This window comes from Oncorhynchus nerka, linkage group LG23 (genome assembly GCF_034236695.1).
Source record: "Oncorhynchus nerka isolate Pitt River linkage group LG23, Oner_Uvic_2.0, whole genome shotgun sequence".
NCBI classification, from domain to species: Eukaryota; Metazoa; Chordata; class Actinopteri; order Salmoniformes; family Salmonidae; genus Oncorhynchus; species Oncorhynchus nerka.
This window is the reverse complement of record NC_088418.1, coordinates 45,048,637-45,276,635: the sequence shown is the minus strand read 5'-3', so window position 1 is coordinate 45,276,635 and position 227,999 is coordinate 45,048,637. Positions and strand designations below refer to the sequence as shown.

The 227,999-nt window shown below is 44.5% G+C and overlaps 4 protein-coding genes across 9 annotated transcripts; 1 reads left to right on the top strand and 3 right to left on the bottom strand.

Moving 5' to 3' along the window:
- Positions 1 to 24,736: 24,736 nt before the first annotated feature.
- LOC115106914 (synapsin-3-like) lies at positions 24,737 to 156,932 on the bottom strand. Its single transcript, XM_065008400.1, has 17 exons — positions 156,513 to 156,932; positions 132,215 to 132,272; positions 128,406 to 128,488; positions 125,819 to 125,977; positions 115,536 to 115,642; positions 110,602 to 110,681; positions 109,764 to 109,855; positions 89,246 to 89,402; positions 88,655 to 88,744; positions 51,313 to 51,375; positions 48,005 to 48,147; positions 47,000 to 47,074; positions 46,600 to 46,702; positions 28,947 to 29,078; positions 28,729 to 28,759; positions 28,408 to 28,570; positions 24,737 to 27,180 (listed from the first exon to the last, which is right to left on the bottom strand). Exons 1-17 carry the CDS (start codon positions 156,902 to 156,904, stop codon positions 27,057 to 27,059), a joined length of 2,052 nt encoding a protein of 683 aa, XP_064864472.1. The 5' UTR covers positions 156,905 to 156,932; the 3' UTR covers positions 24,737 to 27,056.
- Positions 68,703 to 87,916, top strand: LOC115106917 (metalloproteinase inhibitor 3-like). Of its 2 annotated transcripts, XM_029630129.2 has the most exons (5): positions 68,703 to 68,982; positions 77,858 to 77,940; positions 78,925 to 79,036; positions 80,960 to 81,081; positions 85,187 to 87,916. In XM_029630129.2, exons 1-5 carry the CDS (start codon positions 68,853 to 68,855, stop codon positions 85,382 to 85,384), a joined length of 645 nt encoding a protein of 214 aa, XP_029485989.1. In that variant the 5' UTR covers positions 68,703 to 68,852; the 3' UTR covers positions 85,385 to 87,916. The 2 variants fall into 2 exon arrangements, with proteins under 2 accessions (XP_029485989.1, XP_029485988.1); XM_029630128.2 differs by lacking the exon at positions 85,187 to 87,916 and having other exon boundaries at positions 80,960 to 82,962.
- A 10,086-nt stretch (positions 156,933 to 167,018) lies between the features above and the next one.
- On the bottom strand, positions 167,019 to 203,564 carry LOC115106912 (laminin subunit beta-1-like). Its single transcript, XM_029630118.2, is given in 34 exon segments — positions 167,019 to 167,564; positions 167,718 to 167,877; positions 168,026 to 168,036; positions 168,039 to 168,201; positions 168,586 to 168,727; positions 168,859 to 169,066; positions 169,274 to 169,418; positions 169,845 to 170,051; positions 170,184 to 170,425; positions 170,542 to 170,726; positions 170,892 to 171,261; positions 175,560 to 175,656; positions 182,819 to 183,036; positions 183,143 to 183,367; positions 183,808 to 183,971; positions 184,152 to 184,383; positions 184,562 to 184,705; positions 185,141 to 185,327; positions 185,571 to 185,691; positions 185,878 to 186,014; positions 186,151 to 186,309; positions 186,393 to 186,528; positions 186,754 to 186,833; positions 186,915 to 187,027; positions 187,115 to 187,291; positions 187,593 to 187,781; positions 188,084 to 188,204; positions 188,379 to 188,581; positions 189,079 to 189,142; positions 189,280 to 189,468; positions 189,739 to 189,812; positions 197,684 to 197,822; positions 202,263 to 202,435; positions 203,165 to 203,564. Coding segments are annotated over 34 exon segments (5,343 nt in total). The 5' UTR covers positions 203,196 to 203,564; the 3' UTR covers positions 167,019 to 167,427.
- Positions 203,565 to 204,502: 938 nt separating this feature from the next.
- Positions 204,503 to 227,738, bottom strand: LOC115106913 (peroxisomal succinyl-coenzyme A thioesterase-like). 5 transcript variants are annotated; one of them, XM_029630121.2, is made up of 10 exons: positions 227,170 to 227,738; positions 210,030 to 210,232; positions 207,640 to 207,739; positions 207,171 to 207,528; positions 206,859 to 206,978; positions 206,614 to 206,696; positions 206,387 to 206,480; positions 206,241 to 206,321; positions 205,615 to 205,756; positions 204,503 to 205,505 (listed from the first exon to the last, which is right to left on the bottom strand). In XM_029630121.2, coding segments are annotated over exons 1-10 (1,314 nt in total). In that variant the 5' UTR covers positions 227,172 to 227,738; the 3' UTR covers positions 204,503 to 205,374. The 5 variants fall into 5 exon arrangements, with proteins under 5 accessions (XP_029485981.2, XP_029485982.2, XP_029485979.2 ...); XM_029630122.2 differs by lacking the exon at positions 227,170 to 227,738 and adding an exon at positions 210,771 to 210,910; XM_029630119.2 differs by lacking the exon at positions 227,170 to 227,738 and adding an exon at positions 210,604 to 210,757.
- Positions 227,739 to 227,999: the final 261 nt, after the last annotated feature.

The window sequence follows — 227,999 nt, the reverse complement described above, 5'->3', positions numbered from 1 at the left end:
TGTCAGCACCGATAAATACACTATAATTGAGAATTTCAATGAGCATTTTTCTACGGCTGGCCATGCTTTCCTCCTGGCTACCCCTACCCCGGTCAACAGCACTGCACCCCCCACAGCAACTCGCCCAAGCCTTCCCCATTTCTCCTTTTCCCAAATCAAGTCAGCTGATGTTCTGAAAGAGCTGCAAAATCTGGACCTCGACAAATCAGCCGGGCTAGACAATCCCTTTCTTTCTAAAATGATCTGCCGAAATTGTTGCAACCCCTATTACTAGCCTGTTCAATCTCTCTTTCGTGTCGTCTGAGATTCCCAAAGATTAGAAAGCAGCTGCGGTCATCCCCCTCTTCAAAGGGGGGGACACTCTTGACCCAAACTGCTACAGACCTATATCTATCCTACCCTGCCTTTCTAAGGTCTTCAAAAGCCAAGTCAACAAACAGATTACCGACCATTTAGAATCCCACCGCACCTTCTCCGCTATGCAATCTGGTTTCAGAGCTGGTCATGGGTGCACCTCAGCCATGCTCAAGGTCCTAAACAATATCTTAACCGCCATCGATAAGAAACAATACTGTGCAGCCATATTCATTGACCTGGCCAAGGCTTTCGACTCTGTCAAACACCACATCCTTATCGGCAGACTTGATAGCCTTGGTTTCTCAAATGATTGCCACGCCTGGTTCACCAACTACTTCTCTGATAGAGTTCAGTGTGTCAAATCGTAGGGCCTGTTGTCCGGACCTCTGGCAGTCACAATGGGGGTGCCACAGGGTTCAATTCTTGGACCGACTCTCTTCTCTGTATACATCAATGATGTCGCTCTTGCTGCTGGTGAGTCTCTGATCCACCTCTACGCAGACGACACCATTCTGTATACTTCTGGCCCTTCTTTGGACACTGTGTTAACAACCTCCAGACGAGCTTCAATGCCATACAACTCTCCTTCCGTGGCCTCCAATTGCTCTTAAATACAAGTAAAACTAAATGCATGCTCTTCAAACGATCGCTGCCTGCACCTGCCTGCCCGTCCAACATCACTACTCTGGACGGTTCTGACTTAGAATATGTGGACAACTACAAATACCTAGGTGTCTGGTTAGACTGTAAACTCTCCTTCCAGACTCACATCAAACATCTCCAATCCAAAGTTAAATCTAGAATTGGCTTCCTATTTCGCAACAAAGCATCCTTCACTCATGCTGCCAAACATACCCTTGTAAAACTGACCATCCTACCGATCCTCGACTTTGGTGATGTCATTCACAAAATAGCCTCCAATACCCTACTCAATAAATTGGATGCAGTCTATCACAGTGCCATCCATTTTGTCACCAAAGCCCCATATACTACCCACCACTGCGACCTGTACACTCTCGTTGGCTGGCCCTCGCTTCATACTCGTCGCCAAACCCACTGGCTCCAGGTCATCTACAAGACCCTGCTAGGTAAAGTCCCCCCTTATCTCAGCTCGCTGGTCACCATAGCAGCACCCACCTGTAGCACATGCTCCAGCAGGTATATCTCTCTGGTCACCCCCAAAACCAATTCTTCCTTTGGCCGCCTCTCCAAAAATCTCTGAAACTGGAAACACTTATCTCCCTCACTAGCTTTAAGCACCAGCTGTCAGAGCAGCTGTTACTGCACCTGTACATAGCCCATCTATAATTTAGCCCAAACAACTACCTCCCCCTACTGTATTTATTTATTTATTTTGCTCCTTTGCAACCCATTATTTCTATCTCTACTTTGCACATTCTTCCACTGCAAATCTACCATTCCAGTGTTTTACTTGCTATATTGTATTTACTTCGCCACCATGGCCTTTTTTGCCTTTACCTCCCTTATTTCACCTCATTTGCTCACATTGTATATAGACTTATTTTTCTACTGTATTATTGCCTGTGTTTGTTTTACTCCATGTGTAACTCTGTGTTGTTGTATGTGTCGAACTGCTTTGCTTTATCTTGGCCAGGTCGCAATTGTAAATGAGAACTTGTTCTCAACTTGCCTACCTGGTTAAATAAAGGTGAAATAAAAAATAAATAAAACATTCTCACTGGCACCAAAAGTTTTAAAAAGTGTTGATAGGGAACAGAATGCGGTTGGACCATCAAATAATTGGCATAAACATTACCCTTACAGAATTTCCACGTGGGCGAGGATATTGGAAATGTAAACAAAGCCTACTGGATGACAACTTGTTTTAAACCAGGACATAATAATTTAAGTGATTTTGTTATACTCTAGGTACAGCAGATCCCCTTATTTTATGGAATACTTTTAAATGTGCCTTTAGAGGCCATGCAATTCAATAGCAACTCATCTTTAAAACAATAGCAGTTTAGGTCAAAATAATTACCGTTAACAAAGGAAATAGAGGGACTAACAGTACAGATAGATAGCAATACTGCATCGCAGTGCTTGAGGCATCACTACAGACCCGGGTTCGATCCCAGGCTGTGTTAAAACCAGCCGTGACCGGGAGTCCCATAGGGCGGCTCCTTGTGGTGGGCCGGGTGCCTGCAGGCTGACTCAGTCGTCAGTTGAACGGTGTTTCGACACATTGGTACGGCTGGCTTCCAGGTTAAAGCATTAGACTAGCATCACTAAAGGCTTCAATCATACAAAAGTTATACTTAAATCCAAACGGGTTCTCTAGCAGATTAGTAAGAATGACTCACCCCATGTTCAATAATGGCCTTTTCCCCCCTTTATTCAAATATAGCTATTTTAAAAACAAGTCATAGAAAGTTTGTTGCAATTTCAGTTTGATCCCCCAGAAAAGACACAACAAATATTACAACAAATGTTAGGGTTAAACGTAAATATACTAATTGATTAAAATAAATCTATATCTTTGTAAAAAAAAATGTAAATGATATAATCTTTGTAAATGATATCATAACTAAAACTGGTAGAGTTGTCACACATGCATCTAACAAAAATTATATGGAAGTGGAAATGCTCTACTCAAAATTACAACCAGCTATTTGCAACATTACCGCGAAAATGAAAGAGGCCCTGCATTAAAGACCAAAATAGGTTAATGAAAATTGTGATAAATATGAAAATATACCAGTTTCATTTAAGGACCAAACAATTGACCATGTAGATTGCAAAATAGTTGGGAAGAGATTTTCGATTTACCAATTCCATGACACATGGTTTATGAACTGATACACAAAACAATGCTGGATTTAAATTATTATACAAAATATTATTGCAACCAATAGAATGTTATATACAGTACCAGTCAAATTTTGGACACACCTACTCATTCAAGGATTTTTCTTTATTTTTAGTATTGTAGAATAACTAGGAAATAACACATATGGAATCATGTAGTAACCAAAAAAAGTGTTAAACAAATCAAAATATATTTTATATCAGAGATTCTTCAAAGTATCCACCTTTTGCCTTGATAACAGCATTGCACACTCTTGGCATTCTCTCAACCATCTTCACCTGGAATGCTTTTCCAACAGATTTAAAGGAGTTCCCACATATGCTGAACACTTGTTGGATGCATTTTATTCACTCTGCAGTCCAACTCATCCTAAACCATCTATTGGGTTGAGTTCAGGTGATTGTGGATGCCAGGTCAATTGATGCAGCACTCCATCACTCTCCTTGGTCAAATAGCCCTTACACAGCTTGAAGGTGTGAAAAACAAATGATAGTCCCACAAAGTGCAAACCAGATGGGATGGCGCCTTGAATTAAGTCGTCCCTTAAATTCTAAATAAATCACTGACAGTGTCACCAGCAAAACACTCCCCCACCATCATACCTCCTCTTCCATGTTTCATGGTGGGAACCACACACGCGGAGATCCATTCACCTACACCTACTCTGCATCTCACAAAGACACAGCGGTTGGAACCAAAAGTCTCAAATTTGGACTCAATAGACAAAAGGACAGATTTCCTCCGGATTTCCTCTTGGCCCAAGCAAGTCTCTTCTTATTATTAGTGTCCTTTAGTTGCGGTTTCTTTGCAGCAAATCGACCATGAAGGCCTGATTCATGCAGTCTCCTCTGAACAGCTGATGTTGAGATGTGTATTCTATTTGAACTCTGAAGCATTTATTTCTGAGGCTGGTAACTCTAATGAACTTATTCTCTGCCGCAGAGGTAACTCTGGGTCTTTCCTGTGAAAGTCCTCATGAGAGCCAGTTTCATCATAGCGCTTGATGGTTTTTGCGACTGCACTTGAAGAAACGTTAAAAGTTCTTGACATTTTCCGTATTGACTGACCTTCATGTCTTAAAGTAATGATGGACTGCCATTTTTCTTTGCTTATTTGAGCTGTTCTTGCCATTTAATGGACTTGGTATTTACCAACACCGCAAAATCTTCTGTATATCCCCCTACTACCTTGTCACAACTCAACTGATTGGCTCCAACGCATTAAGGAGGAAAGAAATTCCACAAATGAATATTTAACAAAGCACACCTTTTAATTGAAATGCATTCCAGGTGACAACCTCAAGAAGCTGGTTGAGAGTATGCCAAGACTGTGAACGCCGTCAGAGGCAAAGGGTGGCTACTTTGAAGAATCTCAGATATAAAATATATTTCGATTTATTTAACACTTTTGTTGGTTAGTACATGATTCCATGTGTTATTTCATAGTTTTGATGTCTTCACTATTATTTTACAATGCAAAAAAATTGTACAAAAAAAGAAAAACCCTTGAATGATTAAGGCATGTCCAAACATTTGAATGGTACTGTATATGGGGTATAAACCATCCCAGTGATCTGAAAAGTCATAGTCAATCTATCTATAATATAATAATGCTCTTGGCCAAAGTGTTCTGTGTAGTTCAGTTGGTACCGCAAATCGAACCAACTGGGTTGTGGGTTTGATTCCCATGGGAGACCAGTACGAAGAAATGATTAAAATGTATGCCCTCGCTACTTACTGTAAGTCGCTCTGGGTAATAGCGACTGCTAAATGACTTAAATGTAGGAGAGTTAACATGTAAACTCAGCAAAAAAAGAAACGTCCTCTTACTGTCAATTGCGTTTATTTTCAGTAAATTTCACGTGTAAATATTTGTATGAACATAACAAGATTCAACAACTGAGACATAAACTGAACAAGTTCCACAGACATGTGACTAACAGAAATCTAATAATGTGTCCCTGAACAAAGGGGGGTCAAAAGTAACAGTCAGTATCTGGTGTGGCCACCGGCTTCATTAAGTACTGCAGTGCATCTCCTCCTCATGGGCGACACCAGATTTGCCAGTTCTTGCTGTGAGATGTTACCCCACTCTTCCACCAAGGCACCTGCAAGTTCCCGGACATTTCTGGGAAGAATGGCCCTAGCCCTCACCCTTCGATCCAACAGGTCGCAGACGTGCTCAACGGGATTGAGATCCGGGCTTGTTGCTGGCCATGGCAGAACACTGACATTCCTGTCTTGCAGGAAATCACTCACAGAACGAGCAGTATGGCTGGTGGCATTGTCATGCTGGAGCGTCATGTCAGGATGAGCCTGCAGGAAGGGTACCACATGATGGAGGAGGATGTCTTCCCTATAACGCACAGTGTTGAGCTTGACTGCAATGACAACAAACTCAGTCCGATGATGCTGTGACACACCGCCCCAGACCCTCGACCTCCAAATCGATCCCGCTCCAGAGTACAGGCCTCAGTGTAACGCTCATTCCTTCGACGATAAACGTGAATCCGACCATCACCCCTGGTGAGACAAAACCGCGACTCGTCAGTGAAGAGCACTTTTTGCCAGTCCTGTCTGGTCCAGCGACGGTGGGTTTTTGCCCATAGGCAATATTGATGCCGGTGATGTCTGGTGAGGACCTGCCTTACAACAGGCCTACAAGCCCTCAGTCCAGCCTCTCTCAGCCTGTTGCGGACAGTCTGAGCACTGATGGAGGGATTGTGCGTTCCTGGTGTAACTCGGGCAGTTGTTGTTGCCATCCTGTACCTGTCCCACAGGTGTGATGGTCAGGTGTACCGATCCTGTGCAGGTGTTGTTACACGTGGTTTGCCACTGCGAGGATGGTCAGCTGTCCTTCTCCCTGTAGCGCTGTCTTAGGTGTCTCACAGTATGGACATTGCAATTTATTGGCCTGGCCACATCTGCAGTCCTCATGCCTCCCTGCAGCATGCCTAAGGTATGTTCAAGCAGAGGAGTAGGGACCCTGGGCATCTTTCTTTTGGTGTTTTTCAGAGTCCGTTGAAAGGCCTCCTTAGTGTTCATAACTGTAAGTTTTCCTAACTGTGACCTTAATTGCCAACCTGTTAAGCTGTTAGTGTCTTAACGACCGTTCCACAGGTGCATGTTCATTATTTGTTTATGGTTCATTGAACAAGCATGGAAAACAGTGTTTAAACCCTTTACAATGATCTGTGAAGTTATTTGGATTTTTACAAATTAACTTTGAAAGACAGGGTCCTGAAAAAGGAACGTTTCTTTTTTTTGCTGAGTTTACATGGTTCATTATTGGTTTTCAATGTCCGTCAGAAAAGTTGCAAAGGCTATCCATCAGCCAATTACAAACGTAAAACAGGGTTTTCCCCACGAAACATCTGCATTGGACATGCATTCCATGCATTTTGGTTTGAAAGTAGCCTCACTCAATCAGTGGTTCAAGTTGTATCTTTCTGTCGGTAACTTTGCTCTCAGTCCGTCTGACCCCATAAGCCCCTCACCCCTGATTTCCCATTGGCCCAGGGTCTCAAAACCCTCTAATCAGTCTCTCTGACAGGCAGTTACTTCAGGAATAGACAGGTGTATGGTGCATAGGCCTTCTCCACTCTCCATATGAATGGAGTATTAGCTATATATATATATTTATGTATTTATTTATATATATTTAAAAAATATATATTGTATATTTATATATATATGTATATATATTTATATATATATTATATATATTTAACAAAAAATATCCATGACTTACTGACATGGATTACTTCATGTTCCTGCTGGTAGCAGGCCTCAACCTGGATGCAGGGAAATGTCCTGCCTTGGAGTATGGTTGCATCCATCTCCAACGGGCCCTTAGAAATCATATGACAAACCTGCATAGATGAACAAAATAAATTGTTAACCGTATTTAGTCAATTGAAGTCATGGCAGCCATAGGTTATTTATACAGGAGTGTAAAGGTTTTTGTTCCAGCACTTCACTAACACCTCATTCAACTAATTGTGGTCTCAATTGAACAAAAACGTTCACACAGTTCAGTCCCCTGGGACAGAAATCACCCACGTCTGTATTATTGAATGAGCTTCCCACGTTACAAGCTAAGCTACAATTCTGCATGATAGGTTCCCAAGTTTTGTCGATCTGTCTGGGTGTTAAGGATGTGCTTCAACCTGAGAAAAAGAGCAGAGGGGGAAAGAAATGAACTTCATTGCTCAAATTTCAGTGCAGGTTCAAGTTGCTAAGAACCACAACTACCTTTAATGTGCCATCATTTTGTAAACAGTTTTACATATTCATAAGCTTGATCAAGTTTACTTTTAGCTAGCTAATCTATTTCCAGGGAAATTGAGTGGCATTTTTATTTCTAACTTTTTCAGTCACCAATTTATCAACAAACAGGCAGTGAAATGAAGTAGTTTGACAAGTGTTCAAAAGTCCGTAAGAGGTCTTCAACATATACAGTAGCTAGAAAATGTATGTTTTAATTTCTAGAAACCTAGATAACATTCGCTATACTGCAGTGATGATGGTGGGACTCTGAGTTAGCTAGCTAGCTTTCCCCCAGTAGTTTCATTTTAGCTAGCTATCTAGCATTTCCCAGGCAGTATTGATTCTGTGTTTCATGTCAAGATGCTACTCCTATGTTGTATCATTCCATGTTCTGTGTTGTATTAAACTTACCACCTGCACCTGCTTCTCGACTCCCAGCATCTTCGTTACAGAATACTGCCTCCACCAATGGAAGGAAATCAGAACATCTCCCAGACGGTCGACGAACAGGGATACCTACTTCGTCAACACCACGACCAGCTGGCGCAACTGGGGACGGCTATGGAAGAGGTCTTCGCAGTGTTCAACGTGTCAAACATACTCAAGAGGCGTTGCCTTCAACTAGCCGAGGATACTCGACCACCAGTTGAACCAGTGAGCATGCACACCAGCACACCAGCCCATTCAGCAACCCGCCCAGGTCTATGCGTCCTTCTACAGTGCTCCCTCTAACTTGGCGCAGGATTTTATTCAATACGTCAACTCCTGTTCCGTATGTGCACAAACTAAATCCCCCCGGCAGGCTCCAGCAGGGAAACTCCTTCCCCTGCCTCAGCGTCCCTGGTCTCATCTATCCATTGACTTTGTCACTGATCTCCCCTCCTCTGACGGTTTCACCACGATTTTAATTCTCCAAATCCTGTCATTTCATCCCTATGTCTGGTCTTCCTGCTGCTCTCCCAGTCACTGAGGCACTGTTTCAGCAGGTCTTCTGGCATTATGGCCTTCCGGAGGACATAATCTCCGACCGTGGCCCCCAATTCATGTCACGGGTATGGAGAGCCTTTATGGAGAAGCTCGGGGTCACTGTCAGCCTTACTTCCAGGTATAGGCCTCAGTCAAACGGGCAGGTGGAGAGGATGAACCAGAAGCTGGGGAGGTTCCTGAGGAGTCACTGCCAGGACCGGGAGTGGGCCCAATCCCTTCCATTGGCGGAGTATGCTCAGAATTTATTACGTCACTCCTCCACCGGACTGACTCCCTTCCAGTGTGTTCTGTGTTTTCAGCCGGCCCTGGCTCCGTGGATCCTGGGACAGACCAAAGCTCCTGCGGTGGATGAGTGGTTCAGGCGCGCAGAAGAAGTGTGGAGCAACGCTCTCGTCAGACTGCAGCGTGCCATCCACCGTCAGGAGCAGGCAGACTGCCACCGCAGTGAGGGTTAACGAGATGACGTACAGATTACAGCTCCCCAGTGACAACCGGGTCTCATCTTCCTTTCATGTCTCCCTTCTCAGGCTGGTGGTTCCTGGTACCCTGGCTGATGTGTCCCCCACGACACCCCTCCGTCCCCCCTGGATGTCGAGGGAGGTCCCTGAAAAGACATTGTACTTGCAAATCTCATTGAATATATTCAAATGTCAAGCTTGTGAAATTAAATGACACATTTGTGAATAGTACTTGCAACCACGAATCTCAATGTGCAACCACAAAATTCAAAATACGAACTCACGTAGTTCTGTCATTAACATCACATAGATATCCCTCTGGTTGTCTGACAAGCATTGCTAACACTGTGGGATATACAGATGTGGGATCTTAATTTGATCACCCTATTGCAGGAGAACTGTACTGCAATGCATGAAATGTAAAACTTGTAGTTTGTTGGAGGTTTTAAAAAGACTTCTGAAGTTTGTAATTTCCACTTTGAAATTTCTGACTTGATTTTCCCTTATGAAGAATGTATCAACCGCTACAAAAATGTCCAATAATTATATAATCCACATTTCCTGTTGATTATCTTCCTGCTGTAGCAAACAGGCTCAAAAGATTCGACATTTTTAGGGAATACCATTCAGAACAATGCCGACATGCCAGTACACAATGTGAAGCTGACATTCAAGGCAAACATGATCGTTTCCACACATGCTGTCAAAACCATACTTTGCATCATAGCACAGTCAAAATCATATTTTTCATAAAATGTTATATTTCAATGAAACCACATCAAAGTATGATGACCAAACTATGAAAGATTACTGTTGCTTCTACAGTCGGAAGTTTACATACATCTTAGCCAAATACATTTAAACTCAGTTTTTCACAATTCATGACACTTAATCCTAGTAAAAATTCCCTGTTTTAGGTCAGTTAGGATCACCACTCTATTTTAAGAATGTGAAATGTCAGAATAATAGTAGAGAGAAGGATTTATTTCAGCTTTTATTTCTCTCATCACATTCCCAGTGGGTCAGAAGTTTACATACACTCAATTAGTATTTGGTAGCATTGCCTTTAAATTGTTTAACTTGGGTCAAATGTTTCGGGTAGCCTTCCAAAAGCTTCCCACAATAAGTTGGGTGAATTTTGGCCCATTCCTCCTGACAGAACTGAGTCAGGTTTGTAGGCCTCCTTGCTCGCACATGCTTTATTAGTTCTGCCCACAAATTTTCTATCGGATTGAGGTCAACTCAAATTTTCTATCGGATTGAGGTCAAGACTCAAATACCCTGACTTTGTTGTCCTTAAGCCATTTTGCCACAACTTTGGAAGTATGCTTGGGGTCATTGTCCACTTGAAAGACCCATTTGTGACCGAACTTCCTGACTGATGTCTTGAGATATATCCACATCATTTTCCATCTTCATGATGCCATCTATTTTGTGACGTACACCAGTCCCTCCTGCAGCAAAGCACCCCCACAATATGATGCTGCCACCCCTGTGCTTCACGGTTGGGATGATGTTCTTCGGCTTGCAAGCCTCCCCTTTTACCTCCAAACATAATGATGGTCATTATGGCCAAACGGTTTTACTTTTGTTTCATCAGAGTAGAGGGCATTTCTCCAAAAAGTACGATCTTTGTCAAACCGTAGTCTGGCTTTTTTATTGCGGTTTTGGAGCAGTGAGCAGCCATTCAGGTTATATCGATATAGGACTATATTACTGTGTATATAGATACTTTGGTACCTGTTTCCTCAAGCATCTTCACAAGGTCCTTTGCTGTTCTGGAATTGATTTGCACTTTTCGCACCAAAGTACATTAATCTCTAGGAGACAGAACGCGTCTCCTTCCTGAGTGGTTGGACGGCTGCAAGGTCCCATAGTGTTTATACTTACATTTACATTTACATTTAAGTCATTTAGCAGACGCTCTTATCCAGAGCGACTTACAAATTGGTGCTTTCACCTTATGACATCCAGTGGAACAGCCACTTTACAATAGTGCATCTAGGTCTTTTAAGGGGGTGAGAAGGATTACTTTATCCTATCCTAGGTATTCCTTAAAGAGGTGGGGTTTCAGGTGTCTCCGGAAGGTGGTGATTGACTCCGCTGTCCTGGCGTCGTGAGGGAGTTTGTTCCACCATTGGGGGGCCAGAGCAGCGAACAGTTTTGACTGGGCTGAGCGGGAACTGTACTTCCTCAGTGGTAGGGAGGCGAGCAGGCCAGAGGTGGATGAACGCAGTACCCTTGTTTGGGTGTAGGGCCTGATCAGAGCCTGGAGGTACTGAGGTGCCGTTCCACTCACAGCTCCGTAGGCAAGCACCATGGTCTTGTAGCGGATGCGAGCTTCAACTGGAAGCCAGTGGAGAGAGCGGAGGAGCGGGGTGACGTGAGAGAACTTGGGAAGGTTGAACACCAGACGGGCTGCGGCGTTCTGGATGAGTTGTAGGGGTTTAATGGCACAGGCAGGGAGCCCAGCCAACAGCGAGTTGCAGTAATCCAGACGGGAGATGACAAGTGCCTGGATTAGGACCTGCGCCGCTTCCTGTGTGAGGCAGGGTCGTACTCTGCGGATGTTGTAGAGCATGAACCTACAGGAACGGGCCACCGCCTTGATGTTAGTTGAGAACGACAGGGTGTTGTCCAGGATCACGCCAAGGTTCTTAGCGCTCTGGGAGGAGGACACGATGGAGTTGTCAACCGTGATGGCGAGATCATGGAACGGGCAGTCCTTCCCCGGGAGGAAGAGCAGCTCCGTCTTGCCGAGGTTCAGCTTGAGGTGGTCATCCGTCATCCACACTGATATGTCTGCCAGACATGCAGAGATGCGATTCGCCACCTGGTCATCAGAGGGGGGAAAGGAGAAGATTAATTGTGTGTCGTCTGCATAGCAATGATAGGAGAGACCATGTGAGGTTATGACAGAGCCAAGTGACTTGGTGTATAGCGAGAATAGGAGAGGGCCTAGAACAGAGCCCTGGGGGACACCAGTGGTGAGAGCGCGTGGTGAGGAGACAGATTCTCGCCACGCCACCTGGTAGGAGCGACCTGTCAGGTAGGACGCAATCCAAGCATGGGCCGCGCCGGAGATGCCCAACTCAGAGAGGGTGGAGAGGAGGATCTGATGGTTCACAGTATCGAAGGCAGCCGATAGGTCTAGAAGGATGAGAGCAGAGGAGAGAGAGTTAGCTTTAGCAGTGCGGAATGCCTCCGTGATACAGAGAAGAGCAGTCTCAGTTGAATGACTAGTCTTGAAACCTGACTGATTTGGATCAAGAAGGTCATTCTGAGAGAGATAGCAGGAGAGCTGGCCAAGGACGGCACGTTCAAGAGTTTTGGAGAGAAAAGAAAGAAGGGATACTGGTCTGTAGTTGTTGACATCGGAGGGATCGAGTGTAGGTTTTTTCAGAAGGGGTGCAACTCTCGCTCTCTTGAAGACGGGAGGGACGTAGCCAGCGGTCAGGGATGAGTTGATGAGCGAGGTGAGGTAAGGGAGAGCTCTAGGTAGGTTCATGCTCTACAACATCCGCAGAGTACGACCCTGCCTCACACAGGAAGCGGCGCAGGTCCTAATCCAGGCACTTGTCATCTCCCGTCTGGATTACTGCAACTCGCTGTTGGCTGGGCTCCCTGCCTGTGCCATTAAACCCCTACAACTCATCCAGAACGCCGCAGCCCGTCTGGTGTTCAACCTTCCCAAGTTCTCTCACGTCACCCCGCTCCTCCGCTCTCTCCACTGGCTTCCAGTTGAAGCTCGCATCCGCTACAAGACCATGGTGCTTGCCTACGGAGCTGTGAGGGGAACGGCACCTCACTACCTCCAGGCTCTGATCAGGCCCTACACCCAAACAAGGGCACTGCGTTCATCCACCTCTGGCCTGCTCGCCTCCCTACCACTGAGGAAGTACAGTTCCCGCTCAGCCCAGTCAAAACTGTTCGCTGCTCTGGCCCCCCAATGGTGGAACAAACTCCCTCACGACGCCAGGACAGCGGAGTCAATCACCACCTTCCGGAGACACCTGAAACCCCACCTCTTTAAGGAATACCTAGGATAGGATAAAGTAATCCTTCTCCCCCCCCCCCCTTAAAAGACCTAGATGCACTATTGTAAAGTGGCTGTTCCACTGGATGTCATAAGGTGAAAGCACCAATTTGTAAGTCGCTCTGGATAAGAGCGTCTGCTAAATGACTTAAATGTAATGTAATGTAAATGGAGAAGGTCACCGGAGGTGGTCTGGAGAAGAGAGGAGGGGATAGGGTCAAGCGGGCAGGTTGTTGGGCGGCCGGCCGTCACAAGACGCGAGATGTCATCTGGAGAGAGAGGGGAGAAAGAGGTCAGAGCACAGGGTAGGGCAGTGTGAGCAGAACCAGCGGTGTCGTTTGACTTAGCAAACGAGGATCGGATGTCGTCGACCTTCTTTTCAAAATGGTTGACGAAGTCATCTGCAGAGAGGAGGAGGGGGAGGGGGAGGAGGATTCAGGAGGGAGGAGAAGGTGGCAAAGAGCTTCCTAGGGTTAGAGGCAGATGCTTGGAATTTAGAGTGGTAGAAAGTGGCTTTAGCAGCAGAGACAGAAGAGGAAAATGTAGAGAGGAGGGAGTGAAAGGATGCCAGGTCCGCAGGGAGGCGAGTTTTCCTCCATTTCCGCTCGGCTGCCCGGAGCCCTGTTCTTTGAGCTCGCAATGAGTCGTCGAGCCACGGAGCGGGAGGGGAGGACCGAGCCGGCCTGGAGGATAGGGGACATAGAGAGTCAAAGGATGCAGAAAGGGAGGAGAGGAGGGTTGAGGAGGCAGAATCAGGAGATAGGTTGGAGAAGGTTTGAGCAGATGGAAGAGATGATAGGATGGAAAGAAAAGAGAGAGTAGCGGGGGAGAGAGAGCGAAGGTTGGGACGGCGCGATACCATCCGAGTAGGGGCAGTGTGGGAAGTGTTGGATGAGAGCGAGAGGGAAAAGGATACAAGGTAGTGGTCGGAGACTTGGAGGGGAGTTGCAATGAGGTTAGTGGAAGAACAGCATCTAGTAAAGATGAGGTCGAGCGTATTGCCTGCCTTGTGAGTAGGGGGGGAAGGTGAGAGGGTGAGGTCAAAAGAGGAGAGGAGTGGAAAGAAGGAGGCAGAGAGGAATGAGTCAAAGGTAGACGTGGGGAGGTTAAAGTCGCCCAGAACTGTGAGAGGTGAGCCGTCCTCAGGAAAGGAGCTTATCAAGGCATCAAGCTCATTGATGAACTCTCCGAGGGAACCTGGAGGGCGATAAATGATAAGGATGTTAAGCTTGAAAGGGCTGGTAACTGTGACAGCATGGAATTCAAAGGAGGCGATAGACAGATGGGTAAGGGGAGAAAGAGAGAATGACCACTTGGGAGAGATGAGGATCCCGGTGCCACCACCCCGCTGACCAGAAGCTCTCGGGGTGTGCGAGAACACGTGGGCGGACGAAGAGAGAGCAGTAGGAGTAGCGGTGTTGTCTGTGGTGATCCATGTTTCCGTCAGTGCCAAGAAGTCGAGGACTGGAGGGAGGCATAGGCTGAGATGAACTCTGCCTTGTTGGCCGCAGATCGGCAGTTCCAGAGGCTACCGGAGACCTGGAACTCCACGTGGGTCGTGCGCGCTGGGACCACCAGATTAGGGTGGCCGCGGCCATGCGGTGTGGAGCGTTTGTAAGGTCTGTGCAGAGAGGAGAGAACAGGGATAGACAGACACATAGTTGACAGGCTAGAGAAGAGGCTACGCTAATGCAGAGGAGATTGGAATGACAAGTGGACTACACGTCTCGAATGTTCAGAAAGTTAAGCTTACGTAGCAAGAATCTAATTGACTAAAATGATTAAAATGATACAGTACTGCTGAGGTAGGCTAGCTGCGTTGTTGACACTACCCTAATCAAGTCGTTCCGTTGAGTGTGAAGTTTCTACAATAGTACTTGTGTACTATTGTTTGTACAGATGAATGTGGTACCTTCAGGTGTTTTGGAAATTGCTCCCAAGGATGAACCAGACTTGTGGAGGTCTACAATTTGTTTTCTGAGGTCTTGGCAGATTTCTTTTGATTTTCCCATGATGTTAAGCAAAGAGGCACTGAGTTTGAAGGTAGGCCTTGAAATACATCCACAGATACACCTCCAATTGACTCAAATTATGTCAATTAGCCTATCAGAAGCTTCTAAAGCAATGACATAATTTTCTGGATTTTTACAAGCTGTTTAAAGGTACAGTCAACTTAGTGTCTGTAAACTTCTGACCCACTGGAATTGTGATACAGTGAAATAATCTGTCTGTAAACAGTTGGAAAAATTACTTGTGTCATGCACAAAGTAGATGTCCTCAAAACTATAGTTTGTTAACAAGAAATGTGTGGAGTGGTTGAAAAAGGAGTTTTAATGACTCCAACTGTCACGTTTTGACCTTTATGTTCTTTTGTTATGTCTTTGTTTTAGTATGGTCAGGGCGTGAGTTGGGTGGGTTGTCTATGTTCCTTTTTCTATGTGGTGTTTTTGTGTTTGGCCTGGTATGGTTCTCAATCAGAGGCAGGTGTCGTTCGTTGTCTCTGATTGAGAATCATACTTAGGTAGCCTTTTCCCCCCTGTGCGGTGTGGGTGATTGTTTTCTGTCTTTGTGTATGTCCCCAGACAGGACTGTTTCATTTCGTGTCATTCTCTTTGTTATTTTTGTTTTAGTGTTCTGTGTTTAATAAATTCATCATGAACACGTACCACTCTGCGCATTGGTCCTCCGTTCCTTGCTACTCCTCCTCAGAAGAGGAGGAAGACGAGCGTTACAGAATCACCCACCAACCAAGGACCAAGCAGCATGGTAACGGGCAGCGGCAGAAATCTCAAGACTCCTGGACATGGGAGGAGATTTTGAACTGAGAAGGACCCTGGGCACAGGCTAGGGAATATCGCCGCCCCAAGGCAGAGCTGGAGGCAGCGAAAGCTGAGCGGCGGTGGTATGAGGAGGCAGCATGGCAGCGCGGCTGGGACGAGAGTCAGCCCCAAAAATGTATTGGGGGGTGGCACACGGGGAGTGTGGCGAAGTCAGGTAGAAGACCTGCGCCAACTCCCCGTGCTTACTGTGGAGAGAGGTGGACCGGGCAGGCACCGTGTTATGCCGTGAGGCGCACGGTGTCCCCGGTGCGCAGGCATAGCCCGGTACGTTACATTGCAGCGCCTCTTATCGGCTGGGCTAGAGTGGGCATCAAGCCAGGTGCCATGAAGCCGGCTCAGCGCATCTGGTCTCCAGTGCGTCTCCTCGCGCCGGGGTACATGGCACCAGCCCTACACATGGTGTCCCCGGTTCGCCAGCACAGGGGAGTATCCAGCCAGATAGCCAGTGCGCCTCCACGGTCCAGTCTATCCGGTGCCTCCTCCACGCACCAGTCCTCGGGTGGCAGCTCCCCGCACCAGGCTGTCTCTCCGCTCCTTCCTCCAGGTGCTCCCGCCTGTCCAGTGCTGCCAGTCTCCCTCCTGTCCAGCATTGCCAGAGTCTCCCTCCTGTCCAGAGCTGCCAGAGTCTCCCTCCTGTCCAGAGCTGCCAGAGTCTCCCTTCTGTCCTGAGCTGCCAGAGTCTCCCGTCTGTCCTGAGCTGCCAGAGTCTCCCTTCTGTCCTGAGCTGCCAGAGTCGCCCGTCTGTCCTGAGCTGCCAGAGTCGCCCGTCTGTCCTGAGCTGCCAGAGTCGCCCGTCTGTCCTGAGCTGCCAGAGTCGCCCGTCTGTCCTGAGCTGCCAGAGTCACCCGTCTGTCCTGAGCTGCCAGAGTCGCCCGTCTGTCCTGAGCTGCCAGAGTCGCCCGTCTGTCCTGAGCTGCCAGAGTCGCCCGTCTGTCCTGAGCTGCCAGAGTCGCCCGTCTGTCCTGAGCTGCCAGAGTCGCCCGTCTGTCCTGAGCTGCCAAAGCCGCCCCCCAGTCAGGAGGAGGAAGACGAGCGTTACACCAACCTAAAGTGTATGTAAACTTCTGACTTCAACTGTATATTAATCAAGTTTGATCATAAAGTTACTGGTAAACTCCCCCGTGTCAAACAAAATATAAATGCAACATGCAACAATTTTAAAGATTTGACTTGTTCATATAAGGAAATCAGTCAATTGAAGTAAATAAATTAGGCCCTAATCTATGGATTTCACATGACTGGGCAGGGGTTCAGCCATGGGGTGGGCCTGGGAGGGCATACCCACTGGAGAGCCAGACAGAAGTTGGTTCAGAGTACAGTACATGATAGCTCTCCCCAGGTTCTGCAAAGTGTCTAAGACATCCTGTAACTTATATAGCCTCCCCAGTTTCCCTTGCGTGACTTTCCCTGGCAACAACATTTTAATAAATCTAACCTCCCCGTGACAGCAGCAACCATCTTGTCAGCAATTAAAAGCTCAGAAGTGGGTTTGACCGAAACTTGACCTTTCATCACAAGTATAGGGTCATAACAAGGTGAACGAGTCTAAGCATCTTCTGACAGGTGGCTGTTTTCATCAGGCCTGCGGCAGCCTTGTGTTCTCAGAAAACCAGTCGTATTCTCAGAACCTCAGATAGCCACGGTGGGGCCCAGACAGAAGGAGTATGAGCATAGGCGGTTTTTGCCTTCTGATAATGTCTGAAGGGCACAACACTCAAAACAGGTTTTAACACACACACAGAGGTCTCCTGAGAGGAGAACTTACGGTTTATCATAATACAATTTATTAACCCTTTAAAAGGTATGAGGCATTGGTTCAACCCCTTCTCTGTAAACTGCATTATAAGAGACATGCCAAACGGGGGTTGTATATTTTTGACAGCATTGGTGCAATTTCAATGTTGTTTTGAGTTGCTTTGTGTATCACCAAATTTGCTTGAGATGTTTTTACTGCAACACTGCATCCACATTGCTTGACATTTCAAAGAGCTGTCAGTCAAGGCGAGCTCATGAATATAAGCTCCCTGCCCACTTAGCCTCTTTTCAAACTTCCTGGTAGTTAGCCACGAGAAGAAAGAAAAAAGCTGAAATGTTTAGCATTTTTATCCAAAACAACTCTTATGGGTGATATTTTCATAACGCAAAATGCTGTTTTACATGGGAATCAGAATGACTGTTAGGGTCCTTTAAATCATAACTAGCGCGCTTGTAGAACATGGGATCTAACATTGGATCTATCTAGTGATCGAGTGGAAAGTAAATCTGTGACTAGTTGATCCTGTGGGCTGCAGACATCTCATCTATATGTATGGCCTAGTTATGAAGATTCTCAGGGCTCTGGGGGTAAGCCCACCTGCTGTCATTCAGCACAACACACTCCAGTGGCAACACTTCCTGCTAATACAGTAGCACCCTGCTGTGTTTGCCTTGGGTCCATTTTACCATATTTATCTCTGCAGACAGATAACACTATTTTAGAATCCCAGCGGACTCTAACAGCTACAGGAGGCTTGGGGGTGTGTGTGTGTGCGTCTCCCTTTTCGCCCTCATGGTATCTTTGGCATAAAATGTATGTCAACAGCGCAGATACAACAGTGCCACATCAAAGTGCAGTTTTGTTTCATGTTGCTGCCATCTGGCCTTGAACTCAAACTGACAATTTTGTTGCTTCATTTGTATCACAAATAATGTTCCATGTTTCAATCACAGTTATTATAACCCTGCCATCCATTGGCAGGGTCAGGCCATGGTAAAATTGGTCCCTTTGGAATGGCTGTTTCTAGTACGAACAGCTACTGGTAGCTTACATGTTATTAGAATTGCAGCATGAACTGAGCTGCCATGTAAATATGTTGTCATCTATAACAATTGCATGTCTATGACTTAGTTCAAGTACTACTGTACATAATTGTCCTGGGTTCTGCCCAGTGACTTATTGTGAAAAGAACTTGGCTAAATCTGTCTACTTTTATTACTCTAGGCCAGTCAGAATCCCCATGCTGGACATCCTGTTTAACTAGGGAAAATTGCAAACATTTGCAGAACCACAACAATACGTTTGCAATCAAACGTAGGAAATTGAGTATGAACATGAATGCATGCATGCACACAAGCAGCACACACATATGCATGCATGCATACTCAACACACACACACAAAAACACATTTCATGCTCTCATACAATTTCCACAGTCTCCAGACCATTATGATGAAAAACGTTCTATTATGAAAGTGTGTGTGTGTGTGTGTGTGTGTGTGTGTGTGTGTGTGTGTGTGTGTGTGTGTGTGTGTGTGTGTGTGTGTGTGTGTGTGTGTGTGTGTGTGTGTGTGTGTGTGTGGGGGGGGGGGTAAAAATAAAACCCAGAAAGGATAACAGTAGAGATACACAGTCAGGAGAGGAAATGAAATCACTATGGTTAGGGTATAATGTTCCGTCAATAACAGACAGACTATGTGAATTGATATAGGCCACATCGAATAACAGCTACTGCAGCTCTTCCTGCCCCCTTTCATGGAAAATGATGGTTTTCCTCTGAGTGCTGCAGACAAAATACACAGGAAGTTATCTTGAATTTACTTCAACGACAGACTGTTCTGTTCTGACATCTTGATGAATACCTAACGGAGATGAGAATTCATGTCATCTTTGACAAGTTAGTCATATAATACTACAGGTTATTCTCACAGAGGGACCACACTGGCATTCAGTAGCGTGCTGTTCAACAGGAACGATTCACCAATGTAATGCTTAATGACTGTCATATTATACCTTCATACTGTGTCAGAATAGCCCTGATATATCATAATATATAAGCATAACACATTTGATAAATCCCATTGCACAATATCCATTCCCTAGGCTTTTATACAGTCATGTTATAATGACCGGCTATTATCATGTCATCTTAGGTATAGATGGCAGGAAGCACTGAAGGACGGTGGCTTAGACAAGCGCGTGTAGGGAGGCTACGGACAACTGGCAGAGGAGGAAATATTTCCATCTCATAAATGCGGGCACATAAAGAGAACCACAACAATTGGTTAGAGGATAATTGGAATCTTGGTGGCCTTCCCTTTAAAACTCTTAAGCGTTCTCTCTCTCTCTCTCTCTCTCTCGCTCTCTCTCATTGCAGTTACCATGACAACCAAGGCCTTCCCTTGATTCTAACCTAAGGAGATTCTCCCCCCCTTTCTCTCTATGGTGACCGACACAATATGCAGATCTGGGAGATAGCGTAGGTACGGTACACACACGCACACACACATGCCCAAGAGTGGGAGGATCTTATCATATGAAAAGATCCCTGTGACGCATGTTCAGACCTTGAGGGGCAAGTGTGGTTGGGGACTAGGATGAGAGGGACAAAAAGACTGGCATTTCTACGTCATTCACAGGTGGGTTCACTAAAATACCTTCCTTTGGAATGTTACAGTTTTGTTCTCCTACTCTCACTGTGTCTACTATATACTGTCATTGAGCAGATTCTGAATGAACAATCAGCATTTGTAGCATTAAGTGGGAATTTTGGATAACTGCACATAGGTGTGGATCATTTCCAAATATCAATGTATTCAGATGTGATACATGAATCAATATTAATTTCACTGAGACCTGAAAAATAACAATCGTGAACAGCTGCCGTGCAATCCATGATCATGAAAACCTAGAGACCAGAAGTGGTGTTTAGTTGAATACTGACAAAAGAGAGACATAGTCGATTAGAAAAAAAGACCTAGTCCCTGTAATTTAAGTTGACAGCATGCTGGAAGTACTCTGGTTGAGCAATCAGAGAAGCCTGTTGGAAATGTAGGTTTGGATTGGTTTGTTTGGGAGCAGTGCCTTCTACTGACAGACTAAAATCCCTGCAAGCACACACTTTTTTCCCCTGTAGATTTTAGATAGATAGTAGATACTCTGTTCTGTTTTCTGGTGGTTTCCAGATACAATTATCATATTAGTTGCCACTAAAGCAACTGTAATCTATTTATACTTAAAATATGTTTATTATTTTTATGGAACAGTCAACCAGTCCATGTGTGTCTATCTGAGGGCCATGGGGGCCAGAGGCAGTGCTCAGTGGCAGATGGGTGACTAGATAGACTCCCTGAAGAATGCAAGTGCAAGACCACGCTGGCCCAGCACAGTGATAATCATCACAGATCTAGAGGGATGGAATGTAATTATAGGTGGGAGGAGCTATAAGAGGACAGTCTCATTGTAATGGCTGGAATGGAATGAATGTAATGGTATCAAACACATCAAGCATATGGAAACCACATACTGTATTTAACTCTGTTACATTAATTCCATTCCACCCATTACAATGAGCCTGTCCTCCTATAGCTCCTCCCACCAGCCTCCTCTGAATGCAATACACATATTATTATATGTGTATTATATGTGTTATTATTTGTTTATGGCTGAGTCTCAATCTACTCATTGGGCTCTTAAATCATGCCCCCCGGGTGCACGTATTTTGCCCTGAAAGAGTTAGTTATTTGAATCAGCTGTGTAGTGCTAGGGCAAAAAACAGTGTACCCAGGAGGGGCCCCAGGACCGAGTTTGGGAAACTGTCTTAAGTGACCTACATTCTTTCATCTGAAACACCTGGTCAGTTCCTCCTGGTCTGTAGGGAAGGAAAGGAGACAAGGACATGAATCTACCTCAGGTCCCTCAGCTTGACAGAATAAGCTGGGTGGATATAGGCTTACGGTGGATCACGAGTTCAGAAAGTCTAGGTGGGTTCTACTCTATTCTGTGGTCCCAAAAAGAGACGGAGGGTTTCGACTTATTCTGGACCTCCGCAACCTCAATGGGTACTTAAAGGTACTGAGGTTCCACATGCTGTCCCCAGCCCGCGTGTTGCAGGCCGTGTACAGGGACCAGTGGTTTGTGACGCTGGACCTGAGGGATGTGTATTTCCATGTTCCTGTTCACCCTGCTCATTGGCAGTACTTCTGATTTGCTTTCGAAGGGAGGGCTTACGAATTCCCGGTTCTTCCCTTCGGCTTCTCCTTGGCACCATGCACTTTCACAAAGTGCATGGACGCTGTCCTGGCACCTGGTTGTTGATCCTCAATTGCCTGGACGATTGGCTGATCTGTGCCCCAACCAGGACCCAGGTCCTGTCAGACAGAGACATGCTCCTGACCCACATCGGCGGGCTGGGTATTACTGTAAACAACAAGAAGAGTCGTCTGACGCCAACCCAGAGGGTGGCCTTCATTGGCATGGAACTGGACTCAGTCTTCATGAGAGTTGCCAGCCCACCAGAAGGTTTCAGGCGATCTTATCTTGCCTTGACCACTTTCGGGAGGGGCAGATGGTATCCTTCCTAACCTGCCAACGCCTGTTGGGCTTGCTGACGGCGGCCTGGTTGTTGATTCCCCTGGGCCTGCTCCATCTCCGGCCTCTTCAATGGTGGTTCAACTCCCACCGGCTGCACCCGAAGCGCCACCATTACCGCCCGCTGCGGGGGACCGCACAGTGCCTCGGGGCATTGTTGAGGGGACCCTGTCACTCCTTTCTCTCAGGTGGGGTGGAGATGCTGAGGATGTGTTGCTGGGATCTGGTCAGCACAAGATTTTGTGCAAACTCCAATTAGTATTTGGTAGCATTGCCTTTAAATTGTTTAACTTGGGTCAAATGTTTTGGGTAGCCTTCCACAAGCTTCCCACAATAAGTTGGGTGAATTTTGGCCCATTCCTCCTGACAGAGCTGATGTAACTGAGTCAGGTTTGTAGGCCTCCTTGCTCGCACACACTTTTTTAGTTCTGCCCACAAATTTTCTATAGGATTGAGATCAGAGCTTTGTGATGGCCACTCCAATACCTTGACTTTGTTGTCCTTAAGCCATTTTTCCACAACTTTGGAAGTATGCTTGGGGTCATAGTCCATTTGGAAGACCCATTTGCGACCAAGCTTTAACTTCCTTAATGATGAGTACGATTTTTGTCCCCATGTGCAGTTGCAAACCGTAGTCTGTTTTTTTTTATGGCAGTTTTGGAGCAGTGGCTTCTTCCTTGCTGAGCGGCCTTTCAGGTTATGTCGATATAGGACTTGTTTTACTGTGGATATAGATACTTTTGTACCTGTTTCCTCCAGCATCTTCACAAGGTCCTTGGCTGTTGTTCTGGGATTAATTTGAACTTTTTGCACCAAAGTACGTTCATCTCTAGGAGACAGAACGCGTCTCCTTCCTGAGCGGTATGACGGCTACGTGGTCCCATGGTGTTTATACTTGCGTACTATTGTTTGTACAGATGAACGTGGTACCTTCAGGCGTTTGGAAATTGCTCCCAAGGATGAACCAGACTTGTATTGGTCTACAATTTTTTGTCTTGTCTGATTTCTTTGGATTTTCCCACGATGTAAAGCAAAGAGTTTGAAGGTAGGCATTGAAATATATCCATAGGTACACCTCCAGTTGACTCAAATTATGTCAATTAGCCTATCAGAAGCTTCTAAAGCCATGACATAATTTAATAAACATTCCATCACAGGTATTTTATAAAGAATACCATATACACCTTCAAATATCCCTTGCAGAGGCCAGTCAAATAACTCTGTGGCCTTACGTCATCACCTTTAATGATGATTTACTTATGAGTGACATGCACAGGCAGTCCCTTTGTCTCCACCCTGGCACTCTAAAACTCAGAATTGGACAGTGAGGATGCAGTTATAATTTCTACACATTCCACAACTATGAGGGTGAAACCATGGTATGGGTTCTTTCAGCACCTAATATTCATATATGCCACCTCACACTAGTCACCTGCAACCGAGGAGCTAGAGGTCATGTTCATTATATGGAGTGCACTAAAACGAGTGCTTTGACTAAAAAGGAATCTCCTTACAGAGACTGAGGCCAGTGTAATGTTACTCAGCTGATATGTACAGGTATGTTTTTAATCCTGTTTTTAATCCTCGTCTAAACTAAGCTGTGGATCAAGAGCTTTAGATCCGTCACAGAACACTCGCCCGAGGGACATTAACTTTATCACTCACTTACTCACCTCTGAACCATCCAGATCATAGGAAAGTAAGGAATCCAGAAAACGATTTGTTCTGGAATGGGCCCGGGCTGTTGCCAAACCCCTACGTCAGGGATGCCGTAGTGCCGCTGGCACTACCTTTTTAAAATGTATTTAACCAACTTTAAAGACCAGGTGGGTTTTAATTTAGGCAAACCACTGAACTGGGCCCGGTTTCCCAAAAGCAGCTTAAGGCTAAGTTCATTGTTAGAACCATAGGATCCTATGGTTCTGAAATGAATATAGCCTCAAGATGCTTTTGTGAAACCGGGCCCTGATCAATTAAGTAGCTAAGTGTGGTGTAGTGCCGTACATTCTTTTATTTACTACATTTTAAAAAATGTATCCCGGAGTGCCGGAGGCCGGAGAGTTTCCTACCCCTGCCCTACTCCTAGACACCAACCTCACGCCAACTCAAGTAAACGTCTAATCTGAGTCGAAGGAATTTTGGGATTATCAGTAAATCAGTTCTGTGCTTCTTAGGGAAGTCAGAGGACTCACAGTAACAGCCTTAAATGGAGAAGACATGTCTGTGATCAGACACCCGCACTGAAATCTATGAAACTGCTGGGACTTCAGTAACAGAAAGAGGGTTGGTGGTAGTTAATAAAGTTTTATGCTTTAAATAGAAAGTGACAGACAGTCAGAGACAACGGAAAGTGGCAATAATTCCAATGTTGTCATAAATTGGTTGGTGGGCACTCACCTTGTAAATCCTCTGTGTTCTATGAGTTTCACTTCCTGAAGATCACGTATCAGGGTATTTCTTATGACAAAGACAATGGGGACACGATGCTATGCATTCTACACTACCTGAGATGGAGAATGGGATATTACACGGTTGTATAACAGGGGTTTATAATCATCGCTACCCAGCACTCTACGCTGCTTTGTCAACACGACAAATACAAGACTTACCACCGTAAGTGTAATAAAATATGTCACTTTTAATAAAAACTGAACAAATAAACAAAACAATGTTACAATGACTTGCATTAATAACACAAACACACATTATGCATCGCACACTTCATACATTATAAGCAGCCAGACAACAGCAATTATTTACATGACGTTGTTCCACCAGAGGCACACCGGGGGTCAGTTTTCATGCCACACTTATGTCAATAACACACAGGGGGGGGGGGGGGCACACAATGCCTTCCAGCAGATGCTCACCATACGAGGACACGTGACGGTAAGTTCTGTTAGATAGGAAATAAGAGAGGAGGACGGCTATTCAACGGTGGTGTCGATGACTTCTGAGCATCTGTTGAATGGCATTGGGCCCACTTTAATAAACACATGGCCATTGCCGTTAAATATAATGGCTATTGCCGTTCAATTCTTCATTGCAATGACATGTAAATCGTGATATGAAAACCCATGTCATATTCATTTAGTTATTGACTGTAGATAGTATACTCATCTATGGGTGTATTGCCTTTTACTAACAGAGAATAACTACTTGAGAGACAGCACAGTACATCAACTTTACTGTATGAATGTTAGGATTCAAATTGTAGGATTACATGCAGACACACAGATTAGGTCAAATGAAAAGCCATTCCCTTTTTTTTGTCTTAATTTCACCCACTCCAGAGTATTAGTGGTAACTACTAGTAGCATCACAGCTTGCTGGAATTGAGGTAGTTACTAGGTGACCTCATCACCACTCAATTCTGAATTTCTTCAGTAGTTAATTAACATTATTTGCTTACTGAAATGGTCAATTAACAAATGAGTAAATAAATCACAATGGATGTGTGGCACCCAAATATGGAGGTGTGGCACCCAAATATGGAGGTGTGGCACCCAAATATGGAGGTGTGGCACCCAAATATGGAGGTGTGGCATTCACAAGTTTACAGCATTATACCATGTACACTATAAGTCATCACTAGTAGAAGCAAAACGATTGAATTCTTAGAAGCATAACTAACACTCACAGTGATAACGAGTAAACATTTTGATTTATCGACATCAAGATTTTCAGTGAATCATAGTTTTGTTATGGCTTTTCATAGTATTCAGTACTTTGAATTGTAGAAGCATTTCACATTTAACAGAGACAAAATCATTCAAACACACAGGTTTTAAAATACAAACACATAATTTGGTCCATTTTGATAATAATACCTTACTATGATTGGCATATATGTTCAGGACAATAAATACAGTTTGAAAGTGAAAAGACAATGTTAATAATTGTTAAATGTATTTAAATCAAGTTGGAGAGCAAGATTAATTTCACCCATATTGCTGATAGTGCGACTTGAAGTGCAATTACTAAAAATAAAGTATGGGGACAATATTCACTCCATGAAATAGAATTGTCATTTTTCATACCAGTCAAAAATTATACCTTAAACAGAAAATCAATTTGGGCGCAGAGACTTAAAATGTTTGCACTTAAAGTCAAAAGAATAAACTAACCAGTCATGTGATTAGTCTGTCCTTCTCTATTATAATGTGATGGTGGGGGGGGGGTTGAATCATATGCCCTAAATTTAAAAAATAGTTCATAGCGCTATTTACATTGGATAGTTCATATAAGCTTAGAACTTAGGGAAGAATTGTCTGTGATGGAAGACTTAAGATAATATTTCCGTCTCGTAAAATTGCAAATTGACAGGTACAGTATATAGCCTAAACTATTTTGACCTAATACAAGGAATTTTAATCAAAAATCACTTTGGTAATCAAATGCCAAAGCAAAATCACAAATAATTATATAGTAACTAAATCAGCCAATCAACATGGCAATAGTATTTCTGTGAAATGAGACTGGCAAGATGCTAAGCATTGCTGGTGAACCGAGCTCATACACTATTATGGGTCATTTCTAAATACTGCAATATATCCTTTATCTTCCAAAGTATATCAACATCCTTGAAGTTGATAAACACATTATGACCAAAACAAAAGAATGAATCAGATGATGAACATTTGATGAAATGACAAACAGAATGCAAACTGACATCTGAACTACACCAACCAAGCAGTACAAGATGAACTATAACCCAATTTAGTATTTTTGTTATTTGACGGATGATTCTGAGAGGTGGATGCTCTCTACCTGCCATTTATGGATAATAACAGAAAGTAGGAAGTGGTGGACAGGAAGCTTCTGCTCTGTGGGTTGACTGAGCGCTCTGTAACAGATGGGTAGCTTGGAGCTCTTCTGGAGGCCGATGGCTAATGGCTGATAGTAGGCGGATGGATATGAGGAGTCTGTTGAAGTTAGTCGGAGAAGAGGCTGGCGAAGGACTGGCGCAGGCTGCGGATGGTCTCTGCCTTGGCCTCGTCGTCCGTGGCGTTCCCTTTCAGGGTCTCAGTGAAGGTGTTGGTGAGCGACTGGGATTTGCTGCAAGGCGCGAAAGTGAGAATGAGGCTGAGGCTTGAGGGGCATGCAACATGGAGATGGTGGATGTATGTGTGTGTATGTTTGCGTGCATTCGTGTGTGAAGAGGGGCGAGGGGATCATATTCGGGCCAACTTTGCTACTGCAGTTTGATCAACAGAGGCTGGCCAACAGCACACACAACAGGGAATAAACTAGTGCACTTTGCTCTCTAAGGCAAACTAGATTTGGACAAAGAAGCTTAATCTTAGAAGAGACGTGTTCATGTGTATTATAGCAAAGCCAACGACTGTCAGCTTGGACAGAAATACAGTCAAACTTTAGTTGTGTATCCGAGCCAGGAGGTAAACTGGGCAATGGTTGTGGAGAAATCTAGTTGTAAATTGCCCTACAGACAACCCCTTTGCCATGTACAGCCAATCCACATTGAGCTAGGGAGTTACGAGAGAATCAAAACTCACTTTTATCACATATTATCTGAAGGGGTGGCTGGAGCTGAGCATCCTGCAAATGCAGGCCATTTATTAACAGCCGTTAAACAGGAACAAATGTGGGCATGTCAGAGACTATAATAGAGTATTTCTGTAAACAGGAAGTGTCGAGCTACAGGAGCGGTAAAATCTCTATACAAAGTCTCTATCTAGCAGCCATTTGTGGCATCTGCACAGATCTGCTCCAAGTAGATATATTCCTAGTTTTACCCAGAAAGTAAATATTTTAATGAAAAGACGACAGTTTAAGGTTTTTTAAGAGATCTTGTACTTAGCACAGTAAAGTTCTTTACTATTCTAATTAAGCAATAAGCCCCGAGGAGGTGTGGCCAACATATGAAATTCTAAACTGGGTGGTTTGAGCCAAGAATGCTGATTGGCTGAAAGCCGTGGTACATCACATCGTATACCACGGGTATGACCAATTTTTTTCTTTTTTTTTACTGTTCTAATTACGTTGGTAACCAGTTTATAAAAGCAATAAGGCACCTTGGGGATTTGTGGTACATGGCCAATATACCATGATGGCAAAGGGCTGTATCCAGGCACTCAGAGTTGAGTCGTGCTTAAGAACAGTCCTCAGCCGTGTAATATTGGCCATATACCACCCCCCCCCCCCCCCCCTGCCTTATTGCTTAATTATATTCTTCTGTTAAGTTAATATTCGTATTACACACCCATGTTAACATCAGCTATGACCATGGAGATGAGATTTAAGGCACTTGATGCGTTGACTTACTTCAGTTGAGGAGGTTGTTTCTGGGAGCAGGGGCCGGTGGTAACGGGAGGTGGGATGGGTCCGGGCTGGAAGGCCTGGCTGGGAGAGGTGTTAGCTGAGCGGGCTCGCTGAGGAGAACCCTGGGCTGACTGGGAGGGAGAACTAGAGCCAGAGCGATGCCCACCTGCAGAGCAAACACGCACTCGTGTTTCGTCTTAGAGACTCAAGGCACTACTATGTGTATTTCTCAACACTTATCATAATGTTCAATATTCACCACAACAACAATCAAATGTTGTAGCAATCAAACTGGTGATAAGATGTCGATGGAGGTCTCTTTACCTTGGGCCCTTCTTGGCTGGGTCGTCTGTGGCTGTGAAATGAAAAGCATTGGAAATGGACAGTAATAGTGCATGATGCATGGTTGGTTTGATATACTCCCTACACAAGGGCTTATTTGAAGCAATTCTTCATTACTTCTGAGATCAAATCTAGATGATAAATTCAAATGCAAATCCATAATAGTGTTACACTCTGGAGAGGAGGTGAAAGAGATGTACCTTCACAGCGATGGGCTGTGGTGTGTTGATCCCGAGCAGCACGCTGCACATCTTATTGATCACTAGATCAGTGATCAGCTGCCTGTCCTCCTCCACGTGCTCACCAATCAGAGGCATGGAACTGTCCATCACCTAGATGACACAGGAGAGGTACACCAATCAGAGTGAAGAACAACTACACGGACAGTATTGGCAGGGATTCTCGACTGAGTCAATGCAAGTAAATGGGAAATTCACTGTAAATCCATTCAACGTGATTGACTTCATTCTTGCCACTAGAGAGCAGTATTGGAACATCTTATTTGAGCAGCTATGCCTGATGAAGATGATGGTGAGGGGGTGAAATTCACTGCAGTTTTGATGTTAGAGCACAGTGACTACTGATATGTGTATATGTGTATACTATAGTGTATACCACACTATACTATACTATAGTACTATAGGCATAAACATGAGAGATGTGACTTATTGATGTGACATATTATTACATCAAATACATCAAAATATTACGGTCATTATTTCCGTACATTTAGTACTTATTTCGTAACTTATGGGTGGACACTGGATGTCAGGACATTGCACGGCCACATAGATAATTGACTCAACACACACTTTCCCCACCGTAGCATTTCAACATCACAACACATGTGCTTTGTTTGAAACCATCTCCGCAAAGCATGTGGCTCTCCACCAATCCACCAGCCATGCTTTCCTCTGCATGAGAGGGTCGTGCCAATGCCACGCCAAATGAGAACCAAAACAAACAGAGGAAAGCCTGTTTCACAGGCTGAGGGAGGAAACAGAGGGAACACTGCCAGCAGAATGCATGTGTCATGTCCCCAGAGTGGGATCAGGCCACTGCACGTATTGTGGCCAGAGCAAACTGTAAACAGACAGAACTCCTTTTATCCATGTGCCCCATGTACACAGTGTACACAGGCGAGTGTCTGTATGTATGTGTGCGTGCGTGCGTGCGTGCGCGTGTGCGTGCGTGCGTGCGTGCGTGCGTGCGTGCGTGCGTGTGTGTGTGTGTGTGTGTGTGTGTGTGTGTGTGTGTGTGTGTGTGTGTGTGTGTGTGTGTGTGTGTGAGTGTGCGTGTGTGCAGCTGGGAGAGCTGGGAGATGGGTAGAAGGAAGAGAACTGGGCAGGTGATGTGCCTGGCAGTGTGGCCCCTTAGTCATAACTAGTGGTGTAAAGTACTATACTTAGTAAGTAAAATAGTAAGTAAAATACTTGAAAGTACTACTTAAGTCGTTTTTTGGGGAATCTGTACTTTATAATTTTTTAAATTTGTACTTTTACTTCACTACATTCCTAAAGAAAATGATGTACATTTTACTCCACACATTTTCCCTGACACCCAAAAGCACTTATGTCTAAGTGTTGGAGCGTACCCCTGGCTATCTGTAAACAAAAAAACAAGAAAATTATGAGGTATGGTTTGTTTAATATAAGGAATTTGAAATTATTTATACTTGTCCTTTTACTTTTGATACTTAAGTATATTTAGCAATAATATTTACTTTTGATAATTGAGTATATTTAAAACCAAATACTTCTGGACTTTTACTCAAGTAGTATTTCACTGGATGACTTTCCGTTTTACATGAGTCATTTTCTACTAAGGTATCTTTTAGTTTTAATCAAGTATGACAATTGGGTACTTTTTCCACCACTGGCCATAACCATAAGGGGCTGGGACTGACTGAGCCCTGGAGGACTGGCAGCTGCAGCCGGGACCCACTGCAAGCCAGGAGCCACTTCAAACGTGGTGCAGTGGCAGCCAGAGTACCGGTTACACCCTGGTGATTTATTGGGATATAGACTCATCTAGCAGATGACAAGGCTGCAGTTAGTTGCCCTTTAGTATTAGAACATAGAGGAGAGGTGTTGTTTTCCCCCTCTTTCATTGGGCTGCACAGTGTTCTCTGCTGCTGGTCTGTACACTGTATTCTGGGATGGAAAGATTAAGGGTTGGAAATGGTGCAGTCTGTACTCGGGATGGGCAGTACAGAAACTCCAAAAGAGGCTACTGTTGTTTGTTTACTTTAGCTAAATGATTTCTATGATGGTGTGTAATGTTTGTTTTTTTATGTGGAATGGCAAGTGCCCAGTGCATGCCCAAGTATGTGTGCCAAAAATGTGTTGTTGAACTATTCGTGCAAACGATTTCAGTTGAATACAGCTTGATGATAATAATACATATACACACTTATATAGCGCTTTTTTCAAGGACCCAAAGTCGCTTTACAATCATAGAAATGGAAAAAGAAAAACAACAGGAGACCAATCAAAACATCAGACGAAACAAGACATGAATAAAGAGAGGGGTGGGCTCAAAGAAGGGAAAGAGTGTAATGAATCAGTGTATGGGGCGGTTGGGATTTGGATATGAACCCTGTGTAGGGTAAGGGGTAGGGTAAGGGTTAGGTGCTGCTCAGTATGGTGACGAGAGGAGTGTCTTGGTAGTATATTTTGTTGCTTGTACGGGTGTGTGGAGGGGCAATCCTTAAGGGTAGGCCTTGTCAAAGAGGTGGGGCTTTAGGAGAGACTGAAAGATAGTAATGGACTCTGAGTCATGGATGGCTGGAGAGAGGGAGTTCCAGAGCCTAAGAGCAACCCTGGAGAAGGCCCTGTCACTGATGTACTGCCAGGACTTGGTGTGGGTGAGGAGAGTTTTGAACCTTATGGAGGGAGCTTGAGTTGATGCTGGAGGGTTGTGAGATGCAGTCGTCAAGACGGGAGGAGATGAATGCACGTATGAGAGTTTCAGCGGCAGGACGGGAGAAGGAAGATCTGACTTTGGCAATGTTGCGGAGGTGAAAGAATGATGTTTTGACAGTCTGTCTTATGTGGTGGTCAAATGAGAGGTTGGAGTCCAGGATGGCACCAAGGTTTCGAGCATGGAGGGAGGGAGAGACAGTGGTGTCGTCAATGGTGAGGGTGAGGTTGCCAACTTTGGTGAGGGTGGAGGAGGAGTTCTGTTTTATCACTGTTGAGCTTAAGGCAGTGTTATTGCAGAGAGGCAGGATTCAATGTGGGTCAGAGGTGGTTTGAGGAGGGATTTGGTGCTGAGGTAGATCTGGGTGTCATCGGCATAGCAGTGGAAGTCAAGGTTGAAGTGACAGAGGATCTGACCAAGGGGGAGGATGTCGATGAGGAAGAGTAAGGGACCCAGCACAGAGCCCTGGGGGACACCCTCTATAACTGCAGCTGAGTCTGAAGTGTGGCCATTGAGGGAGACGTAGTGGTTCCAGTTTGTGAGGTATGATTGTAGAGAGCAGAGCCCTCAACAAATACTAGCAACATCATATTTAGTGCTGTCAAATTTGAGTATAATGACGCCTGTTTCTTTGTGATTTTTTTCTGTCCTTAGATATGAAAAGCAATGAAAGCCTGTTTGCAGATAAAGGAAGAGGTCCCAATGAATTTCCCAAGAGATTAAGGTTATATCCTATATGCCATGAGTTATATGTGTAGACCTACCTACAGTGCCTTCGGAAAGTATTCAGACCCCTTTACTTTTTCCACATTTTGTTAAGTTACAGCCTTATTCTAAAATAGATTAAATACATTTTCCTCATAATCTACACACATTAACCCATAATGACTAAGTGAAAACAGGATTTTAGATTTTTTGAAAATGTATTAAAAATAAAACACAGATACCTTATTTACATAAGTATTAAGACACTTTGCTATGAGACTTGCAATTGAGCTCAGGTGCATCCTGTTTTCATTGATCATTCTTGAGATGTTTCTACAACTTGATTGGAGTCACCCTGTGGTATATTCAATTGATTGGATATGGTTTGGAAAGGCACACACCTGTCTATATAAGGTCCCACAGTTGACAGTGTATGTCAGAGCAAAAACCAAGCCATGAGGTCGAAGGAATTGTTCGTAGAGCCACGAGACAGGATTGTGTCGAGGCACAGATCTGGGGAAGCGTACCAAAACATTTCTGCAGCATTGAAGGTTCCCAAGAACACAGTGTCCTCCATCATTCTTAAATGGGAGAAGTTTGGAACCACCAAGACTCTTCCTAGAGCTGGCCACCCGGCCAAACTGAGCAATCGGGGGAGAAGGGCCTTGGTCAGGGAGGTGACGAAGAACCCAAACTGATGATCACTCTGACAGAGTTCCAGAGTTCCTCTGTGGAGATGGGAGAACATCTTTGCAACACTCCACCAATCAGGCCTTTATGGTATAGTGGCCAGGCGAAGGCTTGGAGTTTGCCAAAAGGCACCTAAAGGACTTTCAGACCATGAGAAACAAGATTCTCTGGTCTGATGAAACCAAGATTGAACAAAGTACTGAGTATAGGGTCTGAATATTTATGTGATATTTCCATTTTTATTTTTAATACATTTGCAAAAAACAAACAATTTTGTATTATTTTTGCTTTGTCATTATGGGGTATCGTGTGTAGATTGATGAGGGAAAAAAAACAATTTAATACATTTTAGAATAAAGCTGTAACAAAAAGGCACTGTATGTTAAAAAAAATGTACACAAAAAATACAGTTAAACATAACCCAGTGTATAAACCTGTTACAATCGGATCAGGCCAACCCTGCTCTAGTTCTACTGGGTGTTTCAGTCAAATTGTCTGGGTAGCCATTTGATTATGTGTTCGAGAGTCTTATGGCTTGGGGCTAGAAGCTGTTTAGAAGCCTCTTGGACCTAGACTTGGTGCCGCTTGCCGTGTGGTAGCAGAGAGAACAGTCTATGACTAGGGTGGCTGGAGTCTTTGACAATTTGTATGGCCTTCCTCTGACACTGCCTAGTATAGAGGTCCTGGATGGCAGGAAGCTTGGCCCCAGTGATGTACTAGGCTGTTTTCACTACCCTCTGTAGTGCCTTGCGGTCGGAGGCTGAGCAGTTGCCATACCAGGCAGTGATGCAGCCAGTCAGGATGTTCTCGATGGTGCAGCTGTAGAACCCTTTGAGGATCTGAGGACCCATGCTAAATCTTTTCAGTCTTCTGGGGGGGGAATAATTTTTGTCGTTCTCTCTTCACGACTGTCTTGGTGTCCTTGGACCATGTTAGTTTGTTGGCGATGTGGACACCAAGGAACTTGAAGCTGTCAACCTGCTGCACTGCAGCCCCGCCGATGACAATGGGTATGTTCAGCCCTCATTTTCCTGTAGTCCACAATCATCTTTGTCTTGATCACGTTGAGGGAGAGGTTGTTGTCCTGGCACCACACGGCCAGGTCACTGACCTCCTCCCTATAGGCTGTCTCATCGTTGTCGGTGATCAGGCCTACCACTGTTGTCATCAGCAAACATAATGATGGTTTTGGAGTCGTGCCTGGCCGTGCAGTCATGAGTGAACATGGAGTACAGGATGTGACTAAGCACGCACCCCTGAGGGGCCCCTGTGTTGAGGATCAGCGAGGCGGATGTGTTGTTACCTAACCTTACCACCTGGGGGTGGAAGTCCAGGACCTCCTAACCTTACCACCCGTCAGAAATTCCAGGATCCAGTTGCAGAGGGAGGTGTATAGTCCCAGTGTCCATTAGCTTAATGATGAGCTTTGAGGGCACTATGGTGTTGAATGCTGAGCTGTAGTCAATTAATAGCATTCTCACATAGGTGTTCCTTTTGTCCAGGTGGGAAAAGGTCAGTGTTGAGTGCAATAGAGATTGCATCATCTGTGGATCTTTTGGAACGGTATGCATATTGGAGTGTGTCTAGGGTTTCTGGGATAATGGTGTTGATGTGAGCCATGACCAGCCTTTCAGAGCACTTCATGGCTACAGACGTGAGTGCTACGGGTCGGTAGTCATTTAGGCAGATTACCTTAGTGTTCTTGGGCACAAGCACTATGGTGGTCTGCTTAAAACATGTTGTTATTACAGACTCGGACAGGGAGAGGTTGAAAATGTCAGTGAAGACACTTGCCAGTTGGTCAGCGCATGCTCGCAGTGACACGTACTGGCAATCTGTCTGGCCCTGCGGCCTTGCGAATTTTGACCTATTTAAAGTCTTACTCACATTGGCTTCGGAGAGCGTGATCACACAGTCTTCCAGAACAGCTGGTGCTCTCATGCATATTTCAGTGTTATTTGCCTCGAAGCGAGTAGTTTAGCTCGTCCTGTAGGCTCGTGTCATTGGGCAGCTCTCGGCTGTGCTTCCCTTTGTAGTCTGTAATGGTTTGCAAGCCCTGCCACATCCGATGAGCGTCAGAGCCGGTGTAGTACGATTCGGTCTTGGTCTTGTATGGACGCTTTGCCTGTTTGATGGTTCGTCTGAGGACATTGCGGAATTTCTTATAAGCTTCCGGGTTAGAGTCCTGCTCCTTGAAAGCGGCAGCTCTAGCCTTTAGCTCAGTGCAGATGTTGCTTGTAATCCATGGCTTCTGGTTGGGGTATGTACATACGGTAACTGTGGGGACGACGTCATCGATGCACTTATTGATGACGCCAGTGACTGATGTGGTGTCAATGCCATCGGAGGAATCCCGGGAACATATTCCAGTCTGTGCTAGCAAAACAGTTCTGTACCTTAGCATCTGCTTCATCATAGTCACTGGTACTTCCTGCTTTCATTTTTGCTTGTAAGCAGGGATCAGGAGGATAGAATTATGGTCAGATTTGACAAATGCAGGGCGAGCAAGAGCTTTGTACGCGTAAAGGTGGTGCAGAGTTTTTTCCCCTCTGGTTGCACATTTAACATGCTGAAAGAAATTTGGTAAAACGGATTTAAATTTCCCTGCATTAAAGTCCCCGGTCACTAGGAGCTACGCCTCTGGGATAGCGTTTCCTTGTTTTCTTATGGCGCAATACAACTCTTTCAATCCTGTCTTAGTGCCAGCCTCTGACTGTGGTGGTATGTTAACAGCTACAAAAAATACATATGAAAACTTACTAGGTAGATAGGGTGGTCTACAGCTTATCATGAGATACTCTACCTCATGCGAGCAATAGCTCAAGACTTCCTTAGAAATCGTGCACCAGCTCTTTTTCACAAAAATACATAGTCCGCCGTCCATGGTCTAACCAGACCCCGCTGTTCTATCCTGCCGGTGCAGCGTATTACCAGCCAGCTTTATGTTGATAGTGTCGTCGTTCAGCAATGACTCCGTGGAGCATAAGATATTACAGTTTTGAATGTCTTGTTGGTAGTTTAATCTTTCACGTAGGTCATCTATTTTATTGTCCAAAGATTGCACGTTTGCTATCAGAATGGAAGGAAGTGGGGGTTTATTAGATCGCCTACGAATTCTTAGAAGGCAGCCCGCCCTCCGGACCCTTTTTCTCCACCTCCTCTTCATGCAAATCACGGGGATCTGGGTCTGTTCCCGAGAAAGCAGTATGTCGTTTGCGTCGGCCTTGTCAGACTCGTTAATTCTGCCAGTCAGTGGTGAGTAATCGCAGTCCTGATGTCCAGAAGTTATTTTAGGTCACAAGAGACGGTAGCGGCAACATTATGTACAAAATAAGTAAAAAAGTAAGTTATAAACAACGCAAATAAAAAAACAAAAAACACAATCGGTTGGAGGGACGTAAAACGCCTGCCTTCTTTTCCGGCGCCATCTTACTCTTTACATACAAGTTAGCTTATTTGTACATTTTGAATTGTGTTGATTCTTTACATTTTAGTCATTTAGCAGACGCTCTTATACAGAGTGAATTACAAGAGCAATTAGGGTTGTGCAAGTGCCTTGCTCAATTGCATCGACAGATTTTTTTTACCTAGTTGGCTCAGGAATTCGAACAAGCAACCTTTTGGTTACTGCCACAACGATCTTAACCGCTAGCCTACCTGCCACAGTGTGGTATTTTAACCTGTTGAACCTATGGGGGCGCTGTGTCATTATTGGATAAAAAGACGTGCCCGTTTTAAGCGCAATATTTTGTCACGAAAAGATGCTCCACTATGCATGGAATTGACAGCCTTGGAAAGACACAACTCTGACGTCTCCAAAACTGCAAAGATATTATCTGTGAGTGCCCCAGAACTAATGCAACAGGCGAAACCAAGATGAAGTTTCATACAGGAAATGCCCCAGATTCTGAAGGCGCTGTGTTCCAATGTCTCCTTATATGGCTTTGAATGCGCCAGGAATGAGCCCGCGCTTTCTGTCTATTCCCCGAGGTGTCTGCAGCATTGTGACGTGTTTGTAGGCATATCATTGGAAGATTGACAATAAGAGACTACATTTACCTGGTGTCCCGCCCAGTGTCCTGTGTGCGTAATCTGTTGGTCCATGCGCGTTCCATTTCTTCAGAACAGAAAGTAAAATGCCAGGATGGATTTTATCGTCGATAGATATGTGAAAAACACCTTGAGGATTGATTCTAAACATCGGTTTTCCATGTTTCTGTCGATATTATGGAGTTAATTTGGAAAAAAGTTTGCGTTTTAATGACTTATTATTTAATTTTTTTCCTTACCCAAACGCGATGAACAAAACGGAGCGATTAGTCGACACAAATAATATTTTTTGTAAAAACAGAACATTTGCTATCTAACAGAGTCTCCTCATTGAAAACATCTGAAGTTCTTCAAAGGTAAATGATTTTATTTGAATGCTTTTATGGTTTTTGTGGAAAATGTTGCATGCTGAATGCTAATGCTAAATGGTACATTAGCCATCAATACTGTTACACAAATGCTTGTTTTGCAATGGTTGAGAAGCAAATTTTGAAAATCTGAGATGACAGTGTTGTTAACAAAAGGCTAAGCTTGAGAGCAAATAGATTAATTTCATTTCATTTGCGATTTTCATGAATAGTTAACGTTGTGTTATGCTAATGAGCTTGCTGATAGATTTACACAATCCTGGATACAGGATTTTTTTCGTAGCTAAACGTGACGCAGAAAACGGAGCGATTTGTCCTAAACAAATAATCTTTCAGGAAAAACTGAACATTTGCTATCTGAGAGTCTCCTCATTGAAAACATCTGAAGTTCTTCAAAGGTAAATGATTTTATTTGAATGCTTTTCTGTTTTTTTGTGTAAATGTTTCCTGCTGAATGCTAACGCTAAATGCTACGCTAAATGCTACGTTAGCTATCAATACTGTTACACAAATGCTTGTTTTGCAATGGTTGAGAAGCATATTTTGAAAATCTGAGATGACAGTGTTGTTAACAAAAGGCTAAGCTTGAGAGCAAATAGATTCATTTAATTTAATTTGCGATTTTCATGAATAGTTAACGTTGCGTTATGGTAATGAGCTTGAGGCTGTAGTCACGATACCGGATCCGGGATGGCTCGACGCAAGAAGTTAATTGTTTTAATTGTTCAAATATAATTTGAAATAAAGTAGTGTTAATGTTGATTAATCACATATCCCAACCCTGCAATAAAGAGGGGAAGGGGTTCTGTCTCTAATGTATCTGTGTGTCTGTGTTGTGTTCTCAAATGAACATTTCCCTTGTGTCTAGTTGTAAGATCTGTTATATTTGATTGTCACTCTCTCTCTCAGTATATCAGCCATGTGAATCCATTTCGCAGCTTATCATATGTCATGCATCTCCAATGCAGCCATATGCCTACAGTCTGATGACATTACTGGCCTTATGGGCATCTGTCATTTGAAGCAGAAAATAGCTAAACTCACACATTGTTTACATGTTGAGATATGTTCTTCATTTAAAATGATACCAGTAGATAATGTATATGAGGCAAAGCATATACCAGATGCCTTTTAAGTACTGACGTGTACAATTGTTAAGTGTAAATCCAACCCTTGTAATTTAGTAGGTGCAGTATGAAAATAAGAAGATGGCAATTAGGTTACAGGAGATGAGCATTACAGGTCAAATTTTACGAGGTTCATTTTATTTTATTCATTTTCGCAATGTTGCTTGCAAAATTATTGCAGTTGTTCCTATAGCTTTATTGACCCTGGATAAGCTAGCGACTGGGCCAACACTGCTAACCTTTTAGGTCAATAATATTCTGTTTTTAGTAACATTTTGTTGGCTTTATAATCGTGAGAGAAAGAGACCTAGCTAGTAGCTAGCGAGTTAGTTATACCTAGGAAGCTTACAAGGTTAGTTGACTTTTCTCAAAACAAACTGTCACGCCCTGATCTGTTTTACCTGTCCTTGTGCTTGTCTCCACCCCCCTCCACGTGTCACCCATCTTCCCCACTTATCCCCTGGGTATTTATACCTGTGTTTTCTGTCTGTCTGTGCCAGTTCTTCTTGTTTGTTCAAACCTACTAGCGTTTTGTGTCTCAGCTCCTGCTTTTTCCAGTTTCTCTTTTCTCACCCTCCTGGTTTTGACTCCTGCCTGTCCTGACTCTGAGCCTGCCTGCCTGACCACTCTGCCTGCCCCTGACCCTGATCCTGCCTGCCATCCTGTACCTTGGCCCCACTTCTCTGGATTATCGACTCCTGCCTGCCTTGACCTATCGTTTGCCTCCCCCTGTTGTTACTATAAACATTGTTACTTCTACACAGTCTGCACATGGGTCTTAAAACCTGATACAAACCTCATTGTGGCTAGCTACGTCTTGTCCCTCATGCTAGCCTTTACAGCCAAATAACACTTCAGAAAACACATCTAAATATTGATATGGCCAGCACTGTAGTCCATTTCTCCCCCCATTGCTGCAGCTTTAGCTCATATTAAAAGAACAGCGAAATGCTGTGAAAACCAGTGTGCCACAAACGTTCTAAAATGTTTTGTCACCGGTGCTTGTTTTGTTGATTTTTTTTGTCCTCATAACTGTTGCTCCGACGAAACTCATCTGGAGCTCCGCCCAAGCAAGGTATTTGATTGGTTTGATGTGTTGCGAGGCATCACTGATTGACACCGGGTTCCGACCCCTCTTTAGCTCTATTTCTGCCATGGAACTTCACCAGGCTTCCTGGAATAAACATAGATACAGACTAGAAATGTTTTAACAATATACTTTTCTTTGCGAAGCTTGCATTAAATTGCCACTCCATTGCTTCCATTCACCTTGTCACAAGGGGATTTATGGCTGATTTAAGATGAAATCGTCAACCCTGTGACTTTATTTGGCACTGAATAGGCACTTACTATAGTCATTTATGTATTTAACCTCGAGATCTGTGACAAAATGTAAAAAAAATAATAAAAAAAGTTACACTCAAAAGGCACCGAATTAGTGGAATGACCCACATGTTGAGATCAGTACCAGTGGATTCTATATGAAGCGAATGTAAACACCCATTACTTTTCATTAATGGGAAGTGTCACCATTTTTTAAAATTTCACCTTTATTTAACCAGGTAGGCCAGTTGAGAACAAGTTCTCATTTACAACTGCGACCTGGCACCATGTGTAATGTCTGTCTGGAACACAAACAGGTTCCCACTGCCAGGAGCGTGCAATATTGCTATGTTACCATTCACACTAATTAAATGCCACCAAGTCGAGGGGTGTGTATAATTTGGTGGTTTCTTATAAAAACATGTGCTTTTTACATATCCCAACTCCCCCTGAGACACCCTCGGAGAGTGGGGTCACGGCCAAGGTCAGCCATTAACAACAGCAACCCTGGAGAAATGAAGGTTCAGTGCCTTGCTCAAGGGCACAGACAGATTTTTCACCTCGTCGCCTCTGGAATTCAAACTAATGACCTTTCCAGTTACTGGCAAAACGCTCTAACCGCTAGGTTACCTGCCGCCACAGTGTGTGTGTGTGTGTGTGTGTGTGTGTGTGTGTGTGTGTGTGTGTGTGTGTGTGTGTGTGTGTGTGTGTGTGTGTGTGTGTGTGTGTGTGTAGAACTCTCCTTGTCACAGAACATTGTTACGTGACTGTGTCACTGCTGCGATCACAGTCTGTCTCAGACCTCTAAGACCGGTGTGTCACACACACATTGATTATAAGCCCCTTCCTACAATGGGAAGAGAGAAAGAGGATGACAGATGGGTAGGTGGGAGGCTGGCCTCCACCCTAGAGAGAAAGAGGATGACAGATGGGTAGGTGGGAGCCTGGCCTCCACCCTAGAAACATCAGGCTAAGAGAGAATGTTGACGCATGTTAGAGAGCAAGCTAAATATGGACATCTTAGAGCACCGGGCCGAGAGGTCATTTAACATCTAACTGCCCATGAGGGGACTGCACATAAACACACCACATTGGAGAGATGCGTGTGTGTGATCTGAGATGACGATGCAGATCGGAAATACCCTTCTTAAGCATTTTGAAAACTGTTTATGTGAATGAGTAAAAGCTCAAACATTTTGGGGTCTCATCAGTAATCTCTCAAGGTTAAAGGTCATTCAAAGCAAAACTGGTTTCGGTTCCTGTACGAGAACATTCCTGTTGTTTTACCGGTTTTAATATAAACCCATTACAAAGTGTTTATCTCATTTTATCTAACAGTCATGAGTGTTCCTAACTTCCACTGGTGTACATGGACATGGTAATGTGTTTAGAGGAAAAGCACAGAGGAGTCCATTGTATGCTAGTCCTTAATTTCCTCCTTTCAGTGGTACAGTGAGTTTAATGGCTTATATTTAATAAGGACCGTTGAAGAATGCCAGAAAATGTGTTTTGGACAAAGTTATACTGTGGTAGATACATAACACAATAGCCTGTAGTACACCATATCACAGACAGGTTAGCACCGAAATGATGTCTAATCACCCTCTGCAACTGGAAAAGTCTAATGATTTATGGAATGCAACCAAGAAAAGTAGGTTAAATTGGCATAGTAAATCAATTCTGTTGTGTTTTCCATGAGATCAAAAGTATAGGTAACACCTGCTTTATGAAATAAATTAACACTGGGAACAGAACTATTCATCAAAAACAGTGGCTTACAAATGGGTTCCGCTTGGCCTGCTGCACCAGGGACAGTTACTCACAACAGCAGTCAGTTGCACTGTAAATCAACTGTGCAGGTGTGCAGCAAACACACACACACACACAGGTGCAAGCTAGCACACATAAGCATACATATGCACACACGCACACACGCACACAGACACGTGCGCGCGAGCACACACACACGCGCAAGCAACACACGCACCCCTCTGAATTGTCTCGATTGTCCAATCCACACACACTCTCACACAACCAGCTCTTTCCTCTTCCTCCTACCCCACCCCTTCTTCTTGCCACCGGTCGGTCCATAAACTGCCCTGTGAGAGGAGATAAACCAGGCTTGTCTGGAGGAAACGAGACGCTGGGCCGGTTGTGAGAGATGGAGCTACCTAAGCACTGAGACGGCTGCACTACGTCATGTTTTTACCAGTCCCAATACAGTACGTCAGGTCACGACCATGCACGTATCTCAGTCTGCCGAAGCTTCTTTTTACCCTGTGTGTATATGTGTGTGTGTGTGTGCATGCGTGCGTGCCTGCGTTTCTTCGCTTGTCCAATAACGTCAGGTTAGGGCAATGCAGTTATCTCTGTGTATTGTGCGTGGTTGTAGCTATAGGCCTTGTCTGCAGTCAATGTGAGCTAAGTGGAACAACAGGAAGTGCCTGGTCGGTGTAACGGTGTATCTGCTCCTTTTAAACAGATGTGTTCTACAGCAACAAGTGTTCACCATGCCGTGCTGCCCAGCAGCCCAAAGTAAACCCAGCCAGAGGTTGTTATGGTGTGTGATAATGTCTGTCGCACAAAGGCACTTATTATACCACTCTCATTGGATGGTTCTCAAGAACTGAAAAGGTGTTGCTCTCCACTTTCTGAAGAACCGAGTATTGAAATCAGTGGAATGCAAGGTGGAAGTAGTGTATGATAGCTAAGGCGATGGAGAAAATGATGGCGTTTGATTGCAAATATGCAGAGGGAGTCAAATAGAGAACACCCAGAAGGCTGTTGTATAGAATACCTGTCTCCGGATTCTTAGATCTTCAATCTAAGGGCAACCATGGCAGAGAGGGAGACGTGTTCATCCATGTATATGGGTAAGAGAGTCTAGCTAGCTACATTTTCAGATATTATACATTTCTAATTTGTCAGAAAGTTGTTTTCATTGCAAGTTATAGCGTACTGTTAGCTAGCTAGCTAACGTTAGCTGGCTGGCTCACTAGCTAACACTACATGTATGATCTGTGCAGTAATATTATTAGTATCTCAGAGCCATTTGCATTACTAGTTATAGCTAGCTAACATTGAACTAGTTGGTTAGCTACCAGCAGATTCATGCATGGTATTAACATTATGAGTTTGGATTATGGTTCATTGTTTAGCTAGCTAGCAACATGTCTAAACAGAAAGACTCCACTATGCAACTTTGATTTGATTTGATATAGTGTGTGTTTACCAGAGACGGTAATGTGAAGAACAACATGACCTGCACCAAAGTCAATTTGGGATATAACGTTAGGCCAACGAGACAGTGTCCAAGTTCAAAAATTCTCTGGTAGAATGCCTTGCTTTTATTTTGTCACACTCACAACCGTAAGCTATTATCTGTAATTAGCTCGCCATTAACTTGTAAATAATGATCTTGTTGTGAGTTTATTTTCCTGTAATAATGAATACAAATGAGCTAAAGTTAAGACGTTGTCAGCTATATGATATGGACATTATTTTAACAGGCTAGCCAGCTAACTTAACATTAGCTAGCTAACTAACAAGCTAGAAACGAACCAAAACATTATTTAGAAAGTTGCTTTTGGTTGCCTGGTTTACTAGATTGACATGTACTAAATACGTTTTTAAACAGATGGGTTTAATGGTGTTAAAATACACCAGTTATGCTATTTTGGACCACCAGGCTGCTGATGTCATGCAGCCTGTTGTTTTTGTGTTTATACTTTTTCATAACGACAACGACAAGTTTGATGTCGGACGACAGTAGAATGTTCATGATGTCACTGCGACAACAGTCTACAGACATGTCGATAGACGTAGTAAAAACCAGCCTTTAGTCTTGACATCTTTGGTTGTTTAGTACACTACCGTGCTCACTCTGTTTAGCACATGACCTCACATGTGAATCCTTCAAAAGATGGGTGGGGCTAAGGCTTAAGATGGTGTGTAAGATGCCGAATGGCTGTAGACAAATAAGAGGCCTCCAGTAGAAGTACCAAAACATTCAAGGGCTATTTTCTCAAAAGTGGGGTTCGCAAGTTTATCAACTTTCAAAGCAGAATTACTTTCCCACTGTTTCTCAACTGTAGTGTATGATAAACCTTTGAACTTTTTCACATTTTGTTGTGTTACAAAGTGGAATTGAAATAAATGTAAATGTAAATGTTGTAAAAAATTAAATAACTAAAATAGTAATTGCATAAGTATTCACCCCCTTTGTCTAGGCAAGCCTAAATTAGTGCTAAAGTTCAATTTGGCTTAACAAATCACATAGTAAGTTATATGGAATCAAACTGTGTGAAATATTTTTTAATGACTACCCCTTCCTCTGTCCTCCATACTGTACATACAACATCCGTAAGTTCCCTCAGTCAAGTATTGAATTTCAAGCACAGATTCAACTACAAAGACCAGGGAGCTTATTGAAAGCCTCATAAAGAACGGCAGTGATTGGTAGATTGGTACCAATAACAAATAAGACATACACAGACATCCAAGACGCAGTCCTCCTTCTGAACTGAGCTGCAGGAAGGAAACTGCTTAGGGATGTCACCATGAGGCCATTGACTGAGTATGGATCAACAACATTGTAATGACCCCACAATAAAGTGAGAAGAAAAATACAAATATACTGAATAAAAATGTTGGAAAAATATTCCAAAACATGCATATATATAGGGGCGGCAGGTAGCCTAGTGGTTAGGGGGTCGGACTAGTAACCGAAAGGCTGCAAGATTGGATCCCTCGAGCTGACAAGGTAAAAATCTGTCGTTCTGCCCCTGAACGAGGCAGTTAACCCATTGTTCCTAGGCCGTCATTGAAAATAAGAATTTGTTCTTAACTGACTTGCCTAGTTAAATACAGGTCAAATAAAAGTATGCAACAAGGCACTAAAGTAATACTACAGAAAAATACGGTAAAGGAATGCACTTTTTGGCCTACAGGAAATGCAAAGCCTTATGTTTGAGGCAAATCCAACACAACACATCACTGGGTAACTGCCTCCTTATTTTCAAGCATGGTGGTTGCTGCATCATGATATGGGTGTACTTGACATCGGTAAAGACTGTGGAGTTTTTCAGGATGAAAAGAAACGGGATGGAGCTAAGCACAGGTATATTCCTAGAGGAAAACCTGCTTCAGTCTGCTTTACACCAGATACTGGGAAAGGAATTCACCTTTCAGCAGGACAATAACCTACAACACAAAGCCAAATCTACACGGGAGTTGCTTACCAAGAAGACAGTGAATGTTCCTGAGTGGTCAAGTTACAGTTTTGACTTCAATCTGCTTGAAAATCTATGGCAAGACTTGAAAATTGCTGAATAGCCATGACCCCAAAACACTTTGACAGAGCTTGAAGAATTTTGAAAAGAATGATGGGCAAAGATTGCACAATGCAGGTGTGCAAAGCTCTTAATAAAAAAAAGTGTCTCAGGGGGTGAATACGTATCTAATCAAGGTACATTGGTGTTTTATTTTTCATTCATCTTTTTTTACCTTGACATAGTATTTTGTGTAGATTGTTGACGAAAAATAACAATTAAATCCATTTTAATTGCAAATTGTAACACAAAATGTGAAGAAACCCAAGGGGGGTGTACCACAACTGATTCCAATGATAAGATCTCTGTTTCTCAGTATGTCTGTGTCTATCTGACCCTTGAGTTTCACAGGTTTGAATACACACGGTCCTCCCCACAGAACAAAACACTATATTTGATCTCTATGGTCCTCCCTAAATCTTCTCCTCAGTTCTGCAATTTCAACCAACTGAGGAAAACAAAACGTTTCCTCAGGTATCTATGACTTCAGACAGACAGACAGACAGGCAGACAGACAGGAAGGCAGGCAGGCAGGCAGACAGACAGACAGACAGACAGACAGACAGACAGACAGACAGACAGACAGGCAGGCAGGCAGGCAGGCAGGCAGACAGACAGACAGACAGACAGACAGACAGACAGACAGACAGACAGGCAGGCAGGCAGGCAGGCAGGCAGGCAGGCAGGCAGGCAGGCAGACAGACAGACAGACAGACAGACAGACAGACAGACAGACAGACAGACAGACAGGCAGACAGACAGACAGACAGACAGACAGACAGCGTGGGCAGCCGGCGAGCCGTGCCTTTGTATGAATTCCGACCGCCGTGTTTAGTCTAACGGCGTAATCATTCTTTCATTGCTCTGACTCGGACTAATCATGCCTGATCTATCCCAACTGCGCCCTCGTCCTCCACCATCGCCCGCCAAACTCTTGTCTGTCAATGCAATCTATTACTTCATGATGACTTTGAAAATGATATCGCCCACCAGAGAAATGTGATTTAATAAACATGTTTCTGGACTTGACATGATCTTTCATCACCATCCATTGTTACTCACGCCCTGTTTATTGTGACTCATGCAATTCAAACGTGGTTAGCATACATGGTGAACACCACGTGTTGCCGGAACATTCTTCAGAATATTTGATAACTACAATTCACCTCGAGCTGTACGTAGTCTGGCAAATATTATACTAGGAACACATACAATGATCATGATATGAGATATGTCTTTTTTTTTTGTTTGTTTTTTTTACCCTGAAAGAGAAGGCCTAGAGATACTGTGTCATTTCCTTATACAGAACTCGCTACGACATGCTAAGAATCAACTGACCTCGATAATGTAGTCGTTGCCATCTTTCCCGTGGACGGCTTTCACAGCACAGATGTCAAGGCCCCCGAACATCTCGGCACAGGAGTCCACCCACGCACGATATCTGGAACACAGTGACATCCACAACTGTCATTGTCAACTACAAAACAGACCTGGGCAGTGAAAAACAACTTTTGCTAACCTGAGGGGCTTGTATGACATATTTGAAACCCTCAGGTTTGTTCGTTTTTACCACTCCTGCTACATGCACTTTTCACTTGCCTTCTAAACTCCCATCACATTGTCTTGTAATTACTTGTGTGCACATTAATAAACACAGTAATACATCTTTAAGCTTTCAGAATTTCTCATAATAAGGCTTCTCTGTTATGTCTAACAAAGTGTCTATAGGCCGGCTTACCTGTCTGTCATAGCGATCTGTTCCAGCATGGCTGAGCCTGTGTTAGCCTTCCAGTTGCCTGAGATGGACGTCCTCCTAGAAAAGGTGAGATCAAATCAAAGAGAAAATCAAGGAAATGAATCAGGCATTCAGCTATTCTCTGGACCGGAATGGAATGCAATGGTCAGCTAGCTTAGTCATTGTGTTTTTGTAGTTCAACGGAAGACCCTGGGGGGGAGGGGGGGGGGGGTCTGTTATCGTTGAATTCTACACTGATGACGATTGCAATGTACGCCGATATTATGTTTGTGTAACGGTCGGTTGGAGACGTGCTTTCATGACTGGTGCCGAGGAAATAAGTGGAGATAAGGAGGTAAATTCCACTCGTTTTAGTCAGGCAATAATTGTTCGGATTGAGAGACATGAAAGTAGAAAGGGCGTAGATTCACACTTTCATTGTTACTGTGCATGGTGTTTTACATTTACTGCAAAGGTCTGTTGTATACAAGAGGGTGCTGTTGAGCATTTGAAATTGAAGTGGCTGGTTACTCAGAGAAGATTACATTAGTTCAAACTGAGATTGAGACTATGAGGCTGAAGTTGCCCAGTGGTCACAGTCACGTCGGCTGATCCTGTCACTTCCCTCTGGGGAGACAGAATGGAATGCCAGTTCAGGGTGCAACCCTGGTCGTTGTCCCTGGGTAGAGAAGGTGCTGTTGTGTAGGTGAGCCCTGCATGGCTCCACTGACTGGGAAGGGTGTACCATGGGCCTATTCCCACGCTCATATTGGTATGCAGGATGGACTATTCTTGGGCCTGTCTCTGTCTCTCTAGCCATCTCTCTATTTCTCTGTCTCTTTTTATGTTTCTCTTCATCCGTCTCTGTTTCCATGTCAACCCCCCTCTCTCTGGTAAAGTCATTCACATGCAAGCCATATAGTTTCCTTCTAGTCACATTCATTGCTGACATGTCCAAGTCACAGACAAAACCCAGTGTACACAGCATAGAGACTACATCATACTTACATGTAGGCCTTGTAGTTGTTGCCGATTTTCTGGATCCTGATGTCGTACTTGGACAGGATGTAGGGCTCAGAGGTGGCATAGGTTCTGGCCAGCGCCACCACACTGGTAATATCCTGGAAGTCAAGTTCGTTCTCCACTTTGATCTGAAACAGGAGGACACCACTAATTAGTTAATCGGCAGGAAGATATGCCTAATTGGTGCTTTGTGATGGTTAATTACCAAACATGCTGTAAAAGCAATGAGACAGGAGCTGAAGTAGACTGTTAGAATCCCACAGGAATGTAAATCCAACACAGACAGGACAATGAAAAGCTTCCTCTCTGGAAAATGTTAGGATTTTAGGAGCTGCATGTTTCTCACATCCATGAGAGTTCATCAGGTACACAATGACGTCATATACAGACAGTGCAGTAATAATTGATTGCATTTATATAGCGGGTTTCCACCTGCAGTAGGTGGTCAAAAGCCCTTTACATAGTAAGGGAGTAAACTCATCTCTTCCACCACTAATATGCTAGACAACATTTTGATGGAAATGACAAACAGTAGCTAAATTCAATCGACCCACAACTTAACCAAGGAGAACAAACATTCAAATTCTGTAGATTCCTTTTTTTCATACAGTACATGCTAATCTACAGTATCTTTTGTCTTTTTAAATGTAAACAGGTTTGATTAAATATATTAACTGACAGGCACACTATGCCTAAGAAATTCAAGTACCAACCAGATATGTCTGTATTGATAGCTAACAAAAGAGGGATTCCAACACTCCAGAAACTCCCTCAGACCACGGGAGAAGGGTCAGAGGAGTAGTAGACAGCCATAAATCAACAGCCCGTAATGTACAGCTGTCTGAATGTACATCATCCATATGATGTATGATGATAGCAGCCAGAGTCCTGGACATTCCCTTTATATTCCCTCCATTGACTCTCATTATCATCCCCTCTGGCTGTTATCTCTGGTATTATGATTCATCCGTCATGGCAGTGGGAGTCGGTGGCAACAGTGAGGCGCTGTCGTGGACAGGGACAGATTGGACTGATGCTCTCCCTTTCCCACCCACACTCCTCTTCTCCTTTCAGCTCGTCTCTTCTTCTCTCCTGTGGCCTAATTGTCAAGTGAGATGAAGAGGTCTCCTATGGTAAAGATTTAAGGGAGGGCGGGCTTGAGTTGGCCCACTTTCTGGATCAGGCATTTCATTCTCTGTTTTGTCACAACTACTTTTGAAGATTCTTACTTAGCATCTTGAGTGTGTTTGACATAGAGGTGGAGGTAGCTAGACAAGGGGGAAATGCTTTTCCTCTGTTCATATGAGGAAAGTATTTGTGCACTTGGCTACCCACTGTGGTTCCAAAGGTATAACCCAATACCTCTGGAGAGCCAGAGAAAAAGAAGCCAAACCATGGTGTAAAAGTAAACTATACTACTGGAAGCAGAAACCATAAGGTAATTTAGAGGGTATGTACTGGCAGTTGGATCAAGAGCTGGTTGAGGTGGAAAGCAACGTGATTCTGGACACTGCCCAGTTTCGATGGTTATGAAATATTCCCTAGTGTCTGTTAAGTCTGTCTACCCTTTAGTGAGCCGTTCGTAACTCCCCAAACCAGGATTAACAACTCCATGCGATGGACAGGCTGTAAAGGTCTCTTTCTGAGATCTGATATCATAAAAAAAAATAAAAAAATGAATTGACGTTAGACTAGGATGGGAAGATAGAAGTAGCCAATCATGATCTTTTTTTTAACGGGTATTCACCCTGTCATCCTACAAGATATTGCCGTAACATTTGACTTAGGCTACGGATCATAAAGAACCGTTGAAGTGAAAACCCTCTGCAGTTTATTACATTAGGTTACGCAAACGTAGTGTTAAAAACAACTGAAAAAACAACTGAAAATCGTGACACTGGCCATAGTCCTAGTCCCAATTCCACAACTCCAGATACTTGAATTTTAACCAATGTCTTTTGTCAAGAGACTCTCAGCTCAATTTAAAAGCCATGTGAAGCACTTGAATGGCCTACATCCAGACCCTCTTCTCTCCCCCAGTTCTAAGTCCTCTGTGAGGTCAGAGGAGTTAAGTGAGGTCCTGGTCTACAATGGGCCTATGCTAAGTGAGCCAGAGGGCATGTGGGAACTCTATAGCACTCCAGGTTCCTGTAAAATAGGAAACCCCACCCAGCCCTTCAGATGGAAAGGGGGAAAAACGTATAGGAAGTGCTTCCCCCTGTGTACTGTGTGAACGCACAGACTCGGCCCGGGAGGTTCTGTATTATATGTGAGGAAGGTGGGCTCTATTTGGGGCTAGTAATCACTCACTTTGGTTGACTGTTCACTGAACTGCATGCTGTTGAAAGTGTGTGTGTGTGTGTGTGTGTGTGTGTGTGTGTGTGTGTGTGTGTGTGTGTGTGTGTGTGTGTGTGTGTGTGTGTGTGTGTGTGTGTTGCTTGCTTCCCTGTGTGTTTGCGCGCACCCTGTGGTGGTGCCACTTGCTAATGACCCACTTAGCTGGGTTGTTATGCTGCCTGCCCGGTGCCTGGGTGCCCCGAGGCGAACAGTCACATGCTTGTTTTAATCCTTGTTGTTATTTACAATGGCCTAATGAGAAAAATAGTCTTGGGGTTACGAGACATGAGACGGCTTCTCTCCAGAGTTTAGAATGTTGTATTCAATGGAGGATGAAGTCTAGAACAACATGGGCTGTAGAACAAAATGGTGAAACAAAGAGGAGGAATAAGATATAAGGAGAAATTAGGATATATCCATGTTCAAGCTTTGTCTATTTTCTGCGCCGCTGCAGACTCACACTTGCAGTAGCATATCCAGGCCTTAATGAGTTAACTAGAAGAGGTCTTCAGATCCCGACACTGATCAGCATGCCGGTGCCCACGTCATGCCCATATCTCCTCCCTAACTCCATAATAACATGTAAAAACCCCCTGAAAAAGCCCCCAAAGTCCCTTCCTATCAGACAGGCTGTGAGATCATGGGCTTCGACAAGGACCAGATCCAGCTCAGCTTCACACCCGTCTCCACCTCCTCTCCGAGACTGATAGTCTGCTTATGGAAGGGATGTCATGCCATCATCCCTTTGGCAAGCTCAGAGATACACAGAGAAGAGATAAGGAGCCTGGTCTGTTATGTACAGTTCAACTCCTTACTGCACAGTATGTAATAGGTTAGCATTACAAACACAAACAAATCAAGACTAGACATGTAATGGTGGGGTGGAGAGATGAGCGGCTAGGGAGTGCCCAGACCTTAGTGGTGGTGGTGTGTGTGTGGTTTGGGGGGGGGGTTACCTTGCCAATGCCGGCGTGGGCATGGCCCATCTTGACCACCACGGGGAACGTTGGTGTCGTCACCTGGGAAAGAAGACAAAGTAGAACGTTACCACAGTCTGGAAAACCTACGGCAGAGGAGAGGACATGCAGTATGCATTAGTCCTACTACCAACTAAATGGATAGAAGATTTCTCTGAATAGCAACCGTGATATCGTAATGGTTAGCGTGACAGGGCTGTGGAGCAGGGAAAGCATTTTAGAGCTACACCGAGGTCCCTATAATGACAACCAGTGTCTTCCTGTACCTACTATGATTGACAAGGGCTCCATGACTACGAATTGGCTTTGAATGAACTGTAAGGTGCATGTGAGTGACTGACTACTAAAAGCAGAACACAAGTTCCTCCTTAAATGTAATTGCGAGGCATAGCTCAGATCTGGCGTATGGTATCGAATCAAAACCTAATTTAAAGAGAATGACTTCTCAAAGACCATTATGGAACTACCACGTTGAACTTAAAGCCTCCCAATTTAGGGAAGCATGAGGTATTTTCTGAAGAATGTTGGTTTATTACACAAAAGAGAAGTTCTGGGAAATGAGAAAGCGAGAGACCACAGCCACAGCTTCTTGGGATGGGTTTAGACAACCCAGCCCCACCGCAGGCGTCATGGGCTCTCTCATAGAGTGGCGTGCAATGTGAGAGAAGGAGGAAACGTCAACAGACGACTTCAAACATCCTCTTTAAACACATTCTTGCCACTGATCGATCCCCTGACACCATTGTTAGATGGGAATGTCGTCTAAAGAGAGGGCTTATCCAGTTTGAAACCACTTTCTAAATATCTTATTTTCCCCCCACTTGTTTGAAATGGCACACAGAAATGAGATATAGACTCACGGGAGAGTTTGCGTCATCGTTCGCTATATAACAGCCCCCTTTAGTTAGATTAGACAGTATCAAAGCCATCACATCAGTGACATGCATTATGACAGAAATGTATATATTACACGAGATAAACTTGGCCAGTTAGTGTTATGGTGGTGTAAATAATATAATATGTCAAGTCGTGATATGGCATGATAAAAACGGTTAATTTGTCTATAAAGTATTCTTCTGAGGAGCAAATTACCTGAACAACATGAATGGGGTGTGTCTGTAACATCACTTTACTGCAGTCGTTACGGCACAAAACATCAGAGTTATAAGGTGGGCCTGGGTACAAAAACACAGACTCTTCCTGACACACACTGAGAGAAAACATTTAGATAAGCAGAGGAGAGATGTTCAGTCAGAGCAGAGGGCACACAGCCAGAGTACGCACACAGCCGTGAGCTCAGGCCTGACAGATCTGCTAGGGCAAAGGCAGCTGCTGCTATCGTTTTATCCACACTTCGTCTGGCTGTCAGTGGACAGGACTGAACAGAACAGAGAAGAACCCCGGTCTGGATGTTGCCTTGTTGGTGTTGATCATCACAGCGCTCTACTCTTCGAAAGACGCGAGGATGCTAGGACACAAAATAATATCCCACAAACACAGGTGGGGAAAAATGCTACCTAAATATGATCCCCAATTAGAGACAACGATTACCAGCTGCCTCTAATTGGGAACCATACAAATCACCAACATAAAAAAATCAACTAGAACACCACATAGAAATAATAAACTAGACATCAGTGCCAACCGTGTTGAGAGATCTTGAAACTACAGCCCCAAGATGTACGGGCAAAATAACAAAATCGAACTTGCATCCATCATAGGCTGAAATCAACTTTAGTATGTGTGTGAGTTGGAAGTGTAATTGTGAATTTCTAATCCATTTTCAAAGTCTGTGAGTGATATAATCATGATTAACAATCCATTTACACTTGTGAGTCAACCACTTGAAATCCCTAAAAATAGTACAAAGTGCTTCAGAACCCAGGTAATAGGTATACAGTTGAAGTCGGAAGATTACATACACCTTAGCCAAATACATTTAAACTCAGTTGTTCACAATTGCTGACATTTAATCCGAGTAAAAATTCCTTGTCTTAGGTCAGTTAGGATCACCACTTTATTTTAAGAATGTGAAATGTCAAAATAATAGTAGAGAGATGTCATGTACGTGAGGAGAGACGGGCCAAGGCGCAGCGGATGTTGAGTTCCACATATTTATTATAAAGTGAAACTTAGCAAGAACAAAACAATAAATCAATAAACTAACAACGAAACGTGACTACGTGGTGCACATTCACAAAACACAAAATAATATCCCACAAACACAGGTGGGAAAAATGCTACCTAAATATGATCCCCAATTAGAGACAACGATTACCAGCTGCCTCTAATTGGGAATCATACAAATCACCAACAAAGAAACATAAACTCGAACACCACATAGAAATAATAAACTAGAATACCCCCAGTCACGCCCTAGGCTCTCTATGGTCAGGGCGTGACAAGAGAATGATTTATTTCAGTTTTGATTTCTTTCATCACATTCCCAGTGGGTCAGAAGTTTACATACACACATTTAGTATTTGGTAGCATTGCCTTCAAATTGTTTAACTGGGTTTTGGGTAGACTTCCACAAGCTTCCCACAAAAAGTTGGGTGAATTTTGTCCCATTCCTCCTGACAGAGCTGGTGTAACTGAGTCAGGTTTGTAGGCCTCCTTGCTCGCACATGCTTTTTCAGTTCTGCCCACAAATGTTCTATAGGATTGAGGTCAGGGCTTTGTGATGGCCACTCCAATACCTTGACTTTGTTGTCCTTAAGCCATTTTGCCACAACTTTGGAAGTATGCTTGGGGTCATAGTCCATTTGGAAGACCCATTTGCGACCAAGCTTTAACTTCCTGACTGATGTCTTGAGATGTTGCTTCAATATATCCACATAATTTTCCTTACTCATGATGCCATCTATTTTGTGAAGCACTTCCAGTCTCTCCTGCAGCAAAGCACCCCCACAACATGATGCTGCCACCCCCATGCTTCATAGTTGGGATGGTGTTCTTCAGCTTGCAAGCCTCCCCCTTTTTCCTCCAAAGATAACAATGGTCATTATGGCCAAACAGTTCTATTTTTATTTCAACAGACCAGAGGACATTTCTCCAAAAAGTACGATCTTTGTCTCCATGCGCAGTTGCAAACCGTAGTCTGGCTTTTTACGGCGGTTTTGGAGCAGTGGCTTCTTCCTTGCTGAGCAGTGTTTCAGGTTGTGTCGATATGGGACTCATTTGACTGTGGATATAGTTACCTTTGTACCTGTTTCCTAAAGCATCTTCAAAAGGTCCTTTGCTGTTGTTCTGGGATTGATTTGCACTTTTAGCACCAAAGTACATTCATCTCTAGGAGACCGAACGCGTCTCCTTCCTGAGTGGTATGACGGCTGCGTGGTCCCATGATGTTTATACTTGCGTACTATTGTTTGTACAGATGAACGTGGTACCTTTTAACCAGACTTGGGAAGGTCTACAATTTTTTCTTTCTGAGGACTTGGCTGATTTCTTTTGATTTTACCATGATGTCAAGCAAAGAGGCACTGAGTTTGAAGGTAGGCCTTGAAATACATCAACAAATATCAAATCAAATCAAATCAAATTTATTTATATAGCCCTTCGTACATCAGCTGATATCTCAAAGTGCTGTACAGAAACCCAGCCTAAAACCCCAAACAGAAAACAATGCAGGTGTAAAATACACCTCCAATTGACTCAAATTATGTAATTTTGCCTATCAGAAGCTTCTAAAGCCATGACATCATTTTCTGGAATTTTCCAAGCTGTTTAAAGTCAACTTCGTGTATGTAAACTTCTGACCCACTGGAATTGTGATACAGTGAATTATAAGTGAAATAATCTATCTGTAACCAATTGTTGGAAAAATGGCTTGTGTCATGCACAAAGTAGATGTCCTAACGGACTTGCCATATAGTTTGTTACCAATAAATTTGGGGAGTGGTTTTAATGAGTTTTAATGACTCCAACCTAAGTGTATGTAAACTTCCGACTTCAACTGTACTCTGTTTAGGTGACACACATTGGTTCATAGAAAGATAAATGGACTAGGGTTGCAAAATTTGGGTAACTTTCCCAAAATTCCCTAGTTTTCCAGAAATCCTGGTTGGAAGGTTCCTGAAATCAGGAGGGAATAAGCAGGAAATCTGGAATTTTCCAACCCAAATTGATGGAAAACCAGGGAATTTTGGGAAAGTTACCGGAATTTTACAACCCTAAAATGGACTCCTCAGTGTATCTCTCAATTCATAATTTATATTCTGAAGAATAAGCTACATACCGATCAACAGTCACTGACCAATTATGGTAGGTCTCTCCCTTTGTGGTAGGTAGTTCCATTTTTTAAATGGAAATCTCCATGTGCCAGAGAAAATAACATTCACTAAGCCTCAGACACAAGCTGAGTCATTTTGTATTTCGTACATGTGAGCTATGCAGCAGGGAGACACCTGATATAACATGTGAATGAGAATGACTGAGGACAGTGGTTTCCCTGTGGGGGCCTGTCCTAAAATGACAGAGGAGGTTATGGGCGGGCAGATTTGTGGCCGCCAACTCTGTCTGGATGTATAATCTGCGCACCTCCCAGTCATTCCCATCAATGTGGCAATGACGGGAGACACTGTGTAGGGAAGAGACCACATCCTATCTCGTGAGGTTACACTGGCAGCACGGAACATCAGGAGGAGGAACAAATAAGTCAAGACACTAAACCTGGCATAACACCATCTCAGGTTGAGACATGAGCTCACTGCCTTGTATTGATTCACTGATAACTTACGTACACTGTCAACCACTCTTCTTCAGTAGTTACGGTAATACTCGGGGGGGGGGGGGGGGGTTTGTTTAAAGCCAGAGACAATTATTACAAATGATTATATTATTACAGACTGTATGTCACTGATATAAAATGGGGAGTTGTTTTTTCACACACTATGGAAACTATGTTATTAGTCCAGACTGTATTACAGTAGTGATTGATATATCCTTTATAGGTTTTTCATCAAAACATCCACCCAGAGATTCCTATCCATAAAATATCCTTGGTGGGCCTTTAGTACATTTTGATTTGTCTCAGCTTTTGTTTTCTCACAGCTGCATGAATTACTGTTACTTGGCTTTCTTGTTCCCACCCGAAAAGCGGTAACAATGTGTTCAGTATGATAAAGTAATTGAGAAAACACACACATAAAAGCTAATTATACGGCCAGTGATTTCACCAGTCTAGGTTTGGTTTCACAACATGAGGTTGCCGTCATTTACAGTAACCCACCAGACGACCAGGTCTGGCACCTAATGGACATACTTCAGGGTAGCCCATCCTTCGGGCCAAAACACTCAGTCTATATATATTCTGCGTGTGAAAGTCAGACAAGTGGATCATTTAGGGCCGAAGGCTGTTGTGAATCACACTCTTCCCTAACCTCCAAACACCTCTGTGTCACATTCTTAAACCCCCCCCACTCCCCTCGCCTCACTCAATTATAAAGTTAAGTTCAGTTGAATGTTGGGTTGTTGGCATGCAGACAAATTAGGTAAAACTTAATTGTTTTTGAACCAGTCTATTAGACCCATGGCATTTTCCACAAACTAAAGGGCAGCACTTCGAACTGAGAGGGGACATGAGTCATCCAATGCAGGTGTCATCATGTTGGACCGAGGCTAGTTGTCACGTAACATCTGTGGTCAAATAGCCATCCTTAGTGAATCACCACAGTTATAATGGGAGGGACCTAAAAAGTTATTTGACCATTATAATTGCCAAAGGATCCTTGTGAAGTAGGGGGCGTGGCACTAATATAATGTACAATGTTACAGTGGTACCTGTAAAACATTTATCGTAAAACTTCATATATTGGTTGGCAATTAATGAAACAATGAGCGGCTAGACAAAAAAGGCGATCTGAGAGTTGAGGGTGAAAGGTCAAACAAAAAACATTCCCCACGACATTAGCCAGGAGAGAGGCCAGATGGATAAGTACTTAGATGTACATTGTAAATATGTACTTATATCAAGCTCTGATATGAGGGGGTAGAGTCATTCTAAGGGGGCGCATCAATTATCCAACGCAACACATGGTGCATCCATCCCTGCATATGTATGATCTCTTCATTTTTATGATGGCCGCTCAAAGCTGCCACATCAAGGAAGCGGACAGCAGCGGAAAGACTTACGCAGACGAGGAGAGGAGAGCTGGGGGACCCTGACCCAGGCCGCCGTTCAAAAGGATCTCCTGGCATCGAAACCAAAGACAGCCTCTTCCCATAAAACCCTGCTCAAAAGATCAATTTGGCCTTGAGAGACAAACGAAGCACAGGCAAATTACTAACTGTAATCACACACCTGGCCTGAGTGGATTTGATATGCCTCTTTCAAATCAGCATTGCAGAACCTCAGAACTATTCCCGTACTATATATGTATGTGCTGTAGTAACTAGGAAGTGTTCTGTGGATCGATGAAGCCTTTACACAATCAAGATCAAACCTGAAAGTTGAGGATGAATATTTTACATTGACATTTTAAACAGGTGAGTGAATGGATAACTACAGTACATATACCAAACCAGACTGTCAGAACATCCTCTTGTTCATCAGGTTATTCCGTGGTTTCTCTGAGGTCTTTAAATTGTGCTGGTGTGGTAAATGTACAAGTGTTTGGAGTTTCAAGAAAACACTTAACCTAGAGCCAACCATCTATCATTGCCATCTTCAAACCCACACTCAAATGTACACAAGATCCGAGGGATTTGTCATCTTCTTTGTAAGCAAACCACTGCACTTCGTCATAGCCGAGTCACTACACAAGATAAACGTGCCACGGCCTTTGTAGTTGTACAAATTGAATTAAGCCGTAGACATAACACACCTCTCCCAACATGACACCGGCATGACACACTGTTCCCAGAAGACAGAGAGACCAGACGACACACTGTTTAAGTTGTATTTACCGACCAGCCACCGCAAACTGTGCATCGGATGCTCAGTGTATCACATCGTAAGCAGTAACAGACTGCTAATGGGGCATGATAATTATGGTCATGGAATTCAGGGTCATCTGGCTTCCATTAGGATCCATCCTGATCCGAGTGTGTTTCCATGAGGGAAACATCTGTCTGGAAAACAGACAGGCAGCCTATTTTCAGGGATGGAAGTTTCCAGAGTGGAAGTTTCCTCAGAATACCGAACACCAGGTTTGTGATAGAGATGTATTGATGTATTGATGGTGAAGAGTCTGAACACTTTGTGCAAGGCACCTGCAAATGGTTCGTGGGTTATTGAAGAGAGAGGCAAGGAAGATGTTAGAAGTAAGCAATGTCTGTGGCACTTCTAATTGAGGTAATGGCTGGCCATTCAGAAATATTTCAAATATTTCATCTTCGGAGATCTGCACAGTGTTCTGAGGAATACACTCTGACAAATGCTGAGAAAATACTGGGCAATTGGACACCAAGTCGTACTATATGACCACCTTTAGTTCTAACTGGTGCTCTAATCGAGGAATCAGAATGAATGAAAGGGAACTCTTCACGCTTCCTACTCCAGTTTCCCTTCAAGCCATGATCGAGCAGGTGTCAACCAATATGATTTAATAACAGAACATGGCCACTACTTCACTCAGGGTCATCTATTTTACGTAAACACAGATATGAGTGTAGGTTATGTCATACCCCCCCAATGCATAGCCTAAGTAGAATAGACACTACCACTACCAAAACAATTGCTATTTCAATCCAACTTTACTGTGGTGGTGCAATGATAGAGTCATGCAGCAGGGCTATTAGTGCTAATCAATTCACTAACCTAGCTACATTTCAGCTGGCGTCTACATTTGAAAAAAGTGAGAGCCAACATCAATGGGACAGACAGGGCCTTTGGCAGAGCCGGGCCTGCAGAAACGATTAGTGCGGCAGGGCATTCCTCTCCGTCTAAAAGGGAAAGAGATGTCACATTCCCATTTTCCAGGGTTAGGCTACAGTATACTGGGTCTTTGGAAAAACGACTGCGGAAGTAAGGAGGCAGTGTATGCAATTACACCCAGCAAAGTCACTTGATCCTGGGGTCGGGAAAGCTGTGAACCTCTGGTCATTGACCTCTTAGAGGAGGCATACATTGAGAAAAGATTGGTTGATAACAGAAAATTGCACTTTTATTGAGTTCTAGTTCAAAACATTATGTTTCTGACCCGAAAGGGCTTCGATGGAGAGTCAGGAGGCATAAAACCAGATTTGCCATCAGATTCAGGATACATCCCATCAGGTTTCATGTTCACAACATGATGCAACACGATGACAATTATTATGTAATTACTCATACCTCTTCTCATAATGCAGTTGCTGATTTCTCATGTCTTGATTTATGATGTTCAGAAATTGCAGTAAAAGTTTTTGGAAAGTCAAATGTTTTTTTTACGAGCTTTGTCCAGAAGTTGAACAATTTGAACAACTTTCCCCAATTTGTACAAGCCCATATACACATTCCATGACAGATTGCTGGGCGTTTGTCTTTGCACAGCTCTGATGGGTTTTTAATTTTTTTATTTTATGCTAATGAAGCAATGGACAAATAAAACATTCCAAAAGTCTATTTGGCATCGGGAGTTTGGAGCAGATGGTCGAGGTCCTGGTGTTGATAGAACAGACGACTGGCATCACAAACTTTGTTTACTCAATTTAAAGTGGGGTTCAACAGGCAATTTGCATTGAGAGAGGTAGGCTTTTAAACAGCTGGTAACAGTAAATTATCCAGTTTTGCAAGCAGGGTTAAGATGTGATAGGACAGCCAAAATGTAATACTCAAGTATCCCTCCTAAAACACTGATCAATGAGGGGACTCTACAGGCGCACAACAACAACAAAACAATTTAGTTCTAGTGGCACGTGAGGGAACTGGGAAATGTTCCCTAATATCCAGAGCCAAAGCCCTAAAGTGGCCCAATGGATTAACAAATAAGGAGAGAAGAAAGAAAGTGGGCTAAGCAAATAAAACAAGGCCGGGACATAGAACAGGTGCTAATACTGTAGAGTTCTATAGGCCTCTGGAAAGTGACGGTTTCCTTCTCTATTATCATCTGTCCGGATGAGAAAGTACAGGACCATAGAGTCAAGAATCTCCCAGAGTTGTTCTGACACGGCCAGGAGTCCCGGGACACCCAGTGGCTGTAGTAAAGGGTGTTGGCCCGGGGGATTTATCGAACAGGAAGAGAAGGGCTGTTGGGAAATCCACCACTGAGTGGCCACTCGGACGTCGCAGTCCGCCACTCAGAGTTAAATGGGAAAGCCGAGGGCTGAAGAAAGACAGTTTCCAGGTTGGGACTCTGCCTGTAGGTCCTCCTTACTAGAATTCAGTACGGATTGTACTTGCGTGCATACAACTACAGTATAAATGGTGTTGAGCAGAATTAAATGAGTCTAGAACATGTAAGACTGAATCTAAAAATAAACATTGAACCAATTGGGTGATTCATGGCATCGATCAACTGCCATAGATTCACTGAGCTGAAAGTCGTACTGTACATGTGTTATTGACTATCACTTCATGTTTAACCTACATGACTGTGTGAAAAACATACACAGCATTATATAGCCTGATAACATGCAAGGCCCATTACAAGGTCATTGGCACCTCAGGTGGCGTGAGATAAGCCTAAGGGAAGGGTGAGAGCACTCTGTTTAATTGATGACGTTGTTGTTACCATTCGTGCTAATGCTCACTTTAGGAAGCGTGGGGCAAGATGTAGAGCTTAAACAAGCGTGAAAATCTGATTGGATATACAGTGCCTTCGGAAAGCGTTTAGACCCAATAACTTTTTCCACGTTTTGTTACGTTACCGCCTTGTTCTAAAATGTATTAAATCGTTTTTTCCCCTGATCAATCAACACACAATACCCTATAATGACAAAGAAAAAACTTTTTGGGGGGGGGGTTTTTAAACAAAAAACTGAAAAATGTCATTTACATTAGTATTCAGACCCTTTACTCAGTACTTTGTTGAAGGACCTTTGGCAGCAATTACAGCATCGATTCTTCTTGGGAATGACACTAGAAGCTTGGCACACCTGTATTTGGGGAGTTTCTCCCATTCTTCTCTGCATCTTAAGCTCTTTCAGGTTGGATGGGGAGCGTTGCTGCACAGCTATTTTCAGGTCTCTCCAGAGATGTTTGATCGGCTTCAAGTTCAGGCTCTGGCTGGGCAACATTCAGAGACTTGTCCTGAAGCCACTCCTGCGTTGTCTTGGCTGTGTGCTAAGGGTCGTCATCCTGTTGGAAGACAAACCTTCACCCTAGTCTGAGATCCTGAGCGCTCTGGAGCAGGGTTTCATCAAGGATCTCTCTGTACTTTTCTCAGTTCATCTTTGCCTCGATCCTGACTAGTCTCCCCATCTCTGCCGCTGAAAAACATCCAACTGCATGAAGCTGCCACCACCATGCTTCACCATAGGGATGGAGTCAGGTTTCCTCCAGGCATTCAGGCCAAAGAGTTCAATCTTGGTTTCATCACACCAGAGAATCTTGTTTCTCATGGTCTGAGAGTCTTTAGGTGCATTTTGGCAAACACCAAGTGGGCTGTCATGTGCCTTTTACTGAGCAGTGGCTTCTGTCTGGCCACTCTACCATAAAGGCCTGATTGGAGGAGTGCTGCGGAGATGGTTGTCCTTCTGGACAATGTTCTTGGTCACCTCCCTGACCAAGGCCCTTCTCCTGACGATTGCTCAGTTTGGCCGGGCGGCCAGCTCTAGGAAGAATATTGGTGGTTCCAAACATCTAACATTTAAGAATGATGGAGGTCACTGTGTTCTTGGAGACCTTCAATGCTGAAGAACATTTTTGACATCCTTCCCCAGATCTGTGCCTCGACACAATCCTGTCCCAGAGCTCTACAGGCATTTCCTTGGTTTTTGCTCTGACTTGAACTGTCAACTGTGGGACCTTATATAGACAAGTGTGTTTCTTTCCAAATCATGTCTAATCAATTGAATTTACCAGATGTAGACTCCAATCAAGTTGTAGAAACATCTCAAGGATAATCAATTGAAACAGGATGCACCTGAGCTCAATTTCGAGTCTCATAACAAAGGGGCTGAATACTTATGGAAGGTATTTCTGTTTTTGTTTTTTTCTAAAAACCTGCTTTCACTTTGTCATTATGGAGTAATGTGTGTCCATTTTAGAATAAGGCTGTAATGTAACAAAGTGGGAAAGTCAAGGGGTCTGAATACTTTCCGAAGACACCGTACATCAGCCATCAAAGGTCATGGTCATTTCGTGCAATATTAGCTCTACTGACCTGTACTGTATTTCACAAGATTTATTTCTAAGCACATGTGATCATACACATACACATGCATGTCGATGTTGGCTCTTACACTACCGCACACCTGAGGAAAACAATAGAAGGAACAGGCAGCTCCTTTTGGCAAAAGAGTGAGGGGAACCTTCTGCAGACTATACAAAGCCAGAGCCCAAATGTCAGCACAGCCACTGCTTTCAATGAGGCCCCGGTACAGAGGAAGAGAGAGAGAGAGAGGGAAGGGAACATCAAGGGGGAAAATATTTTGGAACAGCTGGATGCGGCACACCCCGGCTCTATTTATACCGTCAGAAGGGAGCGAGAGAGCCAACCTCTGCCGTAGAACCAGTCCCGGGCAGCTGGCCGCCTCGCTTTTGATGTCTCACTCAGACCAAACCCTGGCCGGGCAGCTCCATCCTCATAGCCCGGGGTAGATCCACTTCCTCACCTGGAAAAGGTGCTCCGTTTAGCATGGTGAAGGAAATGGTTTGACTAGAGAACAACGTCGTAGTAGTATAGTGGTAGGGTCACCTGGCCTGACCTCTTTTTACCCAGGAAGAGCTGGATAGGGCATACTGTACAAGAAGGAGTGACAGGGATCACTCTGGGAGCTACAAGAAATTGCAAGTGTGGTGTGAGTGTTTTGAGTGTGGTTTGAGTATATTGCTTCATGTCCAGTAAAGCAATAAATTGAGGGAGTCTTCCCAGTGTGGCTATACGCCCTCTCTCTAAAGACAACATTAATCATTATTGGGTGACACAAAGGCACTCTCAAGCTGCTTTCTCACAATCTGCACTTTGTATACTGTCCTTTATACACAACCAAGTCTAATATGTTGATTTAAAACTGAATTTACAGCCACCAAGCCCCCCAATGTATACAACACTTACACCCACTTTATGGGCAGTTGAAGGAATAAGACAAAAACACTGTTCCATTATAATGGTGAGACTAAACATTTATCGAAACTCTCTAAAGGACTATGACATCATAAATGCATTCTTCCTCTAAAAAGGCCTAGCCATCCTCAGTTGCCCAAACACCACTATCAATTTGAGGACAGTTAGAAACGTTATTGTGAAACAGCACAATGCTCCCATGATGCTGTGGATAAATGTTTGTGCAGGTTCTCCTGCGGTGCTGAGGGGAGATTCCAGGCATCAGTAAATCTGGACATGGGATGAGCTGCGGTACCTCACACAGCAGTTTGTCCGGTAACACCGCGGTCAACCACGGTCAATCGTGGTCCACCTAGTCCACACACCCCATGGGCCATGGTCTGGCCTGGTTCACCATTACCAGAGGGGGAGCAGAGGGCGAGCCAAGCACAATGACAGCATGCTGATGGATAAAGGACAATACTCCATAACTCACAGGACACAGTAAGCCCCACACCCTCTTAGATCACCACTGACCATAGTTCAATCGCTACCACAAAAATGAAGTCCGTGTGTTAGGATTGCTGCATGTAAGCCATGGGTCCTTATCAATGCAATACGTAGAGCTACAATATCCACTATCTACGCAACATAATGTAGTGAACACATTCAGTGTAATTATAGTAGTGGGCAGATATTAATACCATTAAGTCATATGATATCATAGTGACCACATGCTATGGTATGCGTTTAGGGAAAACAACAACAACTAATAGGGGTATTCCTGTGAAATCATGTCTATATTTAAGTTCCCACAATTCCCTCAGAGACATATGATTGTCTCCACGCAGTGTGACGTCTACATCCGGTGAACCCACGGCCCTCCAACCTCCCTACCCATGAATCACTGGTCTGCAGTCCATCCATCATCCTTGACTCAATAGCTAAGCCCCCTCCTCCCACTCACCTTCCCTTCCTCAATTGTTTCTGTTTCTGGGAAGGGCTGCAAGAGGAAACACAGGCACTGGCCCATTTTAAACTGCCAGTGGAATCCTACTAGAACTAGATGCCAATGAATGCATAGGAGCACAGTGCAATAACACACTGGTTGAAGCTAGCAGGTAGCCTAGCGATTAAGAGCATTGATTAAGAGCATGGGGTTTGAATCCCCATGCCCGGCAAGGTGGAAAAATCTGCTGTTCTGCGCCCCAACAACAACTAATCCCCTGGCGCCGATGACGTAGACGTCGATTAAGCCAGTCCCCCGCACCTCTCTGTTTTAGAGGGGTTGGGTTAAACGCGGAAAGACACATTTCGGTTGAATGTACTCAGTTGTACAACTAACTAGTGTCCCTGACATGTCGCAAGGATGAGAAGGCCACAATATAAAAACACCCGATGACAGCGATTCCAGTTACTCATAAAACAGTGTACAATTACCGGGTTTATCTTCTAGTTTGACAGCACATAGATCATTGGAATGGCAAACCTAAATCATTTCGAACAGCCCTTTCAGTGGTCAGTCAATGAGACAGCCTTATATGACCAAAGTAAATAGGAAAGTCGTTTTCACTGTGCTCAGCATAGGACGGCCTGTTTCCGCGACGACCCTGCATTCCCTTAGCCTCCTGGAATTCTAAGGAGCTATTTCCATGCTGTCATGCTTCCTGCGTATCCCAACTGCTGTGCGGTGTCTCATTGTCTCATGGCGTAATGCAACATAGTAATTTTGGGGGTTTCTCTGACTCTGACGGTTTGACAGTTCACCAAATATGTAGTGTACAGTATGCAAGGGAGGGAAGAGGGATTCTGGGCACAGAGCAGTGAAGCGGTGTGGTTGTTACTTGGACCTAGCGTGTCGGAAGTCACTGACAGTTCATCATACTTTAACTACTGGGAGCGGGAGTCCCATTGTGAGTGAGATGGAGAGCACAGGTCAGGGTCTGGGACGTGTTTCCCTTTCCTAGTAGTCAAAGGTCTCCGTTGAACATGAACTGATAGCCATAATCTCACCGTTAGTTAATGGGAACAGTGAACGGACGGTGGTTTCACCAGAGAGATAGAATGGGTATCACCAACAAAAAGCTAAGGAGCTATCCGTGACGTCTTGCTTTGAAAATTAAAAATTAAATGTTTTAAAATGCGGTGTAGATGAATGAGCTGCTGATAAATACGGAGATGAAAACATTTCAGGGTCACGATGATGCTTCCAGGTTTCCTAGTTGACCTCCTTGATCCTAGAGTAGCTTCACAATCAACAATGGGCATCAGTCACACTGTGCTGACACATCAGAGATAGAATGATTTGACTTTATCGCACAAGAACTGGCTTCCTTCCGATTAAAGATTGATGCCCAACACCTAATATCTTCACTCACAAATGAAGTCCGACACCAGTTGACTGAATGGGGGGGTTTGTTTGACCTGAGGACCAGACGTCCAGGAAGTTTCAATTAAATAATCTCTCACTTACCCTCTATTAGTCTCACAGGCCTGTTTGGCACGCAGGGATAATGTCTACCAATGCCTAAAGCCACTGTATGTGTGGGTGAGTTAGCCTAAGTGAATTCACTCAGGCCATTGTGTTTGGTTAGGGGGATGGAATGTAGTGTAAACTTGAGCCTCGTCAACCTTGATTGGTTTTACTACCATACACTATGTACATTGCCCATCTCATACACTGCAGTATTTCACATGTTTTCTTCAAAATAAACAGCAGTAAAGCAAAAAGGGGGCCATGTCCCACTTAAGCACTATGACATGTAGGAGAGGGAGTAGCGTAGGAGAACCAACAGGCAGGAACCTCCGCCCCCCCCCCAACCCTCTCTCGGCGCTGCTATCTTTTCAACTTTCGCCTCTTCCTGTGTCTATTTAACAGCTTGTCAGTCACATGAAAGGTATTTCCTTTGAGTCACCGCCTGGTCCCTTTTGTCATTACAGAACCACAGAGCCACACATACTGTAGAGCCTTCAAACATTTCTTAGCGCACAATGCCTTCCCAGGCTCCCTGAAGGCTGGCTGGGCAGCTCGCACAAAATAACAGGCATTATTTTCTACACATAGATTTTTTAGAGATGAGATTTATGCGCCTGCATTTTGCTTACAGTACGTTGGCCTACTTAGGACAACAACATTTCCATAAGGTCCTATGACGTTTTTTTGTGGAAAGGACAGATGGGGGTCATATGGAAACGCCACGAGAGATATCACAAAGAGATCACGCAAAGCTGCAACTCCCTCATCATGCCATTCTCTGAGTCACAATCTTTTTATATAAAGTGACTTCAGAAATGTTAGACAGTAACTATAAAAAGTACACTGACAGAGGCTTAAATTGAGGCCATGGTGACATAAACAAAGAAACAAAGATGTTATGTGGTTTATTGGAGTATCTGTTTGAACAATCCTCAGGGACATCAGATGGAAATGGTGGAACACCCCCCCCAGAGGAACCTAATAAGTCTCCCATCTCTGACCCGACAAGGAATGCAACAAATATGATGACTCCGTCATGTTCCAACCTGACAATGGCTCAACAGAGGTTATGTTAGCAATGGTTAAACAATGGCCTTCCATATCTCCTGTTTTCTTTGGCTGCTCACCATGAAGTTCTGACATGCCATCTGCATATAAAAAAAAATGGATCTGGTAAAACTGGACTTTAGCTGTGGTCATCTGATTCTATTCTGTTCCAAAGTTAGTCATACACGGCTTGTTTATTTTTTGTCTAGAGGAAGGAGTCCAAGGATTTCCAGGATATACGTACTGTACATGTACCCCTGAACAAATACCGGCTGATGATATAGGAAATGGTGCTCAGGAAACAACGGTATAATTCTGAAATAATAAATTAATAGAATGTTTATTTGCAGTGTGCCCGTTATTGTACAGTCATAACATGATCTGTGTATGACAGACACCCTTTGCCAACAAATACCTGCTCCTCTGTTGTTAAATGAAATAGGCAGACAAAGGCCAAAGTGACTTCAGAAATGCGATGCACTGCTGCACACACCACTTGTATGTCTTCATGGGCCATATAAGCTAAATGAAGGTGAAACTGCAATTTTTTTTTTTTTTGTTTAACATTTCTGGGTTGTTTAGCTGATTGTAATAACGTCATTTCCACCACACTTGCCTGCTGGGCCTGATCCTATTGAGGTTCACGAAGAACATTCTAAAAGGTGTTGAGGGGCTATAGGGTCATAGTTCATTAGCCTGGGATTACTCTGGCTTTGTTAGATAATTCTCAACCCTAACCCCTAATGTGGCTCCACAGATCAGCCTCCACACACAGCGATATCTCCACTCGGGTTTCTGAACCCTTACATAAAAACACAAAGGGGAGGAAAAACAGATTAAACTTTAATTTGTCTAATTCTAGAGATTGTAGCCAATGTGAAGGATTGTACCATCACTGGGTCACATGAAAAACACGCTTCTCTCTCTCTCTCAACTTCAGCATGAGAAGCTTTTGAAAATGAGACTGGTTGTGAGACTAATGCCAATACTCAGAGGTCATTTGGAATGTCTTTTCAAAGGTGTAAAAGGACTCTGTGGTTCTCACATTAGAGGTGAATTCATAAGCATACACTGTTTTATACAACAGGTGCAAAACGGTCTAGAGGCCATGTTGTTTTTGACTATATGAAAAGGTACGGTGTAAACAAATGGAGTTCATTATTGCCTGGAATTGAGCCTTGATCACTGACCAGAAAATGCTACAGAAGTTCACGGAACATAAATGGACATTTAGTGGTGAGCCTGGAAAAACCACCAAACCATGTCTTTCTGATACACCCAAAGGAAACCTCATTTGTACATGTTGCTGTTTCACTGTTAAAATAAACAAAACATGGTAATGACAACATAAAAGCAAACAAGTGCCAAGTTTCCCATTAATTACAACAAATAAATGCTCCTTGAATGTATGAAACATTACATCAGGCTCATGTGGTTTTCCATTCAATGAGCAATTTCCAGCGGTTTTTACTCAGACTGGAATGTTTTATGGCTGACAAAAGTGAAAGGGGGGAAAAATATTTTTTTTACATTTTTTTAAAAGAGACAAGCACTGTAAAGTCAATTCCAATATGTCATGCATCTGTTATTCTTGATGACATCATCGACGGCTCGAGCCGTGATTGGCTGTCGTGTCGCGAAATCTGGCGAGGTGGGTGGCGTTCCAGCGTCTCGCGCACTATATGTAATTTGTGACTCGGGCTCTGAGACTCAGTGACAGGCAGTACCCTGACCGGAGAGTACAGTTGGACATACCCGCTGAAGCAGACAACAGCTCAACTCGGGACAGACTTTGAATAACTATTCGGCGACATAACTTTTCTGTTTGTAAAGTAAACAGACAACAAGGGAGATTTTACGCACGAAAAATGCAGCCCCTCTGTCACCAACTGCTCAGCTTGCTGTTCGTTTTCAGCAGCCTTCAGATCCATCAACTCACAGAGGCTTGCTCGTGTGCTCTGTCTCACCCGCAAGATGCGTACTGCAACTCTGACATTGGTAAGTCGCATGGTTTGAGTCCACATAGACTATATGTTATGCCAACAAAAACATGTTCTCTATTTAAATACATTTTTTCAGTGGCTTTGTCATATTCTGCATACATGGAATATAATATAATAATAAACTGTTGTTAGTATAAAGCGATGCAACTTTCAGTCTGGGACCTACAGTATGCGTAATTGGTAAATATATGCCAAACAAAGTTGTGCGTAAAATGTAACCATCACCTAAAAGCCCATTTAAAACAGACTGCCAGAATATACCAGTTTGCAAGTATCAGATGGCTCATAGGCTAACGGTTTCACTACAACAGCACGCTTTCTGACTAGTCTAAATAAATGCGTCATCTCTCAAATTAGTGAGTCAAGAGAGAGGACGCTTTACTTTATTTCCCCTTGCTCTGATGAAAGGGAAGAGTTAACGGGAACGGTATCCATGGAAACAGGTCCCACTGATCATAATGTCTTTCAGAGCTAAATGACCACTTGCTGAGCAATAAACCAGAACAGAACAGGCAGACAGTAGCCAGCCAAGGGTTTTACTGCTGACTGAATATTGCACCCATGTGTGGAGGTTACCAATGGCAGATTTGGAGTGGAGACTAGCTACTGTTCTTGGATCTTGGATGCTCTTTTGTTCTGTCTGGCTTCCCATAATATGTAAGAGCCAAGACTTGGCTAGGAATGTTAAGCAAGTGCTCTTGCAATCAATTTGTGAATTCTACAGTCCTAGTGGTATAGCATTTCCCTTCAAGTGTTTGTGCTCTTCTATGAAATAACATGTTTACTTTCCAATAGGGGCCTGATTCATTCCATTCACGCATTTGATATAGAGATATGGAGTCAGCATTGGTATAATAAAGCCTTGGTTATTGACTTAGATCCACTGTGTTGATTCCCGGGTGATATTTTCTTTTTGGGGCTGATCCTGGGACCCTTTTGTAGCTGAGATTTCCTTGGCCTCCTGTTCTGAGGAAGGTGGCTTTGTAAAGCGTGTTGTACCACAGGGTCATGCTCTCACGGGCTATGCCAGAATAACATGACCTCAGCTGTTCTTATCGAGGAATGCCTGTCCAACCTGAGCAGTGTTATTGGATAACACTTGTTAATAAGACCAGGTGGGTCCTGGCTCACCACTGTTGCTGCAGGAGACTCATTCCTAGTAAGGGATTATTTGATAAGCCTGAGCAATAATAAGTGTTGTGGGGGGTCTAAGCAGGAGGAAAACGGTTGAGTGAAAGAGAGAGGAGTCCACTGGGATATACAGTATTAGGAGAACTGTGTGTAGCTCTTTTGTATTGTGGAACGGAACTGCTGAGTGTGTGTGTGTGTGTGTGTGTGTGTGTGTGTGTGTGTTTGACCAGTCACAGATAGCTTTGTCAGACACAGCCATCAAACGTCCATTAGGGTAGCATAGAGTGGTCCAATGCCCCGGAGCGGAGGAGAGGAGGACAAGTGGACATCAGAGCTGTTTCCGGAGTCTTGCTGAGGACACAACTATGATGTCGTGTTTTTTTTTTCTGCAGTGAACTACGACTGAAGCCTGACGAGGTCAGAGGAGAGAAAGCTATGTTAACTTTTCAACGTATGGCAACTGTTTAAAAATTAGCACCCTCTCACATAAGTGTCAGGTTGAACATTTCATGTCAAACATCAACGTATTTATGCAAACATTTCCTCAGCATTGATGAGCATTGCCTGTTATTTAATTGTAATTATTGGGGCTTATGCTAGTTGGTGACTTGGTTCCATTGTGTTGAAGATGTGCAAATGTTTGTGTCACAAGCAGTCAGGTGGCACCTTGCCTTTCATGTCCCCTAAATTGGCTCATCCCATTGGCACGGAGTGGAGCCAAGTGGTCCAGAATCTAGGGCTGGCTTTAACTGCTGCAAGTGAGCACTTGTGAGCTCCACAAAATTCAATTTCCAAGGTCTTGGCTCAGCCAGAAGTGCGCCACGAAAGCCTGTAGCGTGCACAGAACTAGGGATGCCTCTTCCCTCCCACTGCAACGGACAGTGTCGCAGTAGTCCCAATAAAACAGAACACTGTAAACATGCCATAATGCCAAAGCCAGGATCACATTTCATCATGTCGATGACTCAACTGTAGAGTTATTTTTCCCCAGTGGAACAATTGGCCACGGAGATAGCTTGAGAAAATTCTATGGGAGTAACATGCGCACAATAAATTTGACCATATATCCATCTTCTGCTCATTGAGCCATAACGAAGGCTATCGCTTTCGGTTAGGGGACAGTCAAGGAAGGTTGGACATCTGTTAGGATATAAGGCTCTAGTGCAGTTATCGTGAACATGTAAGCTTATGATGACTATTGCATAATTATTATGCAACTGATGACATTTTTTGGGCAAGATTTCTCGTCAAATTCCGATAGCTCTTGTGTTGTAAGCCAACTGTAAATGGGGTTTGGCATGAACATGATGTTTTTGGACTGTGAAGGGATAACAGTTATCTCCTGGCAACACCTAGAGTTATGATGGATATTCTGATTTGTGTCCCCGTGGGCATGTCCAAACAAACATGTGCTGCAGTCTTTTTCAAACAAGCGTAAGTCCATTTTCTGGGATGAAACGTAGTTCCAAAAGCTTTACATGGCCTTGAATTGCATCACGTCACTGGGGTTTGATGAATGTCACCTTTGATAAACCTTACAGTGTCAAAATATACCCCTAAAACATACTGTATACAGATCTATACCTACAAAATATTCCCTATGAAAGGTATGAGTTATAAAATGTGCCTTTATCCTCATCCCCCCCTCCCCATTTCCTTTGAACAGTACTTTCAATGAAGGCTGTTTATTTCGTCAACTACCTATTTTTCCTGACTAAAACTATGACGATAATGGGACGAGAGAACTATTACAAATTACTTTTCATTTTAGTTGACAAAAATTTGATGAGACGAGAATTCCCCGTGAGACGAATGGACATTTCATTTGACATGAAGCAGATTTTAATCTGTTTTGTCCAATTCTTAGCATGCATGCAGAATATTTCATGCTATCCTCTCATTGGCAGAATTCACATCTTTCAGTTGTGCAGTCTGATTGAGCTCTCCCACACAGCTCCAGGCAATCACTTCGGTCAGTCGCCAATCTTCTGAACTGATGCGAAGCCAGGACACTTGACTTGTAACCAACTTCAACTAGAAACACTGAGCACGGTTACATGCACACAATAATGTGATAATTGTGGATAGTCAGGTTAATATAATAGTTAGTTTAAAATGTTTACATGCTTGAAAGTCATTTAGGTGCCGTTTTTGGTGAACTCCAAGTGGGCTGTTGTGCCTATTCCTGAGGAGTGGCTTCTGTTTGGCCACTACCATAAAGTCCTGACTGGTGGAGTGCTGCAGAGATGGTTGTCCTTCTGGAAGGTTCTCCCATCTCCACAGAGGAACTCTGTCGGAGTGACCATCGTGTTCATGGTCACCTGCCAGACCAAGGCCCTTCTCCCCCAATTGCTCAGTTTGGAAGAGTCTTTGTGGTTCCAAACGTCTTCAATTGAAGAATGATGGAGGCCACAATTTGTTTGGGAACCTTCAATGCTGCAGATTTTTTTTGGTACCCTTCCCCAGATCTGTGCCTCGATACAATCCTGTCTCGGAGCTCTATGTACAATTCCTTCGACCTCATGGCTTGGTTTTTGCTCTGACATGCACTGTCGACTATGGGACCTTATATAGACAAGTGTGTGCCTTTCCAAATCATGTCCAATCAATAGAATTTACCACAGGGAAACATCTCAAGGATAATAAATGGAAACAGGATGCACCTGAGTCTCATAGCAAAGGGTCTTAATACTTATAGAAATAACGTATTTATAAAAAACTGTTTTCACTTTGTCATTATGGGGTATTGTGTGTAGATTAATGAGGATGTGTATTTATTTAATACATTTTAGAATAAGGCTGTAACGTAACAAAATATGGAAAAGGTCAAGGGGTCTGAATACTTTCCGAATACACTAAAGTTTGTATGTGAAAACTATTTATAAGATGCATACTTTCAGTTTTGCGAACTCACTTCACTCGCGCATAAGAGGGAAGCTTGCGTTACCTGGTGCTAGCACATGCTCAGATCAAATACACCACTGGAACGCCGATTAAGCTGTTTACATGTCCTAATCATTTTAATTATGTCTGGCATTGAATACAATCTGCCACAATATCAATGTTGCCATCTAAGGTAAACGAGGGGAAAGTAGGCTTAGTTGGACAAGGCTATCTGAATGTGCACATGATGGAAGTTAGAGGTTGATTAAATATTCATTATTTAATAGAACAAAATGCAAAACAATGTGACAAAAGGGCTGTGACTAAAACTAGACAAAAAATGTCCTGAGTTTTAGTTGACTGATCAATGCCAGGAACGGAGTCAAAACTAACAAAGGATGAAGGATAAAGTAATCCTTCTCACCCCCCTTAAAAGATTTAAAATGTGACTGTTCCACTGGATGTCTTAAAAAGGTACTCTTAAGCACTTAAATGTAAAATGTAAAACTAAATCTAACAAAGGATAATGACAAAAAGCTAAGCACTAAAAAAACCCTGCCAAAAACCCTAGGGCTGACTATTTTTTGAGGACTATCGTCAAACGGCTATGGTTTGCACCCAGTGTGAATACCTATATGTGGATTAAAATGCAAATGGTGACCTTTAAGCTCCCCTTAGGTGTAACGCTGAGTGAGGAGAGAGGCTAATTTCCACTGTCAACTTCAAAGGCGACACGGTAGAACATGAATCATCGCAATTTAAGAGCCAGAGGCGAGTTCAAAGCCTGCTCCTGTTGTTTCATAGGCCCTGCTCCATAATCACCAGCAGCACCCGCTCTAATAGATGAATCAGACAGACTTTTTGAATTGAGGAAATGAGGGTACATATAAAAAAACAACATGTTAAATACCAACTCCAAATAACCTGAGGGTAACTTCGCAATCAGCAAACAGTGCAGTGGCTGGCTGTGATATAGCATTCGGCTGGCAGCGTAAGGAGTTCAACTATGTCAGCTGATACATGTTCTCTCAATGAACCCTTCCTTGCATTTCTAGACGACAGTCGAATATCCATTTCCTGACCCCATTTTTCTTGCCGCATACGTAGGCTACTTGAGACAGAGAGACGAGGAGCTAGAGACAGAGAGGTTGCTTTTGGTGCACAGCAGACCTACTGGGATGTCATTTAATTGGTGACTGAAAAAGCCAATTCACATTGGAAGGCTGTTTTTCCTAAAGCTTTCCATGCAGCAGATGAGCGTTTCGGTCGGCCCTAGCTACACTTTGGCCTTGGAGTTGAATATCCCTTCACAGCCACGGTCCACGTTCCCAAGGAGCTGAGGTGTCAGGAGCAGACCTTTACATTCTCGTGTCATGCACCAATTCAGTATAGAAGATTACAGCTGTGGGTAAGTGTGGCTTGGCCTGAGATAAGAACCTTGGAGAAACATGTCGTTTAGACTGGTATAAGCTAGTTCTCAGAGTGGTGAGGGAGGAGGTCCTCAAGTTACCCTGTCCTTTCTCTTGGGAGGCCTGGAGAGGGAAGCAATGAGCTATTGCTAACTAAGTTACTATAGCTTGCAATAATGCAAAACCCAATCCTATTCTCTTCTGCTACCTAATCGTCTTCCCAACTGCCAGAGGGCATAGATGGTCCCATATTATGAGGAACATTATGTCATCTGGGATCAGCTCGGCGCATTCAAATCAGCTTTATTCCATAAGGCCAGCGTTCCTTCCTGTTAAAATAGGTCAAGAAGTCAAAAGGTGCAAGATTCCCTGCATGTTTGACATGGACACCCTGTGAGACAGGCATATCGAGTGTCTAAGCCAACTTCAATCACCAGTGTAATCCATGACTGCTTCTGAAACAGTAGTACCCAGTTCCCTATACAGTGAATTACATTTGATCAGACCTACACATCCCATGTTGGTTCAATTGCGTCTATCTCTCCGGTGAACTGGTGAGGACATTTATTTTCTATTAAGTGTAATCCAACTCCGGGTGTGGTCGGCTCTGACGCCTCGAAAAGAGGAAGAGTGCTTATAGAGAGTAGTTTACCCATTGAGTGTGTCATACTCAGTAGCATCGTTTTCCCCGCTCACTCACCTCAGATCATGTTCAGATTCAGTCTCAGCCACCAAACACACAGATCGTTTATAACGCTGGTTATACACCACCACATGACTTTTCCCTATTCTTCCCCTCTCCATATGACCGTCTATTTCAACCTTGTCATGGTGACTTTTTCCTCATCATGCAATCTGTTTGCTGTGGTCACAATTTAGCCTGAGGTGCCTCACAAGATTCACAGGCAAAAATGTAAAGCAGGAGGAGGCTTAAACTGCTTGATTGAATTACATTCCCACTTGCGTTGCGATTAGCATTTGAATGCAGAGTTTAGCAATCCAATGCTTCGGGGAAGAGATACCGTGCTAAATTAATTCAATTACTTTCTCTGTCGTACCCCAGTTACTTCTCCTTATCAACAAAAAAATCCACCCACTTTCCACGGAGAATGTATGTCAAATCCACTGCAAAACATGAATATGCATGCGGCAGAAACAGGAGAATAGCACTCGCCTGTAATTGCTATTTGTGTGTTGCAGCACAGAGAGAGAGTGAGAGAGGGAGAGAGAGAGACAGAGCAGGGGGCACTTACTCTATATAGGGCTGAAAGAGACTTCTAGCTGCAGTGCCGTTTACAGCTAAACTAACCGATACCAGTCAGGTGGAAATCTTATGCAGTGCTTGGGCTTAGAATTGGGTCACATAAACACTCACAATTTGTTAATTTCTGACACTGGGGCCAGGACCTAGCCTGAAGAGGCATCTTGAAAGAGAACTCGGTGGTCAGGAGTAAATATAGCTAGCGTTCTGAGTTCGCCTCAGGCCCCTTCCCTTGGAGGTCAAAGGGTCGCTGTAGGGAATAACACAAATCCTCTGTCTCATCAGCAGCTGCGGCCTTTCACACATTCCGCCAGGCAATGACTTCGGCACCACCCAATTAGTGGCTGCCGTCCCAGTGGCGAGCATTTCCCGCCTCAAAGAGCATTTGGTGTTACTGTTGGACTCTTGTTCAGCGATATGACCTATGACTCCTACGCCTAATAACATTTGAAGGCTCAACGCAATGCGCTTTGGAATTGGAGTCTTGTCATTTTGGGTGGGGAAAGCTGTCTTTGCAATGGAGTTTAGGTTTTAAGGGGAAGGCATGTTTTGGGCTACTGGCTTCTGAAAATAGTTTGAGGGATCAGTGCATCATATCTGTGCATCATATCAGTGTATCACATTACATAAGGAGGGATCCGAGTAGCATACGTTTCATATCTTCACATTCCACAGTAATAGTGCCTATGGTCCATACAATTATATCAAGTAGCATTCATTTGACTCTGCATAGCAGAGACTGGTTAGGTAACAATGCTGTGAGGCTCATAATATGCGAGTTGACTGATTAATAGAGCAGATGTCCTTGGGTACATTGGCTCAAAAAAGGTCACCAAGATCCTGAATAGGTTGAAAAGAATCGTTGCCTTATACATGGATGTGAGATTCTCTAACAGCTATCAATTGGATGGCATGGCTCTATTAGAGAGTCATGTCATTCTAAGCTGGCAGGTGAAAATGTGAGCATGTGAGCTCCATTGAAGGTGTTCATGTCACCTCACCGGAATCTTCTAGGAGACTTTTCTATTCATAAAATACCAGGATTACTGCTTTTCTTTTATTAGACTCCCTTTGCTGCCCATTTCTGTGTGTCCGGGACTTAAATACAGACTATGACGCTATAAGAGGAGATGTTACAGTACATCCCTTCTTCACTCTATCTAGAGCAGTGAGACGCGCTTCCCCTTTTTCCCTCCCGGCTCGAGAATGTGAGCCTCAAAGGAATGTGGGAAGGAAATTCCGGAGAGGAAAGATAAACATCCCCATCGTTAGTTATGTCTCTGGCTGTCAGGCTGTGGGGAGCAGGTGAACTTGACTCGAGTCAACTGCGCCTGCATGTGGACTACCCTTCCACTACACCTTCTCCCCCGGGGGGCCTCAGAGCTCTGATACAAGATCTCTGGGGAGGACCCTATTCACTGGCCTAAATGAGGCTTCGTTCATAAGCCAATCCCCCACACAATGGACCCACTTACTTTAAAAGGATTGAAAGCAAACAAGGTGATTCCACAGCCAAACTGTTTCACCTAGCCGCTGTTTACATGAGGGTGAGCAGCACTGATATGATCTTTTCCCACCCTGTGCTGAATGTAAAGAAAGGAGGTTGTTTGTGGAGACACATGGTTTTACGATACAGGGACGAGGCTGGAGGGAGGTAGTAATAAAGCCGTGGCCTCATTTTCACTGTCCTGAAGACGAACTGCTTTGGCCTCTGAGTCAAATTCAAATGCTAGCCTCCTAGTCTTCCCTTGGACTTGTTTGGCAAGCAGAAGAAATCCATAAAAACAAATTAATATATTTTAAACTGAGCTAAACCATTACAAAATATTCCCTGGGTCTCTCCTCTAGAGGCTGGGTTTTTAATGAGCTTTGGAAAAGCAATGAGCAGCCCAAAGCATTCTAGGGTCCTAATCGGGAGTTGATATCACCCTGCTTCTAGCTAAAGCATTTGTTAGGGTGATGTGTTGGGATGTTGAACACATATTGGGCATACTACTTGGGCTTCTCTTTTGATGCTCACACAAGCACATCAGCCTGGCTCCAGACGTCAGGGACAGAGACGAGACTTGCTCTGATGTGACCTAAATTCAGAATCATCCAATATGCTGGATTTGGCAGCCAGGGGCTTTCCAATCGCCGCCCATTGCATAATCAACTAATTCTGTGCTTGTGTCTTCTGTCTACAGTGATCCGTGCCAAAGTGGTGGGCAAGAAGTTACTGAAGGACGGGCCTTTTGGCACCATGCGTTACACGGTCAAACAGATGAAGGTAAGCCGTCACCGTATCATTCAGCCCGAGTTTTACGCAATCTGACCCATACCTTGAAGGGCATAACCGGACTCTGGGAAAACAGCACAAGGCCATAAGAATCACTAACCAGCTCATAGGCTTTGACACTGGAGACCAGTGTACCACTGTAGGCCTACTAAAATGATACGGTGTATGACTAGGCTACTGTAGCAGTATCACTTAAGTTAAAGGGCAATCCCTAATTCTTATAACCAAAACACGAGTTCACCGAGGCCGTGAAATGGCCAAGCTTTTCCATTAAGTGCCACGAGATGTTACAGAGGACTAGATGTTGTTTTCATCATTACATCTAACACCCAGTGGCAAGAAGGTTTGGATAATCCAATTTAAGTGTGTTTGAATATTTGTTTGGCCTATGGAATCCAATGTAGTCGTAATGGTCTAAAGACAATCGCCTCCCAGTAAATAAATCACGAAGAGTGGGGCTTTGTTGCCCCTAGAAACATTTCCCCAGAAATCCCCCAGTTTTAGGTCCCTACGGCTCGCCTCTTTCACGGTTTGTCCTGTTATTTCAAAGAATAGCCGTGTCTAAACAGGGATTTCCTGTTGTTCCCAGACAAATAAATCACGATGGACCAAACACAACAAATTCCAGGGCAAACATTTACTTTGTCCGGCAGCGTTTGTGTTCCCCGCACCTGAACTCAATGGGTGGACTCACGGTTCAACCCCAAAGTCACGTCTTCATTATGTCCTGTGATTATGTTCGTTTTCATGTGGTTAATGATAGCGTCAGTGGCCTCTTTCTCTACCAACCTGAATTCTTGGAAGCGATGTGATCTCATGATACTGTGTTTATTGTTGTGGATTCCTGACAACTTCGAGAACAACTCAATAATTCCAGTTGGGTCAAACGCGTCAGAAGCAAGAACAAGTGCCAGAGGTGTTTGATCTTCATTCCAGATTATATTAACACACTGTTTGTCGTGGTCTGTTTGGCAGATGTACAAAGGATTCAACAAAATGCAGCACGTTCAGCACATCTACACAGATGCCTCTGAGAGTTTGTGTGGAGTCAAGTTCGACATCAACAAGTACCAGTATCTGATCACAGGTGAGTCACTATTCAACCATACATTGCAACTGATCTGAAAGCGGACATCTAATGTACAGTACTTGGCGGGCTGCATAGTTGTCACGGTGGTGCCAGTGTCTTTCCATTCAGAGCTAGTAATAAGCAATAAAAACAGCCTCAGGAGCAGCCTCAGAAGCACATGACCAAAAACAAATTAGCGAGGCAAGCAAGCACATCAGTGGAGTTGACTCCAGCTTGTTCTCCCAGGCCTGTTTCCTAACTACCTCTCTGCAGCACAATGGCAGCGTTGCTAACGGCAGCCCCATTTTTTTTTTGGGGGGGGGGGGTAAATACAACTACCCCCCCTCCCTTCCCTCCTCCCTGAAGACTTCTTGACTGATCTGTGACACAAACTTTCCCACTATTTATAACCTCCCGTCTGTGAGAGAGAGGCAGGGCGGCACTTATTTTTTTGGCGCGTTTCCTTCTCCTTTAGGGCATAAACACCCTCCTTTTCTCTTATAATTAACAGTTCTAGCAAGACGTTCTGGCGTTTCCAGTGCGGGCAGGCATTTATCAAGTTCAAGTTTTATTTATTAGTCGTATGTACAGGATACAGATGGTATACACCATCCAACGAAATGCTTAGCTGCATGCTACACATACATACTTGAGATCTGTGTGTGTAGTATGAATGTATACGTGTGTGTGTGTGTGGATGAGTGTATGTCAGTGTGGGTGTGTGCGCAAGTGGTCAGTCCAATTCAAGTGTTCGGCAGTCTGATGGCTTGTAGATAGAAACGGTCTCTGAGCCTATGAGTTGCTATGGAGAGTCGGAGAGCAGTTTAGTGAGACCTAGTGTGGCTGTCACACTGTTTTAGCTGTGTGTTGTATGTTCCCATCACTACGTCCCAAACCTGTAAACATGCCCTATGAAGCCAATGAAACATAAGGAAGGAAATCACCCCTGGCAACACAAGTGTGTGTTTATTGTGGCTGGGTGATGATGACATCACAGTCATCCAGGCCAGGCAGCAGCTCTAGCTCTGGTTTGGGGAGTGAGTCTATAATTGGTTCTTGTGTCCCTGGGCCATACTGTATCAGGACTCAATTACAGGCATGTTAAATACGCCAAGGCCTGATAGATTAACTCCACGGGTTAGGCTTTGATCAACCCAGAGTGAGTGCACGGCCGCCTGATTAGCTGATTAGCCACTAGCCCGGTCCCAGATCTGCTTGTGCTGTCTTACCATCTACTATACCAACTACAATTTGGGAACAGGCTAATGCCCCTCTCTCACCATTGTCTAATAACTTTGCCAGAGACACCAATAATCCATATGGAAATCGGTCTAAGAGTTGTGTGTTTGCCAGCTTTCCGCTCAGTGTGTGATGACGACAGGACAGTGTAGCACTAGCAAGGGACACACAGTTAGAAACAACCATGTTGTTTGAGTGCTAGCTGGCGGTCTACAGTGTAGGGTGAACCTGTTTTGCAGCAGGGGTTGTCATCCTGACATCGGTGGTAAGCTGTGAATGGCCTAACCTAAGAATAGAAGTTAGACAACCTTTTGGAAATTCTGAAATAGGGGTGTTGGTTTCATATGGGATTTACTGTACAAGATTGTCTTACCATAGTTAAAAAGCTTTGGACCGCTTGTTTGACTGGTGTATTTATGCTGATCGAGGTATGGCAATTATACAATTAGCCAAAAATATACTATGGATGACATCTGACTCTTTGGACATCTGACACTTTCCCATGTCATTGGGAATATGACATGGCATTGGGAATATGACATGGCATTGGGAATATGACATGGCATCGTTTTTCAGTCTTCAGTTTTTGGGGGAAACCAACAAACCATTGTAATGAATTGTTTTGTAAGTCATGAAATAATTCACCAATGATGTAATGCATAACAAAAGCTGATCTGTAACCAAACCTCTCTCTCCCCTCAGGCCGCGTGTTTGACGGCAAGGTCTACACCGGGCTGTGTAATTTCAACCAGCCATGGGAGCGCCTCTCGCTGGCCCAGAAGAAGGGCATCAACCACCGCTACCAGCTGGGCTGCAACTGCAGGGTGAGTGGCAACAACTGCGCTCTCGGGGAGAATATGGATGAAGTGGCTCCGGGGGAGAATATGGATAAGATGGCTATGGAGAAGGAAGCTAAAGCAACCCAACAGCAGCAGAGCCAAGATGGAGGAGTAGGAGCCAGAAAGAGGGGCAGGGGCCGGGGCAGAGGCAGAGGCCGGGGCAGAGGCAGGCAGAACCAGAACACCCTGCTTACTGCAAAGCATACCATCCTGCTCTGAGCAGCTCTCTGCTCGTCTATCTCGATGACTTCTTACCACAGTTGGGGTTGCCCCTCTTCAAAGACACAAGGCACTTCATAATCTCCATATGTTATTCGATATCGGATATTGGCTGTAGAATAGGAGGGGAAATAATGTGTTCATTTTATGATCATAATGACTTTAGTGGCCTTGCATATATTGGGTCAAATAGATTATGCTGATGAACTGCGACCAATTATGAAATCCTTGCCAAACCATTTAAAACGTTTCCCTCTTCTTAAGTGTAGCACAATACAAGCATGACTATCAAAATATATACCAAATCATTTTGATTATGTAATTGTAACTTTTCTGATTGTAGGGACATACTAATTCCAGATAGTGGCTGAATGATATAATGTAATGGTTTAAGCTGTCAGGAATATATAAGTGTCCCCTTTCCGTTTTGGCATCATAACGGATAATACACATCCATGAATGTAACTGAAGAGACAGATGGGAAGACGAGGAGAGAGAGAAAAGAGAGATTTATAATGATCTTTGGGAGTTATTCAATCATTTATCTACACTGGAATTACTTTCCCTGTTATTCCAAACCCTGAATTGAGCGCTCGGTCGGAACCTCCTTTATGCGTGACCTGCTCCTGTGCAGCTCCAGTCCAGGCTCATAAATATCCTGCTGTACTGCATGGCTCCAGACACACCATCTGGTCTGCCCATCACTGCCCCATCAACAACAATAAGTGCATTACCAGACAGGAGTATCTACGGAGTCCAAATGCTGTCCAACACCTTTCAAACTGCTCACACCCAAACTGCTTAAAGGGTTGTAATGTTAAGACACGTGAGTCTTAGAGGCCAACATAGAACAATGGAGGTGAACGTATGCCTGTGACCAAACATGGCAAGTCAGCATCAGGAATGAAAAACAAACTTGGACAGAACTCGCCATGGTAGAAGCGTATTTTATGTTGTTTATTGTCCATTTCAGTTCAAATGTAATCTTTAATCTGAAGGGTGAAAAAAATCACACACAAATGTGTTCTAGCAATAGGCTGCTGCTACACAATACCTCATTGTGTGAACCCCTATGAAGCAGCATGCTAACTGTCTGAGAAGACAAGTCAACAGACAGACAGAGGCAGTGCAGACACAGCCCTCTCTGTGGTTTTTATATCAAGTGCAAGAACCTCCTAGAGATCCCTTAGAGTGCGAACGTCACACTTCACTGATGCTAAAACCACGGTTTGTCATCTTTTGCATTCTTCAACAAATGATGATTTACAGCTAAGGAATGCAGGAAGCATGTGAAAATAATCCACTGCAGTGTATTAAAAACCATTGGCCTCAGTAAATGATTAAAAAGCTAACTGTCCGTAACATAGCCCCATGAACACCAGAACTAGTTAAACTTCTTTGAAAATGCTTGCACGATATGGACCATAACGAATGCGTTCAGCTTCACCCATATTGCTCAAGCTCTCTGCTGTCGATTCCTCTGGCTCTGTCATTACTGTACACACAGCTTTTACTGAAACACCTATTTGGATTTCTCTAAAACTCACAGTGTATTTGTCAGTTAGTTTCTCAGTTTCTAATTTCTCACCTTTACCTTTTCCCCACCTCTTTCAGGAATACCTAGGATAGGATAAAGTAATCCTTCTCACCCCCTTAAAAGATTTAGATGCACTATTGTAAAGTGGCTGTTCCACTGGATGTCTTAAGGTGAACGCACCAATTTGTAAGTCGCTCTGGATAAGAGCGTCTGCTAAATGACTTAAATGTAATGTAAATGTAATGTAAAGACATTTGGCAGGCTATACAGTGCATTCGGAAAGTATTCAGACACATTTTGTTACCTTAAGAGGCTTATTCTAAAATGGATTACATTGTCCCCCCCTCGTGACGCTACAAGTTTGGCACACCTGTATTTGGGGATTTTCTCCCATTCTTCTCTGCAGATCCTCTCAAGCTCTGTCAGGTTGGATGGGGAGCATTGGTGCACAGCTATTTTCAGGTATCCCCAGAGATATATGATCGGATTCAAGTCCGGGCTCTGGCTGGGGCACTCAAGGACATTAAGAAACTTGTCCCAAAGCTACTCCTGCGTTGTCTTGGCTGTGTGTTTAGGGTCGTTGTCCTGTTGGAAGGTAAACCTTCGCCCGAGTCTGAGGTCCTGAGCGCTCTGGAGCAGGTTTTCATCAAAGATGTACTTTTCTCCATTCATCTTTCCCTCAATCCTGACTATTCTCCCAGTCCCTGCCGCTGAAAAACATCTCCACAGCATGATGCTGGCACCACCATGCTTCACCGTAGAGAAAGTTCCAGGTTTCCTCCAGACGTGATGCTTGGTAATCTGGCAAGAGTTACATTTTGGTTTCATCACACCAGAGAATCTTGTTTATCATGGTCTGAGAGTCCATTAGGTGCCTTTTGGCAAACTCCAAGCGGGCTTTCATGTGCCTTTTACTGAAGGCACTCAACCATAAAGGCATGATTGGTGGAGTGCTGCAGAGATGGTTGTCCTTCTGAAAGGTTCTCCCATCTCCACAGAAGAACTCTGGAGCTCTGTCTGTCACCTCCCTGACCAAAGCTCTTCCCCCCGATTGCTCAGTTTGGCTGGGTGGCCAGCTCTTGGAAGAGTCGGTGGTTCCAAACTTCTTCCATTTAAGAATGATGGAGGCCACTGTGTTCTTGGGAACCTTCAATGCTGCAGAACATTTTTGGTACCCTTCCCCAGATCTGTGCCTTGACACAATCCTGTCTCGGAGCTCTACGGACAATTCCTTCAACATCATGGCTTGGTTTTTGCTCTGACATGCACTGTCAACTATGGGACCTTAAATAGAGAAGTGTGTGCCTTTCTAAATCATGTCCAATCAATAGAATTTACCACAGGTGGACTCCAATGAAGTTGTAGAAACATCTCAAGGATGATCAATGGAAACAGGATGCACCGGAGCTCAATTTCATGTCTCATAGCAAAGGGTCTGAATACTTGTAAATAAGGTATTTCTGTATTGTTTTTTGTAAAAATTTGCAAACATTTCTAAAAATCTGTTTTCGCTTTGTCATTATGGAGTATTGTGTGTACATTGGGGATTTTTTCAAATGTAATCAATTTCAGAGTAAGGCTGTAACTTAACAAAATGTAGAAAAGGTCAAGAGGTCTGAATACTTTCCGAAGGCACTGTATGTGAGAAGGAAATTTGAAGTTTAAAGGATGTTGATGGAATTGCAGTTTGACTTTGGTTTTCTTCTCCATTCCCTAATGTAAAACTACAAACTAAGTAGTGGACTTTAATTTCAGAGGCTGGCAATTAGATTCATATTCGAACTCCACTGGCTTATCTACAGGAAACTACATTTGAATTGAAACCATCCATTCATTCATCCTGTAGAGCAATGAGTATAAAATGCATTGATGAGTTTTTTAATTGTAATGTAATGAATTACATAAACTACAAACAGATCTTCACTCACCTCACTCTTTGCTGATTCAACCCAATTATCTGGAGGGATTTAGACTTAAATCACTTCCTTTTTCTCCTATTCAAAATCGTATTCTCCACATATTAAGTCTTGTGTACAAGATGATGCGTTGCTTCAGCCTGTCCTGAAATGCTAATTCTGTCTTGGCCTTGTTCATTTACTGCTGGATGTAGACTCACTGTGCTTTGAATTGGTCAATATGTAACAGAAAAGGACATTCGTATATCTGTCACATATCCAAAATCAGAATTGTGGTCAATCAAAAATTATTCAATTGAACTTTATTCAAGTCAAACTGTAAACACACAGTGAGCCTTCACCAGTATGCTGTAGCATTATTCCATTTTATTTTCCTGCTTTACGACTACATCTTTAGTTTCGCTTCTTCTCTCTGTAGATTAAGCCCTGCCACTACCTGCCCTGCTTTGTGACCTCAAAGAACGAGTGCCTGTGGACGGACATGCTGTCCCACTTCGGCTACCCCGGCTACCAGTCCCGGCACTACGCCTGTATCCAGCAGAAAGAGGGCTACTGCAGCTGGTACCGGGGGATGGCCGGCCGTGACAAAACCACCATCAACTCCACCGACCCCTGAGCGTAAAACCACAACCAACCCCCCAAAACCATCACAACTTTCTTGAGTTTCTTCCCCTCTTCCTCTCACTCTTCTACACCTTTCCCAAAACTCCCCCACGGCCCTCGTCAACCACAGAGTATTACAGAACTCTTAAAACGTACAGTAGTAGCCCCAAGTGACCACTCCTACGTCCTCTGACGAAATATACAAGACCTAAAATAATCAGTGCCTGGCTGTCTCATAGAAATAGCACTTCATGCTGTACATTTCAGTTTCTCCCACCTAACTTTTCCTACATTTTCCCTAGGTATCAATGAGCAGAAATTAGACCCGATCCCAGTCAACTTTGTTCAGACTGCAATAACAATGGCCCTCTAAAAAGCGAGACCTTTTTCAAACTATCGTAATGCTTATTATGGGTGGGATGGCATTTCAGAACGGCAGTTTCCAGCAATACATAATGGTGAAAATGATTTGAATATTAAGTGTGTGGTGCAGACCGTATCAACAAAGCTCCCGCAACATAATGTTATCCTCAACACAGGTTACGCTCAGTAACCAGACACACTGTCACCAGTACGAGGGCAATGCCAACACGAGGTATGACCTCTGAAAAGCAATACCTCTTGCTCCAGTCACACAAAGGTATTTTATTGGTATTTAACAATGATTTTGAATCACATGAAAGTGTATATGTATGTGTTGACAGTTTATACTGTCAACATGTCTATTTATATGAATGATGCAATCTTTGCCTCCCTGACTGCTTGCACTGTAAAGTTCATTCTAGGTTGTATTAAATTGCATTTACATTTTAGTCATTTAGCAGATCACACTATATGAATGCATTGCTAATATCGGACAAAAGAATTGATTGAGTATAGCTATATTTTCTTCTCCGTAACCAGCACTAAGAATGAACCTTACAGCTCAAGCACAGGGAATTCTTAATCTTTCGCAGAGAAATGGATGCAAGTTATTTAATTTTTTTTGCTGTATATGATATAAGCTACAAAGCAATGAACAGTTGACTCGACTGAAACCTCTGTAGTAGATTTATTTATCCTTGTTTGTCGAATCAGACAATATCCATGCAAATACTACAAACAAAATCAACTATCCTACTAAAATAGCCAAATATATATATATCTTTGTATCTGGCCAAAACTGTACCATCACTACCCTGTTTGGCTGTCATGAAGGACCAGAATCCCAAATTGTGTTTGTAAAGCATTGATTTAATGTTAGTTCTGTGTTAGATCCGCCTTCAGCAGATTTTGAATGATGGTACTTTTGCCCAATCACAGTTCCCCTTCTGGTTCTCATGAGGGAAGGAACATTTTAAAGCAGAGGTTTCAGACAAAACAAAGTGTTTTCATAAATGTATATTCCATTTGTGTAAGTATTTTAACTATTTCAGATGAAACTGATGAAAATAACACTATTGTCACTAAACTCTTCTACTTTGAGTTTTCCAGTTCAGTATCTTCAGTCCATTCCGTTAGAAACAGAGATGCCTCAGCAGGAGTTAGAAGTCTTTGCCCAGTCTCTCAGCTCTGCCCACTTTTCCATTATGTTCAGAAAAGGCCATGCCAAGTTGGTGTTGAACAGAATAGAGTACGGCCCGACGTGACAGTTTTAGAAGGAAATCCACAAAAATATAGTTTAGTCAATTTATTATTCACGTAATCTGTTATAACGCGAGGAACTTAAATCTAAATCTTGCCTCCCCCGCTAGGCACTTCTTAACATGAAACACAATTACTTCAGGCACTATATTTATAGGAGAAAAAAAGAAACATTATCTCATTCAACAATGTAGAACAGAAAATTGTAAAACAATGTCGAATTCGACATTTCCGACCATTACAAAAGGAGAGGAGGTAGAGGTGGTTCATCGGTCTCATCACGTTTCACCACTGCTGAGCTTCTGACACCTCCAGGCCTTGGCTGAGCTCCTCAGTAGTCTGAGAGGACTACTATGCCACAGAGATATTACTCAAGCCTGAACTGAACGTTCTACATCAGCAACACTGTTCTTGTTCTCCTCAGGCAGTTAGAAGTAGAGCTGGTTTAGCATTGAGAGAATGGTGGGCTCGGTGAGCGTAGCCCGATAGTTCCGGAAGCCGGATAGTATGTAGTCTTCATGTAGATACATCCTTTAGTTAGAATACTGGGAAGGTTCCTCGGTATGTTTAGCCTTCATTGACACACTTCTCTGGTTGTCAGTCTTGAGTTGTTTCCATCTCCCTCACCTGGTTTTTTGGAAGTTTCTCTCTCTTCGGCCTTGGCATCTCTGTACCTGTATTTTTTTTGTGGTTCATGTTTGTGTAAATTTACTGTCTGCTTAACACAGAAACACTTGGTCAAGTCGATCCAGACTGCATTTTAAAAGGAAGCTGGCAAAAGGTTGTGTACCATGTGTGTGTATACACTGATTCCTAAAAAGGGGGGAGGGCGAGCGACCGTTTCCTTGTAGGGGTTGCAGAAATGTTTGACTTAATTTCTGTGTTTTATATTTTTATAATAAAGATTTAATGAAAAAATGGACCATATGAGTTTGCATTGATTCTTATGCTGTTGTTTTCTTGAAGTCAAAGTAGCACACCTGGTCATGATCCAAGCTCAGTATTTTATCACGGTCACAAGGCAAATTTGGATCGGACCTTTTATATCTTTGATATCATAGAACAATCTGCAAAATCAGGAGCTACATTACATAATGGAATTACACACAATTGTTCCAACTTGCACATTCAACTTTGCACCAGTTAGATTACACCAGTAAATAGGTAAGCGCATTAAAAAATGGCTTTATAAATACCATAGAAATGGTTGATGAAATGGTAGCAAGCTCCAACAAGGCTGTCACTAAGAGGCTAATCAATCCCACCTGTTTGTCATTGGCCTAGAAAATATGTTCATAGAAACATGTCCAGCTGCTTACACTTGATAGTTTGGAGCAACCTTAAACCTACTTACCTGGCAATGTCTCTTTAAGATCCATGGGCTTCAGTGTTGTGATGCCCATAGTGTTGCACTGAGACATAACAATTATTTTGTTATGACTACTTTGAGGACAACATTCTTCAAGTGGTCTGTGTTTTCCCCTTTACTTTCTCACTGTTTCCCGCTTTTGCCCTTGTGACACTTGTCTACCCCAAAAATCAAGATGATCTGAAAACCTACAGAGTTCATTCATTCCGAGTGCTACGTCTATATGAAGATGGTAACGCAGTAAAGCAGAACACGCATTATAAACAAACAGCGTGTCAGGAAGGCGCTCACCATCTGGGTGTGGTTGGGGTAGAAGGTCTGTTCGTTCAGTGGGAACTTCTCTGGGCCCAGGGAGTGGTAGAGCTCAATCATGTGGGAAAACTGCAAGCAGAAACAAAACACGAGACACCATTCTACCGTAGTTACTGTATATAGAAGGCGGGATAGAAAGTGTCTTATACTACATCTGTAGTTATCTGGAGACAAAAAACTGACACCTTGAAAGCTGAACGCAGCCCTATCCATTAAAAATGTTTTTAGTGAGAAACTTTGACCTTTAAAACAGGTAAGTTCCCGGAATGTTTTGTCTACTACCGCCAACATGTTTTGTCTGGGTTCTAAAGACTGTAGCCATGGTACAAATGTAACTTGGCCCGGCTCCAGCTCCAGCACACCTTGCCTGGCCGCCTCTCTGCTGTTAAAACAGGGTGAATAATAACGGGTCTTACTGGAGGCCCCTGGTCTGGCTGTTTCAGAAACAGGTGTTATGGCTACTTTTCATCGCCCAAATAAATCAGTCTGAGGCGGCCGCTAAGGGCCTCTTTATGTGGGGTAAGATGGGGGGTGGAAAGGCGGTGAGGAGGCAGGTTATGGATCACGCACCACCCAGGGTTTGCTGCAAAAGTTGTAGATGGAGAGCAGGGAGTTGATGCTGGCGACTCCCCCGTACTGAAGGCCAATCACCAGGCTCCTGAAGTCTTCGCCCGGAGTCATGCTGTAGGCATGCTGGCGAATCAGGACAAAGTCTGGCTTGAAGGATCTGGAGAAAGACAAAACAAAGTGGGACATGAGATAACGGAAACCCAACAACATGCCGATGTCAAGGTAAAGTAAAAGTAAGGGCACATTCTACCACCCTGACTTTCACATTATCTGCTTCGACCAAAACATTGATAGAAACGGGAAGAAAACATCTGTACCACTGGGCACACGCTTGTTGAATTAACGTTTCCACATCATTTCAATAAAAAAAACGTTGAACCTACGTGGAATAGATGTTAAATTGACGTCAGTGTCCAGTAGCGTGTGCCTCACGGACTGCTGATGACACTACACTACACTGTGAAGACAGACAAACTGTTGCCAGTTGGGCATTTTAGAGACCTGGATATTTGTTACAAATGTATCTTTAGCATATATATTAAATCACAAAGATTGGTGCATGCACACTGTATTTCATTACTGACTTTGTCACTCAAGTTCCAGACCTCAAGCAGTCGAACTATAACGACAGTAGCCATCTTAGAGCCTTTCCAAAGTCCAACACAGCAGCTGTAACTGCTCAGAGCCCAGACCGATAGTATCTGTCACCGCATTAACACGTTAAGATTACAGGCAGCTCACTATTTACAAGGAGGAAAAAAGCTCCATTATTCAAAGGCCATAGGAGGAGGGCGAACAAAGGAACGCTGGTCAGAGTCAGAGAAGCTAATCTTTTTGGACCATCTATCCAATTAACGCAGCCTAATCCCTCTCATTACAAACTGTTCTGGGAACAGGGCCAAGTAACCCATCAGGGACCCGGGAGGATTGTATCACATCTTGCTATGATTAAGATAAAGAGGGAGAAAATTCCACTCTTTAACTGAAGGCAGGTATGCAGGGATATGTCCCCCCCCCCCAAAGATTAATTCAGCTTAGATTCAGGTAGGTTGGCTATCTTGGATGGATCTGTGCTGGCTGGGCTGAGGGATGTAAATTAAGTTCTCTTTCAAATGGCTGGTAACTGTTCTGAATGCTCTGATTGTAATTTACAGTTTGGCGAATGGTAACATTTTGATGCTTTCGTCTGAATTCATTGCTTCAGCCTGACAAGTCCATGAGCTGTTGAAAGTTATTTCCAATGGACTTTAGCTGTTCTCAATGAATCAACGTCTAGAAACCTCTGGCAAAGGTACTAGGTGTTGATTGAGTTGATATTGGTATATTTACATTTATAAGTGCGTACATTTTTATACTTTTCCCCCATGGAAATCGAACCCGCAACCCTGGCATTGCAAGCACCATGCTCTACCAACTGAGCCACACGCGCTGTAACCATATTGTCTCCAATACTATCATTCACCCTCTTTCGCACGCACGCACGCACGCACGCACGCACGCACGCACGCACGCACGCACGCACGCACGCACGCACGCACACACACACACACACACACACACACACACACACACACACACACACACACCCCTGGGCTGGAGAGCAGCCATCTGGTGCAGCTTGTGGACTGAGACAGTTGCCAGACTCACACTCTCTCGCGCAAACACACACACACACACACACACACACACACACACACACACACACACACACACACACACACACACACACACACACACACACACACACACACACACACACACACACACACACACACACACACACACACACACACACACACAATCACGCACACACTTGGAGCCATGGAAGTGTTGCATTATGTAAGACAGCCGACCTGAGGCACAACTCAGGACTCAGTGAGAGCTGTCGTGGTCACGGCGACACGAAGGCTACAGCTGCTCTCTTTAAAAGTGTTGTTGTGCTCACTGCTCAGCCAAGGTGGCACTGGACCAAGGGCTCACTGCATACTGCTCAGCCACAGTAGTGGCACTGGACCAAGGGCCGATCTATTTCTACATCAGTTCATTGAGGGACAGACTGACACAAACCTCGCTCATACCACGTCGAAGTGCCCACATCACATGCACTGGCACCTGACGCACCAGGTTTATTGTTTTGGTATAACTTTACTTTGAAGGGCACAAGAGTGTACAAGAACTATAAAGCGTCAATAACGGCTTACGTGAGCAGCCACAGGCGTATGCTGCATGCACCTATCTGTACAACCTATTTACTGCTCATCATGAACATAGAAGTGCAAGTTGTGATGATGTGACTGTTTTTAGCCAGGCAACGGCTCATAGCAGCATTGCCCTATAGAGCTGCAGCATTAACACGCTTATTCCAGCCATTAACTTTGTTATCGGTTTCCCAAATCGGAGTCCTTCTGCCCGAGTAATGCTCCCTGTGGGTTGTGGATCACGCCAAAGCTGTGTATTAAATGTATTTTGTGCTTTACAATCCCAATCGCTCAGGCCCAATGGTGATCGCTTCACTGCCAATATGCTAATGCACCCTTTAAATTGTTCATCAGTGTTGCAATAAAAAGGATGCTTAATGGGGCCGGAGATGATGATGCCGAGATGTGAGGTAGGGATGTCCTGTATTTATGTGGAATTGAAGGTTCTGCTTTGTAATAGCCAAATGGAATAGGGTTCCTTAGGGAGAGAGGGTGAGCAGAGTGGGAGATATAAACACAACAGATAGAGCGCACGCACGCACGCACGCACGCACGCACGCACGCACGCACGCACACACACACACACACACACACACACACACACACACACATACTTGTATTTATTAGGGATCCCCATTAGCACTCTTCCTGGGGTCCAAACATATTAAAACACTTACATTACATATAAAACTAAATATAAAACAGTACATCATTTAACATTATTACACCACTACTGTACATATCTACAATACAAAATGTGTAATACCAACAACAAAATCACAATGTATGCGTATGCATGTGTCTGTACCTTTGTGTGTGTCTCTTCACATATACCTTCCATAAGTTATATTTTTACCTGTTTTTTAAGATCTGATTCTACTGTTTTCATCAGTTACCTGATGTGGAATAGAATTCCATGTAGTCATGGCTCTACTGTATGTAGTACTGTGCACCTCCCATAGTCTGTTCTGGACTTGGGTACTGTGAAGAGACCTCTGGTAGCATGTCTTGTGGGGTATGCATGGGTGTCTGAGCTGTGTGCAAGTATTTTAAACAGACACCTCGGTACATTCAGCTTGTCAACACCTCATACAAAAACAAGTAGTGATGAAGTAAATCCACTTTGAGCCATGAGAGATTGACATGCATGTCATTAATGTTAGTTCTCCGTGTACTTTTAAGAGCCAGCCGTGATGCCCTGTTCTGAGCCAACTGCAAAGTCCCTCTTTGTTGCACCTGACCACACTACTGAACAGTAGTCTAGGGCCTGTAGGACTTGCCTTGTTGATAGTGTTGTTAAGAAGGCAGAGCAGCGCACACGAGTCCATGCCATAGTCACTACTACTGGGCGTCTTGCTGGTGCATGTTCAGAGTTTGTTAGAGTTCAGTTGGCTTTGATGGTAACCGTGGCAACTGCCTTAAATTGCAGCAAACTGTGGGACAGGATTTATTGGAACGTTTGCATTAATGAACTTGGCTTTACCCCTTACTTCCGTAATTGGGTTTTCAGTGTAGATGCCGTTACTGTGTTTGGTGCTGTGTTGAATCAGGGAGCAGATTGACCCCATGTGTGAAGTCAGTACTACTGGGGCAGGGAGGTAGGATATTATCATCGTGATAAACATTCTCATTTGTGGCTATGGCTGTTTTCAGACCTTGAAGCATGTCAGGGGGGGGGGGGGGGGGGACAACCAGTCAAACACGACAATCGCCTGCCATTCTATTCTCTAAGTAAATTTATCTTCCACATCTTTGACCTTTTCATTGACTCCTCTGGGAGATCTATTCTGAATTGCAATGCATGTACATTCATCCTTGTAATGCCCTCTTGCCAGCCTCAAAGGTCTGCTGGTAGAGTAATCTCCATCCAATCTGTCTGACTCAGGTTGATAAGGGTAATACGGTTCAAGCTCACAAAGTGTTCCACAAAGGTTACACGTGTTGACTGGAGCGCATTGCTCAGAACAAGAGGACATTGTGTCATTGTGCACCCGTTTGGTCTACAGAGAACGTGCCTAAGGGACAGCTATCACCAGACACCAAGCCCAGACCAGCATTGATGAATGATGGGAAAGGGAGAGTGAGTGAAAGAGAAACCAAGAGAGAGAGAGGGGGTATGAGAGAATGAGAGAGAGAGAGAGCGTACCTACAGAAAGTGAACACCCCAAGCCTAGCTTTGAAGAATGGATGGAGAATGATGGGAAAGGGAGAGTGAGGTGAAGTGAGAGAGAGTCTTGCAATTGCCTCCACAAGTAAGGCAGACATTCCTCATTATTCAAAGGAAAGTAAAACGTTCAGGTTTCAAACAATTATACTGCCTCAAACTCACATTGTAAAGTGTTTGGTGTTGCGCTCATAGCCTGCCTACCGTTGACTTTAGCCTATGCACTCGAATGGCGGATGGGAGTTGAGATTGAGAAATAAAAATAGCTATTTTTAATCGTAGCCATCAAAAAAACATGTTAACACGCGATTGCATTTAGAATTGTAATTTGTGGATGGACGGAGAAGGATGGGAAAGGGGAGAGAGAGAGCGAGAGAGAGAAGGAGTAATAAAAACAAAAGAAAAAAGAGAGAGAGATGATAATACATTTCATTATGTTCAAATTAAAGAGATGCTCCATTACTTTTGTATAACTTTTAGACAGTTGTTCTGAAAGTAGCAATCACAAACCAAAAGTGGTCCCCGAAAATGGTGTACTGTGTCACATACGTATTTACCGATACGTGCACCACATATTTTCTCTCTCTCTCTCTCTCTCTCTGCTGTGTCCACTGAGCCGTTGCGCCCACCCTACAACTACATTGGATAACGCTGGGCAGGTCTCTTGTTAGCTGTCACTCAAATGTGAGGGGCTGAAGCTCATTGGCTAGAACTCGTGGGGGAAAAATGTAGAGAAAATAGTGCAGCACAGCTTCAAGAAAACAGTCGCTTTCAAAGTTGGGATTTTGTGGCTAATTTAGGTAAGGCATTCATTCTGCTCATAGATTGCATGTATGAACTACACATTGACACAGCAGGAGGTTTAAAAAATACTTTCTTAGTCGCCAAAGTACCGGAGCATGTCTTTAATAACTACAATGAAAAATAACGAAGTGAAAGAGAGAGAATGAGAAAGAGAGAGAATGAGTCCAGTAAAATATGCATTTGGGAGAGGAACATGTTATGGACCACTTGGACTATTCTGAGCAGCTAGGGGAGCGGTCGTACTGTGGTTAGCAGTCACAGTCACGATCCCAGACCCAGCGCCACCAGGCAGGCCTGGCTGCATCTCAGGACCATGATGGGCGGTGGCGCAGTCATGCAGTCAAGCCTGCCAGTAAAGACCACTGCTCTGGCCACGGTCCAGTGAGGAATGCATGCAGAGCTCCTAAGGAGCACCAAGGGTCAGAGAAATGGTGAATACACCACCTACCATGGCTAGACAACATAAGACATGCACTGAGTGCACGAAAGATTAGAAACACCTGCTCTTTCAAATCAGTATACAGTCCATTCGGAGAGTATTCAGACCCCTTGACATTTAGTTAGGTTACAGACTTGTTTTAAAATGTATGAATTTTTTCCCCCTCATCATTCCTCATAATGTTTGATAATTTATAGAAAATACAAAACGGAAATATCACATTTACATAAGTATTCAGACCCTTTACTCAGTACTTTGTTGAAGCACCTTTGACGAGTCTTCTTGGGTATGAAGCTACAAGCTTGGCACACCTGTATTTGGGGAGTTTCTCCCACCCTTCTCTGCAGACCCTCTCAAGCTCTATCAGGTTGGATGGGGAGCGTTGCTGCACAGCTATTTTCTGTTGGGTTCAAGTCTGGGCTCTGGCTGGGCCACTCAATGACATTCAGAGACTTGTTCCGAAGGCACCCCTGCATTGTCTTGGCTGTGTGCTTAGGGTCGTTGTCCTGTTGGAAGGTGAACCTTTGCCCCAGTCTGTGGTCCTGAGCGCCCTGGAGCAGGTTCTCATCAAGGATCTCTGTACTTTGCTCCGTTCATCTTTGCCTCGATCCTGACTAGTCTCCCAGTCCCTGCTACTGAAAAACATCCCCACAGCATGATGCTGCCACCACCATGATTCACCGTAGGGATAGTGGCAGGATTCCTCCAAACGTGACGCTTGGCATTCAAGCCAAAGTGTTCCATCTTTGTTTCATCAGAACAGAGAATTGCGTTTCTCATGGTCAGTGTCTTTAGGTGTCTTTTGGCAAACTCCAAGCGGGATGTCATGTGCCCTTTAGTGAGGAGTGGCTTCCGTCTGGCCACTCTACCATAAAAACCTGATTGGTGGAGTGACGCAGAGATGGTTGTCCTTCTGGAAAGTTCTCCCATCTCCACAGAGGAACTCTGGAGCTCTGTCAGAGTGACCATCGGGTTCTTGGTCACCTCCTTGTCCAAGGCCCTTTTCCACGATTGCTCAGTTTGTCCGGCCGGCCAGCTCTAGGAAGAGTCTTGGTGGTTCCAAACTTCTTCCATTTAAGAATGACGGAGACCACTGTGTTCTTGGGGACCTTCAATGCTGCAAAATGTTTTGGTACCCTTCCCCAGATCTGTGCCTTGACCCAATCCTGTCTCGGAGCTCTACGGACAATTCCTTCGACCTCATGGCTTGGTTTCTAGCTCTGACATGCACTGTCAACTGTGGGACCTTATATAGACAGGTGTGTGCCTTTCCAAATCATGTCCAATCAATATAATTTGCCACAGGTGGACTCCAATCAAGTTGTAGAAATCACAAGGATGATCAATGGAAACAGTAAGCACCTGATCTCAATTTCGAGTCTCATAGCAAAGGGTCTGAATACGTTTTTTTCTCTATACAGTTGCAAAAAAAATGTAAAAACCTGTTTTTGCTTTTCATTATGGGGTATTGTGTGCAGATATATTCAATCCATTTCAGAATAAGGCTGCAACGTAACAAAATGTCAAGGGGTCTGAATACTTTCTGAAGGCACCGTGGATGAAGGGGAGGTTAAACAAGGATTTGTAAGCCTTCAGACAATTTAGACATAGATGCTGTATGTGCACCATTCAGAAGGTGAATGGGAAAGACAAGATTTAAATGCCTTTGAACAGGGTATGCAAAGCAGGTGCCAGGTGCAACGGTTTGACCGTGCCAAGAACTGCAAAGCTACTAGGTGTTCAACAACAGTTTCAAGTGTGACCAGGAATGGTCCACCACCTAAAAGACATCCAGCCAACTTGACACAACTGTGGGAAGCATTGGAGTCAAAATGGGCCAGCATCCTTGTGGAACGCTTCCGACAACGAATTGAGACTGTTCTGAGGGCAAAAGGGGGGGTGCAACTCAATATTAAGAAAGTGTTCCTAATGTTTTGTTCACTCAGTGTAGTGGGTAAGATACATAGTTAATTCAAGTGGAAAATGTGATATTCGATCTACATGACAGACGAATTACGATGTGTCTTGCAGCTAAATGGTGATTGCGCGGCGGTGGCGGATTCTGATACGAAGACGAGTCCCTCAAGTGCACTTACACTGTTAATATGAAAAGCATCAGATGTGAATTGCGGGCCAGGAGCGAGGCAGTGATATAGCACTAGTAAATTACCTATGGCAGAAATGGAAATTAGTGTGATGAGTTAGAGTGGTTTAGAGGGACCATTTGTATTCAGGAAAACATTATAGAAATTGGCATCAGGCCTCATTCTGAGCTGTATAGTATTTGTATTAAAGCCTGGTGGTGCTTGACGGCTCCCAGAGACCTCACTATGCTTTCAGGGGAAAACCATCCTCAGGTTTGTTAAGCTCATGCCTGACTTCAGCGTGTCTGTCTGTGAGACGGATTTATTTGCTCTGTTATAAGGTAAACCCGTCTGAGGTATTAGGTCTGATTGAAGTACAGTAGCAAGGGTCTTTAGCGGAAAAAAAGGTGATTCAATTGTGTGCGTGCGTGCGTGCGTGTGCGTGCGCATGACATGTCTGTGTCTCAATTCTGGGGGTCGATTTAGTGTAGATTTATGAGGGACACGCTCCTTTACATGTGTGTGAACCTGTGTGTGTACGGTGTGTATAGAGTGAGTGTGCGTTTAGGCCGACATGAAACCTCTGCGTGGTTGGGCTTAGTTCAGTAATCTCCACCTGAGACAGGCCCCGTCACACTACAGTATATGTGCCTTCGGGACTCAGACGCACAACCCTGTCTGGCTGTGTAGGGCTGGTTATGGTCGCTTATGGGATAGATTATTAGAAAAGAATAACAGACAAGTATCTGCTAATGCAATCTCCCTGCGCCATCTGTGAGACTGGCTGCAGATCTGGGGGGGGGGGGGGGGGGGGGGACAGGGAGGAATGCAGAGGGAGGACGGGGCCCTGCAGTCAGCCACGACAGGGTTTAGGGACTCCCTTCCACTACCTTTCTACTATAAAATAGTATGGCTCTGGATAAGCAAGGTGCTTTGGTATGCAGTTCAGGTCTTTGGTCGTTACACCTACAATGCTTACCTGTTTTTACATTTGTATGTACACTTTGTAAATCAACACCAAATCTACAGAGACGATTTGTTCTGGTCTCTGGAAGTGTTCAAGGACAGTGAAATCAACATGTCTTCAGGTATGGAGGAACTTATGTGTACAATTGAAAAGATTCATTCCCGAAAACGCTATATATCCATTTTCAGAAATGTTGGTAAATTTGCTTTTATTGTTTATAGAGAATGGTATCTAATAATGGCATAGGGTTGTTCAATGACAGACATGCATTTGTTTAAAATCACTTGATGGTTTCATTTCAGAGTTTTTTTGCAAAATGGAATCAATCCGCCTTACTCTCAGAAATAATAATAGTACTGCTAGGTTTTACACAGTCAAAGGTAACAAAAAATAATAATAATGTACAAATGATACATTTATATATAATGATATTATAATTTAATCCAGTAATATGAGATCTGTATGTAAAACATTTACTTTTCACATAATTAGTATGTATTAGTATAATTAGTACATAATAGTAATTTATCAGATGCTCCAGTAAGTGCATTCATTATGAGATAACAACATATCACAGTCAAATATACAGCATAAAAGCATTTCATTAAAACTAAACAATGGATATATAGCGTTTTACAAAAAAATTTAAGAAAATGAAAAGTACACATAAGCAATCATTTGAGGAAAAAACAAATGTGAAACATTTGTGGATATTGGAAATAAAAAAACATTCAGACCCGTTTTATGGGCATCACTTCTGTCTGAACAGGTAACAATTCATGTCCTACTACTTGTCATCGTTTCAAAATATGTAATTGATTATTATAATAGGTTATCTTTTAACATTAATGGGTATCAAGATAACTAAGGGTGAATGACCGACGCCACAACAGTCCACCTGATCTGGTCCCGTGGTAGCTCCCTAACAAAACCAGACTCTTATACACTAGTAATCACTTTGCAAAAACATGCCAAATTTGTCCTTTGCATGCCTGAATAAAAACACTTTGCCCTATAATCACAGTGGGGTACTTACGCAACCCTGAGGGACCCCAAGCCAGATAAGACAGGCATAGTGAGGTCTCTGGGAGCCGTCAAACAGTACGAGCTATCCTGACCTCTATAACTGTCATTCACTTGGCCTAATCCAGCACTTAGTGTGAGTGGGGGTGTTTTTCATTGTACGTTGTATGCACATAACAGGTAAACAAGTGGCCATATTGAATCACCCAACCCAATCCAGGCAGACAGGCAGTTACTTATTCACATCTCAGTATTGCTACTAGCATCACTGGCCAGGATGCTGTGTTTGCCATTACTGTAATCACCTCCCCGATTGGATTTCAGTTTATTCATCACAGGAGGAGCCGGACTGTGGAGAAGAAACCTTTGGCTGTGCTGATCTGAGTCTTTTTGCTGTGGCTAATCATGCTCCATTGCTATAATCGTGAAACACTTTGCCAGACCAGTGTTTCTGCTTTAAGTTAAGTTCAGCAGTTGGGCTGGAGGGGTTTGGCAGAAATAGCTAAATGAAACCAAAACGGGTGACGGCACGTTTTGGATGCGACTCTTGCACGAACGAGAACACACCATATATGCTCAAAAACCTGCCTGCCTCTACTCCAAGGCAGAAAATAACAAGGGCAGAACCACTTGAATTTTTCTAATACCCAGTAACAGCAGGTCCTCCTAACGTCATCATAGGAGGACCAAGTCATGTACAAAAGCTTGAATCGTCATGTTCTACATTGTTTTGTTGTATATTTGTGCTCCCATACAAGTGCATGTGCAGTCACGCAACGCAATTACATATGCATCGGCCGCATCAAAACCCACAGGGTAACAGTACACTTGTTACAGTTTAGTTGATATATGACAAACAAGTGAAACCGTGCACTTCTAAGAAGTTCCACTTGAATAAACAAGTCTGAAACCACAGAACTGTGAGAAAGTGTGCTGCCTTGATAGGCCAGTAGAGGGGAGGGGAAGTGGGGAAGTGTTTAGGGAGCGCACCCGCAGCCAGATGCCAAGGGTCAGAATGCTGAACGGAACATGGCCCTTATTTACGCAGCCCTGCACGTACGGAACAGCAGGAGCCCTATAAACTGACCAGGACACACACAAATACACACAGGCGCACACACAAATACACACACAGCAGTTTGAAAGCTGTGAGAACCAACTACTTACATGTACAGTACACACTTTATGTACACACACACACACACACACACACACACACACACACACACACACACACACACACACACACACACACACACACACACACACACACACACACACACACACACACACACACACAATTTATGTTATAAAACATAATGCCTTTACTCTGAGGTCCTCAGGAAACATGCTGTTTATCCGATATGATTATCTTTAGGAATGTGTCTCAAAGCATATAGGATTTGTAAGATTTGTTTTCATTTAGGCCAAGAATAAAATGTAACATTAAGTAGTCATTATTAGCCTAGCTTAGTCACTAATACAGAATTGTTTATAGACTACAGTAAATCCTGAGTATCTTCTGAGTATAGGCAGTGATAGGCTATACTATTGTATGGCATAGGGGAATGTGTGTCAAGCAAAGAGGACAACAACAGCCGTATCTTAGAGAAGTTATCGACATTTTCCCACCATTGACTCACCACCCACATGAAAAACTACTATACTATCTTATAAATACTGAAATATTCACTCTAGTGTTTTGCGGACTAAACTGTAGTCTTCGCAGTAGTATACTGGTGTATACTGTAGTATTTCCAGTTAACTATAGTATACAGTGCATTTGGAAAGTATTCAGACCCCTTGATCCACATTTTGATACGTTACAGCTTTATTCTAAAATGGATTAAATTGGTTTGTTTTTCGTCATCAATCGACACACAATACCCCATAACGACAAATCAGACAGGTTTTTAGAAATGTTTGCAAATGTATCAAAATGTACTCTTAAATTTTACATAAGTATTCAGACCCTTTATTCAGTACTTTTGGCAGTGATTACAGCCTCGAGTCTTCTTGGGTACAAGCTTGGCACTCCTCTATTTGGGGAGTTCCTCCCATTCTTCTCTGCAGACCCTCTCAAGCTCTGTCAGGTTGGATGGGGAGCGTCACAGCTATTTTCAGGTCTCTCCAGAGATGTTGGATCGGGTTCAAGTCCGAGCTCTGGCTCGGCCACTCAAGGACATTCAGAGACTTGTCCTGAAGCCACATCTGCTTTGTCTTGGCTGTGTGCTTAAGGTCGTTGTCCTGTTGGAAGGTGAACTTTTGCCCTGAGGTCCTGAGCGCTCGGAGCAGGTTTTCATCAAGGATCTCTCTCTGTACTTTGCTCCATTCCTGTCCCTTGATCCTGACTAGTCTCCCAGTCCCTGCCGCTGAAAAACATCCCCACAGCATAATGGTGCCACCACCATGCTTCACCGTAGGGATGGTGCCAGGTTTCCTTCAGACGTGACGCTTGGCATTCAGGCCAAAGAGTTCAACCTTGGTTTCACCAGAACAGAGAATCTTGTTTCTCATGGTATGAGAGTATTTAGGTGCATTTTGGCAAACTCCAAGCGGGCTGTCATGTGCCTTTTACTGAGTGGCTTCCGTCTGGACTACCATAAATGTCTGAATGGTGGAGTGCTGCAGAGATGGTTGTCCTTATGGAAGGTTCTCCCATCTCCACAGAGGAACTCTGGAGCTCTGTCAGAGTAACCATTGGGTTCTTGGTCACCTCCCTGACCAAGGCCCTTCTCCCCCGATTGCTCAGTTTGGCCAGGCGGCCAGCTCTAGGTAGAGTCTTGAAAGATGCCCAGGGTCCCTGCTCATCTGCGTGAACGTGCCTTCGGCATGCTGCAAGGAGGAATGAGGACTGCAGATGTGCACAGGGCAATAAATTGCCATGTCCGTACTGTGAAACGCCCAAGACAGCGCTATAGGAAGACAGGACGGACAGCTGATCGTCCTCATAGTGGCAGGCCACGTGTAACAACACCTGCACAGAGTCGGTACATCTGAACATCACACCTGCGGGACAGGTACAGATGGAAACAACAACTGCCCAAGTTACACCAGGAACGCACAATCCCTCCATTAATGCTCAGGCTGTCCACAATAGTCTGAGAGTGGCTGGACTGAGGGCTTGTAGGCCTGTTGTAAGGCAGTTCCTCACCAGACAAAAAGTGCTCTTCACTGACGAGTCGCGGTTTTGTCTCACCAGGGGTGATGGTCGGATTCACGTTTATCGTCGATGGAATGAGAGTTACACCGAGGCCTGTACTCTGGAGCAGGATCGATTTGGAGGTGGAGGGTCCGTCATGGTCTGGGGCGGTGTATCACAGCATCATTGGACTGAGCTTGTTGTCATTACAAGCAGTCTCAACGCTGTGCGTTACAGGGAAGACATCCTCCTCCCTCATGTGGTACCCTTCCTGCAGGCTCATCCTGACATGACCCTCCAGCATGACAATGCCAATAGCCATACTGCTCGTACTGTGAGTGATTTCCTGCAAGACAGGAATGTGTGTTCTGCCATGGCCAGCGAAGAGCCCGGATCTCAATCCCATAGAGCACGTCTGGGACCTGTTGGATCGGAGGGTGAGGGCTAGGGCCATTCCTCACAGAAATGTCCGGGACCCCCCCTTTATTCAGGGACAAATTATTCCATTTCTGTTAGTCACATGTCTGTGGAACTTGTTCAGTTTATGTCTCAGTTGTTGAATCTTGCTATGCTCATACACATATTTACACATGTTAAGTTTACTGAAAATAAACGCAGTTGACAGTGAGAGGACGATTCTTTTTTTGGTGAGTTTATATGATCTATACTTGGCATGTAGGTTTCTCTCTTACGGGTGGCACAAATTCGGATGTGGGGGAAGGGGATGGGCAGGGTATATGCAAATTAAACAATGTAGTATTTACTATAGTTAAAACAACTGTAGTGTTTTTGCAGACATTACTGTAGTAATTACTTTAGTATTCTACAACATTATATATTGTACTACACATGATTGAGGGATACTACAGCGTGTAGTAGCGCTGTCCCCGACTACAAAAATCTTTGTCGACCAAAAGTCATCTGTTCTTTGGACCAATGGATTGGTAGTATTTTCAAACATCAAATATACTGTAGACATTCCCTATGATTTTTAAAATAAAAACAACTATATAAATTGAGCTTGTCTGATACTTTAAATCAAATCAAATTGTATTAGTCACATGCACCTAATACAACAGGTGTAGACCATACAGTGATATTCTTACTTACAAGCCCTTAACCAACAACAGAGTTTTAAGAAAATACCCCCCAAAATTCAAATAGTCTAGGTAGAAATATTAGTGTTCAGGAGTCTTATGGCTTGGGGGTAGAAGCTGTTTAGAAGCTTCTTGGACCTAGACTTGGCGCTCCGGAACCGCTTGCCGTGCGGTAGCATAGAGAACAGTCTATGACTAGGGTGGCTGGAGTGTTTGAACATTTTTAGGGCCTTCCTCTGACACCGCCTGGTATAGAGGTCCTGGATGGCAGGAAGCTTGGCCCCAGTGATGTACTGGGCTGTACGCACTACCCTCTGTAGTGCCTTGTGGTCGGAGAACGAGCAGCTGCCATACCAGGCAATGATGCAACTCATCAGGATGCTCTCGATGGTGCAGCTGTAGAACCTTTTGAGGATCTGAGGACCCATGCCAAATCTTTTCAGTCTCCTGAGGGGGAATAGGTTTTTGTACCCTCTACACGACTGTCTTGGTGTGCTTGCACCATGTTAATTTGTTGGTGATGTGGACACCAACAAACTTGAAGCTCTCAACCTGGTCCACTACAGCCCCTTCGATGAGAATGCAGGTGTGCTCGGTCCTCCTTTTGCTGTAGTCCACAATCATCTCCTTTGTCTTGATCATATTGAGGGAGAGGTTGTTGTCCTTGCACCACACAATCAGGTCTCGGACCTCCTCCCTATAGGCTGCCTCGTCGTTGTTGGTGATCAGGCATACCACTGTTGTGTCATCGGCAAACTTGATGGTGTTGGAGTCGTCCCTGGCCGTGCAGTCATGAGTGAACAGGGAGTACAGGAGGGGACTGAGGGGTCCCCGTGTTGAGGATCAGTGTGGTGGATATCTACGCTTACCACCTGGGGGTGGCCCGTCAGGAAGTCCAGGGTCCAGTTGCAGAGGGAGGTGTTTAGTCCCAGCTTTGACCTTTGAGGGCACGATGGTGTTGAACGCTGAGCTGTAGTCAATTAATAGCATTCTCACACAGGTGTTATTTTTGTCCAGATCTGAAAGGGCAGTGTAGGAGTGCAAATTGGGGTGGGTCTAGGGTTTCTGGGATGATGGTGTTGATGTGAGCCATGGCCAGCCTTTCAAAGCACTTCATGGCTACAGACAAGGGTGTGACGGGTCAGTAGTCATTTAGGCAGGTTACCTTAGTGTTCTTGGGCACATGGACTATGGTGGTCTGCTTGAAACATGTTGGTATTACAGATTCAGACAGGGAGAGTTTGAAAATGTCAGTGAAGCCACTTGCCAGTTGATCAGCGCATGCTCGGAGTACACGTCCTGGTAATCAGTCTGGCCCTGCGGTGTTGTGAATGTAGACCTGTTTAAAGGTCTTACTCACATCTCCTGCAGAGAGTGTGAACCCACAGTCGCCCGGAACAGCTGATGGTCTCATGCATGTTTCAGTGTTACTTGCCTAGAAGCGAGCATAGATGTTATTCAGCCCGTCTGGTAAGCTCGTGTCACTGGGCAGCTCTAGGCTCTGCTTCCCTTAGTAGGCTGTAGTAGTTTGAAAGCACTGCCACATCCGACGAGCGTCGGAGCCAATGTAGTAAGTTTCGATCTTAGTCCTGTATTGACGCGTTGTCTGTTTGATGGTTCGTCGGAGGGCATAACGGGATTTCTTATAAGCTTCCCTCTCCTTGAATGCGGCAGCTCTACCCTTTGGCTCAGTGTGGATGTTGCCTGTTATCCATGGCTTATGGTTAGGGTGTGTACGTACTATTTAAGTTCACAGTTTGATGAAATAATCTCAGAGATCTAGATAACCCCCCCCAAAAAAAAGAGCATCCTCCTCTCGCTCTTGCTGGCTTTCTCAGATTCTGCCATTACTCTCTTGAAGGTGCCAGTAATAGGCTACAGAAGGAGTCCGCAACTTTTCTCATGTGGAATGTCAATTTATCTTACCATTTCTATCGATCTGCGTGCCAGTTATGATTCTCATATGCACATTTTCGTGAAAGTTTAATTTCATTTATAATAACATAGCTCAAAATCTAAATTCTATCCAAATCTAAATGAAAATGATACAAACCTAAAAAGTAACTTCTATTGCCATTGCCAACTATGTAAAAATAGCCTACATAAAGCCAACAAATAAAACCATTGCAGCTTGCAGGTAGAAATATCCTGATTAAAAACAAATATCCTATAAAATCACATTGGCTACACATGGCCTGTAAAAAAATATTCTGGGCCCTCAGAGCTTCCTGTGCCAGTGAGCTTGGGACAGACACAACTGTAGGCAATTTGCGCAAGGGACAAGAAGCAGTATTTGACTTGGCTCCTGCACCTAAATAAACAGTACCAGTACCCAAAAAAAGAGTAACGAAACATATTTCTGTCCAAGTCAAGCGCTGATAAGAAGTAAATCAGGCATTTTTTTATTGATGTTTCCACTGGATCAGAACATGACATTTTACCCTTTCACGAGTGGTTATCGAAAGGGACAGTGTTGGAAATATTATTCAAATCAATTAAAATACACACAGACTTTGTTTGCTTGCTGTTTGATGAGAAGTAAACATTACTTTGAGAAGCTCCACAGCTCATTAGTGGTGGTGCGTTAACCCAATCAGAAATACTATCAGATCCTCAAATTGGCACATTTATATGCCTAAGTTTGCGCGCAGGCAAGGTAGCCTATAGGTCAACTTCATGCATGCGAGTCCTTACTCAATATTGACAGGAGCTCTCCAAACAAAAGACAATGACTAAATTGACAAAAATCGTAAATGGAATGAAACAAACCAAAACTTGATTCCAAATGTGTTATTTCATATTTCATAGTTTTGATGTCTTCACAATTATTCTACAATGTAGAAAATACATGATTATGTATGTAGAGTAATAGCGAAGACATCAAAACCAGGAAATAACACCTAGGGAATCATGTAGTAACCAAAATAAGATAACAGCCTTGCACACTCTTGGTAAACTCTCAACCAGCTTCATGAGGTAGTCACCTGTAATGCATTTCAATTAACAGGGGTGCCTTGTTCAAAGTGAACTTGTGGAATTTCTTTCCATCTTAATGCGTTTGAGCCAATCAGTTGTGTTGTGACAAGGTAGGGGTGGTATACAGAAGATAGCCTTATTTGGTAAAAGACCAAGTCCATATTATGGCAAGAACAGCTCAAATAAGCAATCCATCTTTACTTTAAGACATGAAGGTCTGTCAATACGGAAGATTTCAAGAACTTAGAAAGTTTAATCAAGTGCTGTTGCAAAAAACATCAAGCACTATGATAAAACTGGCTCTCATTAGGACCGCCACAGGAACAGAAGAGCCAGAGTTACCTCTGCTGCAGAGTTCTTTAGAGTTAAGTGCGCCTCAGGTGGCCGCCCAAATAAATGCTTCACGGAGTTCAAGTAACAGACACATCTCAACATCAACTGTTCAGAGGAGACTGCGTGAATCAGGCCTTCATGTTCGATTTGCTGCAAAGAAACCACTACTAAAGGACACCAATAAGAAGAAGAGACTTGCTTGGGTCAAGAAACATGAGCAACGGACATTAGACCGGTGGAAATCTGTATTTTGGTATGAGTCCAAATTTGAGATTTTTGGTTCCAATCTCCGTGTCTTTGTGAGACAGAGTAGGTGAACGGATGATCTCTGCTTGTGATGGTGTGGGGATGCTTTGCGGGTGACACTGTCAGTGATTTATTTAGAATTCAAGGCACACTTAACCAGCATGGCCAACACAGCATTCTGCAGCAATACGCCATCCCATCTGGTTTGCGCATTTGTTTTTCAACAGGACAATGACCCAACACACCTCCAGGCTGTGTAAGGGCTATTTGACCAAGAAGGAAAGCCTCCACAATCACCCAACCTCAACACAATTGAGATAATTTGGGATGAGTTGGATCACAGAGTAAAGGAAACGCATCCAACAAGTGCTCAGCATATGTGGGAACTCCTTCAAGACTGTTGGAAAAGCATTCCAGGTGAAGCTGGTAGAGAGAATGCCAAGAGTGTGCGAAGCTGTCATCAAGGCAAAGGGTGGCTACTTTGAAGAATCTAAAACATATTTTGATTGGTTTAACACTTTTTTGGTTACTACATGATTCCATATGTGTCATTTCATAGTTTTGATGTCTTCACTATTATAATACAATGTAGAAAATAGTACAAATAAAGAAAAACCCTTGAATGGGCATGTGTTCAAAAACTTTTGACAGGTAGTGTATATATACAGTTGAAGTCGGAAGTTTACATAGACTTAGGTTGGAGTCATTAAAACTCATTTTTCAACCACACCACACATTTCTTGTTAACAAACTATTGTTTGGCAAGTTAGTTAGGAAATCTACTTTGTGCATGACACAAGTCATTTTTCCAACAACTGTTTACAGACAGATTATTTCACTGTATCACAATTCCAGTGGGTCAGAAGTTTACATAAACTAAGTTGAATGTGCCTTTAAACAGCTTGAAAAATTCCAGAAAATGATGTCATGGCTTTAGAAGCTTCTGAAAGGCTAATTGACATAATTTGAGTCAATTGGAGGTGTACCTGTGGATGTCTTTCAAGGCCTACCTTCAAACTCAGTGCCTCTTTGCTTGACGTAAAACAATAAATAAAAGAAAAGAAAAGAAAAGAAAAAGAAATCACCCAAGACCTCAGAAAAAAAATGTAGACCTACACAAGTCTGATTCGTCCTTGGGAGCAATATCCTGAAGGTACCACGTTCATCTGTACAAACAATAGTATGAAAGTATAAACTCCATGGGACCACGCAACCGTCATACTGTTCAGAACGGAGAAGCGTTCTGTCTCCTAGTGATGAATGTACTTTGGTGAGAAATGTGCAAATCATTCCCAGAACAACAGCAAAGGACCCTGTGAAGATGCTGGAGGAAACAGGTACAAAAGTATCAATATCCACAGTAAAATGAGTCCTATATCGACTTAACCTGAAAGGCCGCTCAGCAAGGAAGAAGCCACTGCTCCAAAACCGCCATAAAAAAGCCAGACTACAGTTTGCAACTGCACATGGGGACAAAGATCGTACTTTTTGGAGAACTGTCCTCTGGTCTGATAAAACAAAAATAGAACTGTTTGGGCATAATGACGTTTGGTGGTAAAAGGGGGAGGCTTGCAAGCCGAAGAACAGCATCCCAACCGTGAAGCACGGTTGTGGCAGCATCATGTTGTGGGGGACAGGTGATGGACAGGTGATTTTTACTAGGATTAAATGTCATGAATCGTGAAAAACTGAGTTTAAATGTATTTAGCTAAGGTGTATGTAAACTTCCGACTTTAACTGTATATATATTTGTTACTGCTCTACCAAAACAATCTCGGCCAACAGCCTAACAACAAAACAATCGACCAGTTGACTAATTGGGGTCAGCCCTAGTGTGTAGAATAGTATTCTACAGAATTCTATAGTAAGTACTGTAGTATTCTATAGTAAGCTGTAGTATTTTTCATGTGGGCATTGCCTCTCTATTGCAGTCAATCCATGGGAATTGATTACATAATACAGGCAAGCAATACAATAACCTCAGTGATGGACAGCCAGGCAGGCATCCACCTCCCAGACAACAAGCTACAACAGAATGGCATGATACATAACACTACAATCTGTCTATTCTAGCCACTGTGTATCCTTGACTTAACTTCAAATTGTTTCAAACTACACACGGCCTCGTGTCCTGAACATTTCCTGTACGACTGCCAGATCCAACCCCGAAGGTTGTTTTTTCAGATTATGTGTATACAAGAAAAATACAATGTTCCTTACAGCGATAAACTATCGTTGCGATGCCAGCATAGAGCTGAGTAGTACATTGACTAGCCTGGTCCCAGATCTGTTTGTTCCAACTCCTATGGTCATTGTTATGCTGATGGCAAGACAGCACAAACAGATCTGGGACCAGGCTAGGGCATTCCCCAGAAGGCTGTGAAACAAGCAGTGGTCTGACGCTCCACAGCAGCATGCACCTCATTAGCTAATCTAATTTGCAAATCAGGGCCTGAAACCCTGCTAAAGAAGAGAGAGGCAGGGGGTGACGTCAACTCCCAAACTACCAGAAAAACTGCTCTACTGCAGCCCACAGCGGAAGAAGTTGGTATGTAAAGAAGTTGTGTGAAGACGGTTCCATTTTGGAACCTTGCTGATGTATGGAACACAGAACAAAATTGAGGAGGGAATTCTGGAACTCTGAGAAGTAGTGTTTGGGCTGGGAGGAAGGATACAGAGGTAATAAGGTTGGGTGCTTTTGATGCTGTACTTCTTTTCAGAGGTATTCACAGAAATGTTTTGCGTGACAGTAATAGCCAATCCTTTTCATATAATTTCCCACTGGCTCCATCTTCTTTTGTGATGTCCTTTTTTTGTGACTGAAAGCAAATGTATATATACACACACACACACACACATATATTACTTGTCTACAATGTAGCTGGTGGCTGTTGAAAGGGAATAACTGGAGCCATTGTCTGGACCCACTGAGGGAGACTGAAGATGCGTGGGCAACTGCGTCAGAGCAGAGCTACTGACGGACATACAGGGGCCGCTCTCTCTTTCTCCATCTCCTTCCATCGCTCTCTCTCTTTGTTACCTTACCTGACCACTTTGGTTCCTCCTCTTATGGCCTGCATATCAATCATACACCCAGTGTTCATGTACGAAGCCAGGTTGATCTCTGAGAACTCTGCCTGTGAAACAAGGAGAAAAACACCACGCTGATTATACACATTATTCACTGGGGGACAGAAGTAGCAAATGACTGTAAAACACAATTTCCATTTGGTGTATATAGGCCTGAATCAACAACATAAAACAGTCCTCTAACTTTTCAACACTAACATAAAAGCCACCTGCCCTTTCCTATGGCTTTCTGTAAAATAATTTAACTATATGAGAGTAAAACATTCCACACGCACACGCACACACACACACACACACACACACACACACACACACACACACACACACACACACTAATGTTGCCACACTTGGATGTGAGTGGGAAACATCAACGTTCAAAATAGTTTGAAGCAGAAAACACCCATCACTCAGAACCTATGATGTCATGTGTAAGTGGTGTGGAAGGCTCTAACACTTAAGCTCCAGTCACCCCTTCTCTAGGGGCATGAGGGGCCATAGAAATAGTTACTATAACGAGAAACACCAAGTCAAGGAGGACACAATGAGAGGTAATACTATTTTTATGTGAGGGGTGGGAGAGAGAGAGAGAGAGAGAGAGAGAGAGAGAGAGAGAGAGACACAGAGACACAGAGATACAGAGATACAGAGACACAGAGAGATACAGAGCCAGAGAGGAGAGACAGATAGACTAATCAAGTTATCCAGAGTCTGTCTGTGGCCTCCCGGAGAGGACAGGACAGCAGAGGCCTTGTGACAGGGAGGGAGGCTTTAGCCCAGGCAGCTACTTAATGACTTGATCAAACTCCCAGGCAGAGCAGAGATCCTCTCTGGAGGGGAAGGGACACTGCAGCTTGGCCTGTCTGGGAGAGAGCTCTGGGAACAGAGGGACTACAATGGGGCATTAGGGGCCAAGTGCCTCCATTGTCTCTTATGTAATTACAAGTTAGAAAAAGATTTGCTCCAGAGATTTAACTCCCATGAATCTGTTTTTTTAGTCTCTCACTGGCTGACTGTGTTCTCAGGACAGTACCTTGCAAGGAGACACGTGCATAGTGTGCCTAAATGTTATAAATTCATAACAGATTCCAAATCTACCTACATCTGCTTCAGCCTAGACACAGATCACATACATGATTAGCTATTAGTACATTTTGCTGCAAGGTAAATACTGTCCAATCAGGCACTTGCACAATGGCTGTGGCCCAGTGGGGGAACTTGTTATTGAGACACACATCCTCTACGTATGGCATGTCTGCTAAAGTGTGGGCTGATAAAACACACCATATTTATGCCTGCGAACCACAGAGACAGACAGGCCAATGAATGATGCTGTCCTAAGCCAGGAATCAGGAAGGAATTAAACACTACATTTAAAATGTATTTTACATATTTTTTCAAATCATAATAAAATAACAGAATCACTGCAGTCATTTCAGTTTGGGGTTTTGTTTGATCATATGCTGGGTTCACGTCGTTGTTTTTGGCCTTGATGACCTTGTTTGGGTGTTGGTACCCTAAAAGATTTAGCTTCACTGAGGGCCAAAAAGCGAATGAACCCTAAAGAAAATACAACATTCCTTCCTTACTTTACTATGAACATGCTTCCAACATGTTAGCTCTGTGGAGATGGGGAGGCCAGTCTCCTCGGGATGGAAGGAGAGGTGAGGGTTAGGGGTCAAATGTCAAGAAGGATCGGTTTCAGTACGTATACTGCAGTGTGGGATGTTACAGAGTTAGAGTAGAGCTCGTCTCAGGCCCTCCAAGTCCTAGCTAGGTGCTCCCGTTAGAAGTTATGAACCAAAAGCCCCAGAGAGAGATCCGTAAGAGCTTGACCTCGGAACAGCAAGAAGTTGACCTCCGACTGCTAGTGGTAACATTTGTCAGACTTAACATCACTTTGACGAATGTAGCGTGACACTAAGGCAGGCATTTTAATGGGTCCTCAATGTGTAGTCCTGCAACTTTTCTACTATGAAAAATTCAATTTGGCGGACCTGGTTGACTCCCAAACACAATTTTACAGAGAGCGTGTTGGTGATGTAATTTGTCATATGAGGAACCTACATGGGCTCGTGGTGGGCCAAATTCAATAATGCACTCTTCCTATAGGCTACATAGTAAAACAATGAGTTACTCATCTAAATAAACAAGCTGCCCTGAGGGCACAAATCATTATGAACTCTCCGTGGTGTAGACTGACGAGGTGAATCAAGACGAAAGCTACGATCACTTATTGATCTCACGTGTTAAATCCACTTCAAATCAGTGTAGATGAAGGAAGACAGGTGAAAGAAGGATTTTGAAAGCCTTGAGACAATTGAGACATGGATTTTGCAAGACAAAAATATTTATGCGCCTTTTAATGGGGTATGGTAGTAGGTGTCACGTGCACCAGTTTGTGTCAAGAACTGCAACGCTGTTGGGTTTTTCACTCTCAACAGTTTCCTGTGTGTATCAAGACTGGTCCACCACCCAAAGGATATGCAGCCAACTTTGGAGTCAACGCTTTCAACACCTTGGGGGGGGGGGTCAATATTAGAAAGGTATTGACGTTTTGTACACTATGTCTATATACAGATTGAGGTGGAGTCACACACACAGGGTGGGATTGTTTAGCTGCTCTATGTCGTTCGAACATGTGCTGTGCAAATAGAAAAACAAAAGCCACCTGTGTAGGCATTGTACTTGGCCGATGAACGTGGATGACAAGAACTCCCAAGAACATGGATGACTTAAAGTTCAGGCAATGTGAGTTCGGCCTCTGAGGTATTGATGGAGAAACATGAGCTTGTCCTCGAACCTGAGAAGCACTCTGAGACCTCACTGATATGTGTCAATCTCGAAAAGGCCATAACTTGAAGAGACCATTACTTTCCTTAACTTCCAGTGTTTGTTGATTTGTGAGGCGCCAGCGTTGCTCTTCAGCTATCTTTCTGGGTCTCTGCAGAGTGGATACTTTGTAGGAAAGGATGCAGGCCAAAGCCTCCATTTACTTGAATAGAAAACAGTGTCTTCTGTACAGTTTATTGCAACCAATATACTCCAGAATCCTATTCAAAATGCTCAATTGTGGCCAGCACAAACAAAAAGTATGGGGGAGTAGGTCTTCCTCATTTGTTTGTTTCCAGAACAATGTGCCAACTTAACAAAACAGTATTTTTTTCTGTAAAAAAATACCCCCTCTTTTTATTTATTGTGTTGCGCTTACAGAGGAGAAGAAGAGAGCAGGGGGCGAGTAAATTCCCTAATCTCATTTACGGGACAGCAAGGCGCCACTCACTCTCAATGCGCCTCAAAGACACAACACACTGGAACTTGGCTCCCTTCCTCTCCTCAGCTCCTCTCCACTGATACCCGCCTCTCAACGAAACATCTGTGTGCTCGACACAATGCTTTACCATCACCAAGAAAGACTCTTAAAAGACGTAACAGACACACACAGAGGTGCTAACTTTCTCACACACACACACACACACACACACACACACACACACACACACACACACACACACACACACACACACACACACACACACACACACACACACACACACACACACACACACACAAATGCACAGAGAATCGCGCACAGAGAATCGCACACATCTACACACACGCCACACAACCCAGTATACAGATCTGCAACTCATCCCCCTGGCAAATTGCAATCCCTCAGCAGGGGCCTACATTGACATTTGCTGTGACCAGATAAAACCAGAAGAGTGGGCTAGTTTCTGGCAACAACCAAAAACGCTCCACAACTCCTGCTATTGGCTGGCTGGCTCGGTGGGGCCCTCTGTCATTGGACAGTTATGGATGAGCCGTTTTTGTGACTGGGGCGAGTGCCCGGGACACAGGGCCCGTTTGACAGTGCCATGGTTACCATCAGGGTAATAGATTCAGATTTGTGTTAGAGCAGCTCTCACCCTGGGAAAGGAAAACAGGACAGGATACATGGGAACTGCCTTCTCTCCCCTTAAACTGCCCCCCAGTACACGATTCTTCTTTCCTCTCTAACCGCCACTGGTGTCACTTAACGCTGGATCTCTGTGCTAGAGTTGCGGTATTTCTAAATGTGCCAGGAGGCTGCAGTACAGGTCTTTGATGCTGGTGTCCGACATACCAAGCAGTCGGGCCAGAGAGCCATCTTTCTAGGACAATTCAATGAGTGCCTAAATGATACTCACACCAAATCTCCACCAACCTGTTAATGTTCGAGGAACAGGATCTGAAGTGCTAACTGTCCTATATGTGTTTGTTTTTAAAACCATACCCTGGCCTCAAGAAGAGTGTTCCATGACTTAACAGATTAAAGTCTCTCTAGTGGCTCTGTAGTGTTCCATCCTTGAAGCTGCCTTGGTCAAATCTGGACTTGAGATAGAGTGCACGTGCATAACTCAAACTTGTGCACGAATTTGTGTCAAATCCAATTTGATTTGTCACATGCGCCAAATACAACAGGAGTAGACCTTACAGTGAAATGCTTACTTAAAAGCCCTTAACTGACTACGCGGTTAAGAAAAATACCGACAAATAAAATGAAATAAAAGTAACAAATAATTAGAGAGCAGCAGGAAAATAACAATAGCGAGGCTATACACAGGGGGTACCGGCACAGAGTCAATGTGCGGGTGCACTGGTTAGTCAAGGTAATTGAGGTAATATGTACATGTAGGTAGAGTTATTAAAGTGACTATGCAGACAATATTAGAGAGTAGCAACAGCGTAAAAGAGGGGGATAGTCTGGGTAGCCATTTGATTAGATGTTCAGGAGTCTTATGGCTTGGGGGTAGAAGCTGTTTAGAAGCCTTTTGGTCCTAGCCTTGGCGCTCCGGTACCGCTTGCCATGCGGTAGCAGAGAGAACGGTCTTCTGAGGAGGAATAATTTTTGTTGTGCCCTCTTCACAACTGTCTTGGTGTGTTTGGACCATGTTAGTTTGTTGGTGATGTGGACGCCAAGGAATTTGAAGCCCTCAACCTGCTCTAGTACAGCCCGTCGATGAGAATGCGCGCGTGCTCAGTCGTCCTTTTCCTGTAGTCCACAATCATCTCCTTTGTCTTGAGGTCATGTCTCTGACCTCCTCACTATAGACTGTCTCGTCGTTGTCGGTGATCAGGCCTACCACTGTTGTGTCATCGGCTTACTTAATGATGGTGTTGGAGTCGTGCCTGGCCGTGCAGTCATGAGTGAACAGCTCCCGAGTGGCGCAGCGGTCTAAGGCACTGCATCTCAGTGCAAGATGCATCACTAGTTGGGGCGGCAGGTAGCCTAGTGGTTAAAGCATTGGGCCAGTAACCGAAAGGTTTCTAGATCAAAAGCCCAAGTTGACAAGGTAAAACATCTGCCGTTCTGCCCCTGAACAAGGCAGTTAACCCACTATTCCTAGACTGTCATTGTAAATAAGAATTTGTTCTTAACCGACTTGCCTAGTTAAATAAAGGTTACATTAGATAAACTACAGGCCATGGTTTGAATCCAGGCTGCATCACATCTGGCAGTAATTGGGAGTCCCATAGGGCGGCGCACAATTGCCCCAGGGTCGTTCAGGTTTGACTGGGGTAGGCCGTCATTGTAAATAAGAATTTGTTCTTAGCCTACTTGCCTAGTTGCCTAGTTAAAAAAGGTTAAAATATATATATTTAGTACAGGATGGGACTGAGCACGCACCCCTGAGGGGCCCCCGTGATGAGGATCAGTATGGTGGTTGTGTTGTTACCTACCCTTACCAACTGGGTGCGGGACGTCCAGGATCCAGTTGCAGAGGAAGGTGTTTAGTCCCAGGGTCCTTAGCTTAGTGATGGGCTTTGAGGGCACGATGGTGTTGAACACTGAGCTGAAGTCAATTAATAGCATTCTCACATAGGTGTTCCTTTTCTCCAGATGTGAAAGGGCAGTGTGGAGTGCAATAGAGATTGCATCATCTCTGAATTTGTTGGGGTGGTATGAAAATTGGAGTGGGTCTGGGGTTTCTGGGATAATGGTGTTGATGTGAGCCATGACCAGCCTTGCAAAGCACTTCATGGCTACAGACGTGAGTGCTACGGGTCGGTAGTCATTTAGGCAGGTTACCTTAGTGTTCTTGGGCACAGGCACTATGGTGGTCTGCTTTAAACATGTTGGTACTACAGACTCAGACAGGGAGAGGTTGAAAATGTCATTGAAGACACTTGCCAGTTGGTCAGCACATGCTCTGAGTACACGTCCTGGTAATCTGTCTGGCCCTGCGGCCTTGTGAATGTTGGTTGACCTGTTGAAAGGTCTTACTCACATCGGCTGTGGCGAGCGTGATCACACAGTCATCCAGAACAGCTGATGGTCTCATGCATGTTTCAGCGTTACTTGCCTCGAAGTGAGCATAGAAGTAATTTAGCTCGTCTGGTAGGCTTGTGTCACGGGGCGGCTCTCGGCTGTGCTTCCCAGCTCTACCCTTTAGCTCAGTGCGGATGCTCCCTGTAATCCATGGCTTCTGGTTGGGGTATGTAGGTACAGTCACTGTGGGGACGAAGTCATCAATGCATTTATTGATGAAGCCAGTGACTGATGTGGTGTACTCCTCAATGCCATTGGAAGAATCCCAGAACATTTTCCAGTCTGTGCTAACCAGCAGAAATCAGAAGGATAGAATTATGGTCAGATTTGCCAAATGGAGGGCGAGGGAGAGCTTTGTACGTGTATCTGTGTATGGAGTATAAATTGTATTGTTCACTTACACATGGTTAGCAGATGTTAATGTAAGTGTAGCGAAATGCTTGTGCTTCTAGTTCCGACTGTAACGGTTGTCGTCTTCCTCTTCTGAGGAGTAGGAAATATCGGACCAATATGCAGCGTGGTAAGTGTTCGTCATATTTATTACACTGAACACAGGAAACAAACGAACAAGCGAATAAAGGAAAACCGAAACAATCCCGAATGGTGAAAAACACAAACGGAAAATAACCACCCACAAACAAGAGTGGGAAAACAGGCAACCTAAGTATGGTTCTCAATCAGAGACAACGATTGACAGCTGCCTCTGATTGGGAACCATACCAGGCCAAACACATAGAAATATAAACTCAAGAACAAAACATAGAATGCCCACCCCAACTCACGCCCTGACCAACCTAAAAATAGAAACATACAAAAGGAACTAAGGTCAGGACATGACACCGACAGTGCAGGAATATCTAACAAGTAATCGAACAAATTCACAACGACTACCTTATACACACAAACGTAAAGGGGTGAATAAGAATATGTACATATAAATATATGGATGAGCGATGGCCGAGCAGCATAGGCAAGATGCAGCAGATGGTATAGAATACAGCATATACATATGAGATGAGTAATGTAGGATATGTTGACATTATTAAAGTGGTGTGATTAAAAGTGACCTTTATTAAATCCATTTATTAAATGTATTTAAGTGGCCAGAGATTTGAGTCAGTATGTTTGCAGCAGCCACTCTATGTTAGTGATGGCTGTTTAACAGTCTGATGGCCTTGAGATAGAAGCTGTTTTTGAGTCTCTCGGTCCCAGCTTTGATGCACCTGTACTGACCTCGCCTTCTGGATGATAGCGGGGTGAACAGGCAGTGGCTCGAGTGGTTGTTGTCCTTGATGATCTTTTTGGCCTTCCTGTGATATCTGGTGGTGTAGGTGTCCTGAAGGGCAGGTAGTTTGCACCCAGTGATGTGTTGTGCAGACCGCACTACCCTCTGGAGAGCCTTGCGGTTGTGGGTGGAGCAGTTGCCGTACCAGGCGGTGATACAGCCCGACAGGATGCTCTCGATTGTGCATCTGCAAAAGTTTGTGAGTGTTTTAGGTGACAAGCCACATTTCTTCAGCCTCCTGGAGGTTGAAGAGGCACTGTTGTGCCTTTTTCACCACGTTCTCTTTGTGGGTGGACCATTTCAGTTTGTCCGTGATGTGTACGCCAAGGAACTTACAACTTTCTACCTTCTCCACTACTGTCCCATCGATGTGGATGGGGGGATGCTCATTCTGCTGTTTCCTGGAGTCCACGATCATCTCCTTTGTTTTGTTGACATTGAGTGAGAGGTTATTTTCCTGACACCACACTCTGAGGGCCCTCACCTCCTCCCTGTAGGCCGTCCTTCCACTGTAGTGTCACCTGCAAATTGATGATTGGGTTGGAGGCGTGCATGGCCAAGCAGTCATGGGTGAACAGGGAGTACAGGAGAGGGCTGAGAACGCACCCTTGTGGGGCCCCAGTGTTGAGGATCAGCGGGGTGGAGATGTTGTTTCCTACCTTCACCACCTGGGGACGGCCCGTCAGGCCGGGACCCAGTTGCACAGGGCGGGGTTGAGACCTAGTGTCTTGAGCTTAATGACGTGTTTGGAGGGTACTATGGAGTTAAATGCTGAACTATAGTCAATGAACAGCATTCTTACATAGGTATTCCTCTTGTCCCGATGGGATAGGGCAGAGTGCAGTGTGATGGCGATTGCGTCGTCTATGGACCTATTGGGGCAGTAAGCAAATTGGAGTGGGTCTAGGGTATCAGGTAGGGTGGAGGTGATATGATCCTTGACTAGTCTCTCAAAGCACTTCATGATGACAGGGTGATAATCATTTAGTTCAGTTACTTCTGCTTTCTTGGGGACAGGAACAATGGTGGCCATCTTGAAGCATGTGGGCACAGCAGACTGGGATAGTGATTGATTGAATATGTCCGTAAACACATCAGCCAGCTGGTCTGCTCATGCTCTGAGGACATGGCTAGGGATGCCGTCTGGTCCCGGCAGCCTTGCGAGGGTTAACATGTTTAAATGTTTTACTCACGTTGGCCACGGAGAAGGAGAGCCCACAGGCTTTGGTATCGGGCCGTGTCAGTGGCACTGTATTGTCCTCAAAGCGAGCAAAGAAGTTGTTTAATTTGTCTGGCGCGCAAGACGTTGATGTCCCTCGACGGAGCTGGTTTCTTTTTGTAATCCGTGATTGACTGTAGACACTGCCACATACGTCTCGTGTTTGAGCCGTTGAATTGCGACTCCACTTTGTCTCTATACTGAAGCTTTGCTTGTTTGATTGCCTTGCGGAGGGAATAGCTACACATTTAACATGCTGGTAGAAATGAGGTAAAACGGATTTTAGTTTCCCTGCAGTAAAGTCCCCGGCCACTAGGGGTGCCGCCTCTGGATGAACATTTTCCTGTTAGCTTATGGCGGTATACAACTCATTGAGTGTAGTGTTAGTGCCAGCATCGGTCTGTGGTGGTATGTAGACAGCTATGAAAAATACAGATGTAAACTCTCTAGGTAGATAGTGTGGTCTACAGATTATCATAAGATACTCTACCTCAGGCAAGCAAAACCTAGAGACTCCCTTAGATATTGTGCACCAGCTGTTGTTTACAAATACACATAGACCCCCACCCCTTTTCTTACAAGAGGCTGCAGTTCTATCCTGCCGATACAATGTATAACCTGGCAGCTGTATGTTATTCATGTCGTTGTTCAGCTACGACATAAGATACAGTTTTAATGTCCCGTTGGTCGGATATACATGCTTTTAGTGCGTCCAATTTATTATCCAGCGATTGTACTTTGGCCAATAGGACCAATGGCAGAGGCAGATTAGCTACTCGTCGGCGGATCCTGACAAGGCACCTCTATCTCCTCCCACGAATCCTCAGTCTCTTCTCCTGCAAATGACGGGGATGAGGGCCTGTTCTGGTGTCTGGAGTAAATCCCTCTCGTCTGACTCATTAAAGAAAAAGCTATTTTCGGTCATACGAGACGGTAGCAGCAACATTATGTACAAAATAAGTTACAAACAATGGGAAAAAAGAAAACAAAATAGCACGGTTGGTTAAGAGACAATAAAAGGTCAGCCGTCCTCTCTGGCGCCATCTTGGAACTGAGTGTTTGTGAGTATTTTAAAGTCTGCATTAGGCCCTCTGAACAGGCAGCGGAGGGTATAAATCAGCATTCTGAGAGCACTCTGCCCAACTGTCACACACACACACACACACACACACACACACACACACACACACACACACACACACACGCACACACGCACACACGCACACACACACACACAGAGACACAGACAGGGCCCCAGGACAAGTGGACAGCACAGTAAAAACAGCAATAGACTCCAAATATGGTCCCCCCTCCCCTTCCCTCTCCTCCCCCTCTCTCCTTGCTAGCATCACACAACACAAAGCTCATCTGAAATCTTTGGGAGTATTTTTACAATTCTGCTAATGGGTGTCATTGAGGTTCATGTGCACAAGGTGCCTTTCGCTATGGTCAGGCGACAAACGTGTAAACGAGAACTTTGGTGGCCCGGAGTAAAACCACACGCAAATCTAAAGCATTATCCCAACATTCAGAACGTGATAATAAGTGATTTTACTACAACTATACCGGCTTCTGCCGGCAAAAAGCCTGTGATCGATATTGACATCTGCAACTGTGATACAACAATTCATGAGGTGTCACGCTCTTAGGACACAGGGTACGGATAAACAATGACAATAGCTCAACTCCTAGAACTGTGGCAAGCTCTATCACAGAAAGGATTCTCTGCTTCATGTGCGAGACCCATTTAGACTAAACCTCCTGCTCCTCCCCCCCTACCACCCCCAATCATTACATGGCCCATTATATCTCCTGTAAAAGAAACAGTCCCCCTGACCAGATCCCTCTCGATATATACAAAAGCAACAGCCGGAGTGGGAAACCTAAAATAGCTCCTGGTGATGAACGTAGATGTGGGGGTAGGCAAATGAAGGCTCCTATCTTGCGGTTTCCTTTGGGTCCAAACATAGCTGTTTTTCAACAGCAGAAATGACTATTTACTTGGACTCGATACACTTCACCTCATTTATCTGAACAAACAAATGTGTGCTGCATTGTAAGGCAGTGGAGTCTGAGGAGAGCGGCAACCTTTCCATAATAGAAACCTTATTATCATCTATATAGGGCACAGCTGCACTTGTTCAAGTTGGTCAAGAAAGGGCAACAGGAGTCTTTGTACAGTTGGCCAGTGCTGATCCCTCGTAAAAGATTTCCAACTGAACATCAATCTTGTAACAACGTCAACACAGATGCCCTGAACCTCTGGGGGTGGAGACGTGAGGCGATTACTAAGGGTACGGATTACACAGACCCAATTGGCTGTGAATCTCCATTACTGCAGGAGAGAGGAGCGTGGAAGAACAAGGTGGAGGGGAGCAGAGCGGAGCAGAGCAGGCATTCTGTTCTCACTGAGGTCATAGGCCTGGTGAGCAGATGTTGTCCCTTCTGACCCGACTAGAACTCATTCTAATCACATAATGTGTCCAATTGCGCAAAATTGAGTACTTATTTTCCTCTACTCATGAACAAGGGTTGTCGAGTACCAATATGTACCCAGTGGATGGCTATTATTGCATTTGAATCATGCCTGTGATGTTAATATCACATTGACGGAGATGAAACGAGCAAGCAGCCTTGGAAAAAACATTACTCACAGGGGAAAGGAACATGGATGTCATGACCGAGATCCTCCGCTTGGCACTGCTTAGCCCACGAGCACAGAAAGGGAGCACACATCCAAGATACTTCAAAAGAGAAACAAAAGGCATTGTGGGAGATAGTGGAAAAAACCCAGAAGCCCCGTGTATGCCCCTTTAGAGCACATCAACAATCTGAACACACACAGGATCTCCTGGCACAAGTGTGTAGAGATAAGAGTGGGCACAGTCAATGGCGCAGGGTATCTTGGAGCACTTATTGAGAGATTGATAAGACTCCCAGCTCCTTTGGAGCACAAAGAATCAACTGATTCATGTTAGGTGGGACCTAACGTTCAATTGATGCACTGCTCTCCGTTCTATTCATGCAACCCAGTGAAACATGAGTGTGAAGAGTATAGGAAACGACGCATGACGTTCCCTCTGAAACTATGCTATTCAGAGACAAGGTGACACCGAAATAGAGCCTTAGCTATGAGCTGAATATTTAAAAAAGTTTTGCTTGTAATCTGTTTGTCATCTGCACGGTGCAATGGAGAGTGTTCTGAAGACGTTTTGACCACTGTGTTTCAGTGTTTCATACATGTCGAGGAGCCGGGAAAGTTAACCTTCAAAAACAGGGCCTCGTCGGTGTGGAGGAGAGTGTTTTATGACAACATGCTCACACCTGAAATATTTTAATGGGGTTGGGCAGAGGGGCATATCAAGAGATACACTATATATACAAATGTATGTGCACACCGTTTCAAATTAGCGGAATAGGCTATTTCAGCCACACCCATTGCTGACAGGTATCAAATCGAGCTCACAGCCATGTACTCTCCATAAACAAATATTGGCAGTAGAATGGCCTTACTGAAGATCTCACTGACTTTCAACGTGGCACCATCGTAGGACACCACCTTTCCAACAAATCAGTTTGTCAAATTTCAGCCCTGTTAGAGCTGTTCCCGGACAACTGTAAGTTCTGTTACTGTGAAGTGGAAACATCTAGGAGCAACAACGGCTCAGCTGCGATGTGGTAGGCCACACAAGCTCACAGAACGGGACCACGAGTGCTGAAGTGCATAAAAGTCTTTGGTTGCAAAACTCACTACCTCTGGAAGCAACCTCCACATAATAACTGTTCGTCGGGAGCTTCATGAAATGGGTTTCCATTGCTGAGCAGCCGCACACAAGCCTAAGATCACCACGCGTAATGCCAAGGGTCTGCTGGAGTGGTGTAAAGCTCGCCGCCATTGGAGTCTGGAGTAGTGGAAACGTGTTCTCTGGAGTGATGAATTACGCTACACCACCTAGCAGTCTGACGGACGAATCTAGGTTTTACGGATGCCAAGAGAACGCTACCTGCCCCAATGCATAGGGCCAACTGTAACGTTTGGTGGAGGAGTAATGATGGTCTGGGGCCGTATTTCATGGTTCGGGTTGGCCCCTTAGTTCCAGTGAAAGGAAATCTTAACGCTACAGCACACAATGACATTCTAGACGATTCTGCGCTTCGAACTTTGTGGCAACAAAGGTCCGTTCCTGTTACAGCATGACAATGCCCCAGTGCACAAAGAGAGGTCCATACAGAAATGGTTAGTCAAGATCAGTGTGGAAGAACTTGACTGGCCTGCACAAAGCCCTGACCTCAACTCCATTGAACACCTTTGGTATCAATTAGAATGCAGAATGCGAGTTAGACCTAATCTCCCAACATCAGTGCCCAACCTCACTAATGCTCTTGTGGCTGAATGGAAGCAAGTCCCCTCAGCAATGTTCCAACATCTGGTGGAAAGCCTTCCCAGAAGAGTGGAGGCTGTTATTGCAGCAAAGGGTGCACCAACTCCATATTAATGCCCATGAGTTTAGAATGAGATGTTTGATGAGCAGGTGTTCACTTACTTTTGCTCATGTAGTGTACCAGACCTCAATAGGCCTCTCTTTCTCTCTCACATTCTCTCTGTCTTTCTGGCTGTCTATCTGCCTTTCTCTCTCTCAGCTATCAGAAGCTGCTATGGGTGGCCTGTACACTGCCTGTGCCTCAGACTGGCACCTTATATGGCAGCAGCTGTTCAAGAGCAGGAGAGCTAGCTAGTTTGGCTTTGGGCACGTGGGCACCAGTTGAGTTCAGAGCAGGGTGAGGGAAGACAACAACACTGCAGAGCTGAGGAGGTAGGAAAGAGAGAAAAAGAGAGAGAGCAAGGGGGCTGTGATTTTATTGTAGTTTTCAACAAAAAAAGGGGGCCATCATCCCATTGATCCAACTTTTCACACAGGGATCGGGTTTCCTTCCTCCTTGAGCTTTATGATAGATGTACTAACACCCGGCGAGGGGTCCCGGCTGGGCTGTGTAGGGTGGGAAGGCTGGCGGCCTTCCCACCCTACACAGGGCAATTAGCATCTGACTCGTTACCCTGCGAGGAGCGGAGGAGGACTTCTGAGAAACAGTGGAGGGTCTGGCAAAAATAAAACTGGGGTTAGATGGGGTTTAGGGGGATTGAGGGTGCGACCCCCATAGCAGTCCCTTCGCTCTTGATTTAAGGGTCCTAATTAAGAGCCGCCACGTTTTTATTTGGGCTTGCTCTCAGCAACGCCGAGAACTGCTGCAAAAACGCAGAGCCCCCATATTTCACAATTCCTAAAAAATGCATGATTTTAATTTACAACTCCAAGCCCCACTAGCCCAGCTACGGTCTCAATATTACTGAGAATCAGATCTAACCACAACAGTAGAGTGTTGAGCAAACAGACAGCCTATAAAGTCCCTGGTCTGGTCTTTTGTGGTTTGCTTTTTCCTTCTCCAAATAAATCCCACCACTTAATTTCAAAGACAACGACTCCAGTCTGCCCAATCGCTTGCAGATGTATGGCCAAGCTTTTAGGAGGGAAATGAGATGTTATCTACCCACCAAAAATACTGTATGTCTAGACGGTTGCGTATTTTTGCATATACATTGGCACTGACGGCATCTTTTCATATAAAAAAAAGAAGATAAATGCCCATTAAAACTGCCGTGTTTGTGCTACAAGGTTAAGAGCAGGTTACTTCAGGGGGAAGTTGGTGTGACAAAACATTTGTAAAAGAGCTACCTGATGGGAGAGTCAGAAATAATTAATCGAGCTACTGCCATTGCTAGCTTCTGATTCAAATAAAAAAGCAACAACTCAGAACTGTAAGGGACTGCTTCTGACACGAGTCCAGAAAACATTTCAATTCTCCCTGCATATAATTCCAATGCTGAGAAGACGAGTACATCAAAATAAGTACATTCCATCAGGCAGCCAAGCACATACTGTACACAAACACAGAGCATGCTAGCATGATAACAGGCTAACTGAGGCATGGGAGTAAAAAAGCCATGTACTTAGTGTCTAATAGGTACCGTAATTTCCGGACTATAAGCTGCTACTTTATTCCCACACTTTATACAATGATGCGGCTAATTTATGGATTTTTCCCGCTTTCACAAGATTCATGCCGCCAAAAAAACTGAGCCCCGTCACATAATATGACGTAAATCGAGCGCGCTCAAACTTCCCATCATTCTGATTACGGTAGTAATTTTGTCACCCTCATCATGGCAAAGACACGGAGAAATGCATATGATGCAGCTTTCAAGTTGAAGGCGATAAATCTGGCTGTTGGAAAAGGAAATAGAGCTGCTGCACGGGAGCTTGGCCTTAATGAGTCGATGATAAGACGTTGTAAACAGCAGCGTGAGGAACTGACTCAGTGCAGAAAGACAACAAAAGCTTTCAGAGGGAAGAAAAGCAGATGGCCCAAAGTATTTGCAGCCACTCGACATCAGTGTAAATCGTGCATTTAAGGTGGCGCTCCTTGTTCAGTGGGAGGCTTGGATGACAAGTGGGGAGAAATCCTTCACTAAAACGGGCCGCAGGCGAAGAGCATCTTATGGTCAAGTCTGCCAGTGGGTCCTGGCGTGGAGCATTGTCAAAAAATCCACTATCATCAACGGGTTTCGAAAGGCTGGACTGCTGCGTGTTGAAGGGGCAGCATGAGCTCAGCGGGGTATTTGCCTCCGGATGAAAGTGACGAGAGCGACAATGAAAACGATCCAACATCGGATGAAGCAATTCTGAGGCTCTTCAACTCCGACACCGAAGGAGATGACATCAGTGGTTTCAGTGCACAGGAGGAGGAAGATAGTGACCAATTACTTTCTTGGTAGGCTACTGTTTAAATTTTTGTTACAAGCCGTGTTTCGTTAAAGCCTATTTATTTTTGTTACAAGCCGTGTTTCGTTTAAAGGCTGTGTAAAGTTAATTTGTTTCAATGTACCGGTAGGCACCTGCGGCTTATAGACATGTGCGGTTTATTTATGTACAAAATACATATTTTTTAAATAATTCAGTGGGTGCGGTTTATATTCAGGTGCGCTTAATAGTCCAGCAATTACGGTACAAAATACCTGCTGCTACCCAGCTGCTAAAGCTCTAACATGCGATCCTAATGGTGCTTGAATATGGCAGCTTAGATTCCTAGTGGATGATGGGGTTACGAAATTGTGAAAGATGTGGGTCAAGTCAAGTCACCCAAGAGTGGCATCAGCTGAGCTAACAAAACCCAATCCCTCGTCTGAGCCATCCCCAGCCACATTCCCCTGCAGCTCCAACAGTCCTAAACGCCACCAACCTGCTCCACCCGGATGTCGCACTCCCCCGTTCAACTTCTTCCCTCGGAAATACTTGGCCCTGTGAGGAAAGAAATGGGAAAGAGACTAATGAGACGAGATGAAATGCGATCACAACTTCAGAGCTCATAAACCTTTTTTTTTCACACAGTAGCCTAGGGGAGCTTCTAGACAGGGAAAGGTTGTCTACAGTCGTGAAATGACCTGTGTCGGAGACGACTAGAAAATAGCTTATCCTGTATCACCTGAGTCCTGGATAATTACAAAGGTATCTATTGTAGTGGCCACCTGTGTATACTCTGCCACGACACTTCTGTTTCCCCCCTCCCCTTCCCTCTCCTCCCCCTCTCTCCTTGCTAGCATCACACAACACAAAGCTCATCTGAAATCTTTGGGAGTATTTTTACAATTCTGCTAATGGGTGTCATTGAGGTTCATGTGCACAAGGTGCCTTTCGCTATGGTCAGGCGACAAACGTGTAAACGAGAACTTTGGTGGCCCGGAGTAAAACCACACGCAAATCTAAAGCATTATCCCAACATTCAGAACGTGATAATAAGTGATTTTACTACAACTATACCGGCTTCTGCCGGCAAAAAGCCTGTGATCGATATTGACATCTGCAACTGTGATACAACAATTCATGAGGTGTCACGCTCTTAGGACACAGGGTACGGATAAACAATGACAATAGCTCAACTCCTAGAACTGTGGCAAGCTCTATCACAGAAAGGATTCTCTGCTTCATGTGCGAGACCCATTTAGACTAAACCTCCTGCTCCTCCCCCCCTACCACCCCCAATCATTACATGGCCCATTATATCTCCTGTAAAAGAAACAGTCCCCCTGACCAGATCCCTCTCGATATATACAAAAGCAACAGCCGGAGTGGGAAACCTAAAATAGCTCCTGGTGATGAACGTAGATGTGGGGGTAGGCAAATGAAGGCTCCTATCTTGCGGTTTCCTTTGGGTCCAAACATAGCTGTTTTTCAACAGCAGAAATGACTATTTACTTGGACTCGATACACTTCACCTCATTTATCTGAACAAACAAATGTGTGCTGCATTGTAAGGCAGTGGAGTCTGAGGAGAGCGGCAACCTTTCCATAATAGAAACCTTATTATCATCTATATAGGGCACAGCTGCACTTGTTCAAGTTGGTCAAGAAAGGGCAACAGGAGTCTTTGTACAGTTGGCCAGTGCTGATCCCTCGTAAAAGATTTCCAACTGAACATCAATCTTGTAACAACGTCAACACAGATGCCCTGAACCTCTGGGGGTGGAGACGTGAGGCGATTACTAAGGGTACGGATTACACAGACCCAATTGGCTGTGAATCTCCATTACTGCAGGAGAGAGGAGCGTGGAAGAACAAGGTGGAGGGGAGCAGAGCGGAGCAGAGCAGGCATTCTGTTCTCACTGAGGTCATAGGCCTGGTGAGCAGATGTTGTCCCTTCTGACCCGACTAGAACTCATTCTAATCACATAATGTGTCCAATTGCGCAAAATTGAGTACTTATTTTCCTCTACTCATGAACAAGGGTTGTCGAGTACCAATATGTACCCAGTGGATGGCTATTATTGCATTTGAATCATGCCTGTGATGTTAATATCACATTGACGGAGATGAAACGAGCAAGCAGCCTTGGAAAAACATTACTCACAGGGGAAAGGAACATGGATGTCATGACCGAGATCCTCCGCTTGGCACTGCTTAGCCCACGAGCACAGAAAGGGAGCACACATCCAAGATACTTCAAAAGAGAAACAAAAGGCATTGTGGGAGATAGTGGAAAAAACCCAGAAGCCCCGTGTATGCCCCTTTAGAGCACATCAACAATCTGAACACACACAGGATCTCCTGGCACAAGTGTGTAGAGATAAGAGTGGGCACAGTCAATGGCGCAGGGTATCTTGGAGCACTTATTGAGAGATTGATAAGACTCCCAGCTCCTTTGGAGCACAAAGAATCAACTGATTCATGTTAGGTGGGACCTAACGTTCAATTGATGCACTGCTCTCCGTTCTATTCATGCAACCCAGTGAAACATGAGTGTGAAGAGTATAGGAAACGACGCATGACGTTCCCTCTGAAACTATGCTATTCAGAGACAAGGTGACACCGAAATAGAGCCTTAGCTATGAGCTGAATATTTAAAAAAGTTTTGCTTGTAATCTGTTTGTCATCTGCACGGTGCAATGGAGAGTGTTCTGAAGACGTTTTGACCACTGTGTTTCAGTGTTTCATACATGTCGAGGAGCCGGGAAAGTTAACCTTCAAAAACAGGGCCTCGTCGGTGTGGAGGAGAGTGTTTTATGACAACATGCTCACACCTGAAATATTTTAATGGGGTTGGGCAGAGGGGCATATCAAGAGATACACTATATATACAAATGTATGTGCACACCGTTTCAAATTAGCGGAATAGGCTATTTCAGCCACACCCATTGCTGACAGGTATCAAATCGAGCTCACAGCCATGTACTCTCCATAAACAAATATTGGCAGTAGAATGGCCTTACTGAAGATCTCACTGACTTTCAACGTGGCACCATCGTAGGACACCACCTTTCCAACAAATCAGTTTGTCAAATTTCAGCCCTGTTAGAGCTGTTCCCGGACAACTGTAAGTTCTGTTACTGTGAAGTGGAAACATCTAGGAGCAACAACGGCTCAGCTGCGATGTGGTAGGCCACACAAGCTCACAGAACGGGACCACGAGTGCTGAAGTGCATAAAAGTCTTTGGTTGCAAAACTCACTACCTCTGGAAGCAACCTCCACATAATAACTGTTCGTCGGGAGCTTCATGAAATGGGTTTCCATTGCTGAGCAGCCGCACACAAGCCTAAGATCACCACGCGTAATGCCAAGGGTCTGCTGGAGTGGTGTAAAGCTCGCCGCCATTGGAGTCTGGAGTAGTGGAAACGTGTTCTCTGGAGTGATGAATTACGCTACACCACCTAGCAGTCTGACGGACGAATCTAGGTTTTACGGATGCCAAGAGAACGCTACCTGCCCCAATGCATAGGGCCAACTGTAACGTTTGGTGGAGGAGTAATGATGGTCTGGGGCCGTATTTCATGGTTCGGGTTGGCCCCTTAGTTCCAGTGAAAGGAAATCTTAACGCTACAGCACACAATGACATTCTAGACGATTCTGCGCTTCGAACTTTGTGGCAACAAAGGTCCGTTCCTGTTACAGCATGACAATGCCCCAGTGCACAAAGAGAGGTCCATACAGAAATGGTTAGTCAAGATCAGTGTGGAAGAACTTGACTGGCCTGCACAAAGCCCTGACCTCAACTCCATTGAACACCTTTGGTATCAATTAGAATGCAGAATGCGAGTTAGACCTAATCTCCCAACATCAGTGCCCAACCTCACTAATGCTCTTGTGGCTGAATGGAAGCAAGTCCCCTCAGCAATGTTCCAACATCTGGTGGAAAGCCTTCCCAGAAGAGTGGAGGCTGTTATTGCAGCAAAGGGTGCACCAACTCCATATTAATGCCCATGAGTTTAGAATGAGATGTTTGATGAGCAGGTGTTCACTTACTTTTGCTCATGTAGTGTACCAGACCTCAATAGGCCTCTCTTTCTCTCTCACATTCTCTCTGTCTTTCTGGCTGTCTATCTGCCTTTCTCTCTCTCAGCTATCAGAAGCTGCTATGGGTGGCCTGTACACTGCCTGTGCCTCAGACTGGCACCTTATATGGCAGCAGCTGTTCGAAGAGCAGGAGAGCTAGCTAGTTTGGCTTTGGGCACGTGGGCACCAGTTGAGTTCAGAGCAGGGTGAGGGAAGACAACAACACTGCAGAGCTGAGGAGGTAGGAAAGAGAGAAAAAGAGAGAGAGCAAGGGGGCTGTGATTTTATTGTAGTTTTCAACAAAAAAAAAGGGGGCCATCATCCCATTGATCCAACTTTTCACACAGGGATCGGGTTTCCTTCCTCCTTGAGCTTTATGATAGATGTACTAACACCCGGCGAGGGGTCCCGGCTGGGCTGTGTAGGGTGGGAAGGCTGGCGGCCTTCCCACCCTACACAGGGCAATTAGCATCTGACTCGTTACCCTGCGAGGAGCGGAGGAGGACTTCTGAGAAACAGTGGAGGGTCTGGCAAAAATAAAACTGGGGTTAGATGGGGTTTAGGGGGATTGAGGGTGCGACCCCCATAGCAGTCCCTTCGCTCTTGATTTAAGGGTCCTAATTAAGAGCCGCCACGTCTTGCTCTCAGCAACGCCGAGAACTGCTGCAAAAACGCAGAGCCCCCATATTTCACAATTCCTAAAAAATGCATGATTTTAATTTACAACTCCAAGCCCCACTAGCCCAGCTACGGTCTCAATATTACTGAGAATCAGATCTAACCACAACAGTAGAGTGTTGAGCAAACAGACAGCCTATAAAGTCCCTGGTCTGGTCTTTTGTGGTTTGCTTTTTCCTTCTCCAAATAAATCCCACCACTTAATTTCAAAGACAACGACTCCAGTCTGCCCAATCGCTTGCAGATGTATGGCCAAGCTTTTAGGAGGGAAATGAGATGTTATCTACCCACCAAAAATACTGTATGTCTAGACGGTTGCGTATTTTTGCATATACATTGGCACTGACGGCATCTTTTCATATAAAAAAAAGAAGATAAATGCCCATTAAAACTGCCGTGTTTGTGCTACAAGGTTAAGAGCAGGTTACTTCAGGGGGAAGTTGGTGTGACAAAACATTTGTAAAAGAGCTACCTGATGGGAGAGTCAGAAATAATTAATCGAGCTACTGCCATTGCTAGCTTCTGATTCAAATAAAAAAGCAACAACTCAGAACTGTAAGGGACTGCTTCTGACACGAGTCCAGAAAACATTTCAATTCTCCCTGCATATAATTCCAATGCTGAGAAGACGAGTACATCAAAATAAGTACATTCCATCAGGCAGCCAAGCACATACTGTACACAAACACAGAGCATGCTAGCATGATAACAGGCTAACTGAGGCATGGGAGTAAAAAAGCCATGTACTTAGTGTCTAATAGGTACCGTAATTTCCGGACTATAAGCTGCTACTTTATTCCCACACTTTATACAATGATGCGGCTAATTTATGGATTTTTCCCGCTTTCACAAGATTCATGCCGCCAAAAAAACTGAGCCCCGTCACATAATATGACGTAAATCGAGCGCGCTCAAACTTCCCATCATTCTGATTACGGTAGTAATTTTGTCACCCTCATCATGGCAAAGACACGGAGAAATGCATATGATGCAGCTTTCAAGTTGAAGGCGATAAATCTGGCTGTTGGAAAAGGAAATAGAGCTGCTGCACGGGAGCTTGGCCTTAATGAGTCGATGATAAGACGTTGTAAACAGCAGCGTGAGGAACTGACTCAGTGCAGAAAGACAACAAAAGCTTTCAGAGGGAAGAAAAGCAGATGGCCCAAAGTATTTGCAGCCACTCGACATCAGTGTAAATCGTGCATTTAAGGTGGCGCTCCTTGTTCAGTGGGAGGCTTGGATGACAAGTGGGGAGAAATCCTTCACTAAAACGGGCGCAGGCGAAGAGCATCTTATGGTCAAGTCTGCCAGTGGGTCCTGGCGTGGAGCATTGTCAAAAAATCCACTATCATCAACGGGTTTCGAAAGGCTGGACTGCTGCGTGTTGAAGGGGCAGCATGAGCTCAGCGGGGTATTTGCCTCCGGATGAAAGTGACGAGCGACAATGAAAACGATCCAACATCGGATGAAGCAATTCTGAGGCTCTTCAACTCCGACACCGAAGGAGATGACATCAGTGGTTTCAGTGCACAGGAGGAGGAAGATAGTGACCAATTACTTTCTTGGTAGGCTACTGTTTAAATTTTTGTTACAAGCCGTGTTTCGTTAAAGCCTATTTATTTTTGTTACAAGCCGTGTTTCGTTTAAAGGCTGTGTAAAGTTAATTTGTTTCAATGTACCGGTAGGCACCTGCGGCTTATAGACATGTGCGGTTTATTTATGTACAAAATACATATTTTTTAAATAATTCAGTGGGTGCGGTTTATATTCAGGTGCGCTTAATAGTCCAGCAATTACGGTACAAAATACCTGCTGCTACCCAGCTGCTAAAGCTCTAACATGCGATCCTAATGGTGCTTGAATATGGCAGCTTAGATTCCTAGTGGATGATGGGGTTACGAAATTGTGAAAGATGTGGGTCAAGTCAAGTCACCCAAGAGTGGCATCAGCTGAGCTAACAAAACCCAATCCCTCGTCTGAGCCATCCCCAGCCACATTCCCCTGCAGCTCCAACAGTCCTAAACGCCACCAACCTGCTCCACCCGGATGTCGCACTCCCCGTTCAACTTCTTCCCTCGGAAATACTTGGCCCTGTGAGGAAAGAAATGGGAAAGAGACTAATGAGACGAGATGAAATGCGATCACAACTTCAGAGCTCATAAACCTTTTTTTTTCACACAGTAGCCTAGGGGAGCTTCTAGACAGGGAAAGGTTGTCTACAGTCGTGAAATGACCTGTGTCGGAGACGACTAGAAAATAGCTTATCCTGTATCACCTGAGTCCTGGATAATTACAAAGGTATCTATTGTAGTGGCCACCTGTGTATACTCTGCCACGACACTTCTGTTTCTTCGCCAACAGAGACAAGTATGTCGTCTTAACAACAGTATACAGTCAAAACAACCTCGGAATAATCTGTTTATTTGATTAAGGAAGGCTGAAACATCAAGTTTTCCAAAATAGCTTGAGACCATTGACAAATATTATTTGTTTCCATGATTACAACATTGTGGTCCTTGTGTAGTACCATACAAACTTTCCCAGTCTAAAAACCAGCTGAGCATCATAATCAGTCATAACATCATATCCCCCACCTATTAGGCGGTTAGGCACCTCATGAAGAAACAGCAAGAGAAGAGAAAGAGTAAAGAGAGAGAGGCGAATCTCAAATCAACAGGATATTAAAAGAGATATGACTCAATGTCCCTGAATGGAACAATGTCCCAGTACACAAACAGTAAACAGTAACAGTGATGTCCTTTTTTTGTCGTCTGAGTCTGTCTGTCTGTCTGAAAACTCATTTCCTGTTCCTAACCGTGACATCCTTACAGGCCAGGCATCAGGCTTCACTGGCATCATCAAACACCATAGGCAGGAAACCTGATTACATTTTTAGACAGCCCTGATAACCAACAAAAACAAACACAAACAACCACAAAAACACAAGGAACAAACACAAACACGAGGCAGAAACCGACGGTGACGGTGTCACTTTAAAAAGCCAGGGATTGGGTATGTGTGTGTTTGGAGAAGAGGAAGGGGGTGGACATTCACATAAATCTGGACATTTCAGATATACTACCTCTCATGCACACTTTTGGGCGTTAAGAGCTCTACGTTTATAGCCTGTGAGCCTGTGTCTTTGCCAACACGCTGTGGGTCCAGCCGGTGAACTCTCACCCCGAGCAGGCGTGGGCCGGTTATCAATCTGTCAAGGGCTACATGCTAGCTGTTGGTGTGTGTTTGCTGTGTGTGTTTGCTGTACGTGTGTGTGTGTGTGTGTGTGTGTGTGTGTGTGTGTGTGTGTGTGTGTGTGTGTGTGTGTGTGTGTGTGTGTGTGTGTGTGTGTGTGTGTGTGTGTGTGTGTGTGTGTGCTCTACATGCTGGAGGCTCCTGATCAGTAGGACACAGGCTGTTAGGGATTTAGAGTAACTGCCTCTCAACTCAACTCACTCTCTCTTCTCTTTGGGATTGCACTTTTTCTGGTAATCACCCAAAAGATTATTGGTGTCTTTTCTGTGACAGAATGGGGCCCTTCCAACTAATGAATGGGGCCCTTCCAACTAATGAATGGGGCCCTTCCAACTAATGAATGGGGCCCTTCCAACTAATGAATGGGGCCCTTCCAACTAATGAATGGGGCCCTTCCAACTAATGAGTTATAAATAAAAAATAACCCCTCAATAGACCCCCCTTCAAGCCAATGAGCAGTCAATATGACTGCAACATTCTAACAGTGTAATTAATACATTTTATATATGCTCTCGCTTGTTTTAGGTAACATAAGAATACAATTTGTTTTATTAGTTTATGTTACTGTAAGACAGGGGTCTACAACCTTTTCTAACATGAGAGTTACTTTTAAATTATGAAACATGTTCATTTTTTTGTTTTGTAGCTTTCAAATAGGCACTTTGTATTTTCCCGATATTCCATTTTCTCAGCTTTATTTTTCCTGGTTTGTAATTTTTTTTTCAGTTTTCAATCTAAACAGTTCAAATTATTTCAATGAGAAACAATGAAATTAGACGTTCTGAGTCCATGTCAATGCTTAAATCACACCAGAAGACATTTTTTAGGGCGGGGCAAAAAATGAACACATTTTTTTGGAGTAATGTCTCTTTAATTGTGCATTTTGTGCGAGAGGAATGTGCTGGTCTAGCTATGTTTTTGTTGCTGTATATGTCATGACAGAGTTTGAAAAACAAAAGCCCATCGGATTTGATACAAATAATCATTATATAATTCTGCCAGGTAAGCTTACTTTGCATCATTACCGCTGGAAAAATGAAAGCTAGACAAACACACACACACACACTCACACACCATCCACATCACACAGAAGTACACGGGCAATTTTGCTGGAAATTAATTGACAGATATTGTGTTACGTTTAGTTTTTTTAAGCCAATTTGAACTAACTAGGGATAATGTCAAAATGGATTTGATTGGATAGTAGCCGGGAGTTTACGGTGTCTGATTACTTGATAGCTTGTGATAGAGTTCTCATTCCCAGCCCAAACCCGACAGGCCCTGACTGCCCGGCCTTATAAATGATAATAATACAATTATTGATTGTAATTGAAAGGCATGAATTAATCAGCGTTATGGCGCTGTCCCAACCAAAACGATGCTGAAATGATCATAAATGGCTTTTTTTCCCAGAATGATTTGGCGAGCTACTCATAGCTGGGCTGCGAGCTACTGGTAGCTTGAGATCGACCTGTTGGAGACCCCTGCTATTTAAACACTAAAAACACCTTGATTAAAGTGTTCAATACTAATAATTTGATCTGTGGAGTGCATTTGTTACAACTATGAAACAGAAAGCATGTGTTGGAACGTGGTAACAGCTTCATTTTAGAACAAAATACGAAAAAATACCCCAACCACTTAGACGCACAAGATGCTCAGTCAAATAATGAAAACATCATTAGCCCAAACAACATTATAAACTGGGTGGTTTGAGCCCTGAATGCTGATTGGATGACAGCCGTGGTATATCAGACTGTAGTATGACAAAACGTTTATTTTTACTGCTGTAATTACGTTGGTAACCAGTTTATAATAGCAATAAGGCACCTCGGGGGGTTGTGGTATATGGCCAATATACCACGGCTAAGGGCTGTATGCAGGCTCTGCGTTGCGTCGCGCTTAAGAACAGCCCTTAGCCGTGGTATATTGGCCATGTACCACACCCCCTTGTGCCGTATTGCTTAAAAATAAGCACCAAGTGTGCTCGATAAAGTGAAAATCAGCACAAAAGCAATAATGGCATTATAATTCATATAAGTCTCGATATGACAGCAGTCAAAAATAGTAAATTGTCAGCTTATTGGAGCATGTTCATGTCACATAAACAAGGAAAGCTGGTGAATGCGTTGCTAATGTTTTGCTTTTCTTGAGAGGTAGGGCCTGGTCTCTCAATGATGACATTTGGTGCAAATAAGCGGCCCGTAGCATTGTCATCGGCTTGTTCAATCCAAACAGGGCCGTCCCTCCTCTCTCCTGTTTCACCGTTTCATTTGGTGGTGGCGCAGGCACTTTCTCAGTGCGCACCGTTCTGTCTTTTTTTTTGCGCTTAGGCCTCGGAGGTGTTGGTTCAGGCTGAGGCTCTGAATCGGAAGAATAATCCTCAGAGATGTTGTGATTCATTTCTTCCCCATCATATGAGTCTTTTTCATTCAGATGTGCGTCCATTCATCTTGGTCTTCTTGCCATTTGTAAATGACACACGCTCTCACTTGGTACTCCAAGTAGGCCAGGGTAGACTGCTTGGATTCGGTGTACTGATTTAGCCTACATACCATTTTGAGATTATAATTTAGAATAGATCAAAACAATAAAGGCCCGTCCTGTTCTTCATTCATAAATAGGTGATTACGTAGTTATGCATCTTTCGCTTCCCCTCACTCATCAACTCACCCATTCTCCGCCTTTCTCCCCCATCACATATTACTTCATTAATTTAATGTTGATATGTCTGTTAAATTAGTTTGGGTATAGTTTTAGGTTCAGATTCGAGGCAATTATCAGGGTGCTTATCAACTGGGCATGGCACCTTCAAATATCGGGAGAAGGCTCGGAGCAGGCTCTACTGTCAGGAGAAGAAACTATCTCACCGGAGAAAGCAAGCATCCGAGAGAGCTAAACAGCACCCCTCTCTTACTACATCATGTAGCTGTTGCTGCCTGGACAAAAAGAGTATGACATGCCATACTATTTTTGTCCAGACAGCGTCAGATACACATAATGCCACAAGGGGGCGCTGTTTAGCTCGCTCTGCTGATTTATCAGGGATTGATGAGTCTTTCTGTTGGCGTGCGTCTCGGTCCAATAAATTATCAGTATTTTAATATTTTTATTTGGACAGGCAAGGAGGTATGGTAGGGCGGGCCAGGCCCCCTAAGGACCATCCGTAACGCCTGCCCTGATTCCCTGCCTTGGTGTTTGTCTTCTCTGGCAGTATAAGGTCACACTAGCTCTCTCCTTATGTCTCTTCTTGCCGTACCCCTTTATCTCCCCTTATCCCTGCTTTCCATATGCTGCTTTACAGTACATGAGATGCAAATTAATCTCATCACTGATCTTCTTCTCAAGGTTTTCCAGCTGTTGAGCTGTTGACTATAAGATCCATGGTTATCCTTCCCTGTCATTTAGTTAGCGGTAAACCATTGAAAGCGTCTGACCTAGATACAGTAAAGACCAATGCTCTGTCAACCCAGGGCCACTCTTACCTTCAACATGACCATAATAGAGCATGAGCCATGAAGCGAGACCAGGAGGCTCGCGTACGGGTTAAAAATTACTGGTATGTTTTCAAGCCAAGGCATTCATTGTACAACCTGTCATCACTTCAAATTATCCCTTCAATTTATGGTCAGTTGGACTTTAAAAGTGGAGGTGAGCAGCCCTTCGCATGGTTCCAAGAGTAAACACCCAGACAGGATTTGGCCCATGTTCTTCCCAAACACTCACTCTAACACACAGTCACACACCCTATTCTTTCTTACACGTGAAAACATGGGTTAGGCTATATGACAATGAGAACTCACAGCCAGATTTTTCCCACAGCCATCAATTACTATCACTTTGACAGCAGATATGACAATAATGACATCAGTGATTGTATTGCATTCACCAAAGAACGGTTGGATAGAGTTATCTAATATAGGATCATCCAAGAGCCGGTACATTGTTCAGATTCGAACAACAACCTGACAGCTTCTTGGCTTGCAGAATGTCATGTGGCATGATAGGGAGCCAATGGCAAGTCAGATGAGGAGGGCGAGATGGTGAGAGAGAGGGACCAGGCAGCCAAGCAGGAGAAAGGAGGAGAGAGGGAATCCTGGGAATGAGAGATTCCGAAAGACGGTGCGAGAAAAACAGAGAGGTGAGAATAGGAATGAGAGACTGAGAGCTAGCGAAAGATGGAATGAGAACTGGAGAGAGAAAAAAAAGAGCGTGAGGGAAAAGGAAAGAGATGAGTGAGAGAAACAGAAAGAGAAAAAGTGATGAGGATGGTGGATGGTGATGTTGTGGGTGGTGAAAGCTGCTGTGTGTGTGTGTACCGCCATTGTGCCCCAGTCAGAGCTGGAGGCCAGGCCTGTCAGGGGAGCCCAGCGTTTCCCTGGAGACCAGCAGCCTCTCCTCTGGAATGCCCTGGAGGAAATGTGACCCCGAGGCAGAGGGCAACGATGGATGGACATGGGACACCCTCACCAACACTAACCCTCACCCACAATTAAAGATCCTAATAGCTTGGATATACAGTACAGTACTAATGAGCTACTATTTCTAATACAGCTGTCTGTGCAAACACCTCCCAAGGGGAGACATAAATATTACAGTCATGTTCACTCAGCTATGAGATTCTATTAAATATTAACAATGAGAAAGGTCAATTCGGGGAACATGAAGAAAGACTGTGGCAAAGCCACCACACATGTTGTAACACTGATTGCTAATTTAGTGTAATATTGTAAATCACTATTAAACCAATTTCAGATAAGAGATCCTATCAGCCATCAATAAGCCATTGATGAATTCTGAGTTCTAACTCAAACTTGAAATAGGGTTAATTATCAGGTATTCTATTGAAATATTGAGTGCTATAGTTTAGAGGGTCTACACCAGAAGTTAAAGGTTATCTGTAGGAAGAAGGTATATGGTTGGTGCAATTAAGCTTGGAATGTACTGAGTGTACCCGGGGGTGTCCTCGGATGGGGCCACAGTGTCTCCTGACCCCTCCTGTCTCAGCCTCCAGTATTTATGCTGCAGTAGTTTATGTGTCGGGGGACTAGGGTCAGTTTGTTATATCTGGAGTACTTCTCCTGTCCTATTCGGTGTCCTGTGTGAATCTAAGTGTGCGTTCTCTAATTCTCTCCTTCTCTCTTTCTTTCTCTCTCTCGGAGGACCTGAGCCCTAGGACCATGCCCCAGGACTACCTGACATGATGACTCCTTGCTGTCCCCAGTCCACCTGGCCATGCTGCTGCTCCAGTTTCAACTGGCCTGGGCCCTAGGACCATGTCCCAGGACTACCTGACATGGTGACTCCTTGCTGTCCCCAGTCCACCTGGCCATGCTGCTGCTCCAGTTTCAACTGTTCTGCCTTACTATTATTCGACCATGCTGGTCATTTATGAACATTTGAACATCTTGGCCACGTTCTGTTATAATCTCCACCCGGCACAGCCAGAAGAGGACTGGCCACCCCACATATGCTCTCTCTAATTCTCTCTTTCTTTCTCTCTCTCGGAGGACCTGAGCCCTAGGACCGTGCCCCAGGACTACCTGACATGATGACTCCTTGCTGTCCCCAGTCCACCTGACTGTGCTGCTGCTCCAGTTTCAACTGTTCTGCCTTATTATTATTCGACCATGCTGGTCATTTATGAACATTTGAACATCTTGGCCATGTTCTGTTATAATCTCTACCCGGCACAGCCAGAAGAGGACTGGCCACCCCACATAGCCTGGTTCCTCTCTAGGTTTCTTCCTAGGTTTTGGCCTTTCTAGGGAGTTTTTCCTAGCCACCGTGCTTCTACACCTGCATTGCTTGCTGTTTGGGGTTTTAGGCTGGGTTTCTGTACAGCACTTTGAGATATCAGCTGATGTACGAAGGGCTATATAAATACATTTGATTTGATTTGATTTGTAGGGAAAACAATCATATGTGGCAGGCACTGATGAGGCGAGAGAGTCATGGATTAGTAATGAAAGGGGTCGAGGTCAGGTCAGGTCACGTTAAGAGAGAAGGAAAAGTGTATTGCCAGTATCACTTCGTTTCCTGCCAAGCAATAAAGATACTGTGTTTAGTTAGAAGGAGGAGACCACCCAAAGTGGGGTACATATACCACCACTATTGTAACCATGTCCTTGTCTGTTTAGCTGTTCTATCCTTTGGGAAGAATAAACTTGGTTTAAGCTTTCATAGTGTCCGGCGAGCTCTTACTCTGATAATTAGAACCTAACAGTTGGTGCTGATTCTGGATCAGTGAAACAGGAGCCGGCACCAGAAACAAGGTAGGCACAGTTCCTACACCTGTTATCACTAATTCTGACATGTTGGGGAGATGAGAGTCGTAGGCTGAACCAATTATAGGATACGGACCTAGAAAGCCTGAGCTTATTCAGTAGTCCCATTGTATTACCACCAGTCATAGCTTTGGTAAATCCAGGAAGGTGAGCCCGAAAAGGCTGGTACCGGCAGAGGGTAAGTCCTAGGGGGTAAATCCCGAGTGGGTTGGTTCCTGTGAGTACTATAAGAAAATAGTGTGGGGCAGTATAGTGCCAGGGGATGGATAAGTGTCTGGAGGAGAGGCTCATCCATGGTTAGAAAAGGAGAAAGATAAAATGATTCAGAGAATATGAGCAGTAGCAACAAGGAGAGAGGTTGGTTTATGCCCTATTGGGGCGGGGGAACTGTGACAGATTATGTGGAAATAGGAAAACAAGTGGGAATAATGTTGGTAATGTGTCTTATCAACAACAGTGATATTTGAGGTGCAACCCTGGAATAAGACATTAGGTCATCCGTATTCTCCAGTAATACATTTGCAGACTATAGTAGTGGTTCTAATACAAGGTATTAGGTGCCGTGACCAATTAAAAGGCACAAAAACCATAACTATTCTTCGGGGAAATGGGTAACGCTACCTTGGAAAACAGTTCATAGAAGGGAGTGAAGAAATCTAAAACACCCTGGACATCGTCGGGAGAGGTTTGGGAATACGAACTATTGATATGGCAACAGACAGCCCGATTCACGAGCATTCTACCAATTCGGCTCGAATATGGGAAAAATTTTGCAAACTGGATTTTTTTTTGTCAGCATTTCCCAGCTAACGGAAAATTCTAATCTGATAGAAAATTTAAGGGAGGCAATTGTGACTTGCCAAAATGACATAAAACCAGAATCAAAAGCTCAATATTCCAGCGTTTAGATGTCAGCATTCTATCAACAAAAAATACAAACCGATAAACCCGGAATTAGTAGATTTACTCAGCTACAGAGACACTGGGAACGGGAGTACATTGACAGAATTTGTGCGTCGGCTTTGATGACAGGGTTGAAACCTGTGATCAAAACGACAAATGCGGGGGAAGTGGATGAAATAGAGCAGGATGCTTTGAGAATGGAATATAACTCCGCTCACTTCGCAGGCGTGCAAGGGGTTAATATGGCCACAGTGAAAGTCACTAACGGTGGTTTCAATGGCCAAGGTAAAACAAAGAAACGTAGCGAAAAAGCATCAAAGCGTAGGGAGTGAGATCCCTGTTTTAGATGTGGGGCCGTTGGGCATTTGGAAGAATGAGTGTAGAGTGGGAATGGAGCCTGTTGCATTCGGAGGAAATGCTGCCATACAACCGTTTGCCTCTTTTTCAAAAAGAGCAGCAACAAATCTTCCTGAAAGTAGCGGGACAGGAAACTTTCACATAGCGGTGTATGGCCTCGGTACGATCAATAGTGGTTCATAGAGATTACAGTTTCTATGTGAAGGAAGACATACGAGACATACGTTGAACACAAATTTTTAATAGATGCCAGGGATCCAATATAACAGATTCCTTACAATGAGAAATTGGCTAAATTTGCCACAGGAAAAAGTATTTTGGGTTAAAGAATCTAGGCGAAATGCCAGGGGAATGGATTCATAAAGAGGTAACAACTAAAAATTATCTGGCCAAACACTCCTGGTAACTCATGAGACATTTTATGCTGTTTTATTATGAAAGAAATTTACATTTTATGTCGTCTTATTCTGAAATAGGTTTCTAGAATGGACGAAAGGGTGGAGGGGTCACGAGGAATTAGCATAGGGGTTACCAAACCTAAAATGCACTTTACATTTTTTTTTAGCTCATGAACATTGTGGTGCGGTGGTTATGAGGAATCATGGGGAAAGAGACCAGCGAATGGTTGGACTCGGTGGCGAGATAAAGTCGCGGTGTCTAAGGGTAGTACGTGCTAAATAAAAGGACACAAACGTTGGGGTGGATTAAAACAAACGCTTAATGATTGGAGTAAGGACAGTGGATTTACCATTAGCATGTTTGGTATATAATTAATACTTTTGGATTGCTAACGAAATGTTCACTTTCTATTCCAGAAGAGGGGGTTTCATTATCTCTCGTTGGAATGTTCCCCGAGACTGTGGTCTTGGGGAGAGCAGTTAGTGATATTCGGCAGTTTTAAGTACAAAAGTATCTGGATTAGGCCAAAAACGGAGTTCCCAGATAACTAAGGCCTGTTGTTCATGTGTGTGTTTTTGACCTACGGTTTACCACACACACCAGCACAACTTACTGGTTATGAATATGCGTTAGTGGTGTTGATACTGTGGGATGTATTTTTGGGGTTCTTTTCAATTTGGTTTTAAATTGGGTATGCAGAATGATGGAAAATGTTTGAAAGGTTTTTAAATGGTTTCTGAAGCACAGGGAAAGAAACGTTTTCAAGAGTTGTAACTCTAAAATGATTGGTTATTCAAATGTGTTTCTTTTTTATTTAACATGCAGTATTGTTTGTTTTTGAATCACGATATGAAGGAAGGTCTACACACTGCGAACCATTTAGACTTAAGAATGCTTTGAGATACCGATCTTTCATTACCATGCCACTGGCGACAGGAAAACAGGGACAGATGGGAGTTGTAAATGAGAAGAGTCGGCAATAAAAGGTCCCGTTTATAGATGTACACTCTAACCGTGATGATGTGTGCCAGGTTGAGAAGCTTGAATTCAAGTGATAGACTCAAAGTAAAGTTACTGTCATTCTAAATTTGGGTTGGATAATTGATCAAATGTTTTAGTTATGATTCGGGTACAGCGAGAGAGAGTTGCTCTCAAACTGTGAGGGGTAGGTGCACTGATCAAATGTATTGGGCCTAGGGAGGCTCTAGAAATCTTGTCTTTAAGTGTCCTCCGAGAGGGAGGTTATTAGAGAACTCACTGGATGATAGCTTGGTTCAAACATGAAGGTTGTTTGTTTTACCATGTCATCAAAATGTTTGTTAAATCGCATCAATAAATATAGATAGATTACTAGATTTTAAAAAAGGTACAATTGATTGCATACAAGGCTCAACGTCTGTCTTGCATTAACACCCAAGGATGAAAATGAATGAGATGGGCGTGGAGACCAGCATCACATGGGCATACAACGTAACGGGTGGACGGTTCTGTCCCCAGTCTTAGTCGCATCAAGGGTGATGTGAAATGATTAAACATGCATTTTCTCTTTTCCCTGTTTCAGTCAAAATGTGTTTAGGTTTCGTGGAACATAAGAGTGATTGATCATTGTTCCAGAGGAGGGACTGATGTATATTGACTAATTGATTTGAGATTTCTTTTTAAATATTTATAACTTTAGAAGTGCATTAAGAGTAGTGACCATATGAGTTAGATGGAATGATATATGTGTAAATGTATCTGTAGCAGGAGGCGAGGTACACATGAGGTCTGTGTTTGAGACAGAATGTTTACATAAGGCTGTTACGTGGGATGGAACATGACTGGGTGGAGATCTGTGGGGGCTCATAAATTGAGGTCGGGGTGATAGTTTCTGGGGATGATACCACTCTATGTATATTGTTACAGGTGATAGCTCGTAGGAGAGGGAGGACAGCTAACTGTGCACAATATAGGGAATATTACACATACCCAGAGCATGGAGAAAGTAGCAGAGATAGTCATTTCAGACACTATTGTCAACTTTCAGGAAACCTGTGACTCAGAGTTTTGTTAGGTTGGATTGGATATTCTTCCAACGTCATTGATCTCCTTCCCATTTATAACAGCCAAACAGCCAGCGAACACTAGACAGATTCCATGCAGTAGTTATTCTCACGGCAGTCGCTGTAGGGACAGTTATTGAAGGAGGCGATAGTAACATCCTCGAATTGGACTACGGTCCAAATTGGGGATTTGAGTTATTTGAGATATGCGTCATGGGCAGTGTTAGTAGTAGCGGGCATTACTTTAATAGCATTGTTGGGAGAGTCTATGTTGTCAGGAAATCTGGATCTGGGAGCTATTTTAGCCGCCATAGTTGGGTTAGTTTGCTTTATTGGTTAATGCATCATATGAAAGGGTAGATGTTGGGGCAATTGTACACTGGACACAATTCTGGAGGCATTGATGTGAAAGCATATGCAGTGCTAAGTTACCTCAAGAGGCGTGGCGTTGATTAGGCCTACGCATTTGCCTATCAGTTGACGTGCCTATCAGGTGGCAATAGAGGAAATGGGGAACAAAGTGAAAATGACATGGCTTGGGAACACCTCTCAGAGCCTGTGGCCGGAAAGGGGAACACTGGGTGAAATCCCGAAGAGGCTTTTTAGGGCTTTCATTTTTGCCAAACTCAGCAGAAAAGTATCCTGGAGGCGTTGAGTCAGGCAAAGAAAGAGTGGGAATTGTCACGTTATCAAACTCTGGGTTTTCATGTATAATTCTGCATAGATTACCACATTGTTAATACTGTTATGTTTTGTGTTTCTCCTTGCCTTTCAATGTCTAATGTGCTATCTTTCTCCTAGGAACCAGAAGGAGATAGTTGAGATGGAAGGAGTCAACGGCTCCAACGGACATGTTATTCTCAAGTGTTCTATGAGAAATGGAAATAAGAGTGTGCTTGGTGTGATCATAGATCAGAGGCCATACGTCTCTGGGTTTGTATATGTCACTGTGAATGTTAGGCATGTTTTTTTTTTTTTTTTTTTAAATGGTTCATGATTTATTATTATTGTTTGTCCATTTATAAGTCATTTCCATGTTTATGTCATGTTGAACATTATGGAGTTAAAAATGTTCAAAACGGGTGACTGATGGATTCCGGGTTCTAACTCCTAAACTCTCAAACTTGAAATAGGGTTAATTATCAGGTATTCTATTGAAATATCGAGTGCTATGGTTTAGAGCGCGTCTACACCAGAAGTTAATGGGTATCTGTAGGAGGAAGGTGTATGGTGGGTGCAATTAAGCTTGGAATGCACTGAGTGTAGGGGAAACAATCGTATGTGGCAGGCACTGATGAGGCGAGAGAGTCATGGATTATTGACGAAGGAGGTCGAGGTCAGGTCACGTTTAGGGAGAAGGAAAGGTTTATTGCCCGTAATCATTTTATTTCCTGCCTAGCAATAAAGATGCTACGTTTAGCGAGAAGGAGGAGACTCCACCCAAAGTGGGGTACATATACCACCACTATTTGTAACCATGTCCTTGTCTGTTCAGCTGTTCTATCCTTTGGGAAGAATAAACTTGGTTTAAGCTTTCATAGTGTCCGGCAAGCTCTTACTCTGATAATTAGAACCTAACACCGTCTATCAATGCATCATAAAAAATGTTTAATTCTCATACTTGGTTAAGATATTTGGGTAATCATGGATCACTAAAGCTTTCAAGTTTCAATGTCTGTATTACACCACATGATCCCAAGGCTTGAATATAGGTCAAATGGTGTTATTAATAACTCATCTTGATACGGAATTAACCTGGAATTAAAGCACATCCAAACCAGATTATTGCAGAGGTACCGACAGAGACAAAGCAGGAAAACATTGACCAATTTCAATAGTTCCATTGTCTACAAAATGAAACCTGGGAGTTTGAAACGAAACGGCGCACCCGTTTGTGGCCTCCCATCAGACAAACATTGATCCTGAATTACAAATGCAGCTCTTTTTTTGGTTCCCTAGTGGGAATGGATGACTGTCATCATAAGGTTTTATTGTGGTTATTTATCTTATGGCCGTTCGCCTGATGTCCGGGGCAACCTTCTCCAAGCTATCGGTTTGTGTTGCCTATAATAGTTTTTGCTCCAGATAATATACTTGTGTTGGCAACCGTAGCAACAATAAAAGTGCCGGGAGATTGGATCAATGTTGATTTATGGAGATGCAGTAAAAAAAACAAAGCATGTGAGGACTATTGGAAAGCTTAAGGCAGCCAGAAAGTGAACTTTTCATGAACTACTGTACCTTGCAGACTTTCAGATGGGAGTCACGGATTTAAAGCCCTAGATTTCACCTAAAGCCATGATCTACTACCTTATCTTAAGGGGTTTTATCACGTTTTCCATAGCATCCCTAGCAAGTGTCCTCCTCTAAAATAAAGAGATACGTCTCATTCAACACGAGAAAACGTTTACATGGTTTTCATTTGAACCCTGTTTGCAATGCCACCTGAACACCTACTGATGCATATATTGTGGTAGCTGACAGAAGGGTGTTGACCCAATTCCACTGGACCCTGTTAAAGTGTCTGCAAAATGACTATCAGAAAACTAATGTGGTAATGGAGGCCCATTCAAACACTTCTGGAGCTTTAAGTTTCCCCTACAACGCCAGCCAACTGCATGGAATAGAATGGAGACAGACAGACAGACAGACGGTAGCGGGAGGGTTCACAGAGAACTGACATCTGTCGTAGCACTACACGGCCATCAATTCATCCACACATTAAACTGAAGAGAGAAAACTAGCATGCCTAAATGCACATTCGTACACATTGTCTTTAACAAATAGTAAGGAGGGGGAAGAAATCGGCACCATGATACAGACATGTTGCCAAAGCAGCAGCCAAATATTTGGCATTTAAAGGCTTTTACGAGTTGTACTTCTCTCACAGGGGTATTGCTCAATAGTTAAAAGGTTGAGCTGCTGCTATTCTCCACTCTTACTCCACCTTTGATTTGGTAGCCTGGTCTCAGATGTGTTTGTGCTCTCTTGCCAACTCATATGGTTTTTGTCAATCTGGCAAGGCGCGTCTATTGTACTGAATTACAGTGATATAAAGAGATGATGATAAAAAAGAGAAGAGCCTCAAGGGACAAATTACACCAAGTGTGTAGGTCTACATGAAAAGGGCCATGCTGCTACCGCAAAGCTCAATCTTTGATGGTGCACTGCTCACTCTATACTGAGTAAACAAAGTTCATCCCCATGTGTTTGAAATTACAACAGAACAAGGCCATGTATGTGCCACAACAGAACAGATCTGTATTGTGGTGGCAGACCATATAGGCGTTCACGGGTAGTATTGAATGGTCAGAGGTAACCCAGGGAGCAATGCTCAGCACAGGTACAGATTCACTCAGATTTTTCCAATAGGTTATCAGCTAGCGCCACCTGCTGTTCATAACTCAGTGTTACTCTACACAGAGATGCAGTGAACGTGGAGAAACACATCAGCGCCCAAGTAGGTTGTGATCTTGTGGCAAGTGGACTACAGTGCCTCAGTGTGGCCAAAAATGAAACACCTCAGTTTTCATATGGTAACATCCCAATGCTGTTTATATCAAACACTATGCATGAAAACACTTTTTTAAGACCTATATTTATTACAGCCTTTTACCAACCATTGCCACACATTACCAACAATAAAGAGAAGACTGCATGGTTGACACACAAACATAATGGTATGTTTGGTAAAGGATTCACTCACGTTCTCACTGACAGCTTGTACTTGAAAACATGCACTTAGTATGTTCACTTATAGACCTAAGCTTAAAATGGATATGGTGTCTGGGCAAACGGATATGAACACAAAGGTCCACTACACTGTACATACGAGGGACGTCTGCTGTACCGTGTATAACTAGGTCAAGACCAACTTTCATTGGAGATGCTTAACCACATTTCTTTTGACATTGTATCCAGTATGTTTGTTTTTGTTTTTATGTTTGGCTCATGTCTGCACAGAAGACCTATGAAACATTCATACTAGATGCTGTCAAACTGAATCTGAACATGCCTCATTAACAAATGCACTGTTTTTTTCTTCAGTCTGGTTGCAACTCAGAAGCTAACCAGCTAATTAGCTACTAGCTATTTAGTCATTGTCAGCCACTGCTAGCGGCCTTTACCTTCCGCACAGGCACCAGACGTTTTTTTAGCCTGGATAATACTTGCCAGCCTGCCAGTATCGGACTGTTTTCTCCACTACAATGCCGGATTCCTGCCGTAAGCCCTGGACCATTACTCCTGATCATCACGGCTAGCTAGCTGACACCGAGTGACCCAGCCCCGAAGCTAGCTCTGAGCCAGGCCCACCTCCCGGCCTACTCAGTGATCACTCGGCTACACAGCTGATGCCTCCTGGACTCTACCCCAGCACGGCTAGAATCCACTACTCTACCGGATCCTTGCCGTAAGCTCTGGACATTTGCATCGGCTCATCGATGCTAGGTAGCTGCTACCGAGTGGCTATAGTGGCTAACAGCCCTGTGGCGAACACCATTTAGCCGCGAGCCAGGCGCATCTCAAAGCTAGCAAACGAAATTACTACAACTACAATACCTCTTTCGTCATCTGGCCTAGACCCTTTGTCGACATGACACCCTGCCGTACCACCAAGACTGGTCTGCCGACGGAAGTCTATCCGCTGTGCCCTCAACCGGCCTTTGCCAGACGTCGGAGCAGAAGCTTCCACTAACCCCGACCTGCTAACTTTAAACGCTGTGTCTCCCATATGCTAGCGTAGTAAAGACTACCCCGTGGCTTCCCTGTTCCATCTATTGCTGTTCACTGGACCCTATAATCACTTGGCTACATAGCTGATGCCTGCGGGACTGTTCATTAATCACGGTACTCTGTTTTGTTTATTTTTTGTTTATCTGTCGGCCCCAGCCTCGAACTCAGGCCCTGTGTGTTGTTAACCGACCCTCTCTGCCCATTCATCGCCATTTTACCTGTTATTGTTGTTTTAGCTGATTAGCTGTTGTTGTCTTACCCATTATTGTCTTAATTAGCTCTCTCAATTAACACCTGTGATTGCTTTATGCCTTGCTTTATGTCTCTCTCAAATGGCAATATGCCTTGTATACTGTTGCCATGGATAGTTATCATTGTTTTAGTTTAATGCGGAGCCCCTAGTCCCACTGAACATGCCTCAGATACCTTCTTTGTCCCACCTCCCAAACACGAGGTGACCTCTCCCAGCATAACTAGCGCGTCCAGAGATGCAACCTCTCCAATCACTCAGTGCTTGGGTTCACCTCCACTGTACCCGCACCCCACCATACCCCTGTCTGTACATTATGCCCTGAATCTATTCTACCACACCCAGAAATCTACTCCTTTTATTCTCTGTCCCCAACGCACTAGACAACCAGTTTTGATAGCCTTTATCCATAACCTCATCCTACTCCTCCTCTGTTCCTCGGGTGATGCGGAGGTTAACCCAGGCCCTGCTTGTCCCCAGGCACTCTCATTTGTTGACTTCTGTATCCGAAAAAGCCTTGGTTTCATGCATGTTAACATCAGAAACCTCCTCCCTAAGTTTGTTTTACTCACAGCTTTAGCACACTCCGCCAACCCTGATGTCCTTGTCATGTCTGAATCCTGGCTTAGGAAGGCCACCAAAAGTTCTGAGATTTCCATACCCAACCACAACATTTTCCGTCAAGATAGAACTGCCAAAGGGGGAGGAGTTGCAATCTACTCCAGAGATAGACCTGGAAAGTATGACAGAACTTTGCAGGCTATGCCCAAACAGTTCAAGCTTCTAATTTTAAAAATGAATCTCTCCAGAAATAAGTCTCTCACTGTTGCCGCCTGTTATAGACCCCCTGTCAGCTCCCAGCGGTGCCCTGGACACCATATGTGAATTGATTCTCCCCCCCCCCATCTATCGTCAGAGTTCATTCTGTTAGGTGACCTAAACTGGGATGTGCTTAACACCCCGGCAGTCCTACAATCTAAGCTAGAGGCCCTCAATCTCACACAAATCATCAAGGAACCCACCAGGTACAACCCTAAATCCGTAAACATGGGCACCCTCATAGATATTATCCTGACCACTTGCCCTCCAAATACACCTCTGCTGTTTTCACTCAGGATCTCAGCGATGACTGCCTCATTGCCTGCATCCGCTATGGGTCCGTGGTCAAACAACCATCCCTCATCACTGTCAAACGCTCCCTAAAACACTTCTGCGAGCAGGCCTTTCTAATGGACCTGGCCCGTATGCTAGCGTGGAAGGATATTGACCTCATCCCGTCAGTCGAGGATGCTTGGTCGTTCTTTAAAAGTAATTTTCTCACCATTTTAAATAAGCATGCCCCTTTCAAAAAATGTAGACCTAAGAACAGATACAGCCCTTGGTTCACTCCAGACCTGACTGCCCTCGACCAGCACAAAAACATCCTGTGGCGGACTGCCCTAGCATCGAATAGTCCCCGCAATATGCAACTTTTCAGGGAAGTCAGGAATCAATACACGCAGTCAGTCAGAAAAGCGAAGACTTGCTTTTTCAAACAGAAATTTGCATCTTGTAGCTCTAACTCCAAAATGTTGTGGGACACTGTAAATTCCATGGAGAATAATAGCACCTCCTCCCAGGTGCCCACTGCACTGAGGCTAGGTAACACTGTCACCACCGATAAATCCACAATAATCGAGAATTTGAATAAGCATTTCTCTACGGCTGGCTATGCTTGCCTCCTGGCTACCCCAGCCCCGGCCAACAGTTCCAAACCCCCCGCAGCTACCCGCCTAAGCCTTCCCAGCTTCTCCTTCACCCAAATCCAGATAGCAGATGTTCTGAAAGAGCTGCAAAATCTGGACCTGTACAAATCAGCTGGGCTAGACAATCTGGACCCTCTCTTTCTAAAAATATCCACCACTATTTTAGCAACCCCTATTACCAGTCTGTTCAACCTCTCTTTCGTATCGTCCGAGATCCCCAAAGATTGGAAATCTGCCGCGGTCATCCCCCTCTTCAAAGAGGGTGACACTCAAACTGTTATAGAGCTATATCCATCCTGCCCTACCTTTCTAAAGTCTATGAAAGCAAAGTTAATAAACAAATCACCAAACATTTCGAATCCCACCTTACCTTCACCTACCTCCAGGTCATCTATAAGTCTATGCTAGGTAAAGCTCCGCCTTATCTCAGCTCACTGGTCATGATAACAACACCCACCCGTAGCACACACTCCAGCAGGAATATTTCGCTGGTCATCTCTAAAGCCAACAGCTCCTCTGGCCGCCTTTCCTTCCAGTTCTCTGCTGCCAAATAACTGGAACGATTTGCAAAAATCGCTGAAGCTGTAGACTTATATTTCCCTCACTAACTTTAAACATCAGCTAAGTGAGCAGCTAACCGATCGCTGCAGCTGTACATAGTAATACATAATAATGTGAATTGATGGGAAATGATGTAAAATATATCACTAGCCACTTTAAACAATACTACCTAATATAATGTTTACATACCCTACATTATTCATCTCATATGTATATGTATATACTGTACTCTATATCATCTACTGCATCTTTATGTAATACATGTATCACTAGCCACTTTAACTATGCCACTTTGTTTACATACTCATCTCATATGTATATTTTGCACTCAATACCATCTACTGTATCTTGCCTATGCCGCTCTGTACCATCACTCACTCATATATCTTTATGTACATATTCTTATCCCCTTACACTTGTATCTATAAGGTAGTAGTTTTGGAATTGTTAGCTAGATTACTTGTTGGTTATTACTGCATTGTCGGAACTAGAAGCACAAGCATTTCGCTACACTCGCATTAACATCTGCTAACCATGTGTATGTGACAAATAAAATTTGATTTGATTTGATTTGATTTAAATAGCCCACCCAATCTACCTACCCCATACTGTTTTTATTTACTTTTCTGCTCTTTTGCACACCAGTATTTCTACATGCACATCATCTGCTCATCTATCACTCCAGTGTTGATTTGCTGAATTGTAATTCCTCCGCTCCAATGGCCTATTTATTGCCTTACCTCCTCATGCCATTTGCACAAACCGTATATAGACTTTCTTTTTTTTCTATTGTGTTATTGACTGTACGCTTGTTTATTCCATGTGTAACTCTGTGTTGTTGTGTGTGTCACACTTCTTTGCTTTATCTTGGCCAGGTCACAGTTGTAAATGAGAACATGTTCTCAACTAGCCTACCTGGTTAAATAAAGGTGAATATTTTTAACTTTAAAATGTTTAACTCAAATTACATGTCAAAAAAGCTCCATAGTACATACTCAGTAACATGTGTCAAGGTCATCTGACCATCTCCTACAAATAATTATACAGTGGGCAAAATATCAAAAAGCACTGCCGAGTTGCCATAGGCAGAGTGTACTGTATAAAGCTGCAGGGAGCTCCTTAAGACAGCTGAGAGTGATTGACTCAGCCTAGAGGATCTACAGTAGATACTGAAGGGCTTCTTCTGCACGGCTTAATTACAGCTACACAATAAGATGAAAGGGAATGAGACATTTTGGGATCCCAGATGGCCTTTAAAAGGAAAGAAGAAGAAAAAATATCCTGCACACAGACTTTTAACACCATAGTCTGCTGGGACATGACTTAGTAATAATTCCAAGACCAGTCAGGCCTCCCTGTAGAATCTTAATGGAGAGCTAAGGGCATCAGCCAAGTTCGGAGGGAGAGATATTCTAGTCAAACTTAACGCATAAGAGTCTAAGCCAGTGGAGGATGGTTCTACTAAGCTATACAGAATTGTTTTAAGGTCATACCAAGGATCACTTCGCTATTTGGTTTAAAATTTTAAGACTCCTTGAAGTATCCCAAAAAAATACCCCAAAATAATTTGATGAAATATATTTTTGGGCTTACTGCTATTAGCCAATACAAACGCATTAAATAACAGATTCACTACTTGGAACAACAGATTGTCCCCCCCAAAAAATCAAAAGGAAGTTTGTTCTGAAGTGTCTGTCCTATATCTGCGAGATATAAGAAAGATCAGGAAACATACTTGTATTTACCCTCTTCTTTATTTTACCGTCCGAGTAGACCTTACTGTCTGAGTAGACCTACAATTGACCAGAAATACAGTAAATCAAATCAAATCAAATTTTATTTGTCACATACACATGGTTAGCAGATGTTAATGCGAGTGTAGCGAAATGCTTGTGCTTCTAGTTCCGACAATGCAGTGATAACCAACAAGTAATCTAACTAACAATTCCAAAACTACTGTCTTATACACAGTGTAAGGGGATAAGGAATATGTACATAAGGATATATGAATGAGTGATGGTACAGAGCAGCATACAGTAGATGGTATCGAGTACAGTATATACATATGAGATGAGTATGTAGACAAAGTAAACAAAGTGGCATAGTTAAAGTGGCTAGTGACATAAGAATGCAGTCGATGATCTAGAGTACAGTATATACATATGCATATGAGATGAATAATGTAGGGTAAGTAACATTATATAAGGTAGCATTGTTTAAAGTGGCTAGTGATATATTTACATCATTTCCCATCAATTCCCATTATTAAAGTGGCTGGAGTTGGGTCAGTGTCAATGACAGTGTGTTGGCAGCAGCCACTCAATGTTAGTGATTGCTGTTTAACAGTCTGATGGCCTTGAGATAGAAGCTGTTTTTCAGTCTCTCGGTCCCAGCTTTGATGCACCTGTACTGACCTCGCCTTCTGGATGATAGCGGGGTGAACAGGCAGTGGTTCGGGTGGTTGATGTCCTTGATGATCTTTATGGCCTTCCTGTAACATCGGGTGGTGTAGGTGTCCTGGAGGGCAGGTAGTTTGCCCCGGTGATGCATTGTGCAGACCTCACTACCCTCTGGAGAGCCTTACGGTTGAGGGCAGCAGTTGACCAAACAGCCCGCCAGGATGCCTCGATTGTGCATCTGTAGAAGTTTGTGAGTGCTTTTGGTGACAAGCCGAATTTCTTCAGCCTCCTGAGGTTGAAGAGGCGCTGCTGCGCCTTCTTCACGACGCTGTCAGTGTGAGTGGACCAATTCAGTTTGTCTGTGATGTGTATGCCGAGGAACTTAAAACTTGCTATCCTCTCCACTACTGATCCATCGATGTGGATAGGGGTGTTCCCTCTGCTGTTTCCTGAAGTCCACAATCATCTCCTTAGTTTTGTTGACGTTGAGTGTGAGGTTATTTTCCTGACACCACACTCCGAGGGCCCTCACCTCCTCCCTGTAGGCCGTCTCGTCGTTGTTGGTAATCAAACCACTGTTGTGTCTCCGCAAACTTGATGATTGAGTTGGAGGCGTGCATGGCCACGCAGTCGTGGGTGAACAGGGAGTACAGGAAGGGCTCAGACGCACCCTTGTGGGGGCCCCGTGTTGAGGATCAGCGGGGAGGAGATGTTGTTGCCTACCCTCACCACCTGTGGGCGGCCCGTCAGGAAGTCCAGTACCCAGTTGCAAGGGCGGGGTCGAGACCCAGGGTCTCGAGCTTGATGACGAGCTTGGAGGGTACTATGGTATTGAATGCCGAGCTGTAGTCGATGAACAGCATTCTCACATAGGTATTCCTCTTGTCCAGGTGGGTTAGGGCAGTGTGCAGTGTGGTTGAGATTGCATCGTCTGTGGACCTATTTGGGCGGTAAGCAAATTGGAGTGGGTCTAGGGTGTCAGGTAGGGTGGAGGTGATATGGTCCTTGACTAGTCTCTCAAAGCACTTCATGATGACGGAAGTGAGTGCTACGGGGCGGTAGTCGTTTAGCTCAGTTACCTTAGCTTTCTTGGGAACAGGAACAATGGTGGCCCTCTTGAAGCATGTGGGAACAGCAGACTGGTATAGGGATTGATTGAATATGTCCGTAAACACACCGGCCAGCTGGTCTGCGCATGCTCTGAGGGCGCGGCTGGGGATGCCGTCTGGGCCTGCAGCCTTGCGAGGGTTAACACGTTTAAATGTCTTACTCACCTCGGCTGCAGTGAAGGAGAGACCGCATGTTTTCGTTGCAGGCCGTGTCAGTGGCACTGTATTGTCCTCAAAGCGGGCAAAAGTGATTTAGTCTGCCTGGGAGCAAGACATCCTGGTCCGTGACTGGGCTGGGTTTCTTCTTGTAGTCCGTGATTGACTGTAGACCCTGCCACATGCCTCTTGTGTCTGAGCCATTGAATTGAGATTCCACTTTGTCTCTGTACTGACGCTTAGCTTGTTTAATAGCCTTGCGGAGGGAATAGCTGCATTGTTTATATTCGGACATATTACCAGACACCTTGCCCTGATTAAAAGCAGTGGTTCGCGCTTTCAGTTTCACGCGAATGCTGCCATCAATCCACGGTTTCTGGTTTGGGAATGTTTTTATCGTTGCTATGGGAACGACATCTTCGACGCACGTTCTAATGTTTGCACACCGAATCAGCGTATTCGTCAATATTTCCATCTGACGCAATACGAAACATGTCCCAGTCCACGTGATGGAAGCAGTCTTGGAGTGTGGAGTCAGCTTGGTCTGACCAGCGTTGGACAGACCTCAGCGTGGGAGCCTCTTGTTTAAGTTTCTGCCTGTAGGCAGGGATCAGCAAAATGGAGTCGTGGTCAGCTTTTCCGAAAGGGGGGCGGGGCAGGGCCTTATATGCGTCGCGGAAGTTAGAGTAACAATGATCCAAGGTTTTACCACCCCTGGTTGCGCAATCGATATGCTGGTAAAATTTAGGGAGTCTTGTATAGACATTGTTAATGTTGTAAATTACTATTGTAGATGGAAACGGCTGATTTTTAATGGAATATCTACATAGGCCCATTATCAGCAACCATCACTCCTGTGTTCCAATAGCACGTTGTATTAGCTAATCCAAGTTGATCATTTTAAAAGGCTAATTGATCATTAGAAAACTCTTTTGCAATTATGTTAGCACAGCTGAAAACTGTTGTCCTGATTAAAGAAGAAATTAAACTGACCTTCTTACAGGCTCAAAAAGGCCAGAAACAAAGACCTTTCTTCTAAAACTCTATTCTTGTTCTGAGAAATGATGGCTATTCCATGCGAGAAATTGCCAAGAACTTAAGATCTCGTACAACGCTGTGTATCACTCCCTTCACAGAACAGCGCAAACTGGCCCTAACCAGAATAGAAAGAGAAGTGGAAGGCCCCGGTGCACAACTGAGCAAGAGGACAAGTACATTAGAGTGTCTAGTTTGAGAAATAGACGCCTCACAAGTCCTCACTCAACTGGCAGCTTTATTAAATAGTACCCGCAAAACACCAGTCTCAACGTCAACAGTGAAGAGGCGACTACACTGTATTTCTGATCAATTTGATGTTATTTTAATGGACAAAGAATGTGCTTTTCTTTCAAAAACAAGGATATTTCTAAGTGACTCAAACGTTTGAACGGTATTGTACATGTTTGTGAGAGTCCCACCTTTCCACCTTTTTCATATTAGTGTGTAGCCCAAACTGTTTGGAAGCTACAGATAGAAGGCAGATGGGCTGTCCTGACTTCAGACAAGTGCCACAAGACACTTGTGGGGGTCGTAGAGCAAAATAACAATAGTTTTATAGTCCAAACCGTTCGGACGCCACAGACAATTCTATGAAGAAGGAAAAAAACGATTTTCGGGATGCCTAATGGTCTGACAAACACTGCTCTAGCGCTGTCACATTTCACCGCAGATGTGGAAGATTTAGACGCAACAAAACAGATATCGCTTCAACTTTATGGGGATGTTTTATTTTGCTACTTCGATTACCATGGAGGCGCAGACATCAACTCCAGGGATTTAAATAGACCTCCAATACCATGCATGATTGTTACTTGCATCTAATTGGTGCCATCTCAGCAGTTCCCTTTCTGAATTGGTTTCACTTTATTAGTACGACTAATGCTGCATACAAGAATAGACTTTAGCTATTTTCTGGTAAATTCCATGTGCTGTCCAAGTGGACAGAGGGTATGTGAAACACTGCTTGAGCACAGTGCATTTCATCCGAATTCAAATAGGTTGTTTTTACTTTACTGTGATATCTAGTAATACTGGCGACATAGCCTAGGCTTGTGTAATATACTGATGTAGTGGTCACTTTCATGGGAGAGAAACATACCAGTCTGTGTGCAGATCGTCGATGACCAGTAGAATCTTGGGCTTCCGTATGACAGGTTTGGCGGGCGCTGCTGGTGCAGCTTCTGCCACCGCCGCTGAAGCCTTGGCTGCTGCTGCGGCGTTCTGTGCCAACTGGGCGGTCTTCACCACGCTGGAGAAGGAGCTGAGGAAACCCCCGGGGGTCGGGGCCGGGGGCGGGGCTGGGGCCGAGCTTGAAGCCGGGGCCTGTGGTGGCAGGCTGGGGGGCGTTCGCCTCTCCGTGGCTGGAGAGGCGGGATTGGAGGTGGAGGAGGGCGGGGTAGGGCGAGGCCCACTCTGCAGGTCCATCATGTAGCCGTTGGGGAGGTTGGCCACAAAGCTGCTGTCGGACAGACGCCTGCGTAGGTAGTTCATGCTGACTGGTGGGTCGGTCGGTCAGGCCAGCTGGACGAGGGGTAGACAGTGAGATCCGAGAGGGACAAAGGAATGGAGAGAGAGATAATAATAATAATGATACATTTGTAACAATAATAATAATAACAATAATTTCTGTTCCCTCGGGCACAATACAACACTCAAATGTTATATGCTACTGTAAATGTGAAAACCAACGCTTCTCATATAAAAATGCATTTGGAACAGAAGGAGTATGGAGCAGTAGGCAGCATCATTGGTGCAGCATTGATGTCAGCTTAGCTCTCATAGGAACACACTGCGCTATAAAACGCAGCCAGCCAGCCACCAATCATTCATGAAGAAGGAAAGTAGGATTGCGCAACCCTGTTGGAACCACAGTGGCAGCCTCAGAAACATGCATATAGATGAGCAATTGCCTTAGGCACAGGAGGCGGCAGGCTGGGGGAGGCCGGGGGGATTCACATTCACAAACCCAGTCAAACACACCTAATGCATTTTGAATCTGAATCTAAACAATGGCTTTACATGTTGAACTAATAGGCTCATGTTAAAGGGGGTAGTCTAGGTGGGATCGACTTGAGGGCCTTGATACAAGCCTACTAGGAGTCACTCAATCACCTCATGGTTTTAAAATCTAACCATCGACTCTATCTGCATATTAAACAGTTGGTACAGTACTAGTATATGGTGCAGCCTCATGTCAGGAAGGATGTAGGGAGAGGGATTCGCAATTCAAACCTGGTTTAAGGAGACTGTAGCTGCCTTAATGCATTTTGAGTCTAACCATCAAAGTGCTAACAATCTGCTTTGCATCCAGAGCGGAGGTAGTGTGATACTGGGCTTGATATAGAAGAACGTCACTCAGATCAGCTGCACTGACTAAGAGGACAATGTAGAGGCGTGCTGATTAGAGTGAAAGCTTGAGTTATGACACTTTGAATAAGCCTCAGAAGGGGGCTGGGTGGGAGAGATAAGGCATTTTGGGGGATGGGTTTGCTGACTATCAGACGCTGATTGATACAGAATTTGATTGTGTGGGTAAATAAGAAGAGAGAGGATTGCGGAAAAAGAATATGACAAGGCACTGTGGGAAATCAAAAATCAATTTGATAAAAAGGCACTAGCTCACACCACAGACAGCCTTCCAGACTGCACGGCACTCTCTGGGGCATAAAATAAATTACAAAGAATTTAACATGAAATGTTCAATGGAAACTTGCCTGCACACGACATGTAGAATACGTTACTATAGCTGCAGTAGCAGAATACTATAGAGAACATGGCCCTCAAAGGACATATGTTTGTTCATTTTTCAAACTATGTCAAAGAACATGTTTAGCTCGGCATTAATGCCATTGACTTTGCAGGGACTTAAAGGAAAATACTGAATACAATTAATACTGAAGCAAATATGGGCATTGAAAGTTAACATTATGCAATTTATTGTAAAGTGTTAACAACACAGAGATTTCTTTACTCAGGGAGCTGTCCACTCTTTTGGTTCTGAAACAGTTAGAGCCCATCCTTAGAGATCCATCAATCGCCACTAAAGGCAGGGGGAAATCCCTATCTTTATGCCACTACTTGTGCATTCCCCCACTTTCTCACCATCTTTAAACCAGCCTTAAACCAGCTTCCCTCTCATCCCTCTGCACATTTAGTATCGGGTGCTATTAAAGCCATAGGGGCAAACCCTTTCTCTCTTGAATAAAGACAACAGAGACAGTTTCAACAAGCCCCTGCAGGAAGTGAGGCTTATAAAATCTGCCCCCCCGTCACTCCCAAACTGATGAGTCGACATTAGCAATAAGGGGTTATCAGTAAGAGTGGAGAGGGGAAAGGAGAGCCGGCACACATTTAGAGGTCCCGAGTCTTGCCCTACCAAAAATCTAACAATCAGCCCCCCAGGGCCCCAACTGATCCCCTCTCTCTTAGCCTCTTAAACGACAAATAGAGCCTTGACTGGTACTGCACCAAGGCAGGCAGCAATGGCTTGCATTGCGCTATGGAAGGCAGTAACGGTAGTCTCTCCTCTGTAATTAATGGATACAGCAGGGTAATGCTAGACTACGGTGATGTTAAAGACCGTGGTGGGACTGTGTTGATGCATAGTAACGATAATAGGGTTGCTGGCACCAGGGTCAGGCGAAGGGCAGACCAAGAGGACCTCGGACCATGGGTAAAGGGGGTGCCAGGGGTGGATGGGAAACTCTGTGACCTTTTTTGAGAAAGTATCATAGAAGAATGATGTGTAGCACTGCTGAAGAGGAATGGTGCCCTCATACCCTCAGCACAATATATAGGTGATTATCATGATGACTCACAGAAATAGACCCGAGGTGTTCTGGCAGAGTTTGTATGTGAAGGGATGTGGATGTGTAACTGCTAACTGGGCCTAGAAAAGTCCATCGTCTTGCTTTCCAGTGTGTGGTAGAGAATATTTTCCATATTAAAGAACATGCAGTGAACAGAGGGAGCTTGAGTGTCTCCCTTCCGCCGTGCATTTAGGATGTTAGCAGCATTACAGAGTATGTATTATTCATGGCGGTCGATGTGTCTGAGGTCAGGGAATTTTTGTCATGAAATATTTTTTGATTTCTTTTGAACCTTTATTTAACTAGGCAAGTCAGTTAAGAACAAATTCTTATTTACAATGGCGGCCTACCCTGACCAAACCCCGGAACGCTTGGGCCAATTGTACGCCGCCCAATGGGACTCCCAAACACGGCCCGGGTGTGATACAGCCTGGATATGGAGCGTTTACATAGGGTCTTTACTTCAACGAAGGGAAATCACGATGGTGAGTTGGAATTACAGCTGACTGGGACTTGAAAGAGCCCAAGCACTGAGAATAACAGTTGTATGGGAATTGCATTGCCTGTAACAACATATGTGAAGAATACCATTAATAACAAATGAACAGTAGCACATCTAAAAGCAATCAAAAAAGCAAGAACATAACGACACAATGGGGTTTGGGTCCTCCATCTACAATTCAGCTTTATATTAATAGCTCATCCTACTTTATTTTGAATTTTTTTAAATACACGTGCGCATCTCATACCCGACCCACACGTAGCACATGATTCTGGTCCCCTTGTACTTAGTGATATAACTGACACGGCAGTCGCTTAGCAACCAGTTCCTTTTTTACTACTAGTCTAAAAGAAACTTGGCACAGTATCAGATGAGTGTGATGACATACAGTATGTGTGAGTCATCGCGATACATCAACCACATGGCATGCTATACGGTTACCAACGAAGAGTCGGCTGTGTTTTATTCTCACTAGTGCCACAAATGTTAGAATCAAATCTCTATATCTACACAGACTGCTGTCACATACCACATGAATGTCTTCTCAACAAATAATCTTACCTCCTCATCATTAGTAACCATGAAAATAAGGAAACAGAGGAGGATACAGTGCATTCGGGAAAGCATTCAGACCCTTTGACTTTTTCCGCATTTTGTTACGTTACAGCCTTATTCTAAAATGTATTAAATAAAACATTTCCCCATAAATCTACACACAATACCCCATAATGACAAAGCGAACAAAAAATGTTTTCATTCTTGCAAATGTATTTAAAATATATATATATATATATATTTACATAAGTATTCAGACCCTTTGCTATATGAGACTCAAAATTGAGCTCAGGTGCATCCTGTTTCCATTGATCATCCTTGAGATGTTTCTGCAACTTGATTGGAGTCCACCTGTGGTAAATTCAAATGATTGGACATGATCTGGAAAGGCACACGTGTGTCTATATAAGGTCCCACAGTTGACAGTGCATGTCAGAGCAAAATACATGCCGTGAGGTCGAAGGAATTTTCCATAGATCTCTGAGACAGGATTGTGTCGAAGCACAGATCTGGGGAAGGGTACCAAAACATTTCTGCAGCATTGACGGTCACCATGAACACAGTAGCCTAATTTCTCTGAAAAGGGGAAAACCTCATTACCAAATTCACTAAGAATAGTAGTGTGAATAAACAATACTCCAAGCCACACCGCCATACTACTTGTTAAACACAGAGAACTGGCCTTTGGGGTGGGCTTGGTGTGAGATTTGAGAGGTCTGTGGGTGGCTTTTAACCATTTATTTGTATTTCTCAAATAAATCATTACTAAAAAGAGGTTTGTTCCAAATCGGATGTTGGGTACAACATTTAATGAATATTACATGAATCTTTTAAATGTAAATAGCCAATTGTGGTACTATCAATTAGCTTAATTTGTCAGAGTTCAAATAATCTTTCAACAATATACTGTTTCAGGAATGCTTATCTTATTGGTTTCAGGTAGCCTTGTGGTTAGAGCGTTGGGCCAGTAACCGAAAGATTGGTGGATTGAATCCCAGAGCTGACAGGGTGAAAATCTGTTGTTCAGGCCCTGAACAAGGCAGTTAACCCATTATTCCTAGGCCATCATTGTCAATAAGAATTTGTTCTTAACTGACTTGCCTCGTTAAATAACTACAGAAACTATTTCAGAACCATCTGAGATGGTGGGTGTTGAAATCCTCTTGTGCTTTTTGAGGTGGAACAACATTACTCATTACTCCATGTGATTACTCCAACCTATATCACTTAGCCGTCAGCCAAAACGGGCCACTGGCTCACGCCCGGGAGGCAGCCTGCTTCCAAACCAAATGCAATCAACGCTAGCCTGATTCACCCAGGGCAGGCCTGGGGCATTATTCAAATCACCTCCCAGCCACAGAGGGTGGCAACCTTAGATGGCCTATCAGCATTCCACTACAGTGCCAGGGCTACACAACCAAGGGCACAAACCGCATAGCCAATCCCTCACCACTTCATCATAAGCAACCAGTCCTGCAGAGTTAGGAGGCAGAAGAGGATCATTATATTTTTAAACCTAAATCCACATCAACAGTTATCTCCTTGACTAAAGGCTTTTCCATTTGTTTTTCATGGACTGGGATTTCTGCGTGTGTATAAAATACAGCTGAGGCACAGAAATGGATGACGTCATCAACAGCTTAATGTTCCTTGCTCTGTGGTCTTCTGTCTTGTCCATGACGTGTTTGCACAGCATGTTTTGGAATGGGCTGGATCGGGCCTGTCCATGCATGCAGCCTTGGCCTGGCAGCAGTGAATAAAGCAGTGGCTCAGCAGGACAAGAGGGTCAATCAGAGGCATGTCATTTTCATCACCTCTCAGCCACAAAGACATGACAGGTGTGAAACTCAGATTGCCTCTCACTGCAGATGGCCCATCAGTCTGCCACTATGGTGCCAGGGGCGGGTACCCAACAGGTTTGGCTTTGCAACGAGAACTATGCATCCGCATTTCTATGTTTACTGCAAGAACTGCTACATTGAGCAAATATCCAGATCAGCTAATGTAACATGGACAGCTTTTGATTAGACTGAACAAACAGAGAACACTCCCAGCTATCTCAAGGCCAGATCATGTCTTCCGGTTGAGATCATCAAGAATCCCAGATCATCAGAGCCTAAAGCAAGATTCAGTAGTACTGTATATGTGTTACATAGTCAATTATTTCAATTGAACATTTTGGATTCTTAGACTGACTAAAGTATCAAGGGTGAACACTGGCAGAGAGGATACTGGCCAAAGATCACTAGCTATCTACTCAGTCACAGACTGACAGCACTTGCACAACGTTGAGTTAAACCAGCAATGACAGCATCTCTAGACATCTCTAAAATGAACATGGATAGGATTCTATCGATAAAAGATATATGCATGGCCATACAGCCTTCAGTAGCCTAATAGACATACTGTATGATGGCATGATGATAAACAAACTCGTTTCCTATCAATTTGAAGGGGGGGGGGGACAGGAACAGTGGCATTTTCAACAAGTGCGTTCACTCGCTCTGCAATAAAATAGCATCATTTGGGTATACGTAATTGATGTATATAAAAATGCCAAATTCCAAGTATGTTGATGCAGAGGGTTAGGATTCACTAAATATAAAACAAAACGGACTAATGGATTCCTAGCTGCATGCGGGAATTCCCTTTTCACCCCAAACCAATCAATAAATCAGAAGATATTCATGAACAGATCATTGCCGCACATCGTCACCGACCACCCCATATAGCATGCAAACAGCCCTGACCACAACGCGCTAATTCGCCTGCGCAAATGAATATAATCAGCGGCTGTAATACGCCAATGTGCCCGAAATAACCGTTTCGTTTGTATGTTGAATAATCGGCTGAGAGCGGTGGACCGAGAATGACTTGGCAATAACGAAAATAAATAATACATGCACACAGACAACATATTGAATTGCGGGCGGCATCAATATGTCAGTCAACATTTTCATTCATTTTTCTGTCATGTTTTACCTGGGAATCTGGTATCACAAAGTGTTTGGATGATGCTCCCCTTGCGCTCGTGTCTCAATCCTCAGCAGCTCGCGCTTCAGCATCAGCATCCACCAATCTCCTCCGTATCCCACAATGCTGCATGCTGGGAGTAGCAAAATGCATCCATTCCTGAGATCCCCTTCTTACCTCATTGGTATTTAATAGCATCCCTCATATTTTGTTTGAGTTGTGGAATATAAATATTTCATATTTCAAGGATGTGGCAGCATTGTATTTTCAGTTCAGACAAATGCAATGCTGAGAGACAGGAGACACTCCAGACAGGTGTTTTATGACTACTGATTTCCAGGGAAGCCCTCTTTCCTTGAAAACACACACACACACACACCACATAAAATATTTAGATTCATTTGGAATCATATACCTTTTGTAGACTTAATCATTATTTGGATTTCAGACAGAAGTTTTAATTTCTGTTATGTATATTCTTGGGACACCAATGTGTTTTGGCCGATCCAGAGTCCGACCACATTCTCTTTATGGCAAGTATTCATTCAATTACCTTTGCAAAATGATACCCTCCACAAGTATAAGAATCTTGTTAACTGTCTCAATGCTCCCTATCCCATACACTCTTAGAAGAAAAAAAATCCAAAAGGGTTCTGCAGCTGTTCCCGTAGGATAACCTTTCTTGGTTCCAGGTAGAACTCTTTTGGGTTCCATGTAGATCTCTCTGTGGAAAGGGTTATACATGGAACGCTAAAGGGTTCTACCTGGAACCAAAAGAGTCGCTCTGGATAAGAGCGTCTGCTAAATGACTTAAATGTAAATGTAAATGTTCGACAAAAGGATTATCCTACGGGGACAGCCGAAGAACCCTTTTTGGTTCTAGATAGCACCTTTTTTAGGGACAGAAAAACTGTCACATAAGAGTACAATTCACCACTAGTCCCATTATGGGAACTTTGCATGACCATTCCAGGATTGAATGAGTCAAAGCTCTAACTCTCAAACTTAATGCCCTTGCTCAGTGCTGTGTAACAAATAATATAGGATGCGAATTCATGATTTTTAAACATTTAACATTTTTATTTGTATTGGGAAACACCTCTTCTGGTAGGCTATATGAAACGAGGTTGCCTCATATTGGAAACTTTACAGGGTGACTGGATTGGAAACTTTTAATTAATTCAAACAAAGCTGACTGAATGAATTAAAGCCTAAATCTTTCATTGTTTATAGGCTAATTAGAATTTAGTGAGAAGTTCCGGTCTTGCTCATCCTTCCAGGGAAAAACACAGTACATTCACAGATGCTGACTCCCATGGATTCCCTTAGTAAAGATATCATTGTCACCATAAGCAGACTAATTTACTTCAGGCTTAATACACATATCAATTGCTTGCTGGGTTGATAGCAGAGGGATTAGAATGTAACTAGTAAACATTGAGATTCGATGTCAATCGTGTTTGAAATTCATAGCAAGTCAGTGGTTTGGAGTGTTTCGAGATCACAGTATTAGTATGCATGCAAGATGCACAGTGTGACTTACTCCCTTTATCAAGGTCATGCAGTATTATTATTTTTAACGGCTTGAGATTGGGGGCGTCATTTCATTGTGAGTGAGATTTCAGAAGTTCAATGACAATAAAACACTACATTGATTCTGAATATTCGAAATGCAAACAACTATTTGATTTTATACCCAGCCTGCAACGTTGGAAAATCTGCCAAGATCAGCTTTCGATTTCAAAGAGCTTTTGACTCCCAGCCCACTGAAATGTAACACAATCAATCAATAGTAGACCTCCGGCAGGGGAGACTCTTGAATGAGCATATTAGTTTAAATGATTCACTGCAGAGGGAAACCACAGACATTCCTTACTATATGCTTTTTGCTCTTCTCTTTGGATATCCTATTTAGGAGTCTCTCTACCATATATTCAATAGTTGAACGTTTCAGCACCTTGTACATTCCAGTATTGAGTCAAATTGCGTATGACGGCAGGCCCTGACGCAGAAAATAACGTGCGTTGCACAGTGTCCAATGATTATAATCAACAATGCCATTCCACGTTTAACTCAACAGACACCTACCAATATCATGAGACATGACAGCGGATCCTCATAGGAAAGTGTCATCCATGCCATCGACCTTAAGCATAAAGGAAACCTGACTGACTTCCAAGCCCTCTCCAACTTTCCTCTGCAACATCTTGCCTCGTCTTGGTGCAGACTGGGTTACTGTGAAGCACTTTTGTGTCAATGATTTTTTTTTCAAAAGTGCTAATTAAATCAACATTTTGTTTGATTGAAAGATTCTCTCTCCCCGCTCTCCCTCCCTTTCGCTGTCCCTCGATCCCTCTCTCTGTCCTCTTTTCTATGGTCTGGCGGCTGCTCTAAAACGGTTCCTCACCAACTTCCCGCTGTAAGTGTGTCAGAGAGATCAGAGCAGCATCATGGGCCAAGGAGAGAGAGGAAGGAGGAGTCATATTTCATGAATATCTCATATCAACTCAGGAAAACCACACTCTACCCAACTTGCAGACACATGCTGATATTGAGAAGTGCCCCGTGGCCAGCTCCATGTGAACCACAGCGTTCTCCTATCCACCCGGCAGCTGTGGCCATCTCAGGGCCCAGTGGCTGCCAATTTAAATGGTCCAGACAGGAAGTGGATGTTAGGGCTGTTTACTGTCGTATGCTGGATGGACTGATCTTAGCCTGCAGGGCACAGCTGTGTTTTTCTACAGGACAGCTCTATTTAGCTGTTCTGCAAATGGATGATGAGGTTGGGTACGGTATAAGGTTTGCAGAGTGTCATCCATGCAAGCTGATAATTTTTTTTTTGTCTAGAACGAGGCATTGCACTGCAGAATGACTTTTGTGATGTATTAAATTATATAATTGTATAGGGTCTGCTGGAGACCTCAGGTGGCTGGGTTAGATAAACATAAAAAAAACTGGTTTGTCACTGGGGACCTACACAGAATTCAATGATGTCACGTAAGGTCACGGATGACCTCACAGCACAAGCATGCACATCACACAGTCCACTGTACCATACATACTGTACGCAGGGGAAGGGACCGTCTGGACCCCTTTCTAAAGCTATTTATCTCACAGATATGCCTGGGTGGGGTCATTATATGGGGAAGCACAGTGACGCCTGACTGATTTGCAGCACTAGAGGGAAAGCGCTCATTTCGGAGGGAGGAGGAAACGGAGGAAACCCTCCGGGGGGAAAGGAGGGATTCATGGGAGGATGAGAGAGATGCTCATTGTGTTCAACCGGATCAGCCTGAGGAAAGAGCTGTTCATAATCACTGATCTCCAAATCACCTTGCATCAATATTGAGAGAGCGAGAGGTGTAAGACAAGGCAGTAGAAAGAAAAGCAGCCTGTGTTAGAATATATTTTAAAATGTAGGAAAATTATAGTCTAGTTAAGCCTACAATGACAGTGAAGGTTTCAGTTGGCAGAGTGAACAGCATTTTGCTACAGTTAAAAGTGATAGAAGTACATTAACCTGCAACTGAGTTGGGTTCTATAAGGCAAAACTAAGCTGAAATTGTGTCTGTGCTGCTACTCCCTAGTGGTGATGATAATGCAGTAAAGAGAGGGTACAGTTTTTTCAAATTGCCACTAGGGGATAGCAAACACCAAATACTGTACATTTCAAAAGCTTCTCATTTTAGGTTGAGATGAACTAGGCAATGTTGAGGCATTTGTTTTGCAAAATTGGAACAACAAAATAAATAGGGAGTGGAAACTATTTAAGATGCAGTTGTTACTTTATATTAGAAGTTCAATTACAGCAGTATGTTGATGGGTACAAATCGTATCATACAATTGAATAGTCTCTCTTTTGCATTGATCCAGACACACTTTAGTATCGTTACAGACAAGATTATACAAATATTTCCATAGAATCTGAAATCATGAAATCTATGTGCAGTCTAATGATTAAAACATCTATTACTTGTGATAGCTTATATGGCTTAGAAACCATTTCATACAGAAACAGTTTTTTTTTTAGTTTGGTTCTTAGTGGTAAAATACTTTTGGTCTTTGGAGTCTCCTGAGTTGTTGTCATATCTCTTTGGCACTTAAGAAGGCATCGTCATAATCTCTGGTATGACATCAGGGTAGGCATTGCCAGGGATGCTGTTGGCATGGTTACCCTAAGAACAGGTGCTGTAGATCATGACTTTCTGGCTGATGTCATCGAGCAGCTGGCGTGCTGTTTTCTCCAGCCCGGCCAGCTGACCTGCCTTGGCCTCTAGAGTACGCTGGTTGGCTGCATACGACCTCTCCAACTCTGCAAACACACAGTGATGTCATTAGAGAGAGAGTGTGTGTGTGTGTGCATGCATGCGTGAACGTGCTCTTGTGTGTGCATGCTTGTGTCGTGTGTGTAAGCACATTGGTTTGTGTGTGTGTGTGTGTGTGCATATGTGTGCATGTGCGTTACCTCGGAGTCTCTGTAGTTTTCCGCTGGTCTGGGTGAGCAGCTCCTTGGCCTCCTGCTGGAGTAGCTCCGCTCTCTTCTTGGCATCAGACACGCCCACTGCCTTTGTCACCACCAAGCCCTCCACAACACTGTACTGACCCTTCACCTCCGAGTCAAACTCCTACACACAACAAACACACACACACACACACACACACACACACACACACACACAAAGCATAACACACACTGAGAATGGGTAACAATATAATTGGCAGGTAAAATGCTGGGCTGTGTGTGCGCACGTGCGTCTATCTATGTGTGTGTACCTGCAGGGCCCCTCTGCGTCCTGCTTGGCGGTCTCAGACAGTCTCTCAGTGTTCTGTGTGCGGTGGCTGGTGTCCAGGCTGCTCTCTCTCAGCAGAGTCACGTCTCTCTCCAGCTGCAGCAGACGCAGTGTGGCATTACTCAGACGCAGCTCTGACTCCGCAGTCTCCGACTCCACCTATAAACACACAAACCCATATTAGCATGTATTCATGCACAGACGCAAACACAAACACGCGTATTGTTCTTCAAAATTCTATTTTCCCTAAACCTAACCATAAGCCTAACCCTGATCTTAACCCTAACACTAACCTTAACCCGTAACCTTAAACCTAACCCCTCTTAAGCTTAAAATAGCCTTTGTCCTCATGGGGACGTGGGAATTTTCTTTGTTTTACTATCCTTGTGAAGTACTTTTGGGGAATTTTAGGTCCCATCAAGGATAGAAGAACCAACACACACACACACAATACACACCTTTAGAGACCTTGCATGGAATGTGTATTTATACAAATCTCCCAAATTTTAGACACAATTGAAGCCCTGGTCACAGGTGACTTACAGACGTGATGAGGTCAAGTGTACCCCTGGTGTTGTTGTAGACCTGCTTGACGGCGTCGATGGCAGCATTCTGAGCATGCTTAGTTGTATCCAGAGCCTCCTTCACCAGGGCAGCTGTCTCCTTCACCTCAGACGCCTCCTGACTGAGAGACAGAGAGGAGATTGTATGCGTGAGTGAGTGAGTGAGTGAGTGAGTGAGTGAGTGAGAGTGAGTGAGTGAGTGAGTGTTAGCCTGTGTTTGTGTGTGTGTTTGTGTGTATGCATGAATTTTTACCTGGCAGTGCGAGCCTGCTCCAGCAGCCTCTCTGCAGTGTGTATGTCGTTGGCACTCTGACTGAGGATGTCCTCCACGCTGGTGAGGGTTCCCACTCTGTCTCTGATCTCCTTGGTCAGGGCCTCCAGCTGCCCGGGCGACGTGGGCATCTTCAGGGCCAACACCTCGTTCGACACCGCTTCGATAACCTCCACGTTGGCACGGTCGTCTGTTACCATGGAAACAGAGCCAATTAAGACTCAGAGAGCCATACACAGGTCACAATCAATTCGAATTACAATCATAACCAATCACTCACATGGGGAAAGAAGAACTGGAGCCCTGATTGTCTATGAATCAGGGATCATTTAGTTAAGTCTGTACAGTACGTTGAAAGATTGAGGCCTGGTCTTTGGAAAAATGTGTGTATACTCACTAGTGAGTAGGTCTCGTATCTCCTTGATGAGGCTGCGGAGCTGCTCGTTGGTGTGCTCCACTCCATCTCGGCTCTGGTTGGACTTCAGCAGCACCTCCCGAGCACTCAGCTTGGCCTCGTCCGCATGCACCTTCACCTCCCACACCTAGAGGGCGCCACAGGACACGTTAACTCAAACACGGTAAGGTAAACACTCCTCAACGCTTGTGCCGGAGCAAGCAGATATTCTATTTTCTTTAGTTACTATGATGAAAATGTAAGATGACCTGATTATATTCATGTAGGGCTGAATCATAACTAAACAACAGCTGTACTACACAAAGTTATATTCATGAATCAGGCGTTGGATTAGTAACCGGAAGGTTGCAAGTTCAAACCCCCGAGCCGACAAGGTACAAATCTGTCGTTCTGCCCCTGAACAGGCAGTTAATCCACTGTTCCTAGGCCGTTATTGAAAATAATCATTTGTTCTTAACTGACTTGCCTGGTTAAATAAAGGTTAAATAAATAAATATAAATAAAATCTCAAGTTAGGATTCGGCCCAGAGTGTAAAAAAACTACAGTTCCCACCATTCTAGAGAGCTTATCCACTTCCTGCATGGTGGACAGGATTTCCTGCTCGAAGTCCTTGGCTGTTTTCAGAGTGCTTTGTGTCTGTGTGACCAGACCGTCACACCCGTCTCCACCACAGCGATGGGTGCCGTCCTCCGACACACACCCCACCCCTCCACAGGGTGACGCAGCGCACCCCTCCTCCCCACCAGCCGCTCCACATGTCTGCACAGAGAGAAAACACACCAATTGGGTTAGAGCACTAGAAAACAAGGGACCCATTCAAAAAGCATTGTGGTGAAGAAGTGCGATAATAATTGACTACTGATTTTTATTTATTCATTTATTCAGACTTACCTGCTTGCTGAGCTCTGATAGGTCAAGAGTTTCGAGCTCCATGCTAAGCCTCTCCAGTCTCTCTGTGTGTTTCTGTTGTCTCAGGTCAAACTCCGCCTGGTTCTGGCTCAGTCTGGCCTCCGCTTCGCGCCGTAGCGTAGCCGACTGTTCCAAAGTGTTGTCGGGGTAACTGGTGGTCTGATTGACACGGATCTCCGCCCTCTTAGACTCCAAGTGGGCATCGGTGATGGTGTCCATCGCTCCTGCCATACACAAATAAAACACACATAAACAGGGGTGTGTCAGAACTAGTAATGATGTCATGCATACTATACCCCCTCTCTCACCCTCTGCCCCCTTTCTCTCTCCCCTCTCTCACCTTCTATGTTAGAGTTCTTCACAGTCTTTATGCGGTCTCCAATGTCTTTGACTGTTCTCTCTAGCTCTTGGGCCTGCTCTCTCAGTGTGTCCAGACTGGCCTGGGTGTAGTTGGCATTTACAACGAGACGGGACAGAGAATCCTCTGAGACGTTCAGCCTCTCGTTTAGGTCTGCCACCATCTCACTGTTGCAGACGCGCGCACATACACACACACACACACAAAATAATATTTTCAATAGAGTTGACATAGACTGATCATAACATCAAGGATACAAACAGAACCATTGGTGCTGTGGGTTTCAATGTGTAAATGTGTGTATGCAAGCGCACGTGTTTGTGTGTACATACGTGACCTGCTGCATCATCTGTTGTACATCTTCCATCTTCTGTATAGCAGGGTTGTTCTCTACTATCCCACTGATAGCATTAGCACTAATCTCCAGACTGCTAACGGTGTCTGTGTACGGCGGCGTCACCCCATTGGTCTGGAGCTCTGTCACATGATCCTTCAAACGCTGCGCCTGGTTTGTCAGTTCCCCTACCACGCTGTCCCACTCGCTGAAGCACTGGTGGCATCGTTGGCAGGCGGGGAACTCCCCATGGTACCCTCTGGCACACTGGTTACACCGGGGTCCAGACACACCCTCCACACACACACACTGGCCGGACGAACGGTGGCACTGCTCGCTGGCGATGCCACGCAGGTCACAGTCACAAGCTGGAGGGTGAGGGAGAGAGAGAGAAAGAGGAACAGGAGAAGAGAGAAAAGGGTTAAACACATACACATACCTATACTTGACTTGAGGTGAAAACAGTGGTGATGATGGAAAGGAAATGAGGGTACAAGGAAATGAACTCATACTAATATGAGAACAGGTCTGTGCCCTTTAAAAGCCACCCTAGGAAAACAGAGGTACTGAAAAACTATTAAAACGGCTCAACAGTCCTGCGCTGAGTGTAAATGAACGCACAGGTAGCCTTGACCTCTAAACTCTATCCCCCTTTTGACCCCCCAGTCTGAAGCACAGCAGAGACAAGCCCTCTAACCTCTAAAGTGGGAAGAGAAGGAGAGAAATAGAGTGATGGAGTAAGTCAGTGAAAAAAATGAGGAATGGAGAACAGGAAAGGGTGCATATAAGCAGTTAGCACCCATTACTGTTGCCTGAGCTTTTGAAGAGGTGATTGATGAATGAATGAAGAATGATTCAACATACAATTATAAAGCAACCAGCTGCAATAGGATTGTGAGTTTGCTCAACATTTGTTGTGCAAACTACTAAGAACACCTGCTCTTTCCATGATATAGGCTGACTATGATCACTTATTGATGTCACTTGTTCAATCCACTTCAAATCAGTGTAGATGAAGGGGAGGAGACAGGTTAAAGAAGGATTTTTAAACCTTGGATTGTGTGTGTGTGCCATTCAGAGTGAACAGGGTGTGGTAGTACGTGCCGGGCGCACCGGTTTGTACCAAGAACTGCAACGCTGCTGGGTTTTTCACACTCAAAAGTATCCCATGTGTATCAAGAACGGTCCACCAACCAAAGAACATCAACGCCAACTTGACACTGTGGGAAGCATTGGAGTCAATATGGACCAGCATCTCTGTGAAACACTTTCAACACCTTGTATGTCCATTGAGGCTGTTCCGAACAGGTAACACGATAATCACAGCCACGTGCGTGGGAGGGTTGCGACTGTTGCAATGACCGTGGCATCTTAATTCACACACACAGGCGCCTCTGACCTCTTAAATCAGACCATGACATGATCCTCTTAACCCAGACATGGTGTCAAACATTTCTCTCTTTATCTCTCTCTCTTTCAAACACACACACACACACACACACATGCGTGCAGTATACACACATTGCGCTGAGAGGGCGAGGACAGCGACAGGAGGTCAGACTAACTTTACAGGCAGTTTGGGAATACTGCAGGAATTCCTAAACCACAGGAATAAGATCACGATTAAGACAGGATTCCTCTGATTTCTGGAACATCTGGCTCTGATTCTCACACGAACCAAGGAGTTATTCCCAGAAATTCACTCTCAAAATCTCCCTCCTCTCTCTCACCTTCTCTCTGAGGGTGTGCCAACTTCTGAGATATACATTTCTCCAGATGCAGTGATTGATGGAAACTGGTCTGTTTGTCAGTCAGTTGTTCAGCAGACAATAAACCATGTAGAGGTGTTGACAGGGAGGAGTAATTTAGAGCCAACTAACACCACACTGGTGACACACATGCACACACTGACACAAGGACAGACATACGCACGAATGCACACATACACCGACAAGCATTTCGCTACACTCGCATTAACATCTGCTAACCATGTGTATGTGACAAATAAAATTTGATTTGATACACACAAACAAACAAAACAGAGACTGACACAATGTCTTGGAAATTCAATACTGAGAGAGATTTGGTAATTTCTTCCAACAATCCTCTTTATTTAACATCGATTAATTGTTGCAATGATGAGGCTGGTCGAACCCCCACCCTAGAGTGTTGGACCGAGTAACCTAACCTTTACATAAATGCAGAGTACTATATACAGCTGAAGTCGGAAGTTTTACATACCCCTTAACCAAATATATTTAAACTCAGTTTTTCACAATTCCTGACATTTAATCCTAGTAAAAATCCCCGGTCTTAGGTCAGTTAGGATCACCACTTTATTCTAAGAATGTGAAATGTCAGAATAATAGGAGAGAATGATTTATTTCAGCTTTTCTTTCTTTCATCACATTCCCAGTGGGTCAGATGTTTACATACACTCAATTAGTATTTGGTAGCATTGCCTTTAAATTGTTCAACTTGGGTCAAATGTTTCTGGTAGCCTTCCACAAGCTTCCCACAATAAGTTGGGTGAATTTTGGCCCATTACTCCTGACAGAGCTGGTGTAACTGAGTCCGGTTTGTAGGCCTCCTTGCTCACACACGCTTTTTCAGTTCTGCCCACAAATGTTTTATAGGATTGAGGTCAGGGCTTTGTGATGGACACTCCAACACCTTGACTTTATTATGCTTAAGCCATTTTGCCACAACTTTGGAAGTATGCTTGGAGTCATTGTCCATTTGGAAGAACCATTTGTGACCAAGCTTTAACTTCCTGACTGATGTCTTGAGATGTTGCTTCAATATATCCCATAATTTTACGTCCTCATGATGCCATCTGTTTCATGAAGTGCACCAGTCCCTCCTGCAGCAAAGCACTCCCACAACATGATGCTGCCACCCCGTGCTTCGCGGTTGGTATGGGGATCTTCAGCTTGCAAGCCTCCCCTTTTTCCTCAAAACATGACGATGGTCATTATGCCCAAACAGTTCTGTTTTTGTTTCATCAGACCATAGGATATTTCTCCAAAAAGTATGATCTTTGTCCCCATGTGCAGTTGCAAACCGTAGTCTGGCTTTTTTACGGCAGTTTTGGAGCAGTGCCTTCTTCCTTGCTGAGCGGCCATTCAGGTTATGTTGATATAGGACTCGTTTTACTGTGGACATAGATACATTTGTATCCGTTTCCTCCAGCATCTTCACAAGGTCCTTTGCTGTTGTTCTGGGATTTATTTGCACTTTTCGCACCAAAGTACATTCATCTCTAGGAGACAGAACGCGTCTCCTTCCTGAGCGGTATGACAGCTGCGTGGTCCATGGTGTTTATGCTTGCGTACTATTGTTTGTACAGATTAACATGGTACCTTCAAGGCGTTTGGAATGAAGGATGAATCAGACTTTTGGAGGTATACACATTTTTTGGGAGGTCTTGGCTGATTTCTTTTGATTTTCCCATGATGTCAAGCAAAGAGGCACTGAGTTTGAAGAGAGGCCTTGCAATACATCCACAGGTACACCTCCAATTGACTCAAATTATGTCAATTAGCAGAAGCTTCTAAAGCTATGACACCATTTTCTGGAATTTTCCAAGCTGTTTAAAGGCACAGTCAACTTAGTGTATGTAAACTTCTGACCCACTGGAATTGTGATACAGTGAAGTATAAGTGAAATAATCTGTCTGTAAACAATTGTTGGAAAAATGACTTGTGTCATGCACAAAGTAGATGTCCTAACCGACTTGCCAAAACTATACTTTGTTAAGAGTGGTTGGAAAACGAGTTTTAATGACCCCTAAGCTTCAGACTTCAACTGTATGGCTGACTCTAACAATGCTCAGTCACGGTTGGTTCAACCCCCCTCATGCAGATTGGGGCCTCATAAGCCACTCTGGCTTCATCCTGTCGTTATCTGCACGTGGGTTGTTGTCTTAACCTCACCCTGACTTAGTTTCCCAGATGCAAGGATGATTTTGAGACAATGAGTGATTGTTCTACTCCTAAACTATCTCTAGTAAAACACATTATTGTCTATGTAATGCAGTCTTTAACCCATTTGTCAGCTCAAGCCATCTCCAGTGACCATACACCCACATTAGCTGCAGGGAACTAGAGTGGAACCCATGAAAACACAGACACTAACAGGACAGAAATGTCCTCCTATCTATTAAGCATGCTAACTATTAATATCAAACAAATCAGGTAAATATGCAATTTTTCAATCACAACATGCGTACACACAATGTTAAAACAACACGGATGCATGAAAGCCAATTCAGTATCTCCAGAGACATCCACTCTGCTGGAGTCTGATAACACACACACACAGAGAAAACTGCAACGCTACAAAAAAACAACATAAAACCCGGCTTCCAGCCCAGTCACTCAGGGGAACCACCGGTCATGAGAACGAGACCACGAGAGACTGTTTACTCAAACTCTAAGAGACAGATTCAAAAACACACAGAACCCCTCTCTAAGAGTGTTTCTCCAGACCCCAGTAAATTCAGAAGGAGACCCACTTGGAGAGGAAGCAAGGACGCACTTAGATACCCTGTTGCACGTGTTTCAGCTTCATGATGCACACAAGTTTAAGACAGTCATGGGAACGAATACACACACATACTTTGTACTTTCCACTGACACTCATAATCCCAGCCAGAGAAACTTACCTTGACATTTGACCTCAGGTTCTCCCCAGAACTTATCTCGGCATTCGTTGCATTTTCTTCCCCCGAAACCTGGCCTGCATGAGCACTGTCCCGACAGCTAGAAAACACACAACACATCAGCATTATGAACATGCAATATACACTGAGTGTACAAAACATTAAGAACACCTAATATTGAGTTGCCCCCCCCCAGCTTCAATTCGTCGGCATGGACTCCACAAGGTGTTGAAAGCGTTCCACAGAGATGCTGGCCCATGCTTCCCTGGACTCCAATGCTTCCCACAGTTGTGTCAAGTTGGCTATGTGTCCTTTGGTTGGTGGACCATTCTTGATACACACAGGAAACTGTTGAGTGTGAAAAAGCCAGCAGCGTTGCAGTTCTTTGAACAAACAGGTGCGCCTGGCACATACTACCACACCTTGTTCAAAGGCACTGAAGTCTTTTGTCTTGCCCATTCACCCTCTGAATGGCACACATACACAATCCATGTTTCAAATGTCTCAAAGCTTAAAAATCCTTATTTAGCCTGTCTCCTCCCTTTCATCTACACTGATTGAAGTGACTTTAACAAGTGACATCAATAAGGGATCCCAGCTTTCACCTGGATTCACCTAGTCAGCCTATGTCATGGAAAGAGCATAATGTTTTGTAAACTCAGTGTACCATCTCTAGGTTAGAGGACGGTGTCCTTGCTACACACTGTACAATGGATAGTGGCCTGTATTATATACAGAGTCCAAGAGTAGGAGTGCTGACCTAGGATCAGATCCTTCTGTCCATATCATCTTTTTCAGTATAATCTAAAAGGGAAATCCGATCCTACATCAGCACTCCTATTCTGAAACTATTTGTGAATACGGTCCAGGGTGTTTGCAGCACACAAAAAACATGTCTGTATTACAAAATAATAATGAATTATATATTGGGTCTAGCTTTCTCCTGTTCTTAGCCCATAAATGGTTGATGGACTTTCTCTGAGTGGAATGTTTGTTTAGCAACCCGAAAGTGTATTCTAAGCCTTCCTTCCTCTATGGAACTCAGCCAGTAAACACACTACTCCTGCTGACAGTGTTTCCCAACCAGGAAAATGGTGTGCTTTCTAATCAGAAAAAACTGAGCCCAAGCCCTAGTTACATATGCTATCAAACCGCTGCAACTTATACAGAACGCGGCAGTCTGTCTGTTTGAAAACCTTCCCCAAGTTCTCCCATATCACCCTGCTCTGCCATAAACTCCACTGGCTTCCAGTTGTATCTCGCATCCACTACAAGACCATGGTACGTGCCTACGAAGCAGCAAGAGGAACTGCCCCTCCCTACCTTCAGGCTATGCTTGAACCCTACACCCAAACCCTCAGTTCTGCCACCTCTAGTCTCTTGGCCCTCCCAGGGAGGGCAGCTCCCACACAGCCCAGTCAAAGCTCTTTTCTGTCCTGGCACTCCAATGGTGGAACCAGCTTCCTCCTGAAACTAGGACAGTAGGGCCTGGCCTTCTTCTGAAAACATCTGAAACCCTACATCAAATATTACTTCAAATAGTATCTTATCTCAAATCGGCTCCAAGGTTTTTTTATTTATTTTTATGCATAATAAGGAGATATTTGTGACCGTATACAAAAGTAAACAAGGTTTGAAATGATTATGTTTTAGTAAAATATTATATCTGTTTGGGCTTCTTGCTATCAATTTGCAGTCTACAAAGTATTTGTAATTATGTTCCGGCTCCCTCTCAGTAATGGGTGAGGTATATCCAAGTAACAGATTGGATAAGGTTAGGAAAATGTATGCTATTTATATTTGTGTAGCATAATATGAATTAATAAATTCACATGCAAACACATACAGTGCATTGGGAAAGTATTCAGACCTCTTGACTTATTCCACAATTTGTTACGTTACAGCCTTTTTCTAAAATGTATTAAATGTATTAAATAAAATCCTCATCTACACACAATACCCCATGATGACAAAGTGAAAACAGTTTTTTTTTTTAGAAATGTTGGCAAATTCAAATGTTATTTATATGGTGGATACAACCTTCCCAGCTCTGCAGATTCTGGTGTTAAGTGATAGATGGGAGGAGTTGAATGGAGTTGAAGGTTGGGACTGATAAAAACGAACAACAACAAGATAACTAATGTAAAACATACTGTGCCCGTAAAACGTATATAGGTTAAGAACTTTTGTGAAAGAGCACAGTTTGAAAGAAGTGGCAAATAGAAATCAAACCGGATGGACATCAGAAATAGATGGGAGAGATTGAGGGTAGAGGATGGACAGGAGTAAAAACAAACTAAATAGAACTATTGTAAAATAGATTGTGTCCATAAAATATAGTATGTATAAGCTGGGAATACAGGCGTAAGTGTTGTTATTCACTAGTTTGCTCCAATTGGGGGAGGGGAAGAGGGTTAAGATTATATACACACACACACACTATATACACTACCATTCAAAAGTCTGGGGTCACTTAGAAAATGTCCTTGTTTTTGAAAGAAAAGCACATTTTTGTCCATTAAAATAACATAAAATTGATCAGAAATACAGTGTAGACATTGTTAATGCTGTAAATGACTATTGTAGCTGGAAACGGCAGATTTTTAATGGAATATCTACATAGGCGTACAGAGACCCATTATCAGCAACCATCACTCCTGTGTTCCAATGGCACGTTGTGTTAATCCAAGTTTAGCATTTTAAAAGGCTAATTGATCATTAGAAAACCCTTTTGCAATTATGTTAGCACAGCTGACAACTGTTTTTCTGATTAAAGAAGCAATAAAACTGGCCTTCTTTAGAGTAGTTGAGTATATGGAGCATCAGCATGTGGGTTCGGTTACAGGCTCAAAATGGCCAGAAACAAAAACATTTCTTCTGAAACTCGTCCATCTATTCTTGTTCTGAGAAATGAGGTTATTCCATGCGGGAAATTGCCAAGAAATTTAAGATATCGTACAACGCTGTGTACCACTCCCTTCACAGAACAGAGCAAACTGGCTCTAACCAGAATATTTTTTATTTTACCTTTATTTTACTAGGCAAGTCAGTTAAGAACAAATTCTTATTTTCAATGACGGCCTAGGAACAGCGGGTTAACTGCCTGTTCAGGTGCAGAATGACAAATTTGTACCTTGTCAGCTCGGGGATTCGAACTTGCAACCTTTCGGTTACTAGTCCAACGCTCTAACCACTAGGCTACCCTGAATAGAAAGAGGAGTGGGAGGCCCCGGTGCACAACTGAGCAAGAGGACAAGTACATTAGTGTGTCTAGTTTGAGAAACAGACGCCTCACAAGTCCTCAACTGGCAGCTTCATTAAATAGTACCCGCAAAACACCAGTCTCAACTTCAACCGCAAAGAGGCGACTCCGGGATGCTGGCCTTCTAGGCAGAGTTCTGCTGTCCAGTGTCTGTGTTCTTTTGCCCATCTGAATCTTTTTATTGGAAAGTCTGAGATATGGCTCTTTCTTTGCAACTCTGCCTAGAAGGCCAGCATCCCAGAGTAAAAACAAACAAAATAGAACTATTGTAAAATAGACTGTGTCCATAAAATGTAGATAGTATGTATGAGCTGTAAATAAAGGCCTAAGCGTTGTTGTTCACTAGTTTGAGGGGTGGTAGGGTTGGAGGGTAAAGGAAATATATATATTTTTAAGATATACAGTTGAAGTCGGAAGTTTACATACACCTTAGCCAAATACATTTAAACTCAGTTTTTCACAATCCATGACATTTAATCCCAGTAAAAATTCCCTGTTTTAGGCCAGTTAGGATCACCACTTTATTTTAAGAATGTGAAATGTCAGAATAATAGGAGAGAAACTGATATATTTCAGCTTTTATTTATTTCATCATGTTCCCAGTGGGTCAGAAGTTTACATACACTCAATTAGTATTTGGTAGCATTGCCTTTAAATTGTTTAACTTGGGTCAAACGTTTTGGCTAGCCTTCCACAAGCTTCCCACAATACGTTTTTTTGGCCCTTTCCTCCTGACAGAGCTGGTGTAACTGAGTCAGGTTTGTAGGCCTCCTTGCTCACACACGCTTTTTCCGTTCTGCCCACACATTTTTGATAGGATTGAGGTCAGGGCTTTGTGATGGCCACTCCAATACCTTGACTTTGTTGTGCTTAAGCCATTTTGCCACAACTTTGGAAGTATGCTTGGGGTCATTGTCCACTTGGAAGACCCATTTGCGAACGAACTTCCTGACTGATGTCTTGAGATGTTGCTTCAATATATCCACATAATTTTCCATCCTCATGATGCCATCTGTTTTGTGAAGTGCACCAGTCCCTCCTGCAGCAAAGCACCCCCACAACATGATGCTGCCACCCCCGAAAGAATGAGTCTTCTTCCGGCTGCGTGGTCCCATGGTGTTTATGCTTGCATACTATTTTTTGTACAGATGAACGTGGTGCCTTCAGGCGTTTTGAAATTGCTCCCAAGGATGAACCAGACTTTTTCTGAGGTCTTGGCTGATTTCTTTTGATTTTCCCATGATGTCAAAGCAAAGAGGCACCGAGTTTGAAGGTAGGTCTTGAAATACACCCACAAGTACGCTTCCAATTGACTCAAACGATGTCAATTAGCCAATCAGAAGCTTCTAAAGCCATGACATCATTTTCTGGAATTGTACAAGCTGTTTAAAGGCACAGTCAACTTAGTGTATGTAAATGTATGACCCACTGGAATCGTAAGTCGCTCTGGATAAGAGCGTCTGCTAAATGACTTAAATGTAAATGTAAATGTGATACAGTGAATTATAAGTTTAATAATCTGTCTGTAAACAATTGTTGGAAAAATGACTTGTGTCATGCACAAAGTAGATGTCCTAACCGCCTTGCCAAAACTACAGTTTGTTAACAAGAAATTTGTGGAGTGGTTGAAAAACTAGTTTTAATGACTCCAACCTAAGTGTATGTAAACTTCCGACTTCAACTCTATATATATACACACTACCGGTATCTACACTACCGTTCAAAAGTTTGGGGTCACTTAGGAATGTCTTGCTCTTCGACCTTCGCCTCTCCTGAGTCCGTATGGGAGTAGCAGCAATGAGACAAGACTATAACTACCAATTGGAGTAAAAGTACAACAACAACAAAAAATTCAAGGCACACTTAACCAGCTTTCTGCAGCGATACGCCATCCCATCTGGTTTGGGCTTTGTGGGACTATCATTTGTTTTTCAACAGGACAATAACCCAACACACCTCCAGGCTGTGTAAGGGCTATTTTACCAAGAAGGACAGTGATGGAGTGCTGCATCAGATGACCTGGCCTCCACAATCCCCCAACCTCAACCAAATTGAGATGGTTTGGGATGAGTCGGACCGCAGAGTGAAGGAAAAGCAGCCAACAAGTGCTTAGCCTATGTGCAAACTCCTTCAAGGCTGTTTGAAAAAATATTCCAGGTGAAGCTGGTTAAGAGAATGCCAAGAGTGTGAAAAGTTGTCATGAAGGCAAAGGGTGGCTATTTGAAGTATCTCAAATATAAAATATATTTTGATTTGTTAAACACTTCTTTGGTCACTACATGATTCCATATGTTTAATTTAATAGTTTTGATGTCTTCACTATTATTCTACAATGTAGAAAATTGTAAAAATAAAGAAAACCCCTTGAATGAGTAGGTGTTTTTGACCGGTAGTGTAAAACAATATGAGGGATTGGAAGTGATGCAGACAATTACATTTTTTTAAAGGTACACACCTGTTTATTTAAGGTCCCACAGTTGACAGTGCATGTCAGTGCAAAAACCATGCCATGACGTCGAAGGAATTCTCCGTAGAGCTCCGAGACAGGATTGTGTTGAAGCACAGATCTGGGGATGGGTCCCAAAAAACCTCTACAGTGTTAAACGTCCCCAAGAACACAGCGGCCTCCATAATTCTTAAATGGAAGAAGTTTGGAATCGCCAAAAATCCTTGAGCTGGCCGCCTGGCCAAAATGAGCAATCGGGGGAGAAGGGCCTTGGTCAGGGAGGTGACCAAGAACCTGATGGTCACTCTGACAGAGCTCCAGAGTTCCTCTGTGGAGATGAGAGTCCTTCCAGATGGGAGTCCTTCCTGCAGCACTTCACCAATCAGGGTTTTATGGTAGAGTGGCCAGACGGAAGCCACTCCTTAGTAAAAGGCACATGACAGCCTGCTTGGAGTTTGCCAAAAGGCACCTAAAGGACACTCAGACCATGAGAAACAATATTCTCTGGTCTGATATAACCAAGATTGAACTCTTTGGCCTGAATGCCAAAGAGTTCTGGAGGAAACCTGGAGGAAACCTGGCACCATCCCTATGTTGAAACATGGTGGTGGCAGCATCATGCTGTGGGGATGTTTTTCAGCGGCAGTGACTGGGAGACTAGTCAGGATCGAGGAAAAGATGAACGGAGCAAGGTACAGAGAGATCCTTGATTAGAACCTGCTACAGAGCGCTCAGGACCTCAGATTTGGGCAAAGGTTCATCTTCCAACAGAACAACGACCCTAAACACACAGCCAAGACAATGCAGGAGTGGCTTCGGGACAAGTCTCTGAATGTCCTTGAGTGGCCGAGCCAGAGCCCGGACTTGGACCCGATCGAACATCTCTGAAGAGATCTGAAAATAGCTGTGCAGCAGTGCTCCCCATCCAACCTGACAGAGCTTGAGAGTATCTGAAGAGAAGAATGGGAAAAACTCCCCAAATACAGGTGTGCCAAGCTTATAGAGTTTAACCCAAGAAGACTTGAGGCTGTAATCATTGCCAAGGGTACTTCAACAAAGTACTATTTAAAATGTGATATTTCCACTTTTTTTCTAAAAACCTGTTTTTGTTTTGTCATTATGGGGTATGGTGTGGAGATTGATGAGGGGGAAAAAAATGTCATCCATTTTCGAATAAGGCCGTAAGGTAACAAAATGTTGAAATAGTCAAAAGGACTGAATAGTTTCCGAATGTACTGTAGATATTGAAACAACCAATTCCAAAAGAATCTACCTGCAATAGAGCATACTGGGCAATATGATAATGACGGCCGTAGTTTTAGTTCAACTCTGGATATTTACACCAACGCTGGGGTTCTTTTACACCACTGAGTGTTAATTGAACCCTTACAGAGTTCATTTAACACCTGAATCAACACTAGAAATGTTACACTGAAAATCAACACTAGGTAACGCTGGCCAATTTGCTGTGTATAGATGGGTTGGGTGACTACACGGGGTGTGGGTGTTGTTTTGGAAGGATGGGGTAAAGGAGTGGTCAGTTGTGGCCCTCACCTCGTTGCACGACGTCCCAAAGGAGTGGGTTGGGTCACAGTCACAGGTCTGGCAGCCCTGTCCGCTTCCTATGTTGAACGTATCAGGGGCACAGCGGTCACAGTTCTGGCCAATCACGTTAGGCCGGCAGGGACACTGGCCAGTCTGCAGGTCACAGTGACACTCCACCGGGGATGGACACGCCTCCGACGTCGTGCCCACTGAATAACACATACACCCTACAGAGAGAAAAAGACAGTTACACACACACAAACACTACATACATACATACATACATACATACATACATACATACATACATACACACTGTCTAATTGTACTCACTCCTGCAACTCTGGGTGGCGGCGTTGCCGTAGTAACCCAGCTTGCAGCGCTGGCAGCCATAGCCCTCGGTATGGTGCAGGCATTTGAGGCAGACGCCTGTGCGAGCGTCGCAGGACCCCGGGTCCAGCTGGTCAATGTTGTCGCTACACTGGCAGGGCAGACAGCGCCCGCTGGGCACCTGGGGGTTACCATAGTGTCCTGGGGCACACTCGTCACACCTGGCTCCTATGGAAGGGAAGGAAAGGTCAATTCCCAACTGTTTACACACACACACACACACACACACACACACACAGATCTGTAAGGAAGCAGAACTGTCCATTGGCTGCAGTATTTAGTATAGCGCAGTCATGGCACAATTGTAAACACTCATAAAACAGTCGTAAACAGTCGTAAACAGTCGTAAACAGTCGTAAACAGTTACAGGCAGTGGACTGGCTTCCTGTTCCAGTGAGAGAAATATCTGTGGGGTTTGTCACACACTCACTGTCCCTGTAGTTACTACCTGCCCATTATGACCAAGACCAGAGGGGATTCAGCTAGCTCTGTAATTTCAGAGAAAATGTGAACTAGGACCTGGAGAACAATGTGTGACATGGTGTGTGTGACGTGGCGTGTGTATGATGTGGTGTGTGTATGATGTGGTGTGTGTCTATCTATCTAACCTCTGTATCCAGGGCTGCAGACACAGACCAGCTGGTAGTTGTTGGCGGTCTGGTAGCAGCCGTCTGCATACTGGCGTCCGCTCCCCGGCCCATCTGGACACATGCAGGGGCGGCAGTGACCCCCCAAACCCAACACGGGGTCGCCATGGTAACCATCCAGACACCTGTAGGTACGGGGTAAGGCATGATAAGAGGCACGGAAAACACTCACATACACACAAACACGGTTGGTACTGATAAGAGAAAGCATGACAGTGAAATATGCAGTTGTGCCCTACACTGTGGTTTGGTGTGCGGTATATTAGTTAGCTATTATTTTTATGTGGTATAATTTCACACAGTACCTTTCACACATGTGCCCGGTGGTGGAGGCACGGCAGCCCTGGCACTCCCCAGTCTGAGGGTGGCAGTAGTCGCTGTTGCCGTTGCACTGGCAGGGCCGGCATTGAGGGAAGCCCCAGTAGCCTGGCAGGCAGTGGGCACACTGACGCCCTGATGCCCCTGGCACACACTCACACTGACCTGTGGCCTCGTGGCAGAAAGCGTTCACAGAACCCACAGGGTTACACTCACAGGCTGGGGAGAGAGGAGTGAGAGGGAGGGAGGGAGGGAATAACAGGGAGAGGGGAAGGAGGGGTGGAGGAAAGAGGAAGAAGAGGGGGGAAAGGGATATAAAATACCACACAAGTTGGAATGTCAACCCCAGTCTCCCCCTGACCTTTAACCTCTGACCCCATGCTTGTCTGTCACTCACGTCGGCATCCTGAGGGGCTGAACTGGAAGGTGGCGGGGGCACAGCGGTCACAGTTCCTACCCGCCATGTTGGGCCGACACCGGCACTGCCCGCCTCTGGGGTCGCACACCGCACTGAGCGAGCCCTGGGAGTCACACTGGCACGCTAGAGAGTAAGAGAGAGTGAGTAAGAGAGAGAGAGTAAGAGAGAGAGTGAGTGAGTAAGAGAGAGAGAGTGAGTGAGTAAGAGAGAGAGTGAGTGAGTAAGAGAGAGAGTGAGTGAGTAAGAGAGAGAGTGAGTGAGTAAGAGAGAGAGAGTGAGTGAGTAAGAGAGAGAGAGATTGAGTAAGAGAGAGAGAGTGAGTGAGTAAGAGAGAGAGAGTGAGTGAGTAAGAGAGAGAGAGAGTGAGTAAGTGGAACGCAGCAATGCGAGTTGTTGTTGCTGTATGAATATTAGGAATGCTTCAGGAAGAAAATTATTGTTTACTAATGATAAACAGACGCACTGAAAACATGCACTCTCACACACAGACTTACCCCCCCCCCTTCCATCGAACCCTACACACACACACACACAAACAAACAAAGCCCCGTTTCCTACCCATAGCCCCCTGGTGTAGCAGGGCAGACACACTGAAGATGTAGTCGTTACAGATGTCCGTCATGGGGCTCTTGATGACGCTCTGGCTGCTCTCCAGACAGCGGTACCTCTGGAACGTATCCCACGCCTCCTCACCCTGAGAACCCCCAAACAACTCCAGCTCACGTACCCGCGGAATCAACACCAACTAGAGGGAGAGAGAGGGGAGGAGGGAGGGAGAAGGGAAGGGTAGGAGGAGAGTAAGTAAGAGATGGATAAAGACAGAGGGCTTGTCATAGAGATTCAACAAGTCTGTTGTTCCACACTACATCGACTATAACCTGACTACACACAGGGATGTTTTCCACACTGACTAGTGTGTGTGTCTGTGTGTTAGCGGAAACTACAGTTTATCAGACTGTATGGAGCGTGGTTTGCGACTGCTACTTACGGAGTCGATGAGTGTGTAGGGGCTTTGGATGTCACTGAGAGAGGAGTAGAGAGGCAGACTGAGACGCAGGGTGTAGTTCCGTCCCTTGTCCAGACACACAGGCCTCAGGAGCACCACATGTCTGAAACACACACACACACACACACACACACACACACACACACACACACAGAGGAGAGTAAGGTGTACGGTTGGAACGACAATAGAGGTGGTGTGTGTGTGTGTGTGTGTAAAGATGGGTATGAAGGTGGAAGTAAGGGTGTATTGTAGGGACTAGGGAGGAGATGAGTGCCACTTGGGTGCCTACCTGGATCCTGGAGGAAGAGACACCGACTGCTGATCTCCTCCTGGTAGCGTGTTTTCACAAGGACTGACTGGCTGCCCCACTCTCATTGAGTACGGACGTATCACTCTGATCTCCACCTGCTCCCACTGCTCAGGCAACTACAGCAACACACACGCAATATCACACATTGCAGACGGTAGAGAAAACTGTGTGTAAGCATGTGTGTGTTTGCGTGTTCTTATGTGTGTTTGCATGTTCATATATGTGTGTGTGTGTGTGTGTGTGCATGTGTACTTGTGGTTCATAGCGGATCAGCACGTCGTAGTCCATGGAGTCAGGTAGGTTGTTGATGTGGAACTCCAGGTGGGCTCCCTCAGGTACGTTGACAAACCCTGCCCCTGTCCAGGTAGGACTACGGTTCAGAGGATAGGGCCTGGGAACCACCGTCACACCCTGAGAGAGAGAGAGATACGACCGATTTAAAAAAGACAGAGACAGAGAGATCGAAAGCGAGAGGTCAACACACAGACACTCACAGGGCCGTGCTTGGCATCCTCGGCCTCGTAGGTGTAGTGGTCCAGGGCGATGAAGTAGTATCCTGACTCCAGCTGGTCACAACGCCTCCCATACACGTGTTCTCGACACGGACACTGGCCTGATATCGGAGAACAACTAGAGATGGAGGGAGAGAGAGGGGGAGGAAGAGAGAGAGGGGACAATAGGGAGAGAGATAAATAGGGAGAGCAACAGAATGAGAAACTGATTGTTAGTAAATATCCAATATCTACAGATACATTTCTGCAACAATGCACTTCGGGCGAGGTGGAATTAGGAAGAGTAGTTGTGCTGTGATTGGATCATACGAGTAGAGACATGACGCGATTGGTTAAAACGTACTCATTGTTGACGGCTCCGCCCTGGTCGCAGTCACATGGTCTGCAGCCGTCCATGTCATTGCTCAGCCCCCAGTGACGCGGCTGCAGGAACAAATGAATAGAGATATAAACACACACACACACACTGCACACAAACAGTGACGGGGTCGGTAAGTCCCTCACCAGACACTGGTCACAGTTCCTGCCGGTGACAAGGCGTTTGCAGAAGCAGTTTCCTGTGTCCATGTCACATGGGCTTCCTCCAGGTAGCGTGCCCAGAGGGTTACAGGTACAGTCTGCCAAAGACACACGTCAAATAAACAATGAGAGACAAAAAGATGTGTGTGTGTGTGTGTGTGTGTGTGTGTGTGTGTGAGACTCACGCAGGCAACCGTTTGGGCCCTGTCCCAGGCCATAGTGTCCCTGTCTACAGTGGTCGCAGCGCTCTCCCTCCACACTGGTCTTACAGCGACACTGTCCTGCTATCAGACCAGCAGACACGTCTGTCCGGCCGTCACACGCACCACCCTGCAGGGAGCCCGCCGGGTCACAGCTACACGCTACAGACAGAGGGAGAGGGAGGGAGGTGAGTGAGAGGAAAGGAATGTGAGGGGACAGGGAGGGTGGGAGGGAGAGTGATGAGGGAGTTGAAGGAGGCCGAAAGAGTTTGGGGAGGGTATTGGGAGCTGGAGAGACGAAGGAGAGCGAGAAAAGAGGACAGAGACTCCGACAATACATTCAGACTTTTAAGTTCAGAGACAGAGATCAAAGGGCGAGTTGAGAGTTGACAGGTCAGTGGTCAAAGGTGAGGCCAGCAAACTCCTGGCCCTTGTCATGGGTCACAGACAGACGGTGACGTACGTTCACAGATGCTGGGGTCTCTCAGGTGTCTTTCGGGGTGCTGGTAGTAGAAGGGTCTGCACTGCTCACACTGACGCCCCGTGGTCTCGTGTTGACACTCATCACACACTCCTCCACTCACGTTCCCCGTAGACAGATACACGGCCATGTCAAAGTGACATGACCTGGAGTGGTGGTTACACTCGCACACTGGGAGAAGGAGAGAGAGACAGAGAGGGAGAGAGAGAGAGAGAGATAGAGATGGACAGGGAGAGGGGCCAGAGAGAGAGAGAGAGAGAGAGAGAGAGAGAGAGAGAAATAGAGAGAACATTTTGTTTAAACATATTTTGCACTTCAAAAGACACTATCAACAGGATGGAATGAGGGAGATTCCTGTTGAATAGTTTGATATATCTGGAACGGAATGATCCAGACTGTATATATCTGGCACAGTGTGATCAGTGTGTGTGTGTGTGTGTGTGTGTGTGTGTGTGTGTGTGTAAGTGTCTCACTCTTGCAGGCATTGGTGTTGTGTCCCTCTGCAGGCCTCCAGGGCAGGTCGTTGTAGAAGTCCTTACAGTGCTCACAGTTCAGACCCTCTGTGTTGTGGTTACACATGCAGTGACCATGGACCTGGATACACACACGCACGCACACAGAGAGAGAGAAACACTCGTTTTAGAGGCGCAGGCACCGAAGACTAGAGAAAAGTAACTTGAGTCATCTCCCTCTTAATGGTCACGCAACCTATTAGGAGAACGTGTGTGTGTTGTATCGTGTGTGTGTGTGTGTGCCTGTTTCACTCACCATGCCCTCTGTGCCTACATGTATCCCATCGACAGGGGCACACTTGGAGGCATGTCCGTAGCAGAAGCAGTTGCCGCGGACGACCATGTCGAAGAGGGCATAATAGTATTTCTCTGTGACCTCGTCTCTGGAGTCCAGCAGGTTGTCACCCAGTGTGTGGAGCTTACTAAACTGGACACGCAGGTTAGTGATCTTCAGCATGTCTACACACACACAATCGGAATAAAGGCAGACTTATTACCAGTCCTGATGTAACGGCCCATCTAAAACAGCAGTTATAGGAATGTTTCTATCGGTTACTGTGTCTTTATATATTAGGTTTTGGATCTTCTCCAAGCTCATCTCTACGACCTCTGACCCTAAAGATGTGGGATCCTGCTTCTGAAGGCTCCCTACACACACATTCACCACATACTTAACATGAGGGGCTCTCTGTGTAAGTGTGCGTGTGTGTGAGTTTGGGTATGAATGAGGCGCTAAAGTGTGTGTGTGTGTGTGTAGCTTCTACATGTGAAATTCCATAAGAGGTGCCAGGATAACCTGACCTCTAACCCCTGCCCTGCTGTGTTGCCTTGACTACCGCCACTACTCAGACTTTGGTTTTTACACTTAGAAAATGATTTGTTGCAGTACTAACTGGATCGTATGTAGCAATTGAGATATGCCACCTCTAGCCTGGTGTTGTACTGTAGTTACTTACTCTGTATCCTGGGACTGTAAGGGTCTTCAATCTCAAACGCTGGGTCCAGCACCCTGAATATCACCTGATAGAGAGGGGTAGAGAGGGACAGAGATTGTAAAAATGTTGTAATTCAATGAGAGACTAACTCTGAAGCATTATGGAGCCACATCTTCTACCCCCTCTCTTGCAAAAGCTCAAAGGCCAGACAGAGATGCACACCTCTCCCTCTGCGGACGGCTCTATGTCAGAGTAGCGGGAGTCACAGATGATGCCGTCCACTTTGACCATGGGTCCCACGGATATCCCAGGGAAGGCGGACTCACAGTCGTAGCTATAGTAACGGTACACCTGCCACTTCTTCCCAAAATCCATGGAACGCTCGATCACCATGGTAGCCGGACGGAACGTCTACCAATCAAAGAGATCATTCTAATTCGTAAACACAGAAATACAACAAATATAAAAGGAATAGATTCTTGACCACGTGACCCGAACAGGGAAAACTCTGTGTTCTAATATTAGGACGAATGAGCGAATGAGAAGCTGAATAGGCTTCTGATGCCAGCAGTATAGAGTATAGTGTTTTACAGCAGCCCTCTCTACCATCCATCTCAAGAGACTAGGGACATTTTCCACATACCTCGAACATAGTGAGTGTGTGTGTGTGTGTGTGGCCACCTTAAAGGTCATGATGAGATGTGTGAAGTGGAACTCAGCTTCCAGGTTCAGTTGAATGGTCACATTCTCCACACCTGCAGCACAGGGAAACAAACACACAACACAAACACACTGAGAAAGACATCCCATGACAGACATATCCTGCTTTATGTCAGGAGTTACAGACCCATAAACACATTAGTGAGTCTGCCAAAATCTCTGTGAACACACACACACACACACACACACACACAGGACATTTGACCATGTCGATTGGTCTTTCTACCACACCCATGTGACGAATTGATCCGTTGCCGTGGTAACATGTGCGTAGTGGGATCTCATAGGGACTAATGCAGCGGGATAAGGAAATCCCAACCCCTGCTTTTCCGTGTTTCGTCCTTCCTGGTATTCCCGGACCATCTGGGCATCCGGCTGCGGCTCCTTCCATGACTCAACAATGGACACTTTATCCTCCACATCTGTCAGAAGACTCAGCAATGAATAAACAAACCCACTGTGTGTGTGTGTGTGTGTTCATGCATGCATGGGATATGTGTGTGTGTGTGTGGGAAAGCCAGTCCAGTTCCCATGCTCTCAGACAAGAATACCTCAGTCTCTCATTATGTTGCCCAGTTTCAAGTGTGTGTGCGAGGGAGTGTGTGTGCGAGGGAGTGTGTGTGCATGTGTGTATTACAGGGAACAATGCGGCCATGTCGTGTCAGCAGTGTTGATATACAGCTGTTTCTAAAACCTGTTCACTTGAGCATACCTGTATATCCTCTGCCCTGAAGCCTGCTCTGATTGGCTGAGCTGTGTTGCTCTGTGATCTGCTCTATTCACCGTACCGCCCCCTGTTCCCATGAGAACACATTTAGCACACTCTCACACACTGACCATTCTCTCACAGCTGGACTTCAACTTGACACACACGCATTTGTTTTACTATCCTTGTGGGGACCAAGCAATTGATTCCCATTCAAAATCCTATTTTCCCTAAACATATTTGTTTATTTGGATTCCCATTAGCTTTTGCAGAAGCAGCAGCTACTCTTCCTGGGTTCTACAAAAAACACAAAACATTACAAATACCAAAACACTGATACACAAGGACACTAACACAAATTTTAAATACAACGATATACAAACAATACAACAAATAAATTATAGAAACAATGAAACTAAAAAAGGGATGTGTGTGTTAGTTTGTGTCTATGTTTGTCCCCTCGGTTCCATGAGTTGTTGTTTAATCCATTTTTTAAAGATAATTTTGCTGTTTGCTTTAGTAATTGGAGACGGAAGGGAGTTCCATGCGATCATGGCTCAGAATAAAACTGTGTGTTGCCGTCAATTTGTTTTGGACTTGGGACCTGTGAAGAGCCCCCTGGTGGCATGTCTTGTGGGGTATGCACCTGTACATAGCCCATCTGTAAATAGCCCATCCAACTACCTCATCCCCATATTGTTGTACGTATCTTTATTTTGCTCCTTTGCACCCCAGTATCTCTACTTGCACATTCATCTTCTGCACATCTACCACTCCAGTGTTTAATTGCTATATTGTAATTATTTCGCCACTATGGCCTATTTATTGCCTTACCTCCCTTATCCGACCTCATTTGCACACACTGTATATATACTTTTTCTATTGTATTATTGACCGTATGTTTGTTTATTCCATGTGTAACTATGTTGTTTGTGTCGCACTGCTTTGTATTATCTTGGCCAGGTCGCAGTTGTAAATGAGAACTTGTTCTCAACTAACCTACCCGGTTAAATAAAGGTGAAATAAAAAATTCAAGAATGTATGGGTGTCTGAGCCGAATGTTATTTGATTATGGAGACAATCTGGAATTTGTGTCGCAGTAATATTTCTTATAAAAACTAGGAGAGAAGCAGAGAATCTCTCATCAACACTGAACCAGGAAAGACTGCCATGCATGTTGTTGACGCTAGTTCTGTACGCGCAGTTAAGGGCAAGGCTTGCTGCATTGTTTTGAGCCAGCCACAGCTTTGTTAGGTCTTTCTTTGCTGCACTTGACCATATTACCGGACAGTAATCAAGATGGGACAAGACCAGAGCCTGAACAACTACTACAGTTGATTTATGTCAAAAAACACAGAACATCTTTTAATAACAGACATACCTCTCCCCATCTTCACAACAACTTTGTCAATTTGACTTGACCATGATAAATGACCATGCGATGTTATACCTAGGAGGTTAGCTTTCTCAACTTGCTCAATAGTCACACCCTTTATGTACAACTCCAGTTAAGGTGTAGGTCTTCGAGAAGGTTTTGAACCAAATACGATGCTTTTAGTTGTCGTCACGCCCTGATCTGTTTCACCTGTCCTTGTGCTTGTCTCCACCCCCTCCTGGTGTCGCCCATCTTCCTAATTATCCCCTGTGTTCTCTGTCTGTTTGTTGCCAGTTCGTCTTGTTCGTTCAAGTTTTCTAGCATTTTTCCTGTCAGCTACTATCGCATCCCATCCTCTCTTTGCTAGTCGTCCCGGTTTTTACCTTTGCCTGTCCTGACCCTGTACCTGCCCGCCTGACCTCTCTGCCTGACCCTGAGCCTGCCTGCTATCCTGTACCTTTGCTCCACCTCTGGATTACTGCACCCTGCCTGTCCCTGACCCCAAGTCCGCTTGCTGTCATTTTCTTACCCTGGATGTTTGACCTCTGCCTGTCTTGACCTGTCTTTGCCTGCCCCTGTTGCTACAATACAATAAACAGTGTTACTTCGACAGTCTGCATCTGGGTTTTATCTTGATCTCTGATAGTTTTAGATGTATTTAAGACCCGTTTATTATTAAAATCACCATTCTGACACTGATTAACTCCTTATTTAGAATTTCAGTGAGCTCACTGGCTTTGGGTGCTGTCATGTAAAATGTACTTAAACATACTTAGTAATTCTAGCTTCTAGAGAAGTGTAATGGCCCAAGGCAACTTCCCTGAGGGACACTTCCCTTCTCTATATGCATGCTGAAAGTCAATAGTTAACAGCATGGTATTTGGGGTCAAACACAATCCTCTCCATCAGTTTACTAAGAACAGGCAGCAAACTGATTGGGTGGCTGTTAGAGCCAGCAAAGGTGCTTTACTATTTTTAGGCAGTGGAATTACTTTAGCTTCCTTGCATGCCTGTGGGGACACACACTCCCTTTAGTCTTTGGTTAAAGATATAGCAAATAGGGGTGGCAATATAGGGTGTGTTAGTAAATTCAATCTGGAGTGCCAAAGCCCGCTCAGAGTGCGCTCTGGGCATTCATAAATTCAGAGTGTTGTCAGATTGTCCGTTCATAAATTCAGAGCGTTTCGCTCTCGGAGTGTTCAGAGCGCACACTGGACGAGGAGTAGGGTTGATCTGAGCGTTCTGACCTCACAACGGCCGTCAAGCACCTAAGCTAACGTTGGCTAGCTACTTCGACACAAATGAGAGAACACCTCACTCTGACCATTTTACTCGCTCTAGCAGAGCTGGTTAGGCTGTTTTCATGTTATCCAGAGCTGACTAACTGTGCTACTGGCAACAATTTAAATCAGATTTTTTGCAGACATTTACTGAAACCGGCCATATTCAACGGGTGTTGAGCGTTCGTAAATGTATCAGTTATTCTGCGCTCTGCTCCGAAATCGGAGTAGAGAGCCAGAGTGAATTTACAAACGCACCCATAGTCTGCTACCACTCAATAGTTTCCCATCATGGTTGTCTATACCTGGTGGCTTATCATTGATGGATAACAATAATTCTCCCACACTAATTTGACCGAATTCACAAAGCAATCCTTCTCTTTCATTATGAGATTTTTTATTTTAAAAATGATGGATCACTGTTCAATGTTGTCATTTCACTTCTGAGTTTTTCCACTTTACTAGTGAAATAGTTACTGAAATTATTGCTAATATCAAAAGGTTTAGTTATAAATGACCCATCAACGATGTATTGGGGATTTCTGCCCATGATTTCATTTACGGTACTAGTCTTTTTCCATTGTGTTTTATGTAATTTATCTTTGTTAAGTTCAGTCACAACATTTCTTAATTTACAGTATGTCAACCATTTATGATATTTTATCAATTACTTTAGGCCCAACCTTTGGCACTTTGGTTTTCCTTGTTATTGCCACAACAGCCAATGGAAACTGTTATTGCTTTGGATGTCACAGATCCAACACTATTGGTATGCACTCTATTTGGTTGATGTAACGTGTACGCTGGGAGTCGGGAAGCAAGTACAGGGAGTGCAAATGTACTAATAAATAGAACAGTACAAAACAAGAAACACGGAAATCGTACAGACATGAAACAGAGTCAATTACACCTGGACAAAGAACTAAAGGTGTGGAGTGACAGATATGGAAGGTAATCAGGAAGGTGATGGAGTCCAGGTGAGTGTCAGGTGCACGTAACAATGGTGGCAGGTGTGCGTAATGAAACAACTGGCGACAACGAGCACCAGAGAGGAGGAGCAGGAGTAGACGTGACAGTACCCCCTCCCTGACGCGCGGCTCCAGCAGCAGGTCGCCGACCAGAGGGCCAGTCGCTTCTGCTGAGATGCGGGAACCTGTATAGCCAGTTGAGGCACGGGACCCTGTAGAGCCAGCTGAGGCACAGGAACCTGTAGAGCCAGCAGAGGCACAGGAACCTGTAGCGCCAGCTGGGAACCTGTAGAGCCGGCTGAGGCATGGGAGCCCGAAGAGCAGGCTGCTGACGTCAACTCCTGTTCTGTGTGAGCTCAAACTAAATCCACCTGGAATGCTCCAGCAGGGAAACTCCTTCCCCTTCCTGTGCCTCAACGTCCCTGGTCCCATCTATCAATTTACTTTGTTACTGATATCCCCTCTGACGGTTTCGCCACCATTTTGGTGGTTGTGGATAGATTTTCTAAATCCAATAATTGAATCCCTCTTTCTGGTCTCCCTACTGCTCTCCAGGTCACTGAAGCACTATTCCAGCAGGTCTCCCGACATTATGGCCTTCTAGGGGACATTGTCTCCAACCGTGGCCCCCAATTCACATCACGGGTATGGAGAGTCTTTATGGAGAAGCTTGGGGTCACGGTCAGCCTCACTTCCGGGTATAGACGTCAGTCCAACGGGGCAGGTGGAGATGAACCAGGAGCTGGGGAGGTTCCCGAGGAGTCACTGTCAGGACCGGCAGGGAGAGTGGGCTCGATTCCTTCCATAGGTGGAGTACGCCCAGAACTCGCTACATCACTCCTCCACTGGGTGGACCCCTTCCAGTGTGTTCTGTGTTTTCAGCCGGCCCTGGCTCCGTGGACCCCGGGCCAGACAGAAGCTCATGCGGTTGATGAGTGGTTCAGGCACGCAGAAGAAGTGTGGAGCGATGCTCACGCTGAGACCCTGGTTCGTGGGGCCGTTCAAGGTTCTCCAGGGGGTCAACGAGGTGATGAATAGGTTACAGCTTCCCAGTCACTACCGTACTTCACCTTTTCATGTCTCCATTCTCAGGCCGGTGGTTCCTGGTCCCCTAGCTGATGCTATCCCCCACGACAACCCTCCACTCCTCCGGACATCGGGATGGGGTCCGGTTTATTCCGTCAGCCCTCTACTGGACTCCCAACGTCGTGGGGGTCGGCTCCAGTATCTGGTGGACTGGGAGGGGGTATGGCCCAGAGGAGCGGTGTTGGGTTCCTGTGGAGGACATTCTGGATCCTAACATCATCAGTGATTTCCACTAATCTAGTATAAATGGTACATTTGTGTACCCAATATGTTGAATACAAAAAGGTACACCTATTATCCAAATACTGACTGTATTTGCCTATAGCAGCACCGCAAAAGAATAGACTTTAGATGAAGCAGGTGAACATGCAACCACAACACTCCAAAAACATTTGACATGAGATCTTCTCGAAGCTTTAATGGAATAGGTCTCTGAATGTGAAGTACACAGCAACACCTCCCCCATAGGCATTCACGTCTTTTCCGTAGTTACAGTATATGCCTATATTGCTACAGCTGTATCATCTAAGGAATTAGCTAAGTGAGTTTCAGAGATGGCCAGTATATGAATGTTATCCGATGTTAGCAAGTTACTGAGTGTACAAAACATTAGGAACGCCTGCTCCTTACAAGACAGACTGACTGAGTGAATCCAGGTGAAGGCTATGATCCCTTATTGATGTCAATTATTAAATCCACTTCAAATCAGTGTAGATGAAGGGGAGGAGACAGATTAAAGAATGATTTTAAAGCCTTGAGACAATTGAGACATGGATTGTGTATGTGTGCCATTCAGAGGGTGAATTGGCAAGACAAAATATTTAAGTGCCTTTGAATGGGGTATGGTAGTAGGTGCGAGCGCATCGGTTTGAATGTGTCAAGAACTGAAATGCTGCTGGGTTTTTCACACTCAACAGTTTCCCGTGTGTGTTAAGAATGGTCCCCCCACCCAAAGGACATCCAGCCAACTTGACACAACTGTGGGAAGCATTGGAGTCAACACGGGCCAGCATCCCTGTGGAACGCTTTCAACACAGTGTAGCTTCGTGAATTAAAGCTGTTCTGAGGGCAAAACGTTGTGCAACTCAATATTAGGAAGGTGTTACTAATGTTTTGTAAACTCAGCGTATATTAATATGGGCTATTCTAAAGGCATCTCCTTGGTAGCTTATCGGAGTAAAACTATTTTTATTTTCATGCGTGTGTGTGTGTGATGTAGGGCTGAAGCTACTGGCCCTGAGACTTGGCTCTCTCATTCCTCCCAGTCTTTTGGGAGGGAGGTTGGACAATGAGCCTGTTGTATGAGATGTAAGCAATGTTCCCATGCTCTCTGGAAGCTTTCATAACTGGGATAAGTTCTTTTTCCGACTCTGGCGCACAGCTTCAGATAAGTCCTCTTTGAGGAAGATTCCTCAATGTTCTTAGCTCTCTCCAGAACAGCCATCTTGTCCTTAAACCTCAGGAACTTGACCACTATCGGTCTGGGTCTGTCACCTGGGCCGGGTTACATGCTTTCCAGACCTGTGGGCTCGCTCCACCTCAATCTCCGTATGATCCATCTGCAGCTTTTCAGTGATCATTTTTCATACTTTTCAGACTCGGCCCAGTTCTCATGTAAAGACTCTGGTATGCCGTCCACAACCATGGTATCCTCCTGGATTGTCCCCCTAAATAGTCCGTTTTCCCAGTCATTGTTAATAAGGATTCATGCTAATGTCATCTCGAGAGGACTTTGTTTGTTGTCATCTTGCTGCATGTCTCTTTCAGGACATACACCTCTCCCTTGGAGAACTGCAAACTGTTCTTACATTTCTGGACCTCTCCATTAGTATCTGGACTAAGCTCTTAAAAGCTATTTTCCTGTTGTTCTAACAACTGCTTGTAAAAATAATTTTTGTTCATTTAAAAGATCAATCACCTGTGATAGAGTAACACCGTCCTCTCCATACCTTCCACCTTTGGCTTTGGATGCCATGGTAGCAATGTAGGACAACGCTGGTACTCCACGCAGTTCCAGACAGGGCCGATCGCAGGGCAGATTTAAACAGAAACAACCACCAGGGATTTAGACGGCCACAATCCGCAGTCCCAGCCACAAGGTCTAACCGCATCGCGGACTGTGTTCAAGCTGTCAAGGAAACATTGCTATGCCAAGCAGCTCTTCAAACTTTAGGTTGGCAGGATCTCTGGAAAGATATAGTGGTCCCAGAAACTGAGGCTAACCTCGTCACGGGATCCAAATTCAAAAAGGTAGCTAGTAACGAAACTTTTTCAATAGAACACTTTTTCAGAGACTTTCAAAGCAACAAACAGAGCTCTCCCTCGTTCCGCCCTCGTTCCATGTTCAATATGTGATGTCCATACCCTAACCCTAATTGTAACCCTAAACCTAACCCTTGTGGGGACCGGCGAAATGTCCCCACTTGTCTGAATGTTCCTTAATTTACTAGTAAAACCAAAAACATGCGCACACACACACACACATTCTCACCATTCTCAGACTGCCACCAGGTCTTGAGGCGGTTGGGGGCAAAGGTGGTGACCAAGTTTTCGATGCTGTGGCTGGTCGTGTGGTTCAGCCTCTCATCATACATCTCCCTGGAGTCACACACAAAACACTTCTTCTCCTCCTACAGAGAGAGGGAGGAGAGAGAGAAAATGTCTCAGTACTGTGAAGAACATGATCATTCACCTCTGATTATAAAGCAAGAGTACATATGTTACCACTCAGTCTGTCATCACCATTGTCTGTGTGTGTGTGTGTGTATATCCTGTAGTGTAGATAGCTTATTCTACTCTCTAGGTTCACTGCCCCTCTTAGCAGCAGGTTTGTCTGCTCTCCAGATGGTTTGGCCTACACACACGGATTCTGAATTCTGTCTTCCACACACACATATCCTACTCTCTGCACTGTATCTTCCCAACATGTGTGTGAGTGAAGATTTCACAACCTCACAGTGTGACTTTCACAACATTCTAATTTTATTCAAGCGGTTGCTGTCTAATCTATCTGCACACTCAAGTTTTTACTGTGTTGAAATGTGACCAACTGCTGGTACAGCTCCCACTCCCCTGTAGGCAAAAACTGCTCCCAGATTTTTTGGCACTAGACCCTCAGGGGGGGCTCTTCTCCTCATCCCCCGTTCTCCTCGTTACGATGACTCATCCTAGAATGTTCCAATGTTTCGTTAATCGTTCCACAGCCCATAACCACCCCCTTCACATTCTGAAATAACGGAATACTCCCGATCACGCTCTCTCCCCATTATAAGCACACAGGGCGGTAACTCTGTGGCACACAATGCTTATTGTGGAGGGAAATGCCAAGACTCCTACGCAGCACAATTCCATAGAGTCTCTCTCGTACACTCAAATTGCCAAAACATTACACTGTACTACACCATTACACTATTTTTTTGCAACACAATTAAGTGTTTATCATGTACAGTACCAGTCAGAAGTTTGGACAGACCTACACATTCAAGGATTTCTTTATTTTTACTATTTTCTACATTGTACAATAATAATAATAAGACATAAACTATGAAATAACACATATGTAATCATACAGAAACAAAAAAAAAGGATTAAACAAATCAAAATATATTTTATATTTGAGATTCTTCAAAGTAGCCACCCTTTGCCATGATTTCTAGGTTAAATGACCTGAAATGAAATAGACCGAGAATAGAGCTACAATGTTACTTTTGTACCTGCCGGCGGGGCAGGAGTAACACAGCCTTGGAACAGAAGTAACAGCGGGCGAGAAGTGCACAATATCGGTCTCATATCCATGCTACTGGTTTGTAATGCTCGTTACTTTCAACAAATGTACCATCAGCCATAATTTCATGTTTGTGTCAATTTGAATAATTAATGCTATAGGTTCGAAATGTATGAAAATGAACCATGCGTCAACATCGCAATGCAACAACATTATTTTGCCTTACAATAATAGACTAAAATGGATCACAAAATAGCTATAGTGCATTCTAAAAGTATTCAGACCCCTTGACTATTTCCACATTGTTACGTTACAGCCTTATTCTAAAATGGATTAAAATGTTTTTTCTTCTGTCATAAATCTACACACAATATCCCATAATGTCTAACTAAAAAAACAGGTTTTTAGAAATGTTTGCAAATGTATTACAAATAAAAACAGAAATATCACATTTACATAAGTATTACGACCCTTTACTTGAGTCTTGTTGGGTATGACGCTACAAGCTTGACACACCTGTATTTTGGGAGTTTCTCCCATTCTTCTCTGCAGATCCTCTTAAGCTATGTCAGGTTGGATGGCGAGTGTCGCCGCGCAGCTATTTTCAGGTCTCTCAAGAGATGTTCGATCAGGTTCAAGTCAGGGCTCTGACTGGGCCACTCACAGACATTAAGAGACTTGTCCCGAAGCCACTCCTGCATCGTCTTGGCTGTGTGTTTAGGGTCGTTGTTCTGTTGGAAGGTGAACCTTCGCCCAAGTCTGAGGTCCTGAGCACTCTGGAGCAGGTTCTCATCAAGGATCTCTCTGTTCTTTGCTCCATTCATCTTTCCCTAGATCCTGACTAGTCTCCCAGTCACTGCCGCTGAAAAACATCCCCACATCATGATGCTGCCACCACCATGCTTCAACATAAGGATGGTGCCAGGATCCTTCCAGACATGATGCTTGGCATTCAGGCCAATGAGTTCAATCTTGGTTTCATCAGACCAGAGAATCTCAGAGTGACCATCGGGTTCTTGGTCACCTCCCTGACCAAGGCCCTTCTCCCCCGATTACTCAGTTTGGCCGGGGTGGCCAGGTCTAGGAAGAGTCTTGGTGGTTCCAAACTTCTTCCATTTAAGAATGATGAGGCCTCTCTGTTCTTGGGGACCTTCAATGCTGTAGAAATTCTTTGGTAAACTTACCCAGATCTGTGCCTCCTCAAAATGAAATTCCTTCAACCTTATGGCTTGGTTTTTGTTCTGACATGCATTGTCAACTGTGGGACCTGATATAGACAGGTGTGTGCCTTTCCAAATCATGTCCAAACAATTGAATTTACCACAGGTGGACTGCAATGAAATTGTAGAAACATCTCAAGGATGATCAATGGAAACAGGATGCACCTGAGCTCAATTTCAAGTCTCATAACAAAGTTTCTGTTTCGTTTTTTTTTTTGCACAATTTCTAAAAACCTGTTTTCACATTGTCATAATGGGGTATTGTGTGTAGACTGATGAGGGAAAACATTTTTTTTTTTAAATCCATTTTAGAATAAGGCTGTAACGTAACAAAATGTGGAACCGATCAAGGGGTCTGAATACTTTCTGAATGCATTGTACGTTAACCATAACTTTCTCAACCATAACTTTCTCATCTCACTTTAATGGGGATGTAGTAGGAGATGTTTTTCACCATTTTCAATGACTATTCATGCGTAGCCCTACCAAATCAGGTGTGCTCCAGCTGTCCTTGTCATGCGCACTCATGTCTTGATAGAATAAATGTTTTTATTCTCTTCACAAACTGCAAACTCATCATGCTAATCACATTTCCATGGCTTGACATGAGGTAATTGACCCCCAGGATCATAAAGATATATATTTTTATCCACTAACCTGTCCATAAAATGTTACCTGAGAAGCTGATCCTACAATTCAATTGATTAAGGCTAATGCTAATGACGTCGTATATCATTTTCAAATCTTCAGTCACATGTTGATATTTTGCAAACATTATAAAAGCAATATGAACTAGAGGAGACAATGGCCTTGTGGTTAAACATTTTATTTTATTCCAGGTCATCAGCTAACATTGTGTTTCTTTCGTCACACCCGTCTCTGCTATAACTGCACCCAGGCTAACACCCAAGGCTATCTAGCATGATACTTGAAACCTACAGTCTGCTGGGATTTAGTCACTAGATGGGTTAAGAAAATGACATGTGGAACCTTAAACAACCATACAACCCCCCCAATAAACTTCCAAGTCTGTGTTTTTACAAACATTGCGCTAAAAAACATATTTTTTTTAACAAAGGGAAACATGGTTGGACTGGCCAGTTGTTTTTGAAGGGAGCTCGTCCTTCTCATTAGGAACGTGGTGACTTCACTACTTCATTCTAGCTTCTGTTTTATCTGAGAAAATGGGTGTGTTACTTTCATCCCAGCTCTCCCCTACTACAAGTTGTGTGTTGCTCTGTCTGTATGCTACGTCTTGCTTGTCCTATGTTGCTCTGTCTGTATGCTATGTCTTGCTTGTCCTATGTTGCTCTGTCTGTATGCTATGTCTTGCTTGTCCTATGTTGCTCTGTCTGTATGCTATGTCTTGCTTGTCCTATGTTGCTCTGTCTGTATGCTATGTCTTGCTTGTCCTATGTTGCTCTGTCTGTATGCTATGTCTTGCTTGTCCTATGTTGCTCTGTCTGTATGCTATGTCTTGCTTGTCCTATGTTGCTCTGTCTGTATGCTATGTCTTGCTTGTCCTATGTTGCTCTGTCTGTATGCTATGTCTTGCTTGTCCTATGTTGCTCTGTCTGTATGCTATGTCTTGCTTGTCCTATGTTGCTCTGTCTGTATGCTATGTCTTGCTTGTCCTATGTTGCTCTGTCTGTATGCTATGTCTTGCTTGTCCTATGATGCTCTGCATGTGCTCACTGCTCAATGATTGTCTATATTGTAATTGTTTTTAATAACCTGCCCAGGGACTGCTGTTGAAAATTAGCCGGCTGGCAAAAAAACTGCACTTTTATTGAAATGTTGATTAATGTGCACTGTCCCTGTAAAAAATAAAATAAACTCAAATTAAACTCAAGTTAAATTAGCTGGCTAGACTAATTTAACAATCTAAAAAATGTTTTTCTGAAAGGTGCTAATTGAGTGACTGTCAGTTAAAACGGCTGAGTCACAACCAAATTTCAAAATTGCACCTTGTGTATTCTACTATTCAAACTCTCAACAGTTGAGAACCAGACTGAGATCATAAATAAGCAACCGCTTATGGCGGCTGGGGAGCCTAAGCAACTGCTTATGCCCACCCTGTCTAGGTGTAGTACACCTATCTGTGCCCCAGGCGTGAGGTGTCTTACCTCCAGGTGACCAACAATGCAAAAGCGTTCAGGCTTCTCAATGCCGCAGGTGGAAGAGGCTGTGAGCTGGTGCGCACGGCCGATCAGAAGGTCCCCGGTGGCGGGGTAGCAGCTCCCCTCAGTGCACACATCCCCAAACTCCGGCAGCTGCGCAAAGGACCGCCACCAGAGGGCTGCCGGACAGAAACAACATTGAGTGTAGCTGATGATGCTGCACGGGCGAGCAAAACATGTCTGGAGTATAACTCTCTATGCAACTATTATACCTAAACTATTCCACAGTTAAAAATCTGTACAAATATTTTTATTTTCGATTTAAGAGGCGTCTCTCCATTGCTACCACAGGCTCCCTTTAGTCTAATGCATCACTGGGTATAAAAACATAACGGTCACAAGATAGGCTTCCAGTTCATTTAATTGAAATCACATGGACTATCTTTCCAATCGATCCCTGTGGCGGGACTGTTTATGAAAACAGGCTGCTATGTTCGGGAACAACAGCGACTGTGGGAAACAGTTATTGACTGCACTAAACAGCCTCTGTAAACGATAGCTAGTTGAAAATAATGTGCCCAAAACATATTTAAACAAGCATAGTGGACTGAGACATCTGACATGTATAAACTGTTGAACACATTTATAGGATGTTTAAATAATGGCTTACAGTTCCTCATTATATGGTATCCATGGTCCTGAATAAGTGACAGTGAAAAGTAACATTGAAATGAAACTTTGACGGCAACAGAAAATAAAATCCTCTATTGGATCTCTTCACATTTGACTTTTTCTCTTAAGACAATACTTGGCTTTTGGCTACGCCTCAAATGAATTGAGAATACTTTAGCTAGCTACCTGCGCAGTAGGAAAAGACGAAAACACTTCCATGTAAAAACAATACTTACTCAAAAGTGATGCGATGAGCAATATCAACATTTTCGAGTGTTAAACATTGATATTTATCCGTCGGGTGGTTTTTGGCAAGTCCTGAAGCAGTGTGTGTCTGTGTAACTCTGTTCTAGGAGGTCCTGGCGAGCCCCCAACTACACACCCCACGCGTTCCCGAGTCCCAACCCTCCAGCCTGGGTATGCAGCGCAGCGTGCTAACGAAGATAAGCGCACCACATTCAGCCAGGACTGTCTTTGATGAAATAATACAAGTAAAATGACTTTACTTTTCATCTCGAGATAAGTCAACAGACTGCTCTAAGTGTGTTGTCAAATCAAAAGTTGTGGTCAGTATGCTTGTTTAGGCTACTGAGAACATAAGAGCATATCAGTCGGTCTGTAGGTCAGACAGACATCGGTGTAGCTCTGGAATGCACTGCTGCACAGACATTACCTGGCATGTTTCACACGATCAACTTCACGGTTCTTCTGACTGACCCCAGAAGGAGAGTTGGGTACCATGTCAAACGCAGAACTCCACATCCGTCTCTGTCGGGCAGAGTGGCCATTTTCTGTGTTTTGTAGTGTGGGGGCTTATTTAGCAGTTGGGCACAGATGGGTGATAGCTGAAAAAGCCTATTCTGTCAGATCCAATCCCCTATTGGACTGAACCCTGGACATGCTTGTGGTTGAGTTGGACACAGTTATGGCAAATGGCAACGGAGACAGGTGCCCATAGTTACCCTTCAGGAAAATAGACACAGCATCTCCCCGAACACTGAAAGTTAAAGATGATTCCCTCCTCAGTGTTGAAGTAATTTGCCTGGATTTTGAATTGTAAAATCAAGATGTGTTTATTAGTTTTATAAGACACCCTATTCATCAAGTTCAATGGGGTTTATTTTAAAATTTAGACCAGGATTTCCCAAACTCAGTCCGAGGTCCCACCTGGGTGCACATTTTGGTTTTTAACCTAGCACTACACAGCTGATTCAAATAATCTAAGCTTGGCGAGTTGGTTATTTGAATCAGCTGTGTAGTTGTAGTTCAAAAACCAAAACATGCACCCAGGGCACGAGTTTTGGAAACCCTGGTTTATACTGCAACCTATGTATGAAACATCTCAGAGCAGGAGTGCTGATCTAGGATCAGATCATAATAAGATTAAATGGACAGGGGGATCCTTATACAAGATCAACACTCCTACTACTCTTGAGACATTTGGAATACAGCCCCAAGACTCAGCAATTGACCACAACTATACGTGCCATGTGCATACATCACCCTCGTGTGGAATATTGAAGAACTGCAAGAGACATGCCAAATAGCCCTCTCATGCTCTCAATAACAACATATTGTTCATCCTCCTCCGATTTATTATAATCATCATAGACAATACATTTCCTCATGAATCAAAAAATAGAATCAATCATCTGTGTACTATGGCAGTTAGGTTTCAGGCACAGGTGTTAACACTATTGGCAACTCATGCAGTTTAGCGAATGAGAGACTCTGACCCACTATTGTGGACACTCCTCATCAGCCCTCAAGTTATGTTGTACAGCTGTGTCCACTGGTCTGATGACTCTCACTCATTTCATAAATATTAATCCTTAAGAGTATATTATTGCACCCAAAATACTGTCAGTTTAAGATAAATATCAGTTTTTTTTCTTGGGCTGTCTCTCAATCCACCCCATCCGCCTATGTCGACATTCCAGACCGAGACATCTCAAAAATTGGTCTTCTCACAAAAAAAAAATCTTATTCCTTATGATACATTTTTGGAATGTCTTTTTTTCCCCCATTTAGGAATGTGTTATATTCAATGCGTTTCTATGGGCGATAGTAGTAGACCAAATTCAATATTTTAAGTAATAAAAAAAAATTAGCTAAAACCAAGTGTACACCACACAAATTTCCAAATCCTATCACATTAAACGACTGTCTTTCCTGACGTTTTTAAGTCTTGACAACACAGTGGTGCGCTCACTAAATGACATGGCAAGACAGGGGTCACACACTATAAGATCGTTCACTTGGTCGTTAGGATTCTCGAGACCACTGTCTCGCAAAAATAATTATGTTTTGTATAATTATTAGCTGAGAAGAACCCTCCCACCCACCAAAATAATTAGACTTAAAATATAAAGTGTTAATGTATTTTTTTGTTTAAGTTATAGCTTCGTCAATCATACTAGGTCCTTGATGCTCTTTGGTTGTGACATCACAGCTTGGCCTTAGGGACAGAGTCAGGGCTGGGGTAGAGGTGTTGCCGTAGGAAGCTAAGGTTCTTCTCCCAACAGTCTTCCTGAGCGTCGGCATGCGGCTTGGTGTACCCTCCCCACAACATGATCACTGCAACACACACACACACAATCATTATTACATTGGGAGTGAACAATTGGTTATATATACATCTTAGTTCAGGTGTGTATACTATATGTGTGAGCATTGTGTACAGTACCTTTCTGTCGTGTTTGCTGCATTATGAAGTTGCTGGCTCTGAAGTGGGGTGTGTAGGGCGGCTCAATGAGGTGTCCAGCATCAGGGTATTGTAGAATGGTCAGCAGGTGCTCGTTACCCGCTGCACGCATCATCTGGGTCATCTGCAGGTGTCGTGGAAAATTGTCTCAGAAATAGAACACGCTTACAAGAACTTGTGAATTCAATATAGACTTTAATACAAAGTAGCAAAGCTGAGCCCTTCCATGGAAGGACCCTATCACAAACGTAACAGAGCCGAGCCCCTCCATGGAAAGAGACTAACTTCTGTTATTACAGAGTCCTGCCTTTATAGGATTCTGTCTTTGCATAACGTATAGAGTCCCCTCCCTCTATATGAAAATAGCTTCCCTTGACCTTTCTCCATTATTTTCTTTTCATCTCAGAACTTGCTTGTTAATATATGTTCCATTCCTTATATAGCCATTCTGTCTCAGCTCTTCAAAGTGGAAAGCCTAGATGCTGCTAATATTGGAAATGTAATCAGTCAGGAGTTTTGCTCCCACACAGGTCAGAGGTCACATTCAGCATCAATCACAATTATTGATTTCATAGGAAGCTTGTAATCATGTTTGTGTGTGTACTCACGTCCTTAGCAGACTCCACTGTGGCCCAGTTCTGATCATCCTCCCCGACGACCAACATCAATGGACACTTTATCCTCCCCATCTGTCAGAAGACACGGCAATGAGTAGACAACCCCACAGTGTGTGTGTTTGTGTGTGTTGACTTACATCCACTTTCTCTCCAAGTTCGGTTGGGATGGGCAGAATGAGGTCTCTCCAGACCACACGGCCCTCTTCATCAAATCGGGTCTTATACCTATTCCTGGCAATAAATAATTGTGTTTTTAGTCTCTATATCTTCATTTGGGCTGTATGTCACAAGCTTCATAATCACGGTACTTTACATCTTCACTTTGAACAGTTTTGGGTTTATTTATCATACTCACACCACTCACTTGTTCATCTTTCTAAACACCTCGCCGATAACCTTGTTGACAGGGATGACGTGACTCCCACTGATACACACACAGCATTTGGGCTGGAATACACACAGTATTTATAGTTTACACACGAAACAAACTCATAAGCATATACACATGGTCAGTGTTGGGACAATAACGATTACTGAATCTGAATTCACTCTATAAATACAAAGCTCCAATCTGGAGGAAAACGAGGAGAGTAGGAGGGAGAGGCTCACGCTGATGTCTTTGGAGTAGGCTGCCAAGTTGAGGGCGACTAACGAGCCTAAGGAGAGACCAAACAGAGCAACTCTGTCCTTCATCACCAGGGGGTGCTCCTGCACAACCCTGAACGCTTTCTACATAACAGAGAGATGGAGCTCAAGTTCAAGTGATAAGGATACAATGTAGGATCCAATGTAGCGGATGTGATGTAATATAACAGTGAGTCTGGATAATGGGTCACAGGAGGACTCTGCCCTCTCAGGGCTGTTTCTGAACATTAAGACAAGCACAAGCATGTAGGCACACACACAGAGTATGAGAATCACCTCAAAGTAGGTTTTTGAATCGATGTCTGAGGTTCTGTTCTTGTCATGGGGAAGGTACTCTAGCGCCATGGAAACAAAACCGTGTGACGCCAGGAGGCCAGAGCGGTACTCCACCAGCCCCCCACCCCCTCCCCACATATCCAACACCCCAGGGAAGGGTCCAGGACCTGGGGGTAAAAAGAGGGTCCCTCGGACTCCATGTTCCCTGATGTCAATTCTGCACACACCCGGTGCCATGTACCATCGTTCTGTGAGAACGGTCGCTAGAGGAGACTGCTTGCTGAAGCCCTCAGTCATGTGCCCACTGTACACAGAGATGTGTACCACCATAGGAGTGAGGACATCCATCTTTCTCAACCTGAGAGACAGAGAGTTTATTTGACTTGTCCAGCCGAGCCTGGTTACCCTAAATTATGTGTTTATCCTATGTAAAATTGACTGCAAATATTGAATTGCATTGGTGTATTACCTGAGGCCTGTCCGACTGCCTGGAACAGGCTGCATGCTCCACAGTAGACCCATGGGCTCTGCTCCTTCATATGTTCCTCCAAGACTGGCATCCTTAGCAACTACATAAACAACAGAAAAGAGAAAGAGGCTGGACTTCCTGACTTGGACTTCGGAGTTGGATGACCATTTAGAACTATTGTTTTCTACTCGGAGCTCATCTTTTCAGAGATGTCAGTTGTAGAGGTTGACTGATTATGATTTTTCAGCACCGATACCAATTATTGGAGGAACAAAAAAAGCTGATACTGATTCATCTGCCGATTTTATGTTTGTAATTAATGACAATCATAACAATACTGAATAAACACTTATTTTAACTTAACTTAATACATAAATCAATCAATTTAGTCTCAAATAAATAATACAATATGTTCAATTTGGTTTAAATAATGCAGAAACAGTGTTAAGTAAAAGTGCGATATGTGCCATGTAAAAAAGCTAACGTTTAAGTTCCTTGCTCAGAACATGAGAACATATGAAAGCTGGTGGTTCCTTTTAACATGAGTCTTCAATATTCTAGGAATTATAACTCATCGACTATTTCTCTCTATACCATTTCTATTTCATATACCTTTGCATGTTCTTATAGGCACTATAGTATTGCCAGCCTAATCTCGGGAGTTGATAGGCTTGAAGTCAAACAGTGCTGTGCTTCAAGCATTGCCAAGAGCTGCTGGCAAACGGAGTAAAGTGCTGTTTGAATGAATGCCTACCACCGCTCAGTCAGACTGCTCTTTCAAATCATAGACTTAATTATAATATAAGAAACAGACAGAAATACAGGCCGTAGGTCATTAATAGGTCAAATCCGGAAACTATCATTTCGAAAACAAAACGTTTATTCTTTCAGTGAAATACGGAACCGTTCCATAATTTATCGAACGGGTGGCAACCCTAAGTCTAAAAATCCCTGTTAAATTGCACAATCTATGTTGTGTCATAATTATGTAAAATTCTGGCAAACTAATTACGGTCTTTGTTAGGAAGAAATGGTCTTCACACAGTTCGCAACGAGCCAGGCGGCCCAAACAGCTGCATATACCCTGACTCTGCTTGCACTGAACGCAAGAGAAGTGACACAATTTCCCTAGTTAATATTGCCTGCTAACATGAACTTCTTTTAACAAAATATGCATGTTTAAAAATATATACTTCTGTGTATTGATTTTAAGAAAGTCATTGATGTTTATGGTTAGGTACATTTGTGCAACGATTGTTAAATCATCACCTGTTTGGCAAAGTTGAAGTAGGCTGTGATTAGATGATAAATTAACAGGCACCGCATTGATTATATGCAACGCAGGGCAAGCTAGTTAACCTAGTATCATCAACCATGTAGTTAACTAGTGATTGTGAAGATCGTTTTTTTTTTTTTATATAAGATGCTAGCTAGCAACTTACCTTGGCTCCTTGCAGCCACAAGGTCCCTTTGATGCTGCACTCACGTAACAGGTGGTCAGTCTAACACGCAGTCTCCTCGTGGATTGGTGGGTAAGTCTATTGGTGGTCAGTCTAACACACAGTCTCCTCGTGGATTGCAATGTAATCGGCGTCCAAAAAGGCTGATTACCAATTGTTATGAAAACTTGAAAATCGTCCATGCCGATTAAATCGGTCGACCGCTAGTCAGTTGTCTGTAGACTGGGGCTCCCGAATGGCGCAGCTGTCTAAGGTACTGCATCTCAGTGCTAGATGCGTCACTACACTACCGGCTGTGATTGGGATCCTATAGGGCGTCATCCCCATCCCGATCCGGGTTTTGTAGGCCGTCATTGTAAATAAGAAATTATTTTACTACGCAAGTCAGTAAAGAACAATGGTTAATTTCTTTAAAATGTCTCAAGCACACTGAATGGGGCTTTCAAAACAACTGGGAACTCTAAGGTCAAATAATGAGGTCAGTGATCTTCAGGTAGGAAAGTGAGAGCTCTAGAAAGAGGCCGAGTTCCCGACTTGGAATTCCAGTTGTATTGAACGTGGCATTAATGTGCTTGGGTGTGTTCATTGGTCACGCCTTTCAAAGTGTGTTGCATTTTAACACTTATCCTACTTGGGACTACAGGTCCACTGCATGACCTTCACAACAACCATATTGGTTTTAATAACATCTATTTTGGTATCCTTTACTCAAGGTTTGCTGTGATGTTGTACTAACTTGATAGCAATAGAAGGCAAACTAGCAGGCAAAAACATTGGCCAGCATCTCATGTTACAGCGCATGCTGATCTTATTGGCAACCACCAGGACAACATGTAATTGAATTAAACAAGAGTATGGGATTTCATACAGAAGTTAGGCCAAGGCTACATCCAAGAAGCCTGTCTGTCAGCCCGGCGGTCACAAACCTACCTGTCACCGTGCCTTGGCCGTCGCTGGTGTAATGGCCGAACGCCTCCCAAAGGTCCTTATCCTCAGAGTGATGAAGGGAATGTAGTGTCACTGAGAGCGCTGGAGGTAAATTCCTCACAACTACCTGGATCTTCTCATCCACGAGCCCCCGCGTTGGCTGCACTGACAGAAGCGGGAAAGTCCCAACCATGGTGGACAAACACCTGTAGAAAAAAAGACAGAAACCAAACGAACATTGGTAAAGATGGTGGGATTGACATCCCATTTGTCTTGGCTTTAACCTGTGAAAATCAAATGTATTAATATAGCCCTTCTTACATCAGCTGATATCTCAAAGTGCTGTACAGAAACTCAGCCTAAAACCCCAAACAGCAAGCAATGCAGGTGTAGAAGCACGGTGGCTAGGAAAAACTCCCTAGAAAGAGTTGGCTATTCATGACCGATCATTAAGAAAACAAAATTGGCTACGAGTCACATTCGCTTCAAACTTCGTGTCCACATTTACCTAGACTAAGTTATTCGACAATGACAAGTCAAAGACATGCTGACATAGAAAACCGCTCTGTGTAGTTACATAATTCTGGTGCGAGTAGACACGTTTACTCGTGCAGGAAAGTACAAAGTCCGTGCAGCACTGCTCAAAGTTACAGCAACTAGAAACCCATAGCGATGAACTGTAGGCCTATGCATGATTCATCTTCACAAAGGCTGCAAGATTTTTCTCAAAGGACTGTTACTTACTTTACCGGTTAATAACAACTTAGACTACGTTGGGTTTACGCACTGTTTGGTAAGAGGGTCTGCTTAATAAGCGTCAGTCAGCAACACTAAAACGGTCTCTGAATTTCTGACATTTTCAAAATAAAAGTTCCTCACGTAATATAAAAGTATAATTAACCTCAAAAGTCTACCCTCATGATACACTAACACACGAGGCAGCGCGGTGAAACACCGCTTCCCATGAATTTCAATGGAAGGAAAGCAGAGAGGGCGGTGAAAAATATCAACTTTTCCCAACTTTATGCAAATCACCAGCGGCGATTGCAAAAGATGTAGAATATGTTACGAATTTGCACGACATATGATATGTTACAAATTGTAGATAGATGGCTAACATTAAATAGCTGGCTAACGTTAGCTAGGCTAGGGGTTAGGATTACGTTTAGGAGTTGGGTTAGAGGAAAGATTAGCTAAAAAGGGTTAAGGTTAGGGGAAGGGTTAGCTACCATGCTAAGTAAGCTAAAAACTAGTGGAAAAGTTGCTAAGTAGGTAAAATGCTAAAGTTTTCTGTGATTAGATTCGAATTTGCGAACGTTTTCGGTTGTTAGACGTCGGTGTTATAGGCCCACCCATCCACCCCGACAAGTAACTATCTGTTTTATGTAACCATAACAACTGTAACATATTAATTTCAGTCTCCCGGATTTCGTTTAATTATGTTACACCTAGTATATAAGACCAGGCTGCAACACGTGGCTCTATCTTTTGAATAGTTTAACCTACAAAATATTATGCCCCATCACTGAAATTTAAGGAACACAAATTTCAGGAACACATATTATGTACATACTGTTTCCTTCTACTATAAACACAAGCCGTTAGAAATTAGTGTACAAGACCAGGCATAACATTAGACTGGGGAAGACAGAACATCAATGATGATGTTATTTTCTACTCAGAAGACCATAGGACATTATTGCCTGATGATCATCTTAACCTCCCAATACATTTCTGATGCATTTCAGTCACTTCAAACCATACTGTCTTCAGAATGAAATGCTGTCAAAAAATGCTGCAACTGATTGGTAATCGACTGTCATAACCCAAATTACAAAAGTTAACATTTGCCGTAATTTACATAACTTTGTTTGCATGTCAATATAGTGTTACAGGAACAATCCGAGTCAGATGTATGAAGCTGAAGGTACGATCAGTGTTGCCAACTAATTTTCAGGGTAAGTTGCTAGAGGCAGGTTGACTTGTTGCTAAAAGTTGCTAAATGACGTTGTGATGTCATTGCGTGATAACGTAAAACTGCGTAATTACGTTTAATACACAATAACGTCACTCAAATTGACTGGCCATCTCTGCAAAAAATATTATTTGACATTTGTTCAGTTACAGACTCCCACTCTTTTCTGTACTTCTGGCTGTACAATTTTGATTGAAACTTGTTGATTGATGTTGTAAGTTCTGTTCAAGATCAAATATTCGTTACCAACTATATTCATTGGGTTTGGCTCGTCGAACTCGTACCTACTGCGGCTGCAGTCAGCCAACAATGATTTGCAATTTGCTGGAATTGCTGCCGCCTGTGCACAAGCCTGCTGCTGACGTCACTCACAATGCCCTTTTGCAGCCAGGCACGTGTGTTGCGATTGAGTATGTGACAGAAACAAAATCGTTTTTGTCATTTAGAGGGAAAAATGCATGCATTTTAGCGTTTGAGTCACTTTTCAAAAGTTGCTAAAAGTTCCAAATACATTTTTTAAAGTGTTGCTAGGTGCTGTTTGAAAAAAAAGTTGCCAGGGTAGTCTGAAAAGTTGCTAAATCTAGCAACAAAATTGCTAAATTAGCATCACTGGGTGAGCAGTCAGGTTTATATGCCGAGGGATGAGAACACTTTGGTTTGACAGTTCAAGTTTGAGGCTGAAGTATGGAGCCGGATAGCTGACAAAAGGTTGAACGTACGTATCGTTAGGATCGTAATAAAATCCAATCCATACTTAAATTGTCAGGATCGTACGAAAAGCCATTCATGAAACATAAACGTGAAATTTAATCTGTAAACATACAAACACCATGTTACGATTACGGACTAACATTGTAGGCTTGAACAAATCTTTTGTTGCAATTCTGACGTACAATAATACCTTTCAGAGTTTTGGCAGTTTCATCTCACCAACAAAAATAATTTACACCAAATGGCCTGTGAGGAGTGCTACACGAACAAACACGGAATTGGGGAAAATTGAAAGAGGTATCCTGTACGTTTTCAAGTTAAAAGTCTCCATTCTCTATTACTCCTCAGTTGAGTTCACTTCACATTTAGGTAGCTAATGTCATGGATTTGTTTGCCAGCGCAAGTCTAGATATCACAAACTGTATCATGCCTACAACAGTTAAGTTTCAGTCCACATAGAATAATAATAGATGTTTGGTGAATATATTGTAATGACCTGACTAGATCATAAATGAACAATTGTCCAGACAGAGGCCTGAGCTTGCGAATTGACGGTTTATTGAACCAACTTTACACAGGCTACTGTTTGGGCCGTAGCACACGCCAAATAGATAACCCACAATCCAACCGTGACCTTCTCTTGTGAAGCCCAGATGTAAGAGAGAGAGAACAAAGGCTGAACCTGGTCTTAACTTCCAATGCCCAACCCCCCCTCCACGCCACTCCGCCAACCACCAGGATGCCCGGCATCAGAACATTCCAGGCATTCCCGTGATTGGCAGATAGCAGGTTGATTGACATGTCGGACCCCGCGAACACCGGGTACTGGTCAGTACAACACAACCACCTCCTAGCCTAGCACATAACACACAGCTGTCTGTGCGGGTCGCTACACAGCCCCCCCACCACAAAGTCCCTCGTCCCCGAGGGAACAAACAAAGTCTCTGAAGCGACCCGGAGGTCTCCTTTGCCTGCGTGGCCGTGATGGTCGCAGAGTGCCCCTCTGGGAACCAGGGGATGAAGGCAGGGATATGGGGGACAAGGAAGCGGGAGCGGGTAATACAGTCCGTGGTTCTGGGGAACCACGCGGTGACACAGGGGGAGACAGGGGAGTGGGCTGTCTGGAGCCTTGTCTGCGGCACCTGAGGGTGGGTGCCTGGAGAATGTCATTGCCAGAGAGGGGAATTGTGGGGGTTCCTGGGGTTTGGGGAGAAGAGGCCCCTCTGTATGGGGCTAACCTGTCCCGGTGCAGTGCCACCTTTCTCCCCCTGGGAGGAAGCTGCACCCGGTACACAACCTCCCCTACCCTCTCCAGGACACTGCAGGGTCCCACCCAGTGACTGTCCAACTTGGGGCATCTGCCTTTTTTTCCTTAGGGGGCTGTAGACCCAGACCAGCTCCCCAGCCACAAAGTGCCTTCCCGGGTGTGCACGTCATAGTTCCTTTCTGCCTCACACCTGCATTCACCAGCTGCTCTCTGGCGAAGGTGTGGGCTGTCTCAGGCGGTCCTGGAGTCTCCGGGCATACTCCGGCCCCGGAGGAACATGAGGGCTATCCAGGGGCCGACCAAACGCCATCTCCGCAGGGGTGCGGATCTCTCCCCAGCATGAGGAGGGCAGGCGTGCAGGAGGTGGAGTCTTGGACAGCGGAGCGGCATGCCATGAGGACCATAGGCAGGTGCTTGTCCCAGTCACGCTGGTGTTTGGAAGAGACGATGGCCAGCTGCTGTCCAAGCGTTTTGTTGAAGCGCTCCACAAGGCCATCACTTTGAGGATGGAGAGGAGTAGTGCGGGTCTTGTGCATACCCAGCCTCTCACACATGGTGGCGAACACACGGGACTCAAAGTTTCTGCCTTGGTCGCTGTGGATGGACTCTGCAGCTCCAAACCTGCTGAACATCCCCGCTGTCAGGGCGTCGACGATGGTCTCTGCCTCCTGGTCAGGCAGAGCATAGGCCTCGGGCCATTTTGTGAAATAGTCCATGGCCGTGAGCACCCAGCGGTTTCCACTGTCTGTGGTGGGAACGGCCCAACTACATCCACTCCCACCCTCTCCATGGGAGCCCCCACTGGGAACTGTTGGAGCTGAGCATGAGAGCGGCCTGGGGGCCCTTTCTCGCTGTGCAGTTGTCACAGCGGCGACAAAAGTCCTCCACATCCCTCTTGTGCTGCCCCCAGTAGAAGCCCTGACGGAGACGGCGCAGTGTTTTTGTGACCCCAAAGTGTCCAGTCCCCACCCCCATGAGTACTCTGGAGCACAGCCTCCCGCAATGCTTTTGGGACCACCACCTGCCACCTCTCCTCTCCCGTAGCTGACTCCTTCCATGCCCGCTGTAGCACGCCATCAGCCAGCCGCAGTCTCTCAAACTTCGACCACAACCCTTTGGTCGCGAGTGAGAGCGCTGTCACCTCTTCCCATGGTGGCCTCACCTGCGCCTCTACCCACTGTAGCACTGGCTGTAGGTCTGTGTCCCGTCCCTGCTGCTGCCGCCATTCAGCCACGTCGACAGTCTGCAGCTCACAGCAGACAGGCCCGCTCGCCCGACACACTGTGGCACAGACACCCTCCTCTGCCCGCAGCTCTCTCTCCCGTCCCTCTCTCCGTTCACAGTGGCGGCAGCCGTCTGCAGTACAGGGCCGACGGGACATGGCGTCGGCGTTGGAGTGGCGTGCCCCTGCCCTGTGCACCACCGTGAAGTCATACGGCTGAAGCTCCTCCAACCAGCGTGCCACCTGCCCCTCTGGCTCTCTGAAAGACATGAGCCACTGGAGAGCAGAGTGGTCAGTCCTTACAGTAAAGGGCAGACCACCCAGGTAGTACTTGAAGTGTTTGACGGAAGCCACAACAGCCAAGAGCTCCCGCCGGGTGACACAGTAGCGGCGCTCATGTTTGTCAAATGTTTTGCTGAAGTACGCCACCACTCTCTCCCCTCTGGCCCCACCTGGGCCAGCACCCCACCCATGCCCACATTGCTCGCGTCTGTGTCCAGGATAAAGGGCAAGGTGAGGTCAGGGGGCAAGCACGGGGCCTCGATCAGTGCACGTTTGAGGGTGTTGAACGCCTCCTCACACTCCACTGTCCAAGTGAAAGCCTTGTCCTTCGGCAGCAGGCGGTTCAGTGGAGCAGCAATGCTTGAGAAGCCCCGTACAAACCTCCTGTAGTACGAGGCCAGGCCCAGGAAGCTCTTCAGCTGACGCTGGTCGGTGGGGGTGGGCCAGTCTCTGACAGCCCCTACCTTGTCCTCCATGGTGCTGATCCCTCCTTCCCCACTCGGTGGCCCAAGAAGGACACCTCTCTCCTCATGAAGTGGCACTTCTCGGGGTGGAGCTTCAGACCTGCGGCAGCCACCCTCTCCAGCACACGCCGTAGCGCCCCAGGGCTGACTGGAAGGAGCTGCCATGGGCCAGGATGTCATCGAGGTATACCAGACACTGCTGTCGGGGGATGCCATCCAGCACCCTGTCCATCAAACGCTCAAAAGTAGCTGGAGCGTTGCACAGGCCAAAGCACAGGACCTTGAACTGCCAGTGTCCTCTGTTAGTGGAGAACGCAGTTTTGGCTCTGGCCTCTGGGGAGAGGGGCACCTGCCAGTAGCCACTGCGGAGGTCTAGTGAGGAGAACCAGGAGGACCCCCTAACCAGGTCCAGCGACTCATCGATACGTGGTATGGGGTATGAGTCCTTCCTGGTTACCTCATTCAGCCGCCTGTAGTCCGCACAGAACCTCAGCTTGCCCCCCTTCTTCGGAACCATGACGACTGGCGCCGCCCAGGGGCTGTCTGAGGGCTCAATGAAGTCTGCCCGCTGCATCTCCAACACAGCCTTGTCTGCCGCCTCCTGGCGTGCCAGCGGGATACGGCGGGGACGCATCTTGATGGGTCGAGCATCACCTGTGTCGATCTCATGCTGCACCAGAAGAGTCTGACCCACCTCTTCCTCACTCAACGCAAAGCTGTCTCTGAATTCAAACAGCAACTGCCACAACCGTTCCTGCTGCTCAGGGTCAAGACCAACACAGTTCCTCCCCATATCTCCCTCACTGCAGACAGTGTCCTCTCCTCTCCCATCTGGGGTAGCTGGGCTGGGGGTGCGGCCCGGGCTCACAGAGGGCTGTGTCATGGAGGTAGCTGGGGGAATGTAACACACCGCCGTAGGTGACAGGGGACTGGGGAAAAGTCACACACAGCTGTGGGGGAGGGGCGCAGCCATGAGTCTCTGCTGCTTTAACTGTTGGAGTAAAGGGTTTGTTGGGTTGAGTGAATGTGACATTAGGGGGCCATGGTGACTTCCGTCCCTCCCTGGAAGCTCAGTGTGCCCCTATTTAGGTCTAACTGGCAGCCTGTGCTCCTAAGAAAGTCCAACCCCAGGATACAAGGGTCCTGCACAGCCGCCACCCACACAGGATGACGCACAGTCCTGCCCCCCTACTGTCAGAGTCATTATTCCCTTCCCTTTCATGGGTGCCAGCTCACCTGTGACTGTGCGGAGCTGCACAGTTGTAGGCTCACACTGAGTCCAACCTGGCACAATATCTGGCCTCACCAGGGTTACTGTGGACCCAGTGTCCACCAGGGCGGAGCAGGGCACCCCTCCACAGTGACAGGGACATGACAAAGTCCCCAACACAGGTCCAGCCCACCACAACAACAGGCTCCCTCCGCTTGCCCTCGTCTGCTTCTGGGGGAAGTGGAGCCTTGCTTCCCGTCTGTGCCGGTGGGCTCCTCCTGAAGATGATGGTGGTTGGGATAGAAAGCCAGGGGTCCGCACTACCCGGTCTATGCGGACCCCGAGCCGTTTCCCTGAGCTCTGGGGGACATGGGGCAATCTCGGCGCAGATGGCCTGGCTGGCCACAACCCCAGCAGACCCTGGGACCAGGGCTTGTGTTTCGTGCCGCCTGTAGCGACACAGCCCGAATGAGTTCTGTCATTTCGGCCACCCAAGCAGGCTTTTCCGGCTCCGGGCTGCTCTGCCCCCAGCTCGCACAGAGGTGTGTCTCCCTGCACCCCCACCAAAGCCCCAGCTGAAGCCCCAGCCCACACCAGCTCCCTCTCCAAAGCCATCTCCAAGGCTGTCTGCAATGACTCAGGATGAGCCAGCTGGGTCTGTATGCGCAGCTCCGTAGGGAGAGCGCCTGTATGAACTGGTCCCGTGCTAGCTCGCTCTGCACGGAGGGGGCATGTGAGCATATGCCCGCCGAGAGAGGCTCTCAATGTCATTAGCTAGCACCCGTAGAGGCTCTCCAGGCTGCCTGCGTCTATTCCTCAGTTCGGAGCGCAGTAGCCCGGGCTGTACACACTGTCCATAGCGCCTCCTCAGTGCTCCCACTAGAGCACCATAATCATGCCTGTCCTCGGGTCTAATCAATATCAAACAGGACAGAGCTTCATCCGTGAGGCATAAAGCCAACTGCAGTGCCCTTTCTTCATCCGACCACCCCTAAAATGAGCTAACAGTTCAAACTGAGCATGAAAAGCTTCCCAATCCGCCTTACCGGAATACTTCGGGGTCTTAACAGATACGGACGCAGCCGGGAACTGGGCGCCGCCATGTTTGTTTACATCCTGAGCCCCAGATTCCTCGTCACGCCGCGTCGACGTCGCCACTTCGGTCCGCCCACCAGAACGCGCGCGAAATACACTCGACGAAGCACTCATGCCCGCTTCAGCCACCATCACTCTAACGTCCTCCCTCAAGCGGCCTCTGCGCTCCGACGCCCTGGCGATCTCCTCAGACAGAACCCCGACGTCCATTCACACGCACCTCCTTGGCCATAATCGTCCCCTACCTCCACCTTCACTTTCGGATTCCCTCGAAGCATTTTCAATCCCCGTTCTCACCTACGGTAGCTAGCCACATAAGTCAGCTAGCTAGCTGGCTAACTTGTATCAACGTTTTTACTTCTGACACCAATGTAATGACCTGACTAGATCATAAATGAACAATTGTCCAGACAGAGGCCTGAGCTTGCGAATTGACGGTTTATTGAACCAACTTTACACAGGCTACTGTTTGGGCCGTAGCACACGCCAAATAGATAACCCACAATCCAACCGTGACCTTCTCTTGTGAAGCCCAGATGTAAGAGAGAGAGAACAAAGGCTGAACCTGGTCTTAACTTCCAATGCCCAACCCCCCCTCCACGCCACTCCGCCAACCACCAGGATGCCCGGCATCAGAACATTCCAGGCATTCCCGTGATTGGCAGATAGCAGGTTGATTGACATGTCGGACCCCGCGAACACCGGGTACTGGTCAGTACAACACAACCACCTCCTAGCCTAGCACATAACACACAGCTGTCTGTGCGGGTCGCTACAATATGAATTATGTATGACCACTGGAGTCTTTGCCACTCAAAATATTGTTTTATAGAATATTTTGAAATGTATTTAATCACTCAAAACCTTTCCAAAACATATTCTGTAGGAGGGGTTAATATGAATTTAAATTTTAAGAACAAATTCTTATTCACAATGACTGCCTACTGTTGATGTTTAACTACGAGAGAAAGAGACCAAATCAAGACGCTGGACAGAGTGGAATCAAGTATAGCAAATTGGCAGTTTATTAAAGTCAAAGATATCTTGTCCTTGCAGTTAAGCGTGCACGGACCTATTCATATAGCTCAGAAGGAGTTAGCTGAAAAGGGTCCCTAAACAGAGTGTGCAACGGATTTTGTACATAGAATGACGTAGGTAGATTCTTGTAGTTCTGTCTTCTGACTGGTTGGTGAAGGTTGGAGGAAGGTCCTGTCCGACCCTGTGCCGGAGCCTCATTGGTGCTCCTTGAAGTCGTCCGATCCTGGCTCCTGCCCAGTTGAATGGGGTGTGGAGCGTGTGTGTGTGTGCTTATGCAAAAAGAGGTTTGTGTGTCAAAAGATGTCAGTTCAAAAGGGAGTGTGTGTGTGTGCTATGAAATGTCTGTGTGTCCCGGAGTCGTGAGATAAGAGGAACTGGAACTAACAGTTGGCGCTTCAGGCTAGGCCATTTCCTGTTTTGACAGGGACGCATGTGATAACTTAAGTCAGACAGATGGGCTTGGTATTCTATAGCTGCTTATGCGGTTAGAATCTGCTGAGGACAGAATGTGTTTGTGTTAATGCAGAAGTATGTTTTGAGGAACGGCCGCCCTATGTCTCAGTCATGGGGTGTGTTTAATTATAGGGTTGCAGACAGCCTGAGGATATTAAGGCCATGGTTACGAAAGAGCTATTAGTTCAAACAGCTAGGCTATGAGTGATTAATATATTAGGGATATACTACAAATCCCCCTCTTCACGTCTACTAGACGTGAAAACTATAAGAGGAACGAGAGGAGTAGGTACCGAAAAACAAAACCCCCCTCTAGTACGCAGTGGAGCTAGGCAAATAACCAAGGACAAAAAGGAGGGCACACAAAGTGCTACACCTGGAGGTGCCAAGAAGAGTAGTCAGGAGGAGGAGGTTCCCGAAAAGGTGGTAAGGCCTCATCAGGGTCATCAACCCCCAAAAGCGGGTACATGTGGGTCTGATCGCTGGGCAAGGGGGTAATGGCAGTGGTAATTAATCTAGTGGCTAATGTGTGGGCGCAAGGAATACAGCAACAACCGCACAGGGTTAGGATAGCCACAAAAACAGCAACGGACTCTAGGACAGAGGAGATCAGGGTCTTATATTTACCGAACGCATCCATCCAGGAGTCCCACATAGAGGTATCAACACCTGAATGTTGTTTCATCTTACCATTAAGAGTACGAAGACCCTCTAGTGCCACAGTCAGGCTGCCATCAGTCGCTGTATTATTGGGAATGAAAGTGCAACACTGCTCACCAAACATGGCACAAACGCCACCGCGTTCCGCCAATAACATGTCAACAGCAATTCTATTTTGAAAAGCCATCAATGATGTTGCTGCCAGTTGTCCATGTACGGCCTCGAATCCTTGCTGAGTCCAATTGCCTAGTTTTTGGACATTGAAATGAATGTAGTTAATACGATCAACATTTTTGTTAACTGTACACCACCAACAAATAGAAGATTCAAAGCCTGCAGCCACTTGGTCAACAAGTTTAAACTCATCTGGTAACCCTCTGGGAACCCCAATGGCATCAATATAGGTGAGATCCCCTGTCATTGATCCCACTGCTCTCTTGGGCCTGGATGACATCCTGACAGGGCCTGGAGATTTAACACGAGAAAGCAGGTCCTGGACGCCTATTGGGTAAACAGAGATTGGCAGTAAAAGGTTAACAAGCGCACAAACTCCAGTGGTGTTCCGGGGAAGTTTGTCAAACAGCCCAGTCCCCCCACACCACCACCATACATCAGCTCTGGACACCGGTTGAAAAGAACTTGTAATAACATGACACCAACTGGCAGGGAGTTGTCCCAAAGACCGTCCTACACCTGTCATGTTGATGCATGTGAAATTAGCCTTAGCCACCTTAGAGGAAAATGTGGGTTTCTTAGCAATAGCGGAGACTACTGGATAAGCCGTGTCCCATTGTGAGCAATTGGCGGGTGGGTTGTCTTTATTCATAAGGGGCAGTAGGCAGTCATCAGTCAGTACTGCCGGCACTATGCGAAGCAGAGGCCTGGCTCCCATGCACACAACACAGCTTCATGTGTTGGCTGCTTGTTCAGTCAATAAGAGGTTTTCCCTTTTGTCATGTACCAGTCATACCTGGTGTATGAAAGAGCCGTCACTCCCCTCCCATTCCTCTTGTCTCCCCATGTCCCCCAAGGTAGTGCAATGGTGGTGGTTGCATTCGTGGGTATACATAAGGTGGTGCCTCTAGCCTTGTCTGTTGTGCATGGTGGGTCTGTAGGTGCAGTACTACGCTTGGGACGGGAGTGATTGTAGGGAGTGATGTCAGAGACGGTGTTAGGGATGAGCGTTGGGGTGAGTGTACGTGATGTTTTAGGGTGTGATAGATGATCTATTAACCATGTGAAAGTGCCTAGGGTTACTCCAAATATCAGTAGGAATATCACACATAAGGGGCCAGATATCCCCAGCCTCACCCAGGGAGGGAGAAATGTCCCTCTAACTGGGCGAGGTTCCTTTTTCAGGGGAGGCGGAGTTTGATGCCGCATCACCTGAGGAAGGAGTGTCTTCATTTGGAATCGAATTAAGGCCGCTCAAATCGGCTCTGACCTCCGTCAGCGTTCTGGAAGGTATTGGGGCTGGAGTGCAATGTGTGAGGTGGTGCCAAGGTGCGCCTGATTTACCTTTGACCTGGACAGAGTGTGAAGTAACCTCCTTCACTTCGTACGGTCCAGTCCACCTGGGTTCCAGCCACTTTCTCTTGTGGACTTTAACCCTCACTCAGTCACCAACTTTTACCTTCAGTGGTGGCGTGTCTCCTGGCAGCTCCCCCTCCTGGACCTTGCGAACCTGGGTAGAGAGTGCTCCAGAGAGAACCGTCAGTTTTTTTCACATAATCAGACATTACAATTTGTTGTACATCAAGAGCGGGCATATGACCTCCCTACCTTGGTGGACCAGGCATGACTCTTCCAGTCATTATCTCATGAGGAGAGAGATGGGTGCCTGCTCCTGGTGAGGCTCTCATGGCCATCAGCACCAGAGGCAGGACTTCAACCCATGTCAACTTCGAACCTGCACATGCTTTAGCTATCTTAGCTTTCAGCGTTTGGTTTGACGTTCCACCAGACCTTGGGACCGGGGGGTGGTACACAGAACCGAATCTGTGTGTTATGCCAAATCTTTCTTCCACCTGTCTTGTGTTTGTTACTGAAATGTGAGCCATTTTTCAGATCTGATTTGTCTTTAGATGCCATACCTGGGTATTAGTTTGGTTTGTAGCCACTTAACGACTGACCTAGCATCCCCCTTTGCTGTTGGTATTGCTTCTACCCATTTGGAGAACCTATCTACCATAACTAGGAGATAGCGTTTGCTTTTAGATACATTGTAAGGGCCCATGTCGGTGTAGTCTATACTAATGTCCTGAAAACATGCATTAGGTACTGGGTATGAGCCCATTGGTGTTTGATATGGTTTCTTTGGGTTGTGGCTGCCACATATGTTGCATTCGTCACAAAATAAGTCTTTTGAAGGGTCTTTAGTTTGCCTTCGTGTGTGGGGCCATGTGCTTATCGTAAACGTTCTGGGTCCATCAGTGTGGACTGCTCCATGGGCATAGGCTGAGTCTGCATAGATATTCATTTCCTTTTCCTCTGATGAGGGCCTGTGTCAATCCGATGATTTCAGCTAATTGGGCCGATGCTAGTTGAGGGATGATGGCTGATTCAAGGGTGACATGTGAGCCGTCTGGGAGTTGCTGTACCACCACATAGGCTGCTATGTTTCCTTCTTCTCCTTTGTAGCAGCAGCCATCAGTGTACAACCAGTGGTTGGGATTAGTCAGTGGTTCATTCTTCAGGTCTGGTCTCAGTTTTAGTTCTTGTGCCGCTCTTTCAGCACAAGAGTGGGGCAGTCCTTCTTCTGCGTTGAGTGCATCTGCCATATTTTTGTCGGTGTTAACAAACGTGATATGTTACTGAGTGCATTTGTTCTGGATCTTGGTTTTTCTTTCAGCACTGAACGTGAATTCTTTACTCATTATTTACGCAGCAACGCCATGATGGGTGTGGATCTCCAATGGATGACACATCACGAGGTGAGCTGTTTTTTTAATAGCTTTTGCTACTGCAGCAACGCATCTGGAACATGTTGTCTGTCCTACCTCAATGTGGTCAAGTTTTGAAGAGTGGTACATCAAGACCCTTCTCTCCCCCTCTTGTTTCTGGAAAAGAACGGATGAGGTGAATCCTTCATTTTCAGAAACATCCAAATGGAACTTGATGTTGTAGTCAGGTGCAATCAGCGCTGCTGCTGCTGATAGATCTGTTTTCAGGAGTGCAGAAGCTGTTGATGCTTCAGCCATCCAGGCTAGGGGTGCATGGAGGTTTCTTGGTCGTAGGATGACCGGTGCTGCCACCCCCTCTGTATGGTCCAGTGTAGGGGCCCCGTTGAGCCCATTGTGGCTGTTGCTGTTGCAGGATATACTGCTGTGGGGGAGGGTATTGGGGTGGTGGGTCTGCCTGCTGTTGGATCATCTGAGAGACAGTCTGTGCTACGATCTGAGTGATATCTGGCTGCTCCCTTTGGTCTTGAGTTTCTTCTGCAATCATTTGTTTTTTAGGTTTCTCCCCCTTTTGTGCATCTTTTATTTGGAGCTTTAACAGCTGCACCTGCAGAGACTGGACCTGGCTCTCAGCTCCCCCCTTGTCCTTATTGTATTGAGCCACGTGATGGTGTACATGTGTGTTGAATTGATTCAGTGGGAGTGAGATCAACCCTACCGTTCCTCTCAGTTTCGTTTTCACATCTCCAGGACACCCGTTCACCACCATTTCCTTCCACATGCTGAGTGTGGTGTCTGTGTGATCGAATGGTTCTTCGTGGACCGACCTCCATGTGGTCTTGGCTCTGTCCAGGTATGCTGCAGGTTGCTCACCTGGATTGATTGTGAAGGAGGATAAGGTGGCATGATTTCTCTCTGTAGGGTAGGCTCTCCGTAGAACTTCCCATAATTTGGTACGGAAGTGGTCTATGGGCAGTGTTGGGGCCCGCCATTCAAGCTCGGCTGCTATCATGAGGGCTTCCATGGTTCCGTGGTCAGTGGCTCTTGCTAGAAGTGCTTTCACGTCTCCTAGGCAGAGTTGCAGGCCTGATGTGAGAGTCTGCAGTTGAAGTAGCCATGCGGAGGCACCTCCATGTAGGCTAGGCATCTGTTCCATCAGAGTTGTTAGATCGGTCATTTTCCAGGGCTGGTACTCCAGAATGCGTGTGTCCCCTGGTGTCGGGCGCAGGGGGTATTGTCCGGCTGTCATCTGCTGTTGCTCTAATCTTTCAGCGATTCGGGAGGACCGACGGGGAGGTCCAGACCCCAATGGTTCGGGCACTTCGGTTACTGTCCCTCTCATTATTCCTTCCACACGGTAGGCTCCATCTCTGTTGTTATCGTGGTTTGTCATAAGCTCTCTTGGCTTGTTCTATTGAGGATCTCAGTAGTTCCTGTATCTTACTCACGTTTGGACCTCCCCTTGGAGCTGGGGTAAGCTCCATGTCCAATGGTTCGTCGTTTTCGCTAGCCTCGCTAGCCGTGCTCTGATGACTGTCTCCTCTCTCTGTCTGATGGAAATGGTTAGAATCCAGTCCTGAAAGTAGGTGTTCAGTGGTGTCAGAGGTGTGTGAGTTTTCAGAGGAGCATTGCGGCCTTCGACCCTGGGTAGGGCCCCCTCTGGTTTCTAGCTGTTCACAAATAATATGGCCACCCGTTATCCCCAGTGTCATTTCCCCTTTCAGCTCCCCTTTGTGCACTAGCATGACCGGAGCCTGTACAGCAGGTGGAGCCCTTGGCAGAAACGGGTTACCTAAGAATGGGTTGTGTGATGGATCCCGTTGGTCGTGTCCCATTGAATACGGCGGGGGTTGGGCCACCTCCATTGGTAGCGCTGGGTATATTGAGGGAGGAGTGGGTGTTGGCTTAGTATTTTTGGCTTGGGCTATGGGAGAGCTGTCGTGTGGAGGTTTGGTATCTGCGGGGGTTGGAGAGACTATGCCCATAATGTCTGGTTTCTTCTGCAGTTGCGCCCTCCTGCTCTCCTCTATCACCCAAGTCCCTATCTTCAGTTCTGCTTCTGCTCACTCCCTCCCTTTGGTTCCTTCTTTTTTGAACAAATGAGTTTTGTTCCCCTCCGTCTCACTTGCTGTTGCTTCCTTTACGGCTTCTTCTAGCCCTTTCTGCATAGATTGGAGTTCCTCCTCTACGGGAGGTCCCCGTCTAAGGTAACCTGCCTGTGTCCATTTGAGTTTCACCCCCTCCCACACTTTCTTAATCTTTTTGTATTGATCTTTCCCTCCCGCTCTATCAGTCATGCGCTGTTCTAAAAAGTAATTGAATTTAAGTTTGGGCGTGGTTGTTGCAGCCATTTTATCACAAAATAATTACGTAAACTAAAAAGGTAATTATTAGCGCGGCTTTAGGCAAGATAACTAAGCTGCAATTTTCTGAAAAAGGTCTTCTGACTCCTATTCCAAGATATAACTAAGGCAGTGATTATCTGAAAAAGGTCTTCTGACTCCTATTCCCTGTTCTAGCTCATCTGGTAACGTCTGTAATGTCCTCTAGGTTTCAGTGTATATGTGTTTATTTCTATCTTTGTATACTTAGCCCGTCCTTGGTCGAGACCAGGGATGTATTCGCGGTGTACCGGCACAGACTTATCTCTTGCGCCTCACCCTCGCACACAAAGATTTTGTCAGTAATGTGGTGGCAGTTACGTGTGTGTTTCTCCGGTATTTTATTTGAATTTGTTCAGCGATTTATTTAGGTATTTTCTAGAAATGATTCGGCGATTTCCTTTTGGAACAATATATTAGTGAATTTAGGCGGTTCTATAACAATTGTCAGAATAATTCTCTCTTTAGGAAATATCGATAGAAATTGGAAAACCAAAAGTTGTTAAGCGAATTATTTAGACACTTTCTAAAAAACAATTCAGCAATCACCTTTTGGAACAATATATGAGCAAATTCATGTGGTTCTATAACAATTGTCAGAATAATTTTATCTCCTGGGGAATACCAACAGCGGAAACAGGGAAAAAAGAAACAGTCAATATTTTAGCACGGCGGCTGGGTCAATTCACAGCTCGGCGACTGGACAGTATTTGTCTCAGCGGCCGTCAATATTACCCCGTTTATCTATTCACAGTATGGCAATCATTTTCCCACAAATGTTTTCTCTGAATTGGGCACAACAAAATCGCGGAACGTCAAAACTAGTTATATTATGTTATAGTTTGATGTGCAATGGTCACATCATTCCCGATCTCTGTCTTGTGGAACGCCAAACTTACATGTATTATATCTACTCGACTACACCTCTTACACAACCTATTAAATAGCACACAACTTATTTAATAGGGCATTTTTCATGCAGATTCAGTCGATCTAACCACACCTTCACAAGACCTATTCGATAGTACACAACGTATCAATAGGACATTTTACATGCAGATTCGGTTCATCTATCATTTAACTATAACCACACCTCCACAAGACCTATTCGATAGTACACAACGTATCAATAGGACATTTTACATGCAGATTCGGTTCATTTATAAATTAACTACACCTCTTACAAGACCTATTCGATAGTACACAACGTATCAATAGGACATTTTACATGCAGATTCAGTTAATTTATCTGTTAACTACACCTCTTACAAGACCTATTCGATAGTACACAACATATCAATAGGACATTTTACATGCAGATTCAGTTAACCAGTCTCTATTTATGCAAGATATCTTTTAACCATGCCTTCATTTCTTAAAAGTAATTTAACAGCAATTCATACTCACGTTCAGTACTACTGATCAAAATTTGGCAATTGAATAAAATATAATATGCAGATTTATGATTTAACAGGCTCTGCTTACATTTTATGTCGAGCTCTGTCATCAGTTTCCTGAGGTAAGTTGAATGGCCGATGTCTCCTGGCGACAGGTCACTCTTCCGTCTGGTTTGCACCCAATGATTTGTCTCCCCTCACATCAACTTGTCATAGATCGAATTCAGATGTTTAAACCATCCTCTGCTACCAAGTTTTGTTGATGTTTAACTACGAGAGAAAGAGACCAAATCAAGACGCTGGACAGAGTGGAATCAAGTATAGCAAATTGGCAGTTTATTAAAGTCAAAGATATCTTGTCCTTGCAGTTAAGCGTGCACGGACCTATTCATATAGCTCAGAAGGAGTTAGCTGAAAAGGGTCCCTAAACAGAGTGTGCAACGGATTTTGTACATAGAATGACGTAGGTAGATTCTTGTAGTTCTGTCTTCTGACTGGTTGGTGAAGGTTGGAGGCAGGTCCTGTCCGACCCTGTGCCGGAGCCTCATTGGTGCTCCTTGAAGTCGTCCGATCCTGGCTCCTGCCCAGTTGAATGGGGTGTGGAGCGTGTGTGTGTGTGTGCTTATGCAAAAAGAGGTTTGTGTGTCAAAAGATGTCAGTTGAAAAGGGAGTGGAGTGTGTGTGTGTGCTATGAAATATCTGTGTGTCCCGGAGTCGTGAGATAAGAGGAACTGGAACTGACAGTTGGCGCTTCAGGCTAGGCCGTTTCCTGTTTTGACAGGGACGCATGTGATAACTTAAGTCAGACAGATGGGCTTGGTATTCTATAGCTGCTTATGCGGTTAGAATCTGCTGAGGACAGAATGTGTTTGTGTTAATGCAGAAGTATGTTTTGAGGAACGGCCGCCCTATGTCTCA

Coding starts and splice junctions, on each gene's coding strand:
- LOC115106917 (XM_029630128.2), top strand. CDS start 68,853: ATGCAGCCCCTCTGTCACCAACTGCTCAGCTTGCTGTTCGTTTTCAGC. Junction 77,941..78,924: donor ACACGGTCAAACAGATGAAG/GTAAGCCGTCAC, acceptor TCTGTTTGGCAG/ATGTACAAAGGATTCAACAA. Junction 79,037..80,959: donor GTACCAGTATCTGATCACAG/GTGAGTCACTAT, acceptor CTCTCCCCTCAG/GCCGCGTGTTTGACGGCAAG.
- LOC115106914 (XM_065008400.1), bottom strand. CDS start 156,904: ATGAACTACCTACGCAGGCGTCTGTCCGACAGCAGCTTTGTGGCCAAC. Junction 29,079..46,599: donor GCAACGACTACATTATCGAG/GTCAGTTGATTC, acceptor TGTGTCATCTAG/GTGATGGACAGTTCCATGCC. Junction 28,571..28,728: donor CCAGCCAAGAAGGGCCCAAG/GTAAAGAGACCT, acceptor TTTGCTCTGCAG/GTGGGCATCGCTCTGGCTCT.
- LOC115106913 (XM_029630119.2), bottom strand. CDS start 210,719: ATGCATAGGCCTACAGTTCATCGCTATGGGTTTCTAGTTGCTGTAACT. Junction 210,233..210,603: donor TCTACTCGCACCAGAATTAT/GTAACTACACAG, acceptor TTTTTTCTACAG/GTGTTTGTCCACCATGGTTG. Junction 207,740..210,029: donor CGGCCAAGGCACGGTGACAG/GTAGGTTTGTGA, acceptor TTGTTTATGTAG/TTGCTAAGGATGCCAGTCTT.